General features: G+C 47.2%; 15 protein-coding genes, 1 long non-coding RNA gene and 1 pseudogene across 27 annotated transcripts; 8 read left to right on the top strand and 9 right to left on the bottom strand.

Moving 5' to 3' along the window:
- Positions 1-766: 766 nt before the first annotated feature.
- Positions 767-50,843, top strand: LOC8043247 (inactive rhomboid protein 1). Of its 4 annotated transcripts, XM_029989940.4 has the most exons (17): positions 771-1,141; positions 4,258-4,522; positions 6,508-6,734; positions 8,910-9,030; positions 13,260-13,436; positions 13,993-14,115; positions 16,378-16,638; positions 19,343-19,482; positions 23,019-23,130; positions 29,467-29,541; positions 30,897-31,058; positions 34,059-34,079; positions 39,415-39,554; positions 40,247-40,481; positions 41,604-41,704; positions 46,726-46,879; positions 47,570-50,843. In XM_029989940.4, exons 2-17 carry the CDS (start codon positions 4,304-4,306, stop codon positions 47,996-47,998), a joined length of 2,697 nt encoding a protein of 898 aa, XP_029845800.2. In that variant the 5' UTR covers positions 771-1,141; positions 4,258-4,303; the 3' UTR covers positions 47,999-50,843. The 4 variants fall into 4 exon arrangements, with proteins under 4 accessions (XP_029845801.2, XP_029845800.2, XP_040355243.1 ...); XM_029989941.4 differs by lacking the exon at positions 34,059-34,079 and having other exon boundaries at positions 767-1,141; XM_040499309.1 differs by lacking the exons at positions 771-1,141; positions 34,059-34,079 and adding an exon at positions 1,705-1,757.
- A 4,080-nt stretch (positions 50,844-54,923) lies between these two features.
- On the top strand, positions 54,924-55,532 carry LOC8043249 (nucleoside diphosphate kinase). Its single transcript, XM_002416146.5, has one exon. It carries the CDS (start codon positions 55,023-55,025, stop codon positions 55,479-55,481), a length of 459 nt encoding a protein of 152 aa, XP_002416191.1. The 5' UTR covers positions 54,924-55,022; the 3' UTR covers positions 55,482-55,532.
- Positions 55,533-57,112: 1,580 nt separating this feature from the next.
- On the bottom strand, positions 57,113-58,506 carry LOC8043250 (DNA-directed RNA polymerase I subunit RPA49). The gene has a single exon (XM_029989942.3). It carries the CDS (start codon positions 58,449-58,451, stop codon positions 57,216-57,218), a length of 1,236 nt encoding a protein of 411 aa, XP_029845802.2. The 5' UTR covers positions 58,452-58,506; the 3' UTR covers positions 57,113-57,215.
- A 156-nt stretch (positions 58,507-58,662) lies between these two features.
- LOC8043251 (60S ribosomal protein L3) lies at positions 58,663-65,307 on the top strand. Its single transcript, XM_002416148.4, has 8 exons — positions 58,663-58,735; positions 60,915-61,107; positions 62,301-62,656; positions 62,836-63,046; positions 63,688-63,875; positions 64,268-64,363; positions 64,543-64,662; positions 65,223-65,307. Exons 1-8 carry the CDS (start codon positions 58,733-58,735, stop codon positions 65,265-65,267), a joined length of 1,212 nt encoding a protein of 403 aa, XP_002416193.2. The 5' UTR covers positions 58,663-58,732; the 3' UTR covers positions 65,268-65,307.
- A 2,959-nt stretch (positions 65,308-68,266) lies between these two features.
- On the bottom strand, positions 68,267-69,606 carry LOC8043252 (charged multivesicular body protein 5). Its single transcript, XM_002416149.5, has one exon. The coding sequence runs from the start codon at positions 69,268-69,270 to the stop codon at positions 68,605-68,607; it is 666 nt and encodes a 221-aa protein (XP_002416194.1). The 5' UTR covers positions 69,271-69,606; the 3' UTR covers positions 68,267-68,604.
- Positions 69,607-70,294: 688 nt separating this feature from the next.
- On the top strand, positions 70,295-76,950 carry LOC8043253 (NADH dehydrogenase [ubiquinone] 1 beta subcomplex subunit 10). Its single transcript, XM_002416150.4, has 4 exons — positions 70,295-70,515; positions 71,969-72,104; positions 73,369-73,505; positions 76,705-76,950. The coding sequence occupies exons 1-4, from the start codon at positions 70,422-70,424 to the stop codon at positions 76,821-76,823; spliced, it is 486 nt and encodes a 161-aa protein (XP_002416195.3). The 5' UTR covers positions 70,295-70,421; the 3' UTR covers positions 76,824-76,950.
- Positions 76,951-79,477: 2,527 nt separating this feature from the next.
- On the bottom strand, positions 79,478-100,933 carry LOC8043254 (ESF1 homolog). Its single transcript, XM_029989943.3, has 11 exons — positions 100,052-100,933; positions 99,370-99,477; positions 97,629-97,863; positions 93,184-93,448; positions 88,428-88,665; positions 86,325-86,465; positions 85,204-85,328; positions 84,908-85,055; positions 84,724-84,821; positions 82,058-82,219; positions 79,478-79,830 (listed from the first exon to the last, which is right to left on the bottom strand). Exons 1-11 carry the CDS (start codon positions 100,497-100,499, stop codon positions 79,525-79,527), a joined length of 2,274 nt encoding a protein of 757 aa, XP_029845803.2. The 5' UTR covers positions 100,500-100,933; the 3' UTR covers positions 79,478-79,524.
- Positions 100,934-104,052: 3,119 nt separating this feature from the next.
- On the bottom strand, positions 104,053-120,290 carry LOC8043255 (serine/threonine-protein phosphatase CPPED1). Its single transcript, XM_029989944.2, has 6 exons — positions 120,139-120,290; positions 119,754-119,902; positions 114,785-114,994; positions 112,419-112,648; positions 111,860-112,052; positions 104,053-104,576 (listed from the first exon to the last, which is right to left on the bottom strand). Exons 2-6 carry the CDS (start codon positions 119,869-119,871, stop codon positions 104,377-104,379), a joined length of 951 nt encoding a protein of 316 aa, XP_029845804.2. The 5' UTR covers positions 119,872-119,902; positions 120,139-120,290; the 3' UTR covers positions 104,053-104,376.
- A 313-nt stretch (positions 120,291-120,603) lies between these two features.
- LOC8043256 (dual specificity mitogen-activated protein kinase kinase 4) lies at positions 120,604-154,479 on the top strand. Its single transcript, XM_002416153.5, is given in 13 exon segments — positions 120,604-120,947; positions 123,783-123,909; positions 125,498-125,561; positions 126,007-126,096; positions 126,098-126,121; positions 126,518-126,637; positions 128,983-129,102; positions 132,978-133,029; positions 136,700-136,827; positions 144,640-144,714; positions 147,169-147,320; positions 149,712-149,757; positions 150,350-154,479. Coding segments are annotated over 13 exon segments (1,164 nt in total). The 5' UTR covers positions 120,604-120,907; the 3' UTR covers positions 150,476-154,479.
- Positions 154,480-155,512: 1,033 nt separating this feature from the next.
- Positions 155,513-156,520, bottom strand: LOC8043257 (annotated as a pseudogene).
- Positions 156,521-156,801: 281 nt separating this feature from the next.
- Positions 156,802-165,848, top strand: LOC121838419. Of its 6 annotated transcripts, none has more exons than XM_042294676.1 (5): positions 156,803-156,994; positions 157,704-157,804; positions 157,971-158,145; positions 160,200-160,342; positions 165,452-165,845. In XM_042294676.1, the coding sequence occupies exons 1-5, from the start codon at positions 156,904-156,906 to the stop codon at positions 165,722-165,724; spliced, it is 783 nt and encodes a 260-aa protein (XP_042150610.1). In that variant the 5' UTR covers positions 156,803-156,903; the 3' UTR covers positions 165,725-165,845. The 6 variants fall into 6 exon arrangements, 5 of the variants coding, with proteins under 5 accessions (XP_042150611.1, XP_042150610.1, XP_042150609.1 ...); XM_042294675.1 differs by having other exon boundaries at positions 160,149-160,342; positions 165,452-165,843; XM_042294677.1 differs by lacking the exon at positions 157,704-157,804 and having other exon boundaries at positions 156,802-156,994; positions 157,978-158,145; positions 160,149-160,342; positions 165,452-165,848.
- Positions 165,849-167,795: 1,947 nt separating this feature from the next.
- LOC121838421 lies at positions 167,796-168,709 on the top strand. Its single transcript, XR_006078501.1, has 2 exons — positions 167,796-168,246; positions 168,394-168,709. It is a non-coding gene; the product is annotated as an uncharacterized LOC121838421 (long non-coding RNA).
- A 7,019-nt stretch (positions 168,710-175,728) lies between these two features.
- Positions 175,729-185,064, bottom strand: LOC121838420. Of its 4 annotated transcripts, none has more exons than XR_006078500.1 (4): positions 184,762-185,064; positions 184,151-184,251; positions 177,951-178,118; positions 175,729-175,892 (listed from the first exon to the last, which is right to left on the bottom strand). XR_006078500.1 is itself a non-coding variant. In XM_042294681.1 (4 exons), exons 1-4 carry the CDS (start codon positions 184,850-184,852, stop codon positions 177,626-177,628), a joined length of 441 nt encoding a protein of 146 aa, XP_042150615.1. In that variant the 5' UTR covers positions 184,853-185,064; the 3' UTR covers positions 177,550-177,625. The 4 variants fall into 4 exon arrangements, 2 of the variants coding, with proteins under 2 accessions (XP_042150614.1, XP_042150615.1); XM_042294681.1 differs by lacking the exon at positions 175,729-175,892 and adding an exon at positions 177,550-177,699 and having other exon boundaries at positions 177,951-178,125; XM_042294680.1 differs by lacking the exon at positions 175,729-175,892 and having other exon boundaries at positions 177,538-178,125.
- Positions 185,065-185,212: 148 nt separating this feature from the next.
- LOC115328603 (basic salivary proline-rich protein 1-like) lies at positions 185,213-191,050 on the bottom strand. Its single transcript, XM_042294770.1, has 3 exons — positions 190,816-191,050; positions 186,152-186,940; positions 185,213-185,289 (listed from the first exon to the last, which is right to left on the bottom strand). The coding sequence occupies exons 1-3, from the start codon at positions 190,910-190,912 to the stop codon at positions 185,213-185,215; spliced, it is 963 nt and encodes a 320-aa protein (XP_042150704.1). The 5' UTR covers positions 190,913-191,050.
- A 1,720-nt stretch (positions 191,051-192,770) lies between these two features.
- Positions 192,771-205,260, bottom strand: LOC8043258 (40S ribosomal protein S9). The gene is made up of 4 exons (XM_002416155.5): positions 205,178-205,260; positions 203,751-203,975; positions 199,802-199,988; positions 192,771-192,984 (listed from the first exon to the last, which is right to left on the bottom strand). The coding sequence occupies exons 2-4, from the start codon at positions 203,965-203,967 to the stop codon at positions 192,810-192,812; spliced, it is 579 nt and encodes a 192-aa protein (XP_002416200.1). The 5' UTR covers positions 203,968-203,975; positions 205,178-205,260; the 3' UTR covers positions 192,771-192,809.
- Positions 205,261-205,472: 212 nt separating this feature from the next.
- Positions 205,473-206,963, top strand: LOC8043259 (p21-activated protein kinase-interacting protein 1-like). The gene has a single exon (XM_029989946.4). The coding sequence runs from the start codon at positions 205,528-205,530 to the stop codon at positions 206,854-206,856; it is 1,329 nt and encodes a 442-aa protein (XP_029845806.3). The 5' UTR covers positions 205,473-205,527; the 3' UTR covers positions 206,857-206,963.
- Positions 206,903-235,042, bottom strand: LOC8043260 (pentatricopeptide repeat-containing protein 1, mitochondrial). The gene is made up of 10 exons (XM_029989945.4): positions 234,369-235,042; positions 234,089-234,226; positions 230,752-230,961; positions 228,921-229,031; positions 226,136-226,400; positions 225,884-226,043; positions 224,128-224,356; positions 222,349-222,465; positions 216,457-216,645; positions 206,903-207,363 (listed from the first exon to the last, which is right to left on the bottom strand). Exons 1-10 carry the CDS (start codon positions 234,822-234,824, stop codon positions 207,163-207,165), a joined length of 2,076 nt encoding a protein of 691 aa, XP_029845805.3. The 5' UTR covers positions 234,825-235,042; the 3' UTR covers positions 206,903-207,162.
- Between the last annotated feature and the right edge of the window lie 27,928 nt (positions 235,043-262,970).

Genomic DNA, 262,970 nt, shown 5'->3' with positions numbered 1-262,970 from the left:
TAATTTAGTAATCTAGGAGAATCGTACCATTATTATTATTATTATTATTATTATTATTATTTGCACATTTTGCTTCGTTTCAGAATTTTGAATTCAGAAAAAAACTATGGTTTAGTAGGGTACGTTGTTGGGCTAGTTGGTTCATCTTAGTAAAACATATAAAATAGCGCAAAAAAGACAAGGACAGGCTAACTTTCAACTGCTGCTTTGCCTGTCGTGTGTATATATATATGTTTACTTTTCCTGAATAAAACTAGTTGAAAGTTAGCGCCTGTCCTGTATGCTTCTTGTCCTTGTCTTTTTTGCGCTATTTTATATGTTTTACTAAGAAAAACTATGAAACGTTAAGGTCTAGCCTTCAAGCAATCGTGCGTAATGAACGATAGCTTTAAAACAAGTTTTAAACTGATACGATACGTCTTTGAGGTCAGTTTTATATGCAGACTTGCATGGCCTGCATTGCATCGATGGATTTACAAAATAATTTAAAAAAGCAATGCGACCTTTACATGAGGATGATTTTACTCTGCAGTCTATGCATGATGCAGAACTGCATGTGCAGAACATGCGATTATTTTCTTCCTTTTTTCTTCTTCTTCTCTCATGTTTATAAAATAATAAAAAAAAAAACGCAACCAACAGGAAAGGAAAATGCAGAGTGGGAGCAAATTGGCTTAGAAGCGCGAGGTTCTTTTGGTTTCTAGGCTAGGTGGCGCAAGCTAACGCCCGTTATAAAGGCTGCAAAGCCATTAGCATCCATCCATTCATTCAACGTTAGAAATGGCTGCAGTGTGGCTCGGCAGGGAACTTCGGGAGCCTCGGACGATGGCAAAGAACCGTCGAAAGGAGCCACGGGGACGCCCAAAGCCCCGATGAACGCGTCGAGGATCCTCCCGCGCTGATTCTCCGGAACTACGGGCTCGAGCCGGAGCCCCGATTCCGGGACCCCGGAAGCAACATCCGTGTGTGTGTGCGTGCGTGTGTGCGTGCGTGCAGCCCTGCGATCAGAGGAGAACGGTGACATTTTGGAAAGCGCTAGATAGATAAAAAACAAAACCAAGATAGGATACAAACGCCCAGGGCTTCACGGGAGATGCAGTATCCACCGTAGCGATGGGCCGTGGATCCTAAGCCTAACGTGGTGAGTTTTTACGTTTTACTTGGCCGTCTTTCGCGGTTTTGAGCCGTCCGTTTGGGCCGTCAGGTCGCAGGTTCAAGCTCCGTGGCTAGGACCAATGCGTCGCGAACGCTGCTAAGGCCTTACGCGTTCGCGGAGAGGTGTGGCTCTTTGGGGCAGTAAGGCGCTTTTTTTAACTTTTTTTTTTAGACTTCTTTCTAAAAAATAAAAACAAACGCGACCATTTATTTGAGTTTGCATTGCCCTGATTTATTTGCGACGCCTTTTCTTTTCATCGTTATAATATCGGCTTCGCTTCACATCCAAGGTCTCTGCTTCCGTAGCCTCCGGGTGTTTGGCATAGCATACGCCCGAGCGCTAAGGAAATGCGCGTTGCTCGGAATAGGGCCAATTTTTGCATTCGCAAATGTTACTTACACCGCGGCGATGTATGCCGAGTGTGCCTTTTGCGAGGTGGCGGAAACCTTGAAACCGCTAGTATCCGTTCGTTGTCGGAGATCTGCCGTTTTATCGTGCACTATCGTAGCTTACTTCGTACCAGCTTATCGGTGCAGCGTTTTCGCACTGCACAGTAACACCGGCACTAATCCCGACCAAAGGTGCGATCTCTCGGGCAAAGGTGTGTGGAACGCTTTAGGCTTAGACGGCTTCTCGTCTTTTGCGGTGATTTGAACGTGTGGCGAGCGCTTAGTCGGTCAAATCTGGGTCTTGAGCGCTCCGGAGAAAGCTCGGGGCTTGGCCGAGACGGTAGCGTTCAGTGCCGGAAGTGTCCGCGTTTGCGTATGACCTTTTTTTCTTAGTGCCGCGAGCAGCAATTTCTGTCGCGCCAGCGCTGCGCGAGTTTTTGTGTTTCGATTTGAGTTTCTGCGTCGTCTGCGATCTGAGAGTTTGCGTGGAAGGTAGTCTTCACCTCGATGCTCCGGAGCGCATCGCGGAAGCGAACGCGTAGGAGCAGCCTGAACGATTCTTTTTTTGTTTTGTTTTGTTTTTTGTTTGCTTGTATTACGCGCGTCGGGCGCTTATCTTTCAGGAACTCTTCGTTCTTGGAATAGGCATGCGTATATATATTTAGGCGTCTGAATCACCTTGTGGTGACGTTATTGGCGTAATGTTTACCCCTGAAATATCACTTTTGTGGTCTAGTCGTCTGCCGCGATGGCATCGCTTTTCTCAACAGTCGTCGTTGGTTCCGTGCGATATTTCACGTGAGTGCAGCTTACTTCTGATTTGTAATCATTGTACTATTTCAAGGTTTTACTAGTAATCACGGGAAACATGTTACACTTAAATTTGTTGGGATGTTTTCTGCGGATGAAAATTTGTAAATACAGACGGTTCACGGAACTCTCATCCGTAGTCTATGGCTTTTTGCTGGATCATACAGACATTAAAGTCATTAGATCATTTGAAGGCGGCGTGCCGTTGCTTCTATATGCACAAAGTATTTTTACAAAACGCTATCGGAATAGTACTTGATATGTTTTTATGTGGGAGCGGACTCGGCAGCGCTGCGGTATCGGTAGCCACATCAACTTTATTAATGCAGTATCTTTACTACATATTTTTTCTCGGTGCTAACAAGTACAGTGATAAATTGTATTGCTCATCTTTAAAAAGTACTGTAAATGCCTCGAGTAAGCGATGCCTTTATTTGCAGTTTTGCAAATAGATCTATTTGCAAACCTCTGCAATTAAAGGTAAATTTACTGGTGGCAGCTGGCATCCCCTTCATTCTGACTTTCGTCTGCTTCATTTTGATTGTCGTCTGCTATGTTTAAAAATAGTCTGTTTTGTTCTTTTTCTTTTTTTTTTTATGTTGATTTACAATTGCATACTTAGCGTCTGAGCCCGGGGCCACATTGCTGGAAGTGAGGTTAGGGGCACACACTTTCGCATCCTTGGGAGCAAGGTGTCGGGAACAAAGCACGCAAAAACGAAGCACCATTGAAGGACGAAAACTCTAATAACAAAGTCCAGTCAGAAATGTGAATCAAATCAAGGGTATCTTATAGAGGGCTAGCATACACGTCAACTCGTAATCGAAAACCTCTACAACCTAAATAATTTCGTAGCTCAGAGGGAAGAGTTTTTTTTAACACAGAACCTGTTACATGGCTGGCACCTAGCAGTTTCTGGTAATGCAGCTCTGTAATGAAAGAATCTGTAATGGAAGGGTTTCCCTCTTTCATGAGACACCATGCCCAACAATCTTCACGCTGTTGAGGCACAAAATGCAATACTTTTTCCATTACAGCTGCCTTTGCCGTGATCGTTACAAATTGTAACGATCGCTAATTCATCATTTCCCCAAATATGAGTTTGAGAATACATTGATTTAGTGCCCTTCGTCTTTTTACGCTGACTGAGCAGAGAAGGAAGACGGCATCTTTGTATCAACTTTGGGGCCAAAGGTATTTCACAACTGGGACAAAAGCAATGTTTGGGGGAAGGAGTGTGTAGGTCACAGCATCTTGACGAGGCAACAGGACGCAGCTGGCGTTTATGGGTATGAATGCGCCCAAATATCGGGGTCGAATGGGTCGCAGAAGTCTCGCAAGCGCTTTGTTTTCTAGCCGCTCCCAGTCTTGAATCCAATCGCGCGCCCAGGTGGCAGCACCTATTGGGTAGAAGGTAGATTGTGCCCATTCTGCTCTATGCACCAATATGGCGGCACCTACGGGGCCTACGGAAAAGGAAGTGCTGACACTCTAAGCCAGTGGTTCTCAAGCACTGGTGTTTTGGGGACTCTTTCTGGGTTGGTGGAAGTGATGGGGGACTCTATCTACCATAGAGGGAGGAGGGGGGGGAGAAGGGGGGGAGTATTGAATGATTGCAATAACAAAAGGGTAAATGAAGGAAACTAAATTCATGCAAACCAACTTTGCAGTCCTGAAATATGGAATAACCAACCCTACTAACTCGGTGCCCATGGTTTCGTCTATTAAGAACAAAAGTTTTAGCGATCGGCTTGACTGATGGTCTAAGGCTTCAGGGACCCTAAGAAGACCTTGAGGGGCCCCAAAGGGTCCCTCAAGCATAGCAGTTTAGTGTCTCTGTCAGCGAGCTGAAACTGCGTACGTTGACGGCGGTCGCTCTTCCGTCTGCCGTCCCTCTCCCAGGTGGCCAGGAGGCAGGGGTCACCATTGACGGCCGGGTCCCCCTGACATGGAGTGCCCCCCCAGGGGCCTCCGGAGGGGCCGTCTCGTGCTAGGGGGCCGACCCCCGACGCTAGACCTCATCGAGAACCCGCTTTACGAGGCAGGGCACGCGCCCTCAGAGCCGCCCCCCGTCCCGTCTCCGGCCCCGGCGTCGACCCCGGCCACGTTCGTCCCGGCGGCCGCCGAGATCCGGCGCCCGCAGCAGCGTCCGCGGGACCAGGCCAGGGTTCGTGCTCCTTTTTTTAAAAAACCTCCGTCGTTAACTCCAGCCTCTATTTTGCCTCCAAGTGGCGTCTTTGGCAAAAGTCGGCGAGAAATAATGTCGTAGGGTTTGCCACGTAACTACGGTGCCTGGCGGCCCCTGCGTTGCACGTTGCTCCACAGCTTGACGGTCCGCGGAAGCTTCTGCAGTTGGGAGTTTTGACGCTGCAAAGACAGTGTCTCAACTTTTCTGACAGAACATCCACGACCGATTGCCAGGAGTGCGACGTTCGATGGGTCGAAAACTATGACGTAATTGGGGGGTTTGTGGGGATATTTATACAGCGTGTTGTTAGTCAGCCATTAAAGTTGCGACGCGTCACACGCTGTAGATGAGCAATTTAGCCAGTGCAGTAACCGCAAGCCTGGGGTCTTTAACGTGCACTATGCAATAGTGATACACGACCGTACGCCGGTACGATGCTCGTCCAGATCGAAACGGGCAGGGGTGGGGCTCGAACCCAGGATCCCCGGGTTCTGCAGTGCGAGCTTTCGCTCCACGCGCGTTGAGCTGGTGTGCGCTTTAGCCCACTCAGCCACCGATCCCCCTATGACGTAATTGGTTGCGATGTGGGACCGCTTTTCTATGCATGGGCGGCGTAGGACGCTTGACACGCCAGTCGAAGACACGTTCTAGGGACCGTAGTGTGACAATAGGGATTGTCTTAGTCGAGACAGTCGATTGCGGGAGTGTCGGTGAAGAAACCGGCTGGACACAGGCGTTGCAGTCTTTGCGGCATCACAGCTGGTCACCACCCTAATTTCCGTCGATGGCCGTTGGCTGTAGTTCAACGTAAAGCTTAATCTAACCCGTCGAGCGAGGATCCGTAATCTGGCGATTCGTCGGCTTACGGATCCCCCAGTCGGCGGGTTTGGATTCCGGCCGAGATGCCCCCAATTTGACGGGGCTCATTGCGGAGAAAGCGCGCAACCAAGTCTCGGGCTGCGCGTCGAAAAACATCCTCGCGTGTGCATGAAATCGACGCTCGGTTCTCCGCCGGGGTGTGCCAGACGCCCTGTGTTTGTTTTGCACATAAATTCACAAAATTCGCTTTCTCTTAGCTGTAATAGCGGCGTACCGCAGCACAACGCGGTCACGATGCGTCCGGGCGGAAACATAGGGGTTGAAATAGAGATGCTGTATACACGCCAGTTTGGAGACCAGCCCAATGAACTTGAAAGCCTGTTCACTCACTTGCGTTGGCTTAGGACCGAGCTCTTGTGATACCTTACGACGAGAGAATAGCCATCTATGAGGTGGCCCCGGAACTGCATTTCACTGGAGTGAAGGTTTTGCGTTACTTGCGAGATCGAATATACGTAGCGTCTATGGGAAATGGTCATTGGTCAAAAGATCTTTCAGCCGTGAAAGAAAGAACGGCGTGCAGAAAAAGTAGGAAATGTACGGAAATCACGAGTGTTCCACTACCGCCCGATAGGTGGCGTCACTGCATCCACTCGTCATAAGAGATCCCAAGAAATTTTAAGGCGAGCCGTCACACGTGTGCGAACTAGCCTTCGGCCTTTGTGCATGCCTGCCGCACACCGCGAGTGACGTGTCGTCGAGTGAGATTCGGTCGCTCTGAGACAAGGCGTTGGCCTGTGGGCTCATAGATTTTTGATTGCGCGCCAAAGGAACCCACTTGATCCAAATTTATCCTCGGTCCTTTCAGGTGGACTGGCTTTCACCCTCCCGGGTGAAAGCCAGTCCACCTGCAGCTGATATATGGAACCACTCCCCACCTGGACTCATGTGGAAATGAAACACTTCCAGCTAGATCCAGCTAACACTAGTTCCATAATCCGGCTACGATTGGACGGACTTTTTTTGGCGCTCTCTCGCAGTTCTTATGTCACAAGCCATAATGGTTCACGAGCTCCCTGCAAAATTACAGCGGTGTCTGAAAGTCCTCGGGACATTTCTAACAAGATTGCGTTTTCACGGTGCAGAAGATGCACTCCTCGCAGCTGTACGTCCCGCCATCGGCATCGGCGCTGCCATCAATGGCGCCGTACGGGTCACGAAGTTCGTCTGCTCCGTCGTCCGTGTCGTCTGCCGTCGGGTCAACCATGGCAGCAGCGGCAGCAACGGCGGCGGCCACGGCAGCGGCGGCGCCAGACGAGGACATGGAAGTGCGGCGGAGGCCCAAGTTGTCGCGGAGCGAGACATTCAAGAGGTGAGTGGAGAGGTCGTGTGGACAAATCCTTGCGTGTTTCTTTTGCTGCGGGGCCCAGCCATTGAGGACGCTCGAAGTGCATTCGGTTTTCGAGAATAGCAAACGAAATGCAATCTTTTTGCTTGGTTTCAGCTGCACTGTTTGACTGTAATGTAATTGTGCTTTTTTTCGGTGCTATTTTCATGCTTTCTTGCATGTTTTGCGTGCTGCAGTTACGCCCAGGCAAATGGAATCCTAATGATCACTTTTTCAATGTCGGGGAGCTAAATGTTGCTTTATTGCCCTGAATTTTATAGAAACAATGACCACCAATAGCAAAAAAAAACTACCCTAGAATACCGCGCATCCGCTCATTCTGCATTAAGCGCCCATTACCAAATTTATAAGATCTGAGAAAATACGCACAGTACATTTATGTGTAAAATTGATGACCGGACAAGCGCCCATTCTCCATTTCTTTGCGATTATCTCTAAAGTTTGAGTGGGTGCTTGCCCGGTATTTTACGGTATGCAGCTCTTTCTTTTTTTTTTTAGAAGATTAGTTTGTAGCATTGTGTATGGAGAAATAGACCAGGCTGTATAACGGTTTCTGGAGAAGCAAACTAGACTTATGCTATATCTCAAGGAACAGACTAGACTGTAGACTGCCTGGAGAAACAGGCATAGAATATTGATATTATCGGAAGCAACAGCCTACAAAAGGAATGCTCTGTAGTCTCTATCTGGAAGACTACACTGTATTACTTTATACAATAAATTAAAGTACTCTGTTGACCAGCTGGAGGAACTGACCAGACCTTGCACTGTATCGAGAGGTGGAGAAGTATACTGTCGAGCCCGGTTATAGCACACTCGGGTATTTCGTATTATTTTTTATAGCAAACTGTCCAAACATCCCCTTGAAACTCACGTGTAATACTATAGGAGCGTTGTCTTTTTGTATCGAACTCCCATGGTGGGGACACTTGATAGAGCGAACAAAACGAAGCTTGGCCACCCGTTGCTTTTCCCACGATCCGATTGTGCCGTTGGCGAGCACATTGAGCACATCACTCGCGTTGCGAGGCTGGCAGACCGCCAAGCCAGCATATGTGCAGTAAGATATGCAGCGAAAAAGCAGTTGTGAAAAAAGAGGAACAATGAGCGATAAAAAAAAAGTGGAGGATAGGTCCACGCGCGCACGTAGGGAGAGCAGGGAGTGTTGGCTGTCGGAACGGTAGCCTGAGCCCTTTCCCCGAACACTGCTGATGCTGCGTGACTCCCTAGCCCAAAATAAAATAAAGAAAGCTCATTAAATTCAAGCAAAAAAAAAGTCTTTGATTAGATGAGTGTGACCACGACAACAGTTCTGCTATTGCACTTCGAACACCTTATCTTTGTTTACCTCTGTCTTTTGCCATTGTTTCTTTGCCCATTTTTTTGTTTGCCTTTCTTTTTTCTTTGCTTGAATTTAATGAGCTTTCTTTTTTGTTGCTTAACTTTTTTATGATATTTTTTATGCACCTCGCTTTTTCTTTTTTTTTCCACTTTCTTTTTATTATATTTGTGTTTTGTCGCGTATGCTGTGTGGAGGTCTCTACCAAGCATGTGTGTAAGTGCGGCGGCGTTTGCGGCCTCCGCCAACTACGCTCTACTGTATTTAACGGCTCTTGGATGCCCTATTTGGTAAGCCCCATTTGTCGCGACCTTCGGTATGAGCAGATACATTAGGAAATTTCAACTTGAGCTTAATTTAACACATTTTTGTATATCAAATTATTGATATATCGAACTATTTTACAATCCCCTTTGAATTCAATGCATCTGGGTGTCACTGTAGACTATATTCTAGGCTTCATCAGGACAAACAGATGGTGTCTGAACAAACTAGACTGTGGAATGTATCAGGTCAAGTAGAGATTGCTATTGTATTTGAAGAAGCAGACTAGCTAGATTTTAGGCTGATTTACGGAAATAGGTAGATTATAGATTGTACCCTAGAAGCAGTCTAGTTCCCTGAAACGATCGGAGGTTTTTTTGCAGATGTGGATTGAACGGTATTCAGGGTCGCACCATTCTGAGAGTGTGGAGGTTTGCGTAAGCGTCACCTTGGCAACAGTTGGCCGGTTTGTTGTTTCGGGCAGAGCGAAGCAGTCGCTTGACGGTTCGTCTTTGTTCCACCTCTCCGCGATGCAGGTACGTCCGCAAAAGCACGGCCTCCTTCTTCGGCCTGGACGAGGAATCAGCACCCGAGAGCTGTCAGCGCTGGACGCTAAGGCGCAAGCGGCTACTCAGCAAGCGCTATGGCGAGATTAAGGTGAGCCCCCCACCTTCCTTTCCAAAGGGTGAAGGTCCAGTGGAACCTTTTTCATGTAGCGAGCACCGTTTGGGGGAGTTGTCTGTCAACTACAACCGAAAAGAGGCCCCAAGGTGCCTTTGCCCATCAAAACAGGTTGGTGTCATGCCACGGTATCGGTGTTTGTCGTCTTTCGTGCCTCACTCTCAAAAAATACGAAAAACGCGCAAAGATAGGCGCCGAATATGTTTGTCATGCGGGGGCGGCGTCCTCCGAGAATGGTGACGGCTGGAAGCGATGCCGGGGGAGGGACGTGTGCATGCACGGAAGCTTACTGGAAAAAGGTCTATTGTAAAGGTGCGCAGGGGGATCGGTGGCCGAGTGGTCTAGCGCACACCAGCTCGGAGCACGTGGAGCGAAAGCTCGCGCTGCAGAACCCAGGGATCCTGGGTTCGAGCCCCACCCCTGCCCGTTTCGATCTGGATGAGCATCGTACCGGCGTGCGGTCGTGTATCGCTACTGCGTGATGCACGTTAAAGACCCCAGGCTAGCGGCTGTACCGCACTGGCTAAATTTCTCATCTACAGCTGGGAGACTCGTCGCCCCTGTGAGGCAGACCAAGTTCTAGGCTGTATAAACACACACACAACCCAATTATTATTATTGTAAAGGTGCGCAGGAGTTACCGCCTGTGCTAAGGGCGCAAGGATGGAGGAGCAGCGACGCGGATAGCTGTACTCATTGTCGGCAGTTTTGTACTTCGTTGTCGAGGGTAGCTTCCACAGTTCTCTGACTGCCTCCTTCGAGGGAGACCCAAGACAAAGCCACATGCTCTCGTGGCGGGGCGGGGCTGCGGCACCGTGGAAGCTACGCCAGTTTTGACTGTTTAGCACAAAATAGTTGACGCCAAGTGTAGGGACGGAAAATCCCACAAGCGCGTCGATGTTGGACGTGTTTTTGGGACCCAGAAAAACTTGGCATGTTCTTTAAACACTTTACACATTAACCGTCTCTTTGGTTTCTGGCAATGCCCGGCAGTTTTCTAATTTAAACTACCGTACAGTTTTGTATAAACGCCCACCCATTTGGGAGGGTGGGCGATCTTTGGAAATGAGAGGACCAAAAGTTTATATAAAATGACCGATATATGCCATCGCTCTCGCTATCAACCACATGACGTGGGAACTGATATTGCGGTCACGGCAGATTCACATTTTACGGTGTGATAAACATGAATGAACTAGAACTTAAGCGCCAACTATGGGGCGGGGCCCTTGTTCCCCTTTGGGCGGCTTTATGGGGGGGCTGAGCCCCCCTTCCTGGTCCCTGGCCTCCTGGCCAGCGGCTAAAGCCCCGCACGGGCTAACATATTTTTTAATTTTTAGGAGACCGGCACGAATCCGACCATGGTCATTGGACTGTTGGTTGTTTTGTCTCCCTAACTATTTGACAGGGGCCTGTTTGTGCCCCCTCCTCTTTCCTTTCAGGCTTTTAAAATTTGGGTCTAGTCACAGGCCCAAAATTCAGTAGCTTATTTACATCTTACCAAAGCACTCATTTCTTTTGCATCTCATTACACAATAAAATTTTTGCCGCTCTTGGCTCTATATGGGACTTAACGTCCCCAGCGGCACAATTGTCCAACGCAAGTTTGAGCCTAGCGGGTCCAAGCTTGCACCTGCCAACGGTGCACTTGGAATAGGTATTAGGCCGTAGATTCTGCCTTGTTACTTCGTTCCCCTTTATTCTTTCGCCCGCCACTTCCTAGGTCTGCCTGTCCCCTCTTCCCGGGAAAATGAAAAGTCTACATTGAGGTTATGTGTGTGTGTATACACGTTTGCAAATCCAATATCGAGGTGCCGCCACCTTGCTCAGTTGGGGGCGTTTGGGTGTGGCCATAATCTGATTATGCCACCTTAGCGAGGCTTCGCAATCTGATTATGACGCGTCCAAGTGCATCCCAACGGAGCAAGATGGTGGCGCCCTGAAGCTGGACTTGCAGACGTGTATGGACAGGGCGTTCCTCCAAATGCGGGCCAAGTCATTACTTCGAAAAGTATGCATCACTTTGGAAAAAGGTTGATGACGTTTTGGTCTCTGTCAAAGAGCCCGCTTGGAGAAATGAATATTGTTTGGTATAATTAGTTAATTACTTTCGAGTAATTAGCCTTTAAATTACAATAAAACCTCGTTAATTCGGATCTCATGGGACCGGCAATAATGTCCGAATTATCCGAAAGTCGAACTATCGAAAGGACAAAGAAAACTGCGCGAAAACGTTTCCCAGTGATATACCTTTATTTTGAGAAGAAATCTGTTATTGCCGCCTGCTTTCTGGACGACATTTGGGCGGAGACAGCAACTTAGCGCGGTCGAGTGCTCCACCGCACTCGCACTGTCAGAGCTACACATCCCGTGCGCTGACGATTTACCACAGCAAGGCCTCTTCTAGTTTTGGTTGCACCACCTTCCACAGCCGCTTTCCTTTAGCGTTGAATTTCTCGCTCTCGAAAGCCCGTAGGCTCTCGGCCTCAATTTTCACTTACGTGGCCAAAGTGCTTCTCTTGAAGTCGTAACTTTCCATCACTTAAGAGGCGCCATCCTTCAAGGCCCTCAGTATTTCCACTTTCGTCGCTAAATTCTTGGCCTGGTACAGCTGCAACGGAAAACGAGTTGCACAACTGGCCGATAATCAAAGCGGCAAAATTGCGACACCCGGCGCTATTTTTCCCGAGCGCGCCGATAGCGAAAGTGCCAGTCACGTTGCTTGTCTCATGACGGGGGTGGCCGGCAAAAAATTGGGAAATAAGATAGCTGTTAAAATGGCGGGCTTTAGGATGGGCTGCTTTCTGCCGGCCACCCAGCATTGAGGCATGAAACGTGACTGTCACTCTCACTATCGGCGCACTCGGGAACAATAGCACTGCGTGTCGCGATTTTGCCGCTCCGGTCGTCGGTCACTTGTGCTACTCTTTTTCCGTTCTTCCATGCCAGGAGAGTAGCGTGCCGACGCGCGGCAATCTAGAGCAGAACTGGTGCGAAATACAAAGAACCGGAAGAGCGAAGAACCATGGGAAAACCGGAAAAACCACGTCTGTACCTCAGATGGATAGTGGTCATACCCTTTGGAACGGACAGTAGCTTGCGCCACCTACCGAATTCGTCCCTATTGACCATAGTGTGCCACATTCCCTCCGGATTAATGAGCGTTTGGTGCCATTGACTAATACACACGTTTGACGGGATCGGATCGGCAGTTCAAATTATTCAAATTTCAGAATTAGCGGGGGTTGAATTAACGAGGTTTTACTGTAGTGAATTCATTGGTACGGTTTCAATTAGAAGCTTGCTGAGGATCATTAAAAACCACTCACTAACTTCAGAAATAAGGAAGAAACTAAATTTACCATCTTTTTTTATTGCATTCTGAAAAAACATTCAGTTTGGACGCATTTCTAGGTTTCAGATTCATATCAGGGTCCAGTCTGTGTTAGCAGTCCTCCCCTCCCCCCCCTTCACAAACAAAATGTGCAGCTACTGCTTCACCTTCCTTGTAAAAGGGAAGGAAGTGGGGCATATGTGCGTTGCGCGCCTCGGCCCCAAGGGTGCACGACTGCTGGCACAAAGATTTTGAGATAGGAAACCGAAACCCAGAAATGAATCCAAGTTAAGCGTTTTTTTTTGCAACGCAATAAAATGCTGTATGTGCCTTCTGTATTTCTAAACTATAAGTTGATTTAGTGGTTTTTAATGATTTTTAGCAAGTTCCTAACTGAAACCATACCATAAATTCACCAATTAAAATTATAGTTCTCAAAAGTAATTCATAAACGAAATTTACCAAACATAATTCATTTTCTCAAATGGGCTTTTTGGCAGAGACCAGAACAACACCAATCTCTTTTCTGCGCGATGTGTACTTTTCACAGGAACGATTTGACTTGTGTTTTCATAAACACCCCGTATATATGTATATATATATATGTATAGTATATCTGTGTTTTTTTGTATCTGTACATGCACATTTTATTTTCATCATCAAGTTTTATTTTCCATCATGGTGTGCCATGCTACAGACAATAGTCGTTTGTGGGCACCGTAATAAAGAGATGGTGGTAATCATGATCATAATAATAATTGAACTAGGCATATAATTATTTTTTTTACTGGGAGTATTAAGTTTTTTTATTACACTCTTGAAATTTACTTTAGGTAACCTCCTGTGCGTGCTTTACCTTGCTCCGACGCAGGACCAGTACATGCGGTCTAGGGACTGGCACCTGTCGCACCTGCAACCGCTCCGGGCGGAGGATGCGCAGGACTCGGTGGTCCGGCGGAGCGCGTCGGCACGAGAGGTGCCACCGGAGCCTTTCCATCGCGACCCCGTCTACAAGATGACCTGGGACGGACTCACCTTCCTCACTACGGTGAGCTCGCGCAATGTGCTTCTGGCGGGTCAAGTCTGCTCATTGCTGCGTGAGGTTCTCTCATTTCGAGTGATTTTCTTTACTGTCCCGGAAACATTTGGGAAGAGCTAGGGTAATCTGGCATTATAGTGTGAGACTGTTGAGACTTTAACACTATCACCTACTTTTTCTTTTTTTTTGCGTGTGTTTTGACGCTTTGTACACAACTTTTTGGGGACCGGTACTGCAGTGCTATGCCGAGGAATCGTACGAATCTGGTTGTTAATCCGCAATTCTGCTGAGCTTTTTTTTTTTTTTTTTGTAGCGCTTGCTTTGTTTTTTAGGAACCGATCAAAATTTTGGATCCCGTCTCCACAGTTCCTGTTGCGTTTATTAAACCGGGGCCGCGTACTGCCAATTTGTCATTCGGCGTCCCTTTTTTTTCTCAGTTCGGAGGTTTACCCTGCACAGTTCAACTTCATCAGTTCTTTGGCGTCGGTACATTTTATCCGCCAACAGAAGCTCTGCGGGAGATAGCGAGACACGCCGTTTTTCGAAAACCGGTTCCCGTACGCAGGAGGTGAGAAAGCGGATGTCATCAGGAGCGCAGCTGACTCGGCGGGGATCACGGCGAAGCTTCATGCCCTCTGTCGATGACTCGGCGCTTCCCGAACCAGACGACACACTTTTGGAATCCCAGGTCTGACTCGTTCCGTTCCTCTCTGCATTGATGTCAAGTCAGCAAAAACGAGAAAGAGAGTAGCAGCACTGTGCCGTGTCGGTTACCTTTTACTTTGTCCTCATCTGCACGCCGTTTTGTTTTTAATTACGTCTACTAAACGTATTTGGGCGGCTATCTTTCAGGCTCGTTTGCTACCTTGGGGAAAGAAAGGAAGAGGTTGGATTGTGTATAGAAACGTCGCCCCTTTGCCGCACTAGCGTGGCAAAGGCAGTGGTAACGCACAATGTGACGTCTTAGTGTGGAGAGGCTTTGTACGCATGTAGAGACTGGATGGCACGAAGTGGCCCTGTGTTGTGCTAAGTAAGCGCGTGAACGCTCCGTGGATGTCTTACCTGTGGCTGCCATCTTCTGCGGTAAATGCGACCCTCTCGGAGCCTGTTGGAGTGTGAGATGCGGTAGGAAAACTGTGTGGAAAACAGAATAATTGGGACGTGGCAACGCCGATCACAGCTTGGCACCAACTTGCGGCAAAAGAGATCCAGACACTCAGAACTGTGTACCTTAGCTCATTGTGGCGAGAGAGTCAGCTTTTTTTTTTTTTTCTCCGCTTCTCTGTCCCTCATTTTTGCGCTCTTTCTCTGGGCAAGTCCAGAGCGCGCTCGTTTCACGGAGCAGGGCACCGGTGTACATACGAAGACGTGACGTTTTACCCCCGCCAGAAGTAACAGGAGGTTCTTAAGGAAGAGGATCGGCTGGCACCGGTCACCAATCGTTGAGGAGACTAGCACTGCGTTGGCGTTTGGCTGGCAGTCGGCCCGTCGACTCCCGTTGCTGGCGCCTAACCGGATCTGGTTAGGTGCCAGCCATATAGCGCGTGAGAGTAGTTGACTCTGCCTAGTTGTCCCGATTGGCTGCTCTCAGTCAGGCTGCGAATTTCAAAATCTGCTGCAAAGCGAGAAAACGTAAACGGAATAGGGAGGAGAGTGAGCTTGGTCATGGTGAATTTTACCAGTTTACTCTCAGTAGAGAAATTTTAGGGAATTAAAAAAGGGGAAAGGGCAAGCACGTTAGACCCTGAGAAAGGGTGAAACATGGCGCACAAAATGTTAAGCAGCATTCATTGTCGTCCGAAGGAGACCCTTGCGTTTGCAGCATTGGCGAAATACGGTACTCACTAATTTAACCCGAAAAGAGGTTGACTTTTAGCGTAGACAGACGGGTACAGGAATGTCCAGTAGGTCGAAGAAATAACAGCCTGTCCTTTCGGTGCACCCCAAAGGCGCTCTAAATGTATCCTATTTATAGCTCCCCTGCGACTTCATGGTTTCACCTGATGTGACATCATGTGACTGTCGGGAAAACATGTGGTCAAGTGACCTTGTGACGACATGTCAGGTGATGTGATGTACCAGCGTCGCACGGCATCGCAGCGTCAAAATTTGGGGGTTTTTACTTGCCAAACCAAAGAAGAGCGTCTGGCACGCTCCCGCAATGAACTGAGGATTAATTTGGACCACCTGGTGATCTTTCGACGTGCAACCGAAAACTCGCCTTCTCCGCAATAAGAATCTGTCATATTCCGGGCACCTCGGACGGGATTTGAACTTGTCACCTGGGGATCTGTGTGCCGGCGCTTTGCCTCGGAGCCACCGAGGCGGCAGGCATCACAATGTCACGTCGTACTGTCGCCTAATGTCTCGGTGCCATGTGGTGATATGTCGGGCCACGCCACACAAGCTAGAAATTTGCAGTTCGATCAGTTTGTAACCACTAAACGATCTTGACAAAAACAGCAACCGGTGCCAGAAAAAGAAACCCAGCAGGCACCAGCAGTAGTGCAAGCCGAGTGCACTACTGACTGAGCTACAGACCCAGCAGGCAGGAACGGGAGGAACAGAAGCAGGTGGTGTGAGAAAGCGTGTGCAGAGGAGTTGAAAGGGTGTGAGAGAGAGGAGCACAAACAGGTGGTGTAGAAAGAGCTTGCAAAACGAGGTGGGGGCAGGAAAGCGTGCTTCCTCTCTCTTGGTGATCCAGAAAATTCAGCACATAGAGTTTATATCCGGGTGGTACTGAAAGGAAGCATGTGCAGCGTCTCAAAGAGACAATGTTGTGACAATCTGTTTTCATGTAAAATCCTGCCCTAGGCACCACCCGAACTAAAGGCACCACCCACTCTATAAAGACTCCGCATTTAAACGCGTTTGACAGAATGGCTAACCTTGCAGCCAATTTTCTAGGGTAAGTGGCTCACTGTTGTTTTCCGACGACGCTCGATTGCAGGCCCCGACCTCGGACGAGTTGGTGGATGACGTGTTTTTCGCCAAGACGCCGAGCGCCACGCCGTCGGTGGCGGGGGACGGGCGGCCGCCGGCGTGGCCTCCTGCGCCGGCCTCGGCGTACGAGGTGCCCAGGCAGCAGGCGCCGGCCGGACGCCGGCGGCCGGAGTCGGTCTGGCGCCGGCCAGCCTCGGTCCACGTGGACGAGGAGGAAGACATGGTGGACGGACGGCTGGGCGTCGGCATGACGCGCATCGGCGACAAGGTGCGTCCGTCGTCTGGAAGGGCGTTCTTCCCTACTTTAAACGAGCGGGCACGAGCGACGTCGCCCTCATTGCCCGTTGATGCCCTTGCGTTTGCTTAGGACCGAGTTCTTGTGATCTCTTACGACGGGAGAGCACGCTCCCGCTATCTGTGAGGTGGTCCTGGAAGTGCATTCCACAAGAGCGAGTGATTTGCGAGATCAAATGAATGTCTTACTTATTAGAAGTGGTTGTTTATAGCATTGTGAAAAGTTTTTCGAGCTGAGAAAGAACAAATGACGAGCGAAAAAAGTTGGGAATATATGTAAACTGCAAGTGTTCCACTGTTACCCGATAGTTATTAAGGCACGCGGTCGTAAGCAGTCGCAAGTGCGTAAACCAGCCTTATTTAAAATTGCATTAACAAAAAAAAAAATTATGACACTTCCTTTTGTTTTTGTTGTGCGCGAAGCCACCTGACTTCATTCGTTTTGAGCTTAGACTACCGTAATATTCCGAAGGACGGCCCAGTTAAAGTCGAGAGCGAATTAGGGGCAAACTAGGGGTAGGTGAACTTTCGGAGTGAGACCGAAAAATATTGAAAAAAACATTGTGGTCATACCGGGAATGTATATTCTTCTGAGGGAATGTGGAAATCGGTTTCTCTGTGTTCTATTCGCACGACTCGTTGCGCACGCCATCGGAACCTGAAAGTCTGTTTGCAGTCACCGACGGACACCTGGGACATCTTTGCAGGACCGTCGGTTTCCCCACAACGGCGGCCAAAATTTCAAACGATGCGCAACTCGTCTTTGAATTCTTACGACTTTCGCGCTTTTTTCCTACAGGACCTCCACCGCGATTCGACCCACCGTTTTTCCTTTACGTCATGGCGTCGTTCCTGCATAACACGCGAGTTGTTCCCGCGTGTATGTTGCACCGCGAAATGCGGATCTGCTGCGTCCGCGATCTGCGGTATCAGTTCCCGGGTCACGTGGTTTGTAGCTGGTGCCAGGGTGTTTATCATCCATTTTTGATAAAGTTTTGCTGTGGCATCCCCAAAGATAGCCCAACGTATGTTTTTCACCATTTGTCTCTTCCTTTTGAGTGGGCGTTCTTTTGGAACTTTCCGGTCAGTTGACTTCTGGTAGGTGGCGTAAAAAAAAAAAAAGAGAGTTCTACAGCCCCATTATTTAGGACGTGTTGGGTGAGTAATATTGATTAAATGTACAGTTTATACTGGCAGTTGCGAGGCAGAGCGCAGTGCAAAGTTTTATCTGTTTACCTGAATTGTGAAAGGAATTATAGTCGTTTTCATTGGGAATGCACTTGTATTGTTTAGGAAAATTATAGTTGGAAAACGAATGTAATACCCAACTTTTTCTTTTTACTAGATACAAAGCAGAATACCTAGAGAGTGGAACTGCAAAAACAAAATTTCCAAAAAGTAATTTTTTTTAGTAACATCGCACTGAAAAATAAGATACATATTTTGCGTTAAATGTCGTAGACAAAACCGAAACATCTTTTATAAAATGCATCCCCAGAGTAAAAAAAGCCATGCCACAGTTGCATTGCCCATTAAATTGCAATTAGAAAGAGCAATAGGAGAGCCTTTCCTTTTGTCCCATTACGAAACGATAGATTTCCCTAAGTGAAATTTATAGCAAAAAGTGGAATGGAGAAAAACGCGTTCAAAGTGCTCGAACCTCTACCTTTTCTTTAGCAGCGGTACACCGAAAATAATTTATAAAAAAATAGCTGTACAGTGTAGACAAATGCAACTTTCTGGGAATACTCTATACTCGTTTTTGCCTCAAGAAGAAGGGAAGTTTTGTGCATTGTTCACATGCTGTGCGAAGTTGTTCTTGTAAGATTTGATTGCATACCTGCCAACTCTTCCGAATTTTCAGTAAAATGTATGAATTGGGACTAATTTCACGATTTGACAAATCTTGCTTCATATTTTACAATTTTTTTTTTTTACATCTTTTTTTTTTTTTTTGCAAAATTGTTGCTGGCGGTATTTTGCACCGCCACAAGAGGGCGATAGGTATCGTCCACGGCAGTGTCGTGGTTTTTACTATCCGTTTATCCGGTGGCCACGGATCCAAAACCAATCCAAAGCTCATACATAGCCTCTGTTTGTGTGTTCGACGGCGCATGTTGGTTCGGCGTGCTCAGACGTGGTTGGGCCTCTCTGTTTTGGCCAGTTTCGAGGCAAGAAGTGCGGTGTCTGTGTCTGTTGCACGTGTAATTGTAGCATTCCCCTGGTCACGGTGGCTTCGCGGCACAATGGCGAACTCCAAACCTCAAAAGAGGTACTTTTAGGTGTTCCTGAAGTTCCACACGTCGGAATTCTTGTGCTTTGTGCCGTCCAAAAAGGAAAAGAAGTTTGGACTTTGTAGCACGTGGACGTGTGATGTAAGCGTTTCGCACGGTGGCAAGGCTGACATTAACCTGCACATCACTTTGCGTAAAGTCAATATTTCATCAATTTTTTGTGTAGAAGTTAATAAACTGAGACGAAAACGGATGCCTGTATGGCATTCAGTGAACATTGACGGTTTGATGTAAAAGTTATCTGGCAAAAGTAAAAAGGTTATTTCATGGTCCCTTTAAGCCAAAGGTTCAAACATTGACCTTTTTGGGTAGTATCCTCCCTTAAGATCTTTTAGATGTTGTGGTGTTCTCCCGGCATTGAACAAGGCGGCCTCTATCGCCCAGGTGCTCAACTGGGCCCTGGACAACTCGGACCGGCGCCAGTACGGCATGGGCCTCGTGGGGAAGGTGCTGCACAGGAGCTTTCGCAGGGATCACATCCCCCGCCACGTCAAGCAGCAGCTCGATGACATCGAGGACCACAGGTGGGGCAGGAGTCGCTAGACCGCGCTCAGACATTGGGCTGCCCCAGAGTAGGACGAGGCCGAAATTGGCAGAGGGCTGGTGATAACATAGTTTCTAGGGATGGAATCCGACTGCCATGTCACAAGACTATTGCGCCGGGTAATTTCTACAAAAGATGACACCTCGTTCGAAGATAGTGACATTCTTAGTTAGGTTTTAGAAGTTCTTTGCTTAGAATGGTTCTCTTTGCATCTATACAGTGTTGCAGTATAGAACTGGCAGTTGGTTTTCGAGCATTCTCCTGGTCAAAAGTCAGGAACCCCCAAATAATATTTTACGTCATGTCCCGTGACACCAGGACGTCGGAGGCCCAGCGATGTCGCATGAGTTTACGAGGTCATGTGACATCACGCATACTCAGCATGTGCCCGGCGCATTCGTAACACATTCTGTGTGTCTCCGCGTTTATAAAATACGATCGAGACGCGCCTAAATTTTTCAATCCACAGTCGCCGACCGATTATTCGGACTCGGAGGGGACCCCCAAGATGGTCCGAATAATCAAGCAGTCCGCAAATTCGGTGTTACGCCTAAGCAGGCTTTAGAAAAGCCGTCAATAGTGGCTTGCTTCATGTTATGCCTGCTCGCGATGATGTCTGCTTGCATTTGCGCGAGCGTCGTATTCTCGTCGTACATTCAACAGCAATGTTAATGCATTCGTAATGTCCGCTGCCAATGGCTGCGGGCGGTAGTCGTCGTTGGTGTCGTCGGAGTCCCATTTTCTGCCGATGCGAGGAACGAGATGAGAGGCGCAAATCCACGACTGCAAAATGGCGACTGGCGACGCGAAAGTGGGGCGGAGGCGCGAAGAATTCAATATGGCCTCTTCTCGGTAGTGTTTCCCGCTGATCGCTCGCAACGATTTTGTCCGAATAATCAAACTTTCGAACTTTGAGCTGTCCGAAACATTGGTCGTGAATATACACTATTCCTATGGGGTAAGTCACGGTTCCTCCTTCAGGTCCGAATTATCGATCAAATTTGAGTTATTGGAGTCCGAAAAATCGGTCGGCGACTGTATCTGAAATTTCAGCTTATAGTACCTTCAGATTTACAGCTCGATCTGGAGACCGTAATATTCAAGTTGGTATTTCTCGAAGGCTGCAAACATATGCACGTGTTTCTTGATAACTGTGCTGATTGCTGGCAGTGGTCTGTTTTTTTTTTTTTGACGCAATGAGCGGGCCGAGCACTAAAACGCATGCTAATGTGAGAGTGCCATTGTGTAGCTTTTCCCAATGCATACCAGTCTCCCTACCATCTTTCACTCGCTTTTCGTCCTTGTAAGGGCTTGGACACTCTTTTGCGTGAGAGTTGGGCTTGGCGAAGTTTTCCGCGCAAGGTTGCCGATTGCTTAAAACTCAAGTTTCTGTTGCTGAGAAGGCATTTGCCAGAATGCTGACATTCTGGGGCACGAGCATTGCTAGTGCAGTTCCTGAACCAGGTCAGTCCTTTGGGAAAAAGGCATTAAAGGGATACTTCAACAATATTTGAAATATTCCCATCGTGTTTAAAAATAGGTTGAATATGATCCACAATATTCGTAAATGACAATCGCACGTTTGTATTTTGAGCCTGGTGGCTGTATTTTTCGTTATAAACGGCCCACTCTGGCAAGCGCTCGGAGAAGGCCCAGCGGAGACCACGTGACATCCAACGCAATCGTGACGTAGGTCGTCTCAAGACGAGCAAAGCTACGGCGAGGCTGACGTTGAGAGAATGGCCTAGTCGTTCCAGCCACCAAAGCGGCTGCTTTTGTACGAATTTTGAGCGACGGGTTAATCTCCTATAATCTTGTAGGGGGACAATAGCGACTTCTGCGACACACAAAAGGCATTCCCTGGAAGAGGGGAGTTCCTCTTTCCCCTCTTCTTTCGTCGTGGCGGGAGACGAGACAACCTCCGTCACTAGCTGTCAAGGTTCCTAGACGAGCATTACAAACGAGGCGTTAGCGACATCCACCAGGTGCTCTTTGCTAATCGTTTCATTCGTTTTAAAATTACTTTTCGAGACTTTTTTAACAAAATATTGGTATGTTCGATGTGATACTGCTCCTTTGAACACATAAAGACCAAAAAATGAGCGCCGAAATTTCGTTGTAGTATCCCTTTAATTCTTTGAATAATGGATGTTTGGTCCCGTAAAACGCTCCTCCCTGTATTAAATCTCTTCTTTATGCAGTAGAACCTTGTTAATACGTTTTTTAGGGAATCACGGGAAAAAAATTTATCGTCCGGGAAAAAGTAACAACCGGTAACACACATAGGGGGGCTCTCGTGAGGTAGAAAGCAGCTCTTATACAATGGTTTATTTTATGTGTACTTACAGAACTGTTGAGGACTCAGACATGTTCACAAAAACGCGTATTATCCGCCTGCCGCTTCGAATTAATGTTAAGCAGTAAAAGCCGTCTCTCCTGGAACTGCAGTCCTCTCTCACTCTCCGCGCAGTCGTGAACATTTACGTCGCGGTGGAAGGTGTACAACGCAACGATCGCGTCCACAAACGTGGGCGCAGCGTAATCATTCGTTTCTTGCTCGACATCATCACTTTTTTCATTGTCGGCAGTAGTGAGGTCGGCCTCGATGTCCGTTATGCTCTGCGGTTCAGAGATAACGACGTTGTCGTCAAGCGACGATGCTGTTCAAAGTTGACGGTGCGAGTCCAAGGTCTTTTGCGATGTCAGATCTCTTCCGGCTGGGACTGCAATCCACCGTCTGAAGTATATCAAACTTCTCTGTAAAAGAGAGTGCCTTCCTTTTTCGCGATACCATGACCGTCATCAATGGGCGCAAAGCGTACGTACTCCGAAACACCATGGTTCACGCAATCGAGCAGAACAGAAACTAGAAGTGCAGCGTGCATGCAGGCGCACCTCGTGCCAGAGAAAGAGAAGGATGGATAGATGAAAGAAAGAGCAAGAGAGAACAAGCGTTTGCCGCCTCACCAGTTTCGCTCCCCGTCCGAACAGTGCTCCAGGGTCACACCCGGGCAAGATGGGAAGCTGTGGCAGAGCTCAGCAAAGCCCAGCGAGGAGACAGAGAGACGGAAAAGAGGGGGAAAGGAGTAAAGGGAAGACGAGCGTCTGCGTTCCCACGCGTGCCGTGCGACCCGCATTGCATGGTTCGGCTTTGCTCCGCTAGCTTCGCTTCGAAGCCAGTGTGGCAACCTGGCGCGCCGAGGCGTTGTGATGTTGACACTTTTGGCCATAACAACCGGGAAAGCTAACATAACAGGCAGGAAACTAATACATGTATCTCTATGGAAGTAAAACGGGGCCGGCGTTTTTGAACGTAACAGCCGGGAAAACGTATCAACCGAGAACGTATCAATGGGGTTCTACTGTGTACTGTACCTCGGGACTTCATGTCCCACACTCACGACTTGCTAGTGCAGAAAGCATTTTTTTTTGGCGTGAAACTGTTTCCAAGGTATTTCTATTCCACTTGTACTCTAGACATGATGCTTCTTTTACCGTTCTTCCCCGGTGTTGCAGGCCGTACTTCACGTACTGGGTGACGACGGTGCAGATCCTCATTGCCGTCATCTCATTGGCGGTGTACGGCCTCGGCCCCATTGGATTCCACAAAACTCAGAGGACCAGCCTGGTGAGTCGGTGCTCGATGGCACTGCTTGTTTCCCACCTGTTCAGAGAGAATGTGGGCCCCAAAAACTCTTTTTTTTTTAGAGAAATTACAACGAAATTTCCAGGGTATATGTTCATAACACGAACACAGGAGTAACTGCAAAGTTTCGTGGTTCTGTGCTTGCTAGGTGTCAAGTTACTGGGGTTCGTCATAATTGTCCATGCGCTTCTGTTGCTCCGTTCCTGGAGAATTCGCAAAAAGTAGCGGCAATGTGAAATTTTTTATATTGATTCCTAGATAGATGCCCCAGGGCAAGACAAAGCCGTTTTCAATATTATCTTTACGAAAAACATTTTGTGCGATATTGAATTTTATGTTTTGGGTCATACCCACATCCGTCAAATTTAACGTGTTTATTATAAACTCCCTACTCAGTTTATCAAAAAAAAAAAAAAAAGAGAATTGTCATTCCTTCTTAATGTTATTTAGAAACAGAAAACAAGAAGCAGCACTCAAATTCATTCAGCAGTTTCAAAGATGTGGCGCTCTTAAAGGGCAACTGAAAAGAAAAAGATTTTTTTAAACAGTCTAATTGGGACACGCGTGTCACAAAATAAATTTTAGGCGAAAATAAATTAATTTCAGAGCAATATTGACGGTTACAGACAACGGTTGTCTGTAACCATCTGTAGCAGAAAGATGGCACGTAAATTCCCATTCCGAATAAAACACAAAAGAAAAGCACAGCAACGTAATGCTTTGTCACTGAAGCCGTCGTAAAGCCGGCTGTGCTCGCCCCACCTGCGCAGTGAGGGAGCATGATGTCACCGCCGGAGCTCCGTGTGTGAAAGGAAGACATGGCGTGCTGCTTGTAGGAATGCGCTACGTGTAGGAGTGCTTTCATATTCCTTCATGTAAGCAGTCTTAAGTGTCTCTGCCGAATTTTCGTTCCCGTGAGAGGCGAGTTCTCGGCAGGTGTCCGCGGGTCCTTCTCACCGTGAAACATGAATCTGCTGCATCCGCAACCTGCGGTATCCTCTATCGTGACGCAGGAGTTTGTAGCTAGTTCCCACGTGTTGATCGCATCATGAAACGCGATATTGCGGTGTCCGCGATCTGCGGTATCAGTTCCCGCGTGACGTGGTTTGTAGCCGCTGCCAGGCTGTTTATCATCAATTTTTGATAAAGTTTTGCTGTGGCATCCCCAAAGGTAGCCAACCCTATGTTTTTCACCGTTTATCTCTTCATTTTGGGTGGCTGTTCTTTCGGAACTTCATGGTAGAATGATCCTGCAGAGTGGATTGAAGTGCACACTTCCTTCCTGTTTCGCTTCTCCCTCTTTGCCTGTTGTCGTTTCTCGGCCTTGTGCAAGAGTGGCGCATCTTTTTCGACAGCTCGCTGGAGGGCTAGAGGATCTGGCTGGAGCCCCAGTGCAGCCGAGATCTCCTTCGTTGCTTTGCAGCAGCTGCAATTGAACTACAGCACTGCTTCATAAAGTGCTGTTTCCACAGCAACGAGCGACAGATGCTGTTCTTTGGGCATGAGTGGCCTGAGGACTGTCTGAAATACTCGGAGGCATTTTGAGTCTTGGCCCCCAAGCACCGCTGCAGAAGGGAAGTCTGAGACAGGCGGGTCATAGTCAGGCTGCATAGCTGCAGCCACATAGTCCAGGGGCTTGTACTTGTACTTGGGCTGTTGCTCACCTCTCGCTGGGCAGCTTTGTGCCGGCACCACGACGTGGTTTTCTCCGGGCAAAGCTCACGGTAAAGCTGGTCGTCTGTTGATGCGACATGGTGGAAAATTGCCAGGATTGCCCGCTGCATTGCTACCACGTCCTTCAAGTTGTTGTGTAGCGCCCAGCCATAGGAGTTGATCAACTTGTCAATAAGAACTTTCGTCAGTTTGCCCTTTCCACTCAACGACTTGTCGCTCTTCTGGACCAGGTTACGCAGTGCCGTCCCCATACTCTTCTGAATGTGGTTCAGGCATTCTTTTTTTAATATGGAACCTATCTTGTAAACATTCTCTTCCACCAAGGCTGAGAGAGACCTGCTGTCGCCGTAGGAGACGAGCGTTCTGTATCGCAAATCACACTTCTCAACGGATCACTTGAAAAGGGTCAAGCCTGCTTCCACTTCCATCGTTCCTGATTTGGTGTCGGTGTTCTTCTGGCATATGTGATGTTGGGATCACTTGTCATACCCTTTGTCTTCAGGCTGCGGTCCCATCCGACATCCAAGGCACAGGTTTGAGAGCACCACGGCATCCAAGATGAGGCCCGTGTCGTACTCATTCACTGATCCAACACCAATGTGAGACATTTGCCCACGCTTATGCGACATCCTGTCGAACACCACAGTTATGTCCTTGCAAAAACTTGCCTTCAACTTCTCGTAGGCTTCCTTTACGGCAGTAGCTGACTCTGCATAAAACCCGTCCAAGCTCTGGGCCTGTGGCTCTCTGAAAGTCTTCTTCAGGTGCTCCTGACAGTCTTGTGATGAAGGCCTGTGTGGGAAACATTCATTGCTGCCCAGAAATCATTGAGAGCTGTCTGCTCCTTTCTGACCCTCTTGATGGCCATCATGGCTTGAATGTTTGCCTCAAAAGCCACGGAGTTTTGCTGGCGTGGCAAACACCAAGCAGAGGACACAATGCCACAGATGGCACATACAACCTCCACCTTTGTGGGCAGTCCAAGCTTGGTGCTTTCTGGGACTTTCATCCCGGGTTCCAAACAATGCTTGCACAGTATGGAGCAGAGCAGCGTGTCGAAAACATTCATCTGGACGAGGCAGAACTTTGCACCTGCATTTGTAGCAGATGAAGTAGTGGGGGCTGCTGAATGAGGCTACATGGCCTGAAACTTCCTTTTGGTCGCTGACATAGCGCTCAGCTCGGCTTGAGCAGCAGTGTGATGTTTAGCAGCCATTTCAATTTCTTCTTGCGTCAGAAAATCTAAGGGCTAGTCCCCATCGTGAAAGAAGAGTGTTTGAATTATGTTCAGAAGAGGATGGGAACGGCGCTGCGCAACCTCGTCCAGAAGAGTGCCAAGCCGTTGAGCGGTAAGGGCAGGTTGATGAATGCCCTCATGGACAAGCTCACCGACTACTATGGCTGGGCCCTCCGAAACAGCTCCAAGGACGTGGTAGCGATGCAGCGTGCTGTTATGACCACCTACCATCATGTCACATCGACCGAGCAGGAGCCTCACCATGAACTCTGCCCGAAGGGAGCTCAATCATGTTGCCGTCGTAGAGTTGCCAAGGCAAAAGGTGAGCCACAGCCCCAGCACAAACACAAACTCCCGGGCTATGTTGCTGTAGCTATGCTGCCCGTCTACCAACGCCTGTCGCAGGTTCCTCTGCTTCAATGCTGCTTGAGAGCAAAGAATCTGAATGCACTTTTTGTGGTCTTTGATGCCTAAGGAACAGCATGTGTCGCTGATCGCTGTTGGAACTGCACTGCAAAAAGCAGTGTTGAGGTCCAACGCCGGCTGCTGCAGGGCAACAGCAGAAATTTCGGTTCCAGTGGGGCTCCAGCCGGCCCATCTAGCCCTCCGGTGAGCTGCCGAAAAAGGTGTCCTACGTCAGCACAAGGCCAGCAAACGACATTGAGAGAAGTTGGATAGACGGAACGAGAAGAAAGTGCGCAAGAACACTTTAGACTACTTTGCAGGGTCGTTCTAAAGCCGAAAATCTGTGCGCAACTTTCAAGTGCTATTTTCTCAGAATGGATTTTTTTTCCTGCCCGTTTCAGCGATATCTCAGGAACTGCTCGATGATGGATTTTCGTGCTGTCGTCCTTATTCTGTTCCTGTATAAACAGACCCCTTTTTTTTTAGAAAATTGTTATAAATTTGTAATAAAAAAATTAAATTTGATGGTTGTACAGCAAGTTTCACCGACTACATAAAATTTGGAGTTGTGCTAAAATTTTTCAACAATGTAATTTTAAGAAAAGGGCTCTTTTATGCCCTAGGGGACCTATCCAGGGGTCACCATAAGAGATCTTATACTGCTACTACCATTTCGAATTCCCCAGGCCTGTCATAAGGAATGGATATGGACGATCTAGATAAATATTTTTAACTTGAGAAATGATGTGCACAGCTTCATGAAACTTTGCAGTTACTCTTATGGCTGTGTTATAAACACACCCTGTAAACTTCGTTCACATATCCCTAGGAATAAGAAAGTTCCTATTCATTCCCTGAAGTGGTGTTTTCTAACATTCAGCCTGCCACGAAACCTGCATTTCAAAGATATTTCTGTTGCCAAATGTTCGCTTGACACAAATGTAAAAATATTCTGGCAAATAGGGCGTTTTATGTCTCGCCTGACTGGTGACGTTTTAAGAGCAAAGAAGCTCAGTGGTAATGTATGGCATCATTATGAATAATTTACTGACTGTGTGGAGTGAACTGGATCTGTATTTATGCAAATTGTAAATGGTTTCGTTTGTACCCAAAATTATGCCACAATTAATACTTGAATACTCACTGCGTCTGTCAGAAACATACTATATATGTACTTCTAGCCACTTTTTTTTTTTTTTTTTGGTAAGGTAGGGAAGGATTGTGTGAGTGTTTTGAATGTTTGTGATCCACATTTTCTTTCTGTATAGAAATTCTCGTACGGAACATCTCACACCATTAGTTAACAGTTTTGCATGCTAATTACCACCATGTGGCTATGTGATAGCTTTGAATTTCGAAATGTGAGAAGGCATTGGACTTGCCCATACTTTGGGAAGTTACACTGCAAGGTTGGGAGGAGATGGCTGCTAAAGCTTTTTCTGCCTTTTTAAACAAATGACAACTCTTGTCAGTCAGGTAAGCATTGCACAAATAGAAATCGGCGTTCCAAATGCGAATTTTTTACTTTATTTCAACCCTTAAAGGGGCCCTGCAATCATATTTAAGTGTCTACCTTTTTTGCGGTTTCCACGTCCTTCGGGGTTCGGGCAAGCCAGCGGGCACAGAGAGAGTGACTAGATATCATTGCGTCATATTTTAACCGGACGACGCGGAAACCTCCTCCACCTACGGGGGCGACCCGCGGTGCCGAAAGCACGCATTATGTGACGTCTTTGGTCCTGGGCTTACTACTGGTCAGAACCGCTAAAATATATTTTTTTAGTCGAAATACAAAATATAAGTGGTGCAAACCATTAGAGTAGATTGTTGGGCTAGTTGGTTTTGGAATTTGGAATACATTTTGGCGCTCAAAAAACAGGGACAAAGAGGCTGTCTGTTTCTCGCCTCTTTGTCCCTGTTTTTTGAGCGCCAAAATGTATTCCAAAGTGCAAACCATTTCCATTATTTATATAAGTAGTTTTTGTTCACTATTTTAGATCAAAAAAGAAACAAATGCAGTTTATAAAGTACGGAAACAAGTAATGACCTGTCGACATACCCACCACCAAGCGGTGGAAAATGCGGCGCATGCTAGAAAGGTGTTGTGGGATCAGGCGCCAACTAGCGGCTAGCGTAGAAAGGTCCCGGATGTACGCAGCGGCGCTGCGGTCGTACGGACTGGAGGATCCGACCGGTTCCTAGCGTTCCCAAGGCCTTCGGCAAGCAGCTTTGGCTTGCGGTTTGGCCTTTTGGCAATATGGCAGCGCGAAATGGCTCCCGTTCTGAACTGGTCTTTACCCCGTGTTTGCTGTCGTTTACGGCGAATGAAGTGTCATGCCGGATTAGTGTTTAATTGAGCAGCAAATGCAATGCGAGCCGCCCTGGTTGCCCGCTTCATACAGCCTATCCAGAACATGCTTTAATGGCACCCTCTCGAGCCGTCGACACGGAGTGCAGCAGCCGTGACCGCTCGCTGAGCTCACTACCCCTCCTGTAGTTCACGGCCACTCAAGCGGCCAAAGACGTCATGAAGGAGGTTATTTATTGCTTGCTTTTATAATTTTAATTTGCCTATATCTTTTGAAATAAGGCGAAATTCGAGGAAAGAAAAATTTCATTAAGCTACTACGTTCAGTGCGCTCAGGTTCGGTGGAAAAAAAAATAAAAACAGTAAAAAAGTTCTTGCAGGGCTCTTTAAGCAGGTAGAATGCTAGAACTGAATATTCTTTTCTTGCCATTATAAATTATTTTCTATATTTTATGTTTTTTTTTTTTTTTTTCAAATAGCCATACAACACACAAAACATATTGCAATTTAAAAAAAGAAAAACAATGATGCGGGCACATTGGATGATTTTTTTTTAGCACTTTTTCTTTTCGGATTTCGCCGGTACGATCGTCACTCGAGCCATTGCGGCGTATGTTTGGCTCCGACACGGCAACTAGACGCGAGGGACGCCGCACATTCCTTTTTCCGGCACTAACGACGCGGCGCCTCGCAGGTGATGGTGACGACGCTGACGCTACAGCAGGTAGACTTCTACGAGCCGGACAACTTCTGGGTGGGGCCCAGAGCGGTGCGTGGAACACTTCCTTGTTTGTTCATTTGACTGCCTGTTTGTCGTTGACCTCTGCTGTCTCAGTACTACGGTGGTATGGTGTCCGGAACGAGCGTCCGGCCGGTTTGTTTACCGCATCCTAAAAAGCGGTCCCTCGGTCTCCGCCCCCCGACGTCGTGCAAGTGTCGCACGATCGCCGGTTGCCCGGCGTTGTCGCAGCCCCGGCGGCAGTGTGTGTGGCAGATGCCTGTTATGCCGCAGTCGCCCCACAACTTCACAATCCCCGGGATGCTAGACGCGCGCCGGCCGGGAACAAGTTTCGGGCGCTGTTAGTCGAACCTCGGGGAGTGTAGATGAAACCTATCCGGTGCAGGAAAAGTCTGAGGACTTTTCACTCTCTGGTCACAAAGTTGAGAGTGTGAACCCTGGTGGTCCCTTCCCTGAGGAGTCCTTTGGGGTGTCGTTAGCTTCACAATGTAGCGTTTCCTTTCCTTTTTCGGTGGGCAGGGAGGTATTCCTATTATGTATAAGGTTTTTTTTTAGCTACTAACGGAGGTACCGATAGAGGAACCAAAGGGTTACCTCAACAGCGGCGGCGACCTCGAAGGAGACGTCGAACCTAGTGGCCCGGTTTCCACAACTCCGCAGCAGTGTGGACGACATTTAGGATCAAAATTACCACGGGCCGGTTCGGTTAAATACCTCCGTAGGTGTCAATGATCACTGCCTCGTTTCGCTCTCTCAAATATAGCGGAAGAGAAGACGCACGTACCAGAGTAACGACAGAGCCTGAGATATTTATTAAAATACTCTCTTAAAAGAACTGCAATGTCCCCATCCAAAATGCCCCCCGCGCCGGCAAGGTAAGAAAAGGTCCTTACCCGCCAGACACGAGTATCGGAGAACCAGAGGGTGGGAAAGCGTCGAAGAAGTTGTCAATGACACGTCCCATCTCTTTTGCGGCCACCGCACGAGTCCCCTTCCCGAAAGTGGGAAAAGACGAGGCAAAACCTTCTTGGCTGTTGGTTGTGAGCCGCATCCGAGCAGCAGAACGGAAGGAGATCCCCCCGGAAGAGAGTGAGGGGAGGGCCACCCAGAGCAGGGGTCCCTCCCCTCTGCTTCACGAACAGGTCGGAGCTCGCGGCGAAGAAGGCCGAGGGTTCCGACCCAGGGCCGTTATCACAACCGTCGGGGACAGGAAGACTACAGAAATCCCCACAGCATTCGGTCCTTAGTGCTTCAGCGTGAACTTTTTCCACGCTCGATCGTATTGAAAGGCAGCTCCGAATCAGACTCGCCCTTCGATATGAAAAACCCAAGCGGGTGTCGCCGTCGTTGACTCGGGCTCTCCCGGGTCTGGCCCTGCCCCTCAGGCGGACCTGGTCCACCTGGGAGCCAAGTTCACGCCGTGCATGCGGAAGGACCGGCGCATCCACGACAGCATCGCCAAGGACCGGCGGAAAGAGCGCAACACGGCCTGCTGCATCCGCAACGACCGGTCGGGCTGCGTCCAAACCTCGAGGGACAAGTGCTCCGTGAGTGGCCTCCTACTTTCTTTCGTTGCATTTTACGACGGCTGGACGTACCTCAGGTCGGCTCCTTCCGAACAAATGGTACGTTGCGCCACCTGGTGTACAGATCCCACGAGTCGTTGACTCTCTGGAGAGGTGCTTTAGTAGGGCTCATCCCTGACGAATGGTACATACCCGAGCCGTTGGATTATGGAGTACCGAAAAATAATGTCTACAGGTGATGGTAGTCGTAGGTTTGTTTACAGTCGCCGACCGTTTTTTTGGACTTCGCAGAGACCGAGAAAATGCCCGAATAATAAAGCAGTTTGAAAAATCAGCAAATTAAAAAACTTGCCTTTATTACGTCTATGCGAGCCGTAAATAGTTCCTTGCTTCAGGTCATGCCTGCGCGCCTTGTTTCAGGTTACGCCTCCGTTTGCGTTTGGCAGCTTTCTATTAGCTTGAGAATCGCTGCTTTTTTTCTAGCATTATGGTCGAGTACTTTCTGCGCTCCTTGGCGACACATTGTGGCAGCGGAAGAACAGTGGGCCAATGACGTCAAAGCCAGCGCAGTCCACAAATACAATTCACCGAGACCAGATCGAGATGAAAAACACAAGTCCACGACTGCAATGGCGAATAAATAAAGCAAAATAGTAACAACAATAATGATGATGATGATAATGGTGCGCAGCTAGATAAAAAATTAAAGACGTTTAAAATTCTCTGTGATGCCGAATTAGAGAGCAGCTCTTGAGGAGGAGAGGGTATGCCCCTCCTCTCTCTCTGTACCCTCCCTTCCCATTTAGAGGGAAATTTTCGCTAAATTTCCCGCTTTATTTGGTGAAAAAATTTTCTGCTAAATTTTTACATTAACTGTAGTGGGAAAATTTCCATGCTAACTTTAGTGGGAAAACGTTCCATAATGCAACGCGCGTTTACGCCGATGCTGATGGCTACGGCAAAGCCGCTCAGCCCAAAAACTGGTGCCTAAGAGCTGCGCTCTAAAAAAAAAGCTGTACGGCGTCACCGAGTGGTACGACTTAGCAGTATTCAAGTAGCACTGCCAAACCAAGCCAATCCATGTGCAGCCAACATAGAATTCAAAATTGCCCCTTCTCGGTAATATTTCCCTCTGTCCGCTCGCGACGATTTTGTCCACAAAATTTAACTTTCGGACTCCCAAGCTGTCTGGGAAATGGTTCGTGAATATGCACCATTTCTATCTGGTAGGTCACGGTTCCTTCTTTAGGTCCAAAATATTGAACAAGTCCTAATTATTGGTGTTCGAAAAATCGATCGGCGACTGTGTTATTATCTGAACCTTCAGCATTGTGCACTTGTGCGGCAGCTAACTATTAGTCGTAAGGAGTGAAAGCAAGCAGTGCTTAGAGTAATGGACTTTTCCCAGTGTAAAGGTTGACTTAGAGCAGGTCTTATGGCATATCACTTCCTGTTCAGTGTTGGATTGTTTGCGCCCTAGTGTAGATTATTTTGGCACTTGAAAATTGGAAGGCCTTCCCAAACACGTAAATGTATATGCGCCCATACTATGGGTAGATAGTTTTGCTGTTGTCCGTTGGGTGCTTTGTTATTTTTGTTGGTTATGAATCAATGCGGCGTTGGGAGTGTGCCCTCTTGCATTCTGGCAAGGTGGCATGATGCAGAAGTATTGCCTACTATTGCAAAACTGAACAGACTGATAGATTAGTTCGAATAAAGTCACGCATTGAAAGAAGTGCAAACGTGCAGTCCGAAAGCAAGGTCAAAGAAGGGTTGGCCCTCGGCGAAGGCGATGGTGTTGCTACTTTCCACTCATGCTGCTAACCTGTGTTTGTCCTTCCAGCTCCAAAAAACTTTTAACGGACATGGTCTAACTGAAACGCAGCCACGGCATCTAATGTCTGAAACACCAGAACGGTTGTCAGGGTTTTCGGCGAGCTCTAAGACGGCAGGAATTTAGCGGAGAACTTTGCAGGAGTACTGCGCGACTTGGGAATATTCGTGAAACATTTTGTGGTTTCTTTCTCGCACATGTTTTAAAGTTGTGAACACCACTTCTGGATGTGGCAGCAGTTGCATCGATACGAAGAATCATGCAAATGGCAATCAAGGTTCCAGGCACGAATCCTGTAGCCTGTGACCCACCGTCAGTGCCATTATTGACAGTTGTCAACATGTCGTTTCCCCAGGTCGTTTAGGTAATCTTGCCAAAATTGTCTAGGGAAGTCCTAGAAAAGTTGGGGAATGTAGGAAGGCGATTCTGGTACACATCCGGTATAAATAAATTGTCTTTGTTGGCATAGTCATTGATATCAAACGATAGATAACAAATATCAATTTTGATATCTATTCTTCTTTTTTCTTTCTTCTGACAAAGTGGCTGCCAAGTTTTTTTTAATGTCATTATCACAATGGAATTCTACATATCTCCAACTTCTTTTTGCGAGCAGTCAATGCAGCAGCGGAGTATATTATTGCTCTTCTATAGCTCAGTAAAAAAATTACGTTTTTGACGAGTGGTTACTGATGTATCTAATTATAATGTGACCTTATTGAATCATTGAACTACCCTGCTTTATCCATGCTACCGGGACATAGTTTTCTGGCAACAGTGGCTCTCCACTGCTATGCCACCAATGATCTCACTGCCATATTCTGTGCAACGGTTTGGCACCACCAAGGTGAACACACCGAGCTGCCATGATGGCAGTTCCAAACTCCACCTGGGACAGTTTGACATTCGTTGGCCACGAGACGCCGTTCAGGCAAAATCTGCTGCGCGTTGGCACTGCTAAGATGATGGCCCCGAGGCTTCACTACAGAAACCAGATGGGGGTGTTCGCCACGCTTTCCAGGATACGTAGTTGAGATCAGTGGATTCCGCCCTTTGTTGTGCGTGCCGCTGAGGGGGTGCGGTGTCGGGGTTTTTCCTCCGAGCTTTTTCGGGTGCTTTTGTGGTATTAATAAGCATTGTTCTTTCCCTTTCCTCCTCTTTCTCTCTCTCTCCCACTTTCTCGATAGACACGAGGAATTATGGCTGGGGTACGCAAACATTTTCTCTCCTTCCACCGTGTCTGACCAATGCCTGTGTGTCGGCGAACGCTGCCTGCCAGGATGTTTTGTCTCTGGCTTGCTTTGGCTGTTTCTGTGAATGACTCGTAGCTTCTGCTTGATGAAATGTCACTGCTGCACACATACCACTTTATTGTTTTTGGAACAGTCCCCTATCCTTTTTACATGATCATTAATTGGTTGTTCCAGGCTTGAGGGGGGGGGGGGGGGGGGGGCAGGCCGGCAGAATGATACAAATCTGTTTGGCACATTACCAAGAACGAATAGAACTCACATATAGTAACTACTTGGTGGACGGTCTTATGATCACTCGAAATGAAAAGTTAGCTTAATGAGCAAGCAAATGTTATGCGCTGGCTCACGTCTGAGAAAGGCCCTGAGAAAATTTCCTGCAATGTTGACCAACAGGGAACACCCAATTATGGCCTCGTCACACTACAAAGCTAACAAATGACCAGCACCGCCCACCAATATGACAGAATCGGCTTTTTGGGCATCTCGAGCGATCTCTAGCAACACTGCTCGTTCACAAACGTCACATTACCCTGGAAGTGGTCGAAGCTTGGCGGCGAAAATTGGAAACTCCTTTTTGGAAACGCATTAGTACTTTGTTTAAGGGGGGACACGGGCTCCAATTCCCGATTTTTTTTTTAAAAGTGCATTTTTCAAATTTGTTATAACTAATTTCAGAAACTAATAATGCACCCTTCCATAAAATTTCATGCCTGTACGTCGAGTATTTAAGCCGATATAAAAGATTTTCGACAGGTCGGCGACGCGCCTCCTATCCCCGAGTCGTTCCGTCGCGCGATCGGTTGACAATATTCGCCATTTTCAAATGCCGACCGCTCCGCGCCCATTTGGCCTACCGCGATGTTGATACCCTCGTTGGAAGCGTCGTTTCTTCGGGCTTTTATGACGATAGTAAACTTCGTTCGAGAGTAAGCATGAACAAAGCCAGAGCCCTCTAGTTGTCGGCTATAATTGGCTTGAAAACGAAACTCAAGCCTGGATTGGCCCGTGACACCCCACGTGATCCGCTCGCCCGAATTATTGTTTCGTCTCGTTGCTTCGGCCGAACGTTCGCTTCTTTTGCTTGCTCGTTATATATTTCTCACAGTTTTATCGTTTTATCTACGGTCTCGTCGCCGCGATGCCGGCCGTTAAACGGCATTCCCTCCAAGCCTTTGGAGCTCGCCGCCGTTCTGTGAAACCAAGAGGCTCGTCAGGTGGACGCGTACGATGCGCTAACCCTAACGGAACCACGTCGGACGCGTCGGCTGCTTCGCTCCCGAGCGCGTCACCATCTCCCGGTTCGTCGCTTCAGGACCTGACCTCTGAACAACCAGCCGACGTTTCTTCGTCTCTTCCTGAAGATTATGAGGTTGTGGAGGAGCTCACGGCGATAGAGCGCAAGATCTCGCTACTGCAAGAGAGCGATCCCGCTGCGGATCCCACGGACGCTCCCGCTGCTCCCGACGGTGCCCCAACCGAAGGTTATCGTCTGGTTGCTTTATCTGCCATCGAAACACTGGTGTCCGCTCTTCTGTGCCCGGTGTGCTGTGGATCAGACCTTCAGCTAAGCGAGAGTGGCAAGGGAGTTCAGGCGCAATTCGTCGTCGTCTGCCCAGACTGCGGGGACGTTGCTCGGACGCCGCACTCGTCGACCATCGGACACTCGCGGCAGAATGAATTGGCAGCACGGATTTCTCTTGCGTCTCGTGAATGTGGAATCGGATACACGAAGCTTACGAACTTTTTTGCCGGTATCAATGCTCCTTCGCCCATGCATCTCCGATCTTACCAAGATCTGGGAGAAAAGGTCCACGACGCCTCAGTGAGAGCAGCCAGCAACGTAATGAGCAAGGCAGCAAAAGCTGTACGAGAAACACGCGAGTCAGATAGCGGTGATTTGATGGACGTTTGTGTGACATACGATGGCACTTGGCATAAGCGTGGGCACACTTCACACTTTGGTGTTGGAGTTGCCATCGAGCTTGAGACTGGACTAGTTTTGGACTATTCTGTCCAGAGCAATTATTGCCATGGATGTAGCCTTGGACCTGCGCAGGGATCTGACAGCCATGAAGACTGGGCCGAGAATCACAGGGCAGTATGCCAGAAGAACTTTGCTGGGTCTGCAAATGCGATGGAGCTGCAAGCAGCAGACGAGATCTTCCGTCGGTCCGTCCAACTCCACAACCTGCAGTATGTGACAGTGCTGTGCGACGGGGACAGTAAAGCCTTCAACCATGTTGCGGGACTTGATCTTTACGACAAGGGCATGAGGAAAGAAGACTGTGTGAACCACGTCGCCAAAAGAATGTATGCTGGCATGGAGGCCCTAAAGAAAACAAAAAAAGGTCTCGGTGGAAGGGGCAAACTAACGAACCTTGTCATGAAGAAATTGACCAGCTACTATGCATCTGCACTGAAGACCAGTGCCCCAGACGTTCCAGCCATGCACAAGGCAGTGTTTGACAGCCTCCTCCACAGCTACTCCACCGATGAAGAGCCCCGGCATCAGGCCTGCCCTCATGGAGAACATTCCTGGTGTCACTTTAATCGCCAGAAAGCGCTGGAGGCAGCAGGAGAGCCGACGAAGCCACAGCCACACCGCCCTGCCTTCTCCAGAGACATCGCAAAGGAGTTGGTGCCCCTCTACAATAGACTCTCAAGGCAGGACCTACTCGAGAGGTGTGCTAGGATGGGAACGCAGAACAACAACGAGTCGTTCAATGCTCTGGTGTGGAGGCGGTGTCCCAAGACGGATTTCGCCTCTCGAAGAACTGTGGAAACTGCCGTGGCTCTTGCCGTCCTGGAATTCAACCTGGGCCCCAAGGGCTTTGAGAGGGCCCTTCATGAAATGGGAATCGAGCCCGGAAGCCACCAGGTTCAGCACGCTGACAAGGCCCTCCAAGTCAAGGTCTCCAAGGCGAAGCAGAAGGCCCTCAACTCTTCGAAAGTGGCCCATAAGCAAAGGAAGCTGGCAGCAATCGCCAAGGCACAGAGGGACCAGGCAGCTGAAGGGGAGACCTACTCTGCCGGCGCCTTTTAGTGGACACAGACTGGGCCAAACTAATAAAGTAAAGGTGCTCAATGTTTGAATGCGTTTTTCTCAGTTTCACTTTTTTGCTGCAAACTTTGTAGCAAGGAATCTATCGTTTGATGGTAAACATATCCAGGTTCCTCGTTCAAAGTGTTTCTTAACTGAAATTTACTGGGGAATTGGGCTATCTACTTCATTTTGTTTTAAGTTGAAGTCATCACTGAGAAAAAAAGACATTTTGGCAAAATGGCATTCAAAGAAAGTGCATATGATTTTTGGAGACAGAATTTCTCTCCGAAATATTTACATTTTAATCATACAAATTAGATAGCCCAAAGCCACATACCCTCTACTTCATATCCAAGCAATAAAAACAGTGGTTTAACATTTCATTTTCATACGATAGATTTCCTAAGGAAAGGTGCCACAGCCTCATACACAAATATGTAACTTTTTACATAATTCTCCTATAGAAGTCAAAGTTTGCACAGTGCCCCTGCATCTGCTCATAAATGCACTCTCCAAATTTCATTAAAATCGGACGAGGAGTTCAAAAGTTAATAATTACGCCAGTGTCTCCCCTTAATAGTTGAGGGCTGAAACCAAACTCTTTCAGCTCTCTGTTTGGCGTCATGTCCACGTTCGACACGCCATGGCCGATTGTTGCTGGGTGAATTTCGCTAATACAATCACGAAAAACTGGGAGAATTGCCTTGATGTTTGCTGCTCCACGAAGTTCAAAGAGTCCCACATTTTTAGTTTGAATGATGTGTGCACGGCAGAGACACTACTAGCTCTATACTCTAACCAAACTAGTTACAAGACTACAGGCCGTTCTTCACAGTGACCTATCCGTTGTTTGTACCTTGTTTGTTACCCGGTTCCTTGCTTCATTTATGTGTTGCCTTTTTCGCTTGAGCCCTTGGTTCGACCTTTCTTTGACCTTTTCTTTGACCTTTTTTTTTTTTTTTGAGCATTCGGTTGTTTCTTGAGGACGGGGGTGGGCTGTCTTTTACTGAAGATTTAGCAATCGGAGGTAGTCCTTTCTATTGTTTGGTTTTGATAGCAGGTTAACATGAGTTTGCAATGTTTTTTGCATGTGTGCATTTTGGACTCACGCATGTGAACGCCTGTTGTACAAGGTACGAGCGAACCTCCGCCCAGCTGCGCAATGAAAAGCAGTGTTGCAACTCGTGAACGCGGATCATGATGGAAGATGCAACAATATAAAATATCTGGTGCTTCGCTGAGGACGAAGAGTTCCGATCAAATCCACCTATTTGCAGTGGCTTTTATTGCGACATAGTTTTCCTAGAAATAATAATTTCATAACGTGGATCGTAAGAATGAGTTGTCTGCTGTATACGAGATGAGAATCAACCTTACATTTGGCCTCAATCATGTGAAACTTGGGGGTATTTGTTTATATTTAGGGTCATGCTAAGAATTATTTGAATGCAGACCTTGCAGTGCATGCACCAAACTTTCAGCCTGGTCAAATCTTTTACAATCCTCTTGCAAACAAGTCTAAATCTACATACTTGGAAGGCACGTTTTGTTGAAAACTATCTTAGACTTTCACATAAATGTCTAAAGGTTTCCTCCAATGGTACTAGCAAGCTAGATATATCCTGAAATATGTATGTGATTCAATCGCAGTGATCGAGAAGCTGTAATGCTACTTTTGCTTTACAGCAACTGTCCTACATGCAATAATTGTGTATATAGATGGATTGTACTATGTAAAGAGAATGGAGGGTAGTTAGTAATGGCAGTCAGATCACGTTCAGAGCTGCTTTTCAGTGCCTGCCCGCCATGCCACTGCAAAAAGGTTTGATTGCATAGAAGTCGGCATGTAACAAATGCATGTCTCTACACAGCCCGAGCAGCATGTGCATGCTTTCAGCTGAGCAGACGACCCGCTGTCTGCATGATTGCAGCTTAGACAGCAATGTAAAGGCAGCTCTCAGCTAAGCGTACAGCCTGCCGTCTGCTTTGCCGTAAACATGCTGATGGCATGTCATCTGCATGTTTGTCGATATGCAGATTACCCACTTTTGCATGATAGCAGCTGAGCGAACGGTGACGCAGAGGCAGCTTTCAGCTTGCACCGTCTGCTTTGCCATAAGCGTGCAGACGGCTGGATGCTCTGCAGGCTATGCAGACGACCCGCCGTCTGCATGATTGCAGCGCAGGAAGCAAATCAAAGGCGGAAGTTATTGAGGCAGACAAATCTAAGTGTGTCTCGCATTCCAGGAGGTGATATCAACCTGGCGCAAGTGGAACGTGAGCCAGCCGGGCCCGCCCCGGTGGGTTGCAGACCCGTCTGCCGTAGGGCAAGACCGCGGGGTCACCCAGCGGCGTCTCTCCGGGTCGGTCTGCGGCCAGGATCCGAGGTGGGGTCGTCGTTCTTCGTAAAAGACTAGGGAATCATGAGAGATTGAATCACTGACCAAGTAATTTGTCGCATTATTTACTAGTTGATCTGGTGGTTGGGCACTCAATTGATTTATTGGACAATTGATAGGTTGGTCATTTGAGCAGGTGATCAATAAATTTATTTGTTTATTAATCGGTTCAATATACTCTTTTTGTAGTATTTCCTTTCTATTGATCATTATCTACCTGTGTGGTTGTTTCTGCGTGCAGGAAAAAGTAACATTCTTATTATGCGATTCATTGGTTATTTTTTTATTCTACTGCTTGTCATTCGAAAGGTTGGTTTACTGTTTGATGATGCAGCTGATTTTGTTCATGAACAGCCTTAGTAGTGGCACACGAATGCCGTGCTAGTCGACATTAGCGTGAAGGATACGTGTGTAGGGGCATCAATTCATGCGAATCGAGGTTGTCGTATGTATATTCGCATAGATGTAGATATGAAACAACATCTACAATGAATTTGGAAATCACACAAAGTGGCAAAGAGCGCCCCAGCTGTAAGTACGGCGGCACCTCAGGATAGAATATATAGGGTAAGACGGCACATCAGGATGGGACGTGCAAGGTACACCTTGGTCGCACTGCCTCACACCGACCGAAGGATGGGGCCCTGACCCGTGCGGGCGCCACCGCATCGTCTGCGCAGGTACTGCGAGGAGCCCGCCTCGGTGTTCCCCTTCGAGTGGCCGGACGACATCACCAAGTGGCCCGTGTGCCGGCGTCCCCAGGCGAGCCGCAAGTCCCCGGACGCCCACATGTCCTGCGAGGTGGTGGGACGCCCCTGCTGCATCGGGGTGTACGGCGAGTGCCACATCACCACCCGGGACTACTGCGACTTCGTGCGGGGCTTCTTCCACGAGGAGGCCGCCCTCTGCTCCCAGGTGACTGGCTCGGTCGGCTGGCCGTCAGGGAGAGATTGTCGGGTCTACGGTGGGAGAGAGGCAGAAGTGGAAGGGCTATTTGAACTACTGGAACCATAGGGGGAGTGTACTTGAGGGATAGGTAAGAAGTTCTGGGCCCAAGTACAAGGGCTGCAGGGGGAGAGTAGTAGGACTACTTGGAGTACTGGGACTACAAGAGAAGGGGAGATGTACTGGGCCAAAGTACAGGGACTACACGGGCAGAGGGAGTAAAGTACTGGGACTAGAGGAAGAGAAATATATGGCCGAAGTACTGGGACTAGAAAGCACAGTCTTAGGAGACAGGATTGGGTCAAAGTGTGGGAACTACAGGGGTTGAGGGACAGGTGCACTGGGACTATATGAAGTACTAGAACTATAGGGAGGGAGTATTTGGGGGACAGGAAAGAAGTACTGAGCTGGAGTACAGTGACTACAAAGGGAGAGTGAGAGAAGTACGGGAGAAACAAGGTAGTAGGACTATTTGAACTTTTGGAACCATGGGGGAGAGTACTTCAGGGACAGGAGAGAAGTTCTGGGACAAACTGCAAGGACTGCAGGGGTAGAGTAGTAGGACTATTTGAAGCACTGGGACTACAAGAGAAGAGGGAGAGGGGGTGAAGTACTGAGACAGGAGGAGGTGAGGAAGAGAAGTATTGGGCCATAGTACAGGGGCCATAGAGCAGTGTTTGGGGACGAAGTAGGGGTATTGGGTCAAAGTGTGGGGACTACACGAGCTGAGGGACTATATGAATACTGAAACTAAAGGGGGAGAGTACAAGGGGGACAGGAAAAAAATACTGGGCCTGTGTACAGGGACTACAGGAGGAGAGGGTGAGAAGTACTGGGACTACGGGGGAGAGTGGTCTGGAGACGGAAGAGAGGACTGGGTTGGAAGTACTGAAGTTGCTCAAGGTACTGGGACCATGGAGAGAACAGGAGACGGATAGCAACTTTAGACTTGAAAGGGGTAGAACACACGCAAGGAAAGCACAAACTGTAGTCTAAAGCCGAAATTCAAGAAACACATAGTTGAATCCAAGACACAAGGACAAGCGACGGGTGTCTGACGCATTCCCTCCTTCCACGATGCGTGCCTCGCAGGTGTCCTGCCTGAACGACGTGTGCGGCATGATTCCCTTTGTAAACCCCGAAGTGCCTGACCAGTTCTACCGGTTGTGGACTTCGCTGTTCCTCCATGCAGGGTGAGCCGTTTGTTTCTCTGCAGTCCTTGACTAATATCGAAAGTTTGGTTTGCAAAGTTTTTGGACAGGATTAGGACAAGTTCAAGTACTGAAAGAAGACACTTAATATATCTCTGTAAACTTAAATGCCTACAGAATCCAATAAGGCATAATAGGAAGCCCTAGGGCAATTTAGAAGTTCTTAATTAGACTTCCAAGTTTTTCAATTCCAAAATTCATTTCCGCAGAAAGTATGGGAGGTAGAAAAAAAAAAATTGGATGCTATGTATAACATATTTCTATTCCTTATTGCGTACCTTGTTTATAAACCTACCGGAGAAACAAAAATTTATGAAGATTGGATGCATGAAAGTGGAGATATGACTCCATAAAATAGCAAAGTATGTAAAATGTTTATCTTGAAACCACAAGTAAAAACATAACAGACACATTGTACTATGCTTCAAAATCAATATTTCAAGTTAAGAGAGACTAATTTCTTGAAAATACTTCAGGAAAAGGTAATAAGTGCCTGTCAGTCTTCAAAAACACAATTTCAAAAATGTTTTTCTAAGTGTTTCTTATTTGAGAGAGCAGTGTTTCCTCTTAAAAGGTGTCCGACGTCCAAAAAAATATAATAAGGAATGCCGGGGTTTTGAGCTTTTGCGAAAAGCTGCTGGAAGGTCTCTTGTACAGCTTTTCTCTTTGTACAGCAACACTGTAAAACCCTTAATGGGCAACACCACTTCATTTTTGTTTCGGAAAAAAAACAATGCAGTCCTCTTCAGTATCATCTAGGAAGACCACACGTCAAATATTATGGCGTAGTTCTGTGTAAATGTTTCTTTAACGGTCCGGCAAATTTTGCAACTCGCCAAGTTGCCGAAATCGGATGACTCGAGCGGGCGAATTGAGGCGCAACAAACAGCGCAGTCAAGGCTACGGCGTGGGCGTAGCCAACGTTGAGCTAAATGTCATCACCATTGCCCCCTTTTGCGTGTTATTACTTCTCCGGGCAAGCATAATGTGACATTAGCAAGGTTTCCTCTCGGCGCGCTTTCGCAGCGCATTTCTTGGGGGCCGTCTGGCCGCCCCGCCGTGATCCCGCCGTTACCGCCGTCTTTCGCATCACAACTGTCGTCGTCGTCTCACCATTTGTGATTATTGTCTTTTGGAGTTTCGTCCACACTACGGACACTATGTGCGCAGATTTATGCCACAGTTGTTCAGACATCATAGAATCTCGTAGGCACCAAAACGTGGTGGAAAGTGCGGTGCAGACAACACATGTGCCCGGCACACGCCCGCCATAATCCCTCCCATTGTTGCATAGAGAATCACGTGACATCTCGTACCACGTGATAGCCATGTTCTTGGTGGCCCGAGGCTAATGTTGCCGGACGGAGCTGAAGTTTCAATTTCAATTTCTGCTCATGTCTAAAATTAAATTTGAAAATTTATATAATTTTTGCCAAGCAATTGACATACTGTAAAATACCGAGCAAGCGCCCCCTCCAAATTTAGAGACTATCCAATCAAAATAGGGTGGGAGCCCTTACTTGGTTCAGGAATAACATTCAAGATGGCGGCCATAAAAATATTAAATTTTTATAAAATGGGAGGGGGCGCTTACACAAGGGGGGGAGGGGGGGCATGCTCGGTATTTTACGGTAGAGTCTTTTTCTAAAGCTTTTTAATGTGAAATCACTCATTATCCTGAAATCTTCTGAATTGAGTGGAGTTGCCCTTTAAGGGTACAACAAGGCAAGTCCTTATAGCCCATGTGTTTTAGTCCATGTTGAGGAACATTTTTCTCTGTAATTAATAGGAGTATTTCTGTCATATGTATATCTTTTTGTTCCAAATTGTGTGTTTTTTTTAGTGAACTAGAACTAACAAATCAACTGAGAAGTAAAGTTTTTTAGAAATTTTTTTTCTGCTAAAACTTTGGCTCTTTTTGTGTATTAAAAAATGTCTAACAGAAAAGATGTTAGTTGCATATTTTTAATTCTAGTTCAGTACTTTTCAACACCTATGTAGTGGCAGGAATAAAAAATCAATGCTCTATATTGGCAGGTTTAAGGGGCACTGACAGGGTCAAAATCTTTTTTTTTTTATTGTTATCCGAAACGATTGAAAACGATGCCTGGACATTACTCTCAAAATTCGTAACTTGGGAACTTAGTATTTGTGAACTAAAAAAATTGCAGTGGTTTAGCTTGGCTATGCCAGATATACGTAGTGTAAGCTTAGGTTCAGCTGGTTATTCTTAGCCTTCCCGGTTGTCTAGGATTAGCTTGATTATCATGCTTACTGCTGCTTCAATGACACTCACACTGAATACGCATTATGTGACTACTTCGGGATCCGATGAGTTAAGCTTCTCCGCTCTTCTTATTGCGGTGGAGGCGCCATGTAACCGAGCTTTCGGTTGCACGTCAAAAGGTCCCCAGGTGGTCCAAATTAATGCTCAGTCCTCCGCTAGGACGTGCCAGATGCCCGTCGTTGGTTTAGCCAGCTGTGCGCCGTGTTGTTATGTATCGAGCAACCGAACTGCCGCCCAGAACAACCGGACAGTGCGAGCCATGATCTCGAGCGGGTGCATGCGCGCGGCGCATGCATCGGGGACTGACCCAGGCGCCATACCAGTCCTGCCCGTTCCGTCACTGCTCCTCGCGCATGCGCATCACGGCTCTCCAGGAGCCATGCGAAACTGCTCAATCTCGGCCAGTGTAGCTTACGCTACAAAAATAGTTTTAAAAAGCCGAATTTGAAGTTCCCGCGCGATTTGCGCACGTGCAGCGACGTCAAAGGTTCAGTCGTCCAGCAACTCGGGTTTCTCTCACGCCTCCGTGTCGTGTTCGCCCGCGTCCCGCGATCAACCGCTCCGTGCGTGCCGCCTATTGCTGTGAGCGGACAACGCTTCACTTTCGAGCTTGAAGTTCTTTTAGGGCTTTTTCAGCGACCTCAAATTCTTTCAAGTGGTGTGAGGTCGAAGAGAATGCGCAGTGGGCTTTTGTGACCGACGTGAGGCGCCACGTTACACCAGTTCTGCGTGAAGGGCTGCCCCACCAGAGCTGCAACCGAAACTGCAGTGCAGAGACACCAAACCCATTTGTTTTGACCGTTGCGACGATCTCCTTTTTGAAGTCCGAGAGGTCGTCGGGCACCTAGAAAAGAGAACTTTGTCCGATTTCCCGATCATCCTCAGCGCTACATGCGCCGTGCTCCACTGCGGCGCCAAGTTTCTTGAGGGAGGGTAAAAAGCCAGGAGCGACATCACTCCGGACTCCAACTGTTGGTATTTCAAAAAAGAAGGTAGCGCGTTTGCAATTGTGTTAAAAAACATATTTTGTGAATGCAGTTATGAAATAATAAGTTATGAAATAATATTACAATTTTGCTTACAAAGCTTCTAAGTTTCATAATCGATTACGTCGCAAATAAAAAGAAGCGAGTAGGTGAGGAGTGGGAGAGAAGGGCGCCAAAAATAAAAAAGAGCGTGCGCACGTGGGAAAATATTTTTTGCATTGTTTTTGACAACAAAAACAAATACGACCTTTGGGGTGTCGTGCCCCTTTAAGGAAATAATGGTGTCTATGTACTGAGAAACACTGTTTCGAGATGATTGAGTTTAAAGTAAAAAGACGGGTGAATAACAAATTGTTATTGGCTCCAATACCCTCAGAGTCATTTCTTCAATAGCCGCCAGCTTGGTAGTCATTGTTAGAGTCGCGTCTTCGCTTTTCAACTTTTCGCCTTGCTTGCCGGGCCTCTTCTGTGACCTGTCGTGTCGTTCTGTCGGCAGAGTATATTTGAATGACGTCAACTTCCCTCAGCCACTTGACGGTGTTCCACCCAGTGTTCAATTTACAAAACTTCAAAATATTGGCTCATGCGATGCTACCACCATTGAATGAAAGAACAACATTCAATGTTGCCATTTTGTCGTTCTAAAAAACAAGGGCGCTTGAAAGTACACACGTGAAAAACGTGCTCAACCTCGTAAAATTGTCTTGGTTAAAAACAAACAAAAAGCTTTGCAATAGTTGCAAGATCATTTTTGAGGTGTAGCTCATTCCCAACATGCTTTTAAATCGGGCACGAATTTTTTTTGTTGGAAAATTTGTCAATAAACAAGGAGTGTATCCCAAAAGGGGGCGTGTCCACCCGCTACTTGCTTTCAGAAAGTGTTTCTCAGCACGAAATATAACTTTCTAAGAAAAGTGTGACAGTGGAAAATGCACAGAAGAAAATTAACTTTTCAAATTGCAAAACAGTTTTTTTTTATGTGCTTTTAATGTTTGAGGGCCCCTGTTTGCAAATTCTCCGAATTCACTAATTTGCAAAGATTTATTAGGGCACGCTAAGATGTCTCCTGTGTAGGGGTCGAAATTCGGGCCTCTATCTAGAGTTAGTGAAATTTAGTGGCCACAGATATGTATGCGTGCCCAATTTGTGCGAAATTGGGACCTTGAAAATAATATGATTTACTGTACTTTAACACGCTCAGTTGTGTTTCTGCGGTCTTTGCAAGAAGGGTGCTGTTTGAACTAGTTTTGGAAGTTATTTGATGTGTGAAGATCTGGCCATCTTTGGCCAAGTGCCACTTGGCATGGCTCAGCTTTTCTTTTATATTAAGTGAAGACTGAAAACAGATCTTGTCGGTTTTGGCAGGTTCTCTTCGTTTGATTCGAGCTTGTGCGAACGACTGCTAGAGTTCCATATTTCCGGTATATTCCGATAAAATTTGAAAACTAACCCCTGAATCAGTTCTATTAATATCGTAGGAAAACCGGAAATCCCCGAATCACAGCTGTCCTTTAACAGGATTAAAAGTATTTGCCTTTTTTTAAGCCCGAGGTAATCCCAGCATGTCAGACACGAATAAGCATGAAATTTGGGGAAAACATAAACCCCGGAAAAGCACCCCCGAATTAAAAAAATGAATCGTGGAAACACAGAAGGCTCGTGATGACAGACTGTCTGGTCAGTGCTGTTCTGGCCGATGACTAAGGAACCTTTGTTCTCTCTCCCCGCAGGATCTTCCACCTGTGTATAACTGTGATAGTGCAGCTGTTTGTGATGCGCGACCTGGAGAAGCTGGCAGGACCCGTCCGCACGGCCGTCATCTACATGTGCTCGGGGGTGGCGGGAAACCTGGCCAGCGCCATCTTCGTGCCCTACAGGGCAGAGGTGGGTACACCCTCCCTGGCTTCAGCTCTGAGCCTGCTTACGGGGAAGAGAACGTTTTTTTTCTTGCGTACCGCACAAATTTGCACGCTGTGCCACCATAAAATACCGAGCGTGCACCCATGTAACTATAAGTGCCCACTGCCTACTTTTGAAATGTTAAAAAAAAAATGAGTAGTGTAGGGGCTTACGAGGCTGAAGTTTTCAAAATGCAGCCAACAATGCATGTTGCATCGCACCATTGTCTCTTTGTGATGCTGCGCACACTTCCCTTCAGCACCACTCGGATAAGACCCCTTTGCGCTGAATTTTCTCGGTCACCGAGAGAGGGGAAGAGCGCTTTCCTGCCCTTTCCATTCCTTGTTCCCCATGCTCTTTCCACACCACCGGTTTCTGCTACTCTCTTTCTTGCTCTTTCCACCCCTCTCCACTCCGCACACTTTCTCGCACCGCCTGCTTCTGCTCCTCCCATTCCTGCATGCTTGGTTCATAGCTCAATAAGCAGCGCACTCGGTTTCCACGCCGGTGATGGGGGTTCGACCCCTGGCACCGATAGCTGTCGTCTTCTAAATGGCTTAGCGGTTACGGACTGACAGATCTACACATTTCGTGCTTCCGCTTTAAAAAGCAAATTACCCAATACTTTCAGTATGACCCCTGTAATGAACCTGTGCCTTCTGCGTTCCTGCGTAGGTGGGGCCAGCAGGCGCGCAGTTCGGACTGCTGGCATGCCTGTTTGTGGAGGTGATCCACTGCTGGCAGATGCTGCGGCGGCCCAGCAGCGCGCTCCTCAAGCTGGGCGGCGGAGCAGCCGTCCTCTTCCTGCTAGGGCTCCTGCCCTGGGTGGATAACTATGCCCACGTGTTCGGCTTTGTGTTCGGCTTCCTCCTGTCGTATGCTCTGCTGCCCTTCGTCTCCTTCGGGAGCTACGACCGCACGGCCAAGGTGGCCCTCATCTGGGCCTGCCTCATCGTGTCGGTGGCCCTGTTCCTTGGACTGGTGGTGCTCTTCTACGTGCACCCCATCTATGAGTGCTCTTTCTGCCACTACCTGAACTGTCTGCCACTCACCAGGGACCTGTGCGACAGCCACCGCATCAACATTACACGTCAGGACACGTGATGACTGCTGCCAGGGGGCAGGGACCGTCAGCACCACACTCCGTGGGACGCTGCCAAAGACTCAGCATGCATCGGTATTGACAAGGCCACAGACATATGCAGCCGAGGACTGGGTCTCTGCAATTGAAGACCCGATCTCTGCGGCTGAAGACCAGGTCCCTGCAGCTGAAGACCAGATCCTTGCAGGTAAAGACCAAATATCTGCGGCTGAAGACCGGGTCTCCGAGGATGAAGACCAGATCACTGCAGCCGAAGACCAGGTCTTTGCAGCTGAAGACCAACCATTGTTGTTTACGGTGGTCTGTGACTAGGCACAAGGCCTACAACGTGCCACATCATTGCTGAAGAAGCTGGGAATGTGTGTGTCGAAGAGGTAACAGGCCTTTGCCATCGATGACCTGTCAGAAGGCCGAAGATGTGGAAGTGATGCAAAAGATCTGCGGTAGTGCTGTTACTGAAGAGGCAAGGGGTCACCTGTTTGGGTGCTGAGGAGGAAAGAGCAGGATGATAAGGGCATCGAGACCTGAAGATGCTGAAGAATGGCCGAGAAATCTGTAGTTACTAGTGCTGAAGATGCAAGAGTGAGGTACCCAGTTGTGTGTCACTCTTGAGTACACCCATGCTGAGGATATTCTTCCCAGTGCTGAAGACCAACTATCACCATTTGCTGTTGATGACAAGGGAAGAAGCTATTGTTTGTAGTGAGGCGATGGTCTATGTGCAGATGGCATTTGCAATTCTAAGAGAAATGGGGCAAAGAAGAGACCTCGGTCTATCGTAGCTCAGCGCTGAAGGTCGATCTACTCTTTGGTCTTGGACAGGAAGATACTGTGCTGAAAATTCTGAAGATCTTCATCAGTTGCAAATAAGGGATCTCTTCTGAAGGTGCTGAAGTTGTTGGGAGTCCCAGCACCAGGGATGGTGTGTTGCACTGCCATCTCAAATAATGAAAGCTGTTTTGATAGCGACCCCTTGCCAGCAAGGGTTGCACCGTTTTAGACGGGGAGAAATATGTTCACTGCATAAGGCTATATGAAACGGTCTTGTTGGGGTAGCCTTCTGAATTTTCCTACAAGGTGTCCAAGCTTTACGAGTTGACCATTGTTGAATAAGGGGATGAAGAAGGAAAGGAAAGTGCAACTGAGAAGAGGACCATCTCGGCATGAAGAGTGACGCCAAATTTATCCAACTGCAAAGGTCTGCTCTTGCGTCGTGAAAACTGGGAGTATTCTTCAGGACTCGGAATGGCTTCGACATCAAGAACATGTTGATGTCAGTTGTCTTTGGGAACTTCTTTTCTACGCCTGGTGTGCTGAAGTGAGAACGTCTCAGCTGGGGTGGGCCTGCGTGTCGTTTGATGACCCATTTTTCCCCCATTGTCTGTTTTGACGTGCGTGTGATGAGGTGTTGTCTGTTAACCGGTGCTTGTTCTCAGAGCGAACGGGGAGGGGGTGCACAATTTGTATGAATTTTTTTTTTTATTACAATGTTGCTGCATTGTTTTCGAATCTTTTTTTTTTTTTTTTTTTTTTTTTTTCAGTTTTACCAAGAAAAAGTTTACGTTGCATTTTCTGTTGTGGGTCCCTTCTCCGGCATCATCCTGCCTTGTTTTTGTTGATGTGATATGACAGGGTTGTTGAGGCACCCCAAAGAGTGAGCTGGATCGTTATTATATTGCTCGTTGCATTTGCGAGTGCCCACATTTCTTTGCTCGGTTTAGTAGGTTGCTCTAGTCAGTTCTCACCACGTTGTATTTACTTAGATGCTCATTTTAACCCCGACTAGGCTCCTTACCGGTTTCCTTTAGTAACGCTTCTGATGAAGTTTGCCATGGATTTGCTACCCTCGGTTCAGCGAGACCAAAGTTACAAGTTTTAAGAGGGAGACGAATACAAAACTTTATACCAAAACTTTATACACCAAAAAGCAGATGGTCCATGTTATCTTTCTGATCTGCAACTTTTTTGTGGGATTTGTTCCTTCTGGAATTTGGAACATCCTTAAAAGGCAGCAGCTTATTTCTAGTGCCCCGCCACCCCACCAGGTGGAGCATTGATTGGCATTTTTTGGTACTCGTCTCTTTCTCTCTGTTACAGCGCTGAAAAGGAAGCTTGGTTACAACAAAGAGCTAGCACTCGGCCACATTTTTTTTAGCGATGGTTGGTTTGAGACGGGTTTCATTGCTGGGACAGACGTGCATGTGTTTGTTATAAACCTGGTGATTGTTGCGAATGTTCGAAGTGACTTGTTTGGAGTTCACGGCGCGTCTTTGGGGTGACGACGACGGAACGGTTTACCACAGGGACAATAGTTTCAAGGCGGGGCGAAATAGTGGTTTGCAGACACTTCTAGGGGACATTTGGGAGAGCTGCTGTTGTGTTTGTGAAGAGTCGAGTATGTATAAATGTGTACACACTGTAAATAACGAGCATGCAAAAAAGTGTTACAAAACCCAACGAAGCACTCGGAAAATTGGAAATCGAGGACTGCGCGTGCCAAGTTACCGAGAGCTGTGTCGGGGAAAACAAGGAGGGCGAGAGTTTTTTGTACCTTTCTACGGCGCGGCGGTGGGGAGTCGTCGGAACCGGCGGCAGCGCGGAGACGCCGAGACGTTGTCCTGCGTCCAGGTGGCTCGGAAGTGCCGGGACGTCATTCCGCGTTTGGGAGGCTCGAAGTGCAACAAAAGAAGTCTCGGCGACCGCCGCGCTCTCGACTCTGCATGCTGCGGAAGAAGGAAGTCCTTTGCGGAGTAAAAGAGGTGGAAAGACGGCGGAAAAAAAAGAAATCCCGATTAACATTCTCGATTGTATAAATATATTTTAATAAATGCACGCACTTCAAACGCAGCACTGCTGATGTCGGCTCTTTGTGTACGAGTTATTATGCACCTTGGCATGCCGCGGCAAGCGCTCAAACAGTTGGAAGATGCGGTACTGACTGTTCTCGCGATCATACTCAAATTTTGCGGAACTACACCAGTGAGTTTTATACAGACGGGCAATTATTGTGAAAATCTGTTGTTTATTCGCATGGAAGTAAAGTTTTAATAAATTGCGCAAAAAAATTAAATTTTGGAGCTGAATTAAATTAATATCTTTCACAGGACGTACATGTCACGAGTTACTGCCCAATTCTCGTCATTTGGAGGTTTGTATCGCCCATGGTTCCAGATGCTATTTTTCAGAGTATGCTACTCCTGAGGTCTAGGGATGTCGCAAACTTCTGTTGAACCTGAGATTCGATGTTGAACCTCAAGGTTCGACTGGTTCGGCGAACCTTCGACCTTTTTGCTAAGTTCGACTGATGGACAGTGTTGGCTGGCTTCTAAGTGGAGGTTTCAAAATTTGGGAAACAAATAATTTAGAAAGTAGCTTATTTTATAATTTATAGAAGGGCAACTCTGGTCGAAAACGAAACCAAAGTTATTGGTATCGCTTTAGTGGCACGAAATATGATTACATTCAAAATATTTCGTCGAAGTGAAGCTGCGTACTCCACTAAAACCCATTTTAAAGATGCGGCCAGCTGATCTTTAACAGGCGGCAAGCGGGTTAGCTTATAGTCGAGAAACACTGGCGCAGCACTGTTGTGACGCTACTTCACTGTAGAGTTGCAGTTGATTGGTTTTACCGCTTACCACAGCACCCTTGTGTCGTCGCGCCTCGGCCGTGCGGCTCGTGATCAGTGTTGCCATTCCTCTAGAAGATAGTTTCGATTTTTTCGTAGACGTCCTAAGCGAAACTTTGGGCCGTCATATTTATAAAACCACACAATATCGAGAGAAGAAAATTGTGCCTTGTAACTCAAAGACACTGTTTTAGCTGAGAACAGTTGTAATGCCAGATTCAAAAATATTGACTGAAGTTGCCCTTTAAATGATTACCGACGTTTACACAATATAAAAACAAACATGGGTACTTTTATTGCTTTCGTTAGTATTGTCGAACCAGTGATACAATCATGGAGGTAGGAAGCTTATGGAGGTGACATGACGCGCACACTGATCTTCACTTGGAGGCTAGATGGTTCGTTCCGCAAATGGGTATGAAGCCACCGGAAGTAAGCAGTTTGTCCCAGAAGTGGGCGTTTGGCAGGCTTTGTAACAGAAATCGTTGGGGGTGCGGGATTTTCGCATGTCGCCTCAAGAGAGCCTGCTTGCTGCGCAGTAAGAGCTCATGCAGACCCGAGAAGTATCCTGGAAAGCCATTCATTGTGAACATTTTGAGATTCTAGTTGATCAAGTGGGCCTACGTCATAAGTTCAAATGACTCGTTCTCGGGAATTAATTAGGAACATGATTATTAAAACCAACTCAAAAACATCAGAAAGCACGGACCAAAACCTCGACTGAATGCACTAGGAAGCCCAGCAGACGCCCGAATTCCGGGACAAGCATCGAGCTTCCGGTGGCTTCACTTGCGCCCTGCTCGGACAGCAGCTATGAGTCATCCAGCCCCGTATAATAGAGATCAGTACCAGAGGTAAAGCCGAGGGGGCAGGGGGTGGGGGCCTTCCGGTTTGGAGGTATACGCCCCCAACCATTGTGCCCCCAACAATGATTAAAAACGAAAACACCTTTTGTCACCCTTGGGGGCGTTCCCCATGACCGCGACCTCTACTTCCGGCTTCACTTGCAATTTTTTCGTTTAGCTGGCCCGAGCCGGTATGTCGCCCTTTCTTCCTACCTCCATGGGTACAATACACCGTACAAATATTGCATTTTTCCTGTGCCAGGTGGTGTCTGTCCGTTTTAATGTGAAAGCATTAACTGCCCCATGGAGCGAGCTCACGTCATCAGCTCCTGTGCCAAACGGCAAATAAATTCCCCCCTTTACGCGAAGCCGAAATCTGAAGGATCCCAGCTTTGAAGCCGCGCAAAAAGCCAAGCCAAATGGCAAATAAATTCCCCTCTCCAAGTGAAGCCGAAATCTGATGGGTAGGACTCCCATTGTCTGGCGCGCCTCGTGGTTTCAAGGAACGAGGCTCCCATTGGCCGAGGCACGTCGGTTTCAAAGAGAGCCACCCCATGGCGCTGCGTGCCTGCGCCAGAGCGCGCCGGTAAAAGGAAGCGATTGGCTGGCGGGGCTCCCCAGAGAGAGCCCACTCGAGCATACTCCGGCCATTTCACGAGAATGCGCACAAGAACGCCAATCATGGTTTCTCATTCACAACTCGTAAGAAGTGCTCAGGTGTACCTCGAGCCTTTATAAATTTCGCGCATGCACGAAAAAGTCTAACTTCTGTTGAACATCACGGAAGTTTGGAAGTCAAACTCGAACCTGGCCACAATTGTGACATCCTTACTGAGGACAAGCATGGGACTAAAGAAGAAATATAGGAAGTTCTTAACCGAAAGTGATTACAAGTGTAACACTGGTCGTACCGCAGTGAGGCCTGCTTCAGACGGGGCAACTTTCTCAGCAATTTTGGGGTTGCTGGCGAGCAAGTCTGAGCAATTCAAAGACGTTTGAAGTGGCAGCGGCCAATTAGGGACGCAATATTTTCACGTGATACCTGGTGCCGGTAATGTAAAGACTTGGTTTTAGTTTGAAATTGATTGTTTTTTTGGTAAATAAACCGGTTCAGGAAGATGAGCTAGTATTCTAAACGCCATTTAAATGTATCAAAACACGTTCATAGTGCAAAAAATATTTAATGATGCTAGCACATTGCAGCAATCGGTTGCTGCGGGTGAATGCGGATTTTGTTTACAGCCACAGAACATGGGTATCATATTTTGTGTCTATTTTTAGTATTGAGTGTGGGCTTTGATTTCCTATGACTGAGTATCTTGTGTCTAACGGCACGTGACCACGGAGAAGAGAGTGAGCGCGACTCAAGCCAGCCAGTTCTTGATCGGCGGTTTTCGAATGGAAAGAAAACGAATTTGGAGCCGCAAATTTTCTTCGGGGTAGTTGGGTCAGATTGGGTTCTCATGAATCGGGTACAAATAAAAACCTTGGCGTGTTCCTTTAAAGGGGCACCGACAGGTCGAAATTATATTCTTTTATTATCCGAAACGATTGAAAACAATGCCTGGACATTACCCTCAAAATCCGAAACTTGGGAACTCGGTATTTGCGAAATAAAAAAAAAAACAAAAAAAAATGAAAGCCGTTTACAAATCTCTGTAACGCCGAATTGGAGCACAGCTCTTGAGGAGGAGTAGGGAAGGGTACTGAGGGCGGTCACGTCATTTGCCGGTAGTCACGTGACCCCGGGGGGTCACGTGACCTCGGGGGAGGGGGGGGGGGGGGTCACGTGACCCCCCCCCCCCCCCCCCTTTCCGGCTACGCCGACGCCGCTGAGGCTAGTATGCACCTAAGAGCTGCGCTCTTAGGGGCATACCCCTAAGAGGGGTATGCAAGGGGGTTTCATAGCCTCACTTTCTTTGCACTGCGGAGTGAATATAGATTTCACATTTAAATATTCTAAGCTTAAATGGTAAAACAAAATGGCTAGATGGCGTAAGCTACCGCCCGATCCGAAGGGCTCAGCCGTATTCATCCATCCATCCTTAACGGGCCCCCAACCTCGTTGCGGGCCCCTAAGGGCTCATTCACACTGGAAGCGGATCCGCGTTCGCAAAGCGGTTGCGAACGCGGTTGTATAAGGATTCAGTACAATTGCACGCGCACACGATGACATCAAATGCGCGTGCAATTGCACTGGATCTTTATACAACCGCTTTCGCAACCGCTTCGCGAACGCGGATCCGCTTCCAGTGTGAATGGGGGTAAGAGCTGCGCTCTAAAACAATCTGAATAGCCGAGTTTGAACTTCCCGCGCGATTCGCGCCAGTGCACTGGATTTTGGAGATTTCGGAATGCGGGCGGTGCCAGCGGCGCTGCCGCTGCTGCCGCCGCATCTCTATGGCCGCCGCGTGGCGGCGTGGCGGCGTGGCCGTGGCCGCGTGGCCGCGTCGCCGCGTTGCGGTCGCCGCGGCCGCTCCTCTCGTTTGCCCGTCTCTTTTCTCCGTCGCTCTCGGACGAGCCACGTTGCACGCCAGCCCAGCCCTTTCAAAGATGTCTCAACGCGAGCGCACCTTCATTATGGTGAAGCCGGATGGCGTCCAGCGGGGACTCGTCGGCGACATCATCCAGCGGTTCGAGCGACGCGGCTACAAGCTGGTCGCCATGAAGTTCATGCAGGCGAGCGAAGAACTGCTGCTGAAGCACTACGCCGACCTGGCCGGCCTCCCTTTCTTCAACGGCCTCGTCAAGTTCATGCAGTCCGGCCCCGTCGTGCCCATGGTGTGGGAAGGCAACAACGTGGTGCTCACTGGCCGCGATATGATCGGCGCCACGGACCCGCTCAAGGCGGCACCCGGCACCATCCGCGCCGATTTCTGCGTCCAAGTTGGTCGCAACATTATCCACGGCAGTGACTCCCTGCCCAGCGCCGAGAAGGAGATCGCGCTATGGTTCAGCGAGAAGGAGCTGATCAACTGGAAGCCACAGATCGAGCCCTGCGTCTACGAGTAACTCACCACGCTTTTGTTATCCGACTAATAAATAGTGTATTTTCGAACCGTACCACTTGTCGCTACTTTGCTGACCGTGCGTGTCACCGTGCCGGTGGCTGGGTGTCTTGGCCCTGCGCGAGTTCCGAAACAAACAAAAAAAAGTGTTTGCATAATTAAAGTTTGCGAAAACTCCCGGTAGAACCGGCCACTTGTGTGTCCGTACTTTGGACGCTTTGGCAGCTACACCGGCTACACCGTAGTCCGCACACGTGCACGCGCGATGACGCGTGAATAAAGGACAAAATGGCCACCGGCAAAATGCAAAAATAGAAAAGCGCCATTTAATTGGGTAGCTAGTTGCGCCACCTAACTAGTGTGGCCTGTGTTTTACTCGCGGTCTTGCAATAAGAAAAGCTCGTCCCACAAGCGTGACGCGCCCACTGCGACCTTTGTATTCATCGGAGAGGGTACCGAGCCCCTGAAAGTAGCCTTTGTATCCATCGGAGGGGAAACCTAACCCCCGGAAGTCGTATTTGTTTCCATCGAGAGGGAGAAATATAACCTCCCTAAATTTCAGGAGACAAACACATTACAATAGAGCACTTGGTATCGAAGTGCCCTGCCGTTCCTGAAGGCGACGATGAGAGGACGGAAGAGAAAAGGATTACAGTGAGAAAAAGGCGATTAGAAGATTGGTGGAAATTATCTAGGGAAAATTGAATGATGGACAACTAACTATAGTCGGTTACAAGTCAAGAAGGTAGGACAAGCTCCTCCCATAAGCGTGATGTGTGTGTTTCAAATCCGTCCGCAGCCGAAAGAATAGTTCCCTGGAAACACCCCTTGTTCCGCTTCAATGTATAGATATTGGCTACAGAGTGATGCCCAACTTGTATCCGACCCCCACTTTTTAAGAAAGCAACCTTTGTATTCATCGGAAAGGGAACAGAGCCCCTGAAAGTGGCCTTTATATCCATAGGAGGGGGAAAATTTTAATCTCCCTCTCGTGGCTTCCACAACGCTAAGTCAAAGTCGAAAGATAAAGCAAATATTTACAGCAAGGCAAAACCCTCTCCCGTTTTGGCCACAACGTCACAGAAACGATGGGACGCTATTGGATGCGGAGGTGGCGGAGGGCTGTACGAATCTCTTTGAGGGGCATTTGCCGCTACCTTCTTGACCTGTAACTTACTACAGTACAGCTGAGCACAGGCGGGACAGAGAAAATTTGGGACTCCCTCCCACATGGCTCCGGCCCAAAGTCTCAACCCTGTCTCCAAAAGTTTAATTTTTGGTGGAATAGCGGGTCAACACACGGGCGTATCAACCAGGGGGCACAAGGGGGGCGTTGCCCCCCCCCCCCCCCCAAGTTCTCAGAGTAAGGGGGGGGGGGGGGGGGCAAGCAGGTTTGGACCCCCCCCCCCCCCCCCCTTAAACTGCCACCACTGGGTAGGGTAAACACTGGCCAGCGGCCCCGAAAGGATACCAAGCCCTCCGGTCCTGGGGGGGGGGGTCAGGTTTGCCCCCCACTCGAAAACAAGTTGGTATGCCACCAGGTCAACAAAATAGATCAGGGCAACGTTTCGACCGTAACGCCATATCTCAACCTGTCACCCCCTCTCCCCCCCAAAGAAAAAGAAAAAAGAAACAAACTTTTTTAAAGATTATTATATGGTCTTGTCGACATTAAGCTGGTCGGGCAAGTTGTTATCCAACAAACTATTGATACCCAGTATGGCTTGTATTTTACTGTTCACGTTCGCACTCTCTTGTTTTTGTGTTGCTGGCTGGGATCAACCAGAGGCAACTTGAGTTCTAAGAACTTTGTGGTGACGTGAGACCCAGGTAGCTTGTGCGAGCCGACGTGACAACCCAAGGCGTAGCTCAACGTCGTCATCCGCATGTTGGCCGCCTTGGTGTCCGGCTGGACCAGCCCGAAGTCATACTTGTAGTCCTCAAGAATCAGAACCAAGACCAGGATGTAGGCTAGGACCTTGTCCTTCATCCTCTGGGGAAATGTCCGCGACGTCATGCCCTTCTCATTCTTCGACGTCAGGGTGAAGGTGTCTAGGAGGATGTGCTTTAGAGGTGCGTCAATGTTTGGCAGAGGGTCTTTGCGTTTCAGGTCGGTGTACTTCAGTCTTGAGACCTGGATGAGCATGTGGTAGTAGATGAGCATCCGAGCTTCTAGAACCCTGTTCAGAGGGTCCCTGGACAGGCGGCCCAAACGCTGAAGGACGTAGTCTGGGTACTCTGCTTCGGAACGCCACTTCGCGACGTCGTCGGCGTCTGCGGTTAGGAACGGCTCCGCCAGTTCGTCTAGGTACCCGTTGTGCGCCGGTGGAATGATATCTTCGAGTCTGTACACCTCTTGAGGTATTGTGGCGTCCTTGTTCTGGGGAGGGATGGACTCCAAGATAGAGTCTGCGGTGGTTGTGGGCGTGTGTGAGGATGTTTTGGCCAGCTGCTCTGATGCGGCGACTTTGATTTCGGCCAGAGTCGAAGTTGCCGTCGAGTGCAGTGTAGATTCGTCGACGTTCAGACGTTGCCGACTCTCGACGGCTTGTCTTTTTCGTTTGCTTCCGAAAGCGGTAGCCAAGGCGTCCGCTTTTTCGCGGTAGGTCGTCGTTGTCGTGTCGGCTGTGGACGCTTTCGTCGACGCCGGTGCAAAGTAAGGTCTCATTGTTATCAGGTTGGCAGGATAAAGACGCACCTTTCCCGATGAGACGTCTTCGACGCCGATGAAGTGCTTGCAGAGCGCATTGGCGCGAACAGAGTGTTCTCCGAAGTTTTCGCCTACGTACTGAACACCGTCGGATTCGGAGACAAGGATTCTGCGGGTTCGGACTCGTCCCGCGATGGTTTCCTTGTGTTCGTAGACGTCGGTCCGTAGCCGCTGGCCCGATTTCAGCGATCCGTGAGAAAACTTGACGACAGGAACATCTGTAGAAGTTTCCCGGGCTTTCAAACGCCACTTTTTCTTGGCCATTTTGAATAGAACGTCCACAACGTGGTATCTCTGGTTTCGGTTTCAAAGAATTCAAAACTCCGATGCGAACAAACAAATGAGACACAAAAATAAATCATTTAAAACGCCTTACCATTTTAAAATAACTTTAGGTGAAAATATGAAGATAAACAAAGTATTGCAAATATACTTGACAATGTTTGTAGCCTTTTGTTTATTTCCGTGACAACTTTTCTGTTCGCCAAATCTTACGTTTCTCCTTTTCCATTTTCACACCGCCTCTTCTCAGCAACGCGTCTATCATGGTAGGTCGCAATTTCTTACTTCTCTCGAATTTTATCCATCTTCATCCTCATTCTTGTTAACTATTTCTGCGATCACGTTTATTCCCAAGAAAGAGCAAACCCTCTACACTTCATACTATGATATAGTTTCAATCTTGGACCTTCAATTCGTGGAAAATTTCCATCTGTTGCTTGCATCTCGCATGCGTTGGACATTTCTTTGCTGCATGGCAGTTTGATCCTAGGTTAATCTGGGCTACGGCTTTTTCTGGCAGTATGGCTCGTTAACGAAACTCGTTTAGATTCTTTTTTGTTCGCGTAACGAACTATAACTTTATATTTTATCACGCCGGTAACCTGCATGGCATGGCAGAGTAGGCCTGCCTAGGGCTTGGTCCGCCGCAATGTTAAATATGCAGTGCACAAATATTTGTGTCTATATTGACCGAGGAGAGCCAATAGCACGAATTAAGATGCTCGAAAGCTATTAAGACTGGATAAACGAACTTGATCAGAAAAAAAAAAAACTTAACGGGTGTCGAAAACAAAAATGATTGTGGCGTTAGTATTTAGTTATCTACAAAGCTTTTCATTCGTAAACTTCCCATAACTTCCATAGTAATTTGTCAGCTTGTGTAGCTAATTTAAGCTAAGAAAGGACTAGCTTTGAAACATTTGGCCAGTAAGGTTACTAAATAATCTGCAATTGTTTTATACTTGGTTCAAACTTGAGGCGACATGACTTCAAATGAAAGAAAAAAAAAGCTCGATTTATTTTACTTCAGTTGAAGCAAATCTTTATGAACATCTAGGATATACCTATCGTTCACGTAACCACATGTTACGTGGGGGCACAATCAACATCCAAGTTCAGACATCTGTAGGTGAAGTACAATTTATGTTCTGTGGGAGCAAGCAGAACCATAAAAAGGGTTTGCTGTCGGAGGTGCACAACAGACACTTAATACCCGTGTACGACAGGTGCTGAGCGAGCGGTTTCGTTCGAAGCAGTTAGTGTAATGAAAATTACAGTACTAGAGGCGGTGTTCACTGGCAGCCTTGCATGATTTTTGAGTGACTGCTTAATCTTCCAATGGAGAATGGTGAAGTCTGGGACATACAAAGCAGAGTTCCTGTGAGAAGTTTCTCTTTCCCCTCTTCTCTTGTGGTTGCTTGAAAGCTCACGGGGAACTGATCTTGAGCATGTCTGGTGAGCAGTCACCTTGAAAACGGCGTCCAGTGAATACCATCTGTGCATGCCTTGTGCTGATGTCGCATCAGTAACTGTTGTGAAGAACCTTGCTGCTAAGATTGGAGTTGCCCTTAAGTTTCTAGACCCTCCTGCCCCCGAAGTGGGGTGTTCTGTTTCGGCACCATTTTAGAAAATCTGGGCCGCTTATTAATGCCTGACCATAAACCAAGTGCTCCCTAGTGTGTGCACTATTGTCTGCAAGTTCAGTAGTCTTCAGTACTGCTTATTGCACCATTTCAGTACCAGGAGGGGTTTCTTGACATTGTGGGGTTTAGAGCCTTTGCTGTAGAAGGTGCTTAAAGGGGCACTGAACTCAATTTTGAGATCTTATGTTTAAAATGTGTTAGTTCTCACATTACGAAGTACATTACAAAACCGCTTACTCATCTCGGGGCAATAGAACATGTCGACTTTTTTCTTGTGAACTACATTGTGTGGACCAATGAAAGCCCTACAATATACGTGCAGATTCCAAGTGATTTTATTATAGCCTGTTTCGAAACGAGTGATAGGTACAGATACTGATCAGACTCCTTTTTTTCTGCGGGCAAAGCCATCGCTTGCAACCCTTTGTTGACCACTTCTCTGGGAAGATAGCAACGTTATGTCGCAATCTTTGAACATGCTTTTATTGAGAAATTAAGCTAAGCACGGTTGTGATTTCGGGTTTGTTGGAATGCTTAAAGCGTCTAGATTGAGTTGTCACCACAAAGGGGCAATCTCAGAATCGATTTTAGGACTCCTTTAAAACCTTTCGCTTTCCACAGCACACTAGGCTAAGACGGTAAGAGTGTTTGCAAGGCAACATTTGGAATGGCGTATGGGTGCTATGTGAAAGATGCTCTGTTACGGTGTGTTGATGCTCTTCAATGTGTTCTCGTTGAAAGCAAGTTTGTGAGCAATGCTTTCCAACACTGACCCTTCCCTCTCCTCCGATCTCGCGAATAGTCGCACCGCAAGTTTTCGGCCCCTCGACACGGGTCGATGGGGTTTGTCCCCAAGAAGCGGAGCAAGCGCCTCCGCGGCAAGGTGAAGGCGTTCCCCAAGGACGACCCCACCAAGCCGATCCACCTGACCGCTTTCCTGGGCTTCAAGGCTGGCATGACGCACATTGTGCGCGAGGTGGACAAGCCGGGCTCCAGTAAGTGCTCACTGGGTCCCCGGCTCGTCTGCCGCCCCCCTGCGGGGCGGCGGACGACGCACCGCTGGCCCCAACCCTCGGGTGGTGGCTATGTGCGGGCCCTCGCGGGCAGTCGGGGGGTCTTCTGCGACTCCCTCGTTGCCTGTCTCTGAGCAGGTAACGTGCATGCTTTTGGGTCCGGGTTTGTCACATGGTGCGAGTTGTGAGAGTTTTAAATGAGGCCGCGGTGCACCTCTGCTATTACGCCCTAAGGCACTCTGTGTTTTCGGCGTACTGCAGTCTGACATCTGCTTGAATGGGGTTGTTGAGCAGTGCAATTGGCTGTTGGTCATCTTGAAGCAGATAGGGTACAGTGGACCTAGAAACATGAGAATCAGCTTTGAGTCAAGTTGCAATTAGCTGGGAGGTGATATTAACATTTGTTTTTAGCTAGGGCGTTGTATGTCGAGCGTCCAATTATGTAGTACGAGAGGCTGGAATGCGGCCTTGCCACCAAACAGAATTTCCAAGTTTTTCAACTCCAGATCTGTCTGAATGTGCGCGGTTATGCCGCTGAGCGTAGGAATTTTCGGTGGTATGGCAGCATTGTGTGGCTCTAACGGTCGGCATTCCTTGTCTGTCCATCCACTATGTTGGCATTACTTGTCACGAGTGCACAGCCAACAGCTGCTTGTGGTTCGAGGGGCCACTTAAAGGAAGATTCGTCTGGTTCCCGACTTCCAGCTTTTGTTTCGTGTTCCCTTTGAAGTGCGGTTTTTGCTTTTGGCTTGCCATTCCGCCCACGCGTCGAGAGTGGTTCCAAAGTGGCAACGAATGACGTCGCAGAAGCTGGAGTGTCGTGCTGTCGGACGTCTCTATCCTGGCGGTCGGTGCCGGAAGTCCCAGCAATAAGTCTGAGCAGACGCAAATGTCTCCGTCGTTGCAGCAGATCAGGTGTCAATTAAATCTACCGCCGCTACTGCAACTGTGCCAAGATCACTGCCGGCGATAATATAACACCTTTATGACGATGTCAGGCGAAAATTGAGGGACCACTTCTTGGGACGCGTTCCATGCACTGTAGTATTGGGTGACCCTTTACTGGCTTTTGTTGATGTCTAAAGAAGCTCAGAAGTTTTCCGTCTTGTGAGTGTCTGCGGAAGCTTGAGTGCTCTGGGGGGGAAATCTGACGGGGTTCTCTTCCTTCTGTGCAGAGGTGAACAAGAAAGAAGTGGTTGAGCCGGTGACCATTCTGGAGGTTCCCCCGATGATGATCGTGGGGCTGGTGGGCTACATCGAGACCCCCAAGGGCCTGCGGGCCTTCAAGACCGTCTGGGCGGAGCACCTGAGCGAGGAGTGCCGCCGGCGCTTCTACAAGAACTGGTACAAGTCCAAGAAGAAGGCCTTTACCAAGTCGAGCAAGAAGTGGCAGGAGGACCTGGGCAAGCAGGAGATCGAGCGGGACCTCAAGAAGATGAAGAAGTACTGCAAAGTGATCCGCGTGCTCGCCCACACCCAGATGAAGCTCATGCGTCGCCGCCAGAAGAAGGCCCACATCATGGAGATCCAGGTGGGTTTGTCCGCTGTAGCAGACGCGCGAGCGGTGACCGCCCTGTGCTGCTTTGCCAGGGTGGAAAGGGGTGGGAGGAGCTCCCCCAAACCCTTTGCCTGTTGACTATAAATATTGGCAGCGAACGTGGCGTTTCTCCTGTCTGTGCGCCTTACGAGAGATTTTCCGTTGTCTCGCAGGTGAACGGAGGCTCTGTGGGTGCCAAGATCAAGTGGGCCAGGGAACACTTGGAGAAGCCGGTGACGGTGTCCCAGGTGTTTGCCCAGGACGAGATGATCGACGTGATCGGCGTCACTAAGGGCAAGGGCTTCAAGGGAGTGACGAGCCGTTGGCACACCAAGAAGCTGCCCCGCAAGACACACAAAGGTCTCCGCAAGGTCGCCTGTATCGGTATGTTGCCTTCCTTCTTTCTATGCCTGCAGGGATGGCAGGGAATGAACGTTCACATGGGAGTGTTTGCTTATGTTTTGCGTTCCAAGACATTCGTGCCTGCAATGCCATGTGCATAGCTACTCGATCTGGTTTACACATTTATACGAAGCGCGGACGTCTTTGGGGCTTTTAGCGTAAGCAAACTGTGCTGTTCTGGCATAGGGACGATTTGTAGCTTGGTTCCAACGGTTGCGGTAAGGAGGGTGGGGCACTGCCAGAATGATGATTCGTATCTGACTTGACTCCTGAGAGTTTAATTTGGTTGAACTAGGACGGACTGACACTGGCGTGCCCTCCGAATTTGTCCGGTAATCTTTGAATCTACCATTTATTGAGGATTCACTTTTTAATCTATGAATCCCCATCTCTCAACCAATCAGTCGAGAAACCTTCTGCTGCACTGCAATAGAGCAGTGTAGAAGCCTACAGACCTCCTAAATGATGCCATTCTAGAGAGAAGGCTCAGTAGGTGCTGTCCAGATGTTTTACCTTATGGATCATTGTCTAGTTCAGGTATCTTGACCGAGGTGCCCAGCTGGCTAGCTCGGCAAGCTACAAGCTTGCACAGTTTTTGAAGCGTCATCCGTTGGGGTGTCCAGGTGCCTGGCATCCTAGCAGGGTGCAGTTCACGGTGGCCAGGGCAGGCCAGAAGGGCTACCACCACCGGACGGAGATCAACAAAAAGATCTACCGCATCGGGCAGGGGGTGCACAAGAAGGACGGCAAGCTCGTGGTGAACAACGCCGCCACGGACTACGACACCTCCAACAAGAGCATTACCCCCATGGTAAGGGAGTGCTTTTTGAGTGAGTTGGCACTGAAGACGTGGTTGTTTGAGCAGGGTAGTCTTGGAGGTGGCAGAAGGGGCTGCTTACGGTTGACGGCTTTGCAGGGGACGAGCTTGTTCTATACCCGTTTCACCTTGCAACGGACCTCGGCGCACGCTAAGACTGGTAGCCAAGCGTCGCACGACCTTTGTTAGAAGTGTACCTGTAGTTCTGCTCAAGCAGCCACTGCAATGGGGGATGCACTGCTGGAATGATGATTCGTATCTGACTCGATTCCTGAGAGTTTTATTTGGTTGAACTAGGACGGACTGACTTCAGCATGCCCCGTCGAGTTTGTTGTTGTTGGTTGCGGTTGGTTGTGACGCGTGCCTACTTTGTTTCATCCACACAGGGTGGGTTTCCCCACTATGGCGAGGTGAACTGCGACTACGTCATGCTCAAGGGCTGCATCATGGGTCCCAAGAAGCGCATCATCACTCTACGCAAGGTGCGTGTCACTCTGGATCATTGACTCTCGCTTCTTGTCGTGATGATTCATTAGAGCCAAACAATTTGTCCGACAGACCGTGGAGGATGCACAATGATAGGGCTGATTGTTCGTTGGAGTTGCGGAGGACGTCAAATGTCGTGGGATTGGGTTTTTAACACCGTCCGTTTCAATCTCAGTCGCTGCTGGTGCACACGAAGCGCGCCGCCCTGGAGAAGATCAACCTCAAGTTCATCGACACGTCGTCCAAGTTCGGCCACGGCCGCTTCCAGACTCCGGCGGAGAAGCACAACTTCATGGTAGGCACTGCCGCCTTCCTCTTTGTTAGCGCAGGGCTAGTTGATACAAGAAACCAACTTGACCAAGCTCGCTGAAACACGCCTAGACCGTGCGGCTCGCATGTACAAGTAGACCTCTTGCTCTTGTGTGACATGTATTGCCCTTGGTCGTGTTTAAGAGAATTCTCAGAACTGGCTGCATGAAACTGGCTTTAGCAGACAATGCCCCCTTGGTGTCAATTGGCTGTTGCATACAGGAAGTTCCCATCATTCATTGCTTGCAACTGGTGCATTGAAGGGCCGTTTCATTCTCAGTAGCAAAATCGAAATGACCAAACATTTAGTTTAGTGTGTGCTTAACCAGAGGTTTAAGCGAGCTGCAGTGGGAAAGTCGTGTTGGTTTCCTGAATTGACCCCTTGAACCAGTTTGTTGGGATGAGAAATTGAGGATGCGCTTTCTGTCTCCCAGTGATGACTAGACCCTAACTGCCTTCCTTCTGATTTTACGATTATTTCTGAAGTTGATTGTTTTTTGTGGCAATGTTTATGCTGATCTGTGGCATGCTGTTGTGTGTCTGCAGGGTCCCCTCAAGAAGGACAAGCTGAAGGAGGAAGCTACTGCCTGAGCTGTCCCTCTCCGAGGAGCAATAAAATGTGCTTGGTGCAGTTTCGTCTCTGTTGTCACGGGTGGGGCTGGGTTCCCCAGTAGCTCGGTTGTTCACATTCTGTGTAAAACTTATTTCCAACTAGCATTGTGAGCATTATCCAAATCCTTGGCTAATGGCCATGCACAGCCGTTTGACACATGGAATTGTCTGGTAGGTAGTTTCCCTTGCAGGTAGTTTCCTTGTGGAATTATCATAAATTTGAGACTGGTTCAAACCTCCAAGTGTGAGTAGCACAGCCTCCATTCTATTTGCAGTACAGGTTGTATTCACTGGCGGTCCACTGCAGGAAGAGAGGGAAAAGCTGCTTTTGGGTACGAATTTTTGAGTGAAAGGTAGTCTATAATCTTGAGGGGGAATATTGACGTCTGGGGAAGCCTGGGACATACAAACGGAAGTCCTGGTGAGAAGGGTTTCTCCTTCCCTTGTGATTGCTGGAGAGCTGATAAACTCCCCGAGCATCAGTTTCATTAAGCGCGAAACACATGTACGACGGGACCGTGCGATCCGACGTCCGACCGCGCAATACGACGGTCGGAGGCGAGGGTTTTATTATAATGAACGGACTCCGACAGTCCGCACGTCGGATCGGACGGTTTCGTCGTACATGTGTTTCGTGCTTCACTCGGAACTTTTTTTTTGTGACTGAGGACACTGCAGCTGGTGACGGGTCAAGAACTCCTTGCCACTTCAGTGGAGCGATTGGTGGAGAGGAGGTCGCCTCCTCTCCGGCGTTTGCTCTACTAAAGTGGAAACAGGTCGGAGGAGCTTCCACTTCGTTCTTGACCTGTCACCAATTATAAGTGCAATGCACGTGCGAACTCTATGTGCTGCATAGTTGGGCAGACATGAAACTGAAGACGTGGTTAATATGGTTAGATAACCCGTGTCACAATGTAGTTTCTCTTTGTGCGCAATTCTTTTTGTGCCACTTGCTTGGGTCTGCTGGAAGTGGGCTGTAGTTTGGGCTCCATTGGAAAGACCGTGGTCATCCGTGGGAGGAGAATAGTGACGGCAAATCTGGGAGAGACAAAAAGGGCCCTGGTAAGGGGTGAGCCCCTTCCCCTCTTCTCTGGTGGCCTTCGCAGCACTCTTTGGATGATGTCATGTGCAAGCCATGCATATTTACAGTCCAATAAATGATGCCAGTCTGCACTGTATGTATCGGGCTATGGCATGTATGATTGTCCAACTTCTCAGCAGCTCTCATTTGAATTCAATTCTATTGTTTGATATGGAAATAAAAAAGTTAAGATATCAAAGTCCACGGTGTGCTAAAGCCAGTTGTTTCTTTCCAACATTAACCGGTGATGGCATGCTATTGGCTGCCTCCTCATCGCTTCCCTGTGCATTCCCTACGATGCCCCTTGATTGACGTGTCCCCTTTTTATTTTTTATTTATTGGATACCGTGGCTCTCAGTTGAAAGCCTTAGCTAGAGTGTAAGTTTTCATAAGAGATACACAATGAGTCGACACCCAAAATGCAAACCTATACATAGATCCAATTAAGTTGTCAAAACTGGTGAGTGATGAAAGCGTGTCAATTTAATTTAACAGTGAATTTCAATCTAGAATTGCCAGAGGGAAAAATTAATACTTGAAAACATTGCATATAAATCTGTATTGCTGTGTATTGTATTCTTGCCCTGGTTTCCAACATCTTCATATTGGCATCTGTAAGCAAGTGCGTACCAGAAGTCCAGTTTGTAAATATGTTGAAGATGAACCCATCAGCTTGTTTTTGGATGCCTTCAAGTCTGCTCATCCTCTCTGCCGTGTGGGCAAACCAAACAGAGTTAGTGCACTCAAGCATTGGTCTAATTAGTGTTTTATATGCTGTATTTGTCTCGGGGTCGGCAAATTTCGGGGTATGCCTAAAGCATAAAAAGTTTACATCTGGCCTTGTTTACAATTCGATCAACGCATTGATTTCAAATCAATTTTTCATTAAGCGTAATGCCAAGGGTATTTATAGTGGTCTCCAGATTGTACATTTTTTCTGTTCACAGTGTAATTAAAATGCAGGGGACTTTTAGAAAGTTACGGTCATTGCTACTGTTTTGTCATAGATTATTTGCATTTGCCGTCTGTTAAACCATTCTTCAATCTGCAGTAGTGCATTATTAAGATGTATTTGATCTTGGTGGGGGATAGTCTTTCCAAATAAATGACACAGTCACCTGCAAAATGCTTGACTGATACTTGCATGTCTTTTAAAAGATAATTCATAAAAAAAAAAAAAGGTGGACAAAGTAATGATTTCTGGGGTGCCCCCGAAATGACGGGAATGTTTCGATGGACCAAAGATGCGTTTTGGAACACTTGCTCGCCGTATAGTCTTGCAGGTTTAGAACAGCAGGAAAAGCTACTCTTGCAAAGCTTGTCATTCTACTGAAATGCTAAACAGGAGGAAAGCAGCAATTGCAGCAAGCAGAGAGCTTTGTGCACGGAGCCTGCCCTACCATTCTACTAACAGGCCAGGGGAATAAGAGAAGGCGACATACCAGCCCAAGCCAGCCGAACAAGAAAATTCCAAGTGTAACCGGAAGTAGAGGTCACGGCCAGTGGGAACACCCCCAAGGGTGACTTACACAGCCTTTTACGCCAAATCAGCTCTGCCTTTTGTCGCACAGCATCTTTTGGTTTTGCTCATCGTTGGGGGCGTGTCCCTCCAAACCGGCAACCAGAAGTCTCTGCCGGCTTCACCTCTGATGGTGTCATGTCGCCTCCAGAAGCTTCCTACCCTTACGGAGCAGGCAATGGAATACTGTATTGAACCATGGTTAAAAGCACTAAAAAAAGACGTACACAAGATAGAAGACAAACACGGGCGCTTGCAGCGCCCGTGTTTGTCTTCTATCTTGTGTATGTCTATTTTTGGCGCTTTTAACCACGGTTCAATACAGTCAACACCAACTAGCCCAACAACAAGTTCTTTTACAATGGAATACTGGGTTTGTGGGTGGGGCACATGTGGTTTTAATTGCCAACCGGCACACAGTTTAGCAGTAAACTCGCCAAGCAGGTTACAGATGCACACACGAGCTCCAGCATACCTCTGAAAGTAAAAATAATAATAATGTACAGAATAAAAGACGGCAACGCAAAATGTGTACTTTTGCGAGAGCACAAGAAACAACCATAGGAAACATTTGTAATGTAAAGCCAAGCGTATCTCCACAGTGCTGATACGTGCAACAATCGTGGTGAGGGTAGTACTACGATCAAAAGACTCTCGTAAGTGCCGTACAAATCCGGGGAACACTCTACGAAGGCAACAACAGCAGGAAAGGGACCCTAGGTTGCGGGAATCTTGGGCAACCCAAACTCGTCCACGAGAACGCCTCCCTGAGTCGCGGGCACGCTATCAGCTCCCGGTTCTTTCGTGGGGATGGTCGGAGCGGTGACTTCGTCCAAATAAGACGTGTCCTCGTCCAGCGCGATCTCGTCTCCCAAGGCGTTCAGCTCCGCTTCGAGCTCGTCGTCGTCGACCTCTGGCATACCGTAGCTCCTCCCCAGGGCTTCCTGGACCTCCCCGGCCTGGTCGAGCATGTCTTCCAGGTCGTCCTGGAGGTTCTCGATGTCGTCGATGTTGACCTTCTTGTATTCGCGCTTCATCTCTTTCACGCCCAGCCGCATCGCCTCCATCGTGGTCTTGGTGTCTTTCAGGGTCTGCGTCGCGAAGTTTGCCTGCTCCATGTTGAAGGACTGCTGCATGAGGTTGTCGCGCTGCTGTTCGTACATTTTGCGCTGTTTGAGGACGCGCATGGCCTTCTGCTTGACCATGTTTTTGGCCGGCCCGTCCCGCATCTTGACCATTTGGTCCTTGTACTTCTTGAGCTCGGCGTCTAGTCGAGAGATCTTCTTGTCGACGGACTCTGCGCGGCCATCGACGCCAGCGATGCAGTCGGTTAGGTTCGGCGGAGGCTCTTTCGCCTTGCCGCGGCCGAAGAGGCGATTCATATTGGTGGGTCTGGGTGGGGTGTGTTGTCTCTTACTCACTCAGACCGGGCGTGAGACAGCGTCCAACGCCGTAACGACGCAAGAGCCAGGATTTGGGGGAAAACTTCTGCGGAGATTGCCAAACAAAATGTCGACTGAGTCACCGTCTGATAGCAAAGTCGCCGAACTTTCGTATAAAAATGTGTTCCGAATATTTTAAATAAATATATCATAGCAATTTTCATAATTTTAACTAGAGTATATTGGAGGGATACAGTATACGTCCTACAGCCTTCATCAACATCTATTACAAGCCTTCCCAGAAACGTCAAGGCTAGGTAGCGCAAGCTACCGCCCAATACAAAAAAAAGTGTCAATCACCACTAACACTTTCAAAACATTAGAGTGCGAAGGTTTCATCTGGGGTGTCGCGAACTTTTGTCGAACCGGATTTTTAGGTCGAACTTTCGGGGTTCGACTAAGCCGAACCGGTTTGACGAACCTTCGAACCTTTTCACCAGATTCGACCGGTTCGACTTTGCGCCCGTGCGGACAGTGTGGCCAGACCTTGATAGACGCATGTCTAGGTTTGGAGAATTTATTTTTATGCAAATGGTTATTTTATTTTATGAACAGTTGGAATTAAAAGAAACCACTTCTAATCACTAAAGACGGTAATAACTTAATTTTGTTTGTACTGTATTAACTGAAATAACCAACCAGCGGTGCCCTTTTTTCATCCATTAGCCATTACCATCCAATCCGAAGCCAACTGGCCAGCCTGTCGCGCATGCGCACACGAGTCAAACCTCAATACAAGGTCGTCGAAATTTCCACGAAAAGTTCGAAAAAGTCGAACCAGGTCGACCTCGAACCTCGGCCGGTTCGCGACACCCCTAATATTAAGTATTAAATTTACCTGTATTTAAAATAAAATGTCAACTGTTGAAACCAATAGTTGAAAAACTGATATTTTAAAATGTATTGTAATAAAACTTTTTACTGATTTATTTAATTGAAAAATAGGATACGAAACTATCAAATACTATTGGAAGCGCGTTGGCCGAATCGGTCAGCTGCGGAAGAACTTCGTAGACCCGATTTTTCGCGTGCGTTGAACGACTTCGGTGTATAATTAGCGTGAAATCTTTTTCAAATCAAAACTCGCTACTATGCCGTCGGGCGACGTGCCACCCAGGAATGCATTCGAGAGATTCTACAACGGCCTATACAACCTATGGGACACGCCGGTCACTTGGTTTCGAGGTGAGGAACGCTCGGAAGGTCAAATGCGACGTCTTCATTCCTGCAGTGTGCATGCTTGCAAAATATCACGTTTACCGAATTTCCTAAGATCCCATATTCGTCTGACCGAAACCTTCAAAGTGTATGTTGCTATCGCTTTGTTGCGTTGCTCTTTTCCTACTACGGCATTGTACGGTCGGAACATAGGCGAGCAAGCGAACATCATCGATGCAATGCCATGAGTTCTAATTTCTGTGGAATGCCCATTCAGCTAGTTGCTCAAAACTTTCTCAACTATGAAAATCTAGTGCGCAATCAATAAAAAAAAAATAATAACTTTATAACTTTGAGTATGAAGTCGCGCTAGCAGGCTAGCATGAAACTGATACCCGTTACAGCGAACGTACGGCTTTACCGAATGTCTAATTACAGCGAACATACGACTTAACGTAGGAAACATCTTAGAATACCATCGTAGTTTTGCTGAAAAAATTAACCTATGCCTTTGATTCGAAATTTGTGCCGTGCTGATTCGTTGTGCAGGCGGGTGATTTCTACTGCTCCAAATCGGACGTTTTGCAGCGCTAGCTGTGACAGGGACTTCCCAGCAGCCTTCGCGGCGTCAACGTTGCGCCAGGCGGAAAACCGCCCCGCGACGCCGGGAAAAGCGCGCGCAATTGGCATCTCGCCAAATGGCAGCATCTTCTACAATTGGCGAGGGATGCATCTGCACATATCATCCCAGAACTTGGTTTTGTGTGTGGTGTCGGATGTGAAGCAGCCCACCACACATAAGGCCCGCTTCAAACGGGGCAGTGTCACCCAGTAACTTGACGTCGCAACACCTGCAACACGGGCCGCCCGCTTTCACACTTAGCAACCGAATTGCTATGACTTGCCGTCATCATCATTCAATTTGGTTTTTATTGTACTATTTAGACGCACAGCTATGCGCTAAAAACGTGTTTTTATATCTCTGAATGGTGTTGAGAATACTGACTCATCTTTCTGAAAAGGTTTATTTCCAAAAACGATCCATTTCAAACCAGAACACAGTCTTTAGCTGTCATCATCACCACCACAGGGGTGTCACGTGAAAATATTGCGCCCCTGATCGGCCTCAGCCGCTTCAAACGTCTTCGAATTGCTCCAAGTTGCTCGTTTGTTCGAGCGGGACCCGTTCTCAGCAATTCGTGTTGCCCCGTCTGAAGCGGGCCTAACAGTACCTGTCTCGATTTACTTTTAGGCAGGGCCACCTCATAGTTGGTGCCAGCGTGTTTTCTCGTTGGAGATCACAAGAACTCTGTTGTTAGCTGACGCAAGTGTGCAAATGGGCCTTAACTGGTCTTGCCAAAACTTCTCTGTGCACGGTTACAAAAAGCTGTAGAATTTTTTGCCGGCGTGGTTCACTTCATTCTCGACTAAGCCAATTTGAGCCAACCCTTACTGCGCGCGTTTCTATTTTCCGTTGCAGAGAAAGTGGTGGCACCCAACAGGAAGCAGTACTACTGGTACCACCGCCAGCTGCCGAGGGTGCCGGAAATCGACCAGTGCTACACGGACGATTTAATGTGCACGTTTGAGGCCAACGAACAGTACAAGAGAGACAGGTCGGTGTTTTCTCTCTCTCAGTCTCTTTTTCGTTCGTGAACCCGTCCAGATGTTACCATGATGCGATTTCATCAATGCCAGTCGGTGTTATGTCAGTGTCCAGCTCAACTGCTGTGCCATGAGCCGATCTTCAGCTCTCAAAACGAAGCGACACCATCATTAACTGCACTCACAGTCCATCGTGTACTAGCAGGAGACAGGAGTGTTGTCTCGGCTATGCTAACAACCCGTTGTTCATCGGCGAAACATTGTAACACAGCCTAACTGCACTAACAGTCTATCGTCTGCTATCAAAACAAAGTGAAACCATCCTAAAGGGGCTGTGCAACGATTTGAACGGTGAAATTATTTGCAGCTCTTTACCTTCAATATTGCTTTTCTTCATACTGTAAAGAGGAAGCATTTCACCCTCCCCCAAAATACCACGTAATCGTAAAAGTATGAAACAAGTTACTCCCCAATCTGCAGCCGCATGTGGCGGTTGTGGGAGCTACGGTGTCGCATCACCGGTTTTCGTGGCGCCATCTAACCTAGGTCAGTCAAACCGTTCCCTTTCCACTACCACCCTCCCCCGTCCAAACTGTCTTTTGTTTCGATCGCTTGCCACGACCTTCGGCGATCCATTCACGGGGAGAGCGCAGGAAGTCTCGAAGAGGGAACCCAACAAGAGACCACCTGGTGTGCCCCCCCCCGTGACGTCATCCAAAGGATGGCATAAGAGTGGATGGGCTGCTACAAGCTTTAATTTGTTTAATTAAAAAAAAACGAAAAAACTAGCGCATGCAAGAATGCATGATTTTCTGTTTTTTTATTATAGGGAACAGTGACTGACCCCCACAATTTAGTGCCAAAATCTAAAAATCGTCGCACCGCCCCTTCGCCTGCGCTAACGGTCTGTCGTCTGCTAGTGAAATGAAGTGATGCCTTCGCAGCTGCATTTTACAGCCCCGTTATCTGCTTGCGAAACACAAGTAGGGTTCTGTAGTTTCGGTTTACACCGCAAAACCCCAAAATCGTGGGGAAAACCAAGAAACCTCATATTGGAGCCGTCGTTGAATAAAAAAAATCCCAACTTTCACGGGAAGAAATCTGTAACTGCAGCTTCACTTTCCGGTACCCGCACACCTCGCTCGTTTCCTTCTTTTGTTTATACCGAGACAATCCCCAGGTTTTTGGGTCAAGCTCTGACCCTGCCAATACAGAACCTGTCTCGTCTGCCGGCGTGATTAGAACCGTGCGTTTGTGTTTTGGCGTCCGTTCCAGGGATGTTGACACAAGAATTCTGCAGATCCTGAGTCGGAGGCGCGACGACTGCTACATCTATGAGTCGCCCGAAACAGAGAAGTGTAAGAAGCTGCACGAAGACTTCAGGGAGGCCGAGCTTAACTGGTTCATCAAATGTAAGTCAGACGTTGGTGTAACATTGGCACAACATCGGTAGAACGTCGGCCTTACCCCGGCGGAAGGTTGGCCGGACACTCTCTGAACATTGGCCAAATATAGGTAAATGTTGATCACACATTAACGGAGCATTGGTCAGATAATGTTGACCAGACGTTGGCAGAAGGGTGGGCAGATATTGGCAGAGCAATGGCAAGATACTGGAAGATTGTTGTCCAGACACTGGCAGAACATTGGCCGGAGTGGCGTTCCTCACGAGCTAAAATGCAGGTCGAACGTTCAACGCATCGCAGATTCGCTAACTTATGAAGTACCCTGGGGACTTTGAATGTATTAAACACCCTTGAATGTGGAATTGTCATTTGGTTGGTCTTTGAAACCCTCGAGTTTAAGTATGACGGTAGCCGAATAACAGTGTTTTAGTTGGGGAGACTGGTCTGGGAGATTTTTGTATTGTTTTATGCCAAAACCTAATGAAACGTTCAAGCTTTTTTAGTTTTCTTTGCTGATTTCAGATACCTGTTTTTTTTTCTAATCAGTCGGTTGGTTGTCAAGATAATTGAAAATCACCCACCTTTGCAGAAATAGGTGTAAACTGCTTAACAAAAACTTACTTTTAACAGATGGCTAGTACTTCAAAGTGTAAGGAATCTGATGTTGGAAGTACTTAGACTAGTGTTATGCAAATATTCAATATTTCGAGTGGTAGTCTCGAATAATACGCTATTCAGTATCCGCTACGAGATGAACGGCAATATTAATATTTCTCAAAATGTTGATCAGACTTGTTGAGCATGCTTCTTATTGAGCGTGGGTGCACTGCGGAAAGGCAAAATCTCGCGGTAGCGAACTCCGGAAGTGTTTCTTCTTCGCAGTGCACCAGTGCTCGGTATGAATATTGCAAGTGCGTGCCTGGTGTATTTGAAAAGAAGCTGAACCTTTGTGAATGTTGATATCTACATTGCAGTAAAATTTAAAAAAATTAAACGGACTGTTGTGTAAGTGTATATGTTAGGCTTCAAACTCAAAATTCACTATTCGCGCATCACTAACTTCGACACATAAAAGGAATGGACAACGTAGAATGTCTCCAAAGGTCTTTTCTTTTTTTTCTGTTCACTGTCTCAGGTTCAGCGATGTCAAACATTAAGCTTCAGGGTTCAGTGTATGTCTCCCAATTAATAAAAGAAATAGACAATTAAAAACTTTGCTAGACCTATATTGAAACATCTCCCCCCATTTGGATGCCTTGCACATTAAGCTACATGTTGAAAAAATGAGAGAGCTAGGTATCTCCTTTTTGCCAAGAGTTCAAAATTTGTTTCGAAAGAGCGTCATTTTAGCGTCGACATCAATCCAAGTTCAATCCGCAAAATCCACGAAATTGGAAACTTGGTGGTCCAGGAGAAAAGCACCTACAGAGTTCGAAGTCACCACTTCCAAAAAATTAATTCTCTAGGCTTTTTTTTTTTTTTTTTTTTTTTTTAATTTAGACAGATTATGTTAAGATGGCCATTTTTATATTCTTCTTTTGTACGTGCCCAGCCACATCCACCGCCACAGTCACATCTCGGTTACATGGATACATCGCTACGTATTTAGACAAGAAACATTCAGGGATGAACTATGTAAATAGGTGCAGTTTTGACGCATTACCGTGGACAACTCACATAATGGACAATCTTGGGGGAGGGGAGGGGGAGGAGGTACAAGATATTCCCTGGAGCACAGTTGCTTTTAAAATGATTGGAAAATGTTTAAATTCTGTGCCTACGCTCTGTTGTAAATTAAGAAAAGCAGGACGAGATTCTCCTACAATGCCCTACACTCACTTTAGCAGAGGGAACGCTGGCGAGGAAGCGAGCCCACCAGCCTCCTCTCCAGCACTTTGCCCGAGAGCGCACGCAACCGAGATACAAGGCGAATTCGCGTGCCTGCGCAGCAGTGTGGGGCGAAAGCGCCATGGAAGCCACACTAACCTTCACAACGTAGCACAAGAAAGGTGGCACCCAGCACATTCCACTTCGCCTCGTCACGAACTGCGGGGTACGCTACGTGCCATTGAAGCCGATCCGATACTGTGCGGCTGTCACGTGACTTGCGGGAGGGGCACAGTGACCCATGAGCGCGTTTACGTTCGCAGTGCCACTTTGGCTGGGATGGCCCATAGCTTCCCGTTCGGTCTGTCGTGAGATGAAACGAAGCAGAGTTGCCGGGGCTGGCTGTCGATTAAAAATTTAAACCCAATTAATCGCCACCCTTTCGTCAACCAATCAATCGATTAGCCGGCAGCAGTGATCTTCGTGCGCGGTATGAATAATAGTAAATGGCTCAAATAGACGCGAGGACAAGGAGATGAACATGGACTCTGTGCCAACTCGCGACATTCGTCTTCTTTTGTTTTACGCGTACATGCACGAGAGGAACAAGCGTTAAAACAAGCGCAGGCTGGACATCTTTTTGCCTAGCCATCTATTGCCCGTAGCGTTGCACCGTTTACCGTTATTTATACTACGTACCGACACGCCCAACTGCGAGCGTTGCTTCGTGCACAGTATTTGGAGAAAGTGTCCAAACTATACATTTTTCGTTTTACTCTTTCTCGCTACATCATCTACGGCAGCATGTGCCGCCTCGTTTGAAACTCGACGCCGCACCACCCAGAAAAGAAAATGCGGGGAAACCGTTTTAAGAATAAAATATTTTTTTTTTTTAAACCTAATATTCACTCTGGATTACAGTCATAGGGAATGCCAGCGTTTTACCGTGGAATACAACAATGCTGCCTCCCAAGATATGTAAATGTGCACCAGCAGTAAAGCGAGTGACTTTATCCCCAAAATTTCCAACTCAAAACTCGGCCGATTAGCCGGATAAAGAAGTGCGTCGCAATTAAAGCGTAGTCGACTGATCAGAAGGTTAATCGATCGATGCAGGGCACATGTTCGTTTGCTTCTTTTGCAGGTGTTACGGTGACGTCGGAACGCCAAACTCTGATTAGCTCTGACTGAAGGATAGTGGGTGGACCTCGAGGCAGCTTAATCCAAAGCTCGACGTTCTGGTGTCACCACAACACCTGCAAAAGAAGCAGACGAACTAGCGCTCCGCATTCATTGCCTAGCCCTAAAAGTTACGTTCATCGGTGCACCGCCAAACCGTGGTGGTGCGAGTGCCTCAGTGCTGCGCGTCGCCTTGCAGATGGCGACCTGGGCCCCCACGTGACGGTGGTGAACGCGTTCATGAAGCAGAAGCACCGGCTCGTCGCCGAGCGACGCAGGGCCCTCAAGGAGCAGCAGGAGGCAGAGGAAGGCGCTTGACCAAGTTGGCGCGCGCAAGACGCAACCGACAAGACATAGGCTTCTAGTTCGACTCTTCGGCGTCTTCGTCCACGAGGCCCAGAGAGATCCGACGTGTCGAGAAATAAGAGTGGAGTGGGTTAGCATACCTCCGACTCCGTCTCACGTGTTGTTGCATTTGGAATGGCGGTAGGGTGACGACGGCGTTCCGTGCACATCACCCAATTAAGGCCCGTTCGCGCATACAATCCAGTGCCGAATCGACCCTTGAAACGGCGTTGATGTGGCACCAACCTTAACGTGACTTAGCGCCAATGCGGTGCCGTATCGCTAATACAGTGCAAATTAAGCCCTGCTTCAGCAAGGTCAGTGCTACTTCCAGTGCTGACTAATAGTGCCGACGTGTACGTGTGAACGGGCCTTTGCAGCGGAAAGGGGAAGCGTGGTGATTGCTCGCTTTTCCCAGGGGCGGAGAGCGGTCCCAGGCATCGTGCCTCGAGCGCCGCTATCACCGTGGCACTGTCTGTAAGCTGGCAGCAGCGTCGTAATGGCAGAAACCAGTCAATTATTTGGAAATTGGGTTCTAAAACGAAGCAAACGAGAAATATAAAAAGAATATAGGTGGTCGTGTTTCCTTTTTTTCGGCTGAAAAATTCCTCCACCGATTGTAATAAAATGCTCGATCCACCCATTTTTGTTATCACCTTGTTTTCTTCTAGCCCCAAGTGCGAGGTGGTGCTGCTTCCCGCATGGAGAATATGTTTCACCCTGTAGGCTCGAACTGTGGGACCGCTCTCGTCCGAACGTTCTTTCAATATCCCTTCATAGCCCGCCGTAAACCCAGTTTCGAAGCCTCGCGTGTCCGCAGTGGGCAGACTGGCATACCCAGGGTGGCCAGACTAATAAACCTTTCTGTCAAATTACCCCAGTCACGGAGGGAATGCTGGGAATGTAGGTACACGCGTTGCACGTGCTCGGCTCGCCTGGTACATAAAAGATTAGAAGGAATTGATCAAAATAAGGTGTTGACAAATGCACCTGAAAAGTGCCATTTATGTTAGGTTTTTACTTGGGAACGGTTACTGCTGCAGATGCAGGCGCCTGCGTCTATGCCCCGCAGCATGCCCCTCGGTGCTTGGATAATTTAGCTGAAGTTTAAAGGGACACTGACATGCCAGAACAATTCTTTTCAATTTTGCCAGGCAATTTTTGTATAGTGTCGGGATACTACTTAATCAATATTTTGCTGCAGAGTCATATATCTCTTTTATAAAGCAAGAGAACTCGCTGCTCCGAAACTGAAACGTGAGCACATAGATTCATGGCCAACTACACGTACCGAGGTGGAGGGGGACATGTGAAGGCGGAGGGGGTTGCCATTAGTCACGTGGCTATGGCTCCTCACCCAGTTATTTTCTTTTTCTCCGCTTCTCTAGCGCGTGAAGCAGATAACGACGAAGTTACGTGCACTGTTTGTCGTGCGATTGTTTTGCACTTATATTCCTTTCGCCCGCTGTTCTGCGCTTAAAGATCAATTAGCCGGTACCATTCCGAAATAGCATCCCCACGCCCGTTGCAACGTTGGTCCGTCGTGCACTGCCATCGTGTTGTCCAGCGCACGGTTCGTCACCATTTTGAGAATGACGTAGTGCATGTACTTCCCTGATCTGTGCAACGTTTTTTTTTTCAATCGACATATTTGCAGCTTCTTCAAGGCCACAAAAAATGAGGTTCATATTCTTTTCTATTTTTAATATTGAATGTGTGCCTTAGATGACCTATAACTTTGAATATATTTGGTAGACCATAGTTCGAACGCCACACGATAATAAAAAAGAGAGCGAGCGCGACTGAAACTGGCCAATTCTCAACCTACTTTTCGGGCGTAAAGAAAACGAATTTCGCGCCGCAGACTGTATTCTGGGTATTTGGGCTCTTATGGGTCATGTTCAAATATAAACCTTGGCGTGCATAAATACCCTGTCAGTGTCCCTTTAAATTTGGGGTCGCCTGCTAACGTGCAGTTTCTTTTAAGCGTGTTTCGTGCTCGTCTTGCAAACAAATACGAGATTTAGAAATGGTGTTTGGAGCGGACTTCCACGTTTTTGTCAGGGAAATGCCGGCAAGTATCGCCTGTGGATCGTTGCGTATTGGGGCATGCTGGTCAGGCCAGGATTCACCCGTGTGATCAAACGGTCTTGTGGCCCTTGACCCAATGAGAGTCACTTGCAGTAATCATTGATTTAGTTCTGTTTGATCAGCTGTTTTGTTCAGACTACCCACTTTACAGCTGGTACCCCAGAAATATCCATTTTAACTTTTCCCAGAAGTGGAATTTGGTAGTGAAACTGGGGGCTTCGTCCTGAAAGCCTTTCAAAGGAACATGGCAACACGACAGTGATGTACAGTGCAATCCACTTGTTACGATGTACTGCTTATAACGATCAGTTTCTAGAGCTAGACTAGAAATAATCAGTTTCTAGTCCAGATACATCAATAATCGGCTAGAACGATTGAATTTTTGGGCTTTCTCTATCATTATAAGTGGATTGCACTGTGTACCCATTTCAGTTAATCAGATTTTTATCAAGGTGCCGACAATAACGTCGGTTTAAACCTGAAAACCTAGTTTGACGAAAACAATGGTTCTGAATTAAAGGGCCATTCTCCCAAAGAACTATGTACAATCTTTTATAGCCAGCGAAAAATAATAGAAGAGTGTTCACTTCTTTTTTCTGCTCTTCATTCTTTCGTCCAACTTGAACTTGACCGAACTCGCGAGGGATGCCAGCGACTGCTGGCTCGACATTGTCTCTGGCTTTGTCTCTGGCTGTGGCTCCCCGGCTTCTTCCACTTTCGGCTTCTTGGCTTGGGTCGGCTTGGCGGACGGCTCTGCCAGCCTCCTCTTCTGCTTTTCCGTCAGGAGCGCGTCCATTCCCTTGGTCTTCTTGAAGTGGCGGTCGGTCGGGTCGATGCTGAAGTGGTGCGAATCGTACAGCGCCGAAAACCGAGGATCCGCAAGGTCCATCTACGACGGAAAAAAAGGTCGACTGTGAACTCTTAAAACTCTTCAAGAACTGGAAGTCCCGTTTTAGACTACGCTCTATAAGGAGGCACGTAAAAACTTCATAAGTAAATTCAAATAATTTGTAGATGCGAATACATTTCCCCTAGAAATGAGGATTTTAGGGACCATGCTTGAGTACCACTTGCGAAAAAAAAGAGCAAAGGAATACGTTCTGTGTCACTTTATGCACAAGTACCGTATTTCTGCAACGGCAAATTACGGGTCAAAATAAAAGTTTTTGCTTAGATAGTCCGCACCCGGTGCGTGGTCCACATGTGGTGCGTGGTCCGCACTTAGTGCCTCATCCGAATGTAAAAATGATCAGACACAGCACATCTTGACAAATGCCCGCAAAGGAGCGTGTATCGTACGTAAATCACCATTAATATACTCTATTATTCGTAAAATTCTTCGTATCTTGTCACAGTAAATGATCTAGAAAAATACAAAAGCTTGTATAATCCGCACCCGTAGATAGTTTGCACCGGGTAAAATTTCAACTTTTAAACACTTATAGTCTGCAAACTATACGTCGGAAAATACGGTACATAATGATAATACACGGCAAAATAAGAAGAGAAAATAATCGGCAACACAGCGTAGAACTTGCAAGTGCACAAACTGCATAATGGGGATCAAAACAATTCTACTCTCAACAATAATATTCTCGTGGCAAGTGTCCAGCCGCCCACACCGCCAAACTCTCGGCATCCGCGAAACGGCGACGAAAAAGCCGCCGAGGTGACGGCATGGCAGACAAACAAACGTCCCAGCACCCCGGCACGTAGCGATGCGGTAAACGCACTTGTCGAGGCAGGTTCACACATTTACGCCTGTAACCGCTGATGACTCGACAAGAAATGGTTGCTCATAACCAAAGTTTCGTGTTTCCGAACAAATTAAAAAAAAAAAAATCTGAAAAAACATTTGTTGGTAAAATTTCTGTCCATTCAAATTTATCGGATAAACTCGGATTTTTTTAGGCCGAAATAACAAAACGAAAAGCAATAGAGAAATGGAGACAATGTCTCACGAACAAATTTTATAAGAGTGCAGCGTCAGTGGTCCTGAGGACTGGCCTCTTCAGTTTCCTTTGAGACGTCGGACTACTGACAGACTGACACCTTCCGCCTCGTCAAGGTTCGCTGGGACAACCGGTCATGGCACCTCTTGGTCACGACAAAAACTATTGTTTAAGATTCTAGTTTGGACTGTACTACCATTCGAAGAGGGGGGGGGGGGGGGAGAGAGAGAGAGCAGCTGGTGCTTCTATGCTTCTCAACAACTACACCTGGGATTTATATTGGAAGTGTCAACTGTTAGCGAGGCGACACTTCTTTGCAGTATTTGCCGCGGGATAAATAGTATTGCCAACGGCAAGGGTGCAATCGCCAAAGGCAGCTGCAGAAATATTGTTCGATACAGGCAAGTTCCGACAAATTCAGAGTACATGCTTGTGCTCAAACTTGGTTTATTTTGTTTTCGAATTTTGAAAAATTGAGAACACGGCAAAATCATACTTTGAATTAACAAAAAGTTAACTCGGATAAACCCCTAATATTTGGCGAAAAATATCTTTAAAAAACAGCCTCCGAATTTCGCGAGGAATACTAAACTTTAAAAACATGGAATCCCACCTGCAACGTCGTCACCAAAAATTCGAAGCCCGCGGCATACGAACGACACGTAAAAGGTTAGAAAAAAAATCCTCGAAGAATGTGGAATGGCCCGCAAAGCTTTATTTGCCCGAGCAGGCAAATAAAGCTAAGAACTTCCACGAATGTCTGGAAAACTCCGAATGCACAATGCAAGTGGGGATTTGCACCGGCCGAGTTTCCACAGCTCGGGCGGGTAGCAGAAATTTCTGGCTAGTGGGGGTTGTACGAGTTGCAAAATGGCGGTTGCCAGAGAGCTCTTGGAGGGGTCTATAGTTGCCGGCAGAGCGAGAACAGCAGGGAGGAGCTCCGGTTGTCCTGCCCACCGGCGCGAGCTTCATACCCTTGGTAACGTTTCAACGTCTCAAGCGCGTGCGCGGCCAAAGCATGGCGATAGACATGGAGCGCATGCTCTTCCTGCCCTTCTCACTCTATCTGTGACTGTCAGCAACATGCTGACAGATTGCTGTTCTCTCTCTGTCGGTGACCGCACCGGAGTGGGCCGTCCCGGACACGGCGAATAGACGTCTCACCTGGAAGGCGGTCTCCGCGGAGGACTCGGTCGCGTTCCCCTCCTTGCGGCCCTTCTTCTTCTTCCGCTTGGAGCCCTGGTTCTCGTCGAGCAGCTTCTGGAGGCTGAAGTGCTGCCGCCCGTCGTCCTCGTCGTCCATCAGCAGGAGCTCCAGCTCTGCCTGCTGTTGTCATCAGCGGCGGGGGTGCAGAAGAACGAGAATTTGCATTGGTAACGGAAGCTTAAGACGACTGCTGCAAAGCACGTCCCTCGTGTGGAATGTGGCCACTTGGAGGGGCATTGCAACGATGTTCGGACCTTGGCTAAATTGTTTTGGGAATCATTCTGCGCCACCTAAAGAATGAACGGATAACCATTATTTCTTGCGTGTGCTAGTTTTTATTACGAAAACGTGTATACACCCAATGACACCACATGTAGTTCTAAATACCACCACACGCAACTGGAGATTGTGAAAAAAACAAGTTTTTTTCTTCGCGATTATGCGGGCGAAATCACAATATTTTGAGGGAAGGTGTCAGTCACTTCGTGCCAAGATAAAGATAAGAAACGTGCTCCAAAGTCTTTCAACGTTAAAATTGTTGCACTACCACTTTAATCGTAACCCCGCCCCCCCTCCCCCTAAGGCCCCTGAATAAAAAAAGGTAGCGACATCTTCTCCCTCCTCCTCTGACGCACACACTTTTTATCTTTATTTTTTGCACCGTCCTTCGCACTCGCGCATGGACGGTAGCGCTGCCTGGATCGTTCCAAGATGGCGACATATATGCGGACTAAAGAGCACTCTCACGGTACACCCTCTGCGTTCAAGTGGACAAACAGTGAAGAACATTCTCGAAAGAAAGACGATGGAAGCCGTGACGCTACATTTTCGGCGTTACTTGGTTGAAGGGCAACTCCTCCTCCCCCGTGCACGCTCCTTTATCTTAATTTTTTTGCTCTTTCGTACATTCACGCGTCGACGGTAGTGCCACCTGGATCGCTCCAAGAGATCATGCAGCATTCTTCAAAGGATATCGCTACTTTTCCGTATAAGGGAGCTTTATTTCCCCCCCCCCCCCCCCCCTCCCTGTCCCCCATTTCTAGCCCCTTGGAGAGCCAGACCACGAGTCCGGCTCTCTGGTTGAGAGCCGGACTCGTGGTCTGGCTCTCAACCAGAGAACCGAAAAACAACATGAAGGGGGTGCACCAGTGCTGCACCCCCTTCATGTTGTTTTGTTTATTTCGAATTCTCACAAAAAAAGAAAACTGCAGACTCTTAGAAGAAGAAAAAAACGATTGACGATTGTGGGCGCGGTGAAAGTCGACATGGCCTTAACGTGGAGGTCCGCCTTGCGGATGAAGAACCGCAGAAACGTTTGTTTCAAAGTAATATGAGTGCCCTACCATTTCCGATAACGAGTTGTACCATCTCCGATGACTCTGAAACTTTATTTCAAATCGGCAATTTGCACGGAAATTAGAGGAAACATTCTCTTGGCAGGTTTGTTGCTCTCCATCTTCGTGAATGTTTCCAACAGTACAACACAGCGAGGAACTACTGATGGACAGACAGCAAATAACGGTGAGAGAAACAAACGACGTCGGGAGGCCGACTGAATGCTTCCTTTAATTTTCATGCAAATTGACACTGTTAAATAAATTTTTATGGTATGCATATACAAAAGAAGATTGGTACGCAATCGGATGGAAATTGTGCCGCTACCCAGATAGTGCTAAACCATATGCGTCGCGTCACGTTGCAGGCGGTATAATATTTTCAGGTGGTGCGACACGAATGGACAATGTCGTCCATTCGTGTCGGTACGTGTCACATAAAATAAAAATGGTGCAGAGGGTAGAAAGAAGAGTCGGGGGAAGTGCAATGCCCGTGTCCTACCTGCTTTCGAGTTATTTTGCACTGCTTTCTCGTCTGCACCCCAGTGCAATGTATGGACGTACATTGCACTGGGGTGCATTGGTGCAGCCACTACTGCTTGACACGCGTTAAAGACGCCGGGTTAGCGGTCACACTGAACTGGCCAAATTGTCCCTCGACAACAGAGATATCGCTCGGCACATTTAAAGGCATCGACTAACTTTTCGTCGTCTAAAAGTTCATCCAACGAATCTGGTGGCACCCAAAGAGAAGGCGTGCTTGCTTACATACAAAGTGTTCTTGCGTCTGAATATATGGGTTTTGTTTTATGGCAACAGCCGTTGTCGGAGAGGTTTCTTGGCGGGCATCGAGGTGCGTCTCCTATCTCGTTGCTGGAAAATTTCTCCGCTCAATTCGACATCGTGACTTCAGTGACACGCGGCCTGATCATATGATGTCACATCTTGTGACACTGAATGACAGACGTCGGTGTCACATGACCCGGTTATAGCTCCCACCACAGTACACTTGCAAAACATGGCAAGGAACTGCGAAATTTTTAAAAATCTTTAAGAACACTCGTAGTGCTTAGATGTGCCTAAATGCGGCCAGACTGTTTTAAACTAGACCCTAAATTGGCAACATTGTATACCGAGTGGAGTCACTTTAAGACGTGGCACCTACAAACATAATAAAGAAAAACACATTATATCCCTAGCTCGGAGCATAAAGGATACTGTGAACTAGGGAATGCGTTCCACACCACACTGTTTATCTAGAAGGAAAGAAAGTGGCCACTGCCTTCTTACCTTGCTTTTTTCTGCTTCGATGTCGCCTACAGGAGCCTGCTTCTTTCCCGGCTTGGCCTTGTTTCCCTTTGCTTTCTTTGCACCTCCTCCTTTGTCAGCTGAATAAAACGAGGATATGTCCAAGTAAAGCGAGGTTCAACACACTCCATCTTGAGCAACAGTGTCGAGTGGTTCCTTGCCGCACCTTTCCGGCTTTCCAACTCCTCCTTGAAGAAGTCGTCGTTGACGTCGACGTCGGAAGGTATGTCGTCGTCCGAGAACGCCTGCTGAACGTCGTCGTTGTCGTCTGCGCCGCTTGCCGCCTGCTCACCGTTCTCGCCGGCGTCTGCCTTCTGCGGAAGACGAGCAGCTCATTCAAAAGTCTGCAACTCTGCCGCCAAAATGATTTTTTTTTTGTCAGATGCCCTACTAACATTTATACTTGTCAAGCACATTATAAGAACCCCAGAAATGAGCAGTGGGAGATGCAGCACAGCCCACCTTGTTCAGAGCCTTCTTCATCTTGTGTTTTTCTTTCCTCTTCTGGAGGAACTCCGTAAACGGAGTTTGCCCCTCTGGCTGCTCCAGCTTCTTCTTCACCATGTCTTCCACTTGCTTGTGGAGGTCTGATGCACGAAGGAAAAATAATATATATGTAGGTACAAATTACGACCGCACATTTCTAACATAAGGTCTCGGCTCTCTGTCGGCTCCGATTTCGCCTTGACCACCAAGAGTAGAGCAGCTGACCTTTCTCAAGAGTACCACACCTGACAGCATCTGGTGCAGCTGTTTTTAATAGGGACGTCACTAATCGCTCGTCAGCGGGGTGGAGGCCGATTAACGCTGTACCGTGCAACTATGTCATAAGGACTTACACCGAGTTATGACCACGAGTCGTTGAGACATCCATACTTTGTAAGAAGTCTGGCAATCGATTCAAGAAGTACCTTTGCATGTGAGCAAGTAACAAAAAAAAGACAACCACACGCTACTGGGTAAATGGGTCTTGACTCTGGGCGAGCAAAAGCCAGACAATATCCTGATATAGTACCACTCTTGTCATCTGCTAGCAAGAGGGCATTTATGTGCTAGGTCCAGTAGTACGGTATTAAGTTAAGGCGCTTGAACGGCCTCGGGCAATATAGACGGCTATGCTCGCTTCACATTTCGTTACAGCCATTTTGCCATAATTTAATACAGAGCTCAAAATTGAAGCCTGAGTGAAACTATATCAATAGGTTTTCCACCCAACATTATCACCATCAGCAGTATATATGCCACTGCTAAGCTGTACCATCTTTGAGCATGGTGATAAAAGGGACTTTTAGCGAATCGTTGCCGTGTTCCACATACCGCTCAACCAGAGCCTTTGAAGCATGGCATGTTTTTAGGTGCGTGCCCCACGGTCACGGTATCACTCAGGCGCGCACTTAAAAGCATGCTTTAAAGGCTCCGGTAGTGCGGTAAGCAGAACATGGTAACAGTTTGCTAAAAGTCTCTAATGTCCTACCTCAGCTCAAAAATGATGAGCTATCAATACGCTAACTGCTCAACAGGTGTTGCAAACTGCCACCCGATGCAAGGGGTTCAGTCACGTGCGTTCATCCGTCCACATATACCTGGATTCCAGGTGACCTCCATCTCTACGTCATCTGCCTTCTCCTCTTCCTTGGGGCCCCCGTCTAGGCTCTTGAGCAGGTCGCGATACTTCTGGATCTGCGCTTCGGCCGTCTGCTTCTTTCTGCCGCCGGCCCGAGTATCTGCGAGGAACGTCGCGTCACATAGGTCAGTAAAAAGACACAGGTTCGAGACAAAAGCAGGACAGTACACGTCCCGTGTACAATAACAAAGTTAAATGTAAAAATATTTCACAGAGGTCTGTCTTATTAGACTAAAATTATAATGTTATAAGATAAAAGGAAGCATACAACTAATCCCAAAATGCAAGGTAGCATACATCAACTCCGTCGAGCCTGCCATCCAATTCGTTGTGGAACGCGAGAAAGGGGACACCTCGCTGTTTCTTGGTGTATGGGTGAAAAGGAAAGAACTAAAGTTCACAGTATGCAGGAAGCACACTGGGCATTATCTTCGGTTCGGCTCTAACCACCCGACATGCCACAAGGCGTCGGTGGTTCGGACACCCCTGCCCACTCTCGTGCATTACGTCGCTCGCTATCAAGGTCACGCTCGCCGACTCCTACGACCATTTGAAGGCACATAGTCTGGCCCTACCAGACTCATCAGTGTCCCTTACATACAAGGTACTGGCAAAGTGCGGCGGAGGTTCTGGCAAAAGAAGGGATACAGGAGGTCTTCGACACTTGGGTGCCGTACGTCACGGCCAAAGGACTGCCCTCCCAAAGGGAGAGCACAGGGAGTTGTCTACGAGACTCTGTGCGCAGATTGCTCCGCCACGTACACTGACAAAACAAAGAAAGGATTGGCGAGCACAGAACCAATGTGTGCTAATTTGACCACGAGCGCGGCGCTGTTGGTCAACACTGTGACATCGAAGATCACTGTGCAGACTTCAACGATGCGTCCATCTTCGCTTTTGAGACCAACCCTCGGCAGAAACTTCTAGCAGAAACGTGGCACGTTCGAACCACGTCGGGAAACGTCAACAGATGCCTTGGCAATTTACCTTCCAAGCATGTCAACGGTCCGCACCATGCGACAGAAGACGAAGAAAGAGACCACCTCCCTGGAAGAAACTAACTGTCGTGCTTCAACGGTCACAGTCATACACTGTAGAAGCAACTGAATTGGGTTCGAAACATTGGGCCCCCTTACATTTAGAGATTGGTTGGATGTTTCTTTCTCTTATCATATCGCAACGAATTCTGAACCGCTTGTTTCCCTCTAAGTACCGCAAGACGTCTGTGCAACTTGAGGCGCCACCTAGACCACAATCTTTTTTATAAAAATTAAAAAAAAAATTGTAAAAAAACAATATAAAAAAATATATATATAATTATTTTAATAGTACCTTTTACTTCATGTGAATCTGGTTTTTGCTCACGCGCAGTGCCCACATCTGACGCGGGCAAGCACTGACTTGTTTGTAGTAAACATCGTGCTGGCCTATAAATGGAGTTTCCAATCGTCACGGGTTGGTTTGGCTTTTGTGAAACAGTAGACCAATCCGGTGACTTCCCCCGCAGTGCCAATTGGCTGACTACCAACTTTTGCAGTGTGCCTCTGGTGCTTTGACTTGTCCCTGGAGAAAACTTTCCCATAGCGTCACGAAAAAAGATGCCGAAATCGCCGCCGTCGCTACGCCGATCTTCGACGAACTGCGTAGGCATTTAGCGCCGGGGTTCCGACTCGGCGAACAACTGGAATTCCAACCTCGCGACAATCCGCACACTGCTGTGTTCGGAAAGCCGGTCTGTCTTGGATGCGACCACCCCAGCTTCCCTCGATTGCCGCCTGTGGTCCGCATGCCGTCGTCTTCGAAGAGCCAATCATTCCTCGCGGGTGACGGCGGTTTCGCGCAAACGTCGTTGTCGCTGCACCTCGGTTTTAGGTTGTCACGTTGTGCACACTGGGGAAACGAAACTGCGTGCCTACGCCCCGGTGCCTTCGCAAGAGCAGTGCGCATCAACGGCGGCGCGTCTTTGAAAGCGTGCAAGAAGACTCTTTCCCTCTTACAGCAGAAGAAAAGTATACGTAACGAGCGAGCAAACGTAATCGAGCCAAAGAGACGACGAACTCACCTCCGGCCTCCTCGGTCTCTTCCTCGTCCTCGGAAGATGAGGAGGCGAGGTAGACCCTGAGGTCGTCCCCGACTGCGTCCCCGTCCCCCTGGAAGGCCCTCTGGATGGCCTGGGACCTGCGGGGGTTTCCCTCGTCCCAGGTGAGCTCCACGTTGACCGACTGCAGGGCCGAGGTCACGAAGCTGATCGGGGTGTAGGTTGACGGGTTGGGAAGGCTGTCCGCCACGCTGCTCGGCTCCTGCGGAAATAACACTTTGGCACCCGGCGACGCTACCAATGTGTCGCACGAAAAAAAGAGAGCAGGTGTTGTGCGAGACGTGTTTGTTCCTTGTGCGATGCTTCCGACACATTGGTTGTACGAAGGTCGTCTGCAGACCTGTTTGAAGCGTACGTTTGTGTGTCGAGCAAACATTCTTTGAACACGTTTGAAACATGTCCACAGATGCTTCTATCATTGCACCTGCAGCGAACGCCGCGCCTTCAGTATGCTGCACGAGCGGCGTGCAGACTCCGGCTTTCGACGACACCCGCGTGGCCGTCTTTTTGCGCCGGTGCCTCCCTGCTAAATTTATCGGGACACCACTACGACTCACGTGGTCGCGTGACTGGTCACGTGAGAGTGTCGCCGTGACTTTGCATTGTGGGTCAGTCACGCTGTGACATAGCGTGACCTGACGCCCCACTGTCACGCTGCCCAGACGAGCGCATAATGTTGTCCCCAATGCGTTCTGCTAATCGGACGTTTTGGGCGGTAGGTTAAAGGAGCGCCTTAATTCCTTTGTGACGCTGCCGGGGTTGGTTGTATAATGGGGGAGGGGGGACGACGGTCCTGAGACTGTAAAAAAAGTTATGAAAGCGTTTATTTTTAAATGTTCACTATTTTTAAAACTTTGCAGCCCAGAGCGTCTCCCCCACAAAATATGATTAGCAAGTTTCGATTCTCAAGCTGCTAGATTTAAGGTATTGAAGAAACTCTGAAATTAATTTTCTCGGCTTTGCCTATTTTTGTCAAATGCCATTCCCTTACGGGGGGTCCTCACAATGTTCTTCCAAGTGAATATCGGGGAACTTAATATCATTGTTTTCTACCATAACTGGACTGCATCCTAAAGCTTTACTTTTCACCCTATAGCCACCAGATAGGAAGTGGTTAGCTGCAACTTATTGTAATTATTGCCCCATGTATTTTGTTTTCACAACTGCGATTTATATATGATAAATAACACCACTTTATAAATATTTGTGTATAGCTTTAGGATGTATGGTTGACACTTGCAAATCTCTATATGGAGCTAAAAGGAAAGACTTTTTAGTGAGATGCACGTGCATACTTTATTTGAGTGAGATAAGTTAATAAATAACAAAAAGTATTCAAGAACCCTCTTAACCCCTTGCCTACTCATTTTTTTCTTGGAGGAACGTGCGGCAAAATTTTACTCTCATCGGGCAATTTGCGTCAAAATAAAACTAAAACATTTCCTCGACTTCAAGGTGTGGTATCTCGCTCTAAATCAGGACTTCTGATCCGAGTCCCATGGACATGCAGACGCCAAAGTTGATGGAATGCTTGCACGATTTGCATAGTTTCTATCGCTCCTGTCACTGTCCATCAAACTATCGTCTGATTCCTAAAAACCGGAAAGGCCGAAGGATTCGTCGTCACAAATGCCCAAGCAATCACCTTCAAAAAGATTTTATATCCTTTCGGCGGCTAAAGCGGACCTCCCTCCACCTCAAAGCCAAGTTGTTTTAGAGCAAACGCTTACGAGCGACTGCTTTTTTTTTTTTTCTTGACTAAACGGAGCGTTCTCTCTCTGTGAAACAACAAAACAAATGAGCAAACTGTCCGAGGTAAATGGAGCAACGGGGATGGTTTAGCAATCTGCCGGAGAGCGCGCTAAGAGAGCGCCCAAACCAAAACGCGAGTCACGCTCGTGGTCGGACTTTATGGTCCGTACAGGTTGGCACGAGTGACACTCGGTATTAGTAGGCAAGGGGTTCAAGGGCAACTCCAGTCAATATATTTGAATTTGGGATTAAGACTGTTTTCAGCTTAAACAGTGTCCCTAAATTACAAGTTTTTCTTTTTGTTTTGTTTTCTGATATTGTTTGTAGCTTTAAAATATCACGGCTCGAAGTTTTGTTTCGGGTGCCTACGGAAAAACCGAAACTATCTGCTAGAGGGATGGCAAACGCTGATCATTGCTTGTTGGGCCGCAACGTGATGCCACTAGGTCGCATCTTTAAAATCAGTTTTGGAGGAGTATGCGGCTCACTTTAACAAAATATTTCGGCTGTAATCATATTTCGTGCCACCAAAGTGACACCAGTCATTTATTTTGGTTTTGTTTTCGACCGTAATTGCCCTTTAAAGAAAAAAAAAAGGAAAAAAAAACAACATATTTTTGACGTTGTGACTTTGAAGATTGACAGGCACTTATCATCTTGTCTTGAAGTATTTTTGTGAAATAAGTTTCTTATCTTCAAATATTGTCGTGGACACATAGAAAAATGGGTCTATTCATGTTTTTTTTGCTATTATTTCAAAATTAACTATTTACATACTCTGCTATTTTATGGAGGCCATACTACTAATTAATTCAAACTCAGGAAGCCAACTTTTTGTTTAAATTATCAGAAGCTTGAATTCTCGAAAATTTATCTAAATATTCTGCAAGATAAAATTATGATTTGTCATATGAATGGCTACACATACAAAGCAGATACTATTTGATGATTTTCTCTACATAGGCCTACTGATCATAAGCAGGTATGGCACACATGAAACATTTGTGAAACATATAACATAAGTTAATTTATCTCTCAAAAATGTTGTTTATAGTGGACTGTTTAGAGAGCACATGACAACTCAAAAGAAAATTAAGGTTGTTCATCGGGCCAAGAAGTTGTCTGATGCGGACTATTAAGCGGAAGACACATAGGCGATGAAAACGGGCACGGCAGTTTTCATAGCAACTTGCACCGACGCTGTGACAGAGGCCTATGCCATGTCGCCACGTCACAGCGTCCGCGCAAGTTGCCATGGAAACTTCTACGTGGTGCCCGTGTTCATAGCTCATGTGTGTCCTGCTTTAGCCCCGTTGAGTGCGCTTCTCACCGAGCATCGGTGCACTGCAGAGAAGCAACACCCGAGGAAGCAAACTCTACGGCTGTTGCCTCTCTGCAGTGCTCCGGTGCTCGGAAAGAAGCGCACTCAACGGGGCCGCGAGAACAGAAAGTAGGAACTACATGAAAACACCGTTCGAATTAAGCGGCTCATGAATAAAATAAAAACATAGCGGGACAATCAAAGTTGTGAAATTTCTTTGAATTAACCACAAGTCTGAAATACCCGAGTTTGAATTATCAAAACCCTACTGTATCTCTTTTTGCACACATCCTATCTTCAGAACTTTTTAGAGCGCAGCTCTTAGGCGCCCGTTTCCTGGTTGAGCGGCGCCGGCATCGACGTAACCGCGCATTGCATTATGCAGGGAAATGTTTCCGCTAAATTCAGCGGGAAATTTTCCCTCTAAATTTAACGGAAATATTTTCCCGCTAAATTTGGCGGAAACATTTTCCCTCTAAGTTTAGCGGGAAATTTAGTGAAAATTTTACGCTAAATCCTGAAGAGCTGCGCTCTAATTTCGAATTACACAAATTTGTAAACGTCTTTCATTTTTTTCTTTTTCTGGTAGGTGTATTTGTGAGGTATGTAAGAAGGGGTATAAATATGTTAAATATGGCATCAGGTGTCCTCTAGATACCCTATCTATTCGCTTCCTGCAATAAATACTTTTAAAACTGAAAAATTCAAAAGTGTAATAAAAATCCTATCCATCATCTTAGAGCTTTCATTTATACCTTACTGGATTATACAGAAATTTCTGTTTACTGAGATATACTATGCTTATTTTGTGATCTCAGTATTTCAGCCTGTCTTAATCCTTGCCATAATCTTTGAAAATGAAACTTTCAATCTTAACAAAACTAATTCAAAACCAAGTGGTTGTAGTCATATTTGTAGCACATATTTATAAGAGCAGATAAAGTATAAAAATTTCATTATGAATTGGATCACAAGTTATGTAAAAAGGCCCTAGAAGCAGTGTTGCCCTTAACACTGAAAGAGGCGAAGGAGAGGGGGTTACTACTGGATGAGTGGTGAGCTTGTTATCCACCTGTTTTCCGTTCCTCTGGGTTTCATTCGGTTTCTTACCAGCTTCTCCAAAGCGCTCCCTGCTACCTAACTTTTCCCCCTTTGCTACATGCAATAAAATAGATCGACACGTTTTCGACAGAGTGCATGACTTGTGTTAGCCTTTTCGAGCAGCACTATGCGCATGTACCATTGCGGACAAGTTAACCTGTCTCTTTCGAACAGGGTTGAGACGGCACCTGCTCTCCTTCCGACTGTCCGCATTAAAATCGGTTCAGATGAGGAGAAGGCCCTCTCGTCGTCCGACGGCGCCCTCTAGTGTCTGCAATAGTTCCAAAATAATCAATCTTTGACACCGATGTTAACAGAGAAATCGGCCATGCATGAATGTAACGTTTTTTTTTTTTTTTAGGAAGCTTAGAGCCCATAGATTGAGCATAGATAGATAGATTACCGCAGAAAGCGGTTTGGCGACCCTTTAACAGTGAAAGAAACATGTTGGATGCGTCTCGGTGTTTCTTGCTGCTCGCTCTAGTCTTACGAGGCCGTCGAGATCGGCACTCGGTGAAAACGGCCCGCACGTTGACGGGGACTCACGTCGTCGAAGGTCATGTCGTCTGGCACGAAGCGGAGGTCGAGGCAGGTGCCGCTGGTCTCGTACTCCCGTCCGTCCAGCTCCCGGTACAGGTGATCTGCCGTCTCGGGGCTGTCGCACTCGGCCACCGCGTAGAAGTAGCGCAGCCGGTCCAGCTGGTACTTGCGGAGGGCCTCGCGGTCGAACCGCTCCCCACCGTTTGTCTGGTCCCCTCTCCCGGCGCTGGCCTTCTTCTTCGGTGCGGATTCCACCAGCCCTGACGGACCGCTGCGCAAGAATCGGTGAGGAGACGGCAGTTGGGAATGTGCATGATGCGTTATAGTCTGTCACAGGTTAAAGGGTCATAACTGAAATCTAGTGCCTATTTTATTGTCTAACTGTCAACCATGTTCTGGCCATGCCACAGAGACAAATTGTTTGGTCAAAAAGACATCAAACATTATTTGTAACAAATAAACCTGTTATGTCCGGCCTAACATGTCAAAAGAAGAAGACGTGCCTCGTCTCCTTCTTCAGAAGGGCACTTTTTATCGGCTCAAATCACCAGAGTTCGCACCTTACACAAAAAAGGCAGCAGAACTGTCAACACACCGAAATTGTGTGACATGGGGGGCACGCATTGTGATCCCCACGTGGCTGAGGACGGACACGTTGACGTTGATTCACGCGGGGCACCGTGGAATTATTGCAATGAAGACATGCGCACGGAGCTACCTCTGGTGGCCCGATATCGACGCAGACATAGAGTCATTCGTGGCAGAATGCACTGCCTGCCAGACCCACCGCAAGACGCCACCGAAGGAGCCCATGCCAGTCTGGCACAGACCCTCTCACCTTTGGGATACTATTCACGTGGACTTTGCGGGTTCTGTTGAAGGCCAAGTTTTTCTGGTGGTCGTGGACGCCTACACTAAATGGGTGGAAGTCCGAGTGATGCAGAACATGACGTCGGCTGCCGTCATTAGAGAATTGAGGGCTATCTTCGCAACTTTTGGCGTTCCCCGAAGGTGGTCCCGGACAACGGCACAGCCTTTGTGTCTGAAGACATCGAGACTTTCTACCGGAATAACGGTGTAATATCCATCACAAGCGTGCCATACCATCCAGCAACTAATGGCCAGGCTGAACGCATGGTTCAAGAGCTGAAAATGGCACTAGCTAAAAGAGGAAGAGAAGATCTGAATTGTGTGGTTAACAGATTTTCATTCAAACAACATACAACAATTCATGTGGCAACAGGAAAAACACCTGCTTGGATGCTTTTTGGAAGGGAACTTCCATCTGCTCTCGACCGACTGAAGACGTTCAGCCCCGAGACACCTGAAAGCACTGCCACCTTTACAAACCCACGCAAGCTGAATGTAGGCCAAGCAGTGTGGGTTAAAACATTTCCAGACGGTAAAAAGTGCACACCGGGAGTGATCGAACGGCAGCTGGGACATCGCTCTTGGATGATTCGAATAGAGCAAGGTTCAATGCGCCGGCACACCAACCACATACGGCCGCAAAGAGTGGCATCGCATAATCAACCTCCGCAGACAGCTGTGGCACCCGCATGGGACATCAACAGCCGTGACGACCTGGCTCCGCAACCTGCGACAACCATCAGGGACAACAGCACAACAACTATTCCCGAGGAATCGGTTCCTCTTGTGCCGCCGGCAGAGCCTGACACTTCAGGCACTCGAAGGAGTTCCCGACACCGGCGACCACCTCAAAGATACTGCCACGCGCGTCGGCGAGCAAGCGCGTGCGTGGCCGAGTGGTTACTGCGCTTGACTTTCGCGCGGTAGGAGTAGGTTCGATTCCAGTCAGCGGACTGTCCTTTTATTCATTCTTTCAATTTGGCCTTCTCGTAAGTTCGAGAACATTCTCGTTTGATCTAGTTCCGAATATTCTACGCACCGAAATTTCTACGCCGAATGATCCAGAAACGGACGAGGGTACATAAGGGACTCCGCAAGCGAGCGGAGTCAGTCTCGCCCCAGCGCTCGATCCTGCGGTTTTGCCGACATCGACGCCCGCGACGCTCTCCCGTTATATTTTGTTTCCTTTTTATTTTTGGGCACAAGTTTGCCCCATTAAACGATTAGTTTCTTCAGTTATTATCGCCTCATCAATTGTAATTCGTGACAATATGGAGATGACATCTAGTGGGGGGAGGTGTTATGTCCGGCATAACATGTCAAAAGAAGAAGACGCGCCTCGTCTTCTTCTGCCATAATCAGATAGCGTATGTGCCAGCGCATGCGGGCATATTCGGTCACGCCGCCATCAGGATCGGCAGTTGTGAGCGACCAGAGTAAAGCTACTCGTTGCGTGCTTTCCGTAATCGGCTCCTGATTACTTCACACATAACAAAACTGATTACCAGATTGCACCTGGTGGATGTTTACGAATATTTTGTTTGATAGACGACAGCACCTATAAACTCCCGTCAAAAATTTGCTCGGATTAAAGGCCGAAGACAAAAAGAGAGGGACATCTAAAGAGGCGCTTCCTAGGACACTGACAGGATCTTTATGCTCGCCAAGGTTTTTATTTGCACGTGACATATGAGAGGCCAACTACACAGAACGCATTTTTGCGGCTCGAAATTCATTTTCTTTCTACCCGAAAACCGCCGATCAAGAACTGGCCAGTTTGAGTCGCGCTCACTCTCTTCTCCGTGGTCATGTGCCATTTTCTATGGTTTAGACACAACCGCTAAATATAATCAAAGTCGTGGGTCATTGAAAGCACAGAATCAACATTAAAAATAGAAGAAAAAATATGATACCCATTTCTTGTGGCTTCTAAAAAGCTGCAAATACGTTGTTTGGGGGCAAAAAGTATCCCAGCCACGTGACATCCGCCACCCTCTCTCCCTTCTCCTCTATATTTCTCCTTCTCCCTCGGTCCAGTTTCAGTTTCGATCAGTTGCATTTGTTTACTTTATTAAAAATATATGTGACGCTGTAGCAAAATACTGATGGGTAGTCGTCCGACACCATAATAAATCGCCAGGCAAAAAAATTAAAAAGTTTTTGAGGGGATGTCAGTGTCCCTTGGTTAACCTGTAACAGACTATGGGCTAAATAGTGATGGCCATCTTGACTCGCTCGGCAGATTGCCGGGAGTTTGGAAAGCAGCAATCGTCTGGCATTCCACGGTATCGGCCTTGTCAACACTGTCGAAAACAGGGTCCATATTGGTGTTGCTACATGTTCATTTTGTTTTCTTTGTATTCTGAACTTGCAGTGATCAAAGAGAAGGGATGAAGCCGCTTCCAGATTGTATACGGAGCCATGGCTGGGCTAGATGACAGCATTCCTTACAGCCCTTGCTTTCCGTTTAGCAATGGGAGTTTTTCGACCGCGTGGGGGTGCCACAAAGTCACCGTTCCGAGTACTACCTAAACCACCCTGAATGACACTTCTGACCATCGTGATGATCAAACAGTGTGCCAGTGTACGAAACAACGTAGTGCGCCGATAGAAATAATTTTGGCTTACGATGAGTACACACTTGTTCATGGAATTTGTCCTTTGGCAGGCGACCTCGAGGCCTGTAGCTCTAACTAGTCAGCAAATTCCTCCAATTCAACCCTGGAGCCAAGAGGCCAACACGGTGAGATTAGGCCGTCTTGCTAGAACGAGTTAAAGCGCCGGTGGAAGGGGTGAGGTAGCAGCGACCCCGCCCAGCTGCAGTGCCAGAGAGAAACTACCCCCACAGCGCGCCTTTTCCTTCTAGCCCGGCCGTGACCGAGCGTACGTTGGCACGGCCGCCCGCCGTTTTTGGTGACGCTTATGGGATGGTAAGGGCAGTTGCTGACATTGTGGAGCTGGGGGCAGCCCAGCATTTCGACTGCAATATGATGCAAAAGACCTTTTTCGAGTAACGGGCGGTGTCTGGGGGTAGTTTGTCTGCTAACTACAAATAAGGGGCAGCCCAACATGCCCTCGCCTGTCGGAATGCGCCGGTATCGTGCCGCTGTATTGGTTTTCGTTGCCGTTCGTGCCCCACACTACCGAAGCACAAGAACAGAATCGACAAAGACTAAATACTCGCAAAGATTGGTGCCTACAATGTTGGTCGTGCGGGACGGTGCCCTCCTAAAAGGGCGACGGTGGGAAGCAATGCCAGGGGAGAGGGCGTACTGTGTGTGCGGAAGCTCACCGGAAAAAGGTCCATTTTGTTCTGCCTTTGTCGTTTGCAACGACGACATGAGCATTATAGCCATTCAAAGTTCTTAAGAAAGACGTCAAAAACGCTTCCCAACTAGCCAACAGACGGCGCCGAACATTCGTGGAAAATGCCCACTCCCCGTGCCGCGCAGTGCAAGGCCGACAAGGGGCCTTTCATGGGATTCTCCGTAAAGGCTTTTGCGGCCCTTTTGTGAAGTGTATGAACGTACAGCGGCCCTGGCCTTCTTTTGTTTGTCGCGCATGGGTGACGACGCCCTCACCTAACGCTCTCCTGCGCCATGCGTTCTTTGCCAAACGTCGAGGGATAGATGGTGACGCCCTTCACTGCACCGCCGGGGGGCAGGAAGGAGTGGAGAAGCACAAAGAGGTCCTGCGCCTTCAGCTTGTCCCAGTCCAGGTTGCACAGCGCCAGGCGCCGCGTCACGTCGTCGCCTTTCGGAGCGTCCCGATCCAGCTCTCCCCATCCGACGTCCGGCTCGCTGTCCTCTCCGGATTCTGAGGCAAGAGACATAGCCGTAGCCAATGCAAAGAGTCCCCTCAGTTCGTTGCAACGACACAAAGAGAAACAAAGATGTTGCAGCCGACACTGGAGCAAAATACGCAGCCATAGCCGACACAAACAATTCTTTCGTTGCATTGCAGCCACAAAGGGTAGAAAAAGAAGCAAAAGGACAACACAAACAGTTCCCTCATTGCACTGCATTCACAAAGAGGGTGGAAATAACTTAACCTGAGACACAGGAAGGAAAAGGAAGACACACAAAAAGAAGGGATAACACACATCATCTTTGATGTTGTCCGTTTTTTTTTTATATGTCTTTTTTTTCTTTCCTGTGTCTCAGGTTAAGTTATGTCAACTTTTCACCAGCTTGCCTGCACGCTTGCCCTTCTTACAACAACAGTGGCAAAAAAGCAAAAGACGTTTTTGTAGCCGACACTGGGGCAAAAGACCTAGCTGCAGCCGACACAAACAGTTCTTTCGTTGCATCACAGCCACAAAGAGAGTAGAAAGAGAAGCAAAAGAAGTAGCTGTAGCCGACGCGAACATGTCCCTTGTTGCATTGTAGCCGCAAAGAGTGTAACACAAAAGCAAAAGATGTTGCTGTAGCCGGCACTGGGGCAAAAGACATAGCCATAGCCAACTCTGACAGTTCCCTCGTTACATTGGAACCATGAAAGGAGTAACAAAGGAGCAAAAGACGTAGCTGTAGCCAGCACGATCAGTGCCCTGAATGCATTGTGGCAATAGCAAAGGAGCAACTAGATAGACAACAGGGACACTGTGTGACAGCACACCTTTCACTAAATGTGTTTAAGAGCATGAACTCAATTTGATGGAGGTACTGATGTTGAGACGTTGATTGTTTACCGAATTTCTATCAAAGTGGTGAAGCAAGTAATATACAAAAAGTTAAATGTTCTTTTCTGCAGTTTTCCTTCTATGCAACTTACGCTGGCTAAAGAACCAAATGCTCAAGACTTTGAAGCTAATGAATTGAGTCGATGTTTCTGGACGAAGTTGGCTTGTTAGCTTGAAGGGATGCTGAACCGAAATTTGGATTCCACAAAACACGGCGGCAAAAGCGTGCAACGGGATGCTACAAACACCAAAACATCACTCATACAGTGATATCTCGAACGGATGAGCATATTTTTCAAAAAAAGGAGGCACATTTCACAGATATGTTTACGTCTTGTTTCTTCGAGAAGGAGAGGGAATGGCCTCGCGTTTTCTCCGCCTTGCCGCCTTCAGGGGGCGAAGCAAAGAGGCGAGGAAACGAGATATCTTGACGTCACGCGCCTCGTCGACCTCGTTCAATCTTGACCTCTTTTTCCAAAAACACGGCCGTCCATTCGAGATATCGCCTTAAGAGTAGTGTTGTAGGGATTGTAGCGTCCCGCCTACAGCTCCTGCATTGTTTTCTGAAATCCAATTTTCGGTTCACCACCCCTTTAAGTGCATCACACTCAAAGCTACAAAGGGAACGAAGCAACAGTTACCATCGCCACTGTCGTCTTCGTCGGAACTGGTCTCGATGTTGCCGACTCCACGAGAAGGATCTCGCTCCTGTTCCTCTTCCCCGTCATCGCTGCTCTGCTCGGATTCCTCTGAAAATGGTAAACACACCAATTTGTTCACGTTGCCTGCTAGAGATCACATTGTAATGCTATACTGATCTAACGAATGTTTTAGTCAATTCAAAACATGTTGCTGTAGTTTCACTGTCTTAGGATGATAGGGAAACCCCAGCTTGATGGCTTGTCTGCAAGCTCGACTGGGAGGATAGGTCAGTGGTTGCGGAATTGGAAACGGTCTCAAATCTTTGTTAGTTGCAATTGTCTGCTTCTTTTGCAATGGTTGTGGTGACGTCAGAACATTAAGCACCGATTGGCTGATTGATGGATAATAGGTAGACCTCAAGGCAGCTTGCTTTGAGGTCTACCCACTATCTTACACTGGAGCCAACCAGAGCTCGGTGTTCCAACGTCACCACAACCCTTGCAGACAAACTTGTGCTCCACATTGTTAGAGTATGTATTAGGCAGAAACAAAGTGGAGAGCTTTGCAATCAAAAGGTTGCCTATTTTCGTGGATTTAGTTTTAATTATTGTTATCACTGCAGCTGCCAGAACTATGTCACTACTTAAACCCACAACTGGCCTGATTGGAGGAAATAATTACCTTCACTTTCAACTGCGCTGTCATCGTCGTCGTCAGTTTCGTCCCCAACATCATCTGTGCTTGGAACGCGAAGTTTTACATCTAAATTGCGCTTGGCCTTGGTTTGTTTCTGTCCGGATTTTGACGGTCCAGGAAGTTCGTCTGCTACGGCTTCAGCGGGTCCGTCTGCTAACTGATCGGAGCGATCGTCTGCTTCTTCGTCGTCGTCATTTTCTGAGCCAGACGACGACACCGCGTAGTACTTCTTGAGGTCCTCCGAAGTGGTCCGATGGATGGGACGACCCCGCTTGTCCATGACGTACTTGAGTTTGAAGCGCTTGTCGTCGAACATTCCGGCGAAGCGGTCGTCGATCTTGACTTTCCGCTGCGACTTGGGAACTCCCCGAAAGCGGGGGTCCGTGGCGATATGCTTGAAGCGATCATCGTCTATTTTCTGGTGTCCTTTCATGGTTGAAGAAGCTGAACAGACGACAGTGTGTCGGATTCGTCGTCCGGGTACTCAGTCAAGCATTCACTGGTTTACTAACGACGCGTTCTTATATGGACAAGTAACGTGTGACATGACACAAAGTATGAGTATATTGTGCGATCAATATTGTTACCCTGCGACACAGTGCACGATCAGAAAGTCCGTGGGGTAGTTTTCTTCGCTTGGCCACCTCGACGAACGCATGCCCGCTGCCCGCATTCGACAGTAACACACGTGGGCGCCGCCATGACACTCAATCGTCGCCCCATCTACTGTCCAGTATTTATCAGTATTCAGTATTCAATGGCACCCAAACCCCTTTTGCATCAGGGCGGTCGTTCCTAAAGGAACGTTGCAGGCGCGTTTTAAAATAAAAAATTTATCGTCGATATGTGGATAAAAAAGGTGGCACTACTGTCGCGCTATCATCATCATCATCATCATCATCAAGGTGGCATGCCATGCGCCATGGCTTGCCGCCTCACGGCTCTCCACATTGAGCGCGAGACGGTGTAGATTCTTGCGTTTATTTTGTCCACAGTATCGGTAAGAAAACAGTTTTAGCGGAAAATAATGCTGTACCGTTCGATGCTTCAGTGAAGAACGAATTGTGTTAGCAGCGTACGGCCTAAATTTAAATAATGCTTGTGTGGATGCGTCGTCTGCCTGCCTTCGGGTGAAGCTCTTTTTATGTTTAATATTTGTTTTCTTTAAAATAGATGTATCGGCTCACAAGCGTGAGAATTCAATAAAACAACGAATTCCAGCTCGGATAACATAATACTGGGACTCTAAGTTGTGAAATCGCAGGTTCTATGCATTTTTTTTTTTTTTGGTAACTTTTAGATAATTACTCTTGTGAGCAATATAAATATTTCGCATGAAGAGTAGTTATACTCGGCGACAACTTTTCTTGGCAATGCAGTGGAAGGTACGTCCCGCGTCCCCTCTCCCATTTTGAGCGTACGCAGGGTACGCAGGCTCTCCTCCTCTCCCCGGAAATGGGGGTGGAGGAAAGCTTGCGTACACTCCAAATGGGAGAGGGGACGCGGGACGTACCTTCCACTGCATTACCAAGAAAAGTCGCCGAGTATAGTGCTGTATTTCGCATGACCGGAGCGCAAGTTCGTCTGGTTCTTTTGCAGGGGTTGTAGTGACGTCAGAACGCCGAGCTCTGATTGGTTCTGTATGAAGGATAGTGGGTAGACCTCACGGCAGCTTGCTTCGAGGTCTACCCACTGTCCTTCAATCAGAGCTCGGTGTCTTTCTGACGTCACTGCAACTCCTGCGCAAGAAGCACATGACTTGCTGTCCACAAATGTTACCCTTCACCAATGTTACCAGAACCCCTCAGCTGGGAAACTGCCATAGAGCCTGCTCTGAAAAAAGTAAAAAGTGCAGCCGATCCTTATCCCAGTACCGTGCTAATGGCGATCGCAACACTGCCATTTCTCCCACAGCGGCCACTCCGTGAACTGCACGGCTGCACTTACTGGTTCCGTCGAGTCACGGACACAAATCAAAAGTTATAACTGATTTTCTGAAAATTTCAATGGGAAAATGGCGGCCGACAGAGTTTTTGAACACATGGGGCCATATGGCACCAGAAACTGAAAACGGGCGAAAATGGGCTCCATTTTCCCATTGAAAGTTTCAGAAAATCACTTATATCTCTTGATTAAGTTATCGGATCAGGCTAAAACTTTGGCATCTGGTTGTTACTTCTAGCTCTTCTACCTTTGGGCGGAGAATGAGCGTTCGGCGATGCCTAGTTTATTTTTGCGGTAAAAAAGACAGTGTAAATTTTCTTTTGTGACACCCTGTATATCTGTCACAAGTGGAACTGAGCAACGCAGTAACGTGCATGTTATTAAATGCTTTTCTTAATAGTGTGGGTTCACCCGCTTCAATTTTCTCGGTGAGGGCCGTGGATGTCAACGGCTAATATTATAAATTTCTGGCTAAATCATCTTTTATTCAAACTTGGTAGACTCTGCAATTCCAAATAACGACCCGCACCACGACATAGACGGCATCGGCCGCAGCAACTTTTACTGATGAGGGCTACCGACACTCACGGGACTTTACGATCACCCTCCGCCCTCACCCGACGCATATCGGGAGTGGGCAGTTCATCGATTAACCTTTACATTATCCGAGTGATGCTTTAATTCTTGTGCTCGAGAAGGTCAGGAAAACATAAAAAATGCCTGGTTTAATATTTCTGACGTATTAATTTCTTTTAGGACACAGGCTTGCACAATAAACCACTTCAGCATGCTTGTGATTGTCATCGAGGGTGATTATACTGTTTAAATAACTTAAAAATGACTTCACTTTAAAAGGCTTCCAACGTTCATATTTCTGCAGGTGCCACAACGTGAAGTTTAAAATTGGAATGCTATATGCCATTTATGACATAGTAAAAATAATTAAAAAATGTGTAGGTTTAACGTCTTTCATGCCATATGACCGGTGCAAAATCAACTAACGCTAACAGATTTATCAATTGATTAAAGGGTAGTGATCAGTAGGGTTAATTTTTTAATCAAATCGGAGCTCCAGTCAACATTCAATGTTTTATGAAAGCTATGATCGCTCACCGCAAAGTATACGATTTAAAAAAGGCGGCACTGTACGTCACTTGAGAAAAAGACCCAAGCTATAGAAACGAGCGTCGTAAAAAAGGGGACTGACATTTTTATTCCCACCTCCGAACAGAAACGAGCGCCACCCATTGCATCACACAGCGCAGAGGCCGCACTCGGCCACCGCGCGTATTATCACCGACGTCCGAGGCAATGCACACTGAGCTGACTGACCACAGACATACCAGGCGCGCGCGAGGGAGCGAGAAACTTCCTCCGCCGGAGAAGAGCGTCACAATGTATGATCTCTATGGCGTCACACGACACATTTCGGGGATCTATTTCACGCAGCGGCTAACGCGGGCCTTTTCACACTTCGATACTGGCGCCATCTAGAAGTCGCGCGTTCAACCACGTTACGAGCCGCGTGCCATCTGGTGTCTGAAACGGACGAATAAATAGAGGTATTGCGCCCTCTTAATAATAATCGCTTTGCTGTATCTCCACGCATGTGAAATGATACAACACTATCTTTAGTAGAAAGAAATGACAACAAAAATGACAAGCGTTTAATGAGGAGGGCTCAGCTCAGCTGGAAACGGACTTACGTCGTAGAGATAAGTGCGTCTGAGCGTGCACCCGTAGGTGACGACGCATGGCAGTATCTCCGCTTTTGTGTTTCCAATTATGGCAGCACAGTGGCGACACAGTTCGATCTCGAGGCAAATACAGCTAGGCAAGTGTCGTATCGATGCGCCTTTCTAACTCTTATGCGCCTAAATTTTGACATTTTATATACAACTAGGATGAAAAAAAAATCTTTTTTCTTATTAATTTTTTGTTTATGAAGGTATTGTAATTTATCCGAATTTCATCTGCTTCAGATGGCTGGTCAGCAAAGAACTTGCTGATAAGACTGCTGGCCTACAAATGACAAACACAGATGCGAAAATAGTTTATCTTTATTGTGAATGGGGCACGAAATAAACAGTGTCCTAGTCTTTTTTTTTTTTTACACAGATAGCTTGAGGTGTCATCTGGGCTGTTACCTTTCCCATTTGAAAGCTCCAGATAACTTCACTTAAAAATATGGTAACAGCCAGCAACTTGAAGCAACACTAACTACTCAGTTGAGGCATGTCGTCTGGTCAATTTATTTCATTATAACAGAAAACAACAGCAGATGAGCTGATGAAGCACCCCTTGTGCCCAATTAAATATCAGCCACCCAACCAAAAGGTCACACATATGTCAATTCATTGTTCGTCCTAGAGCTCAACAGTCTCGGGGATTTCCGAAAGCTTATAGTATTGGTGCTGGATTTTGTCCTCTAGAAGTTTGACTATTCGCAGTCCGTGGCTGTCATTGCCGAGCTGGGCTCCGACAGCAGACGTCACAACCAGCTCCATGTCTTTGTAGAAGCCGCCAGCGTTGCGATGGTAGTGGCCGCAAAAGATCGCGCGGACACCTGCAAACAAAAATAGAGAAAATGAAATCGATTACAGCCCCCCAAAAGGTGGTCCCTGGATTGACATAGGACATAGCGCGTGCTTTAAAAGTCCCCAAACCCTGCCGACTTATTTATTTATTTACAAAGAGGTTGAAATTGAGTTTTTATGAACTCGGCATCAGGGCTACAATATTTACGCACACTACTAAATAGCGATCTTGACGTGTATGAGCAGCAATTTAAAACATATTTTGAAGCTAAATAAAAGACTACATTTATTTTTTAGAGGGCTTAGATAGGACACATATACTTCCTTTTCTTATTTCTCCACAAAAAAAAGTTTGTTTGCGCAATACTGGGTGTATCAAGAAGTGGCCAGGCTCTTTAAACAGCGGCAAAATTTGATTTCTTAAAGTACTACGCCTTTGTGCAGCGTTGCCCACAGAGTGTGCATTATTTTTGTAAAACTTGCAAAGAGCGATCTTACCCGAGGAAAAAGTAAAGAAAGAAAAAGGCTTAGCTCTTATGGAAGTGCAGCGAAGCCAAAGGTCTTCAAACTATGGACCGACACGCTGTTTACAAACAAGCCGGCGTTTGCCTACACCAGGTGTGGGGACTGCGCGAGCGCAGAAACCAAATTCGCATGAAGTGAAGCGTCTGCGCATGCGCAGTGCCGTCGACAGCGCCACCGCAGCGGCGTGACGTCAGGGCCGCGTGTTGCTCTATACGGCGCCGTTTTGCACGGGAGACAAGAGATGGCGCAAGCGGTCGCGATTCGAACTGCGCCAACGAACGAGCATATGGCGCCGAGAGCCGGCGTCTTTCGCAGACAATCTTTTCGACTCAAAAGCGGCGGCAGCTTTTCTGATATTGGTTGCCAATGCATCATTAGAGGCGAAGCTGCTTAGGGTCTAGCCTTGTACATCCGGCGTCCGTGCTCACATCGATTGCACTGCCTCCGGGATCGGCCCACTTTTTAAAAAAAAATGTACGCCCGCCAGGGGTTTGAACTCAAGACCGCTTGCTTACGAGGCAAACGTCTTAACCACTACGCTACACTCCCACGTTGCATGTAGCCGCTCAACGTCCATACAGGAGAGGGCGCTGTGGTCAAATGCGTATATAATCGCGTTAAACTTTGCATGCATTCGCTCAACGTTTATAGACGAGAGGGCGCTGCAGTCAAATGCTCAACTGCGTATATAACCACAATCCATACCACACATTCTCTTTCTGACATGGACCGTTGACCTAAGTGGTGGAGATGCGTTCCCACGGCTTCTAGCGGATCCAAGCTGATCCACAAGAAGAACCACTGGCTCTGCATTTCACCGACCATAAAGCAGTAATAAAGAAGTCGAAACGCAACCCGGAACTCAGCACTACCTATGAGCAATAAAAAAAAAATCAGAACCATCAGCACTACCTATGAACAATAAAATCGGTATCATCAGCACCACCAGAGCCTCGCCCCAATCAACATCATTCACCACGTGGAGATGCGGCCTCTCTTTTTTATCATCCTCACTAATAAAACATATTGAATGGACACATAATTGATTAGAAAAATGGTTTGTCGGGATATTGTGACTGTTTTTTTCGGGGTACCGATGTCGTCTGCTTTGCAGTTCCTTGTTGTTACTGCGCCTGCTTTTGTTTCTGCGACTGTTGCCGCCTGCGGAATGCGCTCCGCTTTTGGGTCGAAATGATTGTCTGCTAAAGACGCCGGCTCTCGGCGCCGGCTCTCGGCGCCATATGCTCGTTTATTGGCGCAGTTGGCATCGCGACCGCTAGCGCCATCTCTTGTCTCCCGTGCGAAACGGCGTCGTATTGTTTGAAGACCTTTGGCTTCGCCGCATTTCCATAGGAGCTAAGCCTTTTTCTTTTTTTAATTTTCCCTCGGGTAAATTTGCTCTCTGCAATTTTTACAAAGAAAATGCACCATCTGTGGGCAATGCTGCACAAAGTCATAGCGCGATAGGTTAAACAACCGAATTTTGCAGTCGATTTAAAGAGCCTGGCCACTCCTTGATACACCCAGTAGTTATGTCGTTAGACGCAATTTAGGTGGAGGTCACGACCTGCTCTAAGCCCCGCCCATTACTACTGGATTAGATTGGCTGCTTGGCCAACGTTGCTTGCAAGCGTCGTGTCTCCTTGTCGCGACATCCGGTGCATCTAGTCTGGCTATGGTGCCTGGGACGTGTCTCCGAGTGGCGTGTTTACCGCGTCCAAAAAGTGGTCCCACGATTTCCGCCTGGTGACCTCACAAACGTGTCATGTTGTCGCCGGTCGCGACCCTGGCGGTGTTCCAGCAGCGGTGGTGGATGTAGCAGACGCCTGTTCTGCTGCAGGTCGCTCTCCACTGTGACAGTCCATGGAAGCTAGGGCAGCCGGAAGTTGGGACGCAATGACGACAGCGACACTCGTGTTTGCTCGTGCTTTTCGCCAGCATTTCTACGACCAACCGCCAGGATCGCGGCGTCCGACCGTATGACACTCTGGCTTCTGCGACGTCATTTGTGGCCACATTGGGACCACTTTTGATGTATGGGCGGGATAGGGCGCTAAACACACCAGTTGGAGAAGCGTTTCAGGCGCCATAGTCTGGCGTCTGGCACCGCCTGCGAGTCGCGTAAGCAGATGTGTGGCAGCCTCTGGCGTCGTCTGCTATTCTACCACCGTTTACCATCGTCTGCAACGTCCATAAGATACGGCCATGAGCGTCTGCATCCGCCATCGCTTGCGTTAGTCTGCTATTCCGCCCTTGTCCAAAACCGTCTGCAAAGCTCGCAAGACACGACCACGAAAGAGGCTTCCTAGCGTTACATCATGCACGAGCCACGGGGCAGTACAAGCATCTGTCAGCGTTTGTCCATGTGCAATAAAAAGTGGCCAAAAGGAATAAAAAAAGATCCACAAAATAAATATGCACAAAAAGTTGGGGCACAAACGAGCTGGTGAAGGTTTAACAGTTCTTTTAGAGATTTACCAAAGTTTTTTAGATCTACCAGCACATGGTTTCATTCAAGACGTGTCTCCTGATGACTTCCTTATAAAGCGTTATGTGGGCGACATCTTGGTTTGCACCACTGATCCTTCTCTGTTCGCATCGCTAGTGAACCTTGAGTATGAAGAAGCTCCAGAGCTGCAGTTTTCAGTGGAAGGGCTGAAAAACTACCACCTGCAAATTTAGAAAGTGGCTCTTAGGCGCCTGTTCTTGGCTCGAGCGGCGTCGCCGTCCACGTAACCGTGCAGTGCATTATGGGAAATTTACCATAATGCACCGCTTGGGATCCTCGTCACGCGACGTCATAAGGGTCCCGCACGGTGCGTTATGAGACATTTCCCATGGTGCAACGCGCGGGAAGGAAGATGAGGGGGGAAGAGGAGAGGAGAGGGGGAGGAGGATGAGAGGAGGGGAGGAGCTTGAAGGATGTGGGAGGAGGAGGAAGAGGACAGAGGAGGGGAGGAGTAGCAAGGAGGATGAGGAGGAGGGAAGAGGGGTATACTCTTCCCTCAGCACCCTTCACTCCTCCTCCTCTAGAGCTGCACTCTCATTCGGCGTTACAGGGTGTTGTAAACGTCTTTCATTTTTTAGATATTAAGTTGGAAACTCCGTCTAGTTTCTGTTGGCAGTATGACAGAACTACATCAAAACCACTCCTGCCCCATAGTAGCTGCCATTAGAAAAATGTGAAGTCTGGCATTTTGTCCGAAACCTCATGAGCAGTGCTCTGAAGAAATCACGTTCGCATTCCACTAAGTCCTCGCTGCAACATCTTTTGACCATTTTGGTTTAGCTGGCTATCCAGAAGATTATACATTCAAACGGTTATTGCACCTTGTTTCCTTGAAAAAGAAGAGTCAAGGGGCTCTCACCAAACATATAGTTCTTCCTTTTCTCCATTGCATCTCCCACAATCCCAAATCAGTTGGCAACCATTACAGTATCGGCACGGTGTTTAAGAATGATTATAGACTAAATCGATCGACCCCAATTGTTTCCGCGAAGACTACATGTACAAAACAGCGCACAGAAAAGTATGTCAATAGTGTGTCGGGTGTAGTCTACAGAATTCCTTTTTGATTGTGGCCTCTGCTACATAGGGCAAACAAGCATTGCCTCAATAACCGATTAACCGAACACAAACATTGCGTTAAAAACAAAGAATCCGACTCAGAATTGTCAAAACATGTTATTGAGTGCAATACTTGTGAACCACTTTGGCAGTCCACCTCAGTTACCTTAACCGAGAGAGATAATCACAAACAATTAGTAAAAGAGTCTCAAGGTCACCCTCTAACCTAAGTGTCTGTATGTTGCTTTTTCGTTAGCCCTAACTGTGTTCCTCTTTGTGTTTTTTCTTTTGTTTTGTGTTCGTTCAACGTTTGAGATTTTTGCCCACGGTGCTTTTGGTTTGTTCAGGGAAAGGGTGGACCTAGTTTTCTTTGTGTGTCTTATCCAGTTGTTTAGGTGAAATGATAAAGGTTCAACCCAACTTCTTTTGTTACTCGTTGTTTCGGCTATGTGCCAAGTCCTGTGCAGGTTGTCCTCTGAGTTCGATCCTTCTCATGCGTTTGTGTGATGGGTGTTCTCACTTTCTTTCTCTTTTCATTTGGTTTGTGGGAGGAGGAGGCATTGAAACCCTATATTAGCACAAACTTCTGTGCCAGTTCTGGTTTGATCGTCCGCTATCAAAACCAGAAGTGGCGCATCCCACACACCTTCGAAGCATCCGCCATCTGTTGGCAGCGTCTCCAAGTCAACAAACACCGTCTGCGTTGCCCGGAAAGTGGCGCTGCAGATTGCCCGAAACAGGTTATTCTTTTTTCTATCCCGAACAAGGTAAGTTTAACCGTTCATATTTTAACTCCCTGCGTGCACCACCTGGACGCACCTTTATGGTAAATCTCGGCGCAATACGTTGAGAAACCAGCTTTCGCAGATCGTCCAAGGTGTGATGGAAGAGTTAGTGTACACGCTGAATTTTCACTGCTGTTACCTTTCTGTGCATACTACTACTCTAAAGGGGACACACCCCCGGGAGGGTCAGCTTTTGAACCCCTGGCTTAAGATTAATGAAATTTACAGGGTAGGCTGGTGGTCATGTTAGAGGGTACATAACAGAATTTCAGGTCTGTCGGTTAAATGGGAAGGAAATTAGAGCAGCTTCTATCAGCAACACCCCTACATTGTTTAGTTAATCTTTTGTTAGAACACTATCACAATATTCAAGATTTTTATTCGCTAGATATGTAACAAAATGCCTAGGGGGTGCGGCTATGAAAAGGTTTTTGTAAAAAGTCTATTATTTCTATAAATTTTCTCTTCCACAAATTTGTCAACTTTTTGGTCTTCTGTGTCTTAGACAAAATGTCAACATTTTTTTTATAAAAGACATCTGTAAAGTGACAAAAAAATTCCATAGCAGCATTCTTTATTAAATTTCAGTCAGGAAAAGTGAAGAATGAGCCTTCCCTGTATAGCCATTACCAAACGATAAATTGACTAAAATGGAATTTATACCAAAAAGTGGAATGGAGAAAAATGTGTTCAACGTGCTCCAAACCCTACCTATTCTTTAGCTTCGATGGACAGAAAATAATTTATAAAAAATTAACTATGCAGTGTAAACTAATGAAACTATCTAGATGTTGGTGGATGTAAATTTGACATTTTTCAAAATCGGCTTTTTTTTACAGAAATTTGTTTTTCTGGGTAGTGTCTCCTTAACATTCCACAAACTGTGTTTGGTACTATATCTTGCGAATTAACTTAGCTAAAACCAAGGCACAACTCTGCACTAAAATGCCGATGTTCACGCTCACAGCCCCCAAACGTTCATGGGGTTCAAGACACTTATCACTTCTGCGACATTACGCGTTTCACTTTCAGTTCCTTAGAGTGAATGTACACCGCAAGGCACCTATAGGCTTCTTGCACCCAACGTTACTTTCGGTTAGACTCGAAATCAAAACCAACATTGTCGTCTGCTATCAGTGCCTTGGTGCCATGTTGGAGGCATTCGGCATCTTACTGCAGCCGCAGTAGTGCCGTAGAGTCATACAGCAGTCTTTGTCAGAATATTTTCTTGTCCTAGTGAATTGCAGAGAAATTCCTCACCTGACACGAGGTGCAGTCCACAAACCCTTAGCTGGGGTCCAAAACTTTTCTGCCACGATCGCAGAGTTAATATAATAATCTAAAGTGAAAGCTCGCATGCATTTGGCTGTTTCGGAACGGAGAGGCATAGAAGCAGACATCGGCGGTACCAGTTGGCGGTCCCAATGAGCCCATATCGCTGACGACAAATTAATATGCACAAAGAAGCAGCAAAACTTCAACTGCAACATCTGTACCTTGTTATTTTCGCTCCCACTTTGCAGGAAAACACTGGAATCGTGCATTGAAAAAATTAAATAATGTTGACAAGCACTCGAGCCACTTCAACTTGTCACGGAAAAACTAACATGCCTGACCCCGGAGATGTTAGCGCCCAGGATTTGCTGCACTTTGCTTATAATTATAAATGACTCCAACGGATAGCCTGGTCAAGGTTGTGCCGGCGTATCCGTCGAAGTCATTCATAATGCCGGCGAATCGATTGCTCGAGAGTCGACTTGTCCCAGTTCCTGATGCTTTCGGGAATTCTAGCAAAACCAATACTCTCCGTTGTCGTCGACTTTTACAGCTGGAACAATTATTACGGCGCAAACTGACCATTTTAGACCTCGAGTGAGCGGACAAACTACAGCGCGAACACGGCCCTAAAGCACACAAAACATAACAAAACAGTGATGAATGCCTCCAACATGGATTCCAGCGGGTTCCAATGAGATTTACAAACCAGTAGTAGCGTTGCATCATGGTCTCGTGCACGAACCCTATTAGTGCGAACAGGGCATCGGCACTTTTTTACATCTGCAGGGTGGCAGTGGGCACCATATTTTACCGCATAGGTCAGAGCCCCACACATGCACTTTCCACCACACCAGTAGTGTTAATGACAGCGTTTCAATTATAAGGAAAGAAAAAAAAACAGTGATCACTTGTTTGCATTAACAATGTCGTGCTGCGTACGTTGAGGGCCGTGTAAAAGATTGGAGTCGTCAGCGACAACGTCGCAGAAAAACGCACGCAACTCCTTCACTTAGGTGCTAACCCCCCGGTCGAAATATCCCACGACCCTACAAACGCATGGCTGGTGATAAACCAATGACACGACGATGGCACAGATGATGGCAATGACGATGGAAACAACGACGATCGAGTGCCGAGGACGGGTTGGGACACTCACCGGCTCTATGAAACTTCTCGAGCATCTTCTGTCTCAGCTCGAGGACAATATTGAAGTATTCGTTCTCCTCCCCGGGGTCACGCAGGAACCAGGGGATGTGCTGGAAGACCACCACATGCTTGTATCCCCCGGACTTCGCTTCCTCGAGCTGCTCGTCCAGCCAGGAACTCTGCTCCTGCTCCAGCTCTCGAACCTGCGGACAATGCGTGGACACAAGATTGGTTTCATCGGTGGGTGTAGTCCAGTAAGGCTTCTGCATGCTGCCAGTCCTATTCGACCTTTGGACAGCCGGACAGCCGGGACGTCGATTCTTCCACTGCGGTAGAAGAATTGGGCCAGTGCAATAAGAGTACAAGATGTTTGCACACAAAAAAGTCACTATAACCTTAGTGCTTCATTTATAAGTAGACTTTGGTGCTTTCGGTTTATGCGGTGCAAAAACCATCTGAACTGCTCGTACAAAATGACGTACACGCGGAAATCGTGTTCTGTGTGGACAGGCGGCACTTCGGATCGTGGCAGGCACGGCAGAAGTCCGTAGCAGGCGTAGGGGACTCACGTGGGTTGAGTTCTCGTAGTACTGCGAGTTGATGACGATGCACATGACGCCGCCGCACCAGAAGACAAAGTAGTCGTCGCCAAAGGTGTCCCGATAGCTTCGAACGGACTCGGGCGTCGGCTCGTTGCCGATGTCGTGGTTGCCGCACACGCACACCAGGGGGACCTCCGAGCTCATCTCGGCCATGACGCGCCGGAAGTCGTCCTCCTGGGCATTCCTGAGGTCGGTGCCTGTGGGGGTTCCAAAGGTCAGCGACGGCAGACGGCACCGCACCCGGGAAGAATGCAGAAGCGGAACACGGAGAGGTATGTTGCGTACATCGAAAGCAGTCCCGATGTGGCAAGAAACAACATCGCGGAAGCCGACATGTCGTACCGTCGGACGTCGCGCTCTCGGCAATCGGTTGTACCAATGTGGTGGAAAAGCACGAGCGAACGCGAGTGTCGCCATCGTCGCGGCGTCCAGACTTCGGTTTGCCGAAGCCTCCGAGGACTGTCGCACTGAAGAGTGACTTGCAGCTGAACAGGCATCCACCATGTCCATTACTGCTGCTGAGATACCGCCAGGATCGCGACACCTCTACGACGTCATTGAACAGAAATTGAGAGACTGCGATTTTGGACGCGTTCCAGGAGCCATAGAGGGGGCAGAACGCAAGCGTGAAGCTAGAACGCGAAGATGGAATGCGGAGACGGAATGCTGAAAAAGGACCGTCGGAAATTGTCAAAAAAAGCCACGTCTTCACTCTGGCTGCTGTCGAAGGAGATGTACTGCGGCGGCATCTGCGATCCTTTGCACCCCTACATATGTTCGTCGAACTCGGTGCTCTCGCCCTGCCTTAATTTGGTGTATAAGTTTACACCAGTTCAGGTTTTTCTCCTTTAAGAAACTGTAAAGCAATGCTCGAATTTTCCACGCTCTCTCTACACAAGATGTACTGCAAAGCGGAGTGAGCGAACGTGACATTGAATGTTTGGACACTGAGGCATTGATCTGGTTTTGAGCTACGATGACGGGTGTTCACGCTGTAGATCAGGGGTTTCCAAACTTTTCGGCTAAGGAACTGGATTAACGATCTGTCACACAGTCTCGATGGCCTAACTAAAAAAAAAAAAAAAAAATCATAAAAAAACCAAAAAAACCTAGATAAATATATTTATATGCCTATCTAGGCTAATTTATTTATTTATTATTTACTAACAAACAAATTAATGTTACGAGTAAGTATTAAAAAAAAGCCTAATAAGAGGGTTAATACATACGCTTGAATTTGAGAATTAATATTTAGTGAATTATGACATTACGCAACACGTCTGGCCCAGAAAACTCGCCAGTCATTAATCAAAGCTCTTAGGTACTTGGGCAGATTTGCGCAATGCAAAAGGCTAATGAGAACGATAGAACTAACGCTGCAACGTACAAGAGAATGCAATGGAATTTTTACGTACTTACACAGACACGAGGGGGCTAAGAATGGTAATGCTGGTGATGACAATGTTTAATTAATAACATGGTGAGAGGACCCGTGATATGATGCAGTTTCTCCAATATTTCTGACATCTGTTTGTATATTTGGAGTGCGTCGTGGTGTCGTTTCTCTACGCGCACTTCGTTTGCACCACTAGCAGCGAACCTCCTGGAAGCGGGCCACACCACTAGCAGCCCACGGCCAACCAGCCCGTGGCCCGCTTCCAGGAGGTCCTCCTGGAAGCGGGCCACGGGCTGGTTGGAAAAGACTTTCGCAGGTCGGATCTGGTCCGGGTGCGAGGTTTTGAAGGCCCTGCCGTGGACAAAAAATTTCACCGGCATGGTGCAACTGCTAACCCGGGGTCTTTACTATAGACCCACGCAGCAGTGAATGCACGACAACATGCCGGGATGATGCTCGTCCAGGTGAAAACGGGAGAGGACCAAGCACAGGATTGCGCGGCGCAAGCCTTTGTCCCACACATTCTAGACTGCATTCTACACTACGCTCCGTTCACCCTTAAAGCCTGACGACCAGTTCGCGCTTTCCACTTTTCGCCCGCTTTCCTCCTCTACCCCCTTCTGCCCTGTCCACCGTTGCCCGTTTCTTCCTCCCCATGGTGAGGAGGATCTTCTGCCTTGCAGAATGTCGAGTCTGGTCGTCGGCCTTTAAGCAAACAGTGTAGTGGAAGCCACGCAATCACCGGACACCGATCAATGCCTCCCTTTCGTCACCTGCCCCGCTCTGCGCGTGGGTGCGGGCACGAGTGCGATCGCGTGGCAAAAGATAAATCCGAGACCATTCCGACGGGCAAGCGGTCCGTATTGCACTGTCGGCCGAGGGGTGAACGGAGTATTGCTCGATCGCGCACACCGATTTTCCCGGTATGCCGACGTACCGGGCATTGCGTCAATGAGGTCTCCGCACACGATGAAGAAGGACGGCTTGGGGTTCATCCGGTTGACGGCGGCGATGGCCTGTCTGGTGAGCACAATCTCCTTGTCCCACTTGGGGTCGGGCTTCTTCTCGATGTAGCTCTCGATCATGCCGAACTGGGTGTCCGCCGCTTGGATGAAGAAGAAGGGACCCTTCCATTCGCTTTGGGTGTCTGTGCAGAGCAAAAAAATGCTGAGTCACCCGGTCGTGGATGTGAGTGCGGCACTGGACATCCCGTGGAATGGAGCAACTGCGCCCACTGGACAGAAATGGCAGCGCGTAGAGAGCAATTATCGGGACGGGTGGCCGAACCGCGAATCGCGGTACGCACCCCGCCCCCCCAAGAAGTCAAAGAAAAAGACCCATAGAAAAAAAGGCAAGCTTGCGCTTTGCCAGCCTTGTGCCATCGTGTCCACGTCAGACAAGGTCCTTATTTTACGGATGGGGACTCGCAATAAAGAAACATACTGAGCAGTCACCTCATGGGTGGAGTTCACCGTGGCCACCAACTGAGAAGAGAAGAAATTGACAGCGACGTCATCCCCAAAGTACTATTATGCATGAAATGCAGTATTGAAGGACCGATCGTTTAAATTTGTTAAGACACTAAACAGTTGTTTCAGGGTGTGAAGAAGCTACATTTTTTAAGAATTTCACCATCAAACTTGGGAGGGAAATTGATTTAGTACAAAGGTCACGCGACATGAATGTTCACACTAAATTTAGCGGGAAACTGAATTGCAGTATAGGTCTCGTGACGTCGGGCCACGTGACATGAATTTGCGTGCCAAATTTAGCGGGAAAACTGAATTGGTCTAAAGGTCACGTGAGGTCAATTTAGCAGGGAAACTAATCTGGTCTGTAGGTCTGGTGACGTCAGGTCACGTGACATTAATTTTTCCCGCTAAGTTTGGCGGGGAAACTAAATGGGTGTTTGCATCACGCGACATCAGTTGCCCCGCTAAATTTAGCGGAAAAGGCATAGTAAATCAATGGACGGATGGGTGAAAAATTTGTTTAGATTGGGGGGTTTCATTAAAAAGCACCTCGTGCTTTAAACATTTGTTAAGAGTAACACGCCCCCTTTTTATTGTGGCTCTTTGCTTAAAAATTGTTCCCTTTTATGGCTATTTGCAAGTGTTTGTCTGGCCACCCCTGATCTAAACAGCTTTCGAGCGCCTATTACCCTCGAAAGAGAATGCAGCCATCGGGCTGCGGATGGCTGCGTGGCGTACAATATTCTGCGTTAGAGAGCGACTGCGCACGCTCAGGACAAATTCTACGACACAGCACACAGAAAGTGATTATTGGATCCATCTACACACCCTTTCTGAAATTCCGTCTGGGCGCTTCGATCACTCTCATTATACGAGCGTGTGACACCTGCACCAGGTGTCACACACCTGGTGCAGGTGTCACCAGGTGTGTGACACCTGATGACCCCCCCCCCCCCCCCCCCCCCCCCCCCAAAATCTTCCATTTTGCTGGGGCCTCCCCTCCCCCCGCCCCCTCATACAGCATTTTGTCGTGGGCAGGCGACCCCCCCTTGAAACAAAATCCTGGCTACGTGCCTGACCTGCACCATATGTGGTGGCTGACAAAGGAAGAAGTTGAAGGCCTTTTTTGTCCAGACGTTAGTGCAAAACAATGTACAATTTTCATGCAAGAGCTGTGCCAGCATTTATTGCGGATCTGGCCGGGTAGGACTTCTCTGTCAGCACATACTCAACTATGAAGTGTCTCGAATTCATTTATTTTATCGATAGCTTTGCTCGGATCAGCCCATCGTACGGACCGATTGTTTCCTTTCTGACCAAAGCAGCCGAAAAGAATCGAGAGAGAAGTGCATGGGTGTGGGTGAAGAACATATCCTTGTCTGCCGTCGACATTTGAAGGTGACAGTGTCCTCGATGAAATCCTATATTTTCATAAAGGCCGTTAATATTTAATTTAGACGCTAGATGGCACTGGAACTGCTATTTTAATGTTCCAAAAACATACTCAAGTGCTGAATGCAAGATTTTAAAATTTTGATGTACACAATTATCTGGGTGAAAAGTAAAAAAAATAAATATTTTTTTAGAGACAAGGTGGAAAAGTGGGAAACGTTTGGGGGGGGGGGGGGGATTTTTGTAAAAATAGACAAATGACACAGAGGGCTTTTGGGGCATATTTTGAGAAAACAAAAGTAAACTGGCACTTCCATGTCTCATAGTTTTATGATAATAGTTACTTTATTGGGTCTGGACATTTTATCGAACACCGTTTCATTGAAGCTGTTTCATTTAATGCCGCTTCATCGAACACCATTTCATTGAACACCATTTCATCAAAGCTGTTTCACTGAGCGCCACCAACTTGAGCAGATGGAATTCTACACAAAGGAAATCATTTTGTTTTAGCACCGGCAGCATAGCAGTGTTATATTATTGGTTATAATTTGTAAACTTATAAACTCATAAAAGAAAAAAACTTTTTTTCCTTGTTTCTATTTTTTTTCATAGTAAATGATGATGTCTGTTGTTAATGTGACCAATAAAAAATTAGAAGACTGACAACACTTTTTAAACCTGTGAACATTGGTGCCGTGATGAATGCACGTTTGCTCAAAAGTGTATCTTTGTCGTTGAAAAGACGTATTCTACTTCACGACGAAGACACATTCTTGAAGCAATGGTCTGTCTCCATGTCGCATGATACAGAAAAAAAGACCCGTCTCCCCTCAATTTATTGTAACTGACAGAACTGTGGACCTGCCGGATTTTCGACATACAGTGTACATTCTTAAAAATGAAGCTATTCTCCTAGGATAGAATGAAAATACTGCGAAAACAGCTGATTCCTTTTTCAGAAAGTGACTTTCACGCATGAACAAAGAGGGGGATAAAGTGGGAAAAAGTGTGTGATGGAGAACAGCCGCTTACTTCGTCAGAAAAGAATAGATTGCGTACGCACTAAGTTTTGACATGAAAGCTACTTTCTATAATTTAGTAACCACCGGCGACACCTCAGTCCTGTGCCCTGTGTTCGACATGAGGAGCTGCCAGCACCTTTAGGACTACCTCGATAAAATGGAGCACTGGGCTCTTGCAAATCACCTGCAGCTTAGTTCCAACAAGGGTGCTGTGATCCACTTCAGTGCCAGGAAGAGTGTGACCCCACCGGAGTACACACTCATGGGAGCAAGCTTGGTGCCGTGCAAGTCGCTCTCCATCCTTGGCGCTCAAAGGATTTTTCTGCTCATGTCGCCTGTGTAATTGCCAAGGCTCGGCATATGCTGGGCTTCGTTGCACGGGTGACGGGGCCCTGTGAGCCGGCTTCACTGCGTACACTGTACACGGCAATGGTGCTCCCATCTCTAGAGTACTGTTGCTCAGTCTGGTCACCAACCCAGCAGCATTTGATCGAGCGGATTGAAAGCGTCCAGCGAAGGGTGTCCAGGGCAATATGCTTCAGGGCACTTGGGCATGTCTCTGGGCTGGACACCAGCTACTGTGACCGGCTGAAGGAGTGGACTGAAGGCGCCCCCTCCAACATAGGCGCCAAATGTTCCGTGTGCGTTTCGCCTGCCGGGTGTTGGACGGTTCCCTGATTGGCACCTACCTCTCGACAGTGGCTCGAATCGGCAAGAGAACTGGACAACCTGATGAGCTGAGGGAAAGGACATTGCGTCATAACCCCTCATTGCTCCCAGCTGCTACAAAAGACTTTCTGAAACCTCCGCTCAGTGTGCGCAGCCCCCTGCCATCAAACGGGGCAGAGTCACGAGAGCTGGCCAGGATGCACGGGAAGCAGCTGGCATCCTCATCATAATGTGATACTTGTTTCCCACCTTCTTTTCTTTCCTTTTTATGTACTTCCTGTAGCGTGTATATTCCGTACATATATATGTCTATTTTGTTTTTTCACGTGTGGTGGCGGGCTGGCAGGTGCTCTGCATAAGGGTTTTCACCCATCTGCCTAGCCCCACACACCACCACATGTGCCCCTTCCAGAATGTGCAAATAGAATTATTATTATTATTCTCATTTAGGTAAAAAACAATTCACCGGGGTAGTAATTCTATTTCTAGTGATTCGAAAGTGGGGTCAAAACCATTTCAAAAGCGATAGTAAATTTTGTGAAAAGTATTGTAATACTCCAAAATGCAGTAAAGGGAAATTTGATGAAATGGCATCAAGCGATTCAATGAAATGGGGTTTGATGAATCAGCATTCGATGAAACGCCCACTTATTCAATGAAACGGCGGTCTATGAAACGGCGTTCGATGAAGCGGCGTTCGATGAAACAGCGTTCAATGAAACGGCGTTCAATGAAACTGCGTTTGATGAAATGGCATTCAATGAAATGGCATTCGATAAAATGTCCAATATCCTTACTTTATAGCTCTTTATAGAGCTCTTTATTTAGTCCCATGTACTGGTGTAAAATCATTGTTTAATGAATCATTTTATAGACACCTAGCTGTTTGACAGTAACTTGATTAGAAAGCACAAGGCCAAGGAAGTTTATAAATGGAGCGTAGTTCAACCAGACAACTATCTTGAGACTGCAGGGAGCAAAGGACGACACATTTTGCTCCGACTTTGTGTTAAAAGAAGTTATTGTCATTTTACAATCTTTTGATCAGTTTGTTACGGCAGTTGATTTGCACCTTTTATAGATTGTTCGGTTCGACTAGCATTTTGATAAATTTATTTTGTAACCACTCTTAGTCGCATAATCAATTAATCAGTCAATCGCCTTTGTATGTTATAATAACATCCATCGTTACAAAGGCGAAGTAGGGGCCCAGTGAGCGCAGTTCAATAAACTCTCCAGTCGGACAGAAGTAAACAAATATGGATGCGTCGTTCACCTGCGACTTCCGCCCAGATAACCCCGCAAGAGAGATCGGCGAGGAGATGACGCCGCAAAAGTGGAGACTCACCTTTCGAGAGTCCTTCGTAGACTCTGTGGCGAGCCCTTATTTTGAAGTCGTTAGTCCTTGTGTTGTCTTCGGTGATGTGGTACGGCCGCAAGGACCGCTGCACCGTACCGCCCGGCATCGATCCGAGTCGCTGGTGCGAACGTAGTGTACTGCAGGAAACCGGCAGTCGAACGACGCAAAACGCTCGTTTGATAAGGAAGCGCGTTATTGGACGCGTGCGCTTTGGCGATTTCAGGCGATTTTAGGAGTGTACGCGCGGTGAACGGTCTTTTTCTGCTGCGTCCACCGCGTCCACAACCAAGTGGGAGGGTGTGGAGTTCTCAATCGTCCGAGAACGTTGGATCAGGTTGGATCGTCTGCTTTGGTCGGCGGGGCCTACGCCTACCGTTCTGTTGAGCGGTTGAAGTTAATGGTCTTGCTTGGATGTTGAGTTCCCTCGGCCGCGTTTGAGTCTCCCTAATTCGCCTGTTGCGATATATCTTCAGCCTCAAAGTTTCTTTAGTTTTGTTCAAAAAACAAACAAATGGAGAAATTGCAATTATGGATTGAATTGGATTGGATTGAATTGCCAAAACAAAGAAGCCTTTTAAATTATCTTTTTATGAAATATTTCAATGCGATTGAAAATTAAAATGTAAGCAGACTATTAAACTAAATTAAATATTAAAAAATTAACATTTTTTAATATTAATTTAATATTTTTTATTTTAGCAATCTACCCCAGCGTTACTCGGTGGCATCGGTGGCATACTCAACGAATTGAGAACTACTAAAACTACTAGAGTAGAGATCCAAACCAACGAAAGAACGTCTAGCGGTTATGAGTTTCGCCTGGGGTCACGTGAGGTTGGTGATGTGAGGGAAAAGGCGAGTTCGGAGAGTGCGTAGGAGCTTGTGTTGTGTGCGTGCGGGCTGCGGATTTTGCGCGCTCCGTTTTCTCCGTGGCTCTTTTTATTTTTAACTGGCGCGCCAAACACATTAATGACTTGGTAACCCCGCGGACCATGTAATCCTAACCCCCAAAATCTTCCGCACTGTCCCAGTTCCGGACGCCAAAGATCCTTACGGCCCAAGATCCGGTTGAAGCTTCGAAGCTCCCAAAATCACCGATGCATTTTTTCCTTCACCGGCAGCAGCACTAGCCAGAATAAAAGATGGCGGACCAACAGCGAGGAATATCACGGATAAATCCCAGTGAGTACTCCCGCAACTTTTGCCGCGCACCTGACGGAATTAACTTCTCTTCGTTTTACGCCTAAGTTTTCTTTGTTCTTTGGCTTGCTCGTTCGCATATCTTGTATTGGAATGCGTTGGTTATCTGGTTCGGCGATCGCGTTTCTTTATTTTCTGTTTCTTGGGGGTTCGCTCAGCCTCTTTTCGGCGTATCTCCTTGAACTCTTTCTTCGCGATATCGCACGAATCTTCAAAATTCCAATCGTTTTGGTTGATTGGGAACGCTTCTTGGTATACCAGCCTCCCAGCGCGTGTGTACGATAACGAGCTGCTATTTCGGTCAAATCACGAATGGAAGAATCTTGAGAAAAGAACACAACACTACGATGATACTAGGTTCTGATTGCTCGCGTAATAAATGTCAATAAAATGCTTTTTTCTTTTCTTTTTTTAAACCCGGATAGACAGTACGTTGTTTTACCTGGTTCCTGCTACTGCTCTAAACAAGAATAAAGGAAGCGAAATAACACGGTCTGCATGCTAATTGAGAGAGAGATAAAGGAAAATTAGTCGTTGAGAATAGCGCATTTTATTATTTCAACTTGGCGACTTTCCTCAGTGTTGCATTTTGGAGACGGAACTTTCATTCCCTACACACCCTCAGCTGTCTTGAAAACGGAATAAGGTCAAATTTAATCGTCATTAAATTTTTTTTACTGGGAACAAGTTATTTCGAAGCGGTTGAAGATGACACAATTGTCTTATTTACCAAGAAATTTTACTTTGGTTATGTAAAACTTGCTCGTGAAGGTATCTTTTCCTTTTAGCTCTTTTGTGTGTTTACCGGTGAAGTGCAAAGAAGTTGCTGCCAAATAGAATTTTACCAGTTTATCGTATAGCAAGAGAAACCAGTAAATTGTGCTGGAATATATTTTGCTTGCGGGAAAAAGAGTGTGGTATTGTTTATAAACTGGCTAATTCGTAGCTATTGCAGATTCCTTTTCCACTTGGTCCTGCTTTGATTGTGATCAATAACGGAGCTGTTGCATGACATTAGGTTCTCATCAAGAAAATGGGCTGCTCCGCAGCAGTATTGTTGCCTTTCGTTTACTAGTTCTTGCTGTGTGACTCAAACACAGTCAGCATAATCGACAATGTATAAATACCGAACTTGATTCAACACAAGCGCAGGACACCAGACATCCTGTTTCACAGTTGCCCACCTGTTCCATGAGATGTCCATGGTCTGGTGATGATTTCTCGCACCATTCATGTCACTCCACTGTGCTGTCCTGCCCTAGCTGACAACAGTGCCTTGGGGTGGTTTTGCCAGTCTTTCTTGAAGTTCAATGATTAATTGCAAGCACTGTCTCCATATCAGTGCAAAACATGAGGAGACGTTGTATGTTTTGGTGGTGAAATACACAGTTACAATTGAAAATGAGCGTGTTGGTTAATAGAAACAAAACTTGAAAGTATAAAACAGAGGACGAGGATGGGAACAGGACATCTCTCATGAAAGATGTCCTGTTCCCGTCCTCGTCCTCTCTGTTTTATACTTTCAAGTTTTGTAAATACACAGTCTTGAGGATTTTTTAGAAAGTATTTTAAGTAGTTTTTTGTGTAGTGCGTGTGCTGGGCAGGAAGTATCTGTGTGCATCCAATCAAAGCAGGGGCTTTAGCCAGGGAAGGGGGGTGGGGGGGGGGGCAGGCAGGCTTATGGTGCTTCAGCTTCCCCTTCCCGAAATATCCAGCCAACTTTGTAGTGTACACATGTATTTTGACCCCCCCCCCCCCCCCTCCCCCTTTCTGTACCCCCCCCCCCCCCCCCCCCCCCCCCCCGAAAAAATATTCCTGGTTACTGAAAAGCCATAATTGGAAAAAGACGCATTCAGAAGGGGTCCTTAAACCTAACTAAGGTTTTTTTAGATAAGACGATGGCCAACACGACAGTTCGACCAAGAGCTTCCTGTTTTTTTTTTTCATAATGTTGGAGCGTTTTTCTGATTACACGCAAGAGGAGGTATGCATGAACGTTGGGCAGAGATTATTGATATGTTCCAACTTCTGTTTTTGAATGTTTAGTGGTTTGGCTCATGATAATCGAGAGACACCTTTGTAGGGAGTTGTCTCGATCCTATGCGGATGTACCTGTTGAAGGGCTACAACGGGACATTGTTTCTCTCTGGTCAACTGCACGCAAAGCATGCGTACCTGTCATCGATCGTCCCAAATTTAGGCTGTCAAGTTACTTCGTTTCAATTGCATCAAAGAGTGTATATTTAATGTCTGTTGGGAGTGTGGGGGTTTGCTTGTGTTTTCGTGTGCCATATTTTCCAATGAATAAGTTGCGGCTTTATCAAAAATTTTCATTTGTGTGCCATGTAGAGCAGTTCAATTTATATGTTCTTTTCTTTTTTTAGATATACAGGTTTTAACTGTGCAAGATAATAATAATAATAATAATTTTATTTGCACTTCAAAGGACGCAGGTGATGGTGTGTGGGGCTGGACAGATTTGCAAGATGTAGGCCATATTGACATTTACAACAAAAAAACAGCAGAACGCCACCGATGTCCTGCTTTTCCACGGTACTAACAAAGTCTTAATGGCATGGGGGATCTTGCACAACGTTTTTGCAAAGAAGCGAGACTTATACCTGACTGTGACTTCTATAAGAAAAAAAGTTTTAGTGAAAAAAAAAAGGGGGGAGGGTGTACAACTTGCACGACAGTACAACCTGTAGGGTGGAATATACGGTACTTGTGGACAACTTTCTGTCATGTTCTAGTTTCCGAGTCTGCAGTTTGTCCGCTGTATCATCTATGAATCTTGCGTGTTTTCGTGCCGTGCAGGCCCCGCATGCCGCGACATGCACGGGAGGGCGTCTGGCCGTGAGCAGCTCAAGCTGACCTTCAGCGCGGGCTCTAAGAAGTACCACGGGAACACAAGCATCCCTGGGCTCGACTATCCCGTTAGAACGTGAGCACCACTGCCGTCCATGTTCTGCCTTACTAGCTGCGCGCGTTGCCGCCGAACCTTCGGGCGGGAGAGAGGAAGGCCGGTTTCGTACAAATTTTAAATGAAGGTCTTATCTCCGACGTGGAGAAAAGCGGCAGGGGGGATACACAAAAGAGGGTGCGGATGAGAGGGGAGTTCCTGCTTCCCCTTCTTTCCAACTGCTAAGGTTACACTCTCGCCCCCGCACATTTGGCAACGCTGCACGCAACTCGTAAGATGGAGGATACAGTCGCTGGCAAGGTGAGACCAACATCAAACGCCCGGCCTGCTGCATGCACTCGTTGCCTATCGCCATGCTTGGGCTGCGCGGTCCAGGCTCGCGAGACATTGACGCGTTATCGATGGTAAGAAGCTCGTGCGGGAGGCGGGACAACCGAAACTCTTCCCCACCCTTCTCATCGTGTCGGCGACCCTAGTACCTCCTACCCTCATTCCACCGACGGGTGGCACCGGCATATCGAGTTGCATTTGCTTGTTGGAAAAGGTGCCGTAAAAGTTTTCTTACAGACTCGCTACAAGGAGTGGGAGCCCTTTGTAAGTCAACTGGGCCATCTACGAGCGGGAAAACGGAAACTGAAATCTTCGGTGATTTAGACAAAAGATCGACGGTGTCGGAGAAATTTCGGAACGTGTGTTACTCCATTGAACGCCTTTGTTTGGAAGACCCAAATGCAGCCTTTCAGAGTAAGGTAGCGCTATAGACCTTTCGCCGAAATACTTGAGCATCGAAGAGAAGGCTGGAAATGTAGGTGCACACGCTGGACGTGCTCGCCTTCTCTACACTAAAGATTCAAAGTAGAGAACTGAAATGAAGCGTTTGTGGAATATGTGTGCAAAGTGCCATTTGTTTTATATCTTAATGCGTTAGCATTAGTACCCACATGATGGAAAAGCTGGCGGCGTCCGTCTGTGGACAAAACAGTGAAAAGGGAAGTGTGCTGCGTAGGGAAGAGGAGGGTAGTAACGGACAACGGCGAGGGGGAGGCGGCGTAATGGGGCGAAAGACAGTGCGCATGCGAATGCTGGGGCAAGTCTGAACTTGCAGGTGTGCAAAGCAGGTATGCCTTGTTTTGTGCTAGAAAAATTGAAAAAGGAAGATCCATTGGTGGATCCTTTAGGGAATGTGTTGGCATGAAATGGATCTTCATTTTCGAACAGTTAGAGCTCCAGACTGCAGCACGTGCACTGAGTGTACTTATGTTCCCGTCATTGTCTTTGATGCGCGGGTAATTCACCAGAAAGGTCTTGATAGCAGTTAAGTGCTTGCAAGATTGCCAGTAGGAGATTTTTGTTTGTTTTATTCTCGCAACAGTTCGCCATCTAGGGATTGTTCGGTGTTATCATTGATGATTTTAAATTCACCCCTTTTTTCGTCATTTTGTTTTCTTTAGTTTTTTTTTAGATTTGCCAGTGTTAGCAGCTTTGTGGCAACTTCGGTCAGACAAATGTGCAAGCAACATAGATTCGGCACTCCTGCGCACCTGCTTTGTTCCTGTCACTTCGTAGCAGACAACTCTCTACAGTCCCCCGCGCAATTGTCTGTCCGCAGCGAACGAGTGTGGCTTCCCCCCAAGATCCATTCGTCGGGCAAGCTGAAGGTTTCGCCCGAGGTGGTAGGTGGCACTTCTGATTTTCTTCTATTTTGTGTTGCACGGGCTCTTACGTGCATTCTGTGTTAAAATAACAAAATGCATAAACTGAAAAAAAAAAACAACAAAAAAACAAGTTGCTGTGGAGAGGTTTAGATTACACGAAGTGATCTTTTCTTGGGATCAAAACCGTTTTAAACTTATTGGCAAGACATGTCCCCTAGTGCACACTTTTGTGTGCTGTGAGTGCACGATAACATTGGATAACATGGGAAGTGTCGGTCACATTATTTGGCACTTGCAAAGCCGCTACAACGAGTCCAAATTTAATACATTTACAAGATACACTGTCGGCTATCGGATAAAATCCGACACCGTCCTATGCAGCATGTCCACAGTCTGCACCACCTCAGAAGTAACTTCTAGACACATGTCGACGGGAAAATATGGAATGGTCGAATTCTTGCAGGAATATGACTTCACGGCAGACGATCTGACGGACCGAGGGGAGATCGGTCGGGGCGCCTTTGGCACGGTGAACAAGATGGTGCACCGGGGTGAGCAGGCTCGAGATGGCCGTCAAGGTGAGAGCTGCTTCTTCCGAGACAGCTGGTTGCGCTGCCGTCGTCTTAGTTGAGCAGGCGCGCTATTGCGTAAGAGCTCGAAGGCACGAGGTATATCGGGGTGTAAGCGCTGACAAGTGCAGGGCCGAGTTTTGGGGGGGGCCATAGATTGAACCAGAGTACACCAGCAGTTGTCCTAGATTGGCCCGACGACGGCTGCCGAATGTCGGGCCGACAACAGCTGCGATTGTAGAAGGCCCGACGTTGGCAGTAACGATAGCTTGACCAAACTCGAACCGATGACGACAGTGAAGCCGGTGGTAGCCGTAGATGGACCCTGCGTGGGGCCGTCGTATGCTGTGAATCATCGGGCCGACATCGGCAGTGGATTATATTTTGATGTGCGTGTTTGTGCAGCGCATTCGCTCCACGGTGGACGAGAAGGAGCAGAAGCAGCTGCTGATGGACCTGGAGGTGGTGATGAAGAGCAACGACTGCCCCTACATCGTGCAGTTCTATGGGGCCATCTTCAAGGAGGTAGGACTCGTCCAGTTCATCTGTTCTGTGCGTGTTGTTAAGGGCTGTCCAAATGGGACAAATTTTCTGCGGTCACAGCAACTGCTGTACCGGAAGCAAAGGTGTTTTTGTTTCCGATTCCGGTCTGCTTTTGCACATTTTATTTTTTTCAAGGGGGGGGGAGGGGGACGTTCTTTGTTTTATTTTCGCTTGTGTCCTTGAAGAGAGGCTTGGAGCGTTCTCATCACGTGGGTCCGGAAAGCCACTCGCGCGATCTGCGGGCCGTCGTCGAGGTCTCCGCCGTTGTCAGTTCCCAATGTTCCGAAACAAGAAAAGAGAAGCGACGACAATGGGAAGTGATGGGAAAGCCACGTCGTTTGCACGGTTGTCCTACAAATCGAAAAACGAACACACGCACCCCAACTTCCGCGTCTCTTAAGAGAAGCGTACACTCTTTTGCCGCATCAGCGTTTGCCGTATCCCGTTTGGACAGCCCTTGAGCCACGGGCTGCCACACAGTAACGCAGCCAGGTAGCAAGGCCCTAGTGCTGTGTTTCCGACCAGCATGTTTAGCGTCCCATATTCTGCCCACGCGTCGAAAGTGGTCCCGAAGTGCCAACAGATGACGTCGCAGAAGCCGGGGTGTCAGGCTGTCGAATGTAGCAATCCTGGCGGTTGGTCGTAGAAGTTCCGGCAAAGCGCTTGAGCAAAAGCGCTCGAGCGAAAGCGAGCGTCGCCGTCGTCGCGGCGTCCTAACTCCCGGCTGCTATCGCTTTTGCGGACTGTCAAGCTGAGAGCAACCCGCAGTGGAATCATTCGCCGTTGTTGCTGGGTTTGCGGCCGACGACGGCGCGACACTTTCATGACGTTGTCGGGCGGAAATCGGGGGACCGCTTTTTCGGACGCAGTACTCACAACAGGCAGAGACGAGTTTCAGGCACCGTGGTAGTCCTCTACTTTCTGCGTTGCCCACCAGAGACCAGTTAAAATTGGACATGTGCACTGTGTCGTTTTTAGGTCGGTGGTCTGTCTGCATCCAGTCGGCGGGGACTTATGTCCCTGTTGACTGAACACGGGTTCCAGCCAAACGCCGATGCAACACCCGCGCCAGCGTCCTGGAGGCGACGTATAAAATCTGGCACCGGCCTTGCTATTTGGGAAGATACTGCCGAAAAGACGCGGTGGGTGAGGTGTAGAGCGTCAACAAGGGGGACTTTCAATTTCTCAATCCCGAGTATTACCTGCCTCTCTTGATTGGTTGCGTTGGAAGCCTTCTTGGCCTCGATGGTAATGCAAATGAGGTACAGTGTAGACCGCATATAACGTATGTCGCAAGAGTCGCGAAAATCCGCACTGTAAGCGGTACCGCGCTATAACCAAAACATCAATTTTTCAGGCCAAAATACGTGCCACGAGACAACTTGCCTTTCTAACAGAATTTATTTTATGGTAGATGAAAAATAAAGCTTAGTTTGAGAAAAATCTTCATTTCACCAGACTAGCACACTTCTGTCTCAAGTGTGTCACACATTTTGAAACAAAATGAGCGACTTTTGCCTGGCGCAGCCTTTTAACAGCGTCGCGGGTTGCGGACGGAGGTTGAGAGCGTTCAGGGCAGGAACGTAGCCAGGGGGGAGGCCCATGGGGCCCGGGCCTCCCCCGAAATCTTCCATTTTGCTGGGACCTCCTCTCCCCCCTCCCCCTCATACAGCATTTTGTCATGGGCGGGCCCCCCCCGAAACAAAATTCTGGCTACGTGCCTGGTTCAGGGGGTCCATATCACAAGAGCGAATGACATTTTAGTGAACAGCGACATTTGAGCGAATGGACTTTTTAGTCCATTCGCTCAAATGTCCATCCGTCGTGCTGCGCTTTACGCCTCTTCGCCGGCGACAGTCTGCGGCAGCTCATTACAAAAATATGAACCCACTTGGCCCACCCGAAAACGCCGCTTCGCGGCGTCAGACTCTTCGCTAAAGTGTCATTCGGTGAAACGTGGGCGTTCGCTAAAGCGTCGTTCGATCAAGCGAGTGCCTCCCGCGCCAGTAATACCTTCAACTTGAGCACAGGCATGAAACGCTCCAAATAAGAAATCCGGGCGATGTTCGAAAACACAAATGCTTAGAAAGCACCACTGTAGTCGAAGTAAACGAACACGACGACATGGGCGTTTCTGCCGTCTTGAGAGTGCCGCCACGACATCGCCACACGAGTAGGTGGATCTTCCCTTCTGTCAGCTTGGGGGTGAATGGAACATGGGCTTGCGCTGCCTGCCCTGGGCCCACGTGGGTGATGTCTTCCATGCTGCTTGCGTCGTTTGACCAAGAGTCGAGCGAGGGCGTGGAACCTGCTTGCGTGTTTCGCAGGGCGACTGCTGGATCTGCATGGAGATCATGGACACGTCCCTGGACAAGTTCTACAAGTTTGTCTACGAGAAGCAGGGCCAGAGGATACCTGAGGCCATCCTGGGGAAGATCACGGTCGCCGTGAGTTCATTCGTCATAAGTGGCACGGACTCTATGCTCGCAACCGGAGCAGTAGGCTCTTCTACTTTCATTAGTTTTGTATGAACTTGGCTAGCATTAAAGGGGTCATGAAAAGATTTTTCGACTTTTTTCTTTTTAGCTTTCCTCCTCAACTTGCGAATCGCGTAGCGTACTAAACAGTTCAAGAGGAAAAGGAGGAACCCCCCTCTTGCTCGGACCCTCGTTCGTGTACCCGGACATCGCCATTCTGCCCCTAGAGGATTCGCCCGTCACTCAAAATTTGGACAACAGTTGCTTTCCCCACCTCTTTCACCCCTAAGCTGACAGTGCTGTGGAAGCTATGTGCTCGGTCGGCCAGCCACACTTTTATCTTTTGTCGCATGATCACGCTCCCTCGCACATACTAATGTGCAGAGAATGGGGCCTGGCGATGAAAGGGAGGCAGCTTATTGGTCTGGCATGCACGCAGCTCCCACTGCACTCTCGGCATAAAGGTGAAGAGAATATAGCTAGGTCGGGTGTCGTGCGACGTGCGTTGGGGCCGGGTGACATACTTTGGGTACTGGGGATGTATCACAGTAAAAAGGCAGAGAGCTTTCCAAGGGAAGGAGGTTTAAAATAGTCTGCTATGTTTTCACATTTTCATACCAAAAATCAGGCTCTTGATGTTCTACTTCAGGGATTGCATGGGTCCCTGAACACTCTTGAATTTTAAAACGGCATTTTCCAGACCTCGAGAAAGTCCTGGAATTCTTAGCAGTGCTTGAAAACCCTTATATTTTCAATGATTTTTTTTTTTTTTTTCAGTAATTAAGTTTTTTTACAAAATAAAATATAATTATTTTTTTTACATGTATGTTAACATAAATTTCCAAATTACATTGAGGAAGTTTTTTTATGTGGCAAATTTAGGCATGTTTAGCGGATGCCCGTTAAGCACCTGGCCGCAATGGTAGCAGTCCCAATGGTTCTGGATCCGTTCTCGCCCGTCCGCTATCTTGCAATCTTGCCCTTTGTTCGCCTTGTTCTCACGCATACTGTTTGGTATATATAGCTACTCCTGGTTTGCTCGTTCCGCGTCTGTTTCACGCTACACATGGTGGACATAGTTTAAGTTGTGCCCAACCCCCGGGAAGTGCAGCTTTCAGCGGTCGTGGCTGGGCCACGACTACAGACGCCAAGTTGCGCCATACGCAGCGAGCTCGAATTGGGCAAAATGCGGACCTTGCGGGAAGACGTTTGACATCTCATTAATGGGCAAGTCTGTACTAAAGTCATATGAAGAGTGCAAAGCACAGTGGGAACATCAAGATGGTAGCAGCTAGCTCCATGAGGAACTATGTGGCGCTGTGCTTGAGTGATTGATCTGTCTCTGCGGTCCCAACACAGTCATTGGACTTGGTCGGCGTGTGCATGGTGCACAAGTTAGTGTTGGATGGCGAGATTTTGTGGACGTTGAAGGTGATTTTGTCTCACTACTCATGCAGCTCACCCTCTGAAACAAACAACCATTTCAGGAGGATGTTCCCGGACTGTGAAGTTGCAAAGGCTTTCGCTTATGGAGAGAAGTGTGTGTACGTGGCGTAGCATGGGCCTTGGGCCATTTTTTTTATCATCCATTCAACGAACCATTGAGAACTGCAATTATTACGTCGTCCTGTTTGACGAGTCCGCAAGTGATTACTTACGTCAGAAGCAAATGGACCGCAAGATACTACAAGTGGCCACAAGACACCACATGTCCCTATAATGGGTCACGTAACAGCAGACCACATCCAAGAGAAACTCTTGAGTTCACTGGAGCCATTACCTTTGCCGAAGATTGTTCAAGTGTTCATGGACAGGCCGAAGGTGAACTTGAAGTTCTTCAGAGGCCTGCAGGAGCACCTGCAACGAAACTATCATGTGCAGTGTCTGGATTTAGGCACTTGTGGACCTCACGCTCTCCTGTCAAGTCTGAGTGTACTATTTCAAGATTCCCCAGCAAGCCGATAAGACTTCTCAGCAGTGACTGGCCAGACAACATTTCCCCTCAAGTTCATCGCCCATCGCTGGGTTGAAAACGTCCCCGCAATTGAGTGAGCCCTTCTTCCGTGGACTGATGTGAAAAAGTACATTGGTTCAGCAAGAAAGAAGCAAGTGAATCTGCAGAAGTGTGCCTCATTTCAGAACTTGTGCGACTTCTGCAGTGACCCGTTGCTGCCAGTAAAACTTCACTTTGCTCTTGGCATTGCAATGGTTGTGAAGCCTTTCTTCACAGAGTACCAGATGAACGATCCATTAGCATTCTTTCTGGCAAGAGACCTCGAAGCAATCATCGAGAAACTGCTCACAAAGTTTGTGAAGTGGTCAGTGCTTTCTGCATCAACTGGGACTACCGGCCTGTTGAAAATGGACATTGAAGACCCAAACAACCATGTTCCACTTGAAAAAGTGGATATCGGCCACACAGTCGAACAAGTGCTAAAGCACTCCAAAGTCAGTCCTGAAGATGGAGTGTGAGCACTTCCTTGTCAGTATGACGAAGAAGACCCTTGAGAAGAGTCCCCTGAGGTTCCCCTTGGTTAGACGCCTCTCATCACTGGACCTCCGGCAGATGTGCGCCAAGCCAGACCAGCGCTTAGCAGGGCTCAAGAAGGTTTTAGGTTTTGGATGCCCTCATCACTCCAAAGAGATTCACTGATCACCAGCGAGACTGTACCCGTTGAGTACATTGAGCTCATGCAAGAACAGAAGCACAAGCTGCGACTGTTTGAGAAGAGCTTGTGGGAGGTGGTTTGACTTCTGCTTGTGCTTAGCCATGGCCAAGCAGCTGTGGAGAGGGGATTCAGTGTGTACCGTCAAGTGTCGTGGAGAACCTGAAAGACCTGCGTATGTTTCGCAGCATATTATACGCTACATGGTTGACAAGGCAGGCAGTATCCTGACCGTTCCAATAACAAAGAAGTTAAGGACCTCTATGTTAGCTGCAAGGCAGCACTATCAAGCATATTTGGAATCGCAGGAAAAGATGCAACTTAAACAAGCAAGTCAGTCGAAGAGATGCCTCGTTGAAGACTAGATTGATAACATGAGGAGAAAGAAAACAAAGCTTAAGTCAAGAGTCGTGACAGCTTCAGCCGATCACTTCACTGAGGAATCAGAGGCAACAGGTGACATCACCTACATTGTGAAATCGAAAAAAATTGGGGTGTGTGTATATGTTTATACAACCTAGGATTTAGTCTGCCTCAGCAGATGAGAAATTTAGCCAGTGCAGTACAGCCGCTAGCCTGGGGTCTCTAACGTGCACCATCCAGTAGTGATACACGACTGCACTGGCTAAATTTCTCATTCAGATTGAAACGGGCAGGGGTGGGGATTGAACCCAGGATCCCTGGGTTCTGGAGCGCGAGCTTTCGCTCCTAGTGCTCTGAGCTGGTGTGCGGCTAACGGCAAAAATCAAGATGCAAATACTTCTAACCATCAACAAGGAAATCAAGGAAAAGCTGCTCTAGCTCTACTGAACTCTTCACAAGCACTTTGGCAAATGTGCCTCCTTCTAGGTATCAAGCAGTTAATAATTTCTGCAGTGCATTTCAAAAACTATTTATATTATAAATTTACTAGATAGAGTATTGGAAGAGGTCCTTGAAAATATCTTTACAGGTTCTTAAAAGGCCTTGAAAACCCTTGAATTTTCCTTTTGAAGCCTGTACAAACCCTGTTCTTTCTTTTGGCCTACTAAACAATATGCTATTAGTAAAATCCCAATCTAAACCCATTTATCCCAGCCCGAAATTCGTTTCATGGCCCCTTTAAGATATGCAAGTACAACCCAAATTATAGCAGACCGAGAGTTGGTGAATCACCTTTGTGTTTCCCATTGCTTGCAGACGGTGAAGGCCCTCAACTATCTCAAGGAGAAACTGAACATCATTCACAGGGGTGAGGCAGTCTCTCCAGTCTTGGCATGGCACGTGCCACTCAATGGCCGCACTTGGGACAACCAACTCTCTCTGTCTGACAACATCTGTTTGTCTATGTCACGCGACGTCCGTTTATAAATTGTAGGAGCTGCCATTTTGTTACGTAGACCTGAACGGTAGTTATGGACCAAATCTGCCGAACTTCAGATTCGGCAAAATTCGGCACATGGCAAACTTTTGAAGGAAACTTCGGCAAATGTGTGCGCACGCTCGAGAACGCGATGGGGCGACGGATTGCAAATGGACGCCGTGCGGTCGTGCGGTTACCATCTTACAGTGTAGTACAACCAGTGGTTACGGCGAGGTGTGGAGTAGGCAACACGGTAACTGTGCATTTGTGAGCCTTTGCGAGTGTGGTTCTGTTCAATAGTTTCTGCCTCAAGTACAGAAGATCGACTAGTAATTTACGCAGGCGACTGCACAAGTGACACGTTACAGTATAGACCACTTACAACGTAACCGCTTATAGTGCAGGACCGGGTATAACGCGGTTTTTTTAAACCACCGGTTCGCCTCCCATAGAACTCCATGTAATTACATACCGCTTAAAACTCAGGCGCGCGACGGGAAATACCGGTTATAGTGCGGTTTCTGGCACAGCCCGCCGACCGCGCCGACGACCGGAGCAGCGAGCACGCTTGCCTGTGCGACACTAGATAACGGCGCTGACGGCGCGAGCCGCAAGCGTTGCGCAAGCGGCACTCGCGGGGCAAGGAGGGTGCTCGAAGAAGCGGGAGAAGCGAAGAGAGAGGCTTCAGTTGCCCTAGCGACGGAGGGACGCACGCACGTGTCGTTCACGTGCGTGCGTCCCTTCACTGCATTGGAAACCAACAACCGCAACGACAGGAGAAGTGTTCGCGCGCGTTGCATGCCCGTCGCGGGCCGGCTGCTTCTATCCGCGAACAGGGCGTCGGTTGTGATCAACGTTGTGATCGTCGTCGTAGACGGCGTTCATCTCATCGTTCCGCGTAAAAGCGCTATCCTTGACTGTGAATTTTCGTCGTGTATCGCTATGATAACCCAGCACGTATTAGAAGATCCACCTACTCGAGCGGCGATGTCGTGGCGGCGCTCTCAAGTCGGCAGAAACGCCCGTGTCGTCGTGTTTGTTTACTTCGACTACAGTGGTGATTTCTAAGCATTTGTGTCCTCGCACATCGCCCGGATTTCTTATTTGGCGCATTTCATGCGTGTGCTCAAGTGCAAGGTATTACTGGCGCGTACCGTATGAAGGATGCGAATTTTCACGCGTTTTCATCTCCGGAGAAAAGTGATTAGGGTTAGCAATCCTGAAAGCTCGCAACATCCGTCCGCAACCCGCGACGCCGCTAAGAGGCTGCGCCAGGCAAAAGCCGCTCATTTGTTTCAAAATGTGTGACACACTTGAGAGAGAAGTGTACTAGTCTGGTGAAATAAAGACTTTCCTCAAACTAAGCTTTATTTTTCATCTAACATAAAATAAATTCTTTTACAAAGGTAAGTTGTCTGATGGCATGTATTTTGGCCTGAAAAATTGATGTTTTGGTTATAGTGTGGTACCGCTTATAGTGCGGATTTTCGCGACTCCCGCGACATACGTTATATGCGGTCTACACTGTATATGGTACGTTCTGGATGACGTGATTTTCATTTGACCTTTCCAGTGATGCGATGAGGTAGTTGAAACATTGACTGACAATTACTCTAAAGCACTTCTCACAATTATAACAATCCTCTTTTTGGTTCGCAAGTACTTTGTGCCAAAATAAAATATTTAATTTCAATTAGCTTTACTTTGCAGTTTTCGTGTATCTGCATAAAACTAAACACAGAACTATCATGCTTGACGATGCACATCCGACATTCCCAATTCTTCCCATGTTCCTAAATGTCCGTGTGTGTCCTAACTCCAGGAACCGGCATTTTAAAGGTTAAAAAAACGAGACGTTGCGTATTTGGGACGCCCACTTTCATGCAAAGCTGACGTCAAGTGACTCAAATCGAAGAACATGCATATCTACAATACTGTCGAGACCGGTTATAACGAAGTCGGTTATAACGAAATAGCGGTTACAGCGAAGCGATCTAGATTTCTCATTCCCTTTTGCACTTCGTTATAACCGAAGTCGGTTATAACGAAATAGCGGATATAGCGAAGTGATTTCCGATTCCCGTTGACTTCGTTATAACTGGTTTCGACAATACTATTGTTTTCTTTTCTGCTAAGGTCAGTAACCATTGCATTAGTTTTCGTGCACGAAATGGTGACTCCCAGAGAAAGTAAGAACGCAGTGTTATTGCCTTTATTTTAACGATGTACACATACTTGCAGGCTTGTGCTGATGAGGCCTCAAAACTGAAACTCTCGTAGCGGGATTCGTGAGTGCGTTCGCTACTACCCAACCTTGTTATGCCACTTCTACAAGAAGTCGCTGTAAAATTGCCAGTAAACACAGAAAAACAACACCGATACAATTATGTTGTGGAATATCACCTTGTTTAGTGATAACTGTGTCAATATGCACTACACATTGTATTAAAGTCAAGAAAAAACAACATTAAACCTTTCTTCGCCAGAAAAAACTAAATATTAATGCTAACTCTGGCAACAATGTATTTTTGTTGAATCTTCGGCAAAAATACGTTGTTCGGAAATCTTTGTCAAAGTTGGACTTTGCCGAATCCCAAGATTCGGCAAAAGTTTGGCCCATCACCGCTTAACGGGCACCGTTGGTGGTTAGATGAGGGTCCCAGAGTGGCGCTCTTTGTGCTCTAGGTTTGTAAGTGCTCTTTATGTCCTCACTAATCATCTGCAAGCATTTTCTTGTCACTCCTGGTGGCTCGATATTCGCTTGGGAAGCGAGTTTGGTCTTGGCCAGCCTCCTCGTACGTCGGCGCTCGAGTGCAACATAGAGTGCGCCGAACCCAGCCATGCTTTTCACGTGCAAAGCTGGTTACTGCCAGTCATTGTGGGCCGGGATTTGTACGTGCATACCTAGGCAGCGATGTTGGCGGGCAAGGAAAGGCACTCTCAGATGTTTTGTTGGGGGAGTAGGGACGCCCGTGGGGGGACTCTGTTGGGGCTAAATCATCTCCATTGTTGGCAGGCTCAACGACCAGAGAAGCCGAAGGGGTGTTTTGCGCCCTCCGTGTGCTTTGTTGGGAAGACCCAACGGCAAGTGGTAGCGCAGGAACTGCCTTGTGTGCAGGCGAAGACTAGGGAAATTCGGGATTTGTCGGTACGAAATAGTCTTCACGAAGTGCCCTCGGGATTTCATACGAGAAGGAAGCCCGGATTCGTGAAAGCCGTAGCACCGAGACTGTTGCAGTCCTAGAGGAGCTGAAATGATGTTGTGTCATTTGCCTAAGGTGGTCGCGAAACATGTAGAAAGATGCCACGGTTAACAAGGCATTTTCAGAAGCATTGTCACAACTTTTACTCGAGACGTATTTTGGTAGGAGAGGGGTTTAATCAGAAAATGACCCCTAAAGAAGTGCAACTGCAACACGCAAATTCCCCACTACATTGAGCTGGAAAATTATGCACCAGTTCAATTTCTCACGTTATATTTGGTGCCACTCGCGTTCCGTGCACCTCGATTTTATCATATAGATCGAGCGCTCAATTTTTTTTCTGTCCTCCTTTGCAGACGTGAAGCCGAGTAACATCCTGCTGGACCGTGGCGGCAGCATCAAGCTGTGCGACTTCGGTATCAGCGGACAGCTGGTGGACTCCATCGCCAAGACGAGGGATGCGGGCTGCAGGCCCTACATGGCCGTGAGTGGCGCCTCTCTCCATTTCTCTTTCTCTCTCTTACACACACACAGCAAGGTCAGTGCTATTTTTAATTTTGAGGTAGCACTGTGGTGTGTGTGTGACCAGGCCTCCTTGTTTGTGAAGCATTGACTGCCGTTTCGATGCTTTTCGTCAGACTTTTATTGTCGTGACCCTAATAGATCTTAGGGTCCCGAAGGGATCGTCAGGATGTCGTCGTGTGCCACGAATGTGCTGTCGACGTCTTTAGAATGTCTATACATTCTATGAATGGTTTAGAGACATCTTTAGGACATTATTACGTCCCTTTTGACGTTTTCTAGGTTGCGTAACAGTCCACAATCATCCAAGGGATCGCTTTGGGCGTCGTCACGTCCCAGAAAAGTTGCGCAAACGTCTTCGGGACAATATTGTCGCGGAGCGAAAGCAGCAAACGAAATTGAAATAATAATTGAGGCGAACTTGTGTCCGCAAACTAAAACTGAAGGGATAGGGCGTCCCATGTCGGCGACGGAGAAGCGACTTTCGCGGAGCGGCAGTTACTGCTGCTTTTGCACACGGTGCGTTCTTGAATCTTCCAAACCAGAGCACACAATCACAGCCGAGAATGAGCTGGAACTTTTCAGAAGAGTACAGACTTGTAAAAGAAACAGACAATCCCTGCGGGGTTCTAATCCCGTTCCTTCACGTGGCAGCCAAGTGCGTCGGCAACTTCGCCCCGTTTATGGCAATATAACGTTGGACGAATGTCCTGGGGACATCCGCAGGACCCGCATATCGTGCCTGGAACAAGTGAGCCTTGTGAGCTTAAGGGGACTTGGCTTGTTCAGCTCGATTGATCGGAGAAAACTTTAAGTTTTTGGAGATGTGATTGCTTCTTTGAGCCTCGCTTGGGGGGAAAGTTGAAAACCGAAATCTTGCGAAAAAGTTGATTTTTGGAAAAACACTTTTTTGGTTTGTATAATCCATAAACTACCTCCTCTGTAATTATCAACACCTAATTCACTGAGCAAACATGTTTAAAAAAATATTTATGAGGTCCCGGCAGCTTCAAAATTGCGCTAAAGCCACAAAATCGAGCTGTACTTTGAGCGATTCCCGCTCTTTTAACTTTGCAGATGGCCGCTATCGTGGTCTTGTTTGGAAGCGGTGTTTTTTTTCTTCTTTTTGCAGCCCTTCACAAAAGTGTCCGCAGCATAGTCTTGGCGTGATCAGCGTTTTCCCGCCACACAATGGCAAAGCGGTGATTGACCAAAGCACCCGCTCAAGGGAGTGCGCAACTACTATTGGCCGCGACATTTGCTCTCCTTCCGTTGCCATGGCTACTACACTGACAGGGCGTGTCTCGCCCCATCAGTGTGGTTTTGCCAGCCTGCGCTTTGTGAACTCCACTTCGCTTTTCGCCATCTTCACGATGGTTTGCAGCCCTCTGTTTTAGTAATTTTGCATACTTTGCCCGCGTGTTTTGTGATTGCAAAAGATGCGGGGAATGAATTAGGAGACAGTGCACGCGTTCGACGCGCGGAAGTGGTCCATGCAAGCTTCTTTGCTTGGGGTCCGTCGGAAGCAGCATCGACGGCAATCCTCTCTGCGGCGAAATACCGATGCTCATTGCATTGCTACTTCAGGTTGTGATTGTTCTATCTATGCCATCGGCCATTGAAACTAAGTAAAGACAACAGCGAAACAAAAAGAAAGTATGCAAGTACACTTCCAGCTACTCCGCGGGTAAAGCCATTTCACGTTGCGCAATCAGTCGTGCCACATGAAACGGGCTCAATGCTAAGAATGTGTGTGCAACTTTCAGCTGTCATTTTCTGAAAATAGATTTTTCCGAATGAAAAAACAGCGCCGAAAAACACGGGTGCAGACGAAGGGAAAGAGGACAAGGTGCACTCTCAACTGAAGTTTATTGAAATTAACGAGCTAATATAGCCACAAAAACCCCTGTTAATCTTATCTACTTAGTCCGTGTTTCGGAAATTCAAACTCATCTGTAGATAAAGACAAGGACGTGTCACGCATTTCTTCTTCCTGGTCCTAATTTTAAATACCTCATGCAATTCTCGCGACACTTTATCTTTATACCTAGCCAAAATCATAGTGTCATTGAAGGCTGGGGTGCAAGCATCTGTTACAATGAATTGCAAGATCAGGGTGCGCACAGGTCCTGGAAACCCTTGAAAACCCTTGAATTTAAAAATTGGGTTTTCAAGGCCCTTGAAAATCCTGGATTTTTTGCTAGACCTTGAAAACCCTTGAATTTGAAAATTTGGTTTGCAGGGCCCTTGAAAGCTCTTGATTTTTTTGGCTAGACCTTGAAAATCTGTGAATGGCTATCTATAAAAACAAATTCGGGTATGTATTGTTTATTTTTATTATGCTTATCGTTTTTGTTTCGTTTTGGTCTAAGTTATCTCTATTTGTTTAGATTTAGCCGATATTCATTGGATGGTTGGCCACATTGGAGCAGACCCGAATCCAATCTCATCCGGGCACTGTTTCCGCCATTGGCCTCATGTTTTGTCGTCGGTCGTTGCAAAATGCCCGGCAAAAGCAAGTTTCAAGGTGCGTGGCTGTGCAGTGATGAATATAAGGACTGGGTGGCGCCAGATACGACAAATCAGCATCGTGCAAGATGCAAGCCGTGCGGAAAAACTTTCGATGTCGCCGCAATGGGCGAATCGGCATTGAAGAGCCATATGAAGAGCGCTAAACATACCGGCATCATGAAGATCGCAGCCAACAGCTCGGTGCACAATTACCTGGCTCCGGGCACGAGTGAACGATCCGCTGTCCCGCCTCCATCGCAGTTGCCAAACATAAACGCTGCTTGCAAGACGCACGAGTTGGTGACAAACGCCGAAGTGTTGTGGACTCTGAAGGTCGTCACATCCCACTGTTCTTACTGCTCATCATCACAATCGGGCAAGTTGTTCCAACACATGTTCCCAGACAGTGAGGTGGCAAAAGCGTTTTCTTGCGGAGAAAAGAAATGCGCCTATGTGACGTGCCATGGACTGAGACCTTTCTTTCTAACGGCCTTGCAGCGGGAAATCGACCAGTGTGAGCACTACGTGGTGCTTTTTGACGAGTCTTCAAACGACTATTTGCATCGCAAACAAATGGATGTGCACGTAAGGTGTTGGGACTCGTCTCACAAGGTGACAACAAGGTACTACAACTCGGTGTTTATGGGGCACTCCACGGCCGAGGACATACAAGAAAAGCTGTTGAGCGCACTCGAACCTTTGCCTCTTGAGAAGATCCTTCAGATATCGATGGATGGTCCCAATGTCAACTTGAAGTTCTTTAAGAACTTCCAAGTGCACCTGCAAGAAGCGCACCAAGTTCTGTGTGTGGACATTGGCACCTGTGGCCTCCACACAATGCCCAACGCCTACAGGGCAGGCGTTGCATCAAGTAGGTGGGGACTAGATTGCTTACTGTCTAGTCTGAGCGCACTGTTTGAGAGCTCTCCAGCAAGGAGGGAAGACTTTACAACAGTCACTGGGCAGGAAACATCTCCCCTAAAGTTTGTTCCTCACCGCTGGGTAGAGAACGTCGCGGTAATTGAGAGAGCCTTGTTGTTGTGGTGCGACATCAAAAAGTTTGTTGAGGCTGCAAGTAGCAAAGAAGTAAACCTGCCAAAATGTGGATCTTTTCAGAACTTGGTTGAGTTCTGCAGCGACTCTTTGGTGCCGGCAAAGCTCAACTTTGCACTGGGTGTTGCCATGGCACTCAAGCCATTCCTAACAGAGTATCAAACAGATAGACCAATGGTCTTCTTCCTTGCAAGAGATTTGGAAACTGTTGTCCGGAAACTGCTAACAAGGTTTCTGAAGTGCTCAGTCTTGTCAGCATCAAAAGGACTCACCGGCCTCCTGAGGGTGGACATTGAGAACCCGGACAATCATACTCCAATTGAAAAGGTGGATGTAGGCCATACAGCTGAGCAGATCGTCAAGAAAGCCAAAGCCAGTTTGAAGGACGTGTTTCAGTTCCGGATGGAATGTAAACAGTTCCTGATCGCCGTGGCAAAGAAAGTCCTAGAGAGAAGCCCCTTGAAATTCCCAGTGGTTAGGGGCCTCTCCTCATTGGACCCACGACAGATGTGTTCAAGGCCAGATGAGTGCCTTCCTGGTTTTAGAAAAGTGTTGGACGTCCTCATCACCGCAGGGAGGATGACTGATCACCAACGAGACACGGTACTGGCACAGTACACCGAGTTCTTGCAGGAACAGAAACATCACCTGCGACTCTTTGAAAAGAGCGTGAACAGGATAGATGAGTATTTCTCTGAGCTCATGAAGTTTAATCCATCGTATACAGAGCTCTGGAAAGTAGTTAAACTCTTGCTTGTCCTAAGCCATGGACAGGCAACTGTGGAGCGAGGGTTTGGTGTAAACCGCCAGGTTTCGGTAGAGAATCTGAAGGACCTTTCCTACGTCTCTCAACGGATTGTGTGTGATGCAGTGGAAAAGGCAGGTGGTGTCCTCAACATCCCACTTACGAAAGAACTGAGGACTGCTGTGTCAGCTGCGAGACAGCAGTACAGTGCATATTTGGAAGCAGAAAAAAAGAAGCAGCGTGAAGATGTGAAGCAGGCAAAAAAGCGCTGCATTGATGAAGAGATAGACACCATGAAAGCAAGAAAGAGGAAACTTGAAGCAACTATAGCTGATCTCACAGCCTCAGCAGATGCCTACGCAGAAAAAGCAGAAAAAGCAAATGACCTCACATACATTGTAAAATCAAATAGTCTTAGGAAAACTGCAAAAAGCAAGGCCGAGGAGCTGCTTAGCATCAGCCAACAAATAGAGGAAAAGCTGCAGGAGCTTCCCTGAAGTTACCACAAGTGGTTTTGCAAACAATTTTTATTTTGGCTTAGTGCAATGCAAACAAGTTTGCAAGAAATATTTTTTTCTTTTTGTTTAGTGCAATAAAAATGATACCTACGATCTTTTGACATGAGTGCTTTATTGAAATCTGTCATGTGTGGCACAGAGTTAGGTCCTTGAAAGTACTCCCACAGGGCCTTGAAATTCCTTGAATATCCTTGAATATCTTTCTTTGAATCCTGTACGAACCCTGAAGATGCCCTGAAGGCGTTCTTGTAGAGGCTGCATGCTCGTGGTTGCGATCATTCACTCACCTGCCCATCTGGCCCACGTATGTCATCCCATGCCATGGGGGTTTCATAGACGACGCCAGTAGCACATTCGACATACAGTAAAACCTCGTTATAACAAAGTGGGATATAACAAACGAATGGATACAACAAAGCAATCATAATTCCTTTTGCTTGCTAATAGTGGGAAGAAATGGACATTGGCTATAACAAACTAATGGTTATGACGAAATAATTACGACCGCTCTTTTAACTTTGTTATAACAAGGTTTTACTGTACTTATTTCGGTGTTTAGTAGTGCACGGATCTGAAGACTGGCGTGCGTAATTTATCCGGCGAGCGCCATCTTATTGGGCACGACAAAGTCGCGCCCAGTAAGATGGGCATGACAAGTTTCGTTTTTTTTTAAATTTCTGTTAAAATTTCATAATGCTCTAATTAAATTTGATGGATTAGGATATGGCCAACAATGTAAAATTCACTGTTGTGCAAAAATTTTTTTTTGAAAATAAATGAATAAAAAGGGTTTTGTCATGCCCTGGGGTGCCTATCTAGGAATGCTTGTATTAAATTTCACATTCCCACTGTGTTTTAAACTGAAAACAATTTTGTGAAATAAGAGCTAATGGGCACAGCTTTATGAAACTTAGCAGTTACTCATATATGTGTGATATAAATGTACCCTGCAAATTTCATAGAGATAACTCTTACATAAATAAGTTTAGGTTCCACGCCAGCTTCCCTCTGAAAAGGTGCTGACACCCCAAAGGTCATATTTTTTTATTGCCTAAAACAATGCAAGTTATAGTCATAAACACGCAAAAAAATGTGGTATCGCAAAAAAAGAAATTTCCCCACGCGCGCGTGCACCTTTTTATTTTTGGCGCCTTTCTCCCGCTCCTCACCCCCTTGCTTCTTTTGATTTGTGACGTCAAAAACCATGAAGAAATTTAGAACCTTTGTAGGCAACATTTCATAACGTTTAATAATGGCAATCGTAAAACATATTTTTTAACGTAATTGTGAACGCACTACAGTCGCCTCCTGGATTTGTATCCTCCCTCGGAAAACGTGGCAGCGCTCGACGCGCACAGCAGAGGGTGATCGGGGAATTGGGACGAAGTGGTCTTTTTTTAGGTGCCTGACGACCGCTCAGACTTAAAAAGAAAATTGTCAAACGGTCAAAACAACCGGGGTTGGTGTCTATGTACCGTAGTTTCGGTTGTAACACTGCCGGGGCAGCCTTTCAGACGTCAAGCGTCGTCTGCTCACACCGATAGGCAGGCGGCACGGCCCGCACGAAGGAAACCAAACCGGTTTTTCCCGGTTAGCTGGTGCCCTTCTCTCTCACTCCTCGCCGCCTCACTTCGGGTTGCGGTGGCAACGGCCAACGACAGTTTGGAGCAGAGGCGTGAAAGAAAGTCGGCTCGCAGGACTACACAATATTTGACGTCACTGCACTGGCGCAGATCGCGCGGGAACTTCGAATTCGGCATTTGGAAATTATTTTTTTATTTCAGAAATACTGAATTCTCAAGTTTCGAATTTTTAGGGTAATGTCCCGGCATCGTTATCAATCGTTTCGGATAATAAAAAGAAATGTGATTTTGATGTGTCAGTGAATAATAAAATAATAATAAGAAAAATATTAAAAAAAGCCTAAATGAAAAAAAGAATGTCATGAATTGAATTTACAACGAAAAAGAATATTTTCACAGCCATATTTATGGCACAAAACGAATTTGTAGCTGGCACCCGCGAGAGCCCGCGGAAAAGTGGCGGCTATGGTCACGGGTACTGGTTGCTATGGTCACGTGGCGCTCGTACTCTTTCGCGAGCTTCATATGGGCCTGAAACGTTACTTATTAATCTTTGTTTGAAGTGCAACAAAAAAACGGAAGATTAAAAGTAACTTTTACAGCCCAAAGGAAGCTCCTAAAAGAGTGCAAGCACCACGTTATGGACCTGTGCAAAGGTCAGAAATTGACAATGGTGGCGCGCCGGAGAATTCTCTTCCGGCGGCAGCGGCGTATAGAGAAACGCATGTGCCTGGCGGCGCGCCACACTTGGCGCGCGGCAGCGACTTACAGGTCTACCAAGTGACCAGTGGCGGCTCCTGCAAGTGCCAGCTACAAATTCGTTGTGTGTCGTAAAGATAGCTCTAAAATTTTTTTTTTCGTTGAAAGTTTGTTTTATGACATTCTTTTTCCATCTAGGTTATTTAAAAAATGGTTTTTTCCTTTGCATGTGTTCTATTAAAGGGCACATGCTTACTGTAAACAAATTTATTTTCGTGGGTTCAATGTTTAGTGAGTTTCGTAAATCATTTGTTCCGGGAATAATTCACGGGCATGAGATTTTTGTATTCGTTACCACGGGGCGATATATTTGTGAGTTCCATTGTTTGCAATGTTTTTCGATTCTCAAAAATTAGGTCTTCGAAAAATTTCAGTTGTTTACAGTACCTGGTTTACGAGCAACTTTTTTTTTTTTTTTCATCCGAAAATATTTGCAATATTTGTGAAAGTTACAGGCATCACGTGTCGGATGACACACGACCTAGTGGAAAGGGTCGCACGACAGTCGTGTAATCTCTCGCTTGGCCTGAAATCTTTGCAATCTTTGTTTCCGAGGGTGCTAGAGTCAAGACCTGACCTTTCTTTTTTTTTCCACGCACGTGCAGCCCGAACGGATTGACCCGGCCAGGGGCATTGGATACGACGTCAGGTCGGATGTCTGGAGCCTTGGAATAACCTTGGTGAGTGCGCCCCAAGAGCCTCCGTCCAGCTCACCCGTCTCGGTTCCTCGGCACTCTTCCAGCTCTCGAAAATCGCCGCAGGTGGAACCCGATTCAAAGTTTTTTTGCTTCTTTCTTTTTCTAGGCAGCTCTGTACCCAGTTGTTTCTCCTACATATTTTCTTTTTTTATGTTACTATTTAGACGGAGAAGAGAGCGTAAAAATGAGAGAATCCGTCTCGTAGGGCAAGTCCAGTTAATATTTATTAATTTGGGATTACGACTGTTTTTCGGCCAAGACATTGTCTCTGAATTACGATGTATATTTATTTATTTTGTTAATGCTGTAGTTTTATAAATATTCTGGCTCAAAGTATGGTTTCGGGCGTCTACGGCGAAACCGAAACCATCTGCTAGAGGGATGGCAACACTGATCATCAGCCGTATGGCCACAATGTGACGTCGCGGGGTTAACGCGCCGGTGCTCCTTGGCTAAAAGGTGCACCGGCGCGTCACCCCTGCTGTTCTTTAGCGCTTGCTGCCCGCTAAAGGACAGGTGGTCGCATCTTCGAAGTCGGTTTTAGTGGAGTATGTGGCTTCACTGCGGCTTCACTTTGACGTAATATTTCGGTTGTAATCATATTTCGTGCCACTAAAGCAGTACCGGTCATTTATTTTGTTTTGGACCGGAGTTGTTCTTCAAATACCTGCCATTGTGATCATCTGTCTCTCCAGTGTCTCTCTGCACAAATGGGAGTAGTAGCATGTTTATTTTGTCTTCAACGAAGGGAAAAGTCTGTGGCAAAAAGCTGCTGCAACACAAATGTAAATAGGCGTCGGTATACTTGCAACGCAAACGGCAGCCACAGAAAGTAGAGATGGAAAAGAAAAGACAGTGGGCAGTTGTGCACGAGGTCAGGGGTGCTTTTTTTTTTTCTCTGATAAAGTGTCAGTTCGTAGTGACGTGACAGGGAATCAACCGTTCAGAAAATATGCGCACTATTGCAGACGATAAAAGTTTGAACACCTTACCATACCTCGATATGCCTGACAGTTTTGGAAAAGCTTGTAATCCGGTTTAGGGCTACAGCATGGAGCGTAGGTCCCGGTCCCCAAAGGCTGCGAAATCAAGAGTGAACGGAGCTCGAATGGACCCCGGGCCTCGCGAAGTTCACTCTCCAAGATTCGGCGCAGGTCACGTTGTTGCAAATAACTGTTTTCTCAACCTCGTTATTAGCTGAATTTGTTGCTTGAAACGCAACTATTCGCCTTGTGTGAGCACTGCAGGAAAGCATGTGAACGGGCCTTGTTCATCAGCGGGGAATTTCTTTTGTCTAGTGTATTCGGTATGCCACGGATACGATTGCCGGGAATACACCGTTTATGCACGATTCTAATGCGCCCCCAATTCCTACGCGCAGGAAGATTTAGCTTACGGATAATCAAAAAGTAAATTGCTGCCAATTCTATCGCGCACGTAAAATAACGAAGATTGAACATATACCTCAAGGAACAGATTTATTGAAATGCACACCAACACAAAAATGAATGCCATGCACTAGTCGCCATAGTTGTTCGCTGGTTCTTCGCTGACCACAGAAGTGATCTCTGCTCTCGTCTGTGCCACGTTTCTTACGCACGTACGAATGAGTGGCCGTAGGCTTTGGGAGGGTCGTCTTCCAAACGACACTTTGCAAGCTTGTCACCCGCTGGACCTGCGAGGCCACACGGTGCTGCTCTGTTGTTATCTTTTTCCGCCAGCGTGATGGCCTTTCATTTAAATAAAGCCTCCTAGCGGAATTTTGTTTTGTTTTTCCATCTTCAAAACGACAAACACAGAGTCCGTGGTCGCGGGAGAATCCGCGTGATACGGATACCAAAATGGCGAATGTAAGCAGACGGCCATGATGGCGATGAGGCTAGCCACCTTATACCGAGCATTGCACTTTTCTTGAGTTTCGGTTTTTGGTTTAGATTGTAATGCACATGTAGTTTTTCGGGACCGATTTTGGCGATAAAAGTGGGTGTTAGAATCGTGCAAACACGGTAGTAGTGCGCTTCGACACTACGGCCATTTCTGCGCCGTTCGAACATTATGGCCCTCTTGTTCTTCATTTTTACATTAGGCTGAGGGGGGAGGAGGATGTCTGAATTGAATTGATGGGGTTGCTGTCAAAATTCATATCTTCATTATAGGGTCGGCTGAATTTCAGTTGAGGGGGAGGGGGGGAGGCAAAAACCTTTCCTTTTGCTGTGCCACTAATTCCAACGGTTTCTTATCATTTTTACATTACGTCGGTTCCTCCACCAGTGTGGCATTACGGCTGTTCTTTAGTCGTTTTTACAGTGCGGCTGTTCCCTCGTCTTTCTTACGCCCCCGTCGTTTTGACAGTTCTGCAATCTCTCCGTTGCCACGGCATTACGGTCGTTCTTCGGTCATTTCTTCAACGTAGACGTTTCCTTCGTTCGTGTGCAGATAGAGGTGGCAACGGGGCGGTTCCCGTACCCAAAGTGGAACAGCGTCTTCGAGCAGCTGACCCAGGTTGTGCAGGGGGACCCCCCGCAGCTGAGCCCCAACGAGAACGGAAACTGCTTCACCATGGAGTTCGTCGACTTCGTCAACACCTGGTGAGGCCCTCCGGGTGCTGCCCTTTTTTCTTGTCGACGCAACCGCGTTTTGAAAAAGATGGTAGCAACTGAAAGACTTTGTTTTCATCTGCCAGAAACCGTCGCACGCTGAAAGACTGACATGTCTGTCTATCGGAGCGGGCCTTTAGGTCATCCCTGGGAGCCTGGTGGAACTTATAAGATGCCGCTTCAGCCTTTTTATTTTTAATGCGAAAGCATTAACTGGGGGGTCCCATATAGTGAGCCGACATCATCAGCTTTGAAGCCGTGCCGAACGGCACCTTAAAGGGACAATGAAGGCAATTTCGGAGACCTTTTTGGCGATTGAACTGGGTTCCAGGCACGTCTCGGGCCACGTTGCCCAAATTTCAGCCGAAACCGGCGCTTGTGTGCCGCGCAAATCAATTAAACAGTCGCGGTAATAATCGCACCGGGATCGACTGGGGCGACGCCCCCAAGAGTTGCGGGAGAAGCCAGGAGAAGCGGAGCTCACGTGACCGATGCGGGGCCAAGGAGCGCGACGTCACAAGAGACGCGTCAGCGATTGGTCAAAAGGAGAAACGTGCCCTCGGTCACGTTTTGGTTCACGATTTTTAGAAATACTGTTTTAATTTCCGCTTGAATAACCATCAAAAGTATAAATCGGATCGGAAATGATTACTAAACCGTAAATAAAGCAGCATCATTGTTTTTTTCTTTGCTGCGCTGGACGCGAAACCGACAACGAGCAACTATGGGCCAACAAAATAAAATTAAAAAAGAACATGGTACTCGAAAGATTTTGCAAAATGGTAGCTGTACATGGCTGTTCTAACGGTCGACTGAAGACCAGTATTCGTTCGGGTAACGCTAGTTTTCACGAGTGGGTTACTATTCGTGTTCTTTGACGACGAAAAGAGGAAGTCCGCGGAGGAACCGTATCTCGGAACCGCGGGATCGCTGCCGCTTTCCCTTCGGCATCTAACCCGCGTCCGTCCTTCGGCACGCGGGCCGCTCGTTGCCGTCTGGGCGGTCTCCGTCGGGTGATGGCAGAGGCCGCCACACACGTACTCCCGTTCCGTTGGTGTTCGGTCACTGAACGGAAGCTCGAACTCACTCGCGAGAGCGGCATTCGTCCATGTTGACAGTCGGCGCAACGACCGCGCCACCGCGCTGCTATAACCCACCGCGGTAGCCAGAGTCTCGATCTCCTAAATACTACCGATACCGACTATTCACACTTGACGTCACTCCCTACGTCACCTCCGTTTTCGGAGGCCCAGAAACGAGAATAAAGATTGTTCAGTTTCGGTTTCTTTACTTCTTTCGTAGGCACATAAATACGCGTCACAAATGTCTACAAAAAATTGGGCGGCATGCTATGTTCCCAAAAAGCATTAAAACACCATTAAAAAAAAAAAAAAAATTGTCTTCATTGTCTCTTTAACTCCTTTCTTCCAATAAAGCCAAGTGAAGCCGCGATCTGATGGCTCCCAGCTTTGAAATGGTGCAAAAAGCCTAGCCAAATGGCATCTAGTTTCCCTGCTCCCAATAAAGCGCAGTGAAGTCGAAATCTGATGGATTTCGGATTCGGTCCCATTGGCTGTCATGTGCGTCATATTTCCGAGGAACGAGGCTCCCATTGGCGGCTGCGCGTCAGTTTTGACGACCGCCACCCTACGGTGCTCCGTGTCCGCGCCGCCAGTGCGCCGGTAAAACGAAGCGTCTGGCCGTCGAGGAGAGCGCGCACTTGGCTGTCCACACCAGTCCGCCGCAGACGAAATAAGGGAGTGGAAGAACGACATGCATGCTTTCGCATTCACAACTCATAAGAAGTGCTTAGGTGTACCTCCAGCCTTTTTTTGTTTTCCTTCGCCTGCATTGCTACTTCTGAGGCTTGCGGCCCCGTTCTGTTCTATCTCTGGCGAGCTTGGCTAAGCTGATTGCTCATTCCCTGGGTGTTGATCTACCTGCATTTAAGTAAGGGTAATAATGCTCTTTTGGCAATAACTTGTTCTCTGCTTCATAAATGTAAAGTGTTGATTCTGAATACCAGATAACCAAAGCGAAATAACCCACCAATTTCATGGTTTGTTTATAACTCAGTATAATGAAGTTATACTGAAGAATCAGAAGCTTTGTTACAGTGCGAATTTCATTGCTCAGGGTTTTTTTCGGTGCTGTCATCTTTCTGCTTCCCTATCATTCTCTCATCCTTGCATTGTGATATGTTGCAGAAAATAAAACAACCTTGTTTTTATGTTTTAGTTTTCTTTCAACAGTTTTACTTGCACCCTATACATGGTATGAGAAACAAGGGCCAGGAACTCATTTGCATGCCAATCTAATGACTTGATTTGAAGATGTTAACATGTTAATAAAAATGCTTCATTTTTTTCTTTTTTGTGATAGCCTCATCAAAGAGGAGCAAGTGAGGCCCAAGTACAAGAAACTGCTGGTGAGTTGGATGCCCCCTGTCACGTGACATCCGGTCTCTCGACCTCCGGCATAGACAAGCAACACGGTGGTTCACTTTTAGTTATCCCGTGCTTGTCTGATGTTATGGCCCATTCAGTGTTGCATACTGCTAAGTTGCACTTGTCCCCTAGAACTGTCTCCATGCAAAAAAAAAGGCTGTTGACTGCAAGAGTTAGGCCTTGTTTTGTTTGGGTTATTCTTCCTTCCCGGAACGTTTCACGTGGCGAGCCTGGCAGATATTGAGTGCTCTCGACGAGCACACAATGGAGAGAGCACTCCAAATTGCGAACCCGGTGCCACTGTTTGTTCGAGCTGTGCCTTGTGTATGTGCAATGAGGACATTGATAGCGCTCCTGTCGTAAGTTCCTGCAGGTAAAAAGCACAACATTGACTCGTTTCCAGCAGCACAGCGAACGAAAGAGTGCAGAAGTATGAGGAAATTCGAATAGCTCTGCAGTCAAGGTTGATTCTGCGCATTTCGACAGAGCTCAAGCATCGCATGTGCATTCTATTGTTTTTGCGCCGTCTGCTTGTCTCGCGGCTGCACAATGGCGTGTCCTTTCCCATTCCAGGACCACCCGTTCATCCTGCGCGCGGAGTGCGACACGGTGGACGTGGCCTTCTACATCAGCAACATCTTTGGGCAGATGAACGGCGGCACGGCAGCCGCGCCGCAGGAGTCTCCGCCGTCCTGTTAGGGAACAGCAGCCGCCGGGCCTTCCTACTCCAACGCACACCCGCGACAGCGCGACGTCGGCCTCACCCTCCTCTCCCGAACCCGTCTCTTCCTCGGTGGCACCCTCTAAGACCGCATTCCACAGACGGACCGGGAAGAACCGGATTGCAGACCCGCAGGCTTTGTCGCATGGATTCGGGTACTGCAGACTTCGATCTTGAGAACTTGGGTACCGTGGTCTTGGATGCTATGAATTTAGGTCCCAGGAACTTGGGTACTGTGTGCTTAGGTTTAAGGACTTGGGTACTGCGGACTTAGGTCCCAGGTACTTGGGTGCCATGAACTTCGGTACTGTGAACTTTGGTTCTGGTTACTGTGGACCGAGGTCCTGGGGACAGGCACCATGGACTTCTGTACCATGAACTTAGGTCCCAGGGACTTGGGTACTATGAACTTCGATCCTGGGGAATTTGGTACCGTGGACATAGGTACGGAGGACTTGGGTATTATGAACACTGTCACAAAAACTTAGGTACTGTGAACATAGGTCCCATGGGCTTGGGTACTGTGAACTTAAATCCCCGGTACCTAGGTGCCATGGACGGTACCAAGGACTTGGGTCCGAGGACGAAGGTACCATGGGCCTGGGTACAGGAGGTATGGGTACTGCCCATTCTTTTGAGTTTTTTTTTCGTCCCAGGAAGGCATGCCATAGTATGACTTGAATGTGTGAAAACCGCCGACAGATATGGGGAGTTTGGCTTGGTCGTAGGCGAAGCCAAGCCCACTCCACTTTGGCCCCTCAACCATTAGGTCGTGAAGGACAGAGGATGCCAACATACCCATTATGAAATTCTCTCATGCGACTGTTCCTTCTAAGCAATGTCAGTTAATTTTATTATTTTACTGTTTTTATTCTCAAATTGATTTTGTTATGGGCTTGTGAACTGCACCATTGCTTGCTGGTGCCATAGCCATTGTTCATGCTTGTAACGGTTGCACAAAGAGAAAAGGGATCTTACAGTTATTAACTTGACTTGGCTTCGACCTTGACTACAAGGTTGAGCTTTTTGAATAACTTGCATATTGCCCGTTTGTGGTTGTTCAGGCCGTTGCGACCTTGGGAAGCGAAATGTTGCACAAGGCTTCAACTCTGAAGTTCGTTGCATTTTTCTTTGGTTCCATTGTCTTGTAGTGTTGGACCTCGACAGACAAAGCGTTTTATAAATGACCAAACATCTTGTATTTTGGATTGGTTCTCAGTGTGAATGTGTCTAGCACTTCCTTTGCAAGGGTTTGTGGTAACAAACATCATGTTCTTGGGGTGGGAAGCTTGAAACGGATTAAAAACTGACAAGTTGTTGGGATGGCAAATTAAGTATCTCTAAGAAAAAAAAAATTCCACCCAAGTTTAATAACTCTGCTTACCACTATATTATTATTTGCATCCATAGGAGTGTTCAGCAAACCTTATTCTTAAGGACATAGCAGAAGGTACAATTGTTTCAGTTTTGCTGTGCCATCTTCTAGATGGGTTGGCCGATGGCGCAGCTTGTTGAGGCGGATTTTCTTAAGTTTCCATGATTGACACTGATCTACGGATGTCGGTTGCTTTGCGGGTGAGAGACCTCCATTTAGTGGATCTTTTTCGGCAGATCCCCTTGTCTTGGACTCTTATAATAATTTTTTTGACGGCGGCAGGAGGCGCGAGCCTCTTGCCCAACCTTGTTTCTCATGTCACTGCCGTCCATTGTGTTAACGAGCACCTCTTTTTTTTCTTTATTGCTTCGTGGACTTTGTAACAATGGGGTTCTTGAGGACTGTTTTTTTGCATTCTATGGTTTCGAAGCATTCCCATTATTGCTCACTCTTCGGTTTGGGAGCGTTCTTTTCTCGCGAGCATCCCTAAACCTTTTCTGTGCGTCGTCTGCTTCCACTAGTGCGGCCCATTTTCGGCGGCGACCGCGTTCATTCATTCCACCCTCGTGGCCCTAAAACCCATAGTCACATGACCGAGATTGATTCGAGACCTTACCAGGAGCGCTCGATCCTCGAGAACCTTTGTCGCCAACAAAAATTTGCGAAACCTTTAGCTTTAGTGACTCTCACTGACTATTGAAACAGATGGGTTGTCACCGGAAGTTACCCCAGGGTCGTTTGAGAGGGATTCTCGAACGCAGTCGTCAGCCACCTGTGCCCGCTTTCAGTAGGCGTCGTACTTAGATTGACGTCTGTGTGCTTCTTGTCGGGTGACTGGCGGTTTGTCCGAATCTGCGACGTCTTGAAGGACCCCGCGGTGTTGTACATTTGTAAATAGTCTCGTGTAATCAAACACTCCTTTTCCGAACGTTCTCGGAGTAGTCGTGCAAGCTTAGTCTCCAAACAAAGGATAATGTGGCGCGCATTCTTTCAGCAACTTTTAGCACGCAAGTAGTACAGAGTGCGGCAGTTTGGTTGTTCCGTAGCCTGCGCTGACCATGGAGTTTTGTTTTTATGGGCCTTACTGATAAAGTGTGTGTTGCAAAGTGGGTGTGGGATGTTTGGGAAAAGCCAATCGAATTCATATGGCAGAGAAGAGATGGTCTTGGCTTGGATTGGACTACCATATTCACTGGAGTAATAGCCACACTATTTATAAACAAGGCCCTTGCGCCTGCTTTCCCGCAAAACACATATAGTATACCCAATCATCGCATTGCGTATAGATTACATAGCGAATAGCTGGACCGAGAACACGATTCTCCACACAAATGCAATCTTCACAGATGGCATCTTTGCGCAAAGACGTTATCTCTGTCCTGTAAACCGCTGGAATCATGCTGTCAATTGCGGCGACTGGCAATTCGCATGCTCTGCGGAAAAGCGAACCCTCAGGTTTTTTTTCATAAATAGTGTGTCTATTACTCGAGTAAATACGGTAAGTGCCAGGTATCTATATTGGCTTGACCGAGATGGCCCACAAACTTGGGCTGTGATTGCATCACTTTTAAACTCGTACGAGTCCTGCTCAGCGGTTTTTGTTCCTCCCACCGTCGGTAGCAGCTTGTTTACGCACGATTACGAGCACAGAAGACCGAAGCAGAGTCGTTTTGACGTCTGCCTCTTTCAAAGCCGAAGAAAGTGTGTGTGGGTGTATGTGTGTTTTGTTTCTGCTTTTAGTGCAACGAGTGCAGAACAACTTTTTTACATATTTCTTCTCGGCGTGATCTGTCGGGTTCTAGGCTTGCTCGCAGTCCACTCACTACACCACTAGTTGCACCGATTGCACCGCAAGTGGAGGCTACAAAAATGTGCAAGTGTTGCTCAGTTTTGTTTTTCTCTTATTGTTAAAACATTTTACAGCGTAGCGATTGTTTGTCACGGATGCGATGATATTTTCGAGTATTCAGTTTGTATCAAAGTGAATTTTAGTAAGAATCCCTCTTTACTTTCCTTACAACCGTGCAAGCGACTTGAGGAAGAATATATATATTTTTTTCCCCGCATATTGTGCGTTATTAAAGTGCAACTTTTTTTTATTTTCGATTTTGCTGACCCTTTTGTAGCTGTGCCGCACTTCATTCCGAAATGGGTTTGAGGCACAGATGCAACTTTTTTGGAGGAAGGAACTGTAGTCACTGGCAAGGTGAAAACTGCAGGGCGTCTCCTGTGAACGCCTATCCTCCAGCACGGACTCATTGACTTTTGCGGTGCTTTGGCAGCATGCGCGTGAGGCTCACGTTGCCCGTCGCCGTTTGGTTTTCCTCTTTGCCTGCCACGGCCCGCACCGAAAGTCGCCAATTTTCGCTCACGGGGCCCGGCCCAGAGTGCACGTCCTTCCACCATGCGTCGCCCGCCATCGCCTAGACCTTAGCCGCAGCAGAAAGCGTGTCCGAAATAGGCCGGAAGGGTGCCGTTTGCTCTGCTTCAAATGTCATGGCAAAGGGTCTCTGGCGTTGCAACGGTTTCCCGTCGGGGACAAGCTTGCAGCAAGCTGCACCGAGAGGAAACAGTGAATGAATAAAGCGAGATCTAGTCTGGAACAAATCTTGGTTCATTCTTTTTTTTTTTGTTTTTGGTGTACCCCACTATACGTTTGTAATTGGAGATTCAGTCTGGGATGTAGTCTGTTGCAGTATAAGAAATGTGGGACAACCTCCCACAAAGGCCTCCATTCTTTCCACATTAGCAAAGCTGTTGGAGAGGAGGAAACCGCCAGTCAGCCGGCTCCTATATCCCCTCCATCCATTCAAGCTTTCTGGAAGGGACTTTTCTTGCGTTTCTTAACTCGCAACAAACTACAATTTTGATTCCCTCTAGTTTTTCACCATTGTGGGTTCCAACACAAATGTTGCAGCATTGAGTGCATTTTTAAGTTGAGGTGGTGCGGCCAACAGCCATAGCAGGGGCTGTGTTCCTCTCCACCGGCAAGTCCCCCAGACGGCATTCTTGGAAGACCCCACCCCGCTCACAGTGGGGCAGATGCCCGACCTGCTGTTTGGGTCCACCGCTCTTCTGCCAACTGAGCAATGCACTGCGAAGGAGGTGCCAGGAGAGGACGCGAAATTAGTCCACTGCCAATTTCACTATCATTAATCAGTTTAACCGAACAAGCACCAACTCAAAATTTGAAGATAATCGCAAAAAAAGGGGATGGGGACATGTGAGGTCATAAATTTTACATATATATGTACTGTGCATATTTTTTCAGATGTTTAAAATTTTGGGGGTGGGCACTTGGTGCAAAATGGGCGGATGCACAATATTATATGGTAGATATTTTAGTACAATGCGTATCACTACATTGATCACTTCCAGAAAATAATTTAGCTTTGTCTTAATTACCATTGTGATTTTAACTCCCAATATAGTTAGTGAATGTATAAGGAGTATCACTCTAACTAAAGGAAATGCCCTTATGTTTTTATTATACATTGTACTGTCCTAAAAAGACATTTCCATCTTTCCATAGGAAGTATTTAAGCAATTCGAGGTTTTCGAATCAAATGTTCAAGTTGAAAATTTGTTTTGCTTGTCTGTGGCCAACTGTGTGTAGTACAGCAATGAAAGAAGCATGGGGTCATGTGTGAAACAAGCTTTATTTTGTCACTCCGCGGCATCCAACAAAGACTACTTGACATCGAAGCAAATTAACTGCTGTAAATGGTCTGCCAAGACAAGAGAGTTAAGAAAAAGGGGCCAACTCTAAAGAGTCTTTCTTGCCTCTGCTTCACTGGGCCATTACCTACTAGGCAGCTTTCATTTTTGCTGCAATGCGTTTCCTGACCCAAGCTCTCTTTCTTCACAAACTAAAATTAATCTTCCTTTTTTGTTTTTTTCAGACCTTTTACAGATTTTGAGTTTTCTCATTTTGGTGAATCTTTTTGTCATTGAACGTTTATTAACGGGAAACTTGGAACTTCAACCAGGTCCTTTAACTTTGGGAAATGTGTCTTTGGGAGCTCAGTTTTCTGAAGCTCTGCCGTCGGGGGCTGTGACTTCAAGGGCTCCGACATCAAAAGCTCCTACTTCAGGAGCTCTGTCTTCAGGAACTCTGCCTTCGGTCAGCGTCCTCGGCGTATAGAACGGAGGTCTGCCCCCATTGAGGCCGAACCCGTAGATTCCTGAACCGGGCGAGGGGTAGCCAAGGTCTCCGGTTGCCTCGCCAGAAGCCCCGGTCCCCAGCAGTTCATAGGGAGGCCTTCCGCCCTCTGGCCGCTGGTCGTACCCGGTCAACGTGCCGGGACCGTACTCGCTGTGCTGTTCACCCCTGGACGGAGGTCGGTACGGCCGTGTCCCGGACACGTCGGAACTTGACGGAGACCACTCTTCGTGTCCGCCGGCACCGGGCCGTGGGCCAAACATTCCCTCCGCTCCAGACGGTCTTTGTCCAGAAGGGGACACCCAAGGATCGCGCACACCATACGACGAGGATCCAAGGATTACGCCGGACCCTTGGCCTGGGTGCCCTCCGGGAGGGACTCCTTGCTGTGACCCTGACTGTCCGGATCCAAAGGAGGTTGAGGGAGGGTAGAAGCCTGCCTGGGATCCGTGGTTGACCCCAGACAAGCGTTTCGGGGCAGTAAAACTGGAAACGCCGATTGGCTGAAAAAAAATGACGTCACTTCCGGTTTTGTTATTTTGTTGATTTTTAGATAACGTTTTAAAGTAAAAATATATAAAAAAATACTTTTCTTGTTTTTGTTTGTTTTTACTTTTTTTTTTTATTTTCTTTGCTTGATTTTTTAATTTTGGCTGGTACGGTTCCGTTCTGTTCCGCCTTGGCGCCCTTGGCCGCGGGGGCAATGTTTTTGTTTTCGTTCTACGTTCAGGTGTTGAGTGGCGACGTATTAACCGTCGATAACCAGCTGAATCAGCTCAAGTGGCTCAAGTTCTCTAGTGGAACGAGGTTGACCGTGCGCAGTGGCAGCCGTTGACAACAAAAACAATGTATGCACTCAGCTTCGCCGGATGAGTGCCGGCGTCGATCGCGAACCGCCAGAGCCGCCAAATACCTCTCGTACATCTCCAAGAACACCAAGAACAGGAGGTATTCATAAAGGTGAGTGTTCACCGCACTTTAGTGCTTCAGTTCCGTTTGGAGTCGTTTGACATAATTTAGTCCGGTGCGTCCGGGAACAAAGGCGCTACCAGGAGGGCTATGTTGCGCTTTTTGCACTCCCAGGAGACTTGGAAGAGGGAAGTGACGTCAACGACACAGCAAATGCAGATTGGATGTTGACAGAAGAAAACGAAATCAACACCCAATCTGCGTTTGCTGTGTCGTTGACGTCACTTCCCTCTCCCTAGTCTCCTGGGAGTGCAAAAAGCGCAACATAGCCCCCCAGAAATGGCGGGAATGGTCGGTCGGTGCTGAATGCTGATGCCATCCAAGCGGATTTGAATTGGGTTTCGTGCGCTCAACGTGTCGATTTGTTTCTTGAGCTGCCTTTACCAACCGCTCGCCCGAAATCGTTCGGTAGAACATGCGGACGTGACGGCTAGCAGAGCCCTCCGCAAAGGCTTAGGAGCGCGCTCACAATTTTGGAAGCTTCCGTATGACCGCAAGTGCTCAATAAGTCGCTATAGCAATGATTGCATGCCATCGACACAGACTTCGATCCAGTTTTTCAACGAGACAGGAAGGCCCAACGAAGCAAGCGTAGAATCTGATGCTTCGCCTGTCACTGTCTGCGCCGGAACACGCCGAGAGGCGCTTAAACGAGCTGCCAGGGCGTAATTAAAAAAAAAAAAAAAAAAATCTAACGCAGGTCTGAACCACGCGAGGATCGTCTCGAAGCATGGTAGCCTCAACAGACGCTTGCCGCCACACGCGAGGAGAAAGCAGGAGGCCCGAAGTTTGAATGTGAAGGTAAAACGTGCTTTAATAATAATGATCTTTATCTGCACGTTCCTTTGTATGACTAAGGTGATCGTGCTGAGACACAATATAGCAGCGATTGCTCTCGAACAAAGGACAGGACAGCAGAAAGGCAATGAGAGGCAGGGAGATAACTGACCTCTCTGTTGTAAAACATTTTTCAGAGGAGGTGCGAAGAGCTGGCCCTCACTTTTTCAAGGCAGCCGCAGAACACTACGAGCCCCGAATCACTGCCGCGGCTGACTCGCGCGGATGCTGTGCTGCACCCTGCACTGCACATGGTTCGAAGCACACTTCAGGGGACCAGTGCATGCCCCTGATGCATCGTCGCGGTATGTTTTGTACTGCTTTTCCTAGCGGTGCACTGAGCAGTCCAATCTTGAAGGGAGCACGCGAGTGCGTAGCCAGTGCTCCATGCAGCAAGGACCGCAAGCACTCGCGGAAGCTTGGAGCACACGCAGTGACGCCAGCAGCCGTGCACGCTGGCGTCGTCTGCTACTGTACCGTCCTTTCGTTCGGTGCGCAGAAAAAAAAAGGAGTGACCGCTCTGTTAAAAGTCTGATGGTGAAGGCATCCTTTACAGAAGCACTGTATGGCTCTCTGCACGCTAGAATGGGGGCTGTCGTTGATGCTCGCAGAGGCGTCGCCCACAACTAAGCAGACGATCAAAGTCCTGAGCAGGTGACTAATCGTTTCATTGTTCTTTGGTAGGGAAAGGTAGATAATGTGCTTCTACTCCCAGCTTTGTTTTTTTTTTTTTTTTTTATCACCATTTAGTATGTTACCATCAAAACAGCATCCTGGTGTTCACATAAATATGTGTTAACAATACCTATCGTCAAATATGTGACTCAAAGAGCCAACTGCGGCCGAGGATATCTTTTAAGTGTTCTTTTTCTCACAAAGATCCCTGGCATTGACTTTTTAGCCACGTACCTTGAGTCCACAAAAACAATGTGCTTCAGCTAAATGGTATTCACACAAAATACATCCTGACAAGCTGCTTTCACTCTCGAGCCTCGAAGAAATTTTGCAGTTTGATTTGAACTATGTTGCAGGTTAAGGAGGTAGGGTCAGGGAAAAGAAGGTGGGAGAGGAGGAAGCGGGCACAATGCTGGTCAAACCCTCTCCCTTCGCCGGCGTTGCATCCATCTCGTCCTCTCCCACCTTCCTTTTTCTTCCCCTACCTTCTTGAGTCGTCACCGACCATATAAAAGGCATGCATTGATATCACTTGTTCGTTTTGTGGCCATGGCGCCAGCAAGGTTTGAGAAACGTATCCTGCTTCACAGGAATTCAGCACTCAACATGGAGAAACTATTGGCAGTGCTGCTGTAATGTCTTTGTCCTCGTCTTTTGCAGCCATCTAAAAAAGAGAAATATAATACTAGGAACACAGAGCAACGTCACGCGCCAGTACATAGTGTACTACGAAGGGCAGGTAAATTGACTGCGGAACACGATTTTCTCAATGTCCTCACGGTTCTTTCGGCCAAGTACATACAGATAAGACGATTACCATTAGAAATGTTGAACGCCAATCCGAAATGTTTTTTGGCGGTGTGCCGAGCAAAAGGACATTGCTGCAACAGAAAACATGTGCCATCCTCCGCCTTTGGTGCTTCTGTGTCTGCGCCGAGCTTCCGCAGCCACCAACAGTCAACGCTGCATGGACTGCCCGCCATGCTTTCATGCGTTCCATGTATGATTGGCACGGCATGTGGATGTGTCATGCAAGTGACATCAGCGCTGTTGGCAGTGCCATGCTGGTGGTGGTTGAGCTTTGCTAGGCTCTGACCATTGACAAGCTGTTTTATGCAATAATCGCTCTTGGAAGTCCCCAAACTGTTTTTAGCAATTCAAGTGTCAGATTTTTTTTTAGCTATGGTTATACAGGTTTTCTTCTTTAACATTTACAGATTTCAAAGAAAAAGTGAAAGTTATGACAGTTATACGGCCAGGCGGACATTAGATTCATGGAAGAATGCAGCTAAAAGTCCGTGTAGATCATGTGTATCATGCTTCTCTGCAGCGCAGCTACATACTTGCGTAGGACAACCCCCATGAAGTGGGGTGGGGGGGCTGCATGCGTGTGTTGGGTAGCCCCTCTTGGTTTTACAACTCTACCCTGTTGTAAAATTTTAGATTTTAATGCGAACAAGTTGATAAAAAAGAACTTGGTCAACATTGATCTTACAACTAGAGATGTAAAAGGAACAAAAATAGAGAACAGCAAAATGTGGAAGAAGACATCTCGCTTCTTTCATTTTCATTTGACTAAGTGACATTGGTCGGCGACTGTAAGACTTTTAATCACAATAGTTATACACCACAGGTCCCGGGGATCATGGCATCGATGAGCTCGCTTTCACCTTGTCCAAGGTAGCAGCGGAACACTACGGGCAGGCCCGGAGTCACCGCACCGGCTGGCTCACGGGCGTCGTCCTGTACTCTGCACGGCACTGCGTGTGGCTTAACCGGCCAAGCAGAGGGTCACTGCATGACCTTTATGAGGCGTCGCTAGCCATTGTAAGTATATTTTGGACGCTCGTGTCAGGGGATGTACTTTTGTGTTCTACAACAGAACATGTTTGGTGGCGGTTCAGTCTTGCCAATTCAGCTATTTCGAAACATAATTTTGTGGCGACTCGGCTTAGGTTTTCTGGCTCGGCCGTCTTTTGCACCAGTGTCTAGGCTCGGCGTAAGCCTCTTTGTTCTTTATTGTCAAGGCTAGTGTAATTTCTGCTACGCCGTCGAAGCAACTTCTGCATGCGAACAAGATGCAAGACGAAGCTACATGCTCGTGCACAGTGCATGACCACATGTGAAAACTAATAGCGAGTTTGTTTCGCTGCACTCGTGCCCATGCGCACCCACTCGCAACATGAAGTGAGTTTGTTTCGCCGCCGGCACTCCACACGTGCATGCGCTCGCTGCACCCTGAGAATTAAGGCCCGTTCACACTCTTGCGACCGAGTACGACTGAGAGAGACGAGATCTCTTACAACTTCTTAAATGTTTCTAGAATGAGGGAACATACTGACATTGTGGCGCCATCTATGCGGTGACCCTAGAACAGCATTTCACAAAAGCGAAGGTTTTGCGGGATTTCCGAGGTCAAATGTGCGTAATACCCATAGAAAGGCTCGTTTATAACACTGACAAAAGCTTTTCGAGCCAAAAAAGAAAGGATATTGCGCGAGAAATAAAAAAAAATATGCCGGACCGCCGAGTTTACACTGCTTCCCAATAGATGGCGCCAGTGTGTTCTCTGGTTTAAGAAGTTTTAAGGAACCCAGGTTTAAGAGGTCGCAAGCAGTCGCAAGAGTGTGAACGGGCCTTTAAGTGTGTACCTGAATGCACTCCCGTCATGCATCACTTCGGCAGGGAACAAGAGCAGATGACTGGTTTGTCCACCATGCGGGACAGTAGAACTGCAGAAAAAGTGAATTTCTGCTAAAAAAATGACGTCCCACGAGCAACAAAATCGGACACGAGCTTGAATTGTGTGTCTGCTATTCTATAAAGCAAGCAATCCACAACCTGTGCTTAATTTGCAAGTTTTCAGTCATTTTGTTGCCGTACAGACGTCCAAATACACTGGTGGATAAAGAAACGTTCAGAACGAACATCAGCCACTGCGAGATATCTCTCACCATCCGTGCGGGGCTAAAGAGTTGGGACGTTAGTTGACAAAGCTTGCCCGGCAGAAACCTGCGACGCGTCCAATCGGGAGCCGAGAAAGCTAAACTGTTTTTACCCGAGGCTTGGATAAAATCACAGTGTTTAAAAAGGAGCCATGGAATTTATTTTGGGTGGGATAAATTAATTTAGATTCATGTTTTGCTAATACAGTTGAACCTTTCAAGAACGAAATTCTCGCGGCAACGAAGAAATCTGGCGGCCCCAGCGAACGTCCATAGGGTTCAATGCATTTGCACCCTCTCAACAGCAAAGAGTTTTTAAAAAGCAGTCCCGCATTAACGAAAGTTTGAGGTAGTGATCTGCCATAGAGTTATTCAATGTGTCTACCAAGTTGGCATTTTCAAATTACCTGAGTTTTTCAGGTTTCCCCTGAGTACTTTTGTGAAATTCCCTGAGTGACACAGAACTTTGTTTTAGGTCAAGATGGGCGGACACCATGTCGCCAGATGCTGTCACTCTCTAAAAAGCATGTCATAAAATAAAATAACAACACAATACAGTTTTGATGATAGCGAGTAACTTTTATTAGATTTAAAAAGAAAACAGAACGAAGTGGTTAGTAAAATTGATAGCGAATAAAGTATAAAAAAAAGGTAAACTGAGGTTTACGTGACCCCCCCAGGTCTGGTCATGTGACCTCGGGGGGGGGTGTCGAGACCTGACGGCGACGCCGCTCAAGCCGGAAACGGGAGCAATAACGGGGAAAGGAAAGGGTAAACAAACATAAGGCGTTCAAAGTGTGATTGCTCAACCCTTGTTGTCAAAACACTCCACCTGACAAAATCTTTTTTTTTTTTTTTTTTGGGGGGGGGGGGGGCTAAGGAGTTGCACAGTGACAGCGGTGTTTGGGAAAATGAGCGCACGCGACCGTTCCAACAGCGAGCACTCCCTGCCCTCCCCACGCGCGCAGGTGCCCTTCCCCTTGCTTTTGCCATCCTCCACTTCTTTTGTTTTTATTGGTTGCTTTTTTTATTTTTTATACAATTGCTTTTTCGCTGCGCATCCCCGCGTGCGCATTCCCGGGTGCGCGTATGCTGGCTTGGCGGTCTGCCAGCCCCGCAACCCGAGCTATGTGCTCCCGGCCGGCGCAATCCGACCTATAGGGAGAAGCGAAGAACCGCCTTCGTCTTCGTTCCCTACATCGAGTGTCCCCTCCATGGGAGTTATGGGCATTCGATACAGAAAAACAATGCAATTTTCTAGGGGATGTTTGGACTGTTTCATATAAACAATAATTCGAAATACGGGTGTGATATAACCGGGTTCGACAGTATGTTTGGCCGTCTCCCTTAATTTCCAGATACCTTCGTTCGTTTGGCACATATATCACCGATGCTAGAAAACGCCGACGTCGTGTTCGCGCTGAGAGTGTCCGACAGTGCACATAAATACACGTGCGAAGCCGTTTTTGCACCATTTTTTTTTTTCCCCCATAGAAATGCATTACCGGAAGTCAATTTTCCACTGGTTGCTGTCTGCTTCAACTTGCGTCGGCACACTAGCGCCACTTGAACCTCTAGCGTACATTATAATAACCCTATGTGATCTGCAACATTTTTTCGTCACATGAGCCAGTTTGGAACCCAGAATTACGAAAAGTGGAGCAGTACACTCGTCCGGCAAGTTGGGCACATGCGTTTCCAACAAGCATCAGCGCAGCCATTGCTGTTTACATTCGGTCAAAAAATAATGACAATAGCAACTAGATTCTTTTTCTTTTTTTTGGTTGGTGAAAACAGCGTTTTGCAAGCCCATCTGTTGGCAACTACCAAGGTATGTGACGTTTCACGTGACGACACCGCCCGCTGCTATTTCGCCGACACCGCAGTTGCTGACGAGCTAATGCTCTTCAGCAAGTGACGGATTAGCTCCTCCCGCATCGAATACGCGGCAAAGAAGTTTGTCACATCGCGGCAATTTCAGGCGATCGATTAATTAGTTCTATCCAATTTTTACTAAGAATTGTTTACAAATGTAAAATTGCTCGCTGAAAAGCGCATCACACATTATGCGCAATTGGGACCGAAAAATTAAACATACAAACGGTAGGAATTCATAGCAGGTGTATACCTAATTTTTTGGGATGCTAATTGTCACCGACTTACTAAATTTAAGGCTTCGGTCGCGAGGGGGTCTCGCATGCTTCACGTCGATCGAGTGAACAAGCAGGGATTTCATTGAGACGACTCTGGAAGCCAGCCACCGTCAATGCCAGTTGTTTTGAGGAAATGTTTGTTTACTGGTTTAAAAAGACCAAAAATGAATCAACTTGGGACTAATAAGAAATCAGCACTTACAAAACACATCGGAACCACCAAGATACACGGAGTCGCTTTCACTGAAGTGTTTACTACACAGGTTAGAGATTCCCGAATTTCGCTTTCCTATTTTCAATTTAATGAGACATTTCTTTCTCAGCTTTATTTTGTCTGAATAATGATAAAATAAATACACCCTATTCGCCATGCTAGCTAGATGTTGTAGTGGGGTAAAGCGCTGGATATTCTATTTTTAATCGTCCATCTTTTTGTACTGGGGTGGAGAACAGTACATCACCATCCCAGCATTTCGACACCTTAGTGCCAAAAGTGTTTGTTAGCATGACTACGCGTGGCACGGTTTCAAGTATAACTTCACCAAATAAAAACAATGCGCGAAATGGGCTTTGCTGCGCGATACAGCGCATAACGCTGACTGTCGAGCCGAAGGTTCCAAGATCTGCGCAGTCTGTCCCAGTGTGCCCTACCCGTAACGTCAAAAACGACGATGATGATAGCTAGTTAGCGCATGCCGCCAAAGAGTTGTAAACTGCGGACGTTCCGTCCGGAGTTGTCTGTCTTCGATCCTGCTCATTCCGTATCATGTAGGGGAGAGTATGCCATCCTGCTGGCCTACTGTCGCACACTGCCAGTGTTAAACTTTCAGAACTCTATGAGCCGAGAAATTGATGGAGAGGGGGAGACGAGAGTGCAGGGACATCAGAACGCAGAGGCACCTAAAGCTAGGTGCCTTTGTCTTCACTGCACTTGTCAAAGACGTTCGAGTGCGAGAGCCAAACGCCGGGGGCGGCCTTTGGCATTTGCATCCCAATACGTTCGACGAGTGCAGTGGAGACAAAGGCAGCCTTTGTTTCTGCTGCACTCGTCGAACACATTCGAATGCAGAACGCCGGTATCCAGCTTTGGGCTCTCGCATTCGAACGTCTTTGACGAGTGCAGTAAAGACAAAGGCACCTAGCTTTAGGTGTACCCACTAATCATTCGAACCAGAGCTCGGGTGTCCTGACATCCACACCTGCTCTCGTCCTCACTTTTCCCTCAGTTTCTTGGCAGATTTTAGGGGAAACTGTGTGGGTGGGGGAAGGGGGGGGGGGGGGGGGGACGGCCCCCCCTGAAGCCTTCGAGGTTAACTTTTTCTAAAAAAAATGGACTTATGCCGGCTTTTGTTAGGAAGAAATTAAGTTTTTGACAATGTGACTAGTACACTCGGTTGGAAAACTGCTATAGGAGCCTCCTTTGAAAAAGTGGCTTCAATCCATATGAGAGAATCAAACTAAACGCAATCGCAATGCCACTGTTTCTCCCGCGGTGGCCACTCCGTGAACTACACTGCTGCACTGACTGGTTCCGTAGATTCTCGGAAGGGCCACTGGTGTCATCTCGCAGGGCCATCTTGGAGTAGCTATGCAAGGCAACTTTCATGTTTTGACTTGTTGCTAAAGAGTGGCACTGTTATCATATTTAGTTTGGTCTCGGTGGACGCCAGCAGTCCAGGTTCCAAGGTTGAGTTTCCTAGCTGAGTGTTTTAGTAACGTTGGTTTTTGGTGGCATAACAAATATTAGGTAAACAAAACAGATCTTGCCCTGCATGTTAGGGTCAGATATTAGTTACTGTTCACCTGATCGACCCCTTTGTTCTCTGCATTCATCATAGGTTTCAAATCGTCCTGATTCATGGGCCAAGCCTTTCAAGACTGCACTCTTAGCCCCAGTCCTTTTTGGTGGATCGGATCTTGCCATCTTCCCCTCTCGTGGCTTCCTGTTGTACTTAAATAAATTATCATATTTTTTTCTTATGGTGGTGCATACGTTTTGCCACACTTCACAAAAACAGTGTGGTGAATCCATGCCGCAGATTACTGTGAAACGTGCAGGAAGGGTAAACTCCGAAAAGGTTTATGGAAAGAAGATAGACATCCCCCATTAATTTTTTCTGGACACTCTAAGCGTGCTATCTACGCAGTATTTCTGCCTATCATGGCATCGGCTTTTGACCATTCACGCTTGCAAGGAAAGGCTATCGGCAAGAAGGGTTACGAAGTCTGTGTTCTGTTTGCATTTAATTACTGAAACAAGATTTATAGACTTTACCAAGTGTATTTTAACATAACTAAATGTTTAAACTTTAGATCTTTATTTTAAACTTTACCATTATTTTAAGAAGTTTTTGCTAGGGTAAATGTTTTCCATAAGTTTTTTTTTTTTCTTTTATATATCGGATAAAGGGATTACATTTGTTCTCTGAGTTTTTATAGAAGCCCCATCGCTATCACCATCACTATTTTGATTTTTCCAAGATGGCCGTTTTTGTTTCGCGAACGTTCTGCGAGGAGAGTTCGGCGACTTGCGTGACTTACGAACAGAACTGCCTAATTGGTATGTTAATTTTGGTGGCTACTTATCGCGGAATATCGTGGGTATCTTGTATTTGTACAAGAACTAGTATTTAAGGTTCAGATTGTTCGTACAGAACGTTAGCTCGGCGGGTCTAGTCTCTTCTAAATTGCTTGGTTGCCTTTTGTCCACGTTTATTTCCCTCCCAAACCCATCACACACTGGTTCATTTTCTGTTTCCAGTACCTACAATTGAGTAAATTGTTTTAGAGGAGGGGATGCCCAGCTTCAGCAGCTTCAATGTGCGAGGAACACTCCAGCCCCCTCAACAAAGCTGGAGGTGCGGATAGAGTTGAGATTTTAACTGACTAATGAATGCTGCATCGGATGTTATGCAGTAGTAAGTCATGACATTTTTGTATTTATGTCGTGCATCGGCCGTAAAGCGAAACTTACGTTGCGTAGGTTACATAGGACGTAACTAACTTTTATTTTGGGTTCTGTTTGTCATAGCTTTAATTTTCATATTAGGTTACGTCGGACCAAACTTTATTTTTCATATTGGGTACCTTAGATGTAACTCGAAAGCTTGGGGTAAGGTTACGCTAGACACTGCGTTGAAAGATGCACTTTTATTTTTTTGAAAAGTATTCTTTAACTTACGGCAGTGGCGAATAGCACTTGTGTTGATGAGATGTTTTGATTCCGCATGTCCGGAAAGTTGCCGGGGCAGCTGTCGACTATCTATATAGGACGGTAATGTTGCAGGTACAAAAGTGAATAATACACCGTGTTGAATATTTATTTATTGGTCTTTTTCGGCAGTGCCGCTTGTGCCTGGACAATGGAAGATGATGCAAAGGCCAAAAGAAAGCTACTCTGCATCTGCACTCTGAATAATGTGATGTCTCGGTAGCTACACATGCTTTGTTAAAGGGAAGTTTATTTCGCCACTTGCTAGGCATCATTGAGGTGATTTGGCTGTGTGCCTTTATTTTATGCTAATAGAATGTACTGCACTTACAACTGCTTGTTGTAGGTGCAGCCTACAACAATCAGTTGCAAAGGAGCACCGTTTAGTGAATCCATTCGATTAACATAAGCAAGTCTGGAAGATGCTAAAGACTAGAGCATGATGCACTGAGGCATGTTGACCTATGCTTGAGCACCCACTCTCCTCTCTTGGGCTGTAAACCAGGCAAAATGTAAAATTATTCTTGCGAAAACAGCAGGGATGTGGCATGCATAAAAACTTGTCGATCATGCTCTGAATATGCTGGCCGCCCAAGCGAGCGACTCACTGACTGACTGGCTCGGCTTTGCCATCAGCCAAGGCAGGACAAGCAAATGCTAGAGCAAGCAGTCAAGTTCGGTGAATTCTGTTTTTCTAAAAACAAATTTGCTAAAAGGAGATTCGTTGCCATTTCCTCTAAACGGAGTGCCTTCTTGAAAGAATTCAATAAAAAAAGGGGGTTTCAAAACTTGTGCTTGGAAAAATAGATGCCTCTGCTCGGGCCGTACACATCAACTTTCTTAGATCTGTCGGTTGACAAGCTCCATAGAAAAGCAGCAGTAAAAAAAAAAAAAAAAAAAAAAAAAAAATTGAGACGTTTACAATTCTTTGTAACATGAAATTAGAGCGCAGCGCTTGAGTAGGAGGAGGGGAGGTTATGCCTCTCCTATCCCTCCATACCCTCTCCTCCCCCTCCCATTTAGCAGGCAATTTTCGCTAAATTTCCTGCTAAATTTAGCAAGAATTTCCCCGCTAAATTTAGCGGTTTAAGTTTCCTCTCTAAATCTTGTGGGGAAATTCATGTCACACAACCTCAACACCAATTCAGTTTCCCCGCTATATTTAGCAGGGAAACTGAATTGGTGTTGAGGAAACAACCCTGCTAAATGGCACATGACTTCATGCCACGTCACTCACAAACAAATTCAGTTCCTCAGCTAGATTTAGCAGAAAAATTGACATTGCGTGACCTCAACACAAATTCAATTTCTCACTAAATTCAGCAAGGTGATCATGCAGACGGCGACACAATGAAGCGTGGAAATGGGCACCTAAGAGCTGCACTCTAAACCAGTTTTTCTCTGTTGCCGGTGCACAAGCAGGTAAGGGCGGATAGCATTCCTAGTGCCAATTCCTTTGCGGTCAACGAAAAACGCTTTTTGAACAACGCTCTTTCTGTTTTAAGTATTGTGCAGGCCTTAAGTTTACTATAAGAACAACAACAACAAAAAAATCACTTTCCACTGCAGGTAATGTGCATCCAACGTTCCACTGGATCTGTCCGAAGGGCAGGCTGATACTGCGGCAGACGCCACTGAGCGGACACACTGCAAAAAGGCGTCGGCCGTTTTCCGAAGTTTGTCAACTGACCTAGATCTGAGAACGTTGGTACATGTATTGCTACCGTTGCCAAGCAGGACTGGAGATTGTTAGAGTGTGAACAATGTTCACACTTTGGTCAATGCAAGCACATCTTTTTTTTTTTAGTAATATTGACTAACAAGATTGCAGCAATCAAACAAGTTAACACCGAAATGTTAAAAGCAATAAAGAAATTAAAGCCCGGCTGTTCTGCGAGTGCAGATTTTATATCTTGCTTTATTTTAAGGGCTGCACTGATTTGTTTGCCCCTTCATTAAAGGGGCCCTGCAACCATATTTAAGCGTCTACCTTTTTTGCGGTTTCCACGTCTCTTGGCGTTCAGGCAAGCCAGCGGACACGGAGAAAGTAACTAAATGTCAGTGCGTCATATTTTAACCGGCCGACGCAGAAACCTCCTTTACCTACGGGGGCTGCATTGCTGAAAGCGCGCGAAATGCGACGTCTTTGGTCCTGGGCTTACTAGTGGTCGGAGCCGCTAAAAGCTAAAAGAACCGTTTCAATTATTTGTGAAAGTAGTTTTTGTTCAGTATTTTAGACCAGAAAAGAAACAAATGCAGTTTATAAAGTACGGAAACAAGAAACGACCCTTCGACATACCCGCCACCCAAGCGGTGGAAAAGGCGGCGCATACTAGAAAGGTGTAGTGGGATCAGGCAATGACGAGGGCAAGCGTAGAAAGGTCTCGGGTGTATGCGGCGGCGCTGCAGTCGAAAATCCGACCGGTTCCGAGCATTCCAAAGGCCTTCGGCGAGCAGCTTTGGCTTGCGGTTTGGCCCTTTGGCGGTATGGCAGTGCGAAGTGGCTCCCGTTCTGAACTGATCTTTACCTCGTGTTTGCTGTCGTTTGTGACCAATGAAGTGTCATGCCGAATTAGTGTTTAATCGTGCAGCAAATGCAATGCGAGCCCCCCTGGCTGCCCGCTTCATACAGCCTTTCCAGAACATGCTATATGGCACCCTCTCGAGCTGTTGACACGGAGCGCTCGCTGACCTCACTTAGCCCTCTTCTAGTTCATGGCCACTCGAGCGACCAAGGACGTCATGAAAAAGGTTATGTTTTGCTTGTTCTTGTAACTTTAATGTGCCTATAACTTTTAAAATAAAGCGAAATTCGAGAAAAGAAAAGTTTAATTAAGTTGCACTGACTACGTTCAGTGCGCTCAGGTTCGGTGCAAATGAAAAACCAGTCAAAAAGCCCTTGCAGGGCCCCTTTAAAGCATGCATTTCATCTCCGAGAAGTTGTGATTTTTCATTGTTGTGGAAGAGGTCTCATAGCACCAGTGAAGGACGATGGTGATATGTCTAGGGTAGACAGTCACTGCCTGGGTCTTTAATATAAGCTTTGAAAGAGTCTATAGTCAGTTGCAACCTAAGAACGAAGGGCGTGGGTAAGACGTGTTGGGGAGGAGGAAGCAGGCGGAACACTAAAGAGAGAAGGAGGTTTCCCCCTCTCTTCTCCAGCGTTCCGTCTGCTTCCTCCTCCCCGGCCCATCTTACCCTCGCCCTTAGGTTGCAACGGACTATAGATAGTTGTACACAGACATGGGTCTCTTTACTCCAGTTAAAAACAGCACCATTCAATGGAATTTTTTTAGGTTGTCAGTAGAAATGTTTTTGTAAACTTGAATACAAGGCACCATCCGTTTTTCTCACTGAAGCAAGTTGATATTTTTTCTTTCTATTTATAACTAGCTTTTGACAAGATCAATTACAAATTGCTTTTGTAAAAACCTTTATTGTATGGTGTAGCACTGCCACTTTTAAAATGGTTTAATGACTAAGTCCCTCACAAGATGAGAATGGCTATGAGAAGCCTCAGTTGCCCTGCCTCCAGCAAGAGAGCTTCCTACCTTCGGCAACGCGTAGAGGCGGGACATTTGTAAGACACACCCAGCCGTTCGCATTCCATTCAGCAATGCTTAGGCATCTTGCAAACCTCAAGAATGCACGCACAGCCAAAGCATGAGGAAAGGCGACGAGTGCTCGCTGGAGGCTGAGCTATAAGACATGCCCTGCATTTCTATTCTTCCCTGCGATTATTAGCACCGAGATGTTCTGGTGATATCCTATTTCGCTCGCAACATCATGCGCGGTTTGATACTTCAACCCTATGTTCCAGGTGAGAAAAAAAAAAGTGCCTTTCATGGAAGGCTTGTCAAAATAATAGGCGCCAGAGAGTAACGGCCATCTGCGTTCAGTCCTTATTTAGAACCCTATGTTCATGTTCTGCGGCCGCATTGAAAAGTACTGCAAGAGAGCCCAAGTGTGCTCCTGATCTCGCCCCACCAGTCTCCTCCTGCACAATAAATTGACTGCTACGGTCACCAAATGTCAATAGATGCACATTCGAACGCAGCAACTGAAGGCAGCTACAGACACAGTATCTTTCAAAGTATCTTTGAAAGATATCTTTGTATCAAAGCTACAGACACAGTATCTTTCCAAACAGACTGCAGGTCACCCCTCACTTGGGCGAGGGGGGTGACTCGTGTGGTCTGCTTCTGCGGTCTCCAAAAATATTTTCGTAAACAACTCCCACATCTACCTACAGTAAAATAAGCAATATTCAAAACTTAAAAAAAAAAAAAAAAAAAAAGCGTTTACGACTTTCTGTAACGCCGGATTAGAGCGCAGCTCTTGAGGAGGAGGATGAAAGGACACGGAGGGATGGGTGACGCCCTGAGGGCCCCCTCGCTTTCGCGCTGCGGGGCAGTCCCAGACACGAAGCTTTGAGGTTCTCCGGCGCGGGCTGCGGCACCCCAACACATGTGTGCTGGGCTGTACATGTCTGTTTTTTCGTTTTTTTTTTTTCCTCGGGCGCTTAAAAGCCGAAGTCCAAAGTCTACTCGTCGAACAGCGTTCACCCACACCTTCTCCAGTTTTTGGTCCGTTGGAAACTAGTGAAAAAGCACCTCCGTGTTGCACAGCGGGTTGTTTGAGCAGCCCACAGCGCTACAAGTTGTACTCGGCATCTTTTGAGGAACAGCTGGGCAGTCTTGGGCGCACCAAGTTGCTCGCTAAAACGAGTCTTGGAGTCCTCACAAGCAGATAAACAAAAGGCTATAGCGAAGCTACATGGGCTACAGATAAAATCAACGGCTAAACACGCCAATCACAAGCCGAAGTACCGGTGGTAGCGGCTCGAAGAAACGCACTCCGCGCAACGCCCGGGCCGGAGGAAAAGAGAATGATACTGACGTCACGGCGCAATGTTGCTTTAGCGATCGCCAACCCGCTGGCCGCCCGCTAAGAAGCAGCGGCTTGCGGCAGGTCACATTTTTATTATCGGCATTAGTTGAGAATGCGGCGTCCCACGGACGTAATATTTTGGCTGAGGTCGTATTTTGTGTGTCTACACCGATACCAGTAATTTATTTCATTTTGAGTTTTGGCCGGAGTTGCCCTTTAAGTTGGTCAGAGTATCTGACTGCAAAAAGTTAATAATCCATTTTTAATCGACATAGAGGCGAACTAACTAGCCACTCGGCGCTTTGACGCAGCGCGTCGTCTGCTCGATCCTACCAGCACCGCTACAGGAAGGCGTCCGCGAGATGAAACCAGCAAAACATCTCGTCGCCAATGGTGACACAGTGGTCGAGTCTAACATGTGAGCTAGGGCCGGCTCACGTGCTTTGGGTACCACGGATGTGTCGCACTGAAAATGCGGAAAGCTTTCGAGGGAAAGGAAGTACAAAATAGTTCGTCATGTTTTCAAATTTTCGTACCGAAAAGCAGACTTTTGACTCTCGGCCCGCTGAACAATATGTTACAGTTGAACCCCGTTGTCACAGGGTTCTTTGTGGTTAATAATTGACAAAATACAATGTCCTTCGTTTTTCATGAAAACTTGTATTTACAAAAAAAAAAATCGAAGGGTTCATATGCTTATACAAAAAAAGAAAACTTAGTTAAAGAAATGAAAGAAAGGAAAACGCATCAGTCACCATGTCTTTAAGTCCCTGTGCAGCAGTGTGTCTTGTGCTGTCGTTGTCGGCCCACGGTTGTGGCTGGAAGTCAGGAGCGGGAGCGGTTGGCTTCCGTCGGCGGCCCCAGAGTTACCGCACCAAGCGCTCCCGCTGTAGGAAGCCGGGGGCAGCGTAGGTTTCTATTCGCTGTCCTCGCTGGAACAGGCTGCTGGTCAGACAGTAGGAGGCCGCCGATTGCCCTGGCCGATCGTGTCGTTCCGCTCTCTGCGCAATCTCCCGGCCAGTCCTTTTCACGCCCTCCGAGCACGCACTCCAAAATCCCTCTTCTTCGTTTCTCCCTCCAGGCCGATCCATGGGTTGACTTGCACTTCTTCTTTTCCACATTAAGTCACATCATCACACCCGTAATAACCAAACCGCGGGGGAAGGAAACGTTTTTTGTTCTCGCGAGAATTTCGCTGCTGCAGAAATGGACAACTAAGCACACCTATTACTTTTCATGATGCTGTCCTTGGATTTCAGAATCGTAGAAAGCGAGAAGCAAAGGATACTGAACTCCTCTGTAATATCAGACTTCTTTCTGGCTTTGGCAGTGATCGCAGAGTTCTCCTGAAGTGCAAAAAACTTAAACTTTTTAATGGGAGGCGGCATCTTTCCGACAGGCCAAACGAAAGGTAGTAAACAAGGCGCGAGCGATCTCGGCGTGCACGCGGCGGACGGCAAAATAGCAGCAGGCGGTGTCGTCACGTACCTAGGTAGTTGCCAACAGATGGGCTAGCAAAACGCTGTTTTCACCAACCCCCAAAAAAAAGCATCTAGTTGCCATTGTCATCATTATTTGACCGAATGTAAACAGCAATGGCCGCGCCGATGCTTGTCGGAAACGCATGTGCCCAACTTGTCGGACGAGTGTACTGCTCCACTTTTCGTAATTCTGGGTTCCAAACTGGCTCATTTGACGAAAAAATGTTGCAGATCGCATAGGGTTATTGTAATGTACGCTAGAGGTTCAAGTGGTGCTAGTGTGCCGACGCAAGTTGAAGCAGACAGCAACCAGTCGAAAATTGACTTCCGGTAATGCATTTCTATGGGGAAAAAAAAAACGGTGCAAAAACGGCTTCGCACGTGTATTTATGTGCACTGTCGGACACTCTCAGCGCGAACACAACGTCGGCGCTTTCTAGCATCGGGGATATATGTGCCAAACGAACGAAGGTATCTGGAAATTAAGGGAGACGGCCAAACATACTGTCGAACCCGGTTATATCACACCCGTATTTCGAATTATTGTTTATATGAAACAGTCCAAACATCCCCTAGAAAATTGCATTGTTTTTCTGTATCGAATGCCCATAACTCCCATGGAGGGGACACTCCATGTAGCGAACGAAGGCCGTTCTTCGCTTCTCCCTATAGGTCGGATTGCGCAGGCCGGGAGCACACAGCTCGGGTTGCAAGGCTAGCAGACCGCCAACCCAGCATACGCGCACGCGGGGATGCGATGCGCAGCGAAAAAGCAATTGTATAAAAAATAAAAAAAGCAACCAATAAAAACAAAAGAAGTGGAGGATGGCAAAAGCAAGGGGAAGGGCACCTGCGCGCGTGGGGAGGGCAGGGAGTGCCCGCTGTTGGAACGGTCGCGTGCGCTCATTTTCCCAAACACCGCTGTCACTGTGCGACCTCCTTAGCCCCAAAATAAAAAATAAAAAAAAAAAAATAAATAAAAAAAAGATTTTGTTAGGTGGAGTGTTTTGACAACAAGGGTTGAGCAATCGCACTTTGAACACCTTATGTTTGTTTACCCTTTCCTTTCCCCGTTATTGCTCCCGTTTCCGGCTTGAGCGGCGTCGCCGTCAGGTCTCGACACCCCCCCCCCGAGGTCACATGACCAGACCTGGGGGGGTCACGTAAACCTCAGTTTACCTTTTTTTTATACTTTATTCGCTATCAATTTTACTAACCACTTCGTTCTGTTTTCTTTTTAAATCTAATAAAAGTTACTCGCTATCATCAAAACTGTATTGTGTTGTTATTTTATTTTATGACATGCTTTTTAGAGAGTGACAGCATCTGGCGACATGGTGTCCGCCCATCTTGACCTAAAACAAAGTTCTGTGTCACTCAGGGAATTTCACAAAAGTACTCAGGGGAAACCTGAAAAACTCAGGGAATTTGAAAATGCCAACTTGGTAGACACATTGAATAACTCTATGGCAGATCACTACCTCAAACTTTCGTTAATGCGGGACTGCTTTTTAAAACTCTTTGCTGTTGAGAGGGTGCAAATGCATTGAACCCTATGGACGTTCGCTGGGGCCGCCAGATTTCTTCGTTGCCGCGAGAATTTCGTTCTTGAAAGGTTCAACTGTATTAGCAGAATACGAATCTAAATTAATTTATCCCACCCAAAATAAATTCCATGGCTCCTTTTTAAACACTGTGATTTTATCCAAGCCTCGGGTAAAAACAGTTTAGCTTTCTCGGCTCCCGATTGGACGCGTCGCAGGTTTCTGCCGGGCAAGCTTTGTCAACTAACGTCCCAACTCTTTAGCCCCGCACGGATGGTGAGAGATATCTCGCGGTGGCTGATGTTCGTTCTGAACCTTTCTTTATCCACCGGTGTATTTGGACGTCTGTACGGCAACAAAATGACTGAAAACTTGCAAGTTAAGCACAGGTTGTGGATTGCTTGCTTTATAGAATAGCAGACACACAATTCAAGCTCGTGTCCGATTTTGTTGCTCGTGGGACGTCATTTTTTTAGCAGAAAGTTCACTTTTTCTGCAGTTCTACTGTCCCGCATGGTGGACAAACCAGTCATCTGCTCTTGTTCCCTGCCGAAGTGATGCATGACGGGAGTGCATTCAGGTACACACTTAATTCTCAGGGTGCAGCGAGCGCATGCACGTGTGGAGTGCCGGCGGCGAAACAAACTCACTTCATGTTGCGAGTGGGTGCGCATAGGCACGAGTGCAGCGAAACAAACTCGCTATTAGTTTTCACATGTGGTCATGCACTGTGCACGAGCATGTAGCTTCGTCTTGCATCTTGTTCGCATGCAGAAGTTGCTTCGACGGCGTAGCAGAAATTACACTAGCCTTGACAATAAAGAACAAAGAGGCTTACGCCGAGCCTAGACACTGGTGCAAAAGACGGCCGAGCCAGAAAACCTAAGCCAAGTCGCCACAAAATTATGTTTCGAAATGGCTGAATTGAAAAGACTGAACCGCCACCAAACATGTTCTGTTGTAGAACACAAAAATACATCCCCTAACACGAGCGTCCAAAATATACTTACAATGGCTAGCGACGCCTCATAAAGGTCATGCAGTGACCCTCTGCTTGGCCGGTTAAGCCACACGCAGTGCCGTGCAGAGTACAGGACGACGCCCGTGAGCCAGCCGGTGCGGTGACTCCGGGCCTGCCCGTAGTGTTCCGCTGCTATCTTGGACAAGGCGAAAGCGAGCTCATCGATGCCATGATCCCTGGGACCTGTGGTGTATAACTATTGTGATTAAAAGTCTTACAGTCGCCGACCAATGTCACTTAGTCAAATGAAAATGAAAGAAGCGAGATGTCTTCTTCCACATTTTGCTGTTCTCTATTTTTGTTCCTTTTACATCTCTAGTTGTAAGATCAATGTTGACCAAGTTCTTTTTTGTTATCAACTTGTTCGCATTAAAATCTAAAATTTTACAACAGGGTAGAGTTGTAAAACCAAGAGGGGCTACCCAACACACGCATGCAGCCCCCCCACCCCACTTCATGGGGGTTGTCCTACGCAAGTATGTAGCTGCGCTGCAGAGAAGCATGATACACATGATCTACACGGACTTTTAGCTGCATTCTTCCATGAATCTAATGTCCGCCTGGCCGTATAACTGTCATAACTTTCACTTTTTCTTTGAAATCTGTAAATGTTAAAGAAGAAAACCTGTATAACCATAGCTAAAAAAAAAATCTGACACTTGAATTGCTAAAAACAGTTTGGGGACTTCCAAGAGCGATTATTGCATAAAACAGCTTGTCAATGGTCAGAGCCTAGCAAAGCTCAACCACCACCAGCATGGCACTGCCAACAGCGCTGATGTCACTTGCATGACACATCCACATGCCGTGCCAATCATACATGGAACGCATGAAAGCATGGCGGGCAGTCCATGCAGCGTTGACTGTTGGTGGCTGCGGAAGCTCGGCGCAGACACAGAAGCACCAAAGGCGGAGGATGGCACATGTTTTCTGTTGCAGCAATGTCCTTTTGCTCGGCACACCGCCAAAAAACATTTCGGATTGGCGTTCAACATTTCTAATGGTAATCGTCTTATCTGTATGTACTTGGCCGAAAGAACCGTGAGGACATTGAGAAAATCGTGTTCCGCAGTCAATTTACCTGCCCTTCGTAGTACACTATGTACTGGCGCGTGACGTTGCTCTGTGTTCCTAGTATTATATTTCTCTTTTTTAGATGGCTGCAAAAGACGAGGACAAAGACATTACAGCAGCACTGCCAATAGTTTCTCCATGTTGAGTGCTGAATTCCTGTGAAGCAGGATACGTTTCTCAAACCTTGCTGGCGCCATGGCCACAAAACGAACAAGTGATATCAATGCATGCCTTTTATATGGTCGGTGACGACTCAAGAAGGTAGGGGAAGAAAAAGGAAGGTGGGAGAGGACGAGATGGATGCAACGCCGGCGAAGGGAGAGGGTTTGACCAGCATTGTGCCCGCTTCCTCCTCTCCCACCTTCTTTTCCCTGACCCTACCTCCTTAACCTGCAACATAGTTCAAATCAAACTGCAAAATTTCTTCGAGGCTCGAGAGTGAAAGCAGCTTGTCAGGATGTATTTTGTGTGAATACCATTTAGCTGAAGCACATTGTTTTTGTGGACTCAAGGTACGTGGCTAAAAAGTCAATGCCAGGGATCTTTGTGAGAAAAAGAACACTTAAAAGATATCCTCGGCCGCAGTTGGCTCTTTGAGTCACATATTTGACGATAGGTATTGTTAACACATATTTATGTGAACACCAGGATGCTGTTTTGATGGTAACATACTAAATGGTGATAAAAAAAAAAAAAAAAAAAAAAGCTGGGAGTAGAAGCACATTATCTACCTTTCCCTACCAAAGAACAATGAAACGATTAGTCACCTGCTCAGGACTTTGATCGTCTGCTTAGTTGTGGGCGACGCCTCTGCGAGCATCAACGACAGCCCCCATTCTAGCGTGCAGAGAGCCATACAGTGCTTCTGTAAAGGATGCCTTCACCATCAGACTTTTAACAGAGCGGTCACTCCTTTTTTTTTCTGCGCACCGAACGAAAGGACGGTACAGTAGCAGACGACGCCAGCGTGCACGGCTGCTGGCGTCACTGCGTGTGCTCCAAGCTTCCGCGAGTGCTTGCGGTCCTTGCTGCATGGAGCACTGGCTACGCACTCGCGTGCTCCCTTCAAGATTGGACTGCTCAGTGCACCGCTAGGAAAAGCAGTACAAAACATACCGCGACGATGCATCAGGGGCATGCACTGGTCCCCTGAAGTGTGCTTCGAACCATGTGCAGTGCAGGGTGCAGCACAGCATCCGCGTGAGTCAGCCGCGGCAGTGATTCGGGGCTCGTAGTGTTCTGCGGCTGCCTTGAAAAAGTGAGGGCCAGCTCTTCGCACCTCCTCTGAAAAATGTTTTACAACAGAGAGGTCAGTTATCTCCCTGCCTCTCATTGCCTTTCTGCTGTCCTGTCCTTTGTTCGAGAGCAATCGCTGCTATATTGTCACGGGTGGTGATTCGTGACCAATAAACGAGAAATAAACAGAAATAAATAAACGTTTAATGTGGCGAACTTGTGCCAAAAATAAAGAAGGAAACAGAAGAAAGCAGAGCGTCGCGGGCGTCGAAGTCGGCGTGTCAGCAGAATCGAGCGCTGGGGCGAGACTGACTCGACAAGGTCGCAGGCGGCCTCTTATCTAGAGTGCGTCGCTATCTCGAAGATTCGGCGAAAACGGTTCGAGCGTCGCGTGATCGGGGCGAGAATGAACACGCACTTTCTAGAAAACAAAAGCCGGACAAATGATAGAAGTTACGGGCGGTACATGAATAAACGGGAGCTTTCTGGAGGACCGCGACCGAGCGTTGCTTTCTCAGCCTTGCGCGCGGCATTACTCCCCCCTTTAAAAGTGCATCGCCCCGATGCAGTGTAAAACAAATCAAAATAAAAAAGAACGATAAACTAAAGAGTCTTTTGGAGCACAAAAGGTCCACAGTCCTATCGAGCGTAGTACGGCTTCAGGCGCACGACGTGGACGACCTCAGGTCGTGGTGGGCGGCGTGACGATGTTCGTGTTCCGTCGGGCATCACCTCGTAGTTCAGATCCCCGAGTCGACGAAGCACTTTGTAGGGTCCAAAGTAACGTTTCAGGAGCTTCTCGCTGAGACCGCGGCGGCGAATCGGTGTCCACACCCACACCCTGTCTCCGGGCTGGAAGTGGACGTCCCGACGACGAAGGTTGTAGCGGCCAGTGTCGACACGTTGTTGAGCCTGAATCCGAAGTCTGGCGAGCTGACGGACTTCTTCTGCCCTTTGGGCAACCACCTGGGCGTCGTCACTTGCGTCGACAGCCACTTCGTGGGGTAACATAGCGTCCAGCATTGTCGTTACCTTGCGCCCATGCACCAGCTGAAAGGGTGTCATTCCGGTGGTCTCTTGTACGGCCGTGTTGTAGGCAAATGTGACGTACGGCAGCACCTCGTCCCATGTCTTGTGCTCCACGTCGACGTACATGGAGATCATGTCGGCGATGGTCTTGTTGAGTCTCTCCGTTAGCCCGTTGGTCTGCGGGTGGTACGCCGTGGTGCGGCGATGGCTGGTGTGGCTGAGACGAAGGACTTCTTGCGTCAGCTGGGCCATGAATGATGATCCACGGTCTGAGATCAGGACTTCGGGAGCGCCGTGCCGGAGGACGATGGATTCAATGAAAAACTTGGCAACTTCCACAGCAGTTCCGGAAGGAAGGGCTTTCGTTTCGGCATACCGCGTGAGATAATCTGTGGCGACGATGATCCAGCGATTTCCCGACGTCGACGGCGGAAAAGGGCCAAGTAGATCCATTCCGATCTGCTGGAAGGGTGCTGTTGGCGGAGGAATTGACTGCAAGAGTCCGGCCGGCCTCGTCGGAGGTTTCTTTCGTCGCTGGCATTCATGACATGATCGCGTGTACAGGTGGACAGTTTTGGGGAGCTTGGGCCAGTAATACTTTTCACGAATACGTGCCAGGGTCCGGCTGTAACCAAGGTGTCCGGACGTCGGGTCGTCGTGGCAGGCTTGAAAGATCTCCTCCCGAAGGTCGGTCGGGATTACCAGCAGCCATGGCGAGTTGTTGTTCCCGAAGTTCTCTTTGTAGAGTACACCTTGTCTAATGGCGAAGGTCGGCAGCGCTCGTGAAAAAACACGTGGCACGGTACTCCCGCGCCCTTCCAGGTGCTCTATTAGTGCGCGCAGCTCAGGATCGTCTCGTTGACGCCGGGCCATGTCGTCGATGTTCACTGCGCCCAGAAAACACTCGTCGTCATCGTCGTCGCTGCTGCTGGAAGGTGTTGCGACGGGAGCTCTGGACAGGCAGTCGGCGTCGCTGTGCTTGCGGCCTGACTTGTAGACGACGGTCATGTTGAACTCTTGTAGTCGGAGACTCCACCGCGCGAGGCGTCCTGACGGGTCCTTGAGGTTCGCAAGCCAGCAGAGCGAGTGGTGGTCCGTGACTATCCGGAACGGGCTCCCGTATAAGTACGGACGAAACTTCGTGATTGCCCAGACGACCGCAAGGCATTCTTTTTCAGTCGTGGAGTAATTTCTCTCCGCCTTGGTCAATGTCCGACTTGCGTAGGCGATGACTCGCTCGGTGCCTTCTTGTACTTGAACCAAAACCGCGCCAAGCCCTGCGTTACTTGCGTCCGTGTGAATCTCGGTTTCCGCATCCTGGTCGAAATGTCCAAGAACAGGAGGAGTCTGCAGTCGTCGCTTCAGCTCGTCAAATGCCTGCTGCTGTTCATCGGCCCATTCGAACTTCTCGGCGTCCTTCGTGAGGTGTGTGAGCGGTGCGGAAATTCTTGCGAAATCTCGAACGAAGCGCCGATAGTAGGCACATAGCCCAAGGAACCTTCGGACGGCCTTCTTGTCTCTTGGCGCTGGAAACGCTGCGACGGCACGAGTCTTCTCGGGGTCTGGGCGGACACCTTCGTTACTAACCACGTGGCCGAGGAACTTCAGTTCGTCATAAGCGAACCGACACTTTGACGGCTTCAGGGTGAGTCCGGCGGTCCGTATGGCTTGGAGAACTGCTCGGAGTCGTCGCAAGTGCTCGTCGAAGTCGCTGGAAAACACGACGACGTCGTCGAGGTAGACGAGACAGCTCTGCCACTTCAGTCCTGCCAGTACGGTGTCCATGACACGTTGGAAAGTTGCTGGCGCCGTGCACAGTCCGAAGGGCATCACTTTGAACTCGTACAGTCCATCCGGCGTGACGAAGGCTGTCTTTTCTCGGTCCCTTTCGTCGACTTCGATCTGCCAGTAGCCGCTCTTCAGGTCCATCGATGAGAAATATCGAGAGTGGCGCAGCCGGTCTAGAGTGTCGTCGATGCGGGGGAGTGGGTAGACGTCTTTCTTCGTCACCGTGTTCAGCTGCCTGTAGTCTACACAGAACGTAAGCGTCCCGTCTTTCTTCTTAACCAGTACGACTGGAGAGGCCCAAGGACTGCTTGAAGGTTGAATTATGTCGTCGTTCAGCATTTCTTGAACTTGCTCCTGGATCGCCTGCCTTTCCTTAACGGAGACTCTGTATGGCGATCGATGCACAGGGCGCGCGTCGTCCTCGGTAACGATGCGGTGCTTCGCAACGGTGGTTTGGCGCACCTTCGACGACGTGGCAAAGGAGTCGCGGTATTCGGCGAGAAGGTTAATCAACTGTCGTCGCTTCGGGCCCGGGAGCTTAGGGTCAATGTCGAGCTGCGCTGGCGACGCACTGTCTTGCTGAGGTGGCGAGAATTCCTCAGTAATGGCGGCGACAGCGGCGGAGTTTTGGAGTTCCTCGACCTGGCCCACGGCTGCACCTTTTGTGAGGTGTTGCGCTTCGTTTCGGAAGTTCGTGACGAGGACCACAGTGCGGCCATCCTGAAGTTCAGCAACTCCTCTTGCAACGCCTATTCCTCTTCCCAGAAGCAACTGGAGGCTTCCTTCGAGCAGAACTTCGCCGCAGAAATCTTCGGTGATCCCGACGGGTACGAAAACACTCGACCGCGGCGGTAAGTTAACGTGGCTGGCGAGGACTCGGACCGCAGATGACGTCGCTTTGGGTTCCTCCGGTGGTGAAACAGGCTTTCGCAGCGTCAACCGGTTTGCTCCGAGGTCGATGACGGCGCCATACTCGCAGAGGAAGTCCATTCCGAGGATAACGTCCCTCGAACAGTCTTGCAGAACGACGAACTTTACAGGGCACGTCTCACCATGGATCTCGACGCGAGCGGTGCATCGCCCGATTGGTGTGATGAGGTGCCCACCGGCGGTTCGTATTTGAGGTCCATCCCACGGCGTCGTGACTTTTCGAAGGCGGCGGGAGAGCCTCCCACTCAAAACTGAGTAGTCTGCTCCGGTGTCCACGAGTGCCGATGCGTCGTGGCCGTCGATGATGACGTTTAGGTTGTTGGACACCGTTTCAGGAGCGTCGTTTCGGTCTTCGGTAGCGTTCGAGTGGAGGCCCTCCGACGTTCGTGGAGGATCTTGGCGTCGGTCGTCTTCGGCAACTCCACCTCCAGGGGTTGCCGCGCCTAGTTTCCCCGGCGTGGAGCAAGGGGCGACAGGCTTTCACGTCGGGGTCGGTGCATCGGCGAAGCTGGACGTCGTGGTGAAGGCGATCGGAACTCTCGGCGGGACGCAGGCTCGGGGGACTGGGGTCGTCGCAAGTACTCGTCGATCTCCCGAGGGCGTTCACCATACCTGGGACGCGGGTCGCTTGGGTGGAATCCGCGCAGCCCGAGTCGTCGGTATGGGCATCGGCGGTACACATGGTCAGCTTCCCCGCAGTGGTAACACAGCGGGCGCCGGTCGGCCGTCCTCCAGACGTCTGTCTTCCTCGGCGCAGATCGGTCTGGGTGAACGTGCGCTTGATCTTCCTGTCGTCGGGGGTAATGCGGCGTTGGGGCGTCTCTTCGGGGTGGCGACGTGGCTTGACGGGGGGCTTGCGGCGGTCGTCGGGCCATTGCGGCGTAGCTCAACATCGGTTCCTCCGGTGCCACTGTGGTGACGGGAACCTCTGGTTGGAGCGCCCGACGCACTTCTTCGCGCACAGCCTCGGCAATGGAGAGTGTCGCTGGACGACTTGCGGCTGGCAGCAACTGGCGGAGTTCCTCCCGTACGACCTCCCGGATAATTTCGCGGATGTCCGTACCAGGAGCGTTCTCGGCGCCAAGCAGCGCGGTTGCAGCGACACTTGGATGTCGCTGGTAGTGGGAAGCGCGCGCTTGGAGGGCGCGCTCGATGTTTGTCGCCTCGGTGACGAAGGCTTCGACGGTGCCCGGCGGGTTGCGCACGAGGCCTCCAAAGATGTCGTCTCTCACCCCGCGCATGAGGACCCGCAGCTTCTTGTCGTCTGTGGCTCGTGGGTCGGCACGGGCGCTCAGGCGGAGGACATCTTCTACGAAGCTTGTGACGCTTTCGTCGGGGCCCTGCGTTCGAATTCGGAGGAGATCTTCTGCCTTCTCCCGTCGGTGTAGGGTGGCGAACGTCCGCTGCAACTCGGCCACACAGATGTCCCACGACGTAAGCGAAGCCTCGTGATTCTCGAACCAATGCCTCGCAGTACCCTCCAGCGAAAAGTAGAGGTTCTGGAGGCACTGCTCCGCAGTCCATCCGTTGTGGCGCGCCACACGCTCGTAGTGCTTGATCCAGTCTTCGACATCCTCGTGGATCTCGCCGTGGAAGGGTGTCGGCATACGGGGAGCGGCGGGCAGGTAGACGATGGCAGCTGGAGCGGCGGGCGTCGGCGACTGGTTGGCCATCGTCGGCTTTGTTGGCTGCTCGGTCCTGGGCGGCAGAAGTTCGTGTTCCGGGGGTAGACCTCGGATGCGGCGACTTGACCGGGTCTCGATCTGGTCTTCGTCGGGTCCTCGGGAGGCTGGGTCCGGACTTGTACTGCGGGACCTCGGAGGGGTACGCGGCAGGGGCATGCGTTACCCCGCACCTCCACCAGAATGTCACGGGTGGTGATTCGTGACCAATAAACGAGAAATAAACAGAAATAAATAAACGTTTAATGTGGCGAACTTGTGCCAAAAATAAAGAAGGAAACAGAAGAAAGCAGAGCGTCGCGGGCGTCGAAGTCGGCGTGTCAGCAGAATCGAGCGCTGGGGCGAGACTGACTCGACAAGGTCGCAGGCGGCCTCTTATCTAGAGTGCGTCGCTATCTCGAAGATTCGGCGAAAACGGTTCGAGCGTCGCGTGATCGGGGCGAGAATGAACACGCACTTTCTAGAAAACAAAAGCCGGACAAATGATAGAAGTTACGGGCGGTACATGAATAAACGGGAGCTTTCTGGAGGACCGCGACCGAGCGTTGCTTTCTCAGCCTTGCGCGCGGCAATATTGTGTCTCAGCACGATCACCTTAGTCATACAAAGGAACGTGCAGATAAAGATCATTATTATTAAAGCACGTTTTACCTTCACATTCAAACTTCGGGCCTCCTGCTTTCTCCTCGCGTGTGGCGGCAAGCGTCTGTTGAGGCTACCATGCTTCGAGACGATCCTCGCGTGGTTCAGACCTGCGTTAGATTTTTTTTTTTTTTTTTTTAATTACGCCCTGGCAGCTCGTTTAAGCGCCTCTCGGCGTGTTCCGGCGCAGACAGTGACAGGCGAAGCATCAGATTCTACGCTTGCTTCGTTGGGCCTTCCTGTCTCGTTGAAAAACTGGATCGAAGTCTGTGTCGATGGCATGCAATCATTTGCGACTTATTGAGCACTTGCGGTCATACGGAAGCTCCCAAAATTGTGAGCGCGCTCCTAAGCCTTTGCGGAGGGCTCTGCTAGCCGTCACGTCCGCATGTTCTACCGAACGATTTCGGGCGAGCGGTTGGTAAAGGCAGCTCAAGAAACAAATCGACACGTTGAGCGCACGAAACCCAATTCAAATCCGCTTGGATGGCATCAGCATCCAGCACCGACCGACCATTCCCGCCATTTCTGGTAGCGCCTTTGTTCCCGGACGCACCGGACTAAATTATATCAAACGACTCCAAACGGAACTGAAGCACTAAAGTGCGGTGAACACTCACCTTTATGAATACCTCCTGTTCTTGGTGTTCTTGGAGATGTACGAGAGGTATTTGGCGGCTCTGGCGGTTCGCGATCGACGCCGGCACTCATCCGGCGAAGCTGAGTGCATACATTGTTTTTGTTGTCAACGGCTGCCACTGCGCACGGTCAACCTCGTTCCACTAGAGAACTTGAGCTGCTTCAGCTGGTTATCGACGGTTAATACGTCGCCACCCAACACCTGAACGTAGAACGAAAACAAAAACATTGCCCCCGCGGCCAAGGGCGCCAAGGCGGAACAGAACGGAACCGTACCAGCCAAAATTAAAAAATCAAGCAAGGAAAATAAAAAAAAATAAAAAAAAGTAAAAACAAACAAAAACAAGAAAAGTGCTTTTTTATATATTTTTACTTTAAAACGTCATCTAAAAATCAACAAAATAACAAAACCGGAAGTGACGTCATTTTTTTTCAGCCAATCGGCGTTTCCAGTTTTACTGCCCCGAAACGCTTGTGACCCCAGTGGCCTGGGACAGGGTGTCGCTGCCCTGTTCGGACCACACGGTTCGGACCATGTTCCCATTCTCGAGGCATCTTCTGACGGGCAACGCGGAGACACTTGCGGTGACTGCGCCGGTGGGCCGAACGGTGGCTGAATGAGGCTGTCGTTTTCACCTTGTCCCGTTACGATTCTTGAGGGTATGACAGGGAGGGGTAACTGGCTTATTTGATACCGTCTTTCGAGTTGCCCGGCGCTCGAGGGAGGCTCCGGGCCGTATCCGCGCCCTTGCCCTACGGTAATGGGACCCCCTAGTGGTCTGGATGGTGGCGAAAAGAAGCTGCCACTTCTTCTTTGTGTTACGAATGGTGGTAGATAAAGTCTGCTGTTTCTTCCTTGGGAGCCCAAAGGTGGCCAGAAGGGGCTGCCGTTTTCTCCTTGTCCAAGTGGGGGCAGAAAGAGGCTGCTGTTTTCTCTTTGTCCATATGATGGTGGAAAGAGGCTGCCATTTCGTCGTCCGAACGGTGGTGAAAAGGGGCTGCCGTTTCCTCCTCCAAATGGGGGCGGAAAGAAGCTATCATTCTCTCTTTGTTCAAACAATGGCGGAAAGAAGCTGCCGTTTCCTCGTCCGAACGGTGGTGAAAAGGGGCTGCCGTTTCCTCCTCCAAATGGGGGCGGAAAGAAGCTACCGTTCTCTCTTTGTTCAAACAATGGCGGAAAGAAGCTGCCGTTTCCTCTTCCGAACGGTGGTGAGAAGGCACTGCCGTTTCCTCCTTGTCCAAATGGGGGCAGAAAGAGGCTGCCGTTTTGTCCTTGTCCAAACGATGGTGGAAAGAGGCTGCCATTTCGTCCGAACGGTGGTGAAAAGGGGCTGCCGTTTCCTCCTCCAAATGGGGGCGGTAAGTAGCTACCGTTCTCTCTTTGTTCAAACAATGGCGGAAAGAAGCTGCCGTTTCCTCGTCCGAACGGTGGTGAAGAGGCACTACTGTTTCCTCCTTGTCCGAATGGGAACGGAAAGAGGCTGCCGTTTTGTCCTTGTCCAGACGATGGCAGAAAGAGGCTGCCATTTCGTCGTCCGAATGGTGGTGAAAAGGGGTTGCCATTTCCTCCTTGTCGAAATAGTGGTGGAAAGAGGCTGCTGTTCTCTCCTTGTCTAAACGATGGCGGAAAGAGGCTGCCGTTTCCTTGTCCGAACAGTGGTGAAAAGGGGCTGTTGTTTCCCTGTCCAAATAGTGGTGGAAAGAGGCTGCTGTTTTCTCTTTGTCCAAATGATGGTGGAAAGAGGCTGCCATTTCTTTCTTGTCCGAATGGTGGCGGAAAGAAGCTGTTGTTTCTTCCTTGTGACCCGAACGGTGGTGAAAAGGGGCGGTTGTTTTCTCCTTGTCCAAATGGTGGCGGAAAGAGACTGCTGTTTTCTCCTCGTGGTTCGAACGATGGTGGAAAGAATCTGCCATTTCCTCCTTGTGACCTGGACGGTGGCCAAGAGGGGTTGTCATTTTCTCTGTGTGGTCCCAATGGTGACTGAAAGAGCCGGCCGTTTCCTCCTCGTTCTGGTCCGATTCTTGAGGGCAGAGGTACCTGGCCCATTTGGTACTGTTTTCCGAGTTGCCGGGAAGGCTCTGGGCCGTATCTGCTCCATTGTTCGATGGTCTTGGGACCGAGGTTAAATAGTCCGAAGCTGGCCGGCCTCACCGGTGAACCTGCGAGTGTTTGAAATTATTAATGCGATTCCCAAATTGTTATCTATTTTGACAGGCGAAGAACCCCGTATCATTTCCTGCGTTCTCTTGGGGCATCTGTTTCTTAGGTGCATGCCGCTCTATGCGAAGATGAGAATGATGTGTGGTGGTGTCGGAGCACCGAGCTGCGATTGGAAGGATAGTGGATAATTGCAAAGGCTACCTGCCTTTGCATTGCTGTGTTTTTGGCCAATGGGACTTTGGGTGCGGTTTACTCAGCCAATCGTAATTTGGCTGCCGTTTTTCGCTGCTACGACTAAATTTAGGTGCCGTTTTTTGCGGTTACAGTCAACGTTGGCTTCACTCCATGGGACAGTTAATGCTTTCGCATTAACATGAAATAAAAGCATGCGATCCCGGTTTTGTCCCGTTTTTCAAACGGCTTGCGTCCGTTGTGTCGTCTGCTACCAGTCCTCTCGGGGTGGCGCCCCCCCCAAAGGCGTTGCGGCGACGGTGCGCAACTTCTTCGACGATCAAGACCCATTGTATTCGGCGCCGTCCTGACGTGGAAACAAAAACTTCAGGAAACAAATACAAAAAAAAAAATGGCTGCTCCAACCTTTAGGTCTTTGGTGAAGAGTTTTGTGACTTTGCCGCGTATGCTATGAGCGAAGCAGCTTTTCAAAAGCATTCACCATGTAAAATTTTACCAGTAATTAACACAACGAGGTAGAGGGGCTTAGAGCGATAAACTGTTATCCCATTCACCAGGAAAAAGTAGCCCCCATTGGCTGCCATGTTGTACAATTTTTACCACTGTAGACGTGTAACCGTACTAAATCATGAGGCTTTTATGCAAAACTGAGTTAAGATTTGTATTGTGATCACTGTAAAAAACGTGATAAACTATTTTTCAATACTGTTAGCTCCAGAGATCTGTGTCTAACTCCGATAAAAACCAAAAATACAGCACCAGAGTTTTTGTCGTAAAAGCACATTTTGGAGTAAAAACAGATGAAGCAAAACTTATTTTGTCGGTACTGTTATTAAAGATGAATAAGCTATTTGTGTGCGGTACTTTGTTAAAATCTAAATGTAAAACTGTAAGGTCCTGTGTCTAGAGGTAAAAAATGTGCAACATGGCGGCGGCCGGTTGGGGGTCACTTTCAGCTGCTAGTTAATCGCTCTAAGCACCTCTACTTCGTTGAAAATTAAAGGGACCATGAAAAGAATTTTGGGCTGGGATAAGTGAATTTACATTGGGATTTTACTAATATCATTTCCTTTAGTGGGCAAAAAGAGACGGGGTATAAAGTCAGAAGCCAGATTTTCGGTACGAAAATTTGAAAACGCAGTGGTCTATATTTTATACCTCTTTCCCTTCGCAAGCTCTCTGCTTTTTAACTGCGATACATCCGCGGTACCTAAAGCGCATCACCCGGCCCAAATGCATGTCGCACGACACCGGACCTCGCTTATTCCCTTCACCCCTAAGCTGACAGCGAGGTGGAAGCTATGCGCTTGCCGGACCAATCAGCCGCCTCCTTTTCATCACCGGATTTCATTCTCTGCACATGGGTATGCGATAGGGAGCGTGATCACGTGGCAAAAATGTGGCTGGCCCAAGCAGCATGTAGCTTCCACAGCACTGCCAGCTTCGGTACACAAACGAGGGTCCGAGCAAGAGGGGAGTTCCTCCTTTCAGTTGTCTTGGAACTGTTTGGTACAATTCGCAATTTTTTGAGTTGAGGAAAGCTAAGAAGGAAAAAGTTAAAAAATTGTTTTATGACCCCTTTAACATCTTTTTTCTCTCCCGTTTCTGAGAAATGCGGGGCGTCTTCTAACCGCCACCCGCTCCAGCATGCGCTTCATGGCTTGTATTGTGCTATGGCTCCTCCCTGCCGTTCTCAAAACCGAAAACGAATGAGTGCTCTCATTGTTCGACAGGCAGCTAACGCAGGTCACTCTTCTAACATGGCTTCGGCTTCGTAGCACATGCAGTGTTGTCTGCAACTTGCGACTTTCTTGAAAATAACTACCTGATGAGATACTCCCATATCTATTAATTAAAGGGCAACTCCGGTCCATACTTTCGATTTTGGGATTATGACTGTTTTTAGCGCAGTCAGCGTCCCTGAATTACAAGGTGTAATTTTTTTCTCGTTATTGTGCACGGTTTCAAAGATATAGATGCCTCAAAGTTTTGTTTGGGGCGCGGCCGACAAAACCGAAACTAGCTGCTCAAGGCGCCGACAACACTGAAAATCAGCCGCTATGTGGACGTGACGTTAGGATCGTTCTCGTTCAACGAGTACGCAGGCCAAGCGGCGCCTACCTCTGTAGCGCTAGCGGTCTAAAGATAGAAGGTAAGATGATATTGTTTTAGTACTGTATACCCGGTAGTTATCCAACATATATAGCAAGAGTTAGTGCGTACACCTTAAAGCTGGCGACTGGATAACCCGTTACCTCGCTCGGTGCCGTACTCGGCGACCGCCGCCGTACGTGCGCTCTGCCGTACTCGTCGCTTGTATACCCAAAAGCTAGTGATTAGAAAACGAGTGAACTTGTTCGGTGCTGTACTCGGCGTCCAAAGCTTTCCAAAGTCCACTCGTCGAACAGCGTTCACCCACACCTTCTCCGATCCGTTGGAAACTTGTGAAAAAGCACCTTCAGGTTGCGCAGCGGGTCGTTTGAGCAGCCCACAGTGCTACAAGTTGTACTCGGCATCTTTCGAGGAGCAGCTGGGCAGTCTTGGGTGCAGAGTTTCTCGCTAAAATGAGTCTTAAAGTCCTCAGAAGCAAATAAACAAAAGGCTATACCGAAGCTACACGGGCTACAGATAAAAGCAACGGCTAAACACGCCAATCACAAGCCGAAGTAGCGGCTCAAAGAAGCACTCTTTACACTGCTCGACCGTGCAACGGGGGTGCACCCGCCCGAACCGGAGGAAAAAAAGAGATGGATCCTGACGTCCCGGCCCAACGTTGCTTTAGCGATCGGAAACCCGCTGGCCACCTGCTAAGGAGCAGCAGCTCAGGGCGGGTCGCATTTTCATTGTCGGCATTAGTTGAGAATGCAGCGTCCCCCCCCCCCCCCCCCCCCGACGTAATATTTTGGCTGGGGTTGTATTTTGTGTCACTACAGGGATACCAGCAATTTATTTCATTTTAAGTTTGAGCCGAAGTCGTCCTTTAAAGGGGTCATGAAACGCTTTTCCAACTTTTTCTTTCGCTTTCCTCCTCAACTCATAAATCGCGCATTCCGCCAAACAGTTCAAGAAGACGAAAAGAAGGGAGGCCCCTCTCGCTCGGAACCTGGTTTGTGTACCCGGAGAGAGCCATTGTCCCCCTAGAAGATTAGCCCTTCGCTCAAAACTCGGATAAAAGTTTCTTTCCCTACCCCGTTCACCCCTAAGCTGACAGTGCTGTGGAAGCTACGTGCTCCTTGGGCTAGCCACACTTTGGCTGCAGAGAATGAGGTCAGGTGATGAAACGGAGGCGGCTGATTAGTCCGGCAAGCGCGTAGCTTCTACCACAATGTCAGCTTAGGGGTGAAGGGACTAAGTGAGGTCCAGTTTCGTGTGACGTCAGTTTGGACCCGATGACGCGCTTTTGGGACCGCGGATGTATCACAAAGAAATGGCAGAGGTTACGAAGGGGAGGAGGTACGAAATAGTCCGCTGCGTTTTCAAATTTTCGCACTGAAAGTCAGGCTTTTGACTACCTTTTTTCTTTTGGCCCAATGAACGATTTGCTATTAGTAAAATCCCAATCTAAAATGATTTATCCTAACCCAAAAATCGTTTCATGGGCCCTTTAAGGAACTATATAAAGGGTTGAATTATATGTTCGATGTAATCTCTAGGGATGCGTGCTAACCGGCATCTGGCTTACCTTGCTGCGCTGCAGTCAGATCAAGTAACATTCCCAGAAGACAGCAAAGTGTCCATGCCGACCGTGCGTTCACCGATGTCGTGCGGGTAAGTGGCATTTTTCCCGAAGTTACTTTTAAACGTAAGAAGCTCACAGGCGTGCATTCGAACCAACCTCGTTGATTCGAACTAACACCGATTTAAAGGTGAAACCCTTCTGCTTGGTGTAAAGAACTGTAAGACTGCTGTCAACCGTCTGTCAGCAATACGGTTGCTCTGAAGCTTTAAAGAAGCCCTGTTTGTTTTCTTACGAAGGTCAGAGTGAGGAAGTTGGATGAACAACAAATTTGACTTTGACAGGCAGGTGTCAACGACGCATTCGACACCTGTTGTTCCTTCAAACGTGCGCCCTCTATGAAAAAATAAAATAGAGCACGTTGGTGCCGGATGGTCTTCGCGGTTGCACGACGTTACCTGTTTGTGGAATGCTGTCACACACCTGCATTTCCGCAAGAAGTGCACATGAAGAGTCGTCCTTTCTATATGGAAAACGAGGGCAGTTGCTATGGGCAAACGCATGGGGGCTCGATGCAAGGTTAAAACTTTTGACAAAAAAAGGTAATTTTTTTAAGTATTGTGTTCTGACTTTTATATCAGTGCCATAGTGATGACAAAAGCCCGTAATAAAACTTTACTACTGGTGCTGCTTCTCACGGGTCCAGTGGTTCTAGCTGATGGCTAGCGAAGAAACTTCTATTCTCAGGTTGAACTTTTTGTGGTATTTCGGCCCATGCATAGCTCCAATCGACGCTTGAGGCGCACGACTACCTGCCGAATCACGTAATGAAAGTTACAACAGGACAGCATGCATTTCAAGAAGTCGTGACAGCACAAAAGTTGCTTCAGTGCACCCTCAAAGAAACTGTCTGGAATACAGGGTCTTTTTCTTACTGCAAAAATAATAGAGGTCCGAATCGAATGACAACGTTTTAGAACTAGCAGTTATTCAAAAGCTTCTTAATTAGAGAAAGAAACGTGGTTAAAATTAAGAACTTTCAGAGCGTCACAGAAAATCATGGAACAAGTACATTTTGGAATTATTAGGGGCCCTTGCAGTGGCGTTACTAGGGTCACCCACGGCATCGGCCCGCCGCGACCCTTCCCTGGCGACGCCACTGGGCCCATGGCAAACGCGGCCACGCGCTCAAGTTGCTACTTGTGCAACGGGCATAAAGCTGCGGAACGAAAACATGCCCCAGTTTTTTTGTCTGGATTTTCTCACCACCAGCCTTACACCCGTTGCAAGAGTGGCAACTTAGAGCACCATTCTGGTCCCCACAGGCCCTTAATTTTTACAATATACTAGTTATTTGGTGATTTTTTGATGACGCTCAAAAAGTTTTTAGTAAAAACCATTTTTTGTCCACTAATTAAAGAGCTAATTTACATATTTTAGTTAATTATCTAATTGTGACACAAGTCGCCTGCATAGACCGGATTACAGGAGCTTTCACGGCTCTTCTAAATCAAATATGTAAAAGCCTAAAAAGAAACCCTTTACATATGAGAACACAGAGGAATTCTAAACATATGAGGCGCATTCATCGAGTTACAAGAGGGTTGCGATCACGAGCTTTGGTGGTGAAAACCCTGAACGTGCTCTACTCATTTGGGATCTTGAGGAAGTCTTCTAACTGGACTAGAACCTCACATATCCACAGATCGTAAGCGGATACCCGCTGTCAATTGGCAGATAAAAATTATTCAGATTTGGCAACTTGTGGATCGAATGCGGGGCTGGATCTACATTTTCAGAGGCGACCCACAAACGTGTGCGACCACAGTGATACTATGGAGCGAGTCATCGCATGTTCTGCGGGAGCAAATTCTCAGAGAAAAATTTCTCCCGAATGGGGGAGAAAGCCGCTTTTTACGCCAAGAAAGACCCCACCGGCAGACGAGAAGTGAGAGGCCAGATGTGAGTAACCCATTTATTCGGATCCCCCGCGAGAGCGCCTAGTCGTCGTCCTCTTCCTCCTGGGCGGTGCCTCCCTGGGCCTTGCGCATGTTCTTCCTCTTGACGCGGCCTGCCCGTCCGCCGCCAAACGGAGACTTCAGCGAGAAGTCAATGTGCTTCTCGGAGTCGAGGCGCACCACGAAGGACGGCACGTTCACCACCTGCTTGCGGACCCTGCAACCCGAGAACGAGAAAATTAAGCCTCTCCTTGTCCACAGCACCGAAGCCGCCTGCAACGGTGTTTAGCATCCTATCCTGCCCATGAAAGTGGCACATGACGTTGCAAAAGCCGCCGAGTCGTGCTGTTGGATCTCGCGATTCTGGCGGTACACAGTACAAGTCCCGACAAAGCACACGAAAAGATGCGAGTGTCGTCGTCGTTCCGGCGTTTCAACTCTTAGCTGCCAAAGTGTCCGTTTGCTGTCGAGCTGAAAAGCGACCTACAGTAGAACATGCGTCTGTTCCGCCGCAGACCCTCTGGCATCTGTGACTGCTCCGATGTAATTGATCTTTGATACAGATTTTAATCGGAGAAATCGGCCATGTGTGATGTCCAGTCTTTGCCTAGAGCCCGCAATAAACAGACTACCGCAGAAAGTGGTTTAGTGCCCCTTTGAAACAGACGAAAACTTCCGAGGAAAAAACTGGTGACACGTACACCGGAAAACTTGGTATGTCATTGCCGCATGTTACTACTGGCGGCAGGGTTTCCTTCAACGTAGAAATTGTCAGTAACATTTATCGAAAGTTCTATGATGCGTGAAAGGCAAGGTGCGATAGTTTAAAATTATTTAGAAGACATTAATCCGTCGTTTCGGTGGGTGAAAAACCTCCATTTTTATCAAATTCACTACACATTGATTGTGATGTCGGGTCATGTGACATTAAATTTACCGCCCAATATAGCGGAGAAAGTGAATTGGCACATAGGTCACGTGACACGACACGTGACAAGTCACGTGAACTTCATTCATGTATAGTTCACATGACATCGACGACGTGCGACTAGAACACCAATAGACAATATGCGAAACTACTGTTTTTCGCATATTGAGCACTGTTCACGCGGCCATCTTGGTAACGTCAAGTATCTTGAGTTTCAGTTTCTCAGCATTTCCAGGGCATGGATGTTCTGCCGCTGCAGTGCCATTCGGAAACTTTATTGTTTTCCAACTTCCGATCACTTGACATGGACAAAGGACAAGGACGAGAAAGGACGAGGACGCTTTTAATTCTTTTTAGAGCGCAGCTCTTAGGCGGCCGTTTCCGGCTTGAGCGGCGTTGGCCTAACCGCGCGCCCCATTATGGGAAATGTCCCATAATGCACCGGGCGCGCCCCTTCCCCGAGGTCATGTGCGACCCCCCCCCCCCCCCCCCCCCGAAGTCACATGACCCCCCAAGGTCACATGATTCTCCTGAGGTCATGTGACCCCCTCCCCCGAGGTCACGTGACCCCTTGACGTCACCCGACCTCCCATGAGGTCACGTGACTTTAAGGAGTCACCTGTCCCTCAGTACGCTTCCATCCTCCTCCTCAAGAGCTGCGCTCCAACCGGCGTTACAGGGAATTGTAAACAGCTTTATTTTTTCTTCGATATTTTATTTTTTTCAATGTAAATACGCATGAAGCCATACTGTTTTTTTTTTACAGCGGAGCTGTTAAGGGCTACTTTCCCCAGTTTCGTGTCCGGTACCAAACAGTACGACACAAAACTCTGGACAGCTACCGCCATCTATGAGCAACGGCGGCAACCAGACAACCAGTGTGGTTGCCGCCGTCGCTCATAGATGGCGGCAACCTTTCCAGCTATCATAGAAGAATGGATAGTTGGGTGAGTTGGTGGGAATTGATTGTAGGAAACAGTGCGAAAAACAGACGAGGGCGTAAAAACACGCGGGACGAGCGCAACGCTCGTCCCGTGTGTTTTTTTTTGTCCTCGTCTGTTTTGCACACCGTTTCCTATATTCTTAGTTCAATTACCAAATCACACCTTAATCCCTACATTGATAAATACTTCATTCCCGCCATAGTACAGCTTCGCTGGTCTTCCTTCTTCACCAAAGTGAAAAGGCTGAAAGTTTTTTTTTTTTTTTTTTTTTGTTACTGGCAAAAGGTATTTTTTGGTGGAAAGCTCTGTGTTCTCTAAAGGAAACTGTTCCCTGGGCAATATTATTCAGGCATTGCAAATAGCTTAAATTTGTTTCAGATAGCATGGACCTCAAAAACACAGTTGACGAATTTTGTGCTATAATAATGAAGATTTGTTCAACCCTGGCTGCAATCAAAGTGGCAATGCAGGCGAGTTGGTTCATCGTTACAAAATGGAATCAGCGCGCAAACAACGAAGACACAAGGAAGAGAAATTGACAGGACAAGCGCTGGACAAAATGGAATCAGCGCGCAAACAACGAAGACACAAGGAAGAGAAATTGACAGGACAAGCGCTGGATCCTCAAAACTACCCCCCCCCCCCCCCCCCCCCCCGGGCTCCTTTGCACAAAACAAAATTTTTACAATACAATAAAACCTTGTTATAACAAAATCGGATATAACAAACTAATGGATATAACAAAGCAATCATAATTTCCCTTGCTTGCTAATAGTGGGAAGAAATGAACATTGGGTATAACAAACTAATGGTTATAACTAAATAATTACGACCGCTCCCTCAAATTTCTTATAACGAGGTTTTACTGTAACTGCAAAAAGTAGATTGTGAAATGGAGTTGCCACTGCCCATGTTGCTCCACTCGACGTCCACGACGCAAGTTTTTGCTGCCGCCGACATCCATGTCTTAGCCACTGCGATGAGCGTAAGTCTAACGTGGCGTTCGATAAAAAAAAGAGCAAAATCCCGTCTCTGTATGTGTTCAGCAAACAGACACGTCGTCCGTGTCTATTGTGTTTTCTATTTATCATGACCACGCTTTAGATATTCGAGAATTTTTTAACGACAAACTCTCCTGTTTAGTTTTAGAGGTGTTTTAGAAACACTGTTCACCGACGCCAGATCAAAGCAATGAGGTTGTTTTCTGGTCATCCAAAGTAATAAATTTTTCTTATATACAACATTAAAAGGAGGGCTCAGTGGTGCTTTCAGCTTTTGTTGTCCACTTTTAACCCTACGCATCTTCAATTATAGTCGGTGGGGTAGATTATTAAAACTGTCATCGGTTTGCCACACTTAACAGCCTGGGTCTCGTCCGTAAACATTGAGCTGCATCAAGAAAAATGCAGGCCGACACTACAACGTGCGTAAAAGAAAAAATAAAGTTCAGAAACAAATTTGGCACAACTTCATAAAAAAATCAGGACTGAGTTCAATAGTTGCAAATGGGTTCACACCCACGCGATAATGTCCGCAACTTCCTTCACATTGTCACCAATTGTTTTTGTCAAAAGCTGCGTCTCAAGTAACAAATAAAAATAAAATATTGTGAACCTTGTTCAGGCTTGTGTTCACGTCACGGACGAATCGAAGGTTTAACGCTCTATCTGCAGTGGAACACATCTCTCGCACGAAGCGTAGCTGCTTGTTTACGTGGGGTGTTTGCAGGTCGGGTCACTGGTTTCTTTTTCTCGCTGCTACCAAGATGGTGGACGTAGTTCTCAACGCACTACAAGATGACACTACATTTTGCATATGGTCTATTCAGCTCTGCTGCTAAATTTAGCGGGAATCGCACAGACGGACGGTTGGACAAAACGTTAAGACCAAGGGTTTCGATATATATATAAAAAAAGCCTATTTATGCTTTAAAGCATTTCGTAGAAGGTGCAGAAGTGTCATGATCAAGATCAAGACGTAGCGTCACCGCCACAGCAGGGCTCCTTCCCTCAACCAATGGAATTCTCGTCTGAAGTACTGGCAGTACGGTGCTCGAACGAAAACTCAGAACGCCAAATTCAAAGAGAGTGAGCCGTCTTTGCCAATAATCATTCCAGCCAGAGCTCCCCCTTCTGACATCCCCACCATGCCTCCTCTCCCTCCAATTCTACCCCCATACGAGTATGCTGCTGTTGAACCTTGACTGGATAGTCATTTCGCCCGAGGTGAAAACAGACATCCCTCCCTTTCAGAGAATAACTGTCTGCTCCGTAGCACCCCTTTATACTTTCAAATGACACAATTCTTCCCAGTGACAGTCGTACCACCTAAACCTCAAAAACCAATCCCATCTTCATTAGGACGTCATTATGCAAACAGCCTCTCGGCTTTCACATCGACGATCATATACCCTAAAAATTTTCCTGCGCTATAAAATCCGTTTTTAAGAAAAAAAAAAGTTTTGCTTTGTTTTTACGGCACCTGGGCACGCATTCTTTCCGCAACGGGCTGCCATCAGCGACACGTCGAGGAGCCATCTAAAGGCACTGCTTGCAACCAAGGCGAGGAGAGGATTTAATATGGCAGCCGCGAAGCACGCAGATATACATCCTGCATCGCAGCCCAGAGCAATTGCGTTCTCTCAAAACACACGCGACAGGTATAATCATAAACGGAATAAAAACATCAGGGACGAGTGTCATTCGTCTAGCCTCCAGCACACGCTCCATACTTTTGGCAACGCATTGGAGTCTGGAGGCTGGGCGACTATAAAAGCCGGAATGTGCAGAATTGTGGCCAAAGAGCTTTCCGCGACATTTAATATACGGCAAGCGTTTCGGGAACAGGGTTACTACGAAGCACCGAATTGTGCGGGCTCAACTGATCCTGCGCGAGACTGCAAAAGAAAAATAATTCCCTGACACAGCCGACGCCATGACCTAATCGGACCGATCGGATGGCGTCAAAAGCGTACCGTCACAGTGTTCATTGTGTTTTTGAATGTGTTCCGTCACTGCCGAACCAATCGTAAAGGGAAAAAGACTAGAGCCCTGTGCACTCAGTGTCGGGTGCGTCTGGATTTGGGCTGAAAGGAAGCATGTTGGCAAGATGTGGCAACATTCTGCAAAGTATCCCCGAGGCAATTTCGGCTCTACCTTACGCCAGACTGCGGCGGACGCTACGAGCCTTCCCAGCCAATTTGGCTCTTTGAACGTAGCAGGTGATACCGCACGTGCTACACTATCCGCAATCATGTGATACACGCACAGCCTTGGTTTGGCTTCGATGGCTCGCAGCATCTGCCACGACCCGACGTAAGGTGGGACAAAGTATTGACAGCAAAATTTACAAAATTAAACCCGCAATTTTTTTTTCTCTTTTTGTGTGCGTATGCAAGCGTATGTGCAAGCATCAAATTATAAACTTCCCAAGAAAATCCACATATGCGGTACGCCACGTCCGTATAGAAGATTCCGCAAAATGCGCAAACCGGAAGGCGGGGATAAGAGCTCGGCGACAGGAGCAACGCTTTTCCGTTGCGCAAACAACTTGCAACACCGCAAAAAATGCAAATGAATGAGGCATGCCTATCAAATGCAAATAAAGATTAGAGAGCCGTCGAAAGACAAAACCAGTAAGCTTCATTCAGCCGCCTATTTTGATTACAGTAAAACCTCGTTATAACAAAGTTGAAGGAGCTGTCCTAATTATTTTGTTATAACCATTAGTTTGTTATAGCCAATGTCCCTTTCTTCCCACTATAGCAAGCAAGGGGAATTACGATTGCTTTGTTATATCCATTAGTTTGTTATATCCCATTTTGTTATAACGAGGTTTTACTGTATTTACTCTTTAGAAATTGTCAAAAAAAAAGAATGAAAACAATCCGAGATCAACTTTAGTGACAAAAGTTGGAAGACAAAATGCGCGGCGAGTTTTTAGCCGAGCTGACACACAAGAATTTAATAGTGTCATGCAGCTTGACCTCGCACCTTTGTGTCACGTAACAGAATGACATTGGGCTACATAGTCTGTGTCAAGTGACGTCAAGCTGCTCGACCATCGCCATACCGACAATGTCGAGCAAACACTACACACTAAATTCGGCGGATGTGTAGCGGTTTCTCGTTGTGCCACGTCACGCTTTCCTCGAATACCAAAGCCCCCGAACACGTCGAGTTCAAAAAGTATGCGCGGGAATCGCAGAAACGACCATGGGGGAAAATGGTCCCCAAGTGCGTTAACACACCGTAGCTCGGAGTAAGTGGAGCGAAAGCTTGTGCCACTGAACCCAGCTCAGACACGAGCATTGTACTGGCCTGTTGTCGCTACCAGAGGCGTGTATACAGAGTTTGGTCAATGGGAGGCACAGGCAGAACCAGGGCATGTACCAGACGCAGAAAGTGGGCTTGACATATGCTCTCGTGGACAACCAAAGCCTAATAAAATCCCCCAGCGGTGGTAGCGAGAGACTGTGTTAATCAAAGGTATATGTTCGCATGCAATTTTAATAAGCGGATAAGCATGAGGTGTAATAACCTTTCGTGGTTGAAAATAGGGTGCACGTGTTGCTTCAATCATGATCATGCAGAAAGATGTAAGAAACGAATGCGCCACTCAACTCTTGCTCGGACAGAGTTCGACCGCTCGGACGGCAGATTCCCGGCTGTCGGCGCTTGGCGTACGGATTATGTCAATCGTTCTGCTAGTTCCACTCTTCCACTACGAATTTGGATGACCGTGACTGAAACATCACGTGCAGCATATTTCCAGTCACCGAGAGTTACTCCGACGCACTTATCAGGTTTGTTTCTCCCGACCACCGCCAGGGTATTATTTCCGGCTTCTGGTTGGCCACACTCGAATTTCTGAAGACGCCCTGGAACACGCCCAGCCCGCTTTCGGCCAATGGCGCCTCCTCATTTGTCTCCTATACTTCCCAACGAATGGCCGAACTCTCTAGACATAGGGCTCTGGTCACTACTATGTGACGCACGTTAGAGACACCGTACAAAACCCGGTACAGCAGTGGTACTGTACTGGCTAAATTTCTCATCTACGGCGTAAACCAGAGCGGCCACGCCTCGAAGGCAGATCAGCCTCACGCTGCCCATAGACAAGCATCTAAATTTTGGGCCATTTCTCCGCAAAACAAGACCCACCGGATGTGCCTCTGTCGGATGAGCACACGGGCGTGGTGGATGCTCTTGGCGAGGCCGTGCTTGAAGACCTGCGTCTGCAGACGACGCTCCAGGAAGTCCTCAATGCGGAGGCCCAGCACGTAATCGAGCTTCATCTTGTTCTCTTCGAGGACGCCCACGCGCACCAGGCGACGAAGGAGCGCATTGCCTGCGGGGAAGGGAGGCGCGTCGTCACTGTCGGTCCGGCCAGTTTGTAACGTCGCCCACAAACGAGAACTCAAACGGGGGCAGGAACAATACATCTGCATATTCGAGACGAATTTGTATGATATTACCCAGAAATGTTCGGAACCCAATCTACGGGACACGTAAACCACGATGGCGGCACGCAGAAAGCAATCCTTGGAATTCACCATTTTCGGAAATTGCGTGGTCGGGAAGTTTCAATTTACTATGTGAGCACGCACTCAAGAAAGCACAGCGCTCCCTTGAGCAAATGCTAAAAGACATGCCCCGCAGTTTTCGGACTGCCTGCGACTATGCAGCGACCTAGATGAACCCCCTCCCCAATGTCCCCCTTCCTACTGGCACTTTACCTCTCACAAGGCATCCCTGAACAGAGTGTACCCACAAGTGGTGCCAGCTCTTAAGAAAAATTGTGGAATTTATTGGGCCAGGCCAGTGGAAGCAGATGCCATGGTCGGCTGCCACACGGCGCAGCTAGCGACAAATACGGAAAAACAAATGGTGCATTCCTGCCACGAAACAATACACCTTTTCCACAAATATTGGTTCAAAGGTGAATGGACTGGTGCCCCCTCTCTCCTCCTGCTGACCAAGCAGAGAGGGAGGATGGATTCTTTGCATTGACTGCAGGGCTGACGACGACGGGGACAAGAGCGAAGTTTGGGAGAGCCGTATTTAAAAGGGATGTCGCGAACCACCCTAGGTTCGATTTCGAAAGGTTTCGATATTTGCGAAGCGAACTGAGGTTCGATTTCGAAAAATTTCGATATTTTCGTACCGACCGAGGTTCGATTTCGAAAAATTCGCAACTTTTGTCCACAGCGCAGTTTCGAATTCGAAAATTTCGAAGCTTTCACGGTTTCTAAAATTTCGAATTCGAATATTTCGAATATTTTTTTACTTCAGGTTCGATAAATTCGAAGATTTCGAAATTCTTTGTAAAAAAAATTCGAAAACTTCAAACGCTTCGAATTTTTATAGACATGAAGTTCGAACAATTCGAAGATTTCGAATTTCTTTTGGCATAAAGTTAGAAAAGTTCGAAAGTTTCGATTCTCTTTTAACGCTAAATTCAAAAAAAAAAAAAAAAAAAAAAAACTTTGAAGATTTTGAATTTTTTTTAATCCAAGTTTTCAAAGTTTGAAGTCCGATTTTCAAGTTTTTCTACAGTTTCAGTTTCAAATAACGTTTTCACGACTCACTTGTTTTCACAAAATCAAGTTTAGAAAAGTTAGGGTGTGATATCTAGATTCTGCGAAGTTGGTAAGGCAATTAAATGAGACGACGAGTGTCCCGGACGTGCTAGAATATTTGCCAGTGCAGAATTGTGACCGCCAGCCCCCCCGGGGGGGGGGGGGGGGGGGGGGGGGGGGGGGGGCGGGGGGGGTCTTTATTACGCAGTAGTGATTGCACGAACACACTGTTTTACGAGACTCATCCAGTTCGAAACGGCCAGGGGCGAGCAGGAGGTTGAGGCTCAGAGAAACCTTGAAGCGACCTAGCAAACTAGCTCGCCACCCCTTGCACGCTGGTAGTAATCCGATCCGGTGAAGTTTATAATTGTACTGGAGGTTTATTTTCTGGGACGGAGGAATCGCCTCGCAAAAACACAAAAGCCGACACAACTCGAGGTCGAGGAGCGTTCTACCATACAAGTGGCGTCGGAAGAGGAAAAACGGGGGGAAAGAGGGTAGCGGGGGGGGGGGGCTTCAGCCTTCTTCTTGCCCTTGCAGGTATTTCGGACTGTTAAAGAAAACAATACGGGGAAAGAGGGCGTGGTCGAGCTTATTTTAGTCTGAAATTATTTATGCATATGTATAGCTACTGTCGCTCTTCACTGCATAAAAGGTTGCGTAGATGGTCATTGTTAGAAACTCGTTGTCAGAAGGCACTACTCGTCACATGCTTAGTGGTTCGGAAGTTCAAAGCTGTCTTTTCGACCTAAACACCTGTGCCGATAGTAACAAAAGAAAAAAAAAAAAGAATAAATGCGGGAATAAAAAGCAGGAGAAAAAAAAAAAAAACTATCAAGAATTCGTCGGAAGTGTTCTATTCTTGCATATTCAGAGGTTCAGAACTTCGAAACAAGTTTCTTTTACCAAAATGTGTACAGGCTAAAAGAAACACGTCCCAGGAACGTGAAGTGAAAAAAAAAAAAAAAAGTTCTTTTAATGACGTGCTGAACTTGAACACTACTAGAAATCTTCTGCCATGAGTTAATTTATTCCTTAACGTGAAAAAACAATAAATATATTATTTTGTATTCTGCCGATGGCAATGATATGTACTGTCTGTGGTGTTAATTTAAAGGCGATACCTCAAACAACTCAGACGAAAGTAAATATAAAGTTTAGGTCATAATTGTATGCAGATACATGTTTGGACATTTCTTCGAAACTCACGTTGAATAACAATAATCACATCTTAAGACGGCACTTACCTACGCTATACATAGATCATTCTTTAAAAAAAAGTATAACATATCTACCATAAATAGCTCCGGCTGCAGCGTGCTTCAAATCTGGCACAAACGATAATCGTCAAAAACCCGTCGTCCGTCCTCGCCCCTTCGGGGATTTATTTCTTTAAACCTAAGCATGCCAGAACATTGAAATAAATGACAGTGTCTTTTGTAAGGAACGCAGCACCGCATGTAAAAGTTCGAGAAAAAAAATTACGAATGTACCCCACTACTTGAAATCAAATGAAACCGTCCGCCGGTCTTTCGAAGTTCGACGAACGTCGAACTTTTACCCTATAAGTTCGAAGTTCGTCGAACTTCTGACTTTTCAGAATTCGAAAGTTCGAAACTTTTCGAATTATCTTGATAAATAGGTTCGAAATTTCGAAATTTATCGAATTTTTTGGTCAGTCAAGTTCGAAAGTTCGACAAGCATTGAACCTTGCAGCGCAATAAGTTCGAAAGTTCGAAAAAGATCGAATTTTTTAGCGTAATAAGTTTGACGGTTCGAAAAGCGTCGAACTTCTTAGCTTAACAAGTTCGAAAATTCGACCTCCGTCGAATTTTACGATATAGACAATTCGAAAAATCGAAATCTTTCCAACCTTTCGAACCGCTTGATTCGATCATCGAAACTTCGATTCGAAAAAAGTTCGCGGCATCCCTAGTATTTAGGTCACAGTGTCTCAATGGGCTAACAGGATGTAGCCGACCAGGTGGTAGCACTTTTTTTTGGAAAAAAAAAAAGCAGATTGATTACGAGTGTAGGCCACAGTTTGGCAGCGCTCTCGCAAGCTTGCGCACAAAGAATAAGTGCAACATTTGCAACGTCGCGAGAGTTTCACACTGGACAACACCAAACACTCAGCTGAACTGCCGTACAGTCCCCACAGAAAGTGCACTAGTGCTCGTCAAAGTGCAGGGTGCCTGGAGGATCCATTTAAACTGAGTTCATCCAAACTTATTTTGCACGCTCCATTTAGCAAGCTGCGAGCATCGTTGCTGCTTGGTACCTTTTACAGAAAGCATAAAACAATAGAGGAAAGCAAATGATAGACCACAGTTACACCACCAGTGCCGAAATTTGCAATACAACGGTTGGCCTTTGGTTGCAACACAACACCCGAACACGAGCGGCCTAAACCCACTTTGGGGTTTAGGCCGCTCCTTGCATGTGCCAAGTGGCACGAGCTGACACCCAACACAAAAGGCACAACCACTACCGTCCGTCCGTTGCACTCCCACTCGGCCAAGAGAGGATACCTTCGAACAGCCGGCGCTGGTCCTTGTCGTCGAGGGTGAGCAGTTCTCGGGCGGCTTTCCGAATCTTGGCCAGCGTGTACTTGACACGCCACACCTCGCGCTTGTTGCGGAGTCCGTACTCTCCGATCAACTTGAGCTCCTGGTCGAGGCGCTCCTTTTCGAATGGACGACGGGGCGTCACATACGTCTTGCTGTGTACAGTTGGGATGCGACCCATATTCTAGCCTGTGGACGAACAGAAAAGAAAAATTGGGGGAAAAGGTCAAGAGAAGTGTGATATTACACAAAATTGGTGGGTTAGAAAGTTCAAAAGAGAGTCGTCTGCTTCTTCAGCAGGAGTTGCAGTGACGCCAGAACGTCGCAGAGCTTCGATTGTCTTTGAAAGGATAGATGGTAGACCCCGAGTGCTAGACACCTTGAGGTCTACCCACTACTCGTTTCAATCAGTGATTAAGAGTTTGGCGTTTTGACATCATCGCAACCCCTGTACAAAAAGCAGACAAATTCGCGCTACGCATTGCTTAGTAATATTTATCAGTGTCATTCATCAGCATACTGAATAGCAACCCGGCGAAATAGGCAAGCTCGTGGCACCGTCTGCTATGAGCTAGCACTATCGGCGAAACTGTTTTATTTCACGTTCAGCTTAGGTAAACCAGCTACCCTGAGTGTATAGAAGCTACACAAGTTTCAACCAGAATTCCAAAAAGTTAAGCTGTCCGCATGGCGAAGTAACGAGAAACGTGGGATAAAACGCAAGACGCGGTTAACTGGCGCTTTCCGTAGATAGTAACAAGCTAATCCTAATTTGTGGTCTTTCAACAATAAAAACGGTATTTTTTTTTTTATTTTTGCCTGGAATTAAAGATCACTACACAAAAGACGCCCAACCAGTCGCCACGGCGAGCAAGCGGCTGACATGCTCGGACATACGAGCCTCAAATAGTTTGTAGGTGCCCTTAAATTACTTTGAAACGCACCGCGGGCAATTGGCATGCAACGTATGAACAGGGTGACAAAGAAACATCCAGACGCAAAAAGAACGTTTAGAAGTTGGCACTGCGGGCTTGTCGGTGGCATGGAAAGCTGCATCCTCAAGACGAGCAGTAACGGGTTCTTTCTGGACGAACAGAGCATTTATAGACTTCGGTTTTGAATCAAGAGTAGCAGATCGTTAAAACTGACACAATTCTTAACTCAAGATTAGCTCCGAAACGCTTGATAGCGAAGTCGCCGCGCTTTGCGGCGACTTGAGATGAGGCTTAGCCGAGCTGTCGACAGCATGGTAAAGTTTGGGCGATTTTTGTGAGTGGATAACAAATGATCGGAGCGCAAAAATGGTTCTGAGGTGAGCCCAAATAGTTTACGAAGAGGTTAGCACCAGTCATAAAGCCGAACGTGCCGAAAAAAGCGTTCCCATCGCTTACCGAAATCACACCGCCACGTGTGGCTGGAATGGCGGATCAAAAAGGAGATCTCAACGTTTCGTTCATTTAGAGTTAACGGCCACTTGGGGGTCCAGAGAGCGCTAGTAATAAGTTGACTTTTCATGCTGACCCACAAGAAACTCAAAGTAAACCTAACATTATATATTTTAAGAAGTTACACAAAAAACTTAAAGAACTTTTAAAATATTTATTTATTAAGGCAGGTCAAGTAGTACGTTATGTTCAGTTATGTTTTACATTTGACCAATTTGACACATAATTTGCCAGTCCCTGGGTACGTCAGCAATGCTTCGATCCAAGCCAATCCAAGTGTCAATGTTCATTTTAAAATGGCTACCTCCAAGGAGCCAGACAACGTGTTCGACGTGATTTTGGGCACGTACGAAGAATTCGTGCTCGGCTACTCCCTCGAAAACCAAGGCAAGGGCAAGTACAGTCTCCGACAAACTTTCACGAACCATTCTCACCTGGGATCGGTGCGATGCATCGCCGCCAGCGGCAGGTTCGTCGCGTCGGGCAGCACCGACGAGACCGTGCGCCTGTTCAACATGCGAACGCGCTGCGAAATGGGAGCGTTGATGCAGCACGACGGCACCATAGCAGACGTTCAGTTCTACAAGTCTAGCCACCTGTTCAGCGCGAGCGAAGACAAAACGATCTGCATCTGGAACACGGGCAGCTGGCAGTGTCTCAAGACGCTGCGCGGCCACAAGGCCGACGTGACATCCCTAGCCGTCCATCCAACCGGCAAGCTGCTCTTGTCCGTGTCGAAGGACAGAACCTTACGTACGTGGAACTTGGTGAAAGGCCGCAACGCCTACATCACAAACATCAAGGTCGCCGCCGACTTCGTCGACTGGTCTCCCGCCGGAGACCACTTCGTCGTGGGTTTGGGCAAGTCCCTCGACGTTTACAGTGCCGAGAAAGCGGGGAAAGTCCACTCGATCGACTTCGGGAAGCCGTTATGTTGCGTGGCGTTCCTCACTAACGACGTTCTTGTGCTGGGAGGGGACGGTGGAAGCGTCGAGGTACACAACATCAAGAAAAAGAGCGTCTACCACATGTTTACGGCGCACTCGACTCGAGTCAAGGCCGCCGCCGTTGTGAACGTTTCGAAGAAGACCCTTCTGGTGACTGCCGGGAGCGAGGGTTCTGTCCGCGTTTGGAAGGTTAACATGAAGAAGTTGGACAATGATCCGACTCTGTTGTGCGAAGCGAAGTGTGGCTGTCGGATCACTTGCATGGCCCTGCACATGCCGGAGGTACTGCAGGAAAAGCCGAGGAAGAAAGGAAAGGAACTGGCTAAAGCAGACGATGGAAAGAAGAAAGCCAAATCAGATGACAGCAGTAGTGGTGGAGCAGACGATGGGGACGATGGAGCAGACAACGAAGATGAGGAAGCAGATGGCAGTGGGGATGATGAAGCGAACGAGAATGGAGAAGGGTATGAAGAGGGAAGCGAGGTGGATGACGAAGAAAGCGAAGATGAAGCGGACGTTGAAGGCAATGTTGACGAGCAGGCTGGGGACGAAAGCGAATGTGAACAGTCTGAGGAGCAGGAGGAGGAGGAAGAGGTTCTTGAAGATGAGACAAGTAGTGAGGAAGACCAAGAAACAAAACCACCCCTGCCGAAACGAAGGAAGATGGCCGCAAGGTGAACATTATTTGGTTTCAGCGCACACTGAATGAGTCGACGAACACACATTGAACTCTGTACATAGGCTCTATTCATAAAAAATACAATGGCACTCTTCACCACCTCAAAGTCCTGTGTCCTCGTTTCTTCATGTTTCTTTTGCCGAAGCTGTCCTGGAGAGACATTTTTGGGATGGTACAGACAGCGTTCATTTCTTCTAGTGATATCAACTATGTTTTGTGCCAACTTCTATATAAAAAAAAAAAAAAAAAAAAAAAAAAAAAAAATTGCTATAGAAAAGAAAGAAAACCCGAGCCACGCATTTCTTTTATGTTTTTTCGGTCTTTTGCTGAGCTTCTTCCTTGAGTTCTGCTATGGACTTGCGCATGTTCTCTGGTTCATACTGCTCCCACGGATGACGTGGCAAGTCCATCTTGGTGTTCTTGAGCCAGGCGTCGTAGACTTTTCTGAACTCAGCGTAGCCGCTTTCCGAGGCCTCTGTCACAAACCTAGAAGTGGTCCCTTTCTCCTGGAAAAAACAAACACAAGTTATTAGGATTTCATTGGCTAGTATAGAAGGGACGGGACGTTGCACTGACGCTAAGTTTGAGCTCTGCACATTGCGTCGCATGGTACAAGCATGTTAACGTGTAGCGCTTGCAGTCCCAAAGCCTCCTCACCACAACGTAATTTTAAAAAAGTACAGTAGTCTTTGCTGACATGACTGCACTGCTTGCAGCACCACATGGTACACCCGGTACTGTGAGAAGCTTATTGGACAGTCTCAAACTTTTGGCTGCAAAAAGGGTTTTCAAGTTAACAGACCCCACATACATTTAGATGAGTTTTGTTCATTGCATACTAATATGAAAAACAATGCAAAACAGCAATGCTGCTTTGCCCTTCTAAAAAACAACAACGACGCAGTACCGTGGAAGAGGGACTGGCAGTACGAAAAAGGCGAAGAGCTGCAATGTATCTCCTCGGGGACTGCACATTGCCCCCGGGCCAGCCTCGGCCTAGATTCAAACTGGTGCAGACTCGCAAGCGGCGACGTGTACCTCCATCGTGTTGTCGCAGGCAAACACTATGCGTCTCCGACTGGTGTGCTTAGCGGACCCGTAGCGTCGTGTTGTCGGATGTCCCGCGAAAAACGACAAGCAGACGCAAGTGTCACCGTCGTCGTGGCGTCCCAACTCATGGCTGCTGAAGCTTTCGTGTATTGTCGAGCCGGGGGGCGACAGACGGAAGAACGGGCATCTGCCACGTCCACGTCCACCACACCCTCGTCGCCAAGATCGCGACGAGGGTGTGGTGTGAGATGAGTGTCCTTGGGTCACAAAGGGGGTTTAGAAGATTGGGGGAAGAAGGTCGTCTAACGAAAGCTGAATGACGTACGGCTGACTAGCACGGTTGGGGACGGGCGAGACAAAGGAAAATTGAGACTCCCACTTGCGTGACTCTGGCCCAAAGTCTCGACCCTGTCTCCCAGTGGGCCCGGTGTTGGTGTGAAGCCGACGGGGTTCAATCAGAGAAAAATCGGCGACTCCCTCGCCGGGGAAGGAGGCGGGGGTGTTGTTTTTATTTTATTTGCCCGATCCCCCCAAAGTCATTCTAGCGGTATCCCACACTGCCTGGTGATATAGTTACAAAAATGCAAAGGGAAAGGAAATTGGCTTATACTTTGTTTCAGCTTATGAAACATGCAATGAAAAAAAGAATTCTTTTTGGGGACACATATATTAAAATAAAAGTTTTACACAAAAAAAAAAAAAATGTAAGCAATATTTACACTGCTAGACGCAATTTAGGTGCAGAATGTGGAGGTCGCAGCCCGCTAAGCCCTGCCATGTGCTTTCATCTCATTGGCTGGAGAGATGATTGACATGTGAAAGGTTGGTTGCAAGTGTGTATCTTTGTGCCATGATAGTACATTAATCGACTATATTTTTAAGTTTGAGTAGCAAATTATCAAGATAGAGTCATAATTTTTTTCAAACGTATTCTGAGATTGCTTCTCCCACTTTGGTCGGAAACGTTAACAAATATGGCTGTTGGCGTCTGCCAACGCTACTAGAACCACTCAGTTGGGACACTGCCATAGAGCCAGCTCTGAAAAAGTGGCACCGATCCGTACTCGAGAACTGAGCTAATGGCGATCACAACACCGCCATTTCTCCTGCAGCGGACACGTGGGGAACTGCACGTGACTTCTATTTTGGCTTTAATCTACCATTTTGGCGCCAAAACAGATACAGCAGAAGAGGTTACAGGGGTGCCACCCCCGTCTCCCAAGAAGACATGCCACGAATTACTACCCAAGTTAGGATGCGCCTAGGTCGGGACGCGCTACCTGAAATCACCGTTGAGACATGGTTGTATAAAAACAATATTAATTGTGCCGCAATACCTTGCAAACTAAAGATTTTAGAAAACATCACGCGCTCCTCATTTTGTATTAAACTCCAATAAAAGTTACTACAAAAAGAGTTTCTTCTGTTTGATTGCTTTTATGCAAAAACATGCTTTTTAGAAGCTCAAGGTGACCACAGTAAAGACAAAAGATTAAGAGTGGCAGTGTTGTTGTATTTAGCTCGGACTTGGTGGACGCCAGCGGCCCAGGTTTCAACAGTGAGTTCCCCAACTAAGTGTTCCAGTAACGTTAGCGTCTGCGAAGTGCTGAACGAGCGTAGCTCGTTGAGTTTGTCAATTTTTATGAGTGCGGGTTGTTTTGTGTTCACAGAGGTGTGAAGACACCTCTGTTAAACAACTGTCGCAAGATCGCGCCTTCGGAAGCGCTATGCAGGTGATTGTTTTCGTAGCAGGACTGGCCTAAGCCTAGCATCCAACCACATCAACTATCTTGATCGATCTGGCTTGATTTCTTTCTTTACACGTATTGATGCTGAATAAAGAGTTGGTTTCTGTAAATGCCGCCATGCTGCTCTGTGAATTGTGTAACGGTCGTGATTGGGACCATAGTTTCAATGCCGAGATGATACCTACATAAGTAAGAATTTGCGAGCCACTTGTCTGGAGGCAATCGGGCATTCGACTCTTATCAAGTTAGTCCAGGTATCTTCTTGTCATTTCTCTTCGAAAGGAAACTAGCTCTCAAGTTTTGCAGTGCACCTGACCTGCTAAAGCGAACAATTTTAGAACATTAAAAGTTGAAATGACTGCATATTCATTTTGTTGATTTTCTTAGTCCTCTTCGTCGCTTTTTACCGCACATCGACAGACGGTGACATACGCTTGTATTGCGCTGAAAAAAGCTTTTAGACGGGCGCAAGATAGCAGACAACCGAAGGTGAAAACGGAACCAGGAGGCAACGTTCATATCTGCGTCCTATGGCTTGGCTGACGACAATGGACGGTGGTGAAATAGCAGACGATGCCGGAGCCTGCCGCGTGTCTGCTCGCACAACTAGCACGCATTGTCAGACGCCAGACTAGACGTGCCAGATGCTGCAAAAAGGAGACAGCAGGCTTGTTGGCGTGTTCGGCCGAGCAGCCAAGCCAGTCCAGTGGTAACAGGCGGTGCAACTGATTCGTGGCTGGGGCATAAAGCGGTCCGTGACCTCCACCTAAATCGTGTCTCACAGCAAAAAAAAAAAAAAAATTCTGTTTTTTTTGTTTTGGGTTTATAGGAAAATATTTAAAAAATTCAAAAAAAAAAAATGATTGCAGTGATTTTGTTTAAATGCAGCCAATGCTATAAGCCAATGGGATCAATCAAGCAGCGTCAAAAGTCCCAATTGCTAGGTCTTTTCTGTTGATGACTAGTTCAGCGACCATAGAACAGATAAAGAAGCATGACTGACACAATAACGGTGTGCTTTTAATACTGTCTGAGAAGTCCACCAGCTCGTAGAGTCGGCTGCATCTGGACTTAAGACAAAATGAAGGATAGAAGGGTAAGGGGAGGAATCACACTTTTCATTCTTTGGTTTTAAGGCCAGGTGGTGCAACCTTCTGCCCGTTATAAAGGGTACAGCCACTAGCATCCGTCCATCCATGAGCAGAAATCAAAGGACCACAAATGAGAAGGTGGGTGATTTCAGATAAGATCGACCAAAGGGTGGCTGGTCGACATTTTTAAATCAAATGATGTTTTTATATGACATTGTCTAGTGTCTGGTATAAACGAATCCACACTTAGTTTTGACCAGAAAAAAAATGTGGAGACAAGAAAAATCGTAAGGCAGGGAGAGGTGGACAGTAGCAATAACGCGCACTGATGGAGGGGGCAAGTTTGAAAGTGAATAATTAAAACAATAAAATTAGGAGAATTTTAAAACTTTTTACAAACAAACTATGGGTACAACTTGCTTGTAATATAAAGTAATAATATTTATTAAAAATTTATTTAGTTTTCTAAAAATTGCCAAACATGCCTGCTCGAACGACAAATGGCAAACTTTGGAAATCTGTATCTCATGAAATAATTTAATCATTATTACATAACTTGCAGACATTATTTTACTAATATATGGCTATTATTGAAAAAATAAATAAGGTATCTGAGTGACACAATAGTTACAATATATTTAGGCAAACATGGGAAAAAAATCAAACAAAGAAAAATTCCAATGCGAATAAAAAAAAAACACCACCTTAGATTTTTTTTAAATTTGGGTACCCTGTTATACTCTATTTCGGCATTCATTTCTATTAAAAACATGTTGCATCATTGCACTGTGAAAGAAGAAACAACTCCCCAAAGTAGGGTCCTTTTTCAAAGCATACACTTAGCAGTGTCCTATACAAGAAGTGACTCTGAGTTCCAGTTTCATGAAACTTGCACAAATCTTTTATATACATTTATTCAGATGAGGTCATTGATAAAAAGAGCGATCGGTCACACAGTAAAAGGGAGGAGAAACTATATACAGCATTTTACATAAGCGTACAAAGTGGTATCATATTAGAGACTAATGATTTGAGAAAAGATGATGCAGTGTGAAGTTGTACCTTCCGGTATATTTTACATCTAGAGTAAAATAAATAACTTTACTTCCACACACAAAAACAAAGATATAATAGTAAGATATTTAGGTTGGCTGTGTATTTACGATTACAAACAATTTCAGGTGACGGATGCCATAGTGCCTAACTGGAGCAGCTTCGATGCTCTCGGTGTATGAATGAATCGTGGCAAGCCAATATAGTTTATCCTGCTCGAGGATAACATTTTGGGATTTTTTTTTATAGTGATCAGATAAAAATTATTAGTAACCACCAACAAAAACAGTAGGTTAAATACCCCGTGAAGAAAAATGTGATAAATAAGATGTCCCTGCATTCAAAATGAGCAGTCCTTGGGAAATCAAATTCGGCACTTTACGCTAAGGTTTTCCTCGCTGTACCCATTTAATAAAGTTGCTTCCAAGCAGATCCGACTGTCCGTGCTACATATACGTCACAGGTCCCTTCTGTTGATGACTTGCTGAGCCGCCACGCGTGCCAAGACTGAATGCCAGGGAAGGCGCGCACCGTCAGCCACTCTTCTTTTTTTTGTTCACGATACCGAACAACCTCATTTTCGTCCAGATATACAAGATGCACGCCTTTCAGTTTCTTTGATAGAACGCTCACCATTGTCCTGGCCGTCTGAATTGCACTTACTGAACGTTCTCTCAGGTTGTTCAGCGTGGCCTGGTGCTTCACGAGTCCGCCAACTCCGTCACATGCATTTTTCCCATGTCCAGATGCAGAAAATAACCACTGGGCTTGTGGGCAATCGTGCTTTGCAAATTAGTGAAGCTGGTAGCGATTCTTGAAATGACTGGCGGCGCCGTCACTTACGTACGTCATGTACGAGTATACCGCAACGTTGTCTTCAACCCACTCCTTCACTTTTTCTAGAGCCAAGCAAGCGTGAGCGGCGTCGTGACACAGGTCCTCACTGATGATGGCAAAGCTGTTTGTAGATTTTCTTGTCGTCACTACACATGTAAATATCGAAACTTGTTTTTTTTTCCAGTGATATGCTTGCACTTTGTCAGGAAGCACGATGGTCCAGTTTTCAGCAAAGTCAAAATGAAAGACAATGCTCCCGCGTTGCATGCACTGTTTTTCATCGTAGATCGCTTTACCTTGCGTTTGCCGGATATGGTTGTGAAGTACCCAACTTCCAACCGTCACTTGGATGACTTTTAGGAAAGTCTCAGGTTCCAAAGTTTTTTTCACAACGTCGCCAGACTCCCATGTTGCAAGCACAATCTCTTCATCCTCCGGGATATCAAGTTCCTGGAGTGTAAGAAACTGGCCTTTTGGGCAGTGATCACAGTCTCCTTGAAGGCACAGTTCTGTTGCTGGGTCGCACAGAAATGCCGAGTTCATTTCACCAGTGTTGAATGTTGAGCCTGTAACGTTCTCTAGAGCGGCAGTACAAAGATAATAATTGGCGCAGCGCACACAAACGCACACTTCCTGGTGTGGAATACATTGGACCCATCTAGGGCGCAACGAATAAAATTTTGTTAGCCCAACGCCGGAATCGGGATGCTTGTCTTTGTATATACGGAAGGCCTCTCGTATTGAGCGTGTCATGAAGCGCTTTGGCACGAACGTTTTCTCTCCGTTGAGCATGACAGAGATGACGTCCTTCTGGTTGGGACTTTGGCGCGAACATTGTAGATCGTCTTTTGTGAAGTACTCTAGGGCAGCAGACAGGTTCTCAGGGCTCCCCTTGCACCTCGTGTAAGGATCCGGCTCATACCACACGCCATGCTTTTCCTCGAGTTTTCGGGATTTACTGATGAGGTACACTGAGGCCTGTGGAATCATCTTTTGAACCTCACTCTTCGTCAGTGTTGACGGCAGGAGTGTAAGCAGTTGACAACGTTCCCGGAGAGAGATGGCGGTTTCAAAGGCCTGCCAAAAGTTGTCCACCCACTCAGTGCATGTGGAGCATGTTGGTTCGGACGACCCCGATGGTGCGTCCCTGTCGTACGCAATACGTAGCCTTGAGCGTATATTCTTGACAGCAACCTGCTCCAGTTCTGTCTGCTTTCTCTTGACATAGGCAGGCCTGTCCCGACTTCTTACGACGCTTGGTTGTCTCAGCGGCGACACATCTGTAGGTAGTATGCTGCGATTTAGATCTTCAATTGCTTCTTCAGCTGGCACAAATATGTCAGGGCACTGCTCTGAGCTTCGCATCGAGATCTCCTTAGTGATGTGCATGAAGCAATGGTAGCACAGGTAGTCCGTCGCACTCGCTTTGGTGGAACAGTCAGGCGGAAGAATTTGCTTCAACGAGTTTAGGTCCAACTCGCCAACACTTCGAAAATTCCGCTGCTTTGGTATAGTCTTTTTGTGTTTGCAAAAGTAATATGCACAAAACACTCGTTCGGAGCTCCAGGACGTCTTCATAATGTCTACATAAATAATAGAAATTAAACCCCAACTGATGGCATATAATTGCCAAGTGAAAGAACTACTGGGTGCACAAGTGACAAGTCCGAGGCTGAGGAGCTCACTCACTGCAAACATACATTTGAAAAGAGAGGTCACAACTGAGGCTGTCGGCAAAGCTTGATCCACGTCAAAGGAAGAAAGAGGGAAAGTCTCCAGACAAAAAATTGTGGTCAGCGGCCTTCGAAAAAGACTTTCCGGAATCGCACTGTCGTCCCTCCACGCGCTGATATGAAAGCACCCGAGCTTCTACCACGCGGTTCATGACACAGCCCGAGCCATGTCGGCGACCGGTTCGCGAGGGGTTGGCGGTGGGGTTACGTTGATGGTCACTCGGATTAGCCCTTGCTGTACTGAGCTACCGCCTGCAGTGCCTTATCGCCGCTGGTGTCAACTACAAGAACACACACACCCTGTCTACACCAAAACTACAAGCGTTCACCGCACACGCGTCGCCGCCGCTTTTAAGCTTTTGTGAAATTGCTTTCTTTTGCCGCGGAGAACCGCCTTATCTTAACTACGCGCCTGAAATCCTTCCAGGCGGGCGTACACAATATCAAGCGTTTTGAGAAATGCCCGTGGAGTAGAACTATGGGAAAATTCGGAGCCCGCAATGTCGATATCGTCGCCGTTGTGTTAGTACGCCGTCGCGTACTGCAGTCCCCCGTTGGGGGAGGGGGGGGGGGGGGGGGGGGCGGTCTTACTACGATAACATGGCGACAGCGTTTACACTCTATGTATTTACGCGAGGCTCGAGTATTTGGGGATAATGCTGCCGGTTGGTGTGCCCCTTTGTGCCTGATATTATCGCCCGTGACGCCAGCGAGTGAGATGGCGACAGGCATGACTGCTCAGTAAACAGGCGTCGGCGGCCATGTTTTGCTGGTTGAAGCGAACCCCCTTGTCCTTGACAGCGAGCGGGGAAATGCGAAAAAAAGATTGTATCGGCCGTTTTGCCAGAATTAGCGACGAGTGTCGTCTGCGGTTTCCGGCAACTATTTTGCCATAATCGTGAGCTTAGCGAGGAAATGATTTTTGCTAGCCACAGAACACTACCACGCAGAAAGGGAATGCTTGAACATGTTTTTGTTCTGGATATATATCAGGGATATATATGAGAGAGAGAGAGAGAGAGAGATGAAGGTAGAGCGGAAGAGGGAATAGCATATAGTGTCGCAGGAGAATAAAGTAAACAAAGTTCCTAGTGGCCGATGGCTGCATGATCTTTTCTCGGATCACTAGTCCGTAATATGGTACCTCTTTGTACACAGTAGTTTCTCCTTAATTTAAGTGTGTGAACGATTTCTTTAGTTATCATTGGCCTCATCTGAATAAATATATATAAAAGATGTGTGTTGGTTTCATGAAGCTGGAACTCAGAGTCAGTTCTTGTATAAAACACTGCTAAGTGTAGGCTTTGAAAAAGGACCCTACTTTGTGGAGTTGTATCTTCTTTCTCAATAAAATGATGCAACATGTTCTTAATGGAAATGAATGCCGAAATAGAGTATAACAGGTTACCTAAATTTAAGAAAAATCGAGGGTGGTGTTTTTTTTTTATTCGCATCGTAATTTTTCTTTGTTTGATTTTTTTTCCATGTTTGACTAAATATATCCTAACTATTGTATCACACAGATACCTTAGTTATTTTTTAAATATTAGCTATATATTAGTAGAATAATATCTGCAAATTATATCATAATGATTAAATTATTTCATGAGATACAGACCTCCAAAGTTTGCCATTTGTCGTTCGAGCAGGCATGTTTGTCAATTTTTAGAAAAATAAATAAATTTTAAATAAATATGATTACTTTATATTACATCAAGCTATACCCATAGTTTGCGCCTAAAACGTATTAGGGTTCTCCTAATGTTATCGCTTTGGTTATTCACTCTCAAACGAGCCCCCTCCATCAGTGCGCGTTAATGCAACTGTCCACCACCTCATGCCTTACGATTTTTCCTGTCCCCAAGTATTTTTTCTAGTCAAAACTAAGTTTGGATTCGTTCATACCAGACACTAGACAATAACATATAAAAACATCAGTTGATTTGAAAATGTCGACTAGCCATCCTTTGGTCGATCTTATCTGAAATCACCCAGGTGCAAACACACCAGTCGCAGACGCGTTGTAAGTGCTGTAACCGTAGCGAGGACAACGAATCGCATTCGGCCTCAAACTCGGAAGGACGCACCTTCTTGAGCAGCATCTGCCGCATCTTGGCGTCGGCCTTGCCGATGGAGCGCAGCGCCGTCGTACTGACGGCAATTCCCTCCTGCTCGCCGAACCGCATCAGGTCGAGCAGGAACCAGAAGTTGAAGCGGTAGCAGGCGTTGTTCACCAGGGTGCCCCAGGTCTCCTCGTTCACCCGCAGCCCTGCCGCCTGCAAGGCCGTTGCGTCGGAAGGAATGGGGGACCGAAGCCGAAGCAGACGCTTCACTCTCTGCTTTTGCTCGCTTCCTCCTCCACGAAAGTCTCTCCCTCTTTCACCCGCTTCTCTCGTGAGGGATTGATTAACCTTTTAAGCTGTTTCTAGTTTTTGGGAATTTTTGACCCTCAACTGCTTCACCCTTTGTTGACGGGTGTTGCCTACAGGCGGCAAACCACGTAATAATATTTTTTGTTTAAAAGTTTCGGTTTTATCACATTTTTTCTTAAATCTCGTAGTCTCGCAACAGTCCTGAAGACAGAAGCTACAGCACCATCTATTAAAAACATAAGCAAAAAAGTGAAAGCCGTTTACAACTTCCTGTAACGCCGAATTGGAGCGCAGCTCTTGAGGAGGAGGAGTGGAGGGTATATTCCTCCTCCTCCCTCGTGATCATGCCTGCTAGTCCTCCTCCCCTCCTGCTCCCCCTCCCTCTCCTTTACCACCTCCTCGTCCTTCAAGCTCCTCCCCTCCCCTCGCCTCCGCCTCCTCGTCTCTCCTCCCCCCCTCCTCCACCTTCGTACTGCTTTCCTCCTTGCCGCTCAAGCCGGACAATGAGGGGAGGAGGAGGAGAAGGAGGGGGAGGAGGAGGAGGAAGAGGGGGGGAGGAGGAGGGGAGGAGAAGGGGGAGGAGGAGGAGGGGAGGAGGAGGGGGAGGAGGAGAGGGAGGAGGAGGAGAGGGAGGGGCGCGGTTACGCCGACGCCGACGCCGACGGCGACGGCGACGCCGACGGCGACGCCGACGCCAACGGCGACGCCGCTCAGGCTGGAAACGGGCCCCTAAGAGCTGCGCTCTAATAGTTGACAAAAAAAAAAGTTTCGTGCGCAAATACCCAGCGACCGAGAACGGCGAAACGGCAAGAAATATGAATAGGTGTTTTTATTTTTTGCCACTAATATTTTACGACAGGTGACCATTTTACTTGAGGCTATCGTACGCGCAGATATTATTGACTTTTTGTAATGATTCGCAGAGGTTACGCAAGGAAGCCACTTTTGGAATTTTGCCTGGTGTTGCCCACAGTCAACAAAGATATAACTTGAAACTTTACCTTAAGCTCCTTTTTTTTAAATTTCAGTTCTGTTCTTTTATTTGATCTTGTTAAACAATTATATCTTAAAACCAAATGTGTTGCCTTCAATATCATATTTCTAGCCACAAAAAGAATAGAAGCACAACTAAAAAAAAAAATATTTGGTGCTGCCATTTGTTGGCAGAGCCGCAAACTCAAGGCCCGTTCACACACTTGCAACTTCTTAAAGGGACCACCCCCCAAATATTTTTTTTTTCCATTTTTTGCCAGGCAATTTATTATGGTGTCGGAATACTACCCAATTAATTTAGCAAAAAAATGCAACTGCTTGGAACCGAAACTCCCGCACCGCATGGAGAAGTGGAGAGGAGAGTGTGAATGACGGAAGTCACGTGGCTACACCCAACCGTGCGATTTTTTCTTTTCTTTTTTTTTTTCTTCTTCCGTGAGCAGCAGACGAAATGCGTTCTGGGATCCGTTCGTCGTGCGATTCCTTTGCAGTTATGTTTGTTCCGCTCGCTGTTCTGTACTTCAAGATGAGTTGTTCGGCTCCAAAAAGAATACTCCCAAGATGTTGCGTGAAGAGCTGCCTCACATGTCCTGCATCTGAAAGTGGCATATTGTGCGACAGAGTGCACAAGTTTCCGAAAGATCAACGGGTCGGGATCAATGGCTGGCTGCATTTCCTGTAGAACAGTTACAGGAACCTCGGAAAGCAGATACTACCCGATTCATTTGCTCCTTGCATTTTGTGGAAAGTGACTACATTGAGTTCGCAGGTGTCAAAAATGGAATCCCATACCACTTAGTTCAGTGACGTATCGTCCACAACAATTGTTTTTTTCAATGATAATTGTAAAAAAAAAATAGAAATGTAAACATAGAAAAATGTTTGAAAAACAAAACAAAAATGTACGCCCTTACAAGGGATCGAACCCGTGCCCGCTGCGTGTGAGGAAGACATCTTCCCACTGAGCTACTGAAGGAACTCTTTCGTTCACAGTAATGCAGCGGGTCGACATTATGTCGGAAAGTTTGCTGTCGATTTCCCTCCGGTGCATGCACTCCCGGCTTGAAGTCGGGCAGCACCACGCATTGGCCACATTCGCACCTGGTAAAGGACCCGTACGCGTGCATATTCAATTCGAAGTATGCACTTCGTGCCTGACGTTTGAGCGAGCAACGGCTCACCGACGTCTTCGTGCAATCGGCTTGCTGGTCGGGCGTGTCGTACGGGATGAATATCAATTCTTTTGATCAGTCCAAAATTTCTCTTTCAAAGGAAGAAAGAATTCGCCGGTACCGTGAACGACGGTTCTTGAGTAGAGGTCCCACGCCCGTCGTCCGCTGCCACCCGTGAGTCCCACGAAACGACGACATGTTGAGAATTATGCAGTGAATGCACAGAATGCTTCCGGTTGTCTGTGCAACCTTTTTTTTTTCAATCAACGTACAGTGTAGACCGCATATAACGTATGTCTCGGGAGTCGCGAAAATCCGCACTATAAGCGGTACCGCACTATAACCAAAACATCAATTTTTCAGGCCAAAATACATGCCATGAGACAACTTACCTTTGTAAAAGAATTTATTTTATGTTAGATGAAAAAATAAGCTTAGTTTGAGGAAAGTCTTTATTTCAATAGACTAGTGCAGTTACGTCTCAAGTGTGTCACACATTTTAAAAGAAATTAGCGGCTTTTGCCTGGCGCAGCCTTTTAACGGCGTCGCGGGTTGCGGACGGACGTCGCGAGCGTTCAAGATTGCTAACCCTAATCACTTTTCTCCGGAGACGAAATTGCGTGAAAATTCGCATCCTTCATACGGTACGCGCCAGTACTACCTTGAACTTGAGCACACGCATAAAATGCGCCAAATAAGAAATCCGGGCGATGTTCGAGGACACAAATGCTTAGTAATCACCACTGTAGTCCAAGTAAACAAACACGACGACACGGGCGTTTCTGCTGTTTTGAGAGCGCCGCCACGACATCGCCGCACGAGTAGGTGGATCTTCCCTTCTAGTACGCGCTGGGTTATAGCGACACACAACGAAAATTCAGAGTCAAGGATAGCGCTTTTACGCAGAACGATGAGATGCATGCCGTCTACGACGACGATCACAACCGACGCCCGCGACCGGCATGGAATGCGCGCGAACACTTCTCCTCGACCTGGGATTGGTCTGTCGTTGCGGTTGTTTGTTTCTTTGTTTCCAACGCAGCGGAGGGACGCACGCACGTGAACGACTCGTGCGTGCGTCCCTCCGTCGCTATGGCAACTGAAGCCTCTCTCTTCGCTTCTCCCCGCGTTTTCCAGCAACCTCCTTGCCCCGCTAGTGCAGTTTGTGGCTCGCGCCGTCAGCGCCGTTATCCAGTGTCGCCCAGGGAAGCGAGCTCGCTGCTCCGGTCATCGGCGCGGTCGGCGGGCAGTGCTAAAAACCGCACTATAACCGTTATTTCCCTTCGCGCGCCTGCATTTTAAGCGGTATGTAATTACATGGAGTTCTATGGGAGGTGAACCGGTGGTTTAAAAAAACCGCGTTATACCCGGTCCTGCACTATAAGCGGTTACGTTGTAAGTGGTCAATACTGTATTTGCAGCTTCTTGGAAGACACAAAAAATGGGTTTCATATTTTTTTCTATTTTTGGTACTGACTGTGTGCCTTGAATGACCCACGACTTTGATTAAATTTGGTGGTTGCGTCTAAACCTTAGAGAATGGCCCGCAACCACAGAAAAGAGAGTGAGCGCGACTCAAACCGGCCAGTTCTTGATCGGCGATTTTCGGGCGGAAAGAAAACAAATTTCGAGCCGCAAATTCTCTTCTGGGTAGTTGGGCTCTCATATGTCATGTACAACTAAAAACCTCGGCGAGCATTAATACCCTGTCAGTGTCCCTTTAAGACCAAGTGCCTTGGAATTTCTTAATATCTCTTACAATGAGAGGACACACTGGCTCCATCTATTGGGTAGCAGTGGAAACTTGGCAGTCACGCATAATTTCTATTTCTCTCGCACATCATCCCTTCTTTCTTGACTCGAAAAACTTTTGCCAACGTTATAAACAATCATTTCTCATAGGTATTATGCACATTTGACTTCGTAAATCCAGCAAAACCTTCACTCTAGTGAAATGCAGTTCCAGGGTCACCACATAGATGATGCCAGTGTGTTCTCTTGTTCAAAGAAATTCTAAGAGGTTTCAAGACACTCAGTTCTAAGGAGTTGCAAGTGTGTGAACAGAACTTAAGCCACGAGCGAGCCTGGTTCGTCCCAAACGGTTGAGTGCGCGAACTGGAGAAAGCAGACTAGCTACACTCGTTCTGAACGGTTTGGGGACGGCTTTAAGTTGACGAGCTAGGCTCGTACGAAACAGTTAAGGGGTTAACACATTCTAAATGATGAGGCTGTCACTTTAACTTTAACCATGTTGAGCAAACTGTGTTTTTAGCCAGGAGCTTCTTTTCTGCCGAGTAATCCAAAGAAAACTTGCGTGACGATCACACGACGTGATGCGTTTAGACAATGACAGCTGCGCTGCCTGTTTGACGATATGGCGATGACGATCCATTGACATTGCGCCAATCGTGCGTCATACGGTGGTCTGATATTGAAATGATGTTGCATTGATTTAGCATCGACACGTTGATGAATAAATGATTTTAAGGTTGTCATGTGTTTTCTTGCCAAATTTTGCGGGGAAACTGAATTGGTGCATAGGTCCTGCGACGCCAATTTATCTGCTCAATTTATCGGGGATACCAAATTTGTCTGTAGGTCCCGTGATGTCAGGTCATGCGACAATTTTACCGCCAAGTTAGCGGGAATTGGTGCTTAGGTCACATGACGTCAATTTGTCCGCGAAATTTAGCAGGGAAACGGACGGCATTTACGCTTACGCTGTCACGAAATCGGAGAACAGGCCACTAACAGCTGTCGCTGTAAAAAAATCATGAGCCATCCCACTCTGTAAAGGTGGATGACCAGCGAAGCTGTTTATCAGATGACACAGATCCGCCCCGAGGAGCTGGAGGAGACTAGACACCCGCGACGGGACCACCACCCGGCGGAAAGTAGACACGCGTGACAAGACAGCCACCCCTGGAGAGCGGAAGGAAACTAGGCATGCAAGCGCTTGGAACGACGACAAAGAGAGGGTGGTGCGAGCTAGACATGGCCAACGCGGGTCACACAGCGGCAAATCTTTTAGAAGCCTTTAATACATACCTGAGTATCTACTGATCTTAAAAATAATGCCTATTAATAACTTATATACTGAAAATGCATATCCAGGTGATGAGACTTATAAGCTTTTGCACAGAATGAAGCGATTTTGCATCAAGTTCGGGACCTGGGATTTCGTTGATGCACACGAGAAATCGACGGAACCCTAGCCATAAACAGCTTCGCGGTAAAAGACCGACTATGTTCACTTATCCAACGGCCCCTACGGACGCCTCTGGAAGCTTGGGACTGGTGCTTCCCGACTCTGCGAGTCCCGATCATCCCAATCCCCGCTACGCCCAACAGTCGGTGAGCTCTGCCTCTTGACTCGGAGAGCGGCACAAAGTGCCATATTCTGAGCCAATCCGGTGACTCTCGAAGACGCCCACTTGCTTACCTTCATAGAATCGAGGAACTCTCTGCCCTCCTTCTTTGAGAAGATGCTCAGGGCCGTGACTCCGAATGTGATGACGTCCGGGTGCAGGCCACGGCTCCTGATGAGCTCCAGGACGTCCTGGAGGTACATGTGGGTCACAGTTTGTCTCGTATAGGAATGTTCCTTCTAGCAATATCTCGGTTAGTTCTGGTGTTCCACAGGGATCGGTTTTAAGACCTCTTTTATTTTAACTTGATATTAATGATGTTGCAAATGGTCTTCCAGTAAAATTGGCTGTATGCAGATGATTGCGTTTTGTACAACGAAATCGACTCGGTAGATGACCATGCCTTGCTAGACGGCTCTTTTGTACAGTTTTTAATTGGAGTCGGAAGTGGCAGATGGAAATTAGTTTTGAGGAATCTGTCGTTATGACATTTATTGTTAAGAAGTAACCGTCTTTTTTTTAAGTATGGTACAGGTAAAATGATTCTGCGTCCAATCCATGAATACAAGTATTTCGGTATTTTATTCACGCCTAGTATCAAATAGGATAAGCACATTAGTTCTATCTGTTCTTGTGGTCTGCAAAGGCTAGGATATGTCAAAAGAACCTTTAAATCTGTAACTAAGGAAGTTAAAATAACGGCGTATAAGACCTAGATTAGACCTATCTTAGAGTATGGTTATGTGGCGCGAGATCCGTATCCAAAGGATGATATTAAGCAGATTGACGCATTACAAGCAAAGGCAACTAGATCTATTTAAATTAAATATGACTGCAATTTTTCTCCTACATCTTTCATGACTGACATAGAACTTATGCCTTCCGACTCTAGACGCGCTGTAGAACGACTTAAGCTTAAACACAAAATAGTGAATAACTGTGTGCTTAATCGGTAAAATATATATTGGTTTTGTTACACATAACGCACTTGAAGCTTCCCTCCTTTAAATATTGTACCGTACAGAGCCCACCTTAACTGTTTTAAATGTTCTTTTTTTTCCTCAAACAACAGAAAACTGGAACATAAATGAATCCGTTTGTTTTCTCAATTCAGATAGATTTTTATTAGAAATACAGTAGGTTCCTTGGTATGGTGCCTGTGAGTCTACTAGTGAAGTGTATGTGATTGTTTTTGTACTCTTTTTCAACTATATTGCATTTTGCACGGCTTTTTTAGTTATGTTCCATAGGGTGTTTGCCTTTCTGAATGTATATGCATGTTTTCTTTCCACTCCTGCAATGACCTTATCGAGGTTGCAGTATTTTGAAATGAATAAATAAATAAGCATTGAATCCTTTATTGCCCAGACTAATGGTTATAAAATCGATCACTGCCACAGAGCCATTGTTTAGTGATTAACACAGACACTACTGGTTGTGCAAGTGACTACTCCCGCAACACCAACATCTCGTAATTAACGCCCAGACTAATGAGAGTAGAACTGATTACTGCAGCAAGACCATCATTGAATAAATTAATCTGATAATCGTTATTGCCGGCGTATTCTAGCGAATCTCGCATGTTTCATGACGGGCAGCGACATCACGAGACAAACTTCCCGCTAAATTTAGAGGGGATGTTGCAACATCACATGACGTCACAATGTTATTGTCACACCAAATTAAATTTAGCGGGGCCTAAGGGCAGTAAATTTGGAAGCGGCAGTGCAAATGTATACGACAGAGCGTGCAGCGCCTTGGTTGTTGCCACAGTTCCTCCCAAAATCTTTTTACTTCTACCGTTGTACGCGTTACTGGTTCCCACAACAAAACCGCAGCGAGCGTCGGCTCACCCGCGCCTGCTCCCTGTCTCCACGGAGTGCCCTACGCTTGATGAGCATGTTGAAGAAGTCGACGTCGAGCTTGACGCCCATCTTGTCCGCCTCTCCGATGAGCTCCACCTCGGAGTCGCAGTCCGCCGGCAGGCAGTCGAGCAGCAGCGTGATGGTCTTGGCGTCGGGGCGCACGCACATGTCGCGCAGGTGGTCCATGATCCCCGGCACGCCGCCGCACACCATCAACCTGCCGGTGTGAAACCGTGATGTGGTGTGCAGAAACCCCCAAACCGGGATGCTGAAATGAATCCACACTAGAAACCGGATTAAAACCATTATTTTTAAGGGAAAAGAAACAAAACCGAAACTGAAATCTAACATCCAATACTGAAATGGAACCAAACATCTGATGTTGAGCCGGAACAAAAACAATAATCTGATATGATATTGAACCCAAACCAGAACAACGCCGAGCCTCCAAAAGTAAAACCGAACAGGAACAGAACATTTGATATTGAACCCGAACCGGAACAAAACTGAAATCGAACATCTGATATTGGACCAGAACGAAAATCGAATATCTGATATTTGACCCGAGCCAGATCAAAGCCGAAACCAAAACTACAAAACCTAACCTGTCTAAACCCGAAACTGAACAATACCCCACTATCTTACGCATCTGATATTGAACCCTAACCTAACTTAGTGTAACCTGTACCAACCACAACACTCATGTGGTGCTTACTGGATTACCGGAAAACAGTTCTTTCATAACTTACAAAAACCTTGCTCATAAAGGTGGGGGGCTATTGAGTGTACATAAGATTAGTACTGGAACAGTTACAGTCTGCGGCATGCATGCTGACCCAGAATGGTTTACACTTTATGAACAAGACATTATACCTATTTTCTTCTTTCTATGCGTTTTAATTTAGGGTGCAGGAGACACCAGACTTCATCTTTGTGTTAGGCAAGGATCGATTCGTATGCTCAACCAAAGCTGCAGGAAGCGCATTAGGGGCCATAATCAAAGCTGGAGTCATGAACCTGAACTAATTCGTGCTTGGTAAAGCTGGTAGCCAAACCAATATTTTGTGTGCTTGCCTAAGCTAAAACCAAACCAAAAAAAAAAAAAAAGTTGCTGAATTTGAACTGGAAGAGAAGCGATAAAATAGATATTTTGCACTCTCCCCAAACCCCTTGATCACCTGGCAGCACAGATACCTGCGCAAACAGATTTGGCCTTTTATTTAGGCTTCAGCCACCAAGCATAATGAAACGCCTGTCAAAATAAATTCATTTAAAACTCTGCTCTGTCCCTAACAGCTCTGAGCTAAACTGCTGTGCACAGGGATGTCGAGAAGATTAGTCTGCTCCCGCCAGTGAAATAAAGCCAGGACAGCATTCCCAAGAAAAAAATTAGAAGAACCAACTTTTACTGACACCTACAACTTGTGCAGATTCACCACAGAAACTGTCTGCAAGAAAGTAAGGTAAAAAAAAATAGAGGAGCAAAAAAGCTAAGAAAGCTGATGCAATAACATGGCACAGCGCACGTTACTAGAAAACCGTTAGCAGTATCTTAACCGTAATGTTTCGTCGAGCTAGTAACTGTTGTATTATTAAGGCACTGGCTAGGCAGTGCGGGCCATAGATCAATTTAAAAGGTTGAACTGTATGCATCAATATTCATTCGTAAATAAGCTGGCTGATAGACGGGGCTTAATCTAAAGGTGACGCCTTCCCGCAGCCTCAGACAAGCACTAATCGCTACCTTTGATGAGCCTCAGTGACTTCGGTAAGACCAACAATGTCGCCTTTGTACTTGAAGCTGGGCGACAAAAGATTGGGCAGGACAGCCAAGCTAGATGACGCCGAAGACAGCCGCTCCTCGTCAGTGAAGAGCGGCTCTTTGATGGCTTCAGACGCCACCTCTGAAACATAGACAAAATGCAATACCGTAAGATTCGGAAATGGCGGTTTGCCCGGTCACCGCACGACACTGTTTTTGACTGACTCCGCTCACCTTCGGCAACAATAGGCTCGTCGGCGAAGGTCGATGAGATGCCGTCTTCAAGTACCCGAGCCTTAATGAGTAGTGTCTTGGCCTTGGGTTCCTTCTTCCCGCCGGCTCCATGGCTGTCTGAAAGATTTGGCTTCGGCTTGGCTGAATCCAGCAGCTCCTGGAACAGCTCTGGAGGACCTACGCCACACTCGCGAACCGTCCGCAGGAACAGGTTGTAGCAGTAGATGGAGGGACGGATTTTCTTCCACAGCATCTGACGCATCACCTGTGGAGCGGCGTTGTTGCGACGTTGCATGTTTACTCGAGTAATAGACACTGTTTTTTGAGAAAGCTTGTGGGTCTGCATTCTCGTGGAACTTGCGGATAGCCAATTACCGCAATCGACAAAAAGATACCAGCTATTTACAGGATAGAGACGAAGTCTTCTCACAAAAATGTTATCTGTCTGCGCAAATCATATTTTTTTGTTCTCAACCTCGCTATCCGATACGTTTCTAATATAGCAAGTTTGTTTCACTGCACTCGTGCCCATACGAGCCCACTCGCAGCGTGGAGCGAGTTTGTTCACGCCGGCACTCCACAAGTGGCTGCACTTTTTCTGAGTTAGTTACGGTGCTGGCACTCACGCACTTGCTGCACTGAGAGAATTGAGCATGCGCCAAAATGCAAACCTGTCATGCGTCGTTCAGTCGAGGCGGGCGACGTGCAAAAGCAGACGAAAGGGGTTTGTCTGCCACTGGTCGTCTGCTAAGAACTGCCATTCGCACAAAGCGCAATCAAAAAAAAGAAACTGGATTTTCTGCTACAAATTGTGTCTCACTATAGACGGTATCGAACACGAGCTTGAATTGTAACTTTCTGCTATTTCATAAAGGAAACAATAACCCATATTTTCGAAAGTTCTGAGTAGTTTTGTTGCGGTACAGTTCGCACAGTTGCTGAAATCTATCAATCAGTAAAGTGGCTCGGGACAAAAGCATCGGGATTTTTCTCACAAGTGAAGAGTTATCATACAAATATGGCCGAATGTGAACTCTCGAGTGGGCAACTGTTGCCGATAAAGCTTGCTCAGCACAAGCCGTGACGCGTCCAATTAGCAGCCGAGAAAGCTAAACATGGTAATTTTTAACCAAGGCTTGGGTAAAATCCCCATGTTAAGCATTTACCTACACTGGTTACTTTGCAAATTGCACCCCCGTTTTTTGTTCAAGAAATCTCTCGATCTGACCGCTCTCATTGGGAAGAAAAGCTGACACATCTATATGCGACCAAAAACCGAAATCGCAAGTGCCGCAAAACGTGTTGCTGGAGATTCTAACGGACTAGTCTGAGACCGTACCCTTTCAGGGGTTCACGCTTAGAACTGGTCAAGCTTCTGCGTGAATAATCTTGACGATGTTTTCTCCAGTGTAAACAGTTATAAGAATTGAAAGATTGCTCACTTTTTTCTATTTGTTACAGTTGTTTTGTTGTCAGCTTGTGGCCGAAACACACGTCGTCTGTGAACACCTCAACGACAATCGAGTTGTTTGAGTCATCGCAAAAAAAAAAACAATACAGCGACTGCACTGTTTCCCGTTCCCGCCTGTCACTTCGACAGCTGGGGACTAGATCTGGTTTGAGGTCGGCACTCTTACTACAGCATAGATGGCAATAGCGGCAGTTTGCACTCGGCAAGTTCGTTCATGACCGGTTCTTCATGTGGCACTCTGCGAGTGCGATGCATTCTTGGGGAGAATTGGCACGGTGCCAGTGTGTGTGAAACAAACTCGCTATCACGCAGAAAAGGAGGCGTAAAATGAGTAGTGCATCCGTTACTCAACTAAATAGGGTAATTGACATCATCCGAGAAAGAACCAATGATCACAAAGTTCGGTAACATTTTTGTGAAGGCGTCCGCTAGTCGAATCCATTTACAAAAAAAAAAAATCCGGTTTGGCTGCACCGTCGAACCCACCTAGAAGAATCTGGTTCAGCAGTGCTATCAGTAGTTTGTTGCAAGCAGACACTTAAAGGGATACTCCACCGTTTTTTTCATTGTCTCCGATTTGCTTGAAATTTTGCTAAACTAACCAACAAACATTGCTAAAATAGTATCCCAAATATTAGGTCAAAATATTGTTTTTTCGCGAAGTTATTGAATTTACAGTTTTGGTCTTCACCATGTTTTTCAAACTGAAAGTCTCTACTGGCAACAACAACAAAGTGACGTCAGTGGAAGGCAGGGGTTAACTTTTTGGACTACAGAAGTTGTTCCCAACGGATTTGAAGCAGTTTCATGGTGTCAAATGAGTGCTTTGGAAGCTCGCTCCCATATCCGCGCTCCAGCACGGAACAAATGATTGGCATATTCTATTTTTAGACGACTTGCTCGACTGGCAAGCCTGCCTGCCACTGACGTCACGGCACTGAAAAGTGCGCGAATATTTGAATATTGGTTTTTGCACCATTTTCATTTGTCGATTTCACGATACCTATTATGAATTTCGCGATGCTAAATAGCATACCGGAAAGGCTAAAGGCCGGGGAGTCAGAAAATATAGTTAGTTTAAGTAGCTCAAAAAATCGGTGGAGTATACCTTTAAGTGTTGAAAGCCTGTTTTAAAAAATGACCCTCTGAGAGGAGTGTTCATTGCAAGAGTAGTTTGTTATAGACGGGACTATGATCAGCATTCGGCACAGCTGTTCGAGTCGATAACTTTCGTGAAATAGCTGTCAATCTCATTTAGAGGATAATAAAACAATGTTACAGAACAGTGTTGCGGGATTCTGTCGCAAAGCATACCTTGAGGCCGAGTGTGAAGCCAGCCTGTTTGTCTGAGATACATGCCATGAGCAGGAACGCAAAGGTCTCCGTCGTGATGGCGTGCTTCTGCGCGGCCATTTCGTCCATGATCTGCGCAAAGAGGAATGCGGTGATGAAAGCACTTTTGCTCACACTCCAGGGCCGGTTTTCTCGAAGCGATGGTAAACCCAATTTGGTAAACCACGGTGTCTATTATTTTTGATTGGGCAGCAAGATGCGCCATCTATCGGTGAAACAAGCCGATCATTTTGTTTATCCACTTTTTCCGCTAGTTATTATCGATCTAGTATGGTATTTTAAGTCAAAATGTAGTAATGTTGTACCTGAAGACAATTTTATTTGCTTCAGATGGTACGAAGAAATTTTAGCTACTATGCTAGAGTTCGCCGACGAATATTCGAAAATGTAAGAAACATTTCCTTCAATATGTTTCGCCATAAACAACACACAACTTTCCCGTGTGCCTTCTACTCTGGCAACGCCGGTGCTGCAGTCTCGTTTTTGTTCCTTGCGACGCAGGTTTCTGCGATTCCTGCTGATCTCAACTGTTTGCCCCCTTTTCCTTTTGCCCAACCGATTCAGCGGTGACGAGGAGCTAAGCATCTCGTCACCGTTGAATTGCAGGCCACCGGGGATATGTAGAAACCTCGATGCTGTCAGCATACTGTGGGTGCACTGCGAACAAGAAAACAGTACAATGTCCCAGCTGTTCACCCGGAACAAAGACTTTATCGAGGATAACCCCCTTTCTTCGCAAAGTAATCGCTGCTCACGAGTTGGCGTGCATAATGTAACAAATTAAACGTGTTAGTATAAATATATACCAACACTCGTTCGCAAAACATTTTTTTTACTCACCATAAAAACACTTGCAAGGCTTATGTACCGTCACATGTCTTAGATCCCGGACTGCTAAAGAATGATGCGCTCGCGGAATGCTGCCGCCGGTTAGTTTAGTAGTCCCTCTGAACTACCGCTTTGCTTGACGTGCTAATAGGTTGATGGTGCGTCATTAATATAACAGCCGGATCGAAATGAATGTTCAGCAGAACCAAGAAGCCCTCATTAAGCGACGTCGCGGCCATTTTGCTTGTAGGTACTGCTCCTCCCTCGGCGCCCCTGCTCTTTCAGTCACGTGACCTAGAATTCCCTCTTCTAGGGACAATAGTTAACTTTAAACCACGGTTCGCGTTCCAGAAAATGGGCCCAGCTCGCACTCGCACTACTATAGAGAGATATCTTTGTGAAATAACAAGCCCGGTTTGTAATTTGTGAAGACCCCCAGTCTGTTTCCCTGCCCCAATATTTCTTCAGAGTGCTTGCCGGGGAGTTTGCAGCATGGATCTGCGTAAAAATCTCATAAATGCATTAAACCGAAACACACATTGTAGTGCCAAACAGTGAACTCTATGAGTAGAAAGCAGTCACTTATTTATGTTATGTGTAACATAAAAATACGACGACACAAAATGGGCTGTATGGCTTAAACTGTAATGCGTGTTCATTCTGTGAGCTTTTCTAGTCACGGTAAGCCACCGAATTTAGCAGCCAATGTCTCGCCTCAAGCCTAGTGTCTGCGTGCGACGGTTTCTCGGGACGTCCCTTTTGCCACGTCACACTCATCCCATGGAAAGCAGTCCTATAACACAATCTGTGTTGAAAAATGCAAACATACAAAATGTTATCAGAAAGTGCACTTTGAACGAAACAAAGATGATCAAGGGCAGCGTAGCATCCGTCAAGACGCTCAGCTAATTACGGCAATGCCTTCCGAACGTGGCGGAAGTGTCAGAAGCCGGTCAAGAGTCACCTTGAAGGCCATCTCGATGTCGCCGCACCTGCCGAAGGCCTTGATCATGGCGTGGTAGGTGATGTTGCTCGGCAACCAGCCCTTGAGCTGGATTCGGTCGTAGAGCAGCTGCGCCTTCTCCAGGCCCAGCTCGCGGAAGGGGGCCTCCGCGCATGCGTTGAACAGGCCCGTCAGCACGGCAGGCGTCGGATCCATAGCACGGTCCCTCATCTGTGACAGTGGTAATGAGTGAAATTGGTAGGACGGCGATGGGGTCCGTGTCATTGGAACGCGGACCCCTCGCATCCACTGGAACCAAGCCACTGGACCCCAAATATGGCTACAACGCTGCCCCTCAGCTGTCGGTTTGTGCTGTTAGTTTGTTTGTTGCTTAGTTGGCAGCACGTAATCCATTTCGAGACAAGGGATCGGCAAAAGTTCTCTTTGCAGAGGCTGATAAGATTTTATTGCCTTCTGTTCTACTCTGGTCCGGTGCGTACAACTAGTTCCCGGAGCGACCGGTGCAGAAGAGAAGGCGGCGCCAAGATCTTGTCAAGGTCAGTGTTAAAGTATGGGTTGGAGACAGTTCTCCGAAGCGGGCTCCTATGGAAGTTTCCCAACTGAGTGGTTTTAGTAATGTTGGTCAAAAGCATAGAGCTCATATAATAGATCTAAAGCAGAGGTCTCCAAACTTTGTGGCCGAGGGGTAGATTAGATATCTATTGCTAGATTACATATCTGTCGCGATATTGAGGGCCGAAAAAAAAAATACTGATTATAAACGAGAAAAACACAAAACAAAATAAATAAACCTAGAAAAGCATTTAAACGCAGAAATGAATGTTAAAGTATTGAAAAACCTAAAGTGGATGAATACATATATTTCAACTTGAAATGTAATATTTAGCCAATTATGACATTACAGTCACAGCCAAGAAAACTCTCCAGGCAAAAATAAAAATGCATGACAATTTAGCACATTCGTGCAGTGCAAAAGACTGAGCAGAATGATAAAACAAATGCTGACAATATGCAATAGTTATGAAAGAGGGCACTAAACAGAGTATACAAGATAATGCAAAGGAATCTTAACATAGTCAAACAGACACGAAGCAGGGGACCAAGAATGGTGATGACAACGTTCAATTAATATCATGGCGAGAGGACCCGCGCTGTGATGCAGTTTCTCTAGTTCTTTCTTGTATCTTCGTTACGCGCATTTGGAGCGTGCCACGGCTCCATTTCTTTAGGCGCAATTTTCGCACTGTAGGAGCGGGTCTGCTGGCCGGAGGTGGGCCGGACTCCACTGGAAGGACTGTGGCCAGCCGCGGGCCTGTCGGAAGACTTCCGTGGGCCATACTTGGCCTGCAGGCTGGGTTTTGGAGACCCCCTGGTCTAGAGGAAGAGGTTAGCCTAATTCCGGTGTATTTAGGACTCCTCGAAACAACGGGGCATAGTAGCAGACGCCGGTGGTCTCGAATTACTGGCAAAGCTTCAATGAAGTCGTGTCCCGTTAATATTACCTCGTTTATATGGCCATCCTCTTATACTTTCAGGGGTAAACGTTGTCTCATTGTTACAGACGAAACCACATTATGAACCATATTTCGGGGGAAACGGAGGAGCCCGTATATTAACGAGACATCACAGTAAACACAAAGAATCATCAAACTGTCACTCTTGAAAGCGGAACCCAGTCTTTCTTAATTTTATTTTGCGAGCAAACACTGGCAGCATGAATTGTATATATAAAAAAATAAAAATAAACAATTAAAAGGCATCTAAACAACTTCAATGCACTACAGCCAAACAGACGTGCCTAACCTGTCACCTTTTTTTTTCTCACAGTTTTTTGTTGCTATTTTTCTTTTGGAACTACCGATGTCAGCACTTACAATTTGCAGTGTTATGCCCGTGTCTCCCTGGTGAAAAGCGGCATCCCGTTTTGTTTGTTGGTACGGCAGTGGACACCTTATACTCGCGTCGGTTGCAGTGGCCTTGCTCACGATTACCTTTTCGTTCGTACACTTCTGATTAAGAGAACTTCAGTTTGAGTCGCATAAACTTCAGCTAGAGTAACACCAAAGCAAGTCCATCACACACAGTGAATGAGGCACAATCTTGCACCTTTTCTGTACGTGACTGGTTTAGCCGACGATAGAAAACACTCAAGATGATAAGCGACATGTAGGTGGCGATGCTTGATTGACTCTGTCCAATCGTAGCTGTGGCCGAACCAATCGTAGCTGCGGTCGAACTTAATGTGAAACGGGGTATAGTGGCAGCTGATCTCGTGTCGTAAAAGCAAACGACCAAGTGGCCTGCCACACAATGAGAGGGCCAGCAACACTTTGTTGGCGTCGATGTGAGCCACTTGCAAAGTTAACCCGTAAGAAAACACCCAACCTTCTCAAAGAGCTGCAACAACCACTCGCATGCTCAGATGTGCTCGGTAGCCTTTTTTGTATGTGACAAAAACAGGTAGCATTCCGTGGCATTCGGCAAAAAGCTTCACTTCCTTTGCAAAACCAGGTGGCATTCTTTGGCGCTCAGCAAAACTTGGTTGCCTGAAAGACAAGCGTAAGACAGACTGCACAGTTCAGTCCGTGGTCTGACCACAGGGATGTGTAACCTCAACCAGCGAACCTCTAATGAAGGTGACCCCTAGGCAGTATTAAGGAGTGGGCTCGTTAGTAGGCCGTAATTAAAAAAAAAAAAGAACAGAACAGTGGAAAGGACACTGACAAAGAAAAGATGAATGCACCACAACATTATGTCTTTGTCCGTGTCCTTTGCGCTGTTTGCTTTTCAATCGCTAGTCTCAAAATTTTTCTCATGATTTTTTATCCTAAAACATGGGAAAACAAAGTCACCCCTATTTAATGTTACTACGTACAGTGGCGTAACCAGGGGGAAGGCTTATGGGGCTTCAACCCCCTCCCCGAAATCCAGCTGACCTTATAATATACACATGCATTCTGACCCCACCTCCCCCTGTCTGCACCCCTAGTCATGGACATCCCAGCCACCTCCGCCCACCCCCGAAAAAAATTCCTGGCTATGCCACTGCTACATACCTGTGCTGGCACCTCATGAAAATGACTAACGAAGGCACGGGCAGACATAGATGCTGTTCCGCTCACCGATAAGCTCACAGGGAGGTGGAAGCGTCGCGCTCGCGCAACCATCGGCCCGGCACGCCGTGACCACACTTCCTGTGCCCACCATTGTGCAGAGACTGGGGTCGGGCGATAAAAGGCAGGCGACTGATTGGTCCTGCGGGAACTAAGCTCCCACCGCCCTGTCGGCCTAGCATGAGCCAAGTATAGAGTGAATGCGAAGAATTAGTGGCACGTACGCTCTTGAAGAGCTTGAACGCCATCTTGGTGTACCCCACGCGTCCGCAGCCGCCGATAAGCATGGTGAACATGGAGTGGGTCGGACGAACTCCGTACGCTTTCTGGATCTCGAAGAAAAGGTTCAGGGCCTCCTTGATCTGCGCACATGAACGATTACAGAGAACAATCTGTAAAATTACTATTCACAAAAAATCAACAAAAACAAAACTGGTTGGAAGAAAAATATGACAACTAACCCAGCACGAGGATCACGTCACGTGCTCTGAAACTCTCGCTTACCTTTCGCTCGTCAACCAGGGTCTTGATCTGCTTCTCATATACCCTCACAGGCGACCTATCCAAATGGACAAGCACGGACGGATCGTCATCGTCGTCCTCAGGCAGGAGTTCGGCACCGGTGCGAAGCGGCTCCGAGCCGTCGGCGAGCGTGCCGAAAGTGTCCGGGTCGGCGTCGACGAAGGCCGAGTTCGTCTCCGTTCGCTTGAAGTTTTTTCTCCCGCCCTTACCTCTCGGGCGCTTCGACTTGGCAGCTTTTTCCGGCGTTTCTTCGGCGGTTTTGGTGATCACGGGTGCCGGCAGCTCGGGCGTTTTAAGGAACGTCTGGCTTGCTAGCGGCGTACAAAATGCACGGCTCGACTGAAGAGCAAAGACTGGCTTACTGTGAAGGTGGTGTTGGTTTTGGTGCCATTTGAACAGCCCAGCAAGGCGGGCGCATGGCCTGTAGCGCGGCAGCATGATGGCCGGGCGACTGGCCTGTTTTTCTTTTATACGTTTGTTGACAGACTAGCGACCACGCGTACGCACAATCCAGTGATTGGGAATGGACAACTTTAACGTCACGAGTTTTTTTCCTCAAAATGTTCAAAATAAAGGGTGAAATTGGATTTCAACGACGGCGTACCAGCGATTCACGCTTTTGATTCAGGACGGGGCCATTTTGATTATGCGCTAGCGATTAGGTCAGCGTGCATTAGCTGGCAAAAAAAAAAAAAAAAAAAGAAACGACATTTGTTATATCTTCGTAGAACGTTTACCTTGTATTAGAACTTCAATGATTAAAATAGTTTATTTATACTGAATAGCAGAAAAATGCCTTCCTGTAATCCAGGTGCTGATAGCAAAACTTTATACGACCGAATATTTTGAATGACGTCACAAAGATTAAACGTGTTTGTTAACTGACGATAATAATCCCCGCAGAAGGAAAACAAGCAGGACAAAGGACAAAAACAGATCTCCAAACACAGCTAGGTGACTTGTGCGTGATCAGAAAACGAAAGATTTCGCGTGTTTTTGCACGTGATCACCCGAATGCGTCAACAGAGTAGGAGAGTAGCAACGGTTTCCAACGAATAACGGAGCGCGACCAGTGATGCTGATGTAGGGATGCTCGGGGAGATGCGGGATGCGGAGCAACGCTCTTGGGGATCAGCGTCATTTTCATCTTCGAAGCAAAGCGTACTCGCTACCTCCAAGTACGTAACCATCGCGGCCCCGCTCACAAAAACGGGTTAATAATGGAATTCCGTATTCTGTAATAAGTTCGCAGTCTTCAGACGGAACGCCGGGAAACTAGAACGACGCAAGACATGGCTAGGTCATCGTAGACGTCAACGTCAGAATCGTCAGTCGTAAGTGCCGCAGTCTCCGCAGGTCATGGTTGGTATCGATGCTGCTTTAAAAAAATGATCTGCCTTGAACTTAATGCCGGCATTGACTTTCTATATCACCCAAGAACACACTCGGAGGCTTAGGTGGTCAGTGCAGCAAACCTACCAACGATTCGCACAATAACCATTAGAAGGCAGATCTTTTTGCAATCACCAAACAACAAGCGAACCATCTGTGGACTCCACCTAATCACTTTCCAAAGTAACCGGACTACGAGAAAACGAAACTGAACTAAAAACGCTCGTGAAGTGTGTGTGAACTCGTTGTGTGAGTTACAACTAACAAAATATGTAAAACGTCAGTGTGCTGATTTTAGCTTCCCTGCCGCACACAAAAACAACTAAGTCCCGCGTTCTAAACTAAATGTTTATACGTGACCCCACATATCCAAGACGTGCGAACACGGCTTCAGGATCGTCTGCTTCAGTCGGCTTCAGAATCGTCTGCTTCAATCTTCTTCATAATTGCTTGCTTCAGTCGGCTTCAGAATCGTCTGCTTCAGACGGCTTCAGAACCGTCTGCTTCAGTCGGCAGCATAATCGCCTGTTTCAGTCGGCCTCAGAATCTTCTGCTTCAGTGGGCTTCTTGATCATCTGCTGAAGTCTTCCGAGTGCCAGCAAAGGGATCCGCCATGCTTCTAGCCCCGTCTGAGATCCATTTCCTGCACGATTCTGCGAGTTCGTACATCCTGACGCCGGACGTCATCGACGACGTGGGACACCAGCTCCTCCAGCAGAGCAACGAGCGCGTCCCCAGAATCCAAGTCGTGGAAAAGGACGGCTCTTGGTTTGCTCTGAACGACTCCTACCTCCGGGTGTACAGGGAACTCGAGCGGCAGGGCAGGTGCCCCAAGATCCGAGTCGAAGTGGTGGCCCTGAGCAAGGTTCCGCAGAACGTGCAGAAGGGCATGATCGTCGGGGAAGAGAAGTCGGAGGACGTTTCGGCTCCTGTTCGCTCTCGTCGGGCGGTCGCCAACCGACAGCAGACGACAAAAGCAGGTAAGGCGCGTTTCTTTCAATAAATGGCAGCGAACTTTACCTTCGAAGTCCTAGAATGCATCATGATGTTTAAACCCAGAGGCCGGGAAGGAAACTTGAAGACAAAGAAGAAGGGAAAGACGAAAGTGGACAAACGGTGTTTTCTTGTCCCTTCTACTTTTTTTTTTTTTTTCAGGTTTTGTTTTTAGTTTTAGGGTTTAAACATCATTATTAATACTCACCAGCTCGCGTGCGCTTTGATAATTTTTTTCCCCTAGCATCCCCAACGTTCTTGGACATCCCTTCAGTTAAAATGAGAATTTCGACTGAACAGCAACAAATATCGCAATGTCATCCGGAAATGTTTTAGATGACAGTCATAAGATATCAACAAGCAGTAATTAAACTTTTGGACGCGCATAGTTTTTAATCCACAACTCTACAGTTTTTTTAGTTTTTTATTTTATGGGTTGCATTAACAAAATGATCAAAGCCTGTTTTTTTTTTTCTTTTTCTTTTTTTTGACAGAAGGTTGTAATGTTTCCGAGGGCTGTAACTGCCTTATATACTAGAACGCAAATCAATTATAATTTTTATATGTTCTTGAAAACTTCTTATTCCACGAAATGTGCCAGGAAGTTGGCCATGAATGCATATGTAATGCAGTATTTAAGAAGCGGTTGTTTAATAATAATAATAATAATAATTTTTATTGTTAATTTGTTTATAAAAAGTCGTTGCGGGAAGTGAACGAGGGTATAATAATTGTTTATTAATTATCCCGCCTCGTGAATCAAGACACATGAAGTAATAGTATCAATGAGTCAATTTCCCCGTTAAATCTAGCGGGGAAATTGACGTCACTGAACGTTGCGATGTCCATCTTGACGTCACGTGACGCTAGGTGAAGTGAAGTCAATTTCCGCGCCAAATTTAAAGGATAAATTCACGGACCGGTGCACCGGAGCTCGCAGCGCTTGGAGCGAAATCTCGCGCTGCATAACCCAGGGATCCTGAGTTCAATCCCCACCGCTGCCCGTTTCGATCTGGATGAGCATCGTGGAGGCGTGAGGTCGTGTATCACTACTACGTGGTGCACGTTAAAGAGCCCAGGATAGCGGTTCTACTGCACTGGCTAAATTTCTCACCTACAGCTGAGACGAATTGAGGCTAACTACCGGCCGTCTTAGCTGGTCTAAGCATACGTACAACAAAATTACTTTCAACTTTCTTTGTAAAAAGAATTAAATTTTTTTTTTTTTTTATAGATGCAAAAGTAGTAGTTGTTTGTTGTTTATGGCTTAGAAAGGAACAGATGTAGTATATGGATTAATCCTATAGAAATCTTTGTGCGCTACATACATCCAAGCGTTGCTCTACGCTGGGTAGCAATTCCAAGGGTGAACTGCCACAATTGTTTTTGCCAGCCGCTTTAGATTAAATGCACTTATTAAATAAGAAAAACTCGATTTTTTTTTTTACTTTAGCGGCCAAATTGGTGTCTTGTTTTCACATGTCTACATGAAAAGAAGAAGAAGTTTATTTTTGAAAAGTATTAAAGGGTGGAGTAAGTAAAAACAAAGTGAAATGAATATTAAAGTTTGAATCAGAAATAGAGAATGCAATTACTTACAGAAACAGTCCTTTACAGGGTAAACATCAAAGATGAAGGGCAAATAACCGCGAAAGGGTTTCGTATCTTTATGAATTCACTATTATTTTGTGTATTTGTTTTTGCATACTACGACCTCATTTGAGGTTATTGCGGGGGAAGAAACTACAGCGACGCAAAAGACAAACACTGCAGCAAGAATGAGCGAGCAAACGAATATGAACGAAAACGCCCTAAGGAATAGCGCGGTTCGACATCATTTGCATAGTCATACATCAGAGAAAAGAGAAAGCGTGACAGTTTCTGAAATAAAGTCATTATAGGAAGTCGCCGAGCGTGCGAGTGGACACAGCGAGATTAAAACGCAGCCGTGCATGGAAAGAAAGAATTCTTTAAAGCAATTAGTACGGGACAGAAATGGTACAATGCCCACAAAGGACTTTGTGTCCTCCAATGTGTGAAAGCCCGAAAAAAAAAAAAAGAAGATATTTTGTGCGCTCAATGCTAGAGTTTCCGTTAACAGTAGTAAATCTAACGCTAAGTTAGCCTATAACTCTGGTATCTGTAGCACTATTCTACCGTTTTTCCTATGCGCGTTGAGAACTGTCTCTCCTCCATCTCGGAAACATCTGCAGTGCTGGCAAAGGAACGGGCGCGAGCGTGCGACTTTGGAAAGTGCCTTCTGTGCGCGAGCTGAGCTCGTCGTACGCACTCGTGCTCTTGTCTGCGCTGCCACACGGCACTGCAGACATTTGTGAGATGGAGTATAAAATCGGGAATTTAAATCCCACTGTTTCCGGTTGCGATATACAGGGTGTATTTTTTAAACTTTACAGACTAAAAAAAAAAAAAAAGCCGTCGAGGCTGCACAAATGCGGTTTGTGCGGGCAGGTTAAACGGTCAGCACAGACAAAATATAGGGGGCTATTTGTCGCGATGGGTCGGTTAATTAACTAAAATTTGTTCATTAACTTCTTTTCTCGGTGAAGATAAACATACGATTGCAATTACCAGCTTGCTGAGCGTCATCGAGAACTACTAAATCAGCCTGTTTCCGAATGACTTGGAGCGTGTGGGAAGCGCTGATGTTGAAACTCCTGCAAGGCTGTGGGCGAGAAAACGCGCGCGCGCTTCGTTTTTTGTCATCCGCGTTTTTTGTTCAACACCAGCTTTGCGCCTGGTGCACTAATGGTAACTGCAGCGCACTTTACGCGTGCTTCCCACGCGCTCCTAATATTTCTAGGGACACTGAACCGAAATTTCGAACTCACAAAACAAGGCTCGACAGATAGGCGGGACGATGCAAAACCCAATAACATCACTCATACAGCAATATCTCAAACGGATTGCCATATTTTTAGAAAAGAAGCGCCCGACTGAACCCGGCCGACGAGGCCGACAAGGCAAGGCACGTCACGATTCTTATTCCCTCTCCTCCTCACTACGTCCCGTGTCGAGCTGGTGAACCGAAGCGAGGAGGAGAGAAGCGAGGCCGCTCCCCCTCATTCTCAAATTCTCCCGGAGGACAGTGATGTCAGAGGCCTCGCTTGATCGCGGGCCTTTTTTTTGGAAAGTGCGGCCATCCGTTTGAGATATCGATCTACGAGCAATGTTTCGGAGTTCGTAGAGTCCAGTTCAACGCTTCTAGAGCCTTATTTTGCCAAATTCAAATTTTGGTTCAGTATCCCTTTAAGTGATATTTGATGACGCTCGGCAAGTTTCTGAATGGAACGATATGCTTATTTTCACTAATTAAAAAAGTCAGTAAACAAATTTTACCTAATTATATTCAACTTTTCGTGACGGTTAGCCCCCAGTATCATGTTCCCCTGACCGTACAACTGACATGTAAAACTGCAGTAGTGTAACGTTCACGTTTTTTTTTTTTTTTTTAGTTTTTAAGCAAATTTGTGAAGCTTTAAAAAAAAAAAAAAGAGAAAACACCCTGTGGATCTTACTCTATAAAATGAGCTGGAAATATCGGCGCCTGCGCAGAGAAAGCTCAAACTTTCACCGAATGTGCACTGATGTGATGAGTTTTATACCTCGTGAAATTTCAAGGTTTAGTTATTTTCCGATTAAAGATTGAGACCAGCAAACTTGTCAACGGCGGTAGCGTTCACAGACGAAAGATTTAGCCATAAATGAAACTTATGGCGCCGTCTTTCGGCACGGCGCAGCGAGCAAACAGCGGAGTGCGTCGTATCACCGCCTTCTCTCTTGATGGGAGTTTGAGGTTGGCTTGCGGTTACGAATCAACTAAAACAAAACAAAAAAAAAAAAAAAAAGAAGAAACAGTTGATGGGGGTTGATATCGTATACCCGCTACTCAAAGTTGTCCTTCGGTAACACTTGACTCGGTAGCTCTAGAAAACGTGTATCCGCGGCATACAAACCGTTAGACTGTATCCTTGACTATAGGGACGCAGCGATTCGAGCGGTGTAACGGTGCAACTGTATTTCTCCCGAAGTCGGAGTGCCTCGAGTCGTTCGAGCCATTCAAACAGCTCCAAAACTAAAGATGCCGCGAACTTTTTTCGAATCGAAGTTTCGATGATCGAATCAAGCGGTTCGAAAGGTTCGAAAGATTTCAAATTTTTGAACTTTCCATCCCGAGAAATCCGACAGAAGTCGAAGTTTCGAACTTATTAAACTAAAAATTCGACGCTTTTCGAATTATCGAACTTATTACGCTGCAAAATTCGATGCTTGTCGAACTTTCGAACTTGATAGGCTAAAAAATTCAATGATTTTCGAGCTTTCGAACTTCTTGCACTGAAAAGGTCGAAGCTTTTCGAACTTTCGAACTTCCTACGCTAAGAAATTAGATAATTTTCGAACTTTCGAACTTATTTATCTAAAGAATTCGAAAATTGTCGAACTCTTGATTCCTGAAAAGTCAAAAGTTCATCGAACTTCGAAAGACCGGCGGGCGGTTTCGTTTGGATTCAAGCAGTGAGGTACATTCGTAAATTTTTTTTTCGCAATTTTATATGGGGTGCCGCATTCCTTGCGAAAGACAATGCCGTTTATTTCAATCATCTCGCATGCTTGGTTTTAGAAAAATAGATTCCCGAAGGAGCGAGGAAGGACGACGGGCTTTTGACAATTGTCGTTTGTGCCATATTTGAAGCGCGCTAATGCCGAAGCTATTTATGGTAGAGATGTTAAACTTTTTAAAGAATGATCTATATATAGCCTAGGTGAGTGTCGTCTTAAGATATGATCATTGTTTTTCAAGACGAGTTTCGAATAAATATCCAAACATGTACCTACGGACAATTATGCCCTAAACTTGGTATTTTTTTTTTCGCCTAAATTGTTTGGGGTATCACATTTAAATTAACACCAGAGACAGTACATATCATTACCATCTGCAGAATACAAAATAATGTATTGTTTTTTTTTGTTTTTTTTTTCACGTTGAGGAATAAATTAACTCATTTTAGAAATTAACATTTCTAAAATTGTCCATGTTCAGCGCGTTTAAAAATTTTTTTTTCTCATTTTACACTTTTGGGACGTGTTTCTTTTGGCCTGTACACATTTTGGTAGGAGAAACTTGTTTCATAGTTCTGGGCCTCTGAATAAGCAAGAATACAACTCTCCCGGCGGGTTCTTGATAGTTTTTTTTTCTCTCTCCAGCTTTTTATTTTTGCATCTATTGTTATGTTTATTTATTGATTATTTCTTCAAGGTTTTTCTGAACCTCAACCACCTGCCTGCCCCTGGCTGTTTCGAACTGGATGAGTATCGTTAAACAAACTTTCGTAGGACCACTACTTCGTAGTGCACGTTAATGACCACCCCGGGCTGGCGGTCACAATTACTCATCTATTGTTACACGTCACTGCACTGGCAAATATTCCAGCACATCCGGGGCACTCGGCGTCTCATGTAATTGCCTGACCAACTTCGCGCAGTCTAAATATCACACCCGAACTTTTCTAAACCTGATTTCGTGAAAACCAGTGAGGCGTGAAAACGTTATTTGAAACTGAAACTGTGGCGGAACATGAAAACCGGACTTCGAACTTTGCGCACTTCGACTTCAAACAAATCAAAAACCTTCGAAGTCTTTTTTTTTTTTCGAATTTAGTTTTAAAAGAGAATAGAAACCTTCGAACTTTTCGAACTCTATGTAGAAAGAAATTTGAAATCCTCGAATTGATCGAAGTTTATGTCTTTAAAAATTCGAAACGTTCGAAATTTTTGAATTTTTGATCCAAAGAAAATCGAAACATTCGAAGCTCTCGAATTTCAAATTAGGGAAGTTCGAAATCTTCGAATTTATCGAACCTCAAGTAAACCGTGAAAGAAGCCGTAAAAGCTTCGAACGTTTCGAATTCGAAACCCCACGATTTTGGAAAGTTGCGAATTTTTCGAATTCGAACCTCCCTACAATCAAAAATATCGAAACTTTTCGTAATCGAACATGAGTTCGGTTCGAAAATATCGAAACCTTTCGAATGCGAACCTAGGGTCGTTCGCGGCATCCCTATCCAAAACCGTGTCACTGCATTCGCCATCTTTCTTTGCGTCTGCTATGCTGTACGGGCAGACGCAAAGAAAGAAAGAAAGTCAACTTCTCAAGCTATAGCTTTCAAAGTGCGTGCCTGTGTTTGTATGCATTGTGCAGCGTTCAACGGTGTTTTGACCTACGACGACACCAGGTGTCGTCCCTTTTCCGCTGAAATATGAAACGCGGCGATGGACTAATGATCTGTCACGTGGCAACTCGACCAGAAGAACACCGATGTGTACGCGGAATTTGAACTCGGAAAAGTAACTTACTCCTAACACTGTATCTTTTATGTCTCTTGATTGGTTAAGAGCTTCTTCTTTTAGTATCTAGCTAATTTTTTTTATTGACTACATACTCGTTGTCACATGAAAAAAAAAAAAAAAAAAAAAAAAGCTTTTGCGCAATATGCAAGCGCAGCTCTAAAGGCGCATTCACACAGCGGAAAGACGCGCGTCGTGGGGAGAATTTTTTGCTTATTTTTGTATTGAAAAAAGTCGCGCGCCGAGGGGGACGACGCAGAGAGACGACGCCTCGGAACCCAATTTGTCCGTCGACGCGCGCGCTCGGGCCAATCAGCGAGCGTCCGGACGTGACGTGTCGCCCTTTTCCGGTTAGAAAATGTTTTCGCTGTTTTTATTTTCGACCGACCGAAAAGGCAGAGGGGTCGGGGGATTCGTGCACCCGCCAAACGTGGCTGGAAGCATATCAGCGCGAAAAGAAGCAAGCCGATTGGAACATGTGACTGTGAGCACTGTTTTATGTGCGTTTACGACGTTGTGAAACTACTCTTCATCGTTTGCGCGAAAGCTGCCACCGAAGTTCGCGGTGTGTTCCTACCTCCGACTGTGCGGGAGCGATCACTCCCAATGTGTTGTGTAGTTTTGTGTGCACCCACCACTACGGAATACAACAGTTCTCCATCGAAAACACTCTCGAACAAGCTAAGTGGAGTGTTAAAGGTACGCACGCGAAGGCTCTGGGACGCGCCGGCGCAGCACCGTGCTTTGTTTGCACAAAAACGCGGCAAAAGAGCACATTCTGAAGCTGCCCGTTCGAGTCCGTGCCTTTCGCCAATGCTGCATATAACCGGAGTGTAAACGTATATAATCATCACCGTTGTCCATTCAGTGAAGACGGTTGTCTCCCACCGCATATGCAATCGCGAAGGCAAGGAACAACAATCGTGCGAAGCAGACGAATAAAAAAATTCCGTGTTCTTTCGGCAAACGCGAGAGTCCCCGAGAAGACGCCACCGTCGGGTTGTCCTGTATGACTGCTTCGTATTTTACGACGCCGGCGTCGACGTCGACGGCAACGCGCGTTTTTTGCTCAGTGTGATTGCGCCTTAAGTAGTGCTTACATGATTTGGTTGTCGAAGGAAGAAACAATGTTTTCTGGCGTTTGAAGCCTGTACGTCTTTATAAACTAACATGTGAAGCTAATCTAAGGTGCCTCTACATATATCTCTAATATCTTAATTCAACGTATGTAGAGAGAAAATTAATAACGTTCCGCAAAGTGCCGAACATTTTTTTTTTTCATTAGGGGCGAGATGTTTTGGTGGCGCCACCTCGCGGGCACCCTCATGTCACGTAGCTGGTAGGATGCGAGCAGACGACGCGCAAGGTTAAAACACGGAGTGTATATGTTAGTTCGCATCTATTCCGGTAAAAAACAAATCATTTATTAAAGAAACGTGTTTGACGTTTTTCTGAGTCATTATTCTAATGAATAACAGCGCCTTAAAGTTGATTTTTTATATTTAAAAAAGCTTCGAAATGTTGAAGAAACAAGCCTGGAACTTCATATTACAGCTTGCGCGGCATGCGTCAGGGCTATTGCACAACCTCTAATTCTTTTTTTTTTTTTTGTGTGTGTGTGTGGGGGGGGGGGGGGATTTGTAGAGGCTGGTGTAGAAGAAAATTTTGCATTCACCAAAGTAAATGACGTGCTGTCGACATCTTGTAGACCCTAAGATGGGGAACAATAAAAAAACCGGACGAAGACAACAAAATCTCTGTGCACGCGCGCACAGTTGCGCTTGCTAAAGTTAAAGTCACTGGATCTGGGAAAGTAGCGCCATTGCCTTCCCACCTGCTAGCGGGACACAAACAAATACCAACATGCAGACTACAAAACATCTCAAGGTGATTGGCTCATCCCTGTCGGTTGCCACGGTGATCGCCATTTTGGACCCTTCCAAAGCTTTCGAAGCTTCGAAAGGGTCGTTTGTAACATCGCAACTTCTGCTCGAAAAAAAAAAAAAAAAAAAAAAAAGCAGGCGTTTTAATAAATTCTTAAAATTGTCGGACATGGCCCGGCAGATTCAGGCGATTGATTAATTTGTTCTATCCAATTTTTGCTAAGAATTGTTTACAAATGTAAAATTGCTCGCTGCGAAGCCCATTTGGACCCACAAAATTAAACATACAAACGGCAGTAATTGATAGCAGGCGTATACCGAATTTTTTGGGACGCTGAAGTGTCACCGACTTACTAGATTTAAGACTTCCATCGCAAAGGGGTTCTGGCACGTTTCTCGTCATTGGGTCGAATAAGCAGAGATTTAATTGAAATGACTCCGGAAGCCAGCTACCGCTTCTTCCTGCCAGTTATTTTGAGAAAATGTTGGTTTACTGGTTAACAAAATTCAAAGAGGAATTAACTCGAAACTAATGAGAGACCAGCACTCGCAGTATACATTGGAAACATCAGGAGAGGCGAAGTCTTTTTCAGTGAAGTGTTCACTACACACGCGAGAGGTTCTCGAATTTCCCTTTCCTATTTTCAATTTGATGAGACATTCCTTTCTCAGTTTGTTTTTGTCCGAATCGTATTAAAAATACACCCCATTCGCCGTGGTAGATGTTGAAGTGGGGTAAAGCGCTGGATATTCTATTTTAATCTATTCAGGACACATTCATGAAAGCATACAAGAGAGCGGGGGCAATCAAAGCCAACAATGGCTCGTGTGATGACGCCCAAAAAAGTATAGAATAAAAAATTGACACATCCACGAACAAAAGCAGTGCAAAGTTTGTCACACGCAGATCAGTAGGACAAACTGAAAAAGTTTGGATTGTACAAAAATGGATGAGTGGTTATGCACATACTACGCACATAATAACGAATAGGTAAACGCAAGGCGACTCATCTCATTCGAGTAGGTGAAGTCTAAGCATTCTCTTCAGCCGACGCAGTGAATTTGCTCGTAGAATTTCAGAAGGAAGATTATTAAAGAGTTCAGGCACGTAACATTCGCGTGTTTAGACCGTTTTAATGAAAGAGGGCGAGAGAGAAAATGGGAAAGGGCTACCGGCACTTTCCCCCGTGCTGGAGCGGTTAAAACAGTGAAAGTCCCGGATGAAAGGCTTCGCCGGTGTTGAGCGTATGCATTGACCGAGCTTCGTTCGCTCTTTCTTCTCTGTTTTAAACTCCCAAACTTAGAGCCACGGGCTTAGATGGCGACAGTTCCCCGGTCATCGGGACACCATTGCTCGGTCATAGAGTGCACGAATAACGACAGAAAGCGTCAAATACTGCCCGTGGACATATGGAGCTTGCACGGAATCCGGCAACTGCGGCTGCAATGTCTTTAATAGCTCGTCACTTTCTACATGATCTCGATCTCTGGCGGCAGTGGATTGCGTCCGTAAACCGAAAATACTTTTCCCCAACGCCATCCTCTAGACTGTGCTCGGAACATTTTGTGAATGGAGCGCGCACCGAATGCTGTACCGTCGACGAACATGGGGTAAGCTCGCTAGATGCGTGCAATTTTTTTTAGTGATAATTGCTGTTTGAGCGTGTAACTTTTTGTAAGTGAATTTATCTTAATATTGACATTTTGAAGTGGTGACACTGACTCGATTTTATCATCTACAACACTTAGTTGAAGGCTCATTTCCGCCGGCGGGTGTGGCTGGAAAGTTTCGAAAAGTTGGGTTTATCGGTTTTCCTGAATCGCGATCTCCTGCCTGGTACCAGAGATCCGTGAACCTATGTTGACCATCGCAATGCGACTAGATTCTTCTTATTTTCAAAATTAGTGCATAATGTAGCTGGAAAGAAACCTTCAGGTTCTGTAGCGCCAAGGCAGGCTGCAGTTTTTAGTTTGACGGCTGGTTGACGACGGATGTTTTGTTGAGCGGCGATACGGAGTGCTGACGTCTTGGGTAAGGAGAAGGTGATCGAGCTTGACGCGGCTGGAAACCAGAGGAGGATCTGAGGGGAGGGTCATCGACGTTTCGACTGGCATCAGTGTGGTCAGAGTACCTAGAATTCTTGGCTGGGGAACGGCCGTAAGTTTCGGCGTCGTTGCGGCGATGACAGTAGCGGATGACATGACCGGAGTTATGACGGTAGAAGCAAACTGGTCGGCGGTCTCTCGTTTGCCACACTTCTGTTCTTCGTGGTTGTGCATAGGGTCGGGGTGGCGTCTGAATCATATTTTCTGGTTGCATTGGAGCACGTAATGGCGGTACATGCTAGAGAGCGCGGACAGGTGGCGACGAAGCAGCTGCTGAGGCGTATGTGCCGGGTACAGAAGAGTCCCGATGGAGTGCGGATCGAAACTCGTCCTTGATGATCTGTTGTATGTTGCGTGCGGGCGCCTCGTCGGGTTGGACGAACGATTCGGCACGCGGTTTTGAACCGGGCAGTGAGGATAACAACTCACGTAGTTCTTTACGGATGATGGCGCGAATCAGCGTCGGAAGGTCGGTGGCAGAAGTTGGACTTGGAAACTTCTGGGAGGCGTGCATTGGGGGCCTTTAGGATTCGTCCACTCTGAAGATCCTCGTAGTGTTTGCACTCGGATATGAGTTGCTGAACAGTCGTAGGAGACTTAGGGGCCACGACTGAAAACAGTTCTTGAGAGGAGCCTTTAAAGAGGTGGCGGATTTTGTCGTCCTCTAGCATATTCGAATCGACACGACCGCAAAGGCGAAGACGTCCTCGATGTACGATGTGGAGGGTTCAGTAGAGGCTTGGTATTTGCGCGACAGCGTATCGCGAGCTCGTTGCCGGCGGCGCTAAGGGGGGCCAACAACGTCTGCAAAGGCGGCTTTAAACGCGTCAACGAATTAATTTCATCTTCTTGGTTGTCAAACCACTGAAGAGCGGTGCCCTTAAGGTAAAACACGACGTTGGCTAGTTTTAAGGTGTCGTCCCAGCGGTTGTGCTCGCTTACTCGGTCGAAGATTTTGAGCCAGTCATGAACGCCGGCGTCAGGAGTACGTGCGAAGTCGTGGGAATCCCGTTGCCGGTTCTTGGCACGGGGCCGTTGTTCAGCTGCCTGTCTGGTTTCGCCGGGCATCTGGGTGAGGGTCGAGCGGCCGCTGCGGAGCTCCGTGACGACGAAAAGGGACCCAGAGAAGAGGACGGGGACCGTTAAGCAGCCTCCACCAAATGTGAGGATAGGAATACGCGGATATTTAATGGGGGATGTTTAGATACAATGGATATGATCGGTAATAGAACGTCCACAGTACGAGCGCGAGCCAGCTCCCTTCAGCGTCTTTGTCGTCGTATATATATAACAATATATATAAAAATAGACAAAACTTGTTGCGAAGCTACGTTGGCGCACCCAGCCTCATGATATGTACGTTTGGAATTCCAATTTTGCGAGGCGTGCCAGATGTGTTGGTCCTTACGGCCGCATCCTGTACACATCGTTTGCTCGTAAATCCACTGCAGCAAACAAAATTTGCAATCATCCGACGAAGCCGGGAGTCGAAATATGCGGCTTAAGGACGCGTTTATTTATATACCTATCATCAAATAAGGATCAATATTAATTAATATAATTAATCCATTAATTTGGCGCAAGTTTGGCGCTTGATGCCTCGCTCGCCAAATTTAGCCGAATGTGAGCCCGCTAAATATTAGCGGCAGCGTTTTTTTTTTTTGTTTTTGTTTTTAATCTTTCGTAACGCTGCCCAGTTTCAGAGAAGCCGGTCCTATAACACATCCCGCGTTAAAACAAAACAAAACAAAAATCACAAAAAGGCGCAGAAATGTAAGTAACTGAAAAAGAAAATTAAATATAAGACGATAAAATAGAAATTGTAAAAGCCCAAGCGCGTTCCGCGAAACGAGTCCTCTGGGACCTGTTCCGACGACGGCAGCAAGATCTCCCGTCGCTTTAATTGGGTCCGAAATTCATTAATAGTCCGGAAAGCCCCGAGCGAAATGGATATTTTTCTTTTTATTATTATTAAGGTAATTCGGAACACGCACATTTTGAGCGGGCCCTGGAAAAAGAAAACAGTATTGTGTTTTTTCCTGCTTTTTTGTTTGTTTTGTTTTTGTACATAACCTTGAACGAGGGTATTTTTAATCCCAGGGGTTGTTTGCTCTCCACGCGGAATTAACCGTAGAACTTCCGTGTGCGTACGTCGAGAGCTTTGGTTGTTTGGGGCAGGCATTTAATTAGTGCTCGATATCAGTTTCCCAGATTTCCAAACCCAATTATAATCTCCGCGAGAAAAAGAAAAGCGAGTGAAATTGTGATTTTTGATATGTCTGGCTAACAAGAATTGTGTGCCTACATAAAAAACAAGAAAAAAAACACACCAGCGCATGTAAAGTCAAATTAATGTAAAATCTTACACTTACGGACAAAATCTAGAGTTACCGAACGTGCAGCTTTTTTTAAACTCCGTTGTCTGTTTATTTATGAGTCTTCCTACCACGGTCACGTGGTTGGTAACCACGTCATGTGACGTCACGATAATTGAGCTTATAAGCTCTGTTGCGGAACTGCCCGTAGACGGTGCTTTCTCGCGCAGTACCTCCTCTCCTCCAAAAGTTTGCCTCCTGCTGTTCGAAGCGCCACGATCTTGGAGACGGCTCTCTTGGTAACTACACCAGCGTAGCCTATAGAATGCGTATGTTTCGAAGCACAGTGTTTAGATGGCGCCTCAATGTTGCCTGTCCGAGCAATGCAGTTGTGAATCACGACCTCTAGATGGCGCTTCGAATGACGGACGATGACCTTGGAAGGAAGGAGAGAAGGGGCTTCGGTTCTTTGCAGGCGTTCCGCAACCGACTTGGTCTAGCAACGTTGGTGTTGCGTCGTGGTGCCACGTGACGTCACTGACGCCACCACGTGACACCACGTGACTTCAGGTCAAGCGACTGCGTCGAGAACCCGTTTCCTAGACGCCGAAGTTTCCTTCGTTATTCCGCTAAATTCGGCGGGCGTGTGGTGGTTTTTATGGCGGCTTTTTTTATGACGTCACGTCTCACGTTCCTCGAGATTCTCGGGCCTTGAACGTATTCTGCGTTCAAAACTCGGAAAACGCGCGCGCAGGCGTTCCGATTTAGCAACAGGCACCCTGACGTGTCTTCCCTGCGTCTTTTTCTTACCCCGTTTCTAAGTTGGTTCCAGCTTGTACCGTTGGGATGTTGCTAGACATGGTCTTCTGGCTTTTGTCTCTCAGTCCAATTATGAAATGATATATTTCGTTCAGTTAGATTATTTAGGTATTATAAGTGTTCGCTCGACGAAATGTGGCCTCGGAAAGCGTTGCAGGTATGCTTGAGAAAACTCCTCCTCGTACTAAGGTGCTTCATCGTCCGTCTAGGGTGATGACGTTCCTTTGATGTACCCGATTCCGACAGTACGCGCTCAAAGTAAAAAGCGAAGAAATTGCCGAAAAAACAAAATGTTGCCATACCACAGTCAGCGCCAAGCGCTTGCATTTACACGCTCTTTCACGCGCTCTAGAACAGAAAAAATAAATAATAAGCGTTCCGAACGAAATGGCTCCAGTGCACTCGTCTGGAGTTTGGCTCTCACCGAAATCGAACGCTTTCGACGAGGGAGACAAGGACAGCTTGCTTTAGGTCTACCCACAAATCATTCCAACCAGAGCTTGGCATTTTGACCTCCCCATGCGCGCTGCCGTATCCTCCTCTTTCTCGGTTTCTCTCCGCATATGAAACGATGACGAATCGAAATGACATCCTGTCACCTGATCTGTGTGTCCCACGTAAAGGGTGCACCGCCACATGCCTGTAGTGCATTAGGAGAAGCAAGCATTCTGCCATCGCTCCTCAGGAGTGATGGCAGAAGGCGGGCTTCTCCCAACGCACCGTAGAGTGCGGCGGTGCACCCTTTACAGGACGGGTCTGTGGCATGTTTTACAACCGTTTTAAATGACCTTTCGGCGGCTCGAACGGTCGAACCGAATTGGCTCACCACCTATACACCTTTCCAAGAAACACTCGACCCCAGGGGCAGCAAACCGTTTTTGAGCCCAGTCACTGGGTTTGAGGCTAGACTCTCACCTGGTGTCCCTGCAAACCCTAACCGAGTGGACAGTGATTTCGATAGGCGCAGCCTCCGTAGGCGCAGTTTCAAACACGGCTGGCAGCTAAATTCTCGCCCTTCCTCGCTGTAGTTTGTGTTTCATGGTACATGTATTTTCCCGAGGACATTGAGAAAGCATTGTACCACATTTGAAGAAGCACGGTGGAAGGCAACATGAGCAAGCTGGAAGCCGGGCATTCGAAAGAGACGCCCTGCCGGTCTCATTCTATCAGTGGCTATAGTAATGAACACAACGAGCGCTATGCTCGCTGGTCGTCCACGAGTTGTCAGTACGATACTACTACTTCTACTACTACTAATAATAATAATCCTTATGTCCCATTCGAAGTACTTCCGTTACGGAAACAAAAAAAAAAAAAAAGTAAAACAGCTTGACGAAGCTTATTGGTCCATTGTAAGTCCAAATGCATTAAAAAAAGCAACAGCATAAAATATATATAGATATAATATACATACTACAAAATACCACTTAACACGTAATACCTATTAACCTATTTTAATTCCAGAAAAATCTTCGAATCTAATAGACGTTACATCGATATTACAGTTTACTAGAGTATTTGTGAAGTGGTGAGTGTGCACGTTAGTGGTTGCACGGAATAATTATTATGACGAAACGGCACAGTCCATGCTATATTTCGGCAGCACTTCTTTATAGGGGGAGAGGGGGGGGGGAGTGTTTTACGATCCTTTTTTACAGACCTCTTTTACGAACCAAAATTAGGTTTCTTGTTTTGCGTCATGTGTTTGAGCCCGAGATGAAAGGGCGCACCGAGCTCGTTTGAGTCTATAACCGGCTCGCTTCCCCAATCGGATTATCTCCTCGAGGTCCGGCGTTCCCTCCGAAAGAGCGTACACGCGAACGCCGCATCCTCTTTCTCCTCCTGCGCTCCCGGCCGACGTCGGACCAAGATTCTATTCGTGGCACGTACGGATTCCCCCGTGAGACGGTATCGGCGGCCTTCCAGAAACACATTGTTCGCGTAATGCCGGCCCCCGCCGTCATCGAACCCGAAATAGTAGACCCGATAGCCTGCAGGGCACGATACCAGCACGCACAAAGACAATGGGCGTGCGGCCTTTACGGCTCCAAACGTCATCGCGAGTTGTGTTAGGCGGCGCCGCCTGGCGTCTTCCGCCTTGCGGCGTGTTTGGCGCTTGGGACGGATCGGAGGTCCACTAAAGATGACGTCATGAGCGGGCCTTGTCTTCCGGGCGATATTGCTGGGCAGCCGCCCGACGTCACAGTACGCTCGGGGTAGGAGAGGGTAAGGGCGATTGGATTGCGAGACGACGTCAGTTGTCGGGGGATATATGCAACCCGCGAAATTCAGTTTCCACGCTAAATTTAGCGGGCTAAATTGACGTCACGTGACCCGATGTCTCCCGTGGCCTATACGGCAATTTAGTTCCTGCTCTAAATGTAGAGGGAAAATTAACGTGGCGTGACCTACGCACCAATTTAGTTTTCCCGCTAAATTTAGCGGGGAATATCGACGTCACGTGACTCGACGTCACGTGATGCAACGTATGCAACGCAAGCGCCCAGCAATTAGCCATACACTTAAAAAAAGAAGAAAAAAAAAAACATTGTTTATGAACACTGCTAATCTTCATTTGAGAATTTTTTTTCTTGTGGAGGTTTCAAGCACAGGCGCTCCACCGCGACGAGATACAAAACAAACAAACAACGGTGTCGTTACATTAAAAGCACTTCGAAATCACTGACAAAAAGGGATAGCGCGATGAAAATAATCCCTGGAGAAAGGGAACAAGAGGGACAAAGGACAAACACAAATCTCCAAACACAGCTAGGTGACTGGTGAGCGACCGAAAAAATCCGCCTGGTCCGGGTATCGAACCCGGACCAGGCGTTTTTTGTTTGGAGTTTTGTGTTTGTCCTTTGTCCCCCTTGTTCCCCTTCTCCAGGGATTACTTTCGTCATTCATGTCCAGCTCGCTTGCCCCTTTGCATTTAATGGCATTATAAAGGGATAGCGCGTTCGTTGTTAATGCAAAAGCAGGTTGAAAAAAAAAAAGAAAAGAAAACGGTTACTTAGTTTAGAAATGGCGGATATACTTACTCTGACGTATGTCGAAAGAGGCTCCCGCGTTTTCTTTCTTCTAACCTCAGGGTTTAATTACGGAGGGCGCAGCGCGGTAGGTATTTTAGTAGAGAGCCACTATCGAAGAGAGGGTCCATCTCAAATCATTAAACGCTTTCAATTTAATCGCGGAAGCCTCTTGCGGAAATTAATCGCAAATGCGCTCGCAACTTTTGTTTATTTTTTTTTTCTTACGCGCGCGGCCAAGGGGAAAGCAGTTGGCCCGCAAACCACGTGACCATGATGGAGTAGTTGGAAACTCTCTGTAATATAGTCTCTCTCTATTCTGGGTATATAGTGCGCTACACAGTTGGCATGTACAAGCAGTAATCGTTTTTTTTTCATCCGTCGATTGAGTTGTTAATCAGAACTAGTAGTGTTGTGGGACTTGCTTTTCTTGGGAACCTACGACTACGTCTTAAAACTTCGTCGAAAAAAAAAAAAAGCTAGAAAAAGTTTGATATTTTGGGTGTACTAACTCTATCACTCAGTGTTCGTATATGTAAATATATATATATATATATATATAAAGTATGCAATACGTACAGTCAACTTCCCTTATCGTCGCAACTTCTAGTTTTCTTTTACCGAAGCTACGCGCTGCAACTGACTTTTCTGGTGTTCTTTATCTTGCGCTTAAAACGACGGAAGTGAAGTGATATTTACATTACACGAGAGTAACGGCCGAGGGAGATGGATGGATGCACACGGCCGAACCTCTTTTAAATCTTCGCGGCGGCTTTCGCCACCGAGCGAGCGAATTTTATTTTCAACGTCTCCACATCTATCTATCTCTCTCTCTCTCTCTCTCTCTCTCTCTCTATATATATATATATATATATATATATATATATATATATATATATATATATATATATATATATATATACAAAATAAATCTAAGCTTTCGAAATGTATATATTGTATCAGCTTCGCACGAGGAAAGAGCGTCTCTTCCATCCGATGCGAGAACCTTACTCCCAACGGATCGACAGGCAAAGAAATGAGTGTGCCCAGATCACAGAGTGTCCGTCGGCTCCGCCTTTCCGCCTGCTTTCCTCCTTGCCGTGGTTTTTAGATGGACCCTCTTTCTCATCTAGGCTCTCTAAAAGAAATAGGCGCATCGAGACTGCACCTACGAGGCACGTTTAAAACTAGCCGCCCAAAAAAGAAGAGAAGAAGTGCGATCGAAGCGCCATCTCGGCGGAGCAGCTGGCAGCGAGGGAGAGGCGGCCGTGTTCGAGGATATCGGGAACGAAATCCCGGGGCGCGCGCTTTCGGCGGGCAAAATGAGAAGGGAAGGACCCAGCGTTTGGGGAGCAGTGTCGGATCGGCTTCGCTAGTGGACGGACATGTAAGGCCGCATCCATGCACCTCGCGGACAAAATCGAACGGGAATTTGAGCGGAGAAGGCGATCTGCCGGTTAGGTCGTCTGCTTCGCGACGGTCTTGGTCGGCGTGAACCTTTGGATATATTTTTTTTTTTTTTCGTTTGGGCCTAAACTATTTTTTTTTTTTTAAGAGAAGAGGAATATAAGAAGTCGCGACGAAGTTTTTAGCGCTGGCAGACCGGATGCGGTCGTTTTGGGTGTTTTGGAAGCGGAAGCGCCGAGTTCGAGAAAGACTTTACGACGAGGACGCCAACGAACTTTGCGACAATGGTGAGAAAAGTTTCTTTTTGTTTTTTATTCGGATTACTCGTAGTCACCGTACTGTTTGTTCTCAGATTACTATTGACGTTTTTAGCGGGTATACTGAGAAACATGCCGGTCAATCTTGCTCTTCTAACGCTAGCAATATCGGTCGTCTGCCCAATCAACTTTTCTTTTTTTTTACTTTGCGGCAACGTTGGGGAAAAAAACATTTGCTTTGAATTAATCGTAGTACTATTTCTTCCGACATTATCATTGCTGTTTCTAGCGAATAGGTTGACAGACATGCCAGTTGATCCTGCGCTTCTAATGCGAACATAATCGTTGTCCCCCGGTAATGTTTTGCAACTTTGCGACCACGGCGAGAAAACTTTAAATTTCGGACTTATTGTAATCACTCTACTATTTGTTCTGACATTATTATTGACATTTCTAGCGAGTATACTGACAAAAACGTGCTGGTTAATATTGCGTTTCTACCGCTGATCATATCGGTTGTCTCCAAAATCAACGTTTTTTTTTTTTTTTTTAACTTCGCGACAGCGATGACAAAACGTGGATTAGACGCGTAATCACTCTACCATCCGTTCTTACATTATCATTGCTTTTTTAGCGAGTGTACTGGCAAAAATGCTGGAATTTATCTCGCGCTTCCAATTCCCATAAATTCAGTCTGCTAAATGAGAGGTTTTGACTGTCCGCAGTCGACAAATAACGGTAGCGCGTCGCGAATCCATCATTGTCGTCTGCCACACCGCGGGCGGCGTTTTCTCTTCCGCTTTCTTCACCCGTCGTCTGCTTCCGCCCGGAGGGCAACCGTTTTCATCTTACTGACACTTTGGTCACGTTCGCGCTAGAACCCTTTTAATCGAATTCGCCGTTGGTTGCCTCTATCGATCATATTAAGCGGCAATATTGACACAGTATACGAGGAGGTTCGTCGATACATTCTGACGTCTTTTTATTAGGAATGCCGTAGCAACAAGACGACCACTTTGTGATTACTTGCGTAGAACTCTCTCTCTCTCTCTTTGTTGATCCTATTTGGGCGACAGCGGGTCGGAGCGTGCACTGATTGGGGGATTTGTGCCTAAGAAGACGCCACATTCCTAAGTGTTCGCTCGCCCGTAATAACATTCCTACGAGGATTCAGCTTTCCGGTTTTGCCGCTAGGGGGGAGGGGGGGGGGGGGCGAATCGGTCGTCGCCCCGCGCATGCGCAATGGAGGCCTCGCGTGACGTCACTGGGACGTCACATACGTGTCATCTGCTATGATTCGCACGGATACCCTGAACACGTCGGGGTGGGAAGCTTTCTTTTGTTCGTTCGTCGACAGAGCGTTGTGTGAACAATACCTTACGGAGAGACGGTGGGTGGTTAAAGAGCGACGGTAATACGGTAGCGGCCACTGCGGGCGATGGGCGGATGAGGACTCGTCCCGTTGTCACGGCAACGCAGACGGCAACGTCCAATCGAATGGATCCCGTTTGTCACTGTCTGACCTCGCTTAGACCCGCGCACATGACCGCGCCAGTGAACACGGAATTCTTTGTGCTAGTCTTCCTTCGTTTTATATATATGTACCTATAGTCCTAAGAGTTTGCCCTTTACTTCTTTTTTTTTGGCACCTGTTTTTTTTGGATGCAGCGTTCATCGAATTTGTCGTCTGCTAATAGGGAGGGAGGGGGAGCTTGGCCGGTCTCCCATTAGCCGCTGCCTCGTATTTCTTTTTTCTTGTCTGTGTCGCTTTTGCTTGCTAAGGAAGTGGTGAGATTCTCCCGTTAGCCGCTTTTCCGTACCTACATTTTTATTTTGTTTGCCGTGTCCGCATTAGATTTCGCACCGCACGTGCCCCCTTTTTTGTGTTAGTATATTTTAGGTCTTAGCGTCGGGCTTCGTTTGGTAGCGGCAATTACGCAGGTTGGATATTACCGCCGACCTTGCCCCAGATTTAGGGTTGCCACTTTTCTTAATAATTTGTTTTTTCGACTGTCTTTCTTCTCTCTCTCTCCCCCCCCCCCCCCCTTTCACCCCTCGAGCTGTGTTTGTCCAGCTCTTTAAATTGGCCCGTGCTTGGAGTGTGCTTCGACACTTTTAGCGACTTCTCCAGTTGCCGTCCAAATATTTCGCAAGACCCGGAAACTAAGTTGATTAGAGTCTTCCCGTGTACTCGTCTTTTTGTTTCTTCTTTTTTTGTTGTTTTTTTATTACGGCGAACAAAGGAACTTGTAACCGTAAGAAAAAAACGAAATGGTGACCGCGTGCTCCGCATAATAAAAAAGGTCCCGCAATCTTGAACAGTTCCACTTTTTTTGCCCATTTTTATTGAAAAAAAAATGATTTGATCAGGATGGGGGAATAAAAATCAAGACTATTTAAATCACGATTTAGATTTGTGATTTAAGTCAGGCCACTTTTTCTAGTATGATTTAAATCGAAGCTTGATAATGGCAAAGGGGAAGAAGTTGAAGATTTGAGCAAGAAGAAACATAGGACTGAGTTGTAAGTCAGCGCTGCGAGTCTGTCTCGTTTTGTGTGCTTGTGAGTGTGACTGTTCATCCGCGCTGTTCCATCAAAGTTTAAATCGAAGCTTTCCCACAAACAATAATCGCGATAATATTTTGTTTTAAAATTTACTGCACGTCTATCATTTGCTGCCTTCTATGTGTATTTATTTTGCATTTAAATCAATAAATCGTGAATCAAGAACGATTCGTACCAGATTGAACACGAACAATAAGCAGAATCTCAACGCGAGTAAAAACAAATAAACCATTTTAATTAGCTAAAAATAACATTTTTTTCTGTTTGTTTTAGCATGGCCGTGTTTACACCAATAAAAAAAGTTGCTAAAAAGTTACTGTACTTTTTGGTTACAATAACAGATCTTTCTTCCGCAGTGTTTTTAATTCGGACGAATCGATGAAACATTCTGCCATGTTTGAAAAAAAAAAAAATCTAGGGGTAAAGAGTCAACGAGTCGCTATTTTGTAGTTACAGTCATTTAATTATTATGTCTGATATAGATCAAATCAATCCGACTTAAATCAATCTGATTTAAATAAAATAAAATGAGATTTGTTTAGTTGATGAAGCTTCACTCGTAAATTTTGATTTTAATTCTAGGTGCCATGTACGCTACAAATAATATTGACAATAATATATAAATATATATTTTCGTCAGTGCGCTAAAATAGCAACGAAGGCCTCCTAATTGCCGTCTACGAATCAAGACATCAAAACATTGAATACAGTCTACAACTTTGAACGCCACTGCCATTACAAAGTGTAGAAGACGCCATGAACAAAATGACAAACACTAGAGGCATATAACAAACCGCTGCATAGCCATTGAACCCTAAAATGCAAAACGCTACAAATACAAAAGAGAGAAAGACATTTTATCCTAGATTATCTAAATACACGTATAGATTGAGATCGAGAAGTTCCTTATAAAGGTGGTGAATTTTGTCCGAATGTCGGATTAAATGATTCGTCAGAATCATTCAGAATGTTGCTATTGTCAGTTAATGCACGATTAATCGGACGTGAACACACGTCAATGTACGAAGGATGGAGCGAAACCCGGTGTGCCTTTCTGACTCGTAATGTCGTATATCCGCATCAAGGCAAAAGCATATAACCGAGAAATTAATAGGAATCTAAAATGTTTTTTATTGGAAGAGAAATGGACGGTTGACGATTTATGGACCTATCACCCACGCAATAACTTTTTTTGTTTTACTCGTTTCCTAAAGCACGAAAAGCCGGGACCATCGACGAGGTTTCGAACAGAGTAAATTGGTATTTACGTTCGGCTTTGTTGCTGGCTGAGGTTGGTGCCTCTCAATTCGCTCGTGTGTGCGCTACAAGGGTGCCGCCATCTTTGAATGTCGTCACTGCCGGTCTGGGTGACAACATTGTCCCGAACGTCACCGGGCCAATAGAAGACGTTCGGAATGCATGCGGCAACCGTCGAGCGCAGGATCGGGGCGCACTCAGTGTGCTCGATTGGTAGGCATATCCAATATGGACGACGGGAAAAAAAAATTCAACTCGCAAATAGTGAAAGAAAGGGGAGACAAAACGAGAAGGGCTGACGGTTACGCTTATATCCCGAATGTATTCTGTTGGCGTGGCGACGGCAAAACAGTGTTTTCGCCCACGCTGGAAGTGACGATATCTTCAAGATGGCGGCGCCCTTGTGGAAGAGGTCTGTGTGATACGTGGCTCGCGCGAAACGTCGCTGCACTCTTGCGGTACAGTCTTTCCCCTTGACGAGAAAAATGAATTGGGTGAATGTACGCTGCCGAAGGGACGCGTTCAGCGGCAGCAGGGCCGCCCCAATGGCAGCTGGTGCGACGTCGGTCAAAGCCAGGTGTGCGGGCACCAACTGAGGGAGAGGAGGATACGTGAGAGCGTTGCGAGCTCTGGTCGGAACGACTAGTGGTTAAGACGCAAAGCTAGTTGCCTCAGTGTCGGTCGCACTCGTTGAACACGTTCGCACGTGAACGTTAAACGCTGGTCGCCGGCGTTGCCGAAGAACTTTATATTGGCGAGGGACGCCTTCGGTACGAGGATGCTCCATGGCGACCTTTGTGCGACTGGTTTAGAACGACCCTCTGGAAGCTTCCAAGATGCGAAGGGGCCGAAATGGCGATCGCCATGGCAACGAATATCTGTCAGCCTATCACTTCGCGAAGTTTGAGTCGTCCGTATGTGTTTGTGTCGGGCTAGCAGGCAGGGAAGGCGATGGCGCTACTTTCTTAGGATCCAGTGACCTTTGCCACCCAAACGTAGTTGTACGGGAATTTATGTAGCATAGTACACCTATGCACCACCCAACCTTTTTTTTTTTTTTTGCTGCGTAGTTTTGCGAGATAGTTTTTTCGTTAAATTATCCAAGCATCAAAGAGTATGTTGGGAACGTAGGTATACACGCGCTGCACCAAAATAAAGCGTCCGTGGAACGCGCGTGCAAAATGCCATTGGTTTTAGATTTTTTTTTTTTTTTTTTGCTTTCGAACAGTTAAAGTTGAAGACGCCAGCACTCGCTGCGCGTGTATCTAAGTTCCCTACATTCCTTTTGATGCTCGGGTGATTCGGCCAAAGAATCTACGGGGTGATTCAAGGAGTGGCCAGGCTCTTTAAATCGACCGCAAAATCCGGTTTCTTGACCCATCGCGCTACGACTTTGCGCAGCGTTGCCTACAGATGGTGCATTTTTTTTTTTTTTTTTGTGTGAAATTTGCCAAGAGCGAACTTACCTGAGGAAAAAGTAAAGAGAGAAAAAGGCTTAGCGCCTATGGAAACGCAGCGACGCCACCGGTCTTCAAACAACACGGCGCCCTTTTGCACGGGACACAAGAGATGGCGCAACGAACGCCGCCAGCGAACGAGCATACGGCGCCGAGAGCTGACGTCTTTAGCAGACGATCTTTTCGACTCAAAAGCGGCGCGCGTTCCGCAGGCGGCGACAGTCGTAGAAACAAAAACAGGCGCGGTAACAAGGAACTGCGGTTCCCTGTCTGCTAAAGACGCCGGCTCTCGGCGTCGTATGCTCGTTCGTTGGCGGCAGTTGGCGTCGCGACCGCTTGTGCCATCTCTTGTCTCCCGTGCGAAACGGCACCATGTTGTTTGAAGACCGGTGGCGTCGCTGCGTTTCCATAGGAGCTAAGCCTTTTTCTTTCTTTACTTTTTCCTCCGGTAAGTTCGCTCTTTGCAAATTTTACAAAAGAAGAAAATGCACCATCTGTGGGCAACGCTGCACAAAGTCGTAGCGCGAAAGGTTAAAAAGCCGAATTTTGCGGTCGATTTAAAGAGCCTGGCCTCTCCTTGAATCACCCTGTACTAGAGGAAGCTGTCGTAAGCAATCGTCAGACCGAACATAAAGTCTTCAAATTGTTCTGTTTTAAAGTTAAAAGTTGTATTCGGTTGCTTTGTCTGTCGTGCCTTCATACTCGAGGAAACCACGTGGCCTACGTACTCCTCCAGCGAGTTTTTTCGAACGTGGATGTCGTTGCGATTTGGCGCTTTATATTGGTTACGGTTGTCGTCGTGTACCGAAAGCTCGAACCGCAAAAATAATAAAAGGTGGTCCTTAAATGACTCGCCGGGAAGGATTATGGAATTAATTATAAATTGTTTAATTTCACATCAGACACCGATGTAGGCTGTAGGGCAAAAAGTAAAAGGGACGAGGAGGTTTCCGCAGCTTTACCATTGGCACACGGTGGCCAGTAGAGTCAGTCCGTCCGAAGGCGCACGGCGGTGCCGTGAAACGCGTCTCCAACTGGCGTGTCTAACCATGGTGTGTTTCGGCGTCTCGCCGCAGCGGGGCGCCCGTCACGTGGCTCTCCTCTCATTCGTTGTCTGCCGCTCTACCTTTTCATTTTCGGCGGCCGCTTCTCGTGGCGATCTGCCAGGCTTTGTCAGTATAAAGGAGCCTATGGTCTAACGTGTCAAAAAAAAAAATGTTCCCTTGGTTTTTGCTTGATGGCGTCGTGCAAGTGTTATGCTGTCTCCATGACTTTTACTCTTGTAAGTAGAGATCGCGACATCCCACAGCGCGACACTCCGGTTTCTGTGACGTCATTTGTTGCCGCGTCGGAACCACTTTGGACACACGGGCGGTATAGGACGTTCTACTCCAGTGGGAGACGCGTTCGAGGTACCGTGGTGGAGGCGCCAGGTTGGTCTTAGGCCTCGATTATTCCGTGTGTCCTCGACTGACTTGTGGCGCCGACAACAAGCGACTGGTGGAACCATAGAGTTATTCTAACGTACGCTGGGAGGTTCAACTGGCGCTAGTGTCTATACGACTTCCGGTAAGCCAATCGAAGCAGACAGGAACCAGTCTACTTTTTCGGTGCTCCTGTGCATTCATATATAGGGGAAAACGCGCGTGAATTTTGTCTTTTCGCCGGAAAATAACATGGAAAACTTTGGTTATTTCGGTGGTACCGAATACTATGCACTTCCACTAACATTGTAAAAGTGTAATTGCTTTAGTTAGCGGATTTCGTTTTATCAGGGAACGATGTTTAACTTCGCTATATTTCAGGCCCAAACCTCTGTTCCATGGCAGGTGTGTAAGAACGAGCGACGATTCTAAGCAAAATAACAATCGAAAGGAATGTGGAGTATGTTCAAGGTTCGCCAGCATTCTGATGGTGCTTATGTATTGCTAATATGCCCTCTTCGTTACTATATGAAAATTACTCCTTCGTGCATCTTTGCGAGCGGTTAAAAAACGAGCAAAAAAACATTCGAGACGTAAAGAATAAACTACGGGGGCAATGAAAGGTACGTCTTTAAATTATGTCCTATGCCGGGCAGCTTTTTTGGGGCACCTGTTCTCCGGCTTCTCTCTATTTTGCTAGGTTTCCAACGTACGGGTGGTGATTTGAACGCGGAACAAGCATCTTCGCACATATTCACGAGCAGAAAGAATAAATCGGTACTTATTTATTGCAAATTGGACTCTTACGCGGCTTTCAATTAATTTTGATCGTCCGCATGCACCAGGAGGTACTTATCTAGTGTTATTGCGTAGTTCTTGCCGTCTCTCTTGGTTTTCCAGGTGTCCCTGGTTCGTCTGGCACGTATATGCCTCATGCTGGAAAGCATCGATGCCCTGTTCGCGCCAGTAGTGTCCGACAGTGCACAAAAACACACGTACGAATTATTCGTGACATTCATTACTCTTATAATCGAGTTCATCAAAATGCGATCGCTTTTTCTCATATGTATTACCGGAAGTCAGTTTTCAACTAGTTGCTGTCGGCTTCAATTTGCCGCCGCACACTATAGCGTCAGTTGAACCTCCTGTAGCGAACATTATGATAGCTTTATTATGGAACGTGTTAAACGACAGGCTTGACGTGTGTCGAGGATTCTAACGATCGTTCCACGGCCAATGGGGCTATGACGGGCTTCGAATCACGATGCAAGAAGTGCGAGCATTTTTTTAGGCTTCACTGCACGGACGTGCGGAGGA

This window comes from Ixodes scapularis, unplaced genomic scaffold, assembly GCF_016920785.2.
Source record: "Ixodes scapularis isolate PalLabHiFi unplaced genomic scaffold, ASM1692078v2 PGA_scaffold6__148_contigs__length_123643588, whole genome shotgun sequence".
Lineage (NCBI taxonomy): Eukaryota > Metazoa > Arthropoda > Arachnida > Ixodida > Ixodidae > Ixodes > Ixodes scapularis.
This window is presented reverse-complemented; position numbering and strand designations above follow the sequence as displayed.

Bases quoted from the DNA above. Each gene is read 5' to 3' on its own strand.
- LOC8043247 (XM_029989940.4), top strand. From the start codon at position 4,304: ATGGAGTGCCCCCCCAGGGGCCTCCGGAGGGGCCGTCTCGTGCTAGGG. The intron at 14,116-16,377 runs GTCTGACTCGTT...GCTCGATTGCAG, and splicing joins ACACACTTTTGGAATCCCAG to GCCCCGACCTCGGACGAGTT. The intron at 34,080-39,414 runs GTACGCAAACAT...CTCGCATTCCAG, and splicing joins CACGAGGAATTATGGCTGGG to GAGGTGATATCAACCTGGCG.
- LOC8043249 (XM_002416146.5), top strand. From the start codon at position 55,023: ATGTCTCAACGCGAGCGCACCTTCATTATGGTGAAGCCGGATGGCGTC.
- LOC8043250 (XM_029989942.3), bottom strand. From the start codon at position 58,451: ATGGCCAAGAAAAAGTGGCGTTTGAAAGCCCGGGAAACTTCTACAGAT.
- LOC8043251 (XM_002416148.4), top strand. The intron at 61,108-62,300 runs GTAAGTGCTCAC...CCTTCTGTGCAG, and splicing joins GGTGGACAAGCCGGGCTCCA to AGGTGAACAAGAAAGAAGTG. The intron at 64,663-65,222 runs GTAGGCACTGCC...GTGTGTCTGCAG, and splicing joins CGGAGAAGCACAACTTCATG to GGTCCCCTCAAGAAGGACAA.
- LOC8043252 (XM_002416149.5), bottom strand. From the start codon at position 69,270: ATGAATCGCCTCTTCGGCCGCGGCAAGGCGAAAGAGCCTCCGCCGAAC.
- LOC8043253 (XM_002416150.4), top strand. From the start codon at position 70,422: ATGCCGTCGGGCGACGTGCCACCCAGGAATGCATTCGAGAGATTCTAC. The intron at 72,105-73,368 runs GTCGGTGTTTTC...CGTCCGTTCCAG, and splicing joins GAACAGTACAAGAGAGACAG to GGATGTTGACACAAGAATTC. The intron at 73,506-76,704 runs GTAAGTCAGACG...GTCGCCTTGCAG, and splicing joins GCTTAACTGGTTCATCAAAT to ATGGCGACCTGGGCCCCCAC.
- LOC8043254 (XM_029989943.3), bottom strand. From the start codon at position 100,499: ATGAAAGGACACCAGAAAATAGACGATGATCGCTTCAAGCATATCGCC. The intron at 86,466-88,427 runs GTGAGTTCGTCG...CGTTCCTCGCAG, and splicing joins AGAGACCGAGGAGGCCGGAG to ATACTCGGGCCGGCGGCAGA. The intron at 82,220-84,723 runs GTAAGAAGGCAG...TGATGACAACAG, and splicing joins TCGAAGCAGAAAAAAGCAAG to CAGGCAGAGCTGGAGCTCCT.
- LOC8043255 (XM_029989944.2), bottom strand. From the start codon at position 119,871: ATGCCGGGCGGTACGGTGCAGCGGTCCTTGCGGCCGTACCACATCACC. The intron at 114,995-119,753 runs GTGAGTCTCCAC...TGCTCTGCACAG, and splicing joins CTACGAAGGACTCTCGAAAG to ACACCCAAAGCGAATGGAAG. The intron at 112,649-114,784 runs GTACGTCGGCAT...GAACCCCCACAG, and splicing joins CCTCATTGACGCAATGCCCG to GCACCGACCTCAGGAATGCC.
- LOC121838419 (XM_042294675.1), top strand. From the start codon at position 156,904: ATGAGTGCCGGCGTCGATCGCGAACCGCCAGAGCCGCCAAATACCTCT. The intron at 157,805-157,970 runs GTAAAACGTGCT...GTTGTAAAACAT, and splicing joins CCCGAAGTTTGAATGTGAAG to TTTTCAGAGGAGGTGCGAAG. The intron at 160,343-165,451 runs GTAAGTATATTT...CATTCATCATAG, and splicing joins ATGAGGCGTCGCTAGCCATT to GTTTCAAATCGTCCTGATTC.
- LOC121838420 (XM_042294680.1), bottom strand. From the start codon at position 184,852: ATGAGTGCCGGCGTCGATCGCGAACCGCCAGAGCCGCCAAATACCTCT. The intron at 184,252-184,761 runs GTGAGTGTTCAC...AATCTAACGCAG, and splicing joins AACAGGAGGTATTCATAAAG to GTCTGAACCACGCGAGGATC. The intron at 178,126-184,150 runs GTAAAACGTGCT...GTTGTAAAACAT, and splicing joins CCCGAAGTTTGAATGTGAAG to TTTTCAGAGGAGGTGCGAAG.
- LOC115328603 (XM_042294770.1), bottom strand. From the start codon at position 190,912: ATGCCACTTACCCGCACGACATCGGTGAACGCACGGTCGGCATGGACA. The intron at 186,941-190,815 runs GTAAGCCAGATG...AAACACTCGCAG, and splicing joins TCTGACTGCAGCGCAGCAAG to GTTCACCGGTGAGGCCGGCC. The intron at 185,290-186,151 runs GTAGCTACTTAC...TGGTCCGAACAG, and splicing joins GTTTGAACAAAGAGAGAACG to GGCAGCGACACCCTGTCCCA.
- LOC8043258 (XM_002416155.5), bottom strand. From the start codon at position 203,967: ATGGGTCGCATCCCAACTGTACACAGCAAGACGTATGTGACGCCCCGT. The intron at 199,989-203,750 runs GTATCCTCTCTT...CCTTCCCCGCAG, and splicing joins CCAGCGCCGGCTGTTCGAAG to GCAATGCGCTCCTTCGTCGC. The intron at 192,985-199,801 runs GTGGGTCTTGTT...CTCGGGTTGCAG, and splicing joins ATCCGACAGAGGCACATCCG to GGTCCGCAAGCAGGTGGTGA.
- LOC8043259 (XM_029989946.4), top strand. From the start codon at position 205,528: ATGGCTACCTCCAAGGAGCCAGACAACGTGTTCGACGTGATTTTGGGC.
- LOC8043260 (XM_029989945.4), bottom strand. From the start codon at position 234,824: ATGCTGCCGCGCTACAGGCCATGCGCCCGCCTTGCTGGGCTGTTCAAA. The intron at 234,227-234,368 runs GTAAGCGAGAGT...TCATGTGCGCAG, and splicing joins CCCTGGTTGACGAGCGAAAG to ATCAAGGAGGCCCTGAACCT. The intron at 222,466-224,127 runs GTGAGCCGACGC...ATGTACCTCCAG, and splicing joins GAGACAGGGAGCAGGCGCGG to GACGTCCTGGAGCTCATCAG.